At 41.6% G+C, this 232078-nt stretch overlaps 15 protein-coding genes across 27 annotated transcripts; 11 read left to right on the forward strand and 4 right to left on the reverse strand.

The window, feature by feature from the left end:
* Window positions 1-5687: 5687 nt before the first annotated feature.
* On the forward strand, window positions 5688-20226 carry abcc12 (ATP-binding cassette, sub-family C (CFTR/MRP), member 12; the record flags this gene model as incomplete). Its single annotated transcript, XM_084541889.1, has 30 exons — window positions 5688-5774; window positions 5987-6138; window positions 6298-6450; window positions 6656-6803; window positions 7507-7743; window positions 7968-8141; window positions 8929-9076; window positions 9269-9417; window positions 9569-9676; window positions 10167-10391; window positions 10478-10549; window positions 10707-10831; window positions 11432-11504; window positions 13539-13742; window positions 14719-14853; window positions 14992-15082; window positions 15589-15639; window positions 15769-15864; window positions 15968-16071; window positions 16189-16371; window positions 16475-16701; window positions 16848-16985; window positions 17168-17357; window positions 17443-17532; window positions 17676-17865; window positions 18129-18288; window positions 18383-18461; window positions 19281-19394; window positions 19654-19818; window positions 19894-20226. The coding sequence occupies 30 exons, from the start codon at window positions 5688-5690 to the stop codon at window positions 19984-19986; spliced, it is 4161 nt and encodes a 1386-aa protein (XP_084398015.1). The 3' UTR covers window positions 19987-20226.
* Window positions 20227-23522: 3296 nt separating this feature from the next.
* On the forward strand, window positions 23523-63626 carry LOC311485489 (myocyte-specific enhancer factor 2A-like). 3 transcript variants are annotated; one of them, XM_084540926.1, is made up of 11 exons: window positions 23523-23980; window positions 30916-31020; window positions 43125-43313; window positions 46695-46898; window positions 54936-55070; window positions 55452-55644; window positions 56170-56223; window positions 56906-57063; window positions 59742-59865; window positions 61321-61423; window positions 62602-63626. In XM_084540926.1, the coding sequence occupies exons 3-11, from the start codon at window positions 43260-43262 to the stop codon at window positions 62927-62929; spliced, it is 1353 nt and encodes a 450-aa protein (XP_084397052.1). In that variant the 5' UTR covers window positions 23523-23980; window positions 30916-31020; window positions 43125-43259; the 3' UTR covers window positions 62930-63626. The 3 variants fall into 3 exon arrangements, with proteins under 3 accessions (XP_084397052.1, XP_084397054.1, XP_084397053.1); XM_084540928.1 differs by lacking the exon at window positions 56170-56223; XM_084540927.1 differs by lacking the exons at window positions 23523-23980; window positions 30916-31020 and adding an exon at window positions 42147-42401.
* A 2067-nt stretch (window positions 63627-65693) lies between these two features.
* Window positions 65694-108549, forward strand: mctp2b (multiple C2 domains, transmembrane 2b). Of its 7 annotated transcripts, none has more exons than XM_084540919.1 (23): window positions 65694-66114; window positions 76142-76715; window positions 86805-86858; window positions 87698-87815; window positions 89774-89916; window positions 90332-90408; window positions 91509-91623; window positions 91756-91788; window positions 92955-93125; window positions 94013-94143; window positions 94644-94830; window positions 96517-96610; window positions 96702-96804; window positions 96914-97016; window positions 97206-97307; window positions 97396-97470; window positions 98514-98633; window positions 101915-102028; window positions 103708-103749; window positions 105503-105612; window positions 105886-105995; window positions 106515-106612; window positions 107553-108549. In XM_084540919.1, exons 2-23 carry the CDS (start codon window positions 76194-76196, stop codon window positions 107598-107600), a joined length of 2670 nt encoding a protein of 889 aa, XP_084397045.1. In that variant the 5' UTR covers window positions 65694-66114; window positions 76142-76193; the 3' UTR covers window positions 107601-108549. The 7 variants fall into 7 exon arrangements, with proteins under 7 accessions (XP_084397045.1, XP_084397050.1, XP_084397046.1 ...); XM_084540924.1 differs by having other exon boundaries at window positions 76142-76709; XM_084540920.1 differs by having other exon boundaries at window positions 76145-76715.
* A 4186-nt stretch (window positions 108550-112735) lies between these two features.
* Window positions 112736-113670, reverse strand: LOC311509349 (high choriolytic enzyme 1-like). Its single transcript, XM_084574504.1, has one exon. It carries the CDS (start codon window positions 113555-113557, stop codon window positions 112763-112765), a length of 795 nt encoding a protein of 264 aa, XP_084430630.1. The 5' UTR covers window positions 113558-113670; the 3' UTR covers window positions 112736-112762.
* A 17579-nt stretch (window positions 113671-131249) lies between these two features.
* LOC311485731 (nuclear receptor subfamily 2 group F member 1-B-like) lies at window positions 131250-136217 on the reverse strand. 2 transcript variants are annotated; one of them, XM_084541325.1, is made up of 3 exons: window positions 135566-136217; window positions 133823-134347; window positions 131250-131948 (listed from the first exon to the last, which is right to left on the reverse strand). In XM_084541325.1, the coding sequence occupies exons 1-3, from the start codon at window positions 136062-136064 to the stop codon at window positions 131674-131676; spliced, it is 1299 nt and encodes a 432-aa protein (XP_084397451.1). In that variant the 5' UTR covers window positions 136065-136217; the 3' UTR covers window positions 131250-131673. The 2 variants fall into 2 exon arrangements, with proteins under 2 accessions (XP_084397451.1, XP_084397450.1); XM_084541324.1 differs by having other exon boundaries at window positions 135533-136217.
* Window positions 136218-146911: 10694 nt separating this feature from the next.
* On the reverse strand, window positions 146912-169459 carry LOC311486077 (solute carrier organic anion transporter family member 3A1-like). Of its 4 annotated transcripts, none has more exons than XM_084541837.1 (10): window positions 168160-169459; window positions 165021-165480; window positions 151907-152005; window positions 151540-151809; window positions 151228-151392; window positions 150607-150805; window positions 150320-150455; window positions 150007-150179; window positions 148598-148662; window positions 146912-148313 (listed from the first exon to the last, which is right to left on the reverse strand). In XM_084541837.1, the coding sequence occupies exons 1-10, from the start codon at window positions 168316-168318 to the stop codon at window positions 147937-147939; spliced, it is 2103 nt and encodes a 700-aa protein (XP_084397963.1). In that variant the 5' UTR covers window positions 168319-169459; the 3' UTR covers window positions 146912-147936. The 4 variants fall into 4 exon arrangements, with proteins under 4 accessions (XP_084397963.1, XP_084397960.1, XP_084397962.1 ...); XM_084541834.1 differs by having other exon boundaries at window positions 150007-150208; window positions 150316-150455; XM_084541836.1 differs by having other exon boundaries at window positions 150293-150455.
* A 2285-nt stretch (window positions 169460-171744) lies between these two features.
* On the forward strand, window positions 171745-172788 carry LOC311485550 (high choriolytic enzyme 1-like). The gene has a single exon (XM_084541039.1). It carries the CDS (start codon window positions 171992-171994, stop codon window positions 172784-172786), a length of 795 nt encoding a protein of 264 aa, XP_084397165.1. The 5' UTR covers window positions 171745-171991; the 3' UTR covers window positions 172787-172788.
* Window positions 172789-174929: 2141 nt separating this feature from the next.
* LOC311485549 (high choriolytic enzyme 1-like) lies at window positions 174930-175933 on the forward strand (the record flags this gene model as incomplete). Its single annotated transcript, XM_084541038.1, has 1 exon — window positions 174930-175933. The coding sequence occupies one exon, from the start codon at window positions 174930-174932 to the stop codon at window positions 175722-175724; it is 795 nt and encodes a 264-aa protein (XP_084397164.1). The 3' UTR covers window positions 175725-175933.
* Window positions 175934-175995: 62 nt separating this feature from the next.
* LOC311485472 (high choriolytic enzyme 1-like) lies at window positions 175996-178917 on the forward strand. Its single transcript, XM_084540894.1, has one exon. The coding sequence runs from the start codon at window positions 177874-177876 to the stop codon at window positions 178666-178668; it is 795 nt and encodes a 264-aa protein (XP_084397020.1). The 5' UTR covers window positions 175996-177873; the 3' UTR covers window positions 178669-178917.
* A 2593-nt stretch (window positions 178918-181510) lies between these two features.
* Window positions 181511-182539, forward strand: LOC311509957 (high choriolytic enzyme 1-like; the record flags this gene model as incomplete). The annotated part of the gene is made up of 1 exon (XM_084574931.1): window positions 181511-182539. The coding sequence occupies exon 1, from the start codon at window positions 181745-181747 to the stop codon at window positions 182537-182539; it is 795 nt and encodes a 264-aa protein (XP_084431057.1). The 5' UTR covers window positions 181511-181744.
* LOC311509948 (high choriolytic enzyme 1-like) lies at window positions 182539-186254 on the forward strand. Its single transcript, XM_084574930.1, has one exon. It carries the CDS (start codon window positions 185414-185416, stop codon window positions 186206-186208), a length of 795 nt encoding a protein of 264 aa, XP_084431056.1. The 5' UTR covers window positions 182539-185413; the 3' UTR covers window positions 186209-186254.
* Window positions 186255-189800: 3546 nt separating this feature from the next.
* Window positions 189801-192346, forward strand: LOC311486081 (high choriolytic enzyme 1-like). The gene has a single exon (XM_084541841.1). The coding sequence runs from the start codon at window positions 191006-191008 to the stop codon at window positions 191798-191800; it is 795 nt and encodes a 264-aa protein (XP_084397967.1). The 5' UTR covers window positions 189801-191005; the 3' UTR covers window positions 191801-192346.
* A 4293-nt stretch (window positions 192347-196639) lies between these two features.
* On the forward strand, window positions 196640-201840 carry LOC311485891 (high choriolytic enzyme 1-like; the record flags this gene model as incomplete). The annotated part of the gene is made up of 2 exons (XM_084541570.1): window positions 196640-196795; window positions 199661-201840. 2 exons carry the CDS (start codon window positions 196640-196642, stop codon window positions 200387-200389), a joined length of 885 nt encoding a protein of 294 aa, XP_084397696.1. The 3' UTR covers window positions 200390-201840.
* A 1139-nt stretch (window positions 201841-202979) lies between these two features.
* Window positions 202980-203841, forward strand: LOC311485890 (high choriolytic enzyme 1-like; the record flags this gene model as incomplete). Its single annotated transcript, XM_084541569.1, has 1 exon — window positions 202980-203841. One exon carries the CDS (start codon window positions 202980-202982, stop codon window positions 203763-203765), a length of 786 nt encoding a protein of 261 aa, XP_084397695.1. The 3' UTR covers window positions 203766-203841.
* Window positions 203842-217314: 13473 nt separating this feature from the next.
* Window positions 217315-221364, reverse strand: LOC311485359 (putative gonadotropin-releasing hormone II receptor; the record flags this gene model as incomplete). Its single annotated transcript, XM_084540719.1, has 3 exons — window positions 217315-217748; window positions 219263-219467; window positions 220816-221364. The coding sequence occupies 3 exons, from the start codon at window positions 221362-221364 to the stop codon at window positions 217315-217317; spliced, it is 1188 nt and encodes a 395-aa protein (XP_084396845.1).
* Window positions 221365-232078: the final 10714 nt, after the last annotated feature.

Below are 232078 nucleotides of genomic sequence, written 5' to 3' on the forward strand. Positions count from 1 at the left end.
CTATGGAGATCTGCCCACACTGTAAATTAAAACCGTAACAGCTGAGGATTGATTGTTTAGTTTCTTTTGTTATTTCCTGTTTTATTGTGGTTAATTACAAACCTTGTGTGTTTCTACTTTTTTTTTCAGTTCCTCTCTTTGTGTGTTTTCCTGACCTCTCTTGACTTTACTCTCTTGTTTCTTATTAACCGATGTGATGTGTGTATTTGTAGTCCAGTGCTGTTGTCAGTTAATGTGTCTGTCATGTAAGGCTTGGGCTTTAACGAAAGCTCGCTTTTCGTTAGTTTTGCATTCGGGTCCTCACCTTCCTTTGAACTGAAAATGATAATATAACATATGCAAATATGACAGGGTCAAACATGAACATCTTGTTATAATTACACAAAATCTGTGTGTTTCTGTACCTGGCTGTCAAAACCTTAGAAGCTGCTGTGTAAGTGCCACTCTAGGTTGGTTCAGAGCCCCCTTCCCAGTGATTTCTTCTTCTGTGGTACCCTGTATGTCTGTATGGATAGGTATGTCAAATAATTTTATCATTGCATTTGTATTTTTGATTTAATCATCATTATTACATCTGTTTCAGGGCGGCGAGGTGGTTAGCACTGATGCCTCACAGCGAGAAGGTCCCGGGTTCGAATCCATGGGCCGACTGGGCCTTTCTGTGTGGAGTTTGCATGTTCTCCCTGTGTCTGCGTGGGTTCTCTCCGGGTACTTGGTGATTCTAAATTGGCCGTAGGTGTGCGTGTGAGTGTGAATGGTTGTCTGTCTCTCTGTGTTGGCCCTGCGATGGACTGGCGACCTGTCCAGGGTGTACCCACACACCTCTTGCCCGATGACAGCTGGGATATGCTCCAGCAAACCCCCGCGACCCTTAACAGAAATAAGCGGGTACAGAAGATGAATGAATGAATTTGGAGGCCAGGTCAACACCTTGTGCTGTCTTTCATGTTTTTTTGAGTTGTTCCTAAACCATTTTTGTGTGTGTGCCTGTGTCAGGCTGCATCCTGCTGGTGTCATTGCTATGGGGTGGGGGTGCCTGGCCTGGTCTGGGTGGGTGGTACATGTCTCGAGTCCATGGAGCTGCAGCATTCCTGTGGCCCCCACTGTGTCATTGTCCAGGCTGATACGTTCAGGTCCTGCTCTGTGGCATCTGTCAGCTCGGCATTCAGCAAAAAGTGAAGATGAAGATTGGGAGTACAAATTTGGTGAGGCCCAGACAGGAACACTGCAGAATAAACACTGACACACTGTGTTTTTTATAGCAGTAGCGAACCCTTACCCTGTGGCAATGTTTCATTTGTTTTGGACACAGTTTCTGGGAACAGCTCAAAGGGCGTATCATATGGTAAATTTCATTAGGTTAATTTCTTGCCTAAGTAGGTGCTACTTTCATGTCAACTTCGAGACCATACGAGAATGCGAGCAAGGCTACCTCCTATTATGCTGACAAGGCCACCAGGACTTCTCCAGCTCTCCAGTTATTTAGAGATAGCCGAAAAGAAATTATGTTCTCACCCAGGTAAAGTAAATTTATTCAAGACTAAAACACTGCATGCTTTTCGTCGCTAGTTCTGTTTAACACTTGGTTACCCATTAGCATTGGCTTATGCTAACTTTAAGCATTAACTAACAGAAAGCTCAAGTAGTTTAAACGTTGTTTTTGTTTGAATTTACATGAATTGTACTCTGTGTTATCTTTTGTGTTTGTTGCAGAATACCACGCACAGTGCTAGCTCAGACAATATATCATGAACCGTCAGACAAAGAGAGCTACTCGAACACGTGTCACAAAACACGTGTCAGTTGCTAATTTGCACTTTTTTGTACAGTTTGACCCAATAGTGGTGCCCTGTCCTATATGGACTAAACCCCTTACCTAATTTTGGTATTTGTAAGCTTCTCCAGATCATGGTATATCCAACAAACAAACTAAAACAAGGGTAACTGGATTTGTAGGGTTTCTTAAAGAAGTTTCAACACTCATCCAACTCTCCACCCGTCCTTTAGAACTGAAGAGTTGAGGCTTAAATGTAAACTTACATTTACATCCCAAGACTGTGATGTAAAGTCTCTGAGAACTGAAGAAACAACTTTGACTACCATAACTTTCAAAGCACATCACACCAACCAGGAAAGGTAGTGTTCTGAGAAGCCACTAATTTGGCTTTGCATTACCCATGGACCTTGGTTGCAGGTAAAATACAGACTGACACAAGTCAATGTGGATGCAAGAGGGGTAGAAGTATCTCGGCTTTTAGATACTAATATGCACGGGGCTTCCTTAGGCTTTGGTTTTCTTCCTCGACTATTAAAAATGCAGATCTTTCATCTCCACGCATCTACATTATAATGATGGTCCTAGTCAAAGCAGGCTTTGTGTTAAATATCTCAGGTGATGCCATGTGAGGTACACACGTGACAGAGTTCTGTCTTCTGTCTTTGTAGCCGGCTACTGCCACATTCATTCATGCTGCACTGGTTTCGTTCAATTTTCCTGAGTCATGGCTGCAGTCCAAAGAAACACATGAAGGCAGAAGGGTTTAGTCATTACAGGACACTCTTGACAGGCAGGAGGTATCTGCAGGTCAGGAGGATTACTGCTGCAATAAAAAATGCAACCCTTTCTCCACATCCAGTCAAGCGTGTCTAACCTGGGTCATATTAGGTGCCGTTGTATTTCATTTTCCTTTCCGCTTATTAGCCATTGAGGGTTGGAGGCTTATCCACATTAACATCCAGAAACAATATGTTTGAATTTAGAGTGATAAGATATGCAGAAAAACTTCATTTCAAACTTAATTTCACTCCACGCCAGTGAAGCTGGAGCTTTAAACTTGTGACCATCTGCACCCTGTCCTCTCTGAGTTATTAAGCACCATATGTTAGAAGCTGCTCAGTTTCATTATTATAGTTGAACATACATTATCACACACTCCAGTCTTTATCCTGTAGTTTCATCTAACTGATCCTAATTGGTGTGATGCTTTAGCAACATTGTCTGTGAAGGTTCTCAGTCATCCAGGTCATGGTATATCCAAAAAAGCCTCCTTGGCTGATAGGACCACCCTCACCCCAGACCAACTATGTTTGCTACTCGATCTGTGCCTGACGACCACCTATTTCCAATTTAATGGAGGATTCTACAGGCAAAAACACGGCTGTGCAATGGGGTCACCGGTGTCACCTATTGTGGCCAATCTCTACATGGAGGAGGTCGAGACCAGAGCCCTGAACTCTTTCACAGGTAACACCCCCACACACTGGTTCAGGTACGTGGACGACACTTGGGTTAAAATCAAGACGCAGGAAGTGGAATCTTTCACACAGCACATCAATGCAGTGGACAGCAACATCAAGTTCACTCGGGAGGACATCAGCGGAGGTAGTCTGGCTTTCCTGGACTGTCTGGTGCATGTGGAAGAAGACCGAAGCCTCAACATTGAAGTGTATAGAAAACCCACCCACACTGACCAGCACTTATTATTTGATTCCCACCACCCTCTGGAGCACAAACTAGGGGTCATCAGAACGCTCCAGCACAGAGCACAGACTGTACCCACAAGACCGGATGGCAAGGAGAAGGAGCAAAAGCACATTAAACGGGCACTTAAGACATGTGGATATCCCAACTGGGCCTTTCTAAAAGGCTCAAAAAGATACCCCAAAAGGGACAGAGAGGAGGAGAACAACAAAAGAAAAAACATCGTCATCCCGTACGTGTCTGGAGTGTCCGAAAAACTCAGGAGAATTTTCAGAAGTCACCGTATTCCAGTTTATTTCAAACCAGGAAACACACTTAGGCAAAGACTGGTCCACCCAAAAGACAAAACACCCAGGCAAAAACAGAGTAATGTGGTGTACGCTGTTCAGTGCAGTGAGGAGTGTACAGATTTATACATTGGGGAAACCAAACAACCCATCCATAAACGCATGTACCAGCACAGGAGAGCCAGCTCATCAGGAAACGATTCAGCGGTCCACCTACACCTGAAGGACAAAGGACACTCCTTTGAAGATAACAACGTCCAAATCTTAGCCAGAGAAGACCGATGGTTTGAAAGAGGAGTAAAGGAAGCCATCTACGTCAGACTGGAAAAACCTTCACTAAACAGAGGAGGTGGACTGAGATTTAATTTGCCATCTATTTACAATACAGTTTTAACTTCTGTCCCCAAGAAGTTTCAGTCTCATTCACACCTTGACACTGGAGCCTCTGACGGACAAGAGTCGTTAGAGAACCATTCATAGGAAAGAGGACAGGGACAACACAGTCCCCCCCTCCACTACAGGTAAGTACCCAGTCGTTAAGGGAAATTAGCTGCACCAGTTTCTGGTTATTAGCATAACAAGCAAGTTTTTTCAGGAGGAGTTCCTATTTGAACCTCAGTTTTCCCACCAGTCCACCAGAACTGAAGAAGCTACTCGGATGAGTGGTGAAACGTCTTCTGAACAAACTCTACAAGTCCAGTTGCCTTTTTAAACCTTTTTTTTGGATTTAGCAACATTACCCTCTGGTGAAGGAGGGGGGAGACATTTACCTCTGAACAGGCCAACCTTTGATCGCTATAAAAGTCACTTGTGCAAGGCTCCACTGTTACCCTAGGTTCAGTGTTGACCAGCGGCTGTGCGACGTTCTTGTCTTCCAGGCAGAGGTATCGTTGTGTTTGGTTATTCTGCTAGACAGAAAATGTTTCTCTAAGTTTGATTTATGTTTATCACATTTCTTTGAGTTATATTCATTCCAGTTTTATTTGAACAATCATATATTTGTTTTTGTATGAATTATTAACTTAAATAGCAAGTTTCTGAGGTCTAGTTTAGCTTGATTGCATGTTGGAATAACAGCCTAACTCCATGCTTTTTATTAATTCATACGTTGGCGATTGCTTCAAGTTTTAGGTGGTAACTTTTAAAATAATCTGTTTCACTACCTGCTATAAATATGTGCTTAGTCCCCGTTGATTCTTACTGCTGTGGTGCATCTCACAAGTGCTGCAGACGGGAAGCTCTCAATACGGTTTACAGAACCCTTTGAGCATCAAGTGATCATTGTCACATTTTTAGGACTTGTGGGGAAAAATGTTATGTCATAGCCACCTTGCTGGATGTCCCCTTAATGGTCTGTGTTGTAGCTGAGATTGTATCAAGTCCGTCTATCACCGACATGCTCTCGTAATGCAACACAGGTATTTCAATCTGGACTACAATCGGAATAAGTACAGTATAGTGAGCTTTCTCAGCCGATTATGAATTTGCCAGGCTGTAGCAAAGGTCACACAGGCTCATCTTCATGAATGTGCATTATATTTGACTGCAGGAACTTTGACACAGAGTGGCAAAGGAAACGAGAGGCACATATGAGGAGGACCCCTGTCATTCATTGACTCATTGTATTCAAAGATGTTAGTTATGAAGCAAGAAAGAAATGCTGTACTCAGAGACCGTTTGGCCCCAGACGAGCTTTAAATGATTCCCGGGCTCCTCGCAGGTTTCTACTTCTGTCAGCATGTTAACACCATGTGTTAGTACCTTGTGACTATTGTAAAACCCGTGTGGTAGATTTATAACTCATGCAACATTTCATATTGCATTCCGACGCTTACAGCAAGCCGTAGGATGCGCAGTGCTTGAGTCAGACCGCTTCAGATTGTAGCACTGAATGAGATATGATTGTACAATCAGCAGTAATGGTGACTTTGCTTGTTTGTTGCTCAAAAGACAAAATGAACACAGAGAAGTCTTTGGAGGAGAACGGTACTCGAAGAGTCTCTTGTGTAAGTACAGAACAAACAGCAGCTTCCACCAGAAAAGCTTCATGTGTTTCTTTTGCTGCATGAGGTCTTTCCCTTTCCTATTGTTAAGCCCGCATCCTGTGTTTTAGTTATGGTGTTTGATCTACTTCATGAGAAGCAGCCGACAAGAAACTACACACACTCTGTCTTCTGTCCGAGTCTTTAATGCTGTCTCTGCGCCTCTGACACTTTAGGCAGAAGATGTCGACCGATGGAGGACTAGATCTGAGGTCCTCGGTCCAGAGCATATTGATGAGGACCACAGTAAAGTCAAATATCCTTCCTTATTTGGGAAATACCACCAGAGCCTACAGACCCTCAAGCCTTTCCGATGGTCCTCATCCGAGTCAGTTTCCTCAATTTCCAACACACTTGAATGATGAATGCACTCAAATATGCACACATGCACTTAAATCTATCTATCTATCTATCTATCTATCTATCTATCTATCTATCTATCTATCTATCTATCTATCTATCTATCTATCTATCTCTTCCTTCACAGAGCTTCTTCCCACCCTATGGACAATGCAGGCTTCCTGTCCTTCATAACCTTTGCCTGGATGACCCCTTTTATGTGGTCCATGTTCAGGAATAAGTTGGACATGTCCTCTCACACCCTGTCTCCTTTGGACGTGGCTGACACGAGTGGAGCAAGGTCTGAAAAACTCTTCTTCTCGCTGATCCACATTTCCCGACAGTATGTTGACACAGCTGCAGCCTGTCTCTGAGCCTCAATACACCTACTGTACATTTGAGACAAAAATTCCAAAATCAAACGCGTGGAAGGTGTTTGGAATCGCTGGAACAACAAGCTGCTCTCTGCAAGTGTCGCCCAATTTATTTGTTTTGTTTTTTTGCAGGCTTCAGAGATTCTGGAACGAGGAAGTGGAAAAGAAGGGCCTGGAGAAAGCCTCTTTGATTCGTGTGATTATTCGTTTTCAAAGAACCAGGCTCATTCTGTCTATCGTAGCCGGCGTCTTGGCCATGGTTGCAGTGTTTCTGGGCCCGGTGAGTACTGTCAAAAGCTACAGCGCTTCCTCTGTTAGTAAAAGCATTCATCTAGCAGAAAGTGGCAGAAAGTAAGGAGTTATTTTCTGGTAAATCTTCTGTTTACAGTTCAGGATATACATAGAAATTGAGAAAAAGCCTCAGTCAAGCTAGATTCATGCCTTCGTATCGGATGTGCACCGGGTACCTGCTCAGAAATATAACCACACATTGTGGAGGCCATGACAACTTCAGCGAAGGTGCCTCATCTAAACATCACGAGGTGCAGCCAAGTGATCAGTGATCAGTGGTCATATACAAAAAAATATTGGAAACTGTTGGTTTAATCTTACATTGCAAAGTTCCTCTTGTGGTAAAATCCGAACCAGAAATGTAAAGTTAACCTAGCTCTGAAATAACGGAGTACACGAAACATGACATAAAATGAAAATATGGCACCTCAATGCTGTAATTAAATACAAAATTTAAGTAAATACATTTAGCTACTTGAGTAAGCTTTACAAATGTATAGTTTTTGAGTTTGAGTCACCACATAGGTTTTGTGACTCTAAAACGTTAAGTAATGACGGAAAAAGCTGCAAAAATCATCCAGAAACACACTGTATGCATCTAAATCCTTCAAATCTGCTACGATTCTGCGATACCATGTGAAGCTGTTGTCCTAGAGCGGTCTAACTTGTTCTCTTTCTCTCTGTCTCATCAGTCTGTTGTGCTTCACGAGATCTTGAATTATATTGAAGTGTCCGAGACGTCAACGGTGTCCCATGGCGTCGGGATGGCCTTCGGTCTGTTCACCTCAGAGTGCTGCAAAGCTTTCCTAATATCCTTGATGTGGGCAATAAACCTGCGTACGGCAGTCAGACTGAAAGGTTCCTTCGCTGCGCTGGGCTTTGAGAAAGCCATCTCTCTGCGGACACATGGCGACATTTCAATGGGAGAGGTAAAGGTTGGGCTACACATATAAGGCTAGTTTTCAAGGGAGTTATCAAATTGTACAGAAGAATCCTTTCCCTCGTCATTTGTAATATGTGGTATATATGTTTTAGATTTCTTTTGGAATACAGTCTCTCTTGTATAAGCAGCTCACTGTTACAGTCCAGTCTCTCTCTGATTATTCCTCTCTTTCTGTCTCTCTCTCTCTCTGTCTGTCTTTCTCTCATGCAGATGATTAATGTTTTGACCAACGATGGCCACAAATTGTTTGAGGCAGTGCTGTTCGCAAGCTTCTTGTTTGCCTCCCCAGTGCTCTTAATTTTGTGTGTTTTCTACGCGTGCTACGTTTTGGGCTACACCGCACTGACCGGAGTCTTCATCTTCCTCATATTTATGCCCATACAGGTCTGTACACATTGTTCACAAAGAGACATAACTTTTTACAAGCAGTGTAAAATAAGCAGCTTCGTCCATATTCACATCACATTCGGAGCTAAAATGTTGCAGATACAAATATTGAAACTGTTGGATTGTTCATGGTGTAACTTAATATTTAGGTATGAAGAGAAAGTTTTGTACAAACACAGTGTTGGCCAATGTCTTACAAATGGGTGTGAACGCAGAACCTTCTTGCTTTGAGGCAACAGTGCTAACCACTGTACCACTGGGCCGTCCTTAAGCATGATCACAATACACATAAAATTGACTACATATACACCGATCAGCCACAACATTAAAACTACTGACAGGAGAAGTAGATAACACTGATCATCTTGTGACAATCCAATGTTCTGCTGGGAAACGTTTGGACCTGGCATTCGTGTGGATGTTACTTAGGCATGTACCACCCACCTAGACCAGACCAGGCACCCCCACCCCATAGCAATGACACAAAAACTGTCTAGGAACAACTCAGAAAAACATTAAAAACAGCACAAGGTGTTGACCTGGCCTCCAAATTCCCTAGATCCCAAAGCAACAAGCCTGATCCACAGAGGCCCCTCCCCTCAACCCATAGGACCCAAAGGCCTATATATAAATATTCTATAAAGCTTTATGAAGCTTCAGAAAGCTTTTACCTTAAGCAACAGAACAGCATTGGTAACCTTGATTTAAATACATTTGCTCCTTTTCTACTTATTTTCTATAGCCACCTTTTTCTTTTTTAAACTGGTTTTGTCTCTGTTTGCAGCTTTTCTTGGCCAGGCTCATTAACTTATTCAGATGGAAAGCCATAGTGATTACGGACAGCCGTGTCCGCACAATGCATGAGATTCTCAACAGCATTAAGCTCATCAAGATGTACGCCTGGGAAGATTCCTTTGAGAAGAAGATCGCAGGCAAGTCGGGCAGCTGCCTGTTAGATGTGTTTTCAATCTGTATATGTACTATAGCAGATATCAGAGGCTCCATTCGTGTAAACACGGGACCAACATTAGCGTAGTCAAGCTGCCAGAAGCACCAGAGGCTGCAGCTGCCACAGCAATGTGAGTGCACTTTGCAAAAGATAGAAACCTTTTCCTCTCTTGTAGGCTTAAGGAAAAATGAAAGGAAACAACTACAGCTGGTCAGCTACGTCCAGAGCTCTAACGTCAGCTCTAGCAGCATCCTCCCTACCATCGCCATTGTTTGCACCTTCCTGGTGCACACTTTGTTGGGCTTACCACTAAACTCGTCTGATGTGAGTACCATTGGCCTTGTGTCTGACACATAAAACACGATTAACTGATTATTTTAATGTTTTGTCCACTGTTTTATCCTGCAAGGGTTCACCTATGACTGTGTGGTTGTGGAGTTTTATATATGTATTTTTCATTCTCTGCCATTACCAGGCCTTCAGCACTATTGGCATCTTCAACTCCATGAGGTTCTGCCTTGCTATTCTGCCCCTGAGTGTGAAGGCTCTGGCTGATGCTTCTGTGTCCGTAAAGCGGTTAAGGGTAAACTCTTCATTTTGATTGATCAGCAGTTTTGTCAAGAACTAATTAGTAGTAAGACAGCTTTTAAGGGTTCTTTCCCACCTAGCTGGTTGCTCTGCTCATTGGTCGACCCTCATGGTCGGTTTATTTGCATCAATTTGGTTGCAGTGAGAATACAGTTATAAATACCAATGCCTGCAGTCACGGCTTATCCTCCACCGTCGTTTCAATTACTTCCTGAAATCCAAATTTCCCGCAAAATTATGATCATAATCACAGTTTACGAGCGCTAGGTGTTGAGGCCGTTACTCTGTGAGCTTGAACTGAATCAAAGTAGAATGCAAAATTGTAACATAATATAACAATATAATATACACTTCTGAATCAGATCAAATTCTATGTGTGAAAGAACCCTGACACGATTAATGATTTGTACATGTGAACCTGGTTCAATTGTAAAATCCCGGTACAAAACAGACAAGCTTATTAATACAGTATACTGCTGTTTCAGAATATATTGCTGATCCAGAATCCAGAGCCCTACCTGATCCAAACAAAAGACAGTGACTCAGCTATTGTGATGAAAAACGCTACGCTTTCCTGGACCAAACCAGGTAACAAGCCAGACCCCCCGCCCCCCAGCTCACCCACTAGGTTGGAGGAGCCCAAGACGTCGGAGAATGTAAAGACTGAAGGATTACCAGCCCTGAGAAACATCTCCTTCACACTGCCTAAGGTGTGCTTTACCTCTGATAAGGAGTGATTTAGTCGTATAGACTCTGCTTAAATGTCAACCATTAATCTCTCCGTTGTTTCCTGAAGGGCAACCTGCTCGGTGTCTGCGGGAACGTTGGAAGCGGAAAGACGTCACTGATTTCCAGCATTTTGGAACAGGTTGGTTCCTCCTTTGAGGTATCTGTCCTTATTTTCAGTAACCTGTGTCTGCTGGCCTTCAACAGGATATCCTTAATGTTTCATTGTCTGCCACTCGGTGATTCAAACATAACGTGTTCTTGTTCTCATTACCATCTGCTCGTTTCTTATTGTGTAGATGCACCTTCACGAGGGATCCATCACCGCGGATGGGACCTTTGCCTATGTTTCCCAGCAAGCCTGGATTTTCCATGGAACTGTTCAAGAAAACATCCTGCTGGGAGAACCTTTTGACCAGGCCAAGTAATTACTTATTTAACTCATGTAAACTGTGGTCCCACGTAACTAAGCTGCAAATAAACAAAGATACATTATTAACCAAGGCGACGCCATATATGATGTTAATAGGTTACCTCTGCTCCTCAATACTACCCTAACAAAGACTATGAAAGCAAGGCCAAGCCAACAGTTTTGAATACATTGTTCTTTTGAGGTTGTATCACAGAAAAATGTTTAACCCAGAGAAAGTTCTGTTTATCTCTGTGAACCTGCATCTGGCAAAGTAGTCAAACAAGGACAGAGGTCATCTCGGCTATCTGATAGGATGATCATTGGCTGCCAAGGATGGTGAGGAGTGACGCTCCTGACCTGTGTCCCAGTGTAGACTTTATAGAGTGAATTTGCTGTCTCATAACTTCTCGTAAAACCACCCTGGGGCTATAACGCGTGTCTGCAGAGCAAAACTATTTGGATGCGCTTTTACTGCTCAGGAGTTAAATGAAAAGACTGTTTATCTTTATACAGCACGGGTTAATGTTGGACTCATTAGACTGTTTCACTGTCTGTGATGCATTTATTTTAATTTTTTATTGCCAGCTGAATTAAATGATTCATGCTCCACAGATACGACAGAGTTTTGGACGTGTGTAGTCTCAGACCTGACCTGAATATCCTGCCATATGGTGATCAAACTGAGGTAGGCACTCTCTCTCACTCTCTCTCTCCCTAAATGGACAATGTTAAAGCCTCTTTGAGTGCAATTCATAAATGTCCTAATTACATCTAGTAGAAGAACCATAAAGAGTCAGATTAATGTGAGAACTAAACTGGGACTTGGCTTGTCTCTCCTTATATTGCTACACTGGTCATTAAATCACTTAATACTTTATGAGTATGTGCAGTATTAGTTTAAAAATTACGTCTATTTGGACAATTGAAACACTCGCTTTGGGGAAGTAGTCTTTTTGGGGAAAAATAAGGCTAATCAGATTTCTTATTATAATTGCACAAGGTCTTTAAGCTGGAGTCACAGGCGGAGTATTGTTTGTAATTTCAGATATATTCAAAAAGGTTTAAAAAAAGACAACTGGACTTGTAGAGTTTTTTGAGGAGATGTTTCACAACTCATCCGAATAGTTTCTTCAGTTCTAGTTGACTGCTGGGAAGTTTGAGGTTTAAATAGGAAGAAACCGATGCAGCTAATGATTAGGTACTTACTGTACCTGGCGTTGAGGGGACGGTTTTGTCCTTTTCCCTATGAATGGTGCTCTAACGGCCCTTGTCCGTCAGAGGCTCCAGTGTCAAGATGTGAATGGGGTTGAAACCTCTTGGAGACAGAAGTTAAAACTGTATTGTAAATAGATGGCAGATTAAATCTCAGTCCACCTCCTCTGTTCAGAGAAGGGTTTTCCAGTCTGACGTAGATGGCTTCCTTTACTCCTCTTTCAAACCATCGGTCTTCTCTGGCTAAGATTTGGACGTTGTTATCTTCAAAGGAGTGTCCTTTGTCCCTCAGGTGTAGGTGGACCGCTGAATTGTTTTCTGATGAGCTGGCTCTCCTGTGTTGGTACATGTGTTTGTGGATGGGTTGTTTGGTTTCCTCAATGTACTAGTCTGTACACTCCTCAATGCACTGAACAGCATACACCACATTACTCTGTTTCTGTCTGGGTGTTTTGACTTTAGGGTGGACCAGTTTTTGCCCAAGTGTATTCCCTGGTTTGAAATAAACTGGAATGCGATGTTTCCTGAAAATTCTCCTGAGCTTCTCCGACACCCCAGCCACGTAGGGGATGACGACGTTCCTCCTTTTGTTGTCCTCTTCCCCTCTGTCCTTTTTGGGATATCTTTTTGAGCCTTTGATAAAGGCCCAGTTGTCTTGAATTATGTGTTTCTGCACCTTGTCCTTCCCATCCAGTCTGGTGGGTACAGTCTGTGCTCTGTGCTGAAGAGTCCTGGTGACCACTAGTTTGTGTTCCAGGGGGCGGTGGGAGTCAAATAATAAATGCTGATCAGTGTGAGTGGGTTTCCTATATACTTCAATGCTGAGGCTTCGGTCTTCTTCCACGTGCACCAGACAATCCAGGAAGGCCAAACTATCTCCGCTGATGTCCTCACGAGTGAGCTTGATGTTGCTGTCCAATGAATTGATGTGCTGTGTGAAAGATTCCACCTCCTGTGTCTTGATTTTTACCCAAGTGTTGTCCACGTACCTGAACCAGTGGGTGGGGGTGACTTCAGACTTCACCTACTGCCCTGGTGTGTGGAGGAGGAAAAGACTCCAGCAACACTTAGTATATGAAATAAATTTATTAGACCGATGCGTTTCGGTTCATGGCATTCATCAGAGTCGACAAGAAACACTTCAAAAAACATTTTAAATAAAGTAAACAACCATGTACTTGCACATATGAGCCAGTAGGGTACTTGCAAACTGGGCTTGGTCATGTGGCATCAGGCCAACCAATCACATGCTGTACAAACACATATGGTATATACCAGCCAGGAAAATGTTCAGCAAAGGTCAATGGTAAAAGACACAAGGCCTATAAACACAATAAAAAACTGTAGAAACAGGACACAAAGTAAATAAAAACTATATAAAGTACATAAAGTTATACATTTAATAGATATTTAATATTTAGTCAACAGGGGGACAGTGGGTACTAGTACTGAGGTACTAGACCCTGTGCCTCATGGTCTCAGGAGCTTTCTGCTGTTTTGTTGACAGATCGGAGAGCGGGGCCTGAATCTGTCAGGGGGGCAGAAGCAGAGGATCAGCCTGGCCAGAGCTGTCTATTCCAACAAGGACATCTTCCTTCTTGATGATCCACTATCTGCTGTTGATGCCCATGTGGGGAAACACATTTTTGAAGAATGCTTAAAGAAGCAGCTCAAAGGAAAATCTGTCATTCTGGTGACACACCAGCTCCAGGTAGGAAACTAAAACCCTGCGTTTTTCTTCAGCAGAAACAATGTGGACTGAAATGTTGCAGAAAGAATACAGCTTGGGTTTACACTTGCTCATTCATCGATGCTCGCGTAAGGACGGGGGCAGGACTTTGTTTTGATGGGCACGCCATATGGCCAATTAGATGTGAGGACTTAGGATCATACCATTATGTGACAGCAGAGAGGTGGTCAGACACTGACACCTGTAAACTAAGCAGCATTTGGCTGAAATTTAAATACACAAACCTGCACAAGGACCGTTAGTTTACTGAGTTTAGTTCTGTCTTTGCTCGTGTGGATTTGATTGCAGTGTTTTGCTCATTTGTTTGCACCATTAAAGTTTTAAACAAAAGTAAGAATGATTTTGTAAGAGAATAGCTGCACAAAATGAGACAATTATTAAGCTTCTCGTAAAAACATTGAATCCAGAAGGGCTTATCAGCACACAAACCATATGTATTTGCTGTGTTGAGCTAAAATATTAGGCTATAAACGACACTAAATAAAGAGCCGTTTGGGAGTCAAAACAGCCGGCTCTTCTGTGGGAGCCGTGGCAAAAGAGTCGGCTCTCAGAAAAGAGGCGCACTGCTCATCACTAAAAGGTCATGTGTCATTTGTATGTCCAGAAGAAAAGTCAACTACTTGTTAGTATATGGGATGTTGCATGCCAGACTATATCTCGGCCAAGAGTCGTAACTTCTTGAAGGAGTATATGATTTATACCATCTTGCTGCGATTAAGTAAAAGTAAATCAGTCATTAGGAAGCTGTATCTGATTGCTGCCATTTCATATCATGGTGTTATCTTAATCATGATTTGAAAACGCTGTAAGCCGGCATTTTGCTGATAACAGCGTCTCTCAAATGCCATGAAATCCATGAATGGGCAAATGCACATGACTGCTCATAACGCTCCACTGTAGAGCTCTGGACATGGTTGTCCTTGCTTGTGTCTTCTAGTATCTGGAGTTCTGTGACGACATAATGGTTCTGGAGGACGGGGAGGCCCTGGAGGCTGGAAACCACCAGGACTTGATGAATGCTAACGGACGCTACGCTCAGCTCATCACCAACTACCAGATGGAGCAGTCTGAAGTAAGCTGTTAACCTTTCGCATCAATTCTTTATTGTTTTACTAGCTTTAAAACAAAAAGGGACAAAGTGCTCCACAAGCGTGCTTGTCTGAAGCTAACATCGACTGTAACACTTGATTGTCTTGACTGTCAGAGTCAGAAAGAAGAGGAGGAGGAGTCGACACAAGATGCTGCCCAGCTGAAAGAGGACGAACTCAGACATCGTGCAGACAGCGGGATAGTGAACCCTGGTATGGAAACCTGGACCTGGATTATCCCATAAAACCTATTGGTTTCATGGGATAATTTGTGGCTCAGTTCACAAAGTGAAATTGCAAAGTGTCACCAGAAAAGCTTATAAGCTTGTAAAAGAGCAATTGTATAACCAGGAGGTTGTAAGAGGTTGGAAAATCAATAAAAGACGAGGCAGCAAACAGGCAGCCAGGACTGGTAGTACATTATTTAGTCCTTCCAGTGCTTGAAATGTTGGGGAATGAGAGAGATATGGGGAGCGGCCTGCAACACAGGTATCCAGTTTGACTATGTTGAGAGGAACCAGGACCTCCTCCGCCAATCACCCTACTTGATATTCCTCATACTGTATCACTCTAATGCATCATCAGCTAAGTAATAACTTCTAGCTAGATTTCTACATGTTCATTGGAAGTGATCACACAGTGGGTGATATTGCAACAGTAAGGAAATGATAGTGTATGCCAACTGTGATCGGCAAAATAACATCTTTGCTTCCTTCCAGCGTTCGACATGTCAGATGAAGGTGACCAAGGAAACTCAGCCGACCCAAAGTGTAAGTCTAGAAAAATCTTTAAATTCTGATGTTGGTATCCATGCACAGAACCGGTCACAGGCCCTTCAGGTCTTAAGTAAGACCTTCCATTTGAGCGTAGTGTGATGTATATTTTTTCTTCCTCTTAAGCTCCTGTCCAGACTGGTGATCAGTTGGTTAGTCAAGAGTCCTCCACAGAAGGCGCCGTCTCCTGGCGAGTCTACCAGCAGTACTGCAAGGCTGGAGGTCTCATCCCACACACGTGCACAAGCATTTGTATAGTTTAAGACATGTACGTCCAGACATGTACCAAGCGGTTGGTTAAGTTTGGTTAAATGTGTTCCTGCAGGGTACTTCATGACTTTCCTCGCCATCCTGAATATTGTCCTGTTGATTGGATCCACAGCCTTCAGTAACTGGTGGCTCAGCTACTGGCTGGGACAGGGGGACGGGGTGAGAATCTCCCTCTCTCTCTCTGCGTCTTTAATCAGTTTCTTATTTTGACAGCATCAATCTTCTCTCCAACCCTGGCCTGCACCAACATCATACATTTTCTTATTTTTGTCCCAGTCATCAAATAGCACATCTTCAGACCAGGGTGACATCTCAAAAAACCCAGACCTGCATTTCTACCAGCTGGTTTATGGCATGATGGTGATTGTGATGGTGGCACTTGCCGTCACCAAATGCTTCGTCTACACTCATGTTACGCTGAAGGCCTCCTGCAAACTCCACGACAGCATGTTCAAGAAGGTACTGTGCAATGTCCTAACACCAGCAATCTACTGTATGCCCTGTCAACCATATCTGACATACGGCCTGATGGCATTTGTCTTTTTTTGCTTCTCTCTCACAGATTGTTTCCAGTCCCATGAGCTTCTTCGACACAACGCCGACAGGTCGCATTCTCAACCGCTTTTCTAAAGACCAAGACGAGGTGGACACTGTGCTCCCCCTGCACATGGACCCTTTCTTACAGTTTAGCCTGCTCATCACGGCCACCCTTATCATCATCTCAGCTGTCTTCCCCGCCATGCTGGTGGTGGTGGTCTTCATGGGAGCTTTGTTTACCCTCATTCTCTTGTGAGTTTACACCAGTTAAGACTAAACGGGATCAAATTTCGAGTTACTTTGGCGACTGTAGGAAAATTATGCCATTTAGGCATCTATGGAAATAACTTCAGGTTCATGACGTGCTGGATGCCTGTTGTGTTTTTTTTTTTCTGCAGTGTGTTCCAGAGGAGTATACGTCAGATGAAGAAGTTGGAGAACATCAGCCGCTCTCCCTGCATCTCTCTTACCACCTCTGCCCTGCAGGGCCTCAGCACCATCCATGCCTACGACATAAGAGACAGCCATATGAAACTGTAAGACACCTGTGTTCGTTAAGCAAAAAAAAGCGTCTGTACTTCTCTGCTTAATGTCTATCCAGGGCAGCAGCACCAGGTGTTGTCCTAGTAACAGTGTTTCTGATACTGCTCTGCACTGTAAGCAACGTTTTGTTGATCATTGTCCATACTACTGTGGCTTGTCTTTTTCCATACTATAGGTTCAAGTACCTGAATGATATAAACTCCAATCACTATTTACTGTTTCAATCTGGCACCCGTTGGCTTTCTTTCTGGCTGGACTTCATGGCTTGTCTCATGTCCTTGTCCGTGGCACTCTTTGTAGTGCTCATCAGTAATGATACCATCAGTCCAGCCATGAAAGGCCTGGCCTTGTCCTACACCACACAGGTAAATCTGGACAGTCTAATGTTTGGTTTGTTCTTTCAAAACCACTTGCAACCATGTGTTCACAGTATGTTTGTATGTCACCCAGTTGACAGGCCTGCTACAGTATGTTGTGAGACAGTCAACGGAAGTGGAGGCGAGGTTCAACTCGGTGGAGCGAGTGCAAGAATACACCACGGTTAGACTTCTCCCCTGTTATCAGTCCATCTGTCCTGGTCTTCTTGAGGCCAAGGCCAAAAAGTTTTATTATTCAGATATTTTGTGTCTGAGATCCTTCCTGATTCCCTTTTGCATCAAAGTTGCTACACGTTGTGTTTTCAGGTTTGCAAATCTGAGGCCCCAAGACACACAAAGGGGACTCAGATCCCAGAGGGCTGGCCAAAGGGCGGAGCCATCACCTTCAAGGACTTTAAGATGAGGTACAGGGAGAATACACCTATTGTCCTGAACGGGCTTGATTTCGCCATCCTTGCTGGAGAGAAGCTGGGGATTGTGGGAAGGACAGGCTCTGGTAAGTCCCTGAATCCAGTAGATATTAATTATAGCTTTGTTTTTCATTCAGATGGAGTACACTGTAAGTGACAGTTAATATAGATATATTAAAATAATTGAATGACTGAAACCATTTCTGATTATCATACAGCTGAAACTTGACTTCTCCTGATCTGGTCTTGTCTAGTCCTGATCAAATAACAACTTTTACGTAGCTCTGACAATGTCACAACAGTTATAGTGTAATATCCAGCTGCTCTACTCTGTGCTTTGTCTCTGTAGGGAAATCCTCTTTAGGAGTGGCTCTATTCAGACTAGTGGAACCAGCGTCGGGAACCATCCTGATCGACGGCGTGGACATTACAGCCATTGGTCTGCAGGATCTGCGCAGCAAGTTGTCCATCATCCCCCAGGACCCTGTGCTTTTCTCTGGTACAGTCAGGTAACTTAAGCTAACTCTACAAAGATTCATGTTCACACACATGCACACGCCGTTCTCAGTGCCGGGGCTTTGACAATGGGGTGTTTGCCTCCAGGTACAACCTAGACCCCTTCGATAACTACACTGATGAGGAGATCTGGACAGCGCTGGAGAAGACCTACATGAAGGACTCAGTATGTTATGAATCACCATACAGTAACACTGTGCTGATACGTTTTTCTCTTAGTTTGGATCTCCTTGAGTTTATAGACCATGCATACAACCACAAAGACAGTTAATAGCAATAAACACCGATCATGCATAACATTATGACCACCTTCCAAAAACTGTGTAGGTCTCCCTTGTGCCTCCAAAACAGTTGTGACTCATCAGAGAATGGACATGGGTCTTCTGAGGGTGTCCTGTGGTGTCTGGCAACACAGTGTTGTTAATGTGGGCCTTTGGGTCCTATGGGTGGAGAAGAAGGGCCTCTGTGGATCAGGCTTGTTCCAGTGCATCCCGCAGAGTTTGGGATCTAGTGAATTTGGAGACCTTGTGCTGTTCTTCATATTTTCTGAATTCTTCCTAAACTGTGGCTGCTGCCATCAAGGAGTGTCATTGCTATGGGGTGGGGGTGCCAGGTCTGGTTTAGGTGGGTGGTACATGTCTAAGTAACATCCACATGAATGCCAGGTCCAAACGTTTCCCAGCAGAACACTGAATTGTCACAAGATGGTCAATGTTATTCACTTCTCCTGTCAGTGGTTTTAATGTTATGACTGATCGGTGTAAATCTGAATAGACATCTTATTAACAGAAATTGTGCTAGTAGTAATAGTTTCTTCTTAGCTGAAAATAACTGAATAAAGCCAGGAGTTTTATCTTTCACCATACTGGGCCAAACTTACTAGATCTGTATTCTCTTCTTGTTTCCCCGTTTAAATAAACTGAGTTGGACTGGATTTCTGCATTTCTGTCTGCATTAGTGCTTTAATATGATTGTGTTTCCTCAGATCCTGAGGCTGGAGGGGAAGTTACAAGCACGCGTGATGCAGAATGGAGAGAACTTCTCCGTAGGCGAACGACAACTGATGTGTATGGCTAGAGCACTGCTGCGTAAATCCAAGGTCTGTGCACATGTACACATACAGTATGTTGCTATGTCTGCAATGATTCAGACTGATTTACACGTAGTTTTAATGCTACAACACAGTGAAATGGCTGCAACACTGATGCCACATACTGCATCAATGTAATCTGCTACCTTAATAGTAGCTGCATGCTTGGGCTGGGTGATTTTATAAATGTGTTTGCCATCTTACCTCTCCTCCTCCTCTCAAACCGGACACTTTGTCTGCAGTAACCATCTTTCCCGTTGACCCGCAGATCATTATTCTGGATGAGGCCACGGCCTCCATTGACTCAGAGACGGACGCTCTGATCCAAAACACCATCAAAAAGGCCTTCCACGACTGCACTATGCTCACCATCGCACATCGCATCAACACCGTGGTGAACGCAGATCGCATTCTGGTCATGGACAACGGAGAGGTAGCAAACGAACAGGAATTGTGCAAAGGTGACGTTTGTGCGACCCCAAATCCTAACGAGTATTCTGTCCAACAGGTGGCGGAGTTGGACCACCCAGATGTCCTGAAGCAGAGACCAGACTCTCTGTTCTCCTCACTCCTGACTGCTGCTAACACTGTGAACACGTGAACCACAAAAGATCTGAGATACCCGCGAGCCACTATGTTGTAATCACTGCCACGCAGTAATAACAGTTATCCATGTACTCCGCCATATTTTAATCAGTACCGGTGCATCGTAATCTGTTGCATGTATCAGGTGCAACTGAGCTGCAGAGATGGGACTTGTGTGTTAAATCTGCTGTCACAAATGCGTGTTCTTTCATATGTTTCATTTCATTGGAGTTAACATAATCTGTGATGTATATTTAAAATACAGTTATTTATTTTTTTATGTCTTTGTTTTCTGCCAAATCACACGTTGTACAGTAATCCATTTGCAAGAAAATACAACCTGTGACGCCTTAACTGACTGCTGACACAAAGAATAGTAATAAATAATGGAAATTTGTAAGATTTGGTCATAATGTGTTTAATTTGCATTTTAAAACTGTGTTAAATACAGTATTGGCTTTATTAGTTTTGTATATAATAATTAGATCTTAAAGTTGGACATAGTTTATTTTTTCAGTCTACAGGGCTTTATCTACCACTCTGTTACCACTTCTTCTGTAAAACCCTGAGGAAATTCTGAGAATTTCACACATATACTACGGGCAACTAATCCAGCCAGTGTCTTACGAGAAAGAAGGGTTTTCTGCTGTGAAATCATGTTAAGGCACGGTACTCCCTTCAGCTGTGGCTATTGTATTTTATTGGTGGGGGCTCATCCCCAGCCTCTCTCAATCCCTCCTCTATCGCTCCGCTCTCCATCCTCTCACATACTCCTCATACAAACCATGGGTGCTGTGCAATGTGCTGCATATGACAAGATATATAATCTCCACACATTAAGATGTATATAAAGGGAGGGCTCTCTTTTTTTTAAAAAAGCACGTTGGGCGCTGATCGAATGAGTCACGGGAAAAAAAAAAAGGTGCTTTATATTTCAGTTTGTTGCCGAGTTTAAGCCGTTCACACAGATTGTTACTGAAAAGGGGGAAAAAAGTAGAAGAAAAAGAAAAGAGGGTGGGTTTTAAACAAATGACAGCCATAAAAACAGGTGCAAAAACAAAGGAGTCACACAAAATGAAAACGGTTCCAAAAAAACAATATGTTAGTCATGTTATTTCTCGCCCCAAACGATTCCAACACCCTCTCTGTGAATATTACAGAAACTATTATCGAACGGTATTTGTTTTTAGATCTGATCTTAAAACATGCTCCGTCTGAGTCAGACTCCAAATTATACAGTTCCCCTTTTATCCAGAACCAACAAAACCCAGGACCAGGATCCAGCAGGTCCAGCTGTAGCGGGTCAGGATTCAGTCTGCCACCACATACACACACCAAATATTTATTTATTTTTTTTTTTCAATAAAACTCCCTTCTAGCAACATTAACAAGGTAACTTAAGCCTACGTTCATAGTAGTGTTTCAGTTGTCATGTGGCCCACGGACACATGATGGCACCACAGGCTACCAATCCAGCATACGGTTACTTTTCATGGTATCTGATGTATGCTCTCTAAGAAAACAAGGACATATTTTATTTTACCTGTTGTGTTTTAAAAGTAGCTTCAAATGTAAAATGAACCTTCTCCTTTGATTTGCTAATTATGCATAATATTAGAACTTATCTTTTAAATCAATGACGCACGATTAAAATACTAGAACTCCCTTTGTTGTTACTTGTTGTATTTAGGAGATACGCTACATTAAGGGTGTATTTACACCAACCGAACATAGTTGTAATAATCTGTTGCAAGGCAAGAGTTGTTAACTAGATGTTTATCTAATTTGAAAGCTGGGCTTCGAGGCACATTCATATGTTGTACCCTCACAAACTTCTCTTTTCTCATTCCACAACCATCAGTTCAGCTCTTACACAAACACGGTGGGAGGTGCGAAGAACCACTGTATCTCCTCGCCAGAAATTTGATCATTACATCTACGCAGATTGCAAATAACCAAGCTCAGCAAAAAGTCCTGTTCATTCATGTGTCTCTTAGGCAGACCTGCTTTATTGTCACTGGATTTGACCTCTGACCTTTGGAACAACAGCTAGGAGAAAGGAAGGCATTGTAATATGTGTACAACATTTTAAACACGCGCCTTTCGTTGTGTTTATCCTTTTGCGTAGATACGTGAGACGTGATTTGCCGTTTGAGTGTTTCTGTTTACATCTTTAACTAATAATTATGTTTTCTTGCGGTCTCCAGACAGAGCCGCTGGAACAGCCAGGCTTTCAATGACTGCTCACATTAGCAGCGCCGCAGAGGGAAGAATGTAACGGCAGCATGGTCCACTGCGGGCAGATCTCCTCAGCTGCTTCAGGAAGCTGAACCTGTGACCTCACAGTCACAAGCTTTCCTCTTCCTCCTTTAGGCGAAAGCTAAATAAAATATCAATGGATCAGTTATTGTGCTGGGCCTGTGTTTGGGAGGAAGGCAACTCACATGGTGTGCTTTATCCACCATCTAAAAGGTTTGCTATTGATGTTTCGGTAATGTGATGTTCCCTGCTTTTTATACGATCACATCCCAGGTGCTGTTGTCACCACACCCACTGATGAAATAATGGGTGCTGGGCACAGGACACCCCCGACCAAGGACGCCTAAACGGAAAAAGATGCAAAATGGTATCAACTTTATTGTCACTATATAAAAATGTTCTGTTGTCACTTTTTTTAATCTCTTGTTAGTCATTTTATTTCTCTTTTTAATGTCTTTGCTTAGGTTTCTATCTCTATGAGACACATTTTCTTTTTTCTTCTCTTTTTTTATTGTTTTATGTCTCTTTGTGTTCCCTTTGCCACTCTGCACCCTAAAAAAATGCAGGGTCAAAACAACCCAGTATGGGTAGTTTTTGACCCAGCTCCAGGGTAAATATTGGACCAACTATTTGCTGGGTTATTTTGACCGAGCAAAACTGGTTAAATATTTAGCCCAAATAGTACTGGGTCGCATTTAACTGCAATGCGGGGTCAGTTCTACCCAATTAATTGGCTGAATTATTATTTTTTTTCATCTTAGCTGAAACGTTGGCTTAAATCTACCTCATTATAATTATCATACGCTACAGTAAATGTGTAAAAACTACTAACCATGTCTGTTTAATATATACTGATATACTGGTCAATGACAAAAACACAAATGCAGGTGAGACTGGCTCTGAAGTTCATCAGCAGCCACATTACTATACGATTACTTTTGCAGGTGTGTGCGTATTGTTGAACTCTTTCCAGTTTTCCTGTTTTGTGACTTTGTGGTCGTGTTGTGTCATTTATCTATCTCTTGCTGCATATTTTATCCCTTATCACAGTTGCTTTGCATCTGTAGTTTTGCATCTCTTTGGAGATGTTTGTCTGTGTTTTGCTTGGCCCCTTTCAATGGTCGTCTTGTTGGTATCTGGCCGCGTGGTTGTCTTCCTCGCCATTTTTTGCGTCCCTTTGTGGTAGTTTTGCGCATCTTTATAGTCTATTTTGGTCTATGTCTCGTTTCTTTATGCATCCTTTTATGCTCTTCCAGTGAAATGCTGTGGCTTGAAGAAGTTGAAGAGGTTGAAGAGTGTGTGTGGGGGTGCCCTGATGCTTTTGTGCCCCTGAGCCTGACAGGTCTCTTCAGAAATCCAAGCATGAACACACCATGCAGCTGCAGCCTGTACTTTCACCTGAAACGTTGGACTTTAGTCTCTTATATGTTGCTCACACACACACACACACACACATGCAGAAACATGCGGGTAAAGTCATGCTTACAACCTGGAGGAAGGACCTGCACACAGTTACAGAAACATACACACACAGGACACACTGCCAGACCCATTACTGTGCGCATGATGATTCACACACTCACACACACACACACACACTCCAGTGGGAGGAGCTAAACCTCTCTCCGTCCGCTCTGAGTTTGTCAGTTTCCCAAATATAGCGGACGAGGATCTGTCTGCGTCTTTGTGCCGGAGACACTTTGATTAAAAAGCCCGAGTTTGCTGAAGCGCCGGCGGGGCTAGCGGCGGGGGTAAGTGGAGCAAACACGTCCTGTCTTTATTTATGTGTCGGGGTCTGTTTGCTGGCTGTCCTCGGGGAGGGAGGGCAGCCGCTACACTTCATCCAGTGTTGGTGATATTCTTGCTGTCTTTGAACGCGTCTCCTAAAGAGACACCCTAAACACTGACAGCGGCTGCTCTGTCCGGCTGACTTCAAGTGTATATTTACCCACCGCCTGGCGACGGTCATTAGGTTTTTTATTTTTTTATTTTTTTGTGTGTGTGTTTCGTGGCTTAGTGTGGTTGCATGTTAGTAGTACGTGTTGTGAGCACGCTGTGATAACCTGAAGTGTCTTTATAAAACTTCTTCAAAACATTAGCGTGTGTGTGTGTGTGTGTGTGTGTGGAGCTAGTTGGCTGTATAGTTTCACCTCGTCTTTTTGAGTCAACCTTACTTTTACTCCTGCCTTTCTGAATATATATTCAAAATTAAAGTGTGTTATTTCTACCTCTGTTTTAAAAGGGACACCAGCAGCAGCAGCCGTGGTTAAGCTGGAGCCATAAAGTATTATGGTTTTTTTCCTAGTAGGCTAGAGAAATGTTACAGCCCCTTAGCAGTGACCTCATAGCAATAAATACATGGAGATAACTGTAAGTCGTTTATTGGACCACCACAACTAGTTAATGAACACAGTCTGTTATGAGGTTTATGCCAACATGTTCACAGTCACTTCAAAAATGCCAGGCATGCTCAGTGTGTGTACTCTTGAGATGTTGGAGGAAATCCCTCATTGAGGCAGTAGTTAAGTGTTAAGTGACACCGCGAACACCATGCTCCATGCCCTGCAGTGGAGGAGATATAGTGGCTAGTTCATCAGGTACACAAATGCCTCTTAATACAACAACCCTGCAACACTAAATCTAGGCTTCACGGTTGTTGTTGATGTTCAGTTTATGTTGAGACAACATTAGAAACGTGGCGATTCAACTGTTTTACCTATTCAGTGACATTGGGTTAATTGAGCTGAAATGAAATCCAGAATAAAACACTTTAAAAAAAAAGAATAAATACACCCTTCTGGCATAACAATATAACCAATGACAGGGGAAGTAAATAACATCTTGTGACAATACAGTGTTCTGCTGGGAAACCTTTGGACCTGGTATTCGTGTGGATGTTACTTAGACATGTACAGCACCCACCTAGACCAGACCAGGCACCTCCACCCCATAGCAGTGCCACTCCTTGATTACAGCAGCCAGCCCCAGCTAACACACACATGCAAAATGGTTTAGGAACAACTAAAAAGAACAAAAAAACAAACAAAAAAAAACATGAAAAACAGCACAAGTTGTTGACCTGGCCTCCGAATTCACTAGATCCCAAACCGATCAAGTATCTGTGGGATGATCGACAGAGGCCCCTCCCTTCAACCCATTGGACCCAAAGGCCCCCACTAACAGCATTATGTTGCCAGACACCACAGGACACCCTCAGAAGACCCATGTCCATTCTCTGACGAGTCAGGACTATTTTGGAGGCACAAGGGAGACCTACACAGTATTAGGAAGGTGGTCATAATGTTGTGCATTTGGTGTATATTCTTAAAAGTGTTTCTGCTGTGCAGCTTAGCCCACTGGCTAACATGGGGTTGTCAAAATAATAAAAACACGTGTCTGCACAATACAGTTCAATAGTACCAAAAACCACATGGCTCCAAAATGATCTGAAACAAATGATGAACACTATAACCATAAGTGAGTGTAGGATCTGTCAGTGTCAGTTTGACAATCTGAAGTAATAGGACACTTCTCACTCTACCTGGGGTGTAATTTAAAGGGACACAATTTGCCTTGAAAATCCAAACAATTAACTTATATTATCAATCAATACTTGGAGTCTTTTCATCATTGATCATTTCATTGTGTAGTCAATACAAAAAAAAAAAAAAGTGATTACAAAGGCCATTTGCTACATGATGGAAATAGGTGGTGTCCTCAAATGACTCACTTTGTCCAACCAATGTAATGTAGGCAATGTGAAACCAACCACAGCGACAGTCCCTGTTAAGATCGTAGATTCAAAGATGACCCACAAGATTTGTGTAACTCACCGCTGCTGATGCCTCACTTCAACACCTGCTGACCTTTGTGATGCACTTTGAGGAGTGTGATGTGTTTGAGGAGCCACTGACCAATAATGCTTTCAAAATGCATAAGGTCATGCTTTGAAAAAAAATAGTGTGAACCCACAATGTGCCTTTATGCCTCATCAGACACTGGCACATGTTCAAGTTCACCTTCTTTTTTACATTTCATAGTTTTATAAATGATAATATTACTGTAATCGAACTCCAATTCAAATGGCTAGGTGCTTGTAATAAAATCAATGACACTTTAAAGCAGAGTAAACGTAGAGAAATCTCTTTAAGTCTTATAGGGCCTAGGTAATGTATGTTACACAAAAGTAACACTAGCTAATGTTTTAGAAAAAAGGATTTTTCCGACAGATTTTGCTGTCTGACATTCAAGATTCACGATTGGTTCCTTTCATTCACCAGCAAAAATAGTACAAATATTAAAAATTAAAATTAGAATATGATTATTTGGGTACTATATATATCTATATATAAGAACTGTACATGAAGTAGTATGACACAGCATATACACTATATATATTATCTCATCTGATATTATCTCACCTCATCTTATCTTACCTTATCTTATTTTGTGTATTGGGTTAGTACTAACATGAATAAAGAATAATTTCCCTGTTGGACAAATGAAGACCAGATTGTTTCATCCTCTAAGAGGTATTAATACTGCATGGCACCAACTTGCTTGCCTGGCGCGTGAGCCAAGAAAAGTTTTCTAGCTTCTGGGTTCGCCTCCAGCCCACAGCGCATACAGTATGCATTAGTGCTTCCCCTGCTGAGTCTGCCCACGTGTTCCCACATTGCCCACAGACAAGGTTTAAAAGTCCCTTCAGGACGTTGTGGGTGACATCACTGATTCTAGTTAAAAAAAAATTTTTTTAATAGTCTTCCCTGTAACTGTGGTGGCGCTGAGCAGTGCATTAGCATTTAATCACTAATCTAATATTACAACATTTTGTCTTTGATGAACGCGAGTAAGGGGAACACCTGATGTAAATGGTAAAAAAAAAATAAAAAGTTTTTTGTGTGGGCTTGCAAGAGTCTAAACCACAGAACATTGCTCCACTTTCACCAATATTATAAATGCACAATCGGTGGGTAAAATTATCAATAGGCTCAGTACATGGTCAATAGAGAGAAAATATTGCCTCTGTAATTCAGGCATTCGTCCTTATCCCTGCTGCCTCATCCTTGCTCTTTGTTTTCATATTTCATTAGAGGGGCATGCAGCATGTACCATCAGCTTCAATTATCCTCCCTGTCAGCAGACCGACAGTGCCTGTCTGCTGGCTTTAGTGATTACAGGCTTCAGGGAACAGGTAATCAGGTCATAGTTACATGTCACCCTGTCAGACTGCTGAGACCACAGGGAGCATATGGGATGAAAGAACTCCCCCATCTTCAGTCAGTTATCTCTTACCAAGATACCCTGGATACTTTTTTACTCTTTAGTAGATATACAGTATTTTAATTTTCATCGTGTGAGTAGCAATAAGACTCCTGGGTTTCTAAAGTGTTTGTAGACAGTCTCGCACAGCCGCTAGCGTGGCCGTAAACTCTTTGAAGTGTTTTATCATCTGGACCTTAACTGTTGTGGTTCAACAGTGTAGTCTGTAGAGGCAATTGTTTCTCACAAAGATTCTCCTAAAACTTAATGTAAACCACCTGCTAAGCAACTGGTGTCCATAGTAGAGTAATTAGCTGCTAAAGAGACAAACACTTATCTCAGGAGTTGGTGGAGACCAAAAACAGAGCCAAAAAACTTGCATTCCTTTAGGTATCCAGACACATGACTATGCCATGCTGTTTGCATCGTCTCAACTTAAATAATTCTGTCTGCGTCGTTCCTTCAGCTTGTTTGTTTCCTCCGTATAGGTTATCTGGATTACGGTGTAGTTGTAATTCTGGAGGTAACAAAGGAGGGCATTAAACTTATATACTTTATTAAATCACAACTTCAATTGGAGGTACAGTGTTATTAAAACTACGTCATATGTTATCCGTTTGAACATATAATGGATTTTATTTAGGTTTGTGTCTCATTGCACTAATGCGATGCATAGTGCACACGATGTTCTGATTACCGTAAATCTGATTAAGACATATGTTTGTACTGTTTGCATTTAAAGGAATATAATCGCCCTTACGTCGGCCCATTTAGAAAATGCTGTCACACAAAGGAACCCAGCCCTTGATCATAGTTTCTGTTAAAATGCACTGGCTTTGTAAAAGCTATGAGTAGAATTGTGAATATGTGGAGATAAAACATACAGATATGGATATTTTGACTGAAAAAAAATGAAACAGGGGAAGTTTGATGTTTCTTCAGGAGACTGACGACAGGGCTGCTGTTGGAAACTTTCCACACAGGCTCCTAAACCTCAAGTGCAAAACTTAAAAGGGGAACTACAGTTTTTTACAACCTGGACCTTATTTCTGCCATAAAATATGATCGTTTACTCACCCATGTAACTTTGGTGTTATTTGGAGTCATTCGGACGATATTTACATCCGCGTATATCCATATAGTGGGATTGACTGGGGCACCGAAATGCTCTAAGTAGTGTATTATCTGCCGCGAAACTCGTTCATTTCACCAATATTTTGTTATGATACACTAGTGCTATTCCCTGCTGAGTCCGGAGTTACCTGTTATCATCATCTGGGGTCTGTAGATTGACCTACTAACTTCTGACCTGGATGATGGCATCTCTGAGCACCGTGCGCACCCCGCGCGGCTTGTTTACCTGTACTTTGCTACTGCTAGTTTTTTGCAACATGGCTGAATATTTTCATGGCTGAATATTGAGGTTGTGGACAACGACTTTGTTTATGATGGACGTCTTTACCGTTTTGAGCCAGAGTGTACGGATGAGGAGCTCTTTGAAAGGAGGATGCAGAGGCAGAGAGAGGAGCAGCTGGCCAAGAACAACAAACTGCTGCATGTCCGCGAATAGATAACAGGTAACTCCGGACTCAACGGGGAGTAGCACTAGTGTATCATAACAAAATATTGGTGAAATGAACGAGTTTCATGGCAGATAATGCGTTATTTAGACGCTGCGTTTCGGTGCCCCAGTCACTCCCACTATATGGATATACGCCGATGTAAATACCATCCGAATGACTACAAATGACAACAAACGGTGGAGTTTATATGGGTGAGTAAACGATCGTATTTTATGCCAGAAATAAGGTCCAGGTTGTAAAAAACGGTAGTTCCCCTTTAAATGGTCAAGCAAGTTTAAGGGTAATTTATTTGAATCTAAAGCAGGTTTTAGTACCTGCCAAAAAAAAAAAGCTCTGAAAGCGCTGCTTCATGAAGGACTGATGCAAAATGATACGTATTTAAAATATATTAATATATTAAAATACCATTTACTTAGAAAACAGTCTCCATTATGTGTGTATTAAATGCGTGATACTGGTAGCTCATCGCTGTGGTTGTAACAGGACTTTATTTGCATTGCCACCCAGAAAGGCTTGAACCAGTTTCCAGCCAAGGTAAATGTGCCAACCTTGCTATAAACAGCCCAATATGTCAGATGACAGAAATGAAAGAGGCGAAATTAACTTTTCAGACCATAATTTATTTGGGGAGGGGAAAAAAGCACTTTTTGAGCATAACTACAGTTTATGCAAGCTGCAGTTTTTAAGCCAGCATCTGTCTGCCATCAGTTGCTCTGCATCTCCAAGCTTTTAATCTAGCAGTGTGCTGCTTGGTTATGCTCTCATTGTGGTGTTTGCTCCTCCAGCTCACTACACACAGGTTTCCATAGAAAACTAATATCTTTCTTTTCAAGCTAATATAATAAGCTCAAACGTTCTACGTTGCCTGATCATAACAGTACATGTAAAGGTCTTGTTGAATCATACATAGGTTAGATAAATACTGAGTCAGTCACTGATAAAGAGTGGAAAATGCAGAGGATATCTTACAAGAAGCATGAAATTATGCCACTTTTTTAATCTTCTAGTGGACACGTGTCCACCCTGTCAGTTAGGTTCCTTTGTGTTGTCTGTATGGAGTCCATGTGTTCACCAGTGGTATTTCCTTTCCATCCCAGTTTCTCTAATGATAGAATATTTGGAGCCTTGTGGTCAACAGAAATAGCAACACTTCTGAAGGACAGGCTTCTCTTTTTGCACCACACACTGAAGAAATAGAGGCTGCACTGTATATATATATGTGTGTGTGTGTGTGTGTGTGTGTGTGTGTTTTATTGAGAGGCTATTTTGAGTTCACTGTGACTGACTGACTGACTGACTTACGTTTTTTTCTGGTCAATTACACAACCTGCCGTAGCGGGCCCTAACTTATGCAGGCTCCTCCACTGTGGACTAATGCATTTCTTATTCGCTTTGAATAAGAAATGTGGTGATGACTGTGGCGATGACTGGCTAAACCTTAATCATGCTTCATCATAAACAGCGGAAAAGATCTAGGTTTTGCTGACGCTTTGTGCTGCAGACGCTTGTTGTGGGATTGTTTCCAGTCTGGCAACATTTGGACTGATGGGGCTGTGGAGCTGCATCGATTAATTTTAGTTCTGTCTACTACACCTAAATCTTGTTAAAAGTATTTACAAACTGTATAGAAAATGCCTCTTTCATCAGTGATTTGATTATACACAAATTATAGTTGCTTTCATGTGTCTGTGAGAGTTTTGTCCCGTATGAGGAGAAAAGCAGCATTGTTTTCAGTTAAAGCTAAATTCAATCAAACTCCAATCTCTCCAGCCGTTTTTACTATTTTCCTTGATAACCAGTAAGGCATGAAGATACTGACACTCCCATTTCTTGTCTTTCAGACTCTTATAGCTAAGAGAAAGAATCTGTATCATCTCTTCTGCATCTTCAATCCAAGTTAGAGGCTGAAGACCTTCTTCTACTTCCAGCGGTTCAAACACTTCCAGGTAATATTGGATACCTTCATCTTTTAGCAATGATCATGCTGTGAATCTAGGGATAGCAGTGTTGGTCTGTTAATCCCCCAGTTTTGATCTGGCTGAAATACTTAACAATCAGCTTGCTTGCATCGTTTGCTGCTCATGTTTGTGCACTCTCTGTTTTGTTTAGCTGTTTTGAAAATGCTTTTCCAAAATCCAAATGAATGAATCTGATATTCATCGATCACCAAAACTATTTGTATGTCGGGTTAAAAACAGTGTGCTTAGATTTAAAGGAGTGATTCGCTTTGTCGTACTTTCATGCGCATGGCGTCACAGTTAAATAGCCCTGAGAACTTTCTTCTTGACATCCTGTGCTATGATGGATTTATGTTTAAACACTGTTGTACTTACTCAATAAATACAAGAATATATAAAATCGGATGGCTTAGCAGTAACCTTGCTGATGTCTTAGCCTAACATGCTTTAATTTGTGGAGGTGCAGCAGAGAAGGAGGGCGTTTTGGTTCGCTGTAATGGGCTTGTGTAACATAATTGGGACTATATGAACGTATCTCTCTCATGGTTTTCTCAACTTTGTAACTGAAAATTTTCACTAAGGTCCGGGTTCATGGGTTGTGATGTTTTTGCTGATGTATTGATAAATGACGGACATGAATGGTTAGTTTATAACGTATAACCGCTTCATCTTTTTGTTATGCCTTTGCATTTCTTGCACCAACTCGTCCTCACTTGTTCAACAGTTGCCCATCTGCATATATAGTCAACGTTACCATTTGACTGCCAAGCATTTTGTGTAAATGACTTCCATGCCATACCATGTCGTAACCGCAAGTTCCATTTAAATGCAGCATTAAAAACCTGACTGACCGGCTCTCCTGTCTATCCCGTCTCTTTAGAGGTACACTGCTGAGAGCCTCAGACATCGTCACATTCACTGTTTCGTTCTTTGACTGCATCTACTTTGTCTTCCACTCATGGTGGACGTCACATTTAGTCTATCGGCCATCTCATGGTACAGTGTGGTATTACAAGACATGACGTGATAACGATAGGTGGTTGGCATGTTATCTGCGAAAGGCAGGAGTATGTCTGCCGGGTGTTGTACAGACTAGTCGACTAGTCGGTTTGTGGTCTTGACGCTAACAACCTAGACGCCTCTGAACAGACAGATGAAGAGCCGAGTGGGTCGTTGCAGGAAAGTAGCAGCAGTTCATCCAGTGTGTGGAAGTACTTCACTGACATGCAAAATAATGTAAGCCAGTCCTAAAATACAACAAATGTACTACTTCAGTGCACACTCATCTGAAAAAGCATCCACTAACGCTAGCAGAGGAATGGTCCATATCCTCTCGACTTGATTAAAAACTTCACCAAATGCCCTGCAGTAACAGACGGCTGCAAATCAACAATTTGTTTAGAGTTTTACTGCATTTTTCTTTAAACCCGGCCACACTATCCCATCTTACAAACGCTATCGATGGTGCTGAGTTGCAGCCTGTTTTTATACAGGCTATACATATCTGTAGGGCACAGTAAGTAGCGTAGGGGCTACTTACTGTGCCCTACGTCATCAGCGACTAGTCGGCGTCGACTAAACCTTAATCACATAAAAATCTGCACTTGTGCAACTCATAATGTCTGCAACGCAACATAGATGTGTGTTACATAACGTCACAGGTGTTATTTCCTCATGTTTTTTGGATCATTTTAGTCGTATGATGTTTTGAATTATACCTTCTACTCTACTCTCTACTCTCTACTCTCTACTCATCTTTCCTCTTGCTGTGGTTTCTGGAAGGGTGCTTAATCTTTTGGACTAGAGAACTCTTCCTGCGGGGTCACCCCAGTGATCAGGCCAGTCATTCAAAATCAGCCAAACCTCTAGCTGCCTGCCGTCTGACCACAGGGCCACACACCCGCACCTTTGATGCTAAATATGCCGCAGAGCTCAGGAATTACACTCAATAAATATCGAAATCAAATAAAACAATTTCCAAATATTGTCCCTGCAATCTACTTTCCTGCCATCTTTTAAATGTGCTTTTGTTGCGCACAGTAAATAGGTTTCCCTCGCCTCTGCCAATTCAAACTGTAACGTCGGGTCAATGGCAACACGGCTTGGCTTAATTAAACTCGGTGTTGATTTGCTGGGACTGGGTTCAGACCAGAAAGCGGTTGGGGTTGCTCAGAGACACTGTTCTTAATGGTGCCAGCACTTCATTAATGTTGGCAGCACATGGAGACACCCTCACTCCATGCTGATTTGAGGACAAGGAAATACCAGCAACTTCCACAAGCTGAATTTTAAAAAGTACAGTAGCTTCATAATGTCGGCAATTGGAAATCGCACATCACCTAAAACACTGGCATGATGAATGTAGTAGCAGCCTTTCTGCATAGTTGTCCTGTGTGAGGTGCCATTTGCAAGGTGCACCTGTATAGCATTGAGACGAGTTGAATATCTGTGGAAGGACTTGGAATCCAGTGGAAGGAATGAATCCAGCTAAACTCTACTTGTACTGTACATATACCAACTTAAAAATAGTCCACTATTTACCCACTAATCTCTAAAGGAGAGCGATGGCAATGTTGGAATATTCATGTGTGAGTAAGAGGTGTAGGGGGTGTAGGGGGTGTAGGGGGTGGGGGATGGGGTAGGAGACTGCCTTGAGGTCCTTCAGGATGGAGAACTCAGATCTACTTACCATCGCTTCACAACATTAAAAGGAAGTTATTACTTTGCTGAAAGCACAGAATTTCAATGAGAGCAGGCGCAAACAACAAAAATGTTAAAGAATTCATTATAATATAATTTAGCAGATCAAAAGATTGGGCTGAGGCTACAGATGCGTCTTAGCTGTGGAGTAATGTGGCTCCGAGAGTGCACGCAGTGTTGGTGTTTCTGCAGAGTGCTTTACATTCACATTGCTTTGATATTATACTGCACATCTGTCAGCTTCAGCACTGCTGTCAAGTCGTGGTGGTGGGTGGGCGTAGGAGACGATGCAGGGGGTGGAAAAATGTGGAGCACAACTAAAGCTCGATTAATCTGTTTCATGTTGAAGCGGTAAACAAACAAATAGGTATGCACGGATACCGCTTCTTGTTAGTCCTAGTGCAAGTACGTTTGGATGCTCTCTGATGTTGAAAACCAATACCAATCCAATACAGGTCACTGACTAAATGCTGTTTTATCGTCAGATCAGACATGGTACTGCCACCACACTTGACTTGAATGTTTGAGAAGACTAAACCTTTTCCCGAAAAGCGAGGGCCGGGTTCTTTTTGATGGAAGCTCCTCTACATTTTCAGTTGTGAGCCTGTGCCAGCTTTCATGTACAATATGTGACACTGAGCCAAACAGCTTTTCACTTTTAACACCACTGCGTGATGCCCTCAGTCCTATATTATCTCCAACTGACAGCGCCAACATTACGTTGCCATGGTTGTATCGGGTGTGGTAGCATTGGAGCTGCAAGTGCAAGCTTGATATTGGGTTGACACGGTATCCCTACAAACATGAGCAAACACAAGAAACGCACAACGTAAGGAATAGAATAGTAAAGTTGACGCTTGTCAGAAAGTGTTTTCCCTCTCTGTGTCTCCACAGTATTTCAGCGTTTTCTTTTACTGATGACGTAGATTAATCTAAATAATGTGACGTCCCCCGTAGATTCATTTACCGTTTGCCCACCAGTTTTGACTATTTCAGTGTAATTTCGTATACAGTTTGGCGTCCCAGTCGCAGGAACAAATCCAATCTGTTGTGAATTCAGATGAGAGGTGCAAATCACTTTGCCTATTCAAATCAATTTGTTTATTTCCGTTCAAAAACTCATAGTCGCTGATAATGTAGTTTGTCTCTTTGTTTTGCCTAAGCAAAGTGGTTGCAGCACCGTTCAAAGGCACTTCAGTGCGTGCGGCAATAAGTGACCGTTTCTTTTCGTTTGACCGTGCATCGCAACTTCTAGCACTGCAGCGTGTTAGCTGGTGCAAACAGTCCATAGGCCGTGCGATGCATTTCACTGTAAAGAAAACAACAATTGAGACGACACGCTGTTCATGCTGCAAGATTACATTTTAAAAACCAATACATTGTCACTCAAGTTCAATCTAGGATCACCAGCCGATAGCTTTGCCAGGAAACATGACAATGGCAGACACCAAAAAAAAAAAAACATATTGTGTCAGGATTGAACATTAAGTTTGAGAGCAATTAGTGTTTTATTTTTTTTTATAAAGGAACAGAGAGTATGGGAAACACAGCTATATTTTACGGGGCAGCTTGTGTTTCAATCTCTTGCAGGCATGACATCAGTGTCTCTGTGTTGAGACAGGAAAATCTTAGCCCACTGCCATAAAACCAACACAATAATGAAATGACATCACAGTGGGCCAGTAATTAAATGAGCAGACTGCTGTCTTGGAGTTTTTACTAGGCTGGGAGATTGTGAATAACCGCGTGGCCCGCAGGAGAATAGGGTGTAAGTAAACGCGGCCCCGAAGCAAACGGCCTTCTGAGTGCGAAATTCACAAATTTATTATCGTGTTTTTCCATTATCTTGTCATCATGGTTTGACAAACGTAACTCTTTTCTTAACTTTACGGCGAGTTATACTTAACGGAGCTTCGCAGCGTGTTATTTGCTAACCGACCGGGGGAGCGTGGTGGTATGGCAGATGACAGTTTAAGCCGTCTAATCTGCCCAGCCTTCAGCCTGGCATTAAGTGTCCGGGCTGCTGCTGCTGGTGGAAGGAGATGACTTTAATTATTACATTTCAGGCTAAAACTCATTAGCTTTGTGACCTGCAAAACAGCAGAGGCCAGCGTCGATAGTCAGGCCGCCTGATAGCAGGAGCTAGCTCGTCTGACTGTCGGTGATGAATTAATCACAGTGCGTGCTCCTGCCACGTCTGGCAGCAGACAACAGCATCACTTTAGTTCCCTTGCTCCTGACCTGACATGAAAGACATGCTCCTGTCTCAGTCAGCCACAGGAAGGGGTGAAGTGGAACATTTGAAGACAGACTTTACTGGGTGTCAGGTTTTGTCGTTGGATTTACAAGGAGGCTCGCTTGCAGCTGTTGCGGCTTGTTGTGACGTATTTGTGCGCTTGTTCAGAAATTAAGCATTGTGCCAGAGCATCATTAGCATAAGAAAATGCTAATGTCATTCCCGCTCCTTCTAAGTAGCTGCAGCTCCATTTATGCTTTAACATAAATTGTCACTGGCTTTACTCACATCAAAGAACACTCATTCACAACTGGGCATGTGAGGAGGGTCGTAATATAAACAGGGAAGTGTTAAACACTTCAGCCAGTAAACAAGCCTGATCTCACTCCTGGTCCCTCGGGGAGCAGGGTCGACCACAGAGCCTGGCTGTTTACCATGTTCAAGTTCCCCCAAGAACTTTTATAAAAACTCCATTTATCGGAACTTCAAAGAACGTCCAGGCCTGCCGAGGGAGGAGAGGCATCCTCTATCGGTCGGCCTCATTATGCCTTAAGCTAAAGAGCCTCTCTCTCCCTGCTGATGGATACCATGCAAATAAGGTGCCAGAAAGAAGAAGGACGACACTGAGCAAAACGGGAACTAGAGGAGAGCAAGGAGAAGGCTGCAGGGAAAGTAAAGATATGAATACTTCAAGGAATGTAATCTCTAGCATCATTTCCAAACGCTTCGGCGTACAGTAACGAAACAGAAACCCTTTCATGTTCCAGCAAACAGCCACAAATTTCACCATGGTTGTTTCTGCTCTGACAGCCAGAATCAGCTTCATAATGTGCTAGAACAAAATGACGTTCACTCTTGCACATATCGGATAACACTGGTTTCTTTATTCTGTTCGTAGCAGGAGATTGGGTGTGTGTGTTTGTGTGTGTGGAGAAGGGGGTTACCTAGCGGTGCATGCTGGGTAGCAACAGCTTGAAGCCTCATTGATTCACTGTTGGAGTGAATGGAGCAGAGGTCATGGTGGGGTCAACACAATTAGAGATGGGCCCATGGTCTTTAATGAGGACAAGGGATGAAAGGGTTGCCAATTACTCTGCGCTGCTTTGTACTGAAAACATCCCGGTGCTGCTAAGACCCGTCATGATTAACCTTCAACAGCTCTAACTTTGTTTATTCGAGGAAACGTTAAATGGGAGCTATTAATTAGTGCTCATGACGTTTGAATGGTTTTTCAGAATTTGTTGTTTTTACACGTTCAGTGTCGACCCCTTTTATTGGGGATTATTGGGGTTTATTGGGGTCAGCATATGTCAGTGTCAGAGGGGCCCTGTTATGTTCTGGTGCAGGCTGGATGGTGAAAGATAAAATGCACGCTACTGTGCTGTGCGCTCTGGTGCAGCTTTCATGTCTGAACACTAAGACGTGCAAACAGGAGGCTGCAGGCACGTTGACGTGTGTGTAGCATCAGCTGGGAAGATGCTCTGCAGACACGTTTGCTGCAGCATTAAGCGACGAGAGAAAAGCATTTTGTTTTTGTTCACTTCTGCTTAAAAGTCATAGCGATCAGTTCCACAAAACTCTAGCTGCACTTCGTCAACACTTCTCTCAGACAGGAAAGCACTGTCCCCGGTGGCACGACACATCTGCTTTAGTCTTCTTCTTTATTCAGCGCGGTGTGCAAAGTAGTGCACATTCCTCCAAGGATTAAATGTTTATTTACTACTTTGATCTTAGAAATCCTCACATCAGCTTTAACTAGTGCTCGTGGACTGACATTAGTTACCCCCACTGGTTCACTTAGTATGTTGGCCATTTGTTCTTCAGTCTTGAACAGATGGAAACAGGTGAGGGCAGCGTTCGTGGCTCTGGTGAAGGTAACAAACATCCCCAGCTCTAATGCTCACTATCTAACATGCTTCATCTTGTTGGTTGAATCAGAATAAAAAAAACCCATTGTAAAGAGCTGTGGTTTTACGGGGTTGTTCTGTAGGTGGGTTGGTTTGATACATGCTAAGGGTCTACATCCATATCGCTTAATCTTATCACTTCGCCTCTGCATTGTTCCATGTTGACTATTTTTAACAAACTAAACCAGCCTCTTGTATCTTTTGTATCTATCCATGACATCTGACCTTTTGGCCTGTCTGGTGGGAACCTATTCTGCTTTTGCACTCAGCGTAAGTTAGTTTAAATACAGTAAAACATTACTGCTCATCTGAATAATGTTAGTGGTGGTGTGTGTGGGTTGCAGTGGTTAGAAGGATGATTTCAACCAAACCTCCCTCTGCGCCAGACACAGAGATCACGAAACAGGAAGTACTTTAGTTGAGCTAACAGGAAATTGGCAACGTGGGGGCGTTTTACTCTGTATTTTCATTCTCTTACCTGATGATAGATGTGCAGTCAAAGATGTGAGAAACACGGTGGCTGATATCTACTGTATAGTGATAACCCCAAAAATGTATTGAGTGACTGGGATGTTGTTAGTTTATCAGTTTATTTTTGTGTTAGAGGAAGATAGAGGATGTAACCTTCATTTATTCCTAGAAAGCTTCAGTGAACTCTGACACTTCACTTTTCATGAGAAATTTCCATTACAGTCGTATGTCACAATCTTCCACTGTAAGCAGATGATCACATCAAGGAGGTTTTTAAGGAATCCTTTGGTTTAAAACAAATTTGTAAAGGAGCAATGTGACATTTTTTACTAAGATTAATGCCATTCTCATAATATGAGTCTAGAACCATTTACTGGTTATCTTTGATTAGCAGAAAGACTATGATATAAGAGGTGGGGTTTAGTGCCATCTGATAACTTGTATTTGTCGTTGCAATATGAACATGTGTAATAAACATGTTGCAGAAGACTTCCTAAAACCATTAATTTCACACTTAGCCTGCAGACATTTGGCCTGTTAAATTGAGCCCTGGATACATGTCCAAGGCATTTACAACATTTGGCGAATCATGTGAGTCCCCAGCTTGTTCTTAGATCAACTGAGTGTCAAATGTCTCTAAACTCTCAGTTGAGTGTTAAGGTTAGCCATCGTGATGGCTGAGGAAAGAGAGAAGAGTGGGGAAATGTGGGCACACTTTATAATATTGAACGATGTTATGCTGGATTTCCTGATATTGTGAAGGCTTAGTTGGGTGCAGTAGTGGGCTAACCTGGATCTGTTTGAAGGTAACAAAATTAACTTACAAACCTTAGAACTTGTTAGTTTGATATAAGCATAACTTCAACCAATTGTGGTTTTACAAGAATTTCCATGCTGGATTTTTTTCTTAGCTGGACACATTGACGTATTGGATTCTCTTTTTATCATCTCACTTTAACACAGTGATAACAAGATGGATTTTGTTACCTTTGGGAAGGGCCAATTAACCCTTTGTATTCCTGTTTTACTCTAAATTAACCTACGCCTCCAGCAGGATGCATGTATGTAATATTTACTTTTATTAAGTTCAAACTAGCGTAATGTAAAAAGACGAGTAAATGTTCCCAAGTCAACTTTGTGCTTTAGATTATTTCACAGACCCTGACTGCTTCGTGTTCATGTGACAAAACACTTTGTGTGCGATGTCCCTGTGTCCAATTGCGCTATTAGAAGTAGACCTTTGGTCATGTGGTCATGCGCTACACTCACTATAATGTGTGCATATAAAAATGTCAGATGGAAACCCTTAGGCTCCATTTACCAAAACGACAATAAAAGATTCTGCTATTGTTGCGGCACAACGGATACACAATCCTGCAACAGTCCAACCTTAGAAAAGTGTGTTTCACACCCTCACAAAGCGTGGTCACGCTTCCAAAGATCCACAGGAATTGGATTTCATGGGTGAGATAAAGAGGAGGGTCTTTGGCTGTGAGGTTCGCTCCGGGGCTTAGCACGTCTTGTTAAGGATACATCGGGAGGAGGGGCTGTGTTTTAAAGTTAAAGAGAGGTGTTGAAAAGGTCAGCGCAAGTATAAATTAGAAAATTAGGGTTCGTTCATTGATGTTTGATCCATACCAGCAGACTTCTTCATTGTTGAATCATTGTTCACCGTTAAAAAAATGGCCAGAATTTAAGTATTTAAAAATAAAAAGCACCCAAAGGAGATATATCTTCCACTGCCATGTAATTTAGTCAGGCACTAATGTATGAAGCACAGTGGTATTGGATTAGGCGTGACTTTTCTTTTGGCTATAATAATATTCCACCTCAGCCTTGTAGATGTTCATGCCACCGCCTGCAGGCTCATCACGGTATTGTATATATTTTGGAGGAATACAAATACACATTTTAGTAATAGATGTATTGCATTACTGTTCTCACTGACAGCGGACTTCTACTCCCCACATGTTGACAAGAAAACAGAAATTTACCAAATGTTTTGGGCCGTATTTCTCTCTCCGTGTGACAGCAAACCTATGCTTCAGGCTGCCGAGTCCGTGCAGCAACAGTGGAGACTGCTCGACATCTCTTGTGCATGTGCTTCCCAGACAAGTTGTCCTGATCAATGCAGATGTAATATGTTACTCTATCTGGCCGACATGAAAATCAATGCAGCCCACAGGGATGAGCCAACAGGCTGCAGCAACCAGCACTCACGCGCCCCAGTCTCTCTCTCCACAACTAGGGTGTAAAGTAAAATAAAATGAACGTTCACACACTCGAAAGGACGAAGGACGCAATTCGGTGTTAAAAATAACTTTTTGCATGAGTCATATTTTTGGAAAGGTTCCTTAGGAGCAACCACTTATTAATAATGTTTTGTAACGTAAGTATTTTTTGCCTGTGAGCATAAAAATCCAAGGCCTCCAGTATTTATCCTGATAAAAGACTCGACAAAGTGGAAACGTGAAAACTCATTTGTAGCAGATATTGACAGGGTTAATGTGACCAGCTTGCACAACTGCAGTTTTATTAGATTCAATTTGACAAATTGGCAGTCCGGTTCAGAAGTAATCATTGAATTGAATTTTAGAAACATTTCATTCCAGCGACGACAAGTCAAAGCAGTGCATTCGTGAAATAAGCTTTGGCAATAAGGTGAAGCTGCATAATCTCCTGCGAAATAAAACACGGAGATCAGTTATTTTTTTCTTACGTAAGCCACAATTATTGCGGCAATTCATTAAAATGACTTCACTTCAGATGTTAAAACATAATGCCGAACAAGACAAGACTTGTGGCTTGTTTCTAAGAAACGGTTTAGCTGGGAGATTAAAGATCTCCACATCTAAAGGTTTAATGCCTTTTGCTGAGCCAGAATACTTCACGGTGGTGTCGGCCCCATTTGTTACTTTCCGATCCTGGAAACCAAAACAACAAGTGTTCATCAATCAAATTAAATCTCTAAAGTCTTTTATCAGATCACTTGTTATCCAATAACTCAATTATTACAACCCTAGAAAGTGCCCTCTGTGTATCAAGGACTTTCCTGCGAGACCCACGCAGCGCTTGGAGTGACTTAACACTGTCACAATAATTTAGCTGATTCAAATTCAGAAATATAACATAGCAATAAAACTGAAGCATCCCTTCAAATGCACAGGTAGAAAAAAAGGTCCGCAGAAAATGTTTGTGTGGTGAAAAAGGATTTTTTTTTTTATCTTTCCTTTTAAAAAATTTGTGTCTTCCCATCAAATCATCCAGATTGTAAAACAGATAAATCCCAATGACCTTTAAATCCCAAATATGCAAGGAGTCTTTGTCTGTTCCAGTGTGTACTCAGAACTGATTTGACGGGGTCAGCTGCTGCGATCTGGGCTGGCGGTGAACTGGAAGGGCTAGAACAATAGCGTGCAGCCGCTTGTAAACCAATTGTGATTACATATAATTTAGCTTTAAATGTTCAAGAACAAATACAATGTAGGGTCTTAAATAATCACTTAAATGGAACAAAACCAGAACATCCTGAGAAAAGCATTGGGGATATAGCGACTACAGCAGATGCAATTGAAATTGACATTGGATTTAATTTGGTTTATGTTCAGTATCCTCTGTTGTTTCTGGCATTTAAGTCACTGCCACTCAATTGTATTATCTTTTATAAAATGCAGACTTTATTTAAATCAACAAATGGCTCCAATTAATTTCCTCTGGAGATGGACAAATGCATTTGTTCCATCTCACAACCTTGTGAACTGGGTCGGCAGTGGGGGTTTCGGTGGCCCGGCTCTGGGTTCCTCATGCTGCAATAATCCAGGGTGGGTTAGGATAAAGCCTGGCTTCGTCTCAGTCTCTGCCTCCTCCCAGATCAGATGAGATTAGGAAAGAGCTAAGGAGCTCTGTGGGAAGGCAGGGCTCAGAAACACTGAGGCTAAAGAGAGGAGGGACGCTGCAAGGCAGGTGGACACTCCTGCAAGAGGAGAGAAACCGGGAAGCAGAGGCTGAGTTGGCTGGTGCGGACGAAGGAGAGTTCATGGAGCCAGTAATACGAGGTTTGTGATGAAGTAGATGCACTGTTTTTATTCACTTTGCATGTGTCCATCTGGGCTCCTGTGTTTTTTTTAAAATCCAATGATCACAGCCTCAGTTAGAAAGAAGAAGCCAGAAAGACTTTGAAAGAGACTGTTGAGAACAAACGGTAATCTGAAGCGTAGTCCTTTGCTGAGTCGTTCCTTCCAACAAACAACATCTGGCAGTGAGTGGAAAGCTGGTGAAGGTTTGTGTCCTTGGTACTGGACTACGGAGTCCTGCTTCTTGGTTCGTGAACCTTTGTGGTCTTTGTGTCCATCATGTCCATCAAAAGCTTCTTGCTGTCGGGTTAGAAAGAAGCAGCGGGTTTCTTCACTTTTACTGTAACTAAATACTGAGGAGAAAAGACTCATTAACACCAAAGACGCTGACACATATAACCGTCTGCTATTGGAAATAGTTAGGAAAAGCAATGTTTGTGTCCCCGACAAGATGTTTTCATCGTAAGTCATTATGTTCAAGTGCTGAATTGAGTTTCTTGATATTAGCTTCTGTCTGTAAATGGCTCCTGCTTGTCATCCTCACCATAGAGGAATCCATGTCCCTCTATTTAGCGATGCTCGTTTTAACTTGCGCTACATAATTCATGCAAGTATTTGAATCTGTCAGCTGCATAAAACAGAGTATGTCACTGTTCATGCCGTGACGGCCGAATGACATTCAAGTTTCTTGTCTGTCTCTTTCAGCGAGCCATGCCAAGCTGATGCTGGAGTAACGGTCACTCACAGTGGGACTATGTGTTAAGGACTGTCCGTTGAACTCTTAACTACGTGGAGCCCAGTGATACTCTTCTTCAGCTGTTAGTGGAAGTCGTCTCGGCAATGGGGAGGAAGAAGATTCAGATCACCCGGATAGTGGACGAGAGGAACCGACAGGTCAGTGTCTTCTCCCTCTTCCTCTTCCTCTCCTTCTTCTTAAGTCCTCTTAAATTGCATCATATGATTATGTGTCATTTTGTGTTTTTCCTGCACAAAAAGGACTATATATATATGCATAAGGTGCTGCAAATTATTTATTAGTCCGTGCTTGAAAATACTGTGTATTTTTACTTTAAGAAAACATAGCTGCAGTTTTGGGATTGTTTGGTTTTTGTGTTTAGTTTTCCTGATGTGCACTGATGTGGTCCCTGGATCCTGCTAAATACACTCTTACATCATGTGTTTAATCTAGGTTCCCACCGACGTGTCTGGAGCCGATAGATACCTATAGAAAGATAAAATATTATTTGCATGTGTGAGTGTTGACAAGGTCATGAACACAGTTTACGCCCCAGGGAACCGTTGGCACAAAAAAAAAAAAAACTTCCAATCTAAAGAGCGCCTAAAGGTTTCTCTAAGTCTTTTGAGAGTGCAGCGGTCGCAGCCGGTGGCGAGGGCAGTAATTTGGGGTTAGCTGGGTTCGGACGGCACCCTATCATTAGCAGGGTGGGTCAGTGTAAGGGACACACAGTGGCCTTCTTTCCTCACGTCTCCTTACGCAGCCACACTGTTGCCCACTGGAATCCCTCTCTGTCTGTCTCCTCTATATATATCACCCCCAACAGCACAACAAATACCAGCCTGTCTGGAAAGAAGGCGCAGGCACTGGAAATAGGGATGTGGCTGGAAAATAAATATCTAGGATGATGTTTATATTTGATGTTTGGTTGTTCTTGGCCAAAGCTTTTTTTTTTTTTTTTTTTTTTTAAGATAGACACTGCTTTAGTTGTCTTGTGTGCACTATCACTGGAGCCTGCTGCTGTATATTTAGGTTCTCGTACTCTATTTTAGGAAGCTGGCTTGTCTTTTTATTTTATCTGTCAAGCACGTCAAGTGTTTTTAGCAGTTTTTAAGCACACATTATGAAGAATATGTAGCATTACCGTAGTGGAAAGATGCCCTAGTGATGCACGGGCTATGAGAAGCAGCACAATCTGAAAGAGGAACAACGCAGACGTTTGTCATTGCTTTTCACAGAAATGTATTTGCAAATCATGCTCAAAGAATAACGAGCATAGTTTCATACTTCACTTAAGAGGTAACGCTAAAAAACAAAAACAAACAAACAAGCATCCTGTGAATCACAGTGAGAATCGTGGCGTTCATTTAGCGATTATCCTTTAGTCTTGTTATTGTAATGAGTTTATAGCAATTGCTATTGTCATACATGTTTCTGGAATTTGTTAGCGCAAGTGTGTCAGCTTGATTGAACATGAATTTGGTCGGCCATCTGATTGCGTTTAACTGGAACTGTTATCAACTCGGCTCAGGCCACTTTGCCCCTCAGACGCTTAGAAAATAAATGAATGATGAACTTCCCGTCCGCTACGTACTCATAAAGAGCATGTAGGTGTCCGAAGGATCTGTCTCTATCTGGCTTTCTGTACTGTGAAACTGAAAAGTCCTCGATGCTATCAGTACACTGTATGGTGTTGCTGCCTACAGTTCTCTGAGTGAAAACGTTCAAGGAAGCTGAAAGTGGGAAGCAGCGACAAGTCATTACGTTACACACATTTAACTCAACAGCTGTCTGGTTTTGCCTTGTAGGCGGCGTTTTGGAACCACCTTAATATTGTCCAATAAAAAACTTTTAATGAAATGAGGAAATCAGCCTTGTTTTAAAGTTGTAATTCTTAAGATTTCCATGACACCTTCTTTAGCGCCTAGTGTATCTGTTTAGAGCGCAGTCAAACACACCTTACTAGACATGCTCTTACTTTCTTTTCCTTTCTGTAACTATAACATAGGTAATTTTCCCCTTTCTTACGAGCATTAGTGATGAACAGTTCCTGTAATCCCCACCGCTGCCCCGTAGTCTCCACAAAATCCTGTGGGTAACACTGTGTCTCCCATCATGACACTGGGACCTCCGGTCTATAATGCGGTTCCGACGTTCTGTCCACGTCCCGCCTGCTAGGATCTTACACCCCACTGGATTGTCTCGGGCACCTAGGATCATTCCTGGTGTGGCAGACCCCGGCCTCTATCGATCTTATACTTAGTGCCTGTATTGCGCACTACAACATAACAACAACACGTGTTCAGACTCTTCCCATTATCACTTATCACTGCTACTATGCTTGGAGCGAGTCCCCCCCCCCCCCCCCCATTAAAGCTTCTTGGCAGCCAATAGTAGAAGAACACACCTGATCGTCACCATTACTGGAAAATGTTTAGGTGTGAGATTCTAAGGAAGCTTCTAGATAACTCTCGATGACAGAAGGAAGATGTACTCAGATAAATACACATGACTCACGATAGGGAGTGAGCTACACACCAGGGAGGGAGCATGATCCATGTGTGACCTGTGAGTTGAGTGAACTGTAATCAGACCTCTCCAAACAACACATTTTAGCTCATTGTTTAGAAGAACACGGTGGTGTCAGGCATGAGTCTTACTATTTAACATGCCTCAGGGGCATATACTTCTGTAGAGCTGTGTTTCTTTGGGAAAGGTTTTCTCTCCCTTTACTGGTTTACACCTTGATCGTAATCACTGAGGGAGGGAAATATTACTCAGTGGCCTTCCCCACCCACATTTCCCATCCACTCGGTAATATTCCAGTAGAAGTAGATTTTCACCTCTTCTACTCTCACACCAAAGTGAGACCCCCCCCGCTGCCTCGCCCTCTCTCCTTCCTGTGTCACGTTTGTTGATTCTCCTCTCTCTCACAGCCACGAGGCTCTGACAGCAGCTGACTGTGTGTCAGAAGCCCATCGCGCCGCTCTGTTCATTAGTCCTTTATCAGTCGTTTTGATAAGAGCCGCTAAATGCCTGAAAGGAAATATTTATGATGCAAATGCGCGTCCTCATTGCTGTTATTGCATCACACTTGGACAATGCACGCCCAACAATGTTTTTATCTCCTAGAAATAAAGAAAGGCGTGGATGACAAATAAAAATTGGCATTGCGCATTTCCTTTTTGTGAAATATGTGTCCTGAAAATAGTAAGTTGTGGGATAATTTTGTATAAACACCTCTCATTACTACTTCCTCTTCACACACAGTATGTCAGCCTTATTATTGTACTGTACATCTTAATCATATAAATAATGTGTTCCTTTGTTTCAAAAATGTCTCAGCACATTTGTGTAATAGAATATAAATAGAAAATTATAAGAATATGCATCTTATGTCAAGAGTTTAGAAATATAATTACTCAAACTACTGTTTGTTGAATGGTCACACTTATCGTAGCCACGGTAACGGCTCTTGTGGAAAAAAAGAGCTGCTAAAAAAGCTGATCTAATTTTTTTTTTTTTTTCTGTTCCTCCAGGTGACTTTCATGAAGAGGAAGTTCGGCCTGATGAAGAAGGCCTATGAGCTGAGTGTTCTGTGTGACTGTGAAATCGCCCTCATCATCTTCAACGGCTCCAACAAGCTGTTTCAGTACGCCAGCACCGACATGGACAAGGTCCTGCTGAAGTACACCGAGTACAACGAACCCCACGAGAGCAGGACCAACTCTGACATTGTGGAGGTGAGTGCCAGAAAAATCTTGACCTGACCGGTACCTGTGTAGTGTCTCATTTGTTGACGGTCTGTTTGTAGGGAACGCTTTTTGTGGTTGATCTGTTGTGTTCAGTCGTCGTCATGAGTACAATATGCAAATATGCATTGCATGCAACAGCTTATTTTGCATTAACACTCATGAGATGGTAGAAAAGATAGAATATTTTATTGTTTTTGTCATTTGATGCCACAGAAGAGACCATTCATGCAAGAGGAAACTGTTATTTGATGGCCAGACACTTTAGCATCCATTTAGAGAATTAGTGAAGGCAATTACTGTAGTTATGTTTTCATTCATTCATCCATTTTCTGTAACCGCTTGTCCTCTGGAGGGTCGTGGGAGAGCTGGAGCCTATCCCAGCTGTTACTGGGCAAAAGCCAGAGTACAGTCTCCAGTCTATTGCAGGGCTAACACAGAGAGGCAGACAACCATTCACACTCACACCTACGGCCAATTTAGAATCACCAATTAACCTGACGAGCATGTCTTTGGACGGTGGGAGGAAGTAGGAGTACCCAAGAACATGCAAACTCCACACATAAAGGCCCCAGTCGGCCGATGGATTCAAACCCAGAAGTCACCACACCACTGTGCCGCCCACTAGTTCTGTTTTAAAAGGATGAATTCTCAGAAAGCGTAACACTTACTTGGGAAACCAGTCTGAATTTTTTTTTCGCCCACAGAATTTTAGGGGAATGTCAGTCCCACTGTTCGAAATTCATTATGCACGGCAAAGATCTGCGTGGCCAATCGATGCTTTATGTGGTGATGAACAGAAGAGTAGCAGCCCTATGGTCATACTCGTCATCTGAGCGCCGGCCGTTGAGTGGATTTTGCAAAAAAAGAAAATTTTGCCGTCTGAAAAGCAAGAAGTTTAGATTCCGCTGTTATGTCGGCTGTAAAAGATATTGACAGTTTAAAGGCAGCGAGGCATTTCCCAAGAAGCATATATTACATTATTTGTTGCCCTGTATTCGTTGAAACATGCCCCAGTTTGTTCATTTGGTGGGAGCGCCTAATAACAGTGAATTTCTTTGCACAGTTCGGCTGAAATATTGGTTCAAAGCTTTTTTTTTTTTGTTATCTCTGCCGTTAGTGGCTATTTTATAGCCTATATTTGATACTATAACTTAATCCAATATGCTGGACAGTCATTTACAAATATAATAATGTAGCAGATTTGTTGTTGTGTTGGTTTGCATTACATTTTACATATTTCACAAAAATACAGTATTTATAACAGCATTTATTTATTGCCCCTGAGTTCATCTAAAGGTAGCATGGTAGCATTAAAACTAAATAAATGGTTAATTTTATATGTGTAGATATTTTTTCGGTTTATTAATGTTTGGTAACATAAGAGTTTAGGTCTTATGAATTAGTTGGAAATACCTAAAACATTTTTTAGCATCTATAGTATGTCATAATCTGTGTGACTTTAACACACACCAGCCATAACTGGCCGTCTGGAGACATGGATGCTTTCAGTGGTAAGACCCAGTCGTCCACTCTCTCTATGGGCTGCGGCAGCGTCATCAGCGTGGCGATGGGGACATTGTTGTGTCATGGTCCCTGAGCAGCGCTGTCCTGTTTCTCACAGCACGTACTCATTTCCACTGCAATTAAAAATGAATGGTCATCGTGACTCACGTTCTGACTGTTTATGTAAGCTTCTAATGTGTGTTTGACTTCCTGAGAGACGGACTCTCTGCTTTCATTCACACACACACGCACGCACACACACACACACACACACCCACACCCACGCACACACACACACACACATGCAGCCGTGTTGTACCAAATGTCATTAGCAGTGAAGGAAGCTAAACTTCCCAAACTAACTGTGTTTGTTTTCAAAATGCCTCTTTTCCTTCCCTGAAAAAGAGAGGGGCTTCAGTGCTCTTGTTTATTCCAAGGGAGTCCAGCCATTTTTTCCGTCATCATCATTCCTTAATCTCAGTCCTCAGAAATGTTTAACCTTCCAAGTAAATCTCTCATTGTTTCTCGAGGGGAATTACAGTTACAGGACTGAAAAGAAAAATAAAGCCTGAAGCCAATACAGGGAAAGGCATGGACAGGAAAATAAATGTGAAACTGCAAATCCTCTCCCCAGCAGCTGCTGAATGCTGTGTAAATTCAGCATGTAGTCAGTATCCAGTTTTTCATTTACATTGCCCATAAGGTTTTTAACGAGTAAACTTGGTTGTAAACCACAGCAGACACCTGTGAAAGCTCTGTAAGCCATTGGCCAGAGTTAATTTGCCTGTTTCAGCGCGTTTGCGTGTTTATTTGTTTATTCCCACTAATGTCACGCAGACAGACAAGCTGGTTTATACCAAATCCTGAAAAGTGAGAGGTTGCTATTTTACTTATCGGTCAGTCCATTTGCAACATTTAAGCATGAATTTGATTATGTGTACAGTACAACCCTACAGGCAGCGACAGATATCTCCCATGTCAGGAAGGACGGGGTGGAAAGCTTCTTTGGATTCATTGTTGTTGTCCGATGGAACAGGATTTCGCTGAAAAGTATCTCTTGCTCATGCTAATAGCTCACTTATTTCTTTGTCGCACACAGAAAGTCTGCACATGAGCACTGCCTCTACACTGCCAGTATGCCCTGCCTCTTTACATTGTTTGGTTGTTTAAGTACCTTTAAAGTTTCATTAAAATATGAACTCCAGGCTTTTGCATTCTTGCTGGCTTGCTAGCTGTTTCCCATATTCTGTTTTTCCTGTATTCAATTTTAATTTGTACCAAAGCAATCTAAATGCTGTGGGCTACAGCTTCGTATTTACTGTACACATTACAATGGATCACTCAGAGATATGTTAAATGTCACTCTTCCTTTAGTAATAATCATTCACACTGTTTTGATCCCATATGGGGAAATTATGTTCCTGCTCTTTGAACCATCTGTTCGTTCGCACAGTAGTGTTTACAGTCGGAGCAGTGGGCTGCTTACTAGCACTGATGCCCTCTACACACCAATCAGGCATAACATTATGACCACTTTCCTAATATTGTGTAGGTCTCCCTTGTTCCTCCAAAACAGTCGTGACTCATCAGAGAATAGACATGGGCCTTCTGAGGGTGTCCTGTGGTGCCTGGCAACAGAACGTTGTTAGTGGGGGCTTTTGGTTCCTATGGGTTGAGGGGAGGGATCAAGTATGTGATCTAGTGAATTTGGAGGCCAGGCCAACACCTTGTGCTGTTCTGCATGTTTTTTTTGAGTTGTCCCTAAACCATTTTTGTATGTGTGCTTGTGTCAGGCTGCATCCTGCTGGGGATGGCTGCTGCCATCAAGGAGTGTCATTGCTATGGGGTGGGGGTGTCTGGTCTGGTCTAGGTGGGTGGTACATGTTTGAGTAACATCCACACAAATGCCAGATCCAAAAGTTTCCCAGCAGAACATTGAATTATCACAAGATGGTCGATGTTATTTACGTCTCCTGTCAGTGGTCATAATGTTGTGGCTGATTGGTGTATATTTCTCTTTACTTTCATGTTATTTTAGTTTGTTTGCTGTTGCTCCAGAGGTTGTTATGTAATAGTATCACTCCATATCCATTACAACATGATTTAACAACATGATTTTAATATGACACAGACCAGCTCTGCCTTCAAATGGAACTTGTGACCTCATTGTTACAACAAGGCAAATTGAGTCCACAACTTGTGAACTTGGCTCTGATAGAATATTTCCACTTCCACAAGGTCAAGGTACCACAAGAGGTTTTTTTTATTTTTTTTATGGACTTTTCCCGTGAACACTTTAACGTCTCGTTTGAAGGCAGTAAACTGAGTCACTAGGTAAAACGAAGATGGTGCTTACCTAACAGAGAGGTTTGCAACTTACCAGTACTGATGCTGCAAGTTGGAACCAAGACTATATGACCATGGATATATAGCCTATAGTGATTTGTTTAATATACAGTCTATAGTGATTGTCTTTAGAAGTATACCTGCCAGATCTTTCTCCATATTTCAACCTGTACTGGAGGTGGAAACCAGGAATGTTGATGATGGCCTGCCAGTTAAAACAGTCCTCACCGGTCTTCTAATCTCACTGACAGATTACCTTTGTCATAATAATTGAGACAGGTTAGTGTCCAGCAGAGTTGAGTTTCAACAACAACACGGCAGCTGTCCAAGTCATGCAGCGGAGCCTTGTCAGCCTGCAGAGCTCAGACATAAATGAAAGCCATGACAGAAAGAGAAAACTACACTACAATGAAACCTGACACTGTGGCAAACAGCACTGCAGAGTATTTGGTTTGGTTCGGTGCGATAAGAAGCTTCATTCAAATCAGTGTGTGTTCACAGGCCTTTGAAAGAGTGTGAGCTGAGCTTTTCTCTGCCAGAGATGTGTCGGCTCGCACCTCAAGCGTTGTGCCTTCTCTATTCTTAGTCAAAAGGGCAAACGCCCAACTAGAAAAGACTTACTTGCCTTACTTTATCTTTGATGCGGCCCCAACAGCAACAAGCCGTCGCCCTCACATGTTAATGTTCTTAGCAGTGCAGCTCGTGCCTCATGGTGGCAATGATCCAGATGCCTCAGGAGATCCACTAAAGCCCACTTTGACATTTGAGATGATAAGGAGACACACAGTCAATTCAGATCCTCTAAAAGACGCTTTAAGATAGTCCTCAGTGCCCAGACATGATGTAGTGGTTTAAACCAGAATCTGTGGAGACGTCTATATCCTGTGGGTCTCATACCAAATCCCTTGAGACCCTCCTCTTCTGGATCTACTCATAACGTCCACTGTTAGCTTACTAAAGAAAGCAGCCTGTTTCTTAGGAGCTTATATTTGAAGAAGAACTTTAAAGCTTCATTACCATGCCGTGGGACATTTAAAGACGAACGAGCAACCCCCTAATTTGTAATAGCTGTCTTCCTTCTCGTTTTGTTGTAAGGTCAAGCTGAGTGCACAACTGAATGATTGGAAACTAAAAAACTAAAACTCCTGATTCCTAAACTCCTAAAAACTTCTGCCATACTTTGGCTCATGTCTTCTCAGTTATTAATAATGACTGCTGACTCATTATAGGTTGAATTTCATTGCCAGAAAGGTGTTCTTAGATCTGGAGTTGTGTCAACATATGTATATTATATAAAGAAACTCTATGTATATACTGTGTAATTATGACATGCTTGGCTTACAGTGCATATATCTGCACATGACAGGTATTTTGAACGGTATAATTGCAATCAGACAGTTGTGGCTGACTGGCCGTTAGTGAGATCACCTGGTCTAAATTAGCAGCTAAATAGAGGCTCTGTGCCTGAGTTTATTTTTACATGATGGACGTGATATTTTAGCCCTTCAGCAGAGATGAATGTTTACACACACACATATTCTGCTGTCCTTTTATGTGATCCTGCAACAGAGGTTATCTGTCACAGTAATTCCCTGCAGTAAGCCTGTTGTCATAAAACAGATATGCGTCTTCAAGGGTGGGACTGTAGCTCTTGAGCAATGAATGTGACAGTCTAATTTGACAAGCTAATGTAGTTATTGCAGGTGTTCTGCACATTTAGGTGAGTTTTGCATTCTCTTTTGTGTTTTGATATGCATGTCAGACAAAATTAGACAAAATTTCAAACAAAGGGTCGAACAAAACAAAAAGACTAACTGCCAAGATTAGGTTCAGGCTGTCCTGAAGTCAACAGCAACAAAAGTCTTTGAACATCTTTCAGATTGTTTGAAGTTTATCGGCGTGTGGAAATAAGCAAACCTTCGATTGAACGGGAACCGAGCGTGTAAGTGGTCACCAGTTGTGAAAGTGGAGTTTCAGGCCCGTGGTGAAAATAGACGTGCGAGCGTGTGTTTAATGCCCAGAGTAACTACTTGTGTCTGGGAATGCAGAGGCCATGTGGTGGACAGACGGTCAGCTGGCTGGCGTGCCGGCCTGTCAGTCCGTCCTTTTCACGCTATGATGTGTAATGTAATGAGGAGCAGGAGAGATGAGATGATGGATACCAGAGGGGTGATGTCATCCTCAAGGCTTGCATGATGTTGGTATGATTTAATTTTTCTTTTTAAAAAAAAAGCAAGGACTGCTCTACCCAAGTCCAGGTGCTGTAAATGAACATCCATCAATCCATCCGTCCGTATTCTAAAACAATTATCTGAACCTGCTCTTTCTAAACCTGCTGACGGTGCCAATTCTGTGCTTGGCTTCACTTTATTTACAGTGGGAGTAAATGTTTTCAATGTAATGCATCACACATGTTGAAGTAAAATATTTCAAATGTACTTTTGTGTATTTTCACTCATTGCCATAAAGAGTTGTTGTGTCTTTTAGCTCATTGTTTTGGTGTTACCACCCAGAGCTAATCTTATCTACCTTATTGCACAGTACAATAATTACCAACAACAACAACAAGTCCCTGTTGTATTTTATATACCAAGACACCAAAGGCCAGTTAAACAGTGACTTGAGGATATGCGCATAAACTTCTGAAAATGTTACAGATCTGATTAAAGTCTGTTTCAACAGGAGTTTCGAAATTATGAAACCATAAGGACAATGGTGATACAGATGTAGAGGTGTTATAATGGGATGTGGCTTTTGATTTACATCTGATCCACTGTGGTTTGAGGTTCCCCTTAAATTATTAAAAACATTAAATATCCCAGAAATCTGTTAAATCTTTGGACTAAGCTTAACCTTCATGAGTTTTATTTTTTTATTCAAAGCAGAATTTGCCGTACCAGACCTGCCGTCCTGGAGCGCTGTAGACATTTCTCTAAGCTGTGCCGCCATCGGTAATACGATCCTCTACGGGCAGAGGAGTTTGTGCTAATGAATCTAATTTGACGGCTTATTCTCCGTGGCGCTCGGGGACACATTAACAGCCGACCCAAAGTCGTTCTGGCTCACTATAAAAATATTTGCTTGCTCCAGTTCGTTGTGTTTAAAAGGCTTTTGTGAGTGCGTGTGTATATGATTAAATCTGCAATGTGGAGATGCATCCCTCTAGAGGAAGGCTGCCCTTAACATCGGCACGACCAGCTCTTTGTCTGTCACACTGCCTCAGAGCTCATTCAGTCAAACAAACTGTACAGAGACTCAAGAGTCTGTGTAGGCAGATGATATTTGGCTTATATTCAGTATCAGATTAGTAACTTCTGGAGAATAATCAGGTATGTGTTTGACAGTTTACCTTATTCAGACTCATGCTAATTGTATTTCATATGTGCAGACAAAATCTCTGTACTCATGCACTGGTATAAAAAGTTTGACGTGCTGTGCCTGAGGTGTCAGCTGATGCCGTGCTGCAACTTTTTGTTTTATGAGTTCTGAGTGACACCCCGGTAATTAAATACATAAATTAATTAAACCAACATCTCAACAGTGAAAAAGAAGTCTCCTGTTAACAGTCAGCCGGTCAGGTAGAAACAGCTGGTGTATCATCTTTGCTTGAAAAGTCGATGATGGTAATATTCCTCCAAATGAACAAACATTGTAGTGGATAGGGAAGCTAACACCAGCAGCATTTTACTAGAGGCGACAAATGAGCTTATTTTAAGAAACAAAACTGAACCCAGCAGGATTTAAATGTAAATATGACCGTAATGGGAAGTAGCTGTATTCTCTGAGCCTGGTTTCTCGTGTTGTCAGTGGTTCGTCGTCCTTCCACCACACAGTAGATGCAGAGAAACCAGATCTGCACACATCCTGTTTTTGGCAATACGCCAGCATGAATTATTAATGTCACTTGCTCAGACTAATCACAAAATATGCTCGCTTATTTATTTATATATATATATATATATATTATTTTTTTTGGAGAGTTCATGTACATTTAAAAAGAAGTAAATGAGTTCCATCTAGGTTTCAGTACCAAAGTGCCAAAGTGTGGCTTTATGATGAAGGTCAGCTTAAAGGCTTCTGCCAAACGACTGGTGGAATTAGTTTTTAGTTATTTTGCCGATGCATCACCAGTTTTCCCCAACTTAATCTCTTTCCTTGTGATTGTTTTACCCACAGGCCCTGAACAAGAAGGAGCACAGAGGCTGCGACAGCCCCGATGGGGAGGCTTCCTACGCCCTCACCCCCAACACCGAGGAGAAATACAAGAAAATTAATGAGGAGTTTGACAACATGATGAAGACTCATAAAATTGTAAGTCCTGCTCTGATTTGGTTTTAGCTTTCATCAGCTCCTCACGTCGATAAGAGTTACAGTACACGCCATTAGGGGCCTAACAGGGGTCACAGCTTAATTTATTTAGACATTTGTTCAGGGACTGTGACTCACCAGCTTCTCTCCCCAACATTTTCTCTGTAGGGGCTTTATCCGAAACCTCTTTATTCATAAACAGCTTCCCCACTGGTCTTAAAACCCGTATGTTTTAATTAACTGATTCTTTATGTTCCCACTGCACAAAATAGGGGTTTACTGCCACGAAGGACAATGATTACATGTATGATTACAGTATGACATGTTATCTGGATATCGATCAAGCACATGTTGATTAATATTCTTCTATCAATTGCTCCCCAGTCCACAGGCCACCCACAGCAGCACTTCATGCATGTAGCACCAGGTAGCATGGCATACGGTCCCGCAGGAGGGGCAACCTCCCAGGCTCTGGCTGCAGCCACGGCAGCTCTGGCTGATAGCGGGATACTGTCCTCGACTCACGCGCACCTCCACAGAAACCCTCCGCAGAGACCTCCCAGCACTGGAAACACAGGTGCGTGTACTGGATGAGTACGGCCTTAATATTATAGGAAAAGGCGAGGGATTTTTGCATTTGTCTTTGGTAAGTAAAACTGCTCACTGAGCTGATGGCACGGAAAGGAAACACCAACAATAAGAACGTTGTGCATGGATTTTTGGATGGGTGGACCTGCTGTGCATTATTCAAATTAGACTGATGGAGCGGAATTCTGGAGAATCAGGAGAAAAAGCATGAATAATCACTGGCCAACACATGCTTTGTATATCTATAAGTAGTGTGTATTTTTGCTTTCTCTGTGACCGGTCTTTCATTTTAGAGACAATGCATTTTGCAAAATTGATATTAGTTCATGTTTAAAAGGATGTAAGAAAAAGAAAGAGCTGCTGGCGGTGGTGACATTTAAAATATTTCTAATAAAATAAAAATACAGAAAGGATAGACAAACTAGAGCTGAATATACAGATTGTGCCCAAATGATTAATGAACGTACACTAAAAACTCCTAACAAGCAGTGCATGTGTGTGTGTCTGTGCTCAGGTGGCCTGCAGGGAGGTTCTGATTTGACTCAGCAAAATGGATCTGGACCAGCTGGTATGTATCTTACAGCATACCGTATACAAAAACATCTCCCTATACCTTTTTTGTTTTTAGCACGTTTTTTCACATGCATCAGCCACAACATTAAAACCACTTACAGGAGAAGAAAATAGCATTGACCATCTCGTGACAATTCAACGTTCTGCTGGGAAACTTTTGGAGCTGGCATTCATGTGGATGTTTCTTAGACATGTACCACCCACCTAGACCAGACCAGGCACCCCCACCCCATAGCAATGACACTCCTTGATGGCAGCAGCCATCCCGTAGCAGGGTGCAGCCTGACACAGGCGCACACACAAAAACGGGTTAACTCAACTCCTCTCTTCTTCGTGCTTTCCCTCTCAGAAACACTGCCATTACATAATGTCAAGAGAGAGAAGGGATCAATTATTCATGTTTATCTCTTGTATAATATATAGCTGTACTTTCTCCATTCTGCATTCAGAGCTTAGTGGTGGGACAGGTTGATTTAAGGGATCTAATACATAGCACTACAATACACCACTCTGTTGTCAAGCACCAGATCTTTCATAAAAATAAAAATAAAAACTCCCCTGCAAAGTATTTACTTATTCATTTTACAGTGAGTCGATCGCACACACACAGCATTCAATCAGTCAGTTCTTACGTTGAAGTTCCCTTACCGTGGCATTTGCACATTCCTCTCTTTCAGTCAACGGGTTCGTGGGTTCACCTGGTGGAAGCAACATGGGGAAGATACCAGCAAAAACTCCTCCTCCTCTTCCACATCCTGGCAACAGCCTCCCCACCGGCCGCAAGACAGACCTACGAGTGGTCATCCCTCACTCCAAAGGGATGATGCAAACGCTGGTAAGAGTCTGCTTGGTTTGTGTATTTATGATTTCAACAAATTTGTTCGCAAAGATAAATAATGTTGATTTGTACTCGAAGCTGCAGACATTGATGTGGGACCTCATGGAGTGATGGTAAAGTACGTGAACAAGAGCGCTGGAGTTAGAGATTGTTCTCAAGGTCGCTCAAGGACATCTCTGTAAACACGTGCACTTTCAGGGCCTGCGTTCTATTAAGAACAACAACAGTACATGATGTTTTCCAAGCCTAAGGGATGCCAGGCTCAGACATGGACGGCGTAAATAAATAAAGCATCTTCTCAGAACAATTGTTTAGACCCCATCTGGATCAGATGCTTGGTGTTTCTGCAGATCATTGTTCATCGCCGTTCCTTTAAAGTTCAGAAGACTTTCAAATCAGTACTGGCAACAACAACAAATGGCTAGTTTAGAAAAGAATTTACTTCATTGAAAATGTTGACAGCGCTGCAACCATGAAACCCTTTTAGTGCGCTCTTCAGTTCCACTTTTTTTTCATTGTTATTTAAAGATCAGATGTATTTGTTCACACAGACAGACGCTTCTAATAATCGTCACACCAGCTTTAATGACGAGGCTTATGAAGAGAAATGATGTCTTAATGTTTTGGAACAGAACAGGCTTTTTATACAATAAGACTGATGATGTTTTGAGCGAGCTGCCAACTCGTACGCTTCGTTGGAAACGGGGAATCTCGAGTTAGATTTGGACTCTAGTAACACGAGCGTGCAAACGAGGTCTAAATAATATCCAGTTACCTTCTCGTCACGTCTCGGATGGTGCCACAAGTAAGTCTTAAAACTAAAAACCGCACAGCACAAGAAGTTCCAGGGATTAGCCGCGCGAAATCCAACTCATGGTTCACGCTCGAGGTCATGGTTCGGTAAAGTGACTCTGAGGACTGTCTCTCTTTCTTCAGATTCTCCGTTCAGCAGCTGGGCTCGGTCATTGAAGTTATTGATTTGGCCTCGGCTCTCCTACTGTTGCCCTTTCCCTCCCACGCGGGGCTCAAACATGATGTAACGGTTGGCGAAACAATGGAAACCGAGACTTTATGCTTCATTCTATTTCATGGTGACCAGGCGGATGCATTACTCTGCTGGCTGTGTCATACGGGGGATTTTAACATGTTTTGTGTTGTTATGAACATCTGTGTCAGAGTGTTTCAGAAGAGAGTAGTAGAGGTTGTGACATTTTTCAAAACGGATTATAAAGTACATTGTGGTAAAATGGATTGCATCAAGACCTATTGACATCAGTCATTAATATCAGTGAAATACAATGTGACTAAATATCCGGAGATAAATCAACACCCACGTGAGGCATCCAGTAGCACCTCTGTTAATCATGATCATTTCATTATTGGTGATACATGAATGACAAACTATTTTTAGTTAGCGTGGTCCTTGAAGCTGTAACGTTGAACACTTCGGAGCCATTACCTCGCTAATGTCTCCAGCTCGTTCAAACCGGCAGAAGAAGGCCAGCGCCGCTCAGATGCTGTGCATGCCTTTGTCGTCTCTGCTTTTTCATTCACTGCAGTAAAAGATGCTGCGGTCAGGACAGAAACGTCTCGGTTGGATCATTTTGAAACTGCTTTTTCACTTCCTCGTCTAAGCGCGTGCATGTACATGTACGTGTATGCACAGTAGGCTCTGGCGCGTGTGTTCGTACAAGCACGAACTTATGATTCAGCAAAGCAGTTTGCATCGAGTACTGAGCAGGTGTGAATTTCTTCTCGGGCTGTCTGCGCCGGCGTTAAACCTCTTTACAATGCTAGCTTTATTTAACCTGGAGTCAGTGGTGCTTTATTAAACCACAGACAGCGCATGGAAACGGGAAGGAAGTGGTGCACTGTTCCAGGGAATGACGCTGTGGTAGTTTCAGACATGTATTGATTGATCAACCCACTGTTTGAATGTGTGTGTGTTGAGCAGTGAATGACCTCGGCCTGTGCCATGCCACTGCTGATTTTGTCAAGCTAGTCTGAGAGGAGTAACTCAATCCTTTTACGTTGATCTTTATTAGGCAGAAAATAAATTAACTTAAGACATTTACTCATTAAAAATTAACTGACTAACCACTGGGGATGTTGCAGTGGGTTGGATTATTAAATCTCTTATGATATCACTACCAGTTAAAATGCATCTAATCTCAGCCCAACTGAAGCTGTTAATTTAGAGCAAAGGTTTATACTAGACCTGATCTGTTTTTTGTTTTTTTTAATTTTTTCTTAAACTGTGTGGTGACTCTGCTATAAAATGGAATTACAGGGGATTTTGAAACTAACCACAGTCATTGTGGGTGGACTGATTTCTGGTAGAGTTGTCATACAAGACGCTGAGTTTTCCTGACAGGGAGCGTCAACCCCGGCAAGTTCAGGTGCACTCTTTGGGAGCTGGATGCATTGTGGGAAATGAAGAAAACAAAAATGTAAATGATGAGAGTGTGAATATTTATAATACGTTTGACTTTTTGTCAAAAGTCAAACAGCATGGCCTCGCTGTTGAAAGAGTCCGTGGAAAAAAAATGTGATTATACTGACATCGTGTGGTTAAAATAGAGCATTGTGAGTCCAGCTATAATCATCAGTAGAACTGCAGTCTACACACACAACTTTCTGAATAAACTGTACATTTATTTGTTTATTTATTCCAGAGTAACCAGAGGCTGAGCAGCAGTCAGTCCAGTCAGCCTCTATCCACACCAGTGGTCTCCATCACGACACCCAGTCTGCCTCAGAGTGTGGTCTACTCCAGCATCGGCTCTGCGTACAACAATGGTACCTGAACAATCGCTAGTATTTGTGCTATGTTCTCTCATTTGAAGTTTTTCTTACTCTAATTTATGGTTGGCTGCTTAAAAAGCAAAAATATATCACACATGATGTTATTTCCTGTTGAGGATGACTCCATCACAAGGTTTGAAAATAGTGTGAATACCACAGTTTCTTAGCCTTGTCCTGGGTTGCGTGTAATGCAACGTGGCTATTTATGGTAAGAGCTGACTGGTTAGTGTGTGATGAGCCGTATTACAGTGCCAGTAACGAAAGGCATAGCGACTCCTTGAAAAATATCCAACTCCTAATTTGCTATTTACCAAACGGAGCGGTAGTTTCTTCTGACGTGGCGAATGGGCATTCAAGAAGGAAAGCATTCCTTTACAAAACAAAGACATTCTTCCACAGAAAATGAGGAGAAGCCAGATGAATGTTGGCAGCACATCCTTTAATCAGATGAAACCAAAATAAATTTGCTTGGGTCAGATGCAGACCAGCCTGTGTGGTGTGGACCTGGCTAGGAACGCCACAGTGACTGCACAGTGACGACTGTGAAACGTGGAGGAGGGAGTGCGTTGATGTGAATCAGCATGAGAACAAAATGAGTGGCGGAGATGACATTTACAGATGCACTCTGAATTCAAGTTCGTATCCCCCAAAACTGAATGAAAGGAGCACAAGAAGCTCTAAGGAGAGGTACATGATGTCAAAGACACTGCTACAATTACAGAAGGTTAATTTTTTTTAAAGTGGAAAGAAGAGCAACACAGCTCCCCCAACAAAAAGCCGCTTAAGAAAATGGCAGAACATCTCAACAATTTCATGACTTTCATCTTCTCGTTTATACTAAGGCATATCCAAATATATATATATATATATACTAAACAAACTCACTGTAATTGTGTTGTATATAAGAATCAAACCAGTGTTTGTATATTGCAGTATTGCACTATACTCGAATTTGGTATCTTAACCGTCCTGTTCCTGCCTCAGTTTCACCCGGGGCATATTTAATTATCTAAAAGTGTCAGAAATCAATGAATCCCAATAAACCTAGTTTATATCTCAGTATTTACTCCACTACTAACCATTTCAATCAATATTTAGTGCGTCAATAGTGTTCTTTACCTCTCACAGATCATGGCTCAATGAAGATAACTCACAATTTTTTCATAAAAATACACGTTAAAACTTTTTTTAATGTACTTTGGAAAGACCTACATATAAAATACAATAGTTTTAAATTCACCTGCTGACTCAAATACTCACCACAGGTCACCCACGCTCTCCAGAGAGTCAGAGATTGTTTCATTTTCACTAACCTTCAGAGAAAGACTGATTCGTTCTCAATGGGAGTGTGAGCAAAGTTTCGCAGTAGTTTTTTCAGAACTGAAACTGAATCTGTATCCAGAAAGGCTGATACTGACTGAGCGTACATGTCATCTCTCTCTTCATCAGATTACTCCCTGAGCAGTGCGGAGCTGTCAGGCTTCAACTCTGCTGCAGGCCCCTCTCTGAGTTCCATGTCAGCATGGGAGCAACACCAGCTGAGCTCCTTGGGGTAAGTGCCTCACACAGTTAACCTTTCTCTCCTTGTGACTCATGCTTCACTGTTTGTTTACAGAGTTTTGTTTGTGAACATAGTTAATTCGCGTTCGGGTTTAAATCATTTGATGCCTTAGCATAATGTGCGACTTCGTAATGAAGAGAGCAGCTAATTAACTAATTAATTATCCTGAGAGGGTCATGGAGGTCCTAACCTAGTTGTCAATGGGCGAGAGGCAGGATACCTGAAGAGGTCGCTGGTCTATCACACGGCTAACAGAAAGAGACAAACAACCATTCACATCCATAGAGCCAATTTAGAATCACCAAGAATATTGTGGGAGAAACCCCTCTCTGCAGAGAAATGTCCCAGACGACTGGCAGCTCCAAACCCAGAACCTTATTGCTGTCAGGCAACAGTGCTAACCACTGCATCATTCTGCTGCTTGCACGGTATTGCTTAATTTATTTGTACAGTACCTTTTGTCCAGTTTCGTCTGCGTGCATTACAGACGATGATAAAACGGTTGCAAAGCAAGAAATGGAAAACCACCTGAGAGGAAACTGTATCAGTAGAAGAAACAAAATAAATCAGCATCAACATTTTAAAATATGGATACAAAACAAATTAAATACTTATTTATAATTAAATAAAATAAATAATTGATTCTAATCAAGAGCCAAACAAACAAGATGGAATTAAAATTTTATGAATTTAACTTTCCCTTTTCATTTGCTTTCAGTGTACCCGGAAAAATGCAATTACATTCCATAGATAGATATCTAGATAGATATTCCAGAAATAATGTGTAAATAGCTTTTTATTACAGTTGCTTTTGCTTAGTTCATTACTGCACATTTGGGTGGTTAACTATATTTACATTAAGTCCATGTTTTTAAGCAGATTGAAATAAATAGAGTGTAAAGTACAATGTTTGTCTCTTAACTTTAGTAAAAGCTTAAAATGGAAATACTCGAGTAAAATACTAGCACATCAGGTTCATAGTTTACTAGAGTGGATGAGTAAATGTACTTATAGTCCACTCCTTATGAATGAGCTAACAAGGCAATAGTCATTTCTGTCTGGAAGCTTGTTAGTTTGACCACCAGGTGGCGCCATCACTCTACTGTCACAGCGTCCAACGAGCTCTCCCTCTCTCTCTCCCTCTCTCTCTCCCTCTGTACGTCAATAAGCTCCAATCTCTCCATCAGCACCAACCACAACATCAACATCAAAGCCGAGCCGATCTCCCCGCCCCGAGACCACCTCAACCAATCCGGGTACATGACCCATCCTCACGCCCCTCCCCATCCACACTCCTCCACCTCCTCATCCATACAAGCAGAGATGGGGAGGTCCCCTGCAGACAGCGTCAGCTCTTCCTGCAGCTCCCACGAGGCCGGGAGCGACCGGGAGGAGCATCAGAGGCGGCAGGACTTCCACTCGCTCCATGCGAGCCGGTCGGAGGGCAGGGAGAGTCCGACGATGAAGCGGATGAGAATGGACAGCTGGGTGACATAGATCCCGGCGTCACACGACGACATGGCAGCAGGGGAAACGCAGGAAGGACACTGTTATGCAAATTACATGTGGATTTTATTGATGTGTTCTGTTTAATTACCTTTGTTTTTGTTTGGTTTTTTTGGTCAGATTTTAAAGAGGAGTTGAGTTACATTAGTCTGAACACTTTGTATCTGAGAAACATGTCACACTGTCAGAAAATCTTGAGTTGTAGTTTATAAAAATCACACAAAAATCATCCCAGACTGATAATGTGGGTCCAACTTCAGTAACAGTCGGTTGTTTTCTCACCCAGCGGGGCGCAGCACTGAACACGCAAGAATGAAAAACCATGACGGCCAAGCCTTATGAGTTCATGATTAGGATAGTGAAGCACAGAAGTGCTGCTGCGCGCCTCCCGCTGGGTGCCAACCATTTCATTTCTGATCTTCTCAGGGTTTGAAACATTCATTGAGTCCAACATGAAAGCAATACCCCCTCCACACCATCATCATCATCATCTCTTCTAACACTTATTTATATCAGCCAAAGCAGTATACTGTTTTTATGTTGTTGGGTGTGTTTTTATATTGTGCACAGAATAATTCAGATTTAAAACTGAAAGCCATGGACACTTGTTCTGTATGTACTACCGAAATATGTTTTTCTTGTTTTGTATATAGTATCTTTAATATATATCACTTTTGGTGTAACTGTATAGGATTGTCAATGTGTTTTTTTTTCTGCCTGGGTGAATTATGATGCCTCCACCAGAGGATATATATTTGTGGATGATTGCCATACACGCCAGCCGCTGTCCTTTCTGTTCTCATCCAGAGACAGTCGGATGAATCTGTTTTGTGACCAAGCTGCACTCTTGAAAACTGCTCTCTGCTGTTAATGAACTAAACAAAGGCTAAATCTAGCTGAACTGATAAGGGGCGGGAGGTGAGAATGCGACGAGATTAAACGGGACGATGGCAGAAAAACACCAACCTAAAACACAGGCTTGAGAACATGTGCTCACGAGTGTGAAGCACATACTCACGTTATGTGTTAAAGATAGCAGCACTCAATGTCTCTATATTTCCAGGATGTCTAAACTAAACTTGCAAAGAGGATGGAGTCAGGGCAGTAATTCAGCTGAATTGTTACTCTCCGTTTTAATGTATTGTCTATAAAAGTTGTACATATGAAACCAATTCCAAAATCTCAACCCTCCATAGACGCACATGGTTGGATTAAATATTGATTTACTCACTGAATGAATCTGGGAGCTGGTGGATAAGCTGAAGTTGTATGCACTGTGTTGCTGAGACCCCCAGAGATTTGAATTTACCGAACAGCAAACGATTAAAGCTGAGAACATGTGGGTAAGTACAAAGTCGCACATGCGGTGAGGAGTGCAAAAGCTGCAAAAGAGTAACCACAGTCTTTCCACTGAATGATGGCGCATGGGAAACAAATCAGCCACGAGTGATCAAAGTGAAGGACTGAAACAAAAAGAGATCAGTGAAAGTTTCAAGACACATGCCTGGTGTAGCTTTTTATACGTGAATGAAAGTCATTTTGAGTTCATAAACTATGAAGTCTAACAGCAATGCTGAGATTCAGTGATACAAGTTATGAGAGAGGCAATCTGGTGCATCTGTTACCAGATCCAAAGGCATCAGGTATCGGATGTACCAGATTGATAAATGTAAAACCTGATTTTACGATGGTGAGAGAAGTTATAGTCGCAAGAAAAAAGTAGAGAATAAAAATCTGTTGAGAGGCTCGTCAAAGCCTGATGGCATCACTATGCTCTGTTTTCAGAGTTGTTCAGATCATTAGATTATAATACCCTGCTACAAAAAGACAGGGACTGTGTTCACTGAGGATGAATATTATCGGTATGCCTTGCCACCTTACACCCCGTGTGGAACAAGAATGATCCCACCAAGATATGTGAATGAAATGGAGGAAGTTGAAAATTCAGAACAGCAGCATGTGTGATGTGAGACCTGTGGTGTGGTATCACTGTATAAAATTACAACTGAAGCTAGAAGAAAAAAAAAGCACTGTTGGTAGAATAAATCAGATCACTGGTCACAATAATCATATCACAACTTTTAGAGAGCAGCAGGAGCAGCAGAATTAAGCTAGTTGAGATGCAGAGAAATCCAAACTGGCCGAGGCCTCGGTGAGTCAGGGTCGCTGTGGCTGGTGGTGGAGAAAGTGAGGGTCGCTGGATTGAACGTGCCAAGGTTAAATGGGAATGATAAAGAGGAAACAGCTGTTTGAAGAAAGGATTAGGTTTTTGTGTGTTACAATGAGTCATTTTTAGATGCATGGTGGGCAAGTCAGCAACAGTAATTGACTTGTGCATGTCTTTACACGAACACATCTAAATTAAAGTAAGATAAGTTTTCAGTGGCTTGATGTAGCTTCCTTTCAGGCGAATGCGCACCACAATGCTGCAGCTGTGGTCGAATGAAGTCAAATGACTCAGGGCACGATTTTAATGTGCTCTCAGACCTAGAAACCCTTTGTGACAAGCCAACAATAACATTGTCAGTGTGAAGTTAGCCGCATTAGACAGCCCACCGGAAAAACGCGGATTTTTGTTTAAAGAATAAAACATTTTAAATAATCGAACAGAGCAATTTGCAATTTTTAAACACTGTGTGTAACTAATATATTGTTACGGTTGTTTTATTCTTTTTAAAATATATACTTCTGAGAGATTTGGGGTGCTGGAAGCACCTGGAAAACACATAGCGTAGAAATGTAGCGCAACCTAAACATGTATGTAAAATGCAGTTAGTATGAATTTTTGACCGGCGCTAAAATGTTTTGAAATTATCTATTTGTTATCTTTTATCCATTTCAGTCTTTTCTCGTCTGGGTCTTCAGCGCGCGCGCCCTCACCGGAAAACCTTTTATTGTGAAAACCTCCCATTTGCGGCTTTGTTGCGTGTCATTGACACTTAGTTGGTGGTAGAAGTAGAGAGGAGGAAGTCTGACGGAGACACAGAGCACCATCGATGTTCGGACTTGTTGCTGTTCGTGTTTCTAACCACAATGTTTTGCAGCAATGAGGTGAATGAGAAACACGCGTCGAAAGGTCACAGCAGCGGAAAACGGTGAATGTTAGTTTGTTTCTGTCGTTTCTAGGCGAGAAGCGGAAAGTTACCTGTGAGGGTCGTCGAGGTGGGGCTGTCCAGGTGAGTCATATCGTCCTGCCCGGAAACGTTTCCCTAGGCACACAGGTGTGAAGCCCCGTGTGGACTCTCCTGGTTACACAAGTGGGAATAAAACATTTTCGCGGTGTTGAGGGAGGTTAAGGTAGGACACCGCTCAAACGTTTAATATTTTTGACATGTTTTCTCTTAATTACAACCTTAGTGTTACTCAATTTTAAAAAGTTTTCTTTCCTGCTAGCAACTCGTCAGTTAGGCTTTGATATCAAACACGTTTTTCAAATCACAATATAGTGTCCTCTAGGGAGAGCCTGCAGGACACAGTGAGGAGTAGCCTCTCGTGGATTTTACAGGATAGGTGTGTCTTCATTAGATGCTACATGGCAAAAAGTGCAACGTCCGTGAACACGGTTAATGTAGTGAGATGTAGTACGGTTTATTAGGAAGTGCTATTGATAAAATAAAACGTGATCCACTTAAGTGGAGTGTCTCTGCAAGGCAACCTACTGGGGCTGTAGGAAATCCAGCTTTGACGAGGCAGACACTCACTCATAGGGTCATGTTTATATTGACAGCCATCTAATCTTTTAACCATTATAATTTAAAAAGTCTGAAACCTACAAATTATACTTTGTTGAAACTATATTTCTTGAATGTTCGTTTTTCGGTGAGTCTTGCCACATGTCGGAGTGTGAGAACCACAAACTGTGAAATAGATTCAGGAAACCGTTTCTTGTTCTGACAAGACAGAGCTGTGATGCAGTTACTCAACACTACCCACCGGCTGAAGGGAAGAACAAGATAAAAGGCTGTAAAAGACTTCAGTCGCTGTGTTCAGTGTGAGAACAGTGTGCACAGGAGGTGGATTTTCATTCACAAGTGATATATGAGCCTGGACAAGTGTTTCATGGTCGTATCTGTTGTCAGATGAGGAAATCATTCTCCATCGTTTAGATCTACCTCTAAATTCAGAGCCCCCGGTCTGCAAAAGTGCTTTCGTGTTTAACAACGGATTAACCTAGTATCATTTTTAAAACGCCATCATCCGTTATCTGTGTTCTTTCGGGTTGTTTCAAACAGTGGTGACCTCATTTGGCGGTGAGAGTACTTGGGTTTTTTGTTCTTGCATGTGCCTGCCTGCTTAAAGGCATACAATAACACTGACTGGGGCTTACTTTATGTGGAATCTCCTCAATCAGATGAGCTCAGGCTGAAACATGTTGCATTTTGGACCTTGTTACTGAAGTTGGCACACTGGCATCAGTCACGCTGCAACGGCTCTCTGCACGCAGACTTACAGAAATCAAAAAAGGATTACATGGAAAGGAAACATCTTGGAACAGAGCAGTCATTCATCAGCCATAAGACAGCTGTATTTTTCCAATAAATGTATTTTGTCTCATACGACAGTATATCAGTTTATAGATTTCCTGTTGTGGCCAGGCTGTATTCCAGTGCTCAGCATTAGAAGACGTCTTTCCTTAACATTTTTTAATCCATGTTTACACTTATTAGTGCATGTGTTTTTTTTTATCTGTCTTCAAGTCGTTTAATGTGTTCTGATCAGATGCATGGCACGGTATTAGTCTTGACTTTCTGTGAAGATCCTCAGTCATCCAGGTCACTGTGTATCCAAAACTGAAGAAGCCACTTGGGGCGAGTGGTGAAACATCTGCAAGATGACTTAACAAGTTCAGTTGCTCTTGTTTCAGCTTTGTATTTTGGATAAAATGTTAGATTTTTTAAATTATGCTGTTTTGGTTCTCTTCTCTACTATATGCTTCCTAAGATACTTTTCCATTTTCTGCCAAACGTACTCTTCTCCATGCTGTGTTTCCCTCATTGTATTTTCCATCATCGTTGTGGGCTCACAGTCATGGTTGCTTGCCTGTTGTCTAAACCTGTTTCTCAAGCAATTTCACTTAATGTGTTGCGCAAAAGAGTCTGATAAGGGACCGACAGTGAGGTTAGTGACGTTCTCAGGACAAGGTTGTCTGCAGGGTTGATGGGCGGCCTCAGCATCTCCTTGAACTGCTTTGCGCTGCAGCCTTCATGTGTGCTGGCAGCTGGGACGTACAATAAAAAGGATGGTAAAACCAACGTGTATACAAAAAATTGACAATTTAAGCCTGAACTATTTCTAAACAGCCACTCTCCCAATTGAGACCATGTAACTGAGGCTGGTGGTGATCCTAGTCTGATCATTTTATATGTCCAGTTTAACTTGATTCACTGATAAATAGCCCATTCAAGTCCATGGCCCTCCTGGTTGTTTATGTTTGTGTTGTGTGCTCATGTGAAGGTCCTGCTTGCGAGCAGCAGGCCGTTAAATGTTTTTGCAACTTCATCTAATACAGTTATTTACTTGTTTCATAGTCAAATCTTGGGGACAGTATTCATTGCCACTTCAGGCGGACTATACCGTGGTTGTCTGTGAATGTTGTCAGTCATCTACGTCATGGTATGTTAGTAAAAAGCTGAAACAAGGGCAGCTGGACTTGTAAGGTTTTCTCCAAGACATTTCATCCAAGTAGCTTCTTCACATTTAACCCTTGTGCTACCTTTGGGGTCTCTGGGACCCAAAGTGAATGGACAGACAGAGAGAGATTATGCAAGAGGGTAGCATGAGGGCTAAAAGAGTGGCAGGGAGCTGCGGTTAAATAGCCTGAAACTTACATGACTAAGATCTGTTAAAAACCAGATACTCGCCTGTAATAGGAGGAAACTGATATGGTCCTGTTTGCTTTTCCCTAGTGAATGGTCCTCTAACAACTCATTATCGGCCAGAGGCTCCAGGCTTAAGGTGTGAAACTTCCTGGAAACCGATGTTAAAGCTGCGTTATAAATCAATGCCAGATTAGATCTCAGTCCACCTCACCTGTTTAAAAAAAAAGGGTTTTCCAATTTGACAAAGATGGCTTTCTTTTCCTGCTTTTACAAACAGTCTTGTCTTCTCTGGCTACGAATGTGGACGTTGTTGTCCTCATAGGAGTGTCCTTTGTCCTTCAGGTGTAGGTGGGCAGCTGAATCCAGGCCTAAAGAGCCGGCTCTCCTGCGTTGAGCCATGCATTTGTGAATGGGTTGTTTTGTTCTGTTACTGTGTTTTTTTTTGTTTGGTTTGAAAAACTTTCTGCAGGAAGTGAACAGGAAGGCGGTGTTTACTCAAAGTTTCTCTGTTACTCATATGGGGTGATGGTCTTTCTCCTTTGGACTCACGTGCACATGGTTATTTTGTTCTCCTACTGGCTCTTGAAATGGTTAAAAACTGCGTTGTTAATGTTATTAGGGCAGTTAAGGGTTAATTATTTATGTATATGGTCTTTGTTTAAAGACTACAGAGTAAAGGTCTACAGGTAATAACTTTATATTATGCCAGGATGTTGGGTAGATGTCAGGCGTATGTGAATATACACATAAATATCTTTTAATCAGTTCTTCTTTTTTTTTTATGGTCTTTGTGCGTGTACCACACACTTTGTATTTCCTTTGTCAGGATGTTGCGGTGGCTGACCCTAGACCCTGAGGCAGATTGGCACCCAGGTTTTTTCCTGGTCCCACACTGTACTCCCCCCAGAGGAGTGTAGTCTGGGAGCTGGTTTTTTCCCCTCTTCTCTCCTCTTGTTTTTTCTCCCGTTTCCTGCCCCCAATTTTCCAAGATGGCTCCGCGGAGGGTAGCCACGGTCTATTCTTTTGGACCAAAGCAAATTCCTTGTATGTGTAAACATGCTTGGCCGATAAAGTCTGATTCTGATTCTGATTCTGATTGGCTGCTGGCAGTTTCCTCCAGGGCAGTTTCTCTCTCTCTCTTCTGATAATAATCTCCAAATAATTAGTGAAACGGAATATATTCGACTCCTGTTTAATGTATAGCAAGCATAGAAAAATGTTGATAGTGGTTAGTAGGTAAGTAAAGTTAATGATCTATTTTAAGTTTATTTATCTATCTTATTGTCCACTGGGAGCTGCATAAATGGCATCTTTACGAATTCCACAGAAATGCAGCAACCTTACCTTCTGTTTAGTGTGTTTCTGCCAGTTTGATGAATGAATGCACAGCGTCCTCTCCAACCATTTTTGATCTCCACCACCTCCCGAGGGGATTATTCTCTTCATTATACTCTTCATTTCTTCTGCCACACACTCCACCGTACCAGCTAGTCTGTTTTCAGGTAGTTTACAGTGCGTTTGTGCAGCTTGTTTTTGCTGCTTCTTCAGAAAACGAGGAGGGCTGCTGTTCCTTCGCTTGGCATTTGACTAACTTAGCTGGTGTTTAGAACAGGTCCGGCTACACCATGAACTCCCAAGAGGTAAAAATGCCGCTGTTTGATAAACTAGAACTGACTGCTGTGTCTAAATGCGCACAGGTTCACCTAGGTTTGGTTCTGACAAAGCAATCAAGACAAAGTTCTGGCATGCCCTCACCACTACAGTTTTGTGAGAAAAAAATTTATTTTAGGAAATGATTGAATCAAAAATGGAGCATGAGCAGAGAATCTGATTACTGTTATTAATTGTTGTTCTGTCTGTCATGTACCAGTGTTCTGTGTATGAACCACATCCTCAGTTTGATCAAGCATCTGTGCTATGTGTTGAAAACATTCACGTATATTGGATAAAGAGGTGCTGCCAAATACCTCTGTTGGGTGTGCAGCAGTGAGCATATTGCACACTCTTTCCAAAGATGCATCAGGTTCACTCTCTTGTTGTACACTGCCTGGCCAAAAAAAAGTCTCCACCTGGATTTAACTAAGCAAATAGGTACAAGCCTCCTATTGGATAATTACTGCATGGGTGATTATCTTTCAGCTGCCAGCAAGTTATTTAACTCCAACTGATGCAATGAGTAGCTTCTCATTTCTTAAACAAGCATGTTGAAAGACACATCCTGTGGTCGTGGAAAAGATGTCGGTGTGTTTGAGAAGAGTCAAATCATTGGCATGCATCAAGCAGAGAAAACATCTAAGGAGATTGTAGAAACTACTAAAATTGGGTTAAAAACTGTCCAACACATTATTAAAAACTGGAAGGATAGTGGAGAACCAGCGCATCAGGGTAAGAAGAGAGGCAGATGAAGTGATGCACCCATCATGCCTAGTGCCTACTGTACAAGCCTGTGGAGGCAGTGTTATGTTCTGGGGTTGCTGCAGTTGCTCAGGTCTAGGTTCAGCAACATTATGTGCCCATAGAATCAGCTGACTACCTGAATATACTGAATGACCAAGTTATTCCATAAAAGGATTCTTTCTTCCCTGATGGCACGGGCATATTCCAAGATGACAATGCCAGGATTCATGGGGCTCAAATTATGAAAGAGTGGTTCAGGGAGCATGAGACCTCATTTTCACACATGGATTGGCCACCACAGAGTCCAGACCTTAACCCCATTGAGAATCTTTGGGATGTGCTGGAGAAGGCTTTGCGCAGTGGTCAGACTCTCCCATCATCAATACAAGATCTTGGTGAAAAATGAATGCAACACTGGATGGAAATAAATCTTGGTGCAACACAATATTAGAGTGTGTGACCTTCTTTGCTGGTGGTGGTGGACTTTTTTTTTTCCTTTTATGGCCAGGCATTGTATAATTATAAGGCAGTTGTTATTGGTCTGTGTGCAAATGAACCGCACAGGGGAGCAATTGCAACTGGGCTGAGACCCCCCCCCCACACACACACACACACACACACACACGCACACTATCCGCACTAAGCCTTTGGGTCAAACGCTCCAGGTTTTCTGAACAACGACCCAGATGTTCAATCATCATCATAGTACGCTGGGTGTAGGTATGTCTGATGGCATGTACTTGTTATTTTCCCACAACTGTAAACTGTAAATACAACTATAATTCAATTAGAATTTATACACACTAGATAATTGTGCCAATATCTAAATTTAAACAAAAATTAATTGGTCCTTTTAAAACATCATATTGTTGAGCCAGCATCTAGCAAGAGACTAGCAAAGCTTAAAACAAAAAGGGAAAGAAATAAGAGACTGTATATACTGTATGTACATAAACATATGGAAGAGACAAGTTAATGGTAGAGTACAAAATGTCTTGCACAATGAATTAGATGTTGTTGAAAGTAAACCATTTCCCTGCTCGGGCAGAAATAGATAAATTAAGTTGTAAATATTTTAAATTACATCATTTTGTACAGTAATACAAACTGGCCTCTTGTTTCCCATTCAGCGTACTGCAGTATTAATAATCAGTCAGTAATGTAGAATTACAGGCAAGGTTAAAAGAGTATCTGTATGGCAATACAAATACTCATTTAACCTTTAACACCATAACTTTCAGTGGACGGGACCTGCCTTTGTACTCAAAAACACTTCAGTTCTTTGTGTCATGGATTCTGCAAGGTGTTGGACGAGTTCCCAGTAGAGTCTTTTCATGTTGATGTCATTTCTGCAGTATTGTCAGATGCACATTCATGCGTTAATCATCCTTCTCTTGAAGTAACACACATGACAAAGCATTTGAAGTGATCTGTGCAGTATAAAATCCTCCGTTTTGTTGAACTTTGTGAACTTAAACCTCTTAAACCAGGTGTGAAGCAGGTTTAACTTCAAACTCAGAAAACCTTGAACTGTGCAAGAAAGAGGAGTTTTTCATGTTGGTATCCCTGCTATTAACATGTCTTGGGTGATCTGATCTCCAGTAACCAGCTTGAAGGACACGTGTGAACACACCCAAGACGCTTTGAAATGCGTTTGACATCCCATCACTCAGATCACATTTTAAGGAGGTCTGGGGCGCTTGGGATCTCATTCCTTTAGTTGTGTGAACACACAGTGTGTCCAGGCCACACTGACAGACTGCCCATGTAGCTGCTTTTATGAATGATCACCTGAAAACACTAAAGTACTGTAAAGGATGTCGTTCGTTAGAAGTGCCGTAGGGCCTGTAGTGGCCGTTCTCCGTTGTCCTCTACATGCTGTGTCTCCCACAGCTTCAGTGATCCATTGTCTAATCCTTATATTTGGGTCAGGGTTGAAAATGTTGAATCAAGGCTTCTGTTTTGGATCAGCAACACTGTTGTTATTTATGCTGTGCTCTGCTGCCAATGCCTGACACTGGGCATCACATTTTAAAACACTTGGACTGTCAACAGTAACCGATATCCGCCGTAATCTCTGTGGGTTTTGTCAGCAACAATGACTCTTGACATGTTCCTTGATCTCTCGCCTCCTCCTCTTTAACTACACTTCCCCCTACTAACTGACTGCATGCCAGGTCATTAACACAAAGAAATGGGTGAAGCAGGAGGATCATGGGGACAAGGTTCTTTACAAAATCAGGTTTGGTCAGAGGCACTGGCCAGGTGCCACAATCATTCAAAGAGACGACAGCTTAAAGCATTAATGACACATCACTATGCATTTTCTGCTTTGTGTTCCTTCTCTTTGTTCATTTTGTCATTGCAGTGTTTTACCTGGGAATGAATTACAGATGACTCAGCCAAATCCGTGCACTTGCACACACTGGGGCAAGCTTCAAATACAAGCTATTAAAATATTGTTGTGGCTGTAGTCCTAAAAGGAGATTAGACCCGTTTTTATTAATATGCTCCCCCACACAAACCTCCAAAATACAGTAAATGAGCAGAATAGCGGTAGTGCAGTTTGTTAAAGCCTTCCTCTCTGACCTTCAGTCAAACGTATGGATTGAAATTTATGGGCATCTTCTGGATCTGGATTGTGCCTGTTGTGCTTTATAGCAGAAATTATTGGTAATTTAACATATATATCTATCTCTAAACACGTTTTTCTCCATGTGAAACCTCTCGGAAGATCTAGTGGGACTTCTTCTCATGTGGCCAGATGAAGGAGCAATGAAGTTTTTGACTCTGAATTGCGCATGACGAGGAGTTTACATGCTCTGTACAGACGTGGTGATTTTGATCAGAATTGCACAATATTCATCGTCTGCATTTCTGCATTAACATAATAAAGAGGAACCGTAATTGTTTTTCTTCGGTAACTGTTTTCGAATGAGTTGGCTGTTTTGTACATGCTTTACTGCGAAGTACTACACTGATGTAAAAATATTTGGGCAGCATAATTAATCCACTTATCAGCATTAGCCTCTTATCACATGTCACCGCCTTGAACTGACAGTTAAAAGTTAAAGCATGGTTAACTTAATCAGTTTTAAATACCTGAAAGGGATATATTTTCTTATCATCATCTCAGCTTGTGAAATGTGTGTGTATGTTTGTGTGTGTGTGTGTGTGTGTCTCCGCGCTTGATCCGGTGGTACCTCCCTTCTGGTAGACCGTAAATGCAGATTACTTAGCAGAACTTTGAAGCTGACTTTGTTCTTCAGAAAACCTGTTTGTTTATTTCTGCTAATTTGTTTCTTCTTCTTTTTTCTTCTTCTCCTTTTATGTTTTTTTTTTTTGTTGGCAGTTTTGAAGCTGTAGGGCGTCTTACTGCCCTCTGTAGGGTAAAATAATTTAATTAAAACAAACTTTAAACTTTACACAGCGTCACCGCTGCACTCTCCCTGATTTCCAGAAGTACGCTTAAGGACGAGTTCATAAAAACATAATAGCATAATAACAATACATGCTATAAACTTCATTTTGAGAGCTGCTCACACTGCGTAACATTAAGGGAGTTAAGGGCTTTATGACTGTCTTGGCTCATGCGTCATTTTATTTTGATTGATTGTGGGTTGGGCTGTTTCTTGCGTCTGTGTGTTTGTGTGCGCCGACGATGCTGTGTGCTTATCATGGACCCATGATAAAACTGACTACCGTACGTCCCAAAGTGTCAACTGATATCGCGTTAGATCTGAAAAATAAATTGTAATACAGCCGAATTCAGAAACATGCTGCAAGTATAGAAAAGTTAAGTTAATCAAATCAAACTTGCGTCAGTGTTGGAAAGAGAGTTAACTTTATTATCTCCGCGTTTGTATAGTTGTTTTTACGGTCTATGGCGTGATTCGTGATTTTGAATTGATGAGCAAAACGTTAACGTCTGCAATAATGTTAACACTCACTTGCCAAAACATTAGGTACAGTATTTAAAAATAGCCATCCTCTAAATCCTTTTGAAGCAACAACAACAGAAAGGTGGTAATTCAACTGCATGATCATCCATTAGCCTACTAATTATTAAAACCAGTTGTTTAACTTCGGCTTTATCGAGCTATTGTGCAAATTTTGGACAGTGGCCAGACCCTAGGCTTTTTACAGTCAATGGGCCGGACTGAAAACAACCGCCATGTTGCTACTAGCAGCTTGGATCTAACCAACTTGTCTTTCTATTTCTTGTCTTTCTTCCACACAGCCATAGGACAATGTTCCTGCATTGCATCACTCTGTCTGTCAATATGAACTTGTAACAGTTTCACTTTTCAGTAGACTGGCTTCCTTGTTCTCTTAAAGAGGATTGTTTTGTGTCCTGTTTTGTTGGCTGTTAGCAGGGCTCTGGGAGCGGGAGCTGTGTGGAAGGTGTCTATAGCTGTTTTAATCTTTAATCTCACAGCTACAGGAGTTTTTTTTGTTTGTTTATTTTTTAACTTGAAGTTTGAAAAAATTCCAACTAGCATGCATTTTGGTAAAGCAGAAAAATTATATATTCATTTATTAGCTGCATCATTGCCCTCTAGACCGTTTTCATTGTGGTTCTTTGCAGCATTTCTTTCCTTCTTCCTTCTTTGCCATTTGTTCCTGTTCCAGAAACAATATGAGAACTACAGTTTTTCAGACTGACATTCTCTGTGAGAGCACAATGGAAGTTGCTATTACAGCTCAGAATATTTGTAAAGGTGCCTGGGGTTACACATTGAGCAAAGTCAACAATTGAAATCATCTTTTTAAAGGTTGTGAAAATCAGATACTGCATGTGGTAGGAATTCATGTTTTAAGTTGTTGTCAACAGTGCAGAACCGTAGTGGAAACATTACCTGGCTAGTTTTGAATGTTTGGAATTGTAAGAATGTGACGTGGAGCTCAGTGAAGCCGCTTGATCAGTCACTGCCGCCGCATCTGTGACAGTGATTGACTTCCCTCTCTCCCTCTCTATTTTTCACAGTAGCTGTCAGTGATGTCCAGATCTTAGAGACAGACTGAACCTCCATCCCATCATGGATTCCAAGAAACCGGGCATGCTGCGGAATCTCCGCCAGAAGATGCTACCACGTCTGCGACGACACAAGATGAGCCCGAGCAAACTCGATGCCCAGATGGATCACGGCATGGACCACCGGATTAGTTCCTCCGTTCCCGACGTAAGAGACATGAAGCAGGAGCATGCTCGCGGCTCCTCCATAACTCGGCTCCAGCAGAACACTTCTATACACAGCTACAGCAACCCCTCTACGCCGCTTGTTAGGCAAACCAGACGCCAGGGAGGAGCTGGGAGTGGCCTGAACACGGGAGTAGTTAGTAGTGAACACAGACTGAGTGTGCCTACAGACTGTATAGACTGGGCTTCCTCTCAGGAGTCAGTCAACAGTCTCTGTGGAGAGGAGAAGAGCTCTGCAGACACATACTACAGATCTGTTCACGGCATGGAGCCTGAGGAGCTGGCAATGCCGGAGATGATGAGCATCTACAGCTCAGATATACCGTCTGTGGACCCTTCCCAGGACAGCTCACAGGTACAGGTACAGCTTTTAAAAATTAAATAAAACAGATCGAACATCCTAACATGAGCAAGTGATATCACGTAACAAAGAGTCAAGCGTCTGGCATGGCAGCATTTAGAGAGAAGGGTTTTAGTCATTGGCTCTTAATTTGCCGTAAAGTTTCCTTGTTTTATTAACACATTTGTACAGCCATTAGCAGTGACAGTACAATAGGCCTGTAACACATGGGAAAAAAGATGCATGAATTCACCTGTTTGTTGAACATTGGTGGGGATGAGGTGTCGGTATATTTGCTCAGGATGTGCAAAGTTTGACTTGGAAGCGCTGGGTGCAATAGGAGGTCCATCTAAAATCAATAGTTCGCAGCAGCATTGTGTAAACTTTGCCTGCGTGTGTGTGTTTATACTGCGAAACTTTCAGATTGAAGACGAGTCCTTGCTGTCCCGGTACACTGTCAACAATAGGCAGGAAGTGGACTGGAGCGTGAGTGCCACGGTCATGATAGTCACATGGCACACCTCAGTCTTTGAGAGTTGCTATTATCATGTCTGAGCATCAGAAAAAAATGATTTTACTTTCTATAGGACAATCTTAAATATGCCATCCAACAACATTCGCAACCATGCTTTGTTCTCTTGACAATAACAAAGTAATGTAATTATCACGGGAGGCATGACACCAGGAAGAAGCAGGTTTTATAAGGTTCAGAAACCTTTAGCTTTGATTACAGCACGTATTCGCTGTGGCATTGCTTCAGTAAGCTTCTGCAATGTCACCAGATTTATTTCCATCCAGTGTTTCATTCATTTTTCACCAAGATCTTGTATTAATGATGGGAGAGTCTGACCTGAAGGTCTGGACTCTGTGGTGGCCAATTCATGTGTGAAGATGATGTCTCATGCTCCCTGAACCACTCTTTCACAATTTGAGCCCCATGAATCCTGGCATTGTCATCTTGGAATATGCCCGTGAACATCAGAGAAGAAAAAGTCCATTGATGGAATAACCTGGTCATTCAGTATATTCAGGTAGTCAGCTGACCTCATTCTTTGGGCACATAATGTTGCTGAACCAAGACCTGAGCAACTGCAGCAACCCCAGATCATAGCACTGCCCCCACAGGCTTGTACAGTAGACACTAGGCATGATGGGTGCATCACTTCATCTGCCTCTCTTCTTACCCTGATGCGCTGGTTCCCCACTGTCCTTCGGGTTTTTAATAATGCGTTGGACAGTTCTTAACCCAATTTTAGTAGTTTCTGCAGTCTCCTTAGATGTTTTCTCTGCTTGATGCATGCCATTGATTTGACTCTTCTCAAACAGACTGACTACTTTTTTGGCAGTATATATATATATTTTAGAACATTCAAATTAAATACAGTAAAGTTACTAGTGGTCTCCCTCCACTGTCTACATTTTTTTATTTATTTTTTTTGCAAATGGTGCCTGTTTTTGTCAACCTTATAGTCTTGATAGAATAATTTTTCAGTAAAATTGGACGTATACGCAGTTTTAAGTATTCATTTTGTAGCAGTGTTGATTTACAATGATCTTAAATTATGCCAAAGCAACACATCTGACGCCATTTTCACTAAATCAAAGGAAGTATCCTCAGACATATTCCCTTACCTGATGAAATATTTCAGTATCTGCTGAATTGTGTTTGAAAATTCTGTGAAATTTGGACAGACATCCACGATGCCAAGAGGATGAATCGCTTTGTTGTTGTTACTGAATACTAGTTTCCACTGGTCGTGCCACTGTGGTGTTTATGTTTAGCACTGGTTAATAGATGTTGGCATGAGAACCTATTAAGCATTCACATGTTAGCACGACTGACCTAATTACAGCCCACTGATGAACCCTCCATGACATCACCCATAGGATTTCTGAAGAACAGTTTTCGAGGCTCAGTGCAGTGTCTGTAGCCGTTTTGGCTTTGTGTAACTCCACATAACTCCTATCTAGTTCAAAAAATTGCAACGATTTGGACTGTGAGTGGAGATGAGGCAGGGGAGTGATGCCTAGGTAGACATTAAAAAGCGTTGATATAATTTAAATGAGTGAGATGTCCAAAAATATCTTCAAGTGGCTACTCTGGGAACTGCAGTTTTAGGCACTCTGTTGGCTGCACCTTTTAGCCCAGGAGGTTTCTGCTCAGTGTAGCCTCCTCACAAAGCTGCTAGCATGGCTGCAGTTTGTAAGTCTCTCAGTTATTTGAAACAAATGCTAAATATCATAACCTTCACAAAGCTAAGATTTCGTGCAGGACTGTTATATTGGAATGCTTTTTGTTTATACTGGTGCAACTAATGAACTGTCAACTGAGTGTATTTGCTCTGGGGCTCCAGGCAAAAACAACAATACATACATTTTTCTCTAGTGCTGTGTGTGAGAACTTTCTTCACCACTTCACTGATAAAATCACTTCTACCAGAGCACTTATTTCACTTCCTGCTTCTGATCCTTCAGTGTTTGTCCGCTGCTCTGGGCTGGATCCTACTGTTTTGGCAAATTGCAGGCCTATCTCTAAATTGCCTTTCTTCTCTAAAATCTTAGAGAAGATTGTTTATTCCCAGCTCATGGACTTTTTAAATGAACAAAAAATTCTTGAGATTTTCCAATCCGGTTTTAAAACTTTGCACAGCACAGAATCAGCGCTTTTTTTTTTTTTAATTTTTTATTTAGAAAGAGCATTTACAAATGACAATGCCACAGTCTATTACAAACAGCCTCAAGCACATGTATGTATACAATGACATTATCGTTTAAATAGTCACAAATTACCTGCGTATGCGTATTACTATGTAGCTCTTTCAGATGTTTTTAACATTTTATGTAACATTGTTAAAAACTATTAACAAGAAGGAACATGGGAGGCTTCCACATTGGAGAGGTATAGAAAACAAAATGCTAGTGTAGCTATATAGCAAAATAAATAGGTTCAGGTTAAAAAAATAAATAAAGAAAGGAAAAAGAAAAACCTAGGTCACTAGAACAGTTTTCCTGACCTTTCTTCAGTAATTTAGGAGAAGTCCATTCTTATAGGTTTGATATACTCAGTCCATTTACTCCAGATTATGTAAAATCTATCTTTCTGGACTTTAAGGGAATATGACAGCCGCTCCATTACATAAATTTCATAAATCATGTCTATCCATTCATCTATAGTGGGTTGATGGGGTTTCAGCCAGTTTCTTGTAATAAGTTTTTTGCTTCCAGCTAGGAGAATCTGAACCAACTTTTTATCGGTATTTCTCCATCCGTCAAATTGAATGTCTCCCATATAAATTGCATCAATTGTAAAAGGGATATTGACTCCAAATACATTGTTAATATGTTTATGGATTTCCTGCCAATAAGGAACAATGACTGGACAACTCCAGAAAACATGGAAATGATTGGCGTTGTCCATCCCACATTGTCTCCAGCAGCTGGAACCCCCTCCCCCGTATCTTTTTTGTAAAGGTGTAATAAAAAACCTAATTACACTCTTCCAACAGAATTCACGCCAAATAGTCGAGCAGGATGAAGTCCATTGTACGAGACACATTCTTTTCCAAGCATCCTCTGTTATAATCAAATTGCCTTCTCTTTCCCACTTTTCTTTTATATACCAGGTATTTCCTGATTTGTGATGGAGTATAGCTTTATATAGTCTAGAGATAATCTTAGTACAGGGAGACTCTGATACCAACAAGAGAATTTTCAGAATTCCTGTTTCTATTTTACCTAAGTTTGGTCTCAGATTCTGGTTAAAGTAATTTCTAACTTGAAGATATCTATAGAAATCCTTTTGCTCAAGATTGTATCTTTTCTTTAGGTACTCAAAACTATGGAATGTCCCCTCCTTCGTAAATGAGAAATAATTTGTTAGACCTCTGGCAGCCCATTTTTTAAATTTACCATCAGATCTGTTTGGAATGAATTCGGTGTCATAAGCACACCATCTCAGTAGTTTAATTGAATCATTTATATTACAAGTTTTCGCAGTTTCCTGCCAAGTTCTCAATAGTATGTTTAACCAAGGGTTGCCTATGTTCAGCTGTTTATTCAACAGTTCGTTATCTGCAATAGTAGCTTCAATAGGCATCCCTTCTAGTAGCTCAAGTTCAACTTCCTTCCAACGTGCAGAATAAGCTGGGGTACATAAGCAAACCAGAGGCCTCAACTGTGCTGCTAAGTAATACTCTCTTAAGGAGGGGAGACCCATACCCCCACTCTCTTTGCTTAGTTGTAAGGTCTTAAACTTAATCCTGGGTTTTTTCCCCTGCCATAAATACCTGGATATCATCACATCCCATTCTATGAATTGCTTGGTTGGTATTGATACTGGAAGATTCTGGAAAAGGTAAAGCAATCTCGGCAATACGTTCATTTTAATGGACTCCACCCTGGAGCTTAGACTCAAGAAAGGGATAATATTCCACCGCGAAATGTCAGATTTCAACTGGGAATTTAAGGGGTTATAATTCGAATCAAATAATTTTGTGATATCCTTTGTTAAGTTTACCCCTAAGTATCTAATTGATTCTGCATCCCATTTCATTTTGTATTTGCTTCTGATGTGGTTAGGTGGGTTATAGTTGAAGGTGATTACCTGTGTTTTTTGTATATTAAGTTTATATCCTGAATACACCCCATATTGTTCTAGCAGGTTCATAAGCTTTGGAAGTGACTGTGTGGGTTGTGATAAATATATCAATACATCGTCCGCAAATAAGGCCAATTTATTTTCTCCTGATGGCATATTTATTCCTTTGATGTCTGTACTTTGTCTGATCCATTGGGCCAAGGGCTCAATAAATAGAGAGAAGAGGAGAGGTGAGGCGCAACAGCCTTGTCTCGTTCCTCTTTCAAGGATGAATGGATTAGATAAGTGACCATTAATTTTTATTTTTGCAGAAGGTTTATCGTATAGGGCTTCAAATACTTCGATAATAGATTTATGAAAGCCAAATTTTTCTAATACTTTATACAAAAAAGACCACCTGACTGAATCAAAAGCCTTTTCGGCATCTAGACTAATAATGGCTGTTTCTATTCCTTGTTCGATAATCCAATCTATTATGTGCAAAGTTCTCCTAGTATTATCCTGTGTTTGTCTTTGTTTTACAAAGCCAGTTTGGTCCAAGTGGATCAGTTCTGGTAATATATTTTCAATTCTTTTGGACAGGACAGTTGTAAATAATTTATAATCTATATTCAGTACACTAATCGGTCGGTAATTGCTGCACTCCAATTTGTCTTTTCCATCCTTTGGTAACACAGAAATAATAGCATATCTCCATGAGGCCGGGGTCTCTTTCCTCTTCAACACCCAATTAAAAGTTCTCAATAGTACTGGAGCCAGTGCTTCTTTCATAGTCCTGTACCATTCAGAAGTGAAACCATCTGCACCCGGCGACTTTCCTGTTTTCAATTTACTTATTGCTGCATTTAATTCTTCTATTTTTATTTCAGACAATAGTTTATCATTTTGTTCATTTGTAATGGTAGGTAAATTAAGAGTGGCTAAAAATGATTCAATCTGAAAGTCATTATTCATTCTTGGTTGGGAGTACAGCGATTTATAATACATTTCAAAACTTTGCTGAATTCTCTCTGTTTTTGTTTCAATGTTCCCCGAATAAGGATTTCTTATTTTATATATTGAATTGTCTGCTTGTTGTTTGCGTAATCTGTAAGATAGGAGTTTAAGAGATTTTCCACCAGCTTCATAATAACGTTGTTTTGTAAATAACAGCATTTTCTGTATTTCTAAAGTAGTGATTTCATCTATTTCTTTTTTGATTTTATTCATTTTTAATCTAGTTTCCTTATTTAGAGTCTCTACATGGTCTCTTTGTAATTCCTTTAATTTCTCTTCCAAATTAATGAGCCTTTCTTTTCTGAGTTTCTTTTCGTACGACGAGATAGCTATTATTTTCCCTCTGAGGACTGCTTTGAGCGCATCCCAGAGCACAGATGGCGTCACCTCCCCATTGTCATTCAGCTCCAGATATATTTTAATTTCTTTCCTAATTTTTTCCTTAATTTGTGAGTTGTTTAGAAGATTCGAATTCAGGCGCCAAGGTAAAGATCTTGGTTCATTGTCTAAATGTATTGACATGTATATGGGGCTATGGTCAGATAAAGTAATCGGACCAATATTACATTGTCTTATTCTGTGAAAGTCTTTGCCAAAAGTGAAAAAATAATCTAATCTGGAATAAACTGCATGAGGTGAGGAGAAGTGGGTAAAATCTCGGCCAGACGGATACAACTCTCTCCAAACATCGATAATTCCCACTTCTTTCATCAAAGCATTCACTTTCTTACTGATAGCTTTTAAGTCTGACTTTTTATTGGAGGAGTCCAATCTAGGATTCAAACGAATATTAAAGTCTCCTCCACAGATTAAAGTGCCCTGGCTTTTTGTAGTCATTATTTCAAATATTTTCTTGTAAAATAGCCAGTCACTACCAGGGGGGATATAGACATTCAGGAGGGTTATTAAGGCTCCGTTAATTTTCCCAATAACCAGAACAAATCTTCCTTCCTTGTCCCTAATTTCTGACACGTGTTCATATTTAACTTGACCCGATATCAATACAGCGACTCCTCTGCGGCGTCCTGATTTGTGAGAAGATGAATATATGTATTTGAAGCCCATTTTGTTTAGCTTGTCATGTTCTATATCACTCAAATGCGTTTCCTGTAGAAAAGCGATTTGAATCTTTTCTTTTTTTAATTTGGACAAAATTTTTCCTCTTTTGATTGGACTATGTATACCATTTACATTATAAGAAGCTACTTTTAGAGTTTTACCCTGCATACATGTGAACAGAAATCAGTCTCCATATACTTCCTAGGGAAGCCTCCCCTCCCTGAAAGAACTGACAGGGAATGAACATAGAAAAAGAATGCAAAACCAAAAATACAAAACAAATGCACATGAAATATAACAAAGCTGTGTATGACTTCCACTCCAGAGGTCTTTGATGTGACCCTACTGTAGTCTCTAGGGAAAGTCCCTCCCTGAGTCCAGAAGAGGGGGCCCTACTGAAGATAGCTGCACCAACAAGACCCCCCCTGCACCCTGTAGTCTTGCATTTAGTAACTTAACATCATTGATCGGAGTGACCAGGCAATAGTGACAGTTCCCCCGTTTAGATTTAGGTTTTTATATCCCCGTCTACCTGACTTTGAAGGGGGGAAAAAAAAAAAAAAAAAAAAAAAAGGAAAATGAAGGGGGGCTCATTTACCAGACAAACATGACCAGTCTTAACTTGAAGTTGTTGGAGGTGAGGCCCGCCTGAAAGATTGTAGTCTCTCCTTGAAGTTGGACTCTCGTCTGGAGTGGGATGCGCGTCTCCCCCTCCGCTGGCTGTTCCTCTCCCACGTCAGCTGTCGCAGTTTGTCCATCAGCGTCTCTGGAGGTTTGACGATCTCTACCGGGTATCCTCTGTCTGACATGTCAGTTGCCGCTTCCTCGGCGCTCTCGTAGATCTGGGTTTCGTCGTTATATTTGACTTTGAGCCGCGCTGGATACAAAGTTTGGAACGGGATCTGGCGCTCCTTCAGGATCTTGCGTATTTCTGTATATGCCCTTCTTTTCTGAAGAGTACGCGGCGCATAATCGTTGTCCAGGTTTATTCGCCTCCCTTGCCAGGTAAAGCCCTTTTTCTGCCAAGCTAAGCGGAGAACATTTTCTTTTGTTTTGGAGCTGAGGAATCTCACCAGGATGGATCTCGGCGCTGCGTCCTCAGGTGGCTGTGGACCGAGCGCGCGGTGTGCTCTTTCCAGGTGCAAGGGCATGTCGTCGGGTATGTCGAGGTTTTCGCGGAGTAACTTTTCCACGAACGAAGTCATGGATTGGGACTGCTTTTCGGCTCCCTCGGTGACTCCATAGAGCCGTATGTTTTCACGTCTCGACCGGTTCTCCTGATCGGTTATCTTGGCATCCAGCGAGTTGTGTAGCTTAAGCATTTCTGCTAAGATATCCTCTGTGTTTTGGACTCGTTCCTCGACTTTCATTATTCGCTCTTCCGCCTCGTCTAGTCTTACGTTGGTCTTTGAAATTTCCCCCTTAATGTCCTCCAACTGTTGCTTGTTGTCCTGGCGAAAGCCCCTCAGCTCCCGAAGGATCAAGTCCAGATCAACTTTCTCTTCGCCTGGCATTGCGTTAGCCTGTTTGCTAGCAGTGGTCTGCGTGTCGCCAAATGGTCTTTCGCCGTCATTTATTTCTGGCTGCTGAGTCCCCCTCTTGCCTTTTAGCCTGGTATCCATCGTTGCCCCCGCTTAACAGAGTATATAAAAGTGATATTTCGCTTTTTGGGGGGCTAATTCAATGACTTTGTAGAGGGTGCAGGCGGGAGCTCCCTAACTAAGCTGCCATCTTGTCCGTGTCCCACCCGGAAGTCTCCAGAATCAGCGCTTTTAAGAGTTTTTAATGATATCTTTTTAGCTACTGACTCTGGTCACTGTGTTGTCCTGGTACTTTTAGATTTAACTGCAGCATTTGATACAGTCGACCATGACATCCTGATTGCTCGTTTGGAGCAGTGGGTGGGCATCAGTGGCACAGCACTGGAATGGTTCAGGTCCTACCTGTCACATCGGACTTTCTGTGTCAGCCTTGATGACTCTGTGTCCTCCACTGCTCCTCTCTCATGTGGGGTCCCACAGGGCTCTGTGCTTGGTCCTCTTTTATTTTGTCTTTATCTACTTCCACTTGGCTCCATCCTCAGGAAACATGGCATTTCTTTTCACCGCTATGCGGATGACAGCCAGATCTATGTCCCCCTCAAAAAGTCTGATTCATACTCTGTTAACCCGCTGCTAAAGTGCTTAGATGACCTTAAAACTTGGATGGCTTTAAATTTTCTGAATTTTAATGAAAAAAAGACAGAAGTCATGGTCTTTGGTGGCACCTCTGGGACCCCCCCTCAGTTGATCTGGGTTCTTTGGCACAGTATCGCGTCCCAGTTGTAAAAAATCTGGGGATCAAAGTGGACGCAGATCTTAAATTTGACAGCCAAATTAAAGCTGTGGTGAAGTCCAGCTTTTTTCAGTTAAGGCAGCTGGCAAAAATCAAACCAGTTCTTCAGAGACAACACTTCGAGACAGTAATTCACGCCTTTGTGACCACTCGGCTTAATTACTGTAATGCACTTTAGTACTGTGGGGGTTAGTGGGTCCTCTATTAGTCGTCTTCAACTGGTACAAAATGCTGCTGCACGTCTTTTAACTGGCACAAGCAAGTATGAGCACATTTCACCCATTTTAGCTTCACTCCACTGGCTGCCTGTACATTTTAGGATCCATTTTAAAATTATTTTATTTGCTTTTAAAGCCTTGAATGGCCTTGCCCCACCTTACCTCTCTGAGCTGCTGCATCCCTATACCCCTAGCCGATCTCTCAGGTCAGCTGACCAGCTGCTCCTGACGGTGCCTAAAGCTAGGCTTAAGCTTAGAGGGGATCGAACGTTTGCGGTTGCAGCGCCAAAACTTTGGAACAAATTGCCGATGCACATTATGCAGGCCTCCTCACTGTCTCATTTTAAAACCCTTCTTAAAACCCACCTCTTTTCTTTGGCTTTTAACACCATGTAGAGTGTTGATTTTATGTGATTTGGATTGGATTGGATAGTTTTGTGAATACTGCATGAATATTGTAAATCAGAGCTATGATGAAAAAGGAGTATTTTATTTTTTTCCAAACTCCTTTTTATAAAATAAAACCAGTGTGCTTGAAGGTAAAATGCACAGTCTGTTATGACCCTAAACTTGGATAATGTGCTGTTTAGTTAAGGCTTGGAGTTGGAATGACTGTACATGTCAAAGAAAGAGACCAGGAAAGCACAATCATTTTTTTTTCATTCTTAAGTTATTTGGGTTCACTCTGTTCAGTCCCCAGGACACAGGAATTTTTAATAAATGTTCAGAGGATTTGTGCTTGTGGTAGAAATACCAAAGAGCGATCAGCTCCTGACCCTTTAGCTGATCAGCAGACTGAAACTTTTCATCATCTGGGACTTTACTTGTTTTCAGAGCCGACTCCATATCGTATCATGTGATTAAAAAGTATTTTCTCTTTTCCTTTTTTTTTTTTTTCCTCCACAGCATGATAATTATGATCACAACGGTCACATGGTAAACAACGGGGACAATCAAAATGTAAGTTCTGCTTTCCAGTTTGTTCTTTTCTAAAGTGATACTCTGTTGTTAGCATGATGATGGGAAGGTGAAGGTAAGTGGTTTAATTCTAAACTGTATCTCTGCAGTAGACTATGGCTGTGATGGTGTTTAGAGACATGGTTTGTCATTTATTATTTATGTAGTGAGCAACATTGTGCTCTGGCTGACACACACTCATGTCAGAATTTAATTCCAGATTATTTTGCCCTGTTCAGGTCATGATGGAACAGTAGGCTGTGTGTGGTTCAGTTCAGTGGGTGTCGTTCTGGCTTTTGTGACCAGTGAGGGTTGGGACGCTGAGCCGGGGTTTACTGTCTAAAAGATGCCTGGTTTGGTTGAGAGGCTTAAATAGAGATTAAATAATCCATTGCACGGACATGAAGCATGGAACGACTCAGAACGCAACTACAAAGAGCCTCTAGTGGAGTGTGCTTTTAAGAGAAGAGGCAGTAGAAAATTAATACGTCTGTCTACGTCTGTAAGTCTGTAAATAACAAGTGACTACGGAATTAGTGAAAACTGAACTGAATGTGTAATGGCCTCTCCCAAACCATTACTGATGACAGCATTAGGACTTGACCGATTAATCACAGGAATAAGTGAGATAAGGGACAATATAGCAGAATGATTAACATTTTATTAATTTTGGTTCTTTTTGTAAAAATAAAAATGGGTTTTGTATAACATGTCAGAGTAACCATCCCCATTGTGGATGACGCTTGTTCATATTCCGATTTTCAGAAATTAGGTGTGGTGCAAGGTTGCTACCCTTACATGTAAATATAAAACTTGAGTAATGTATTGGTCTCTGTGTCCAGTGTGAAATGGGCAACAAGACCGTGAGCGTGTCGGAGAACATCAGAGATACTCCCAGGTCCTTCCTGCTCACCATCAACCTTAAGGAAGGACGCAACCTGGTCATCAGGGACCGCTGTGGTAAGGACCTCATTTTAGCACTGCTACTGCCAAAGCTCCGCTTAAAACAAGTTGCTGCTGCATGCACTTCATGAAGAGCAAGTGCATGCAGCGGCTTGCGGCAGCATCTGAGTGGAGACCAATCTCTCTGTAGACATTTGTTTTATATAGGTGTGGATACGGAGATATGAATAAAAACAGAACACATTGAGTGTCACTGTGCAAACAACATTAAATCAACAGGCGCAACAGTCAGGTAAAGTGATCGCTTCATTATCAGAATAAGGAAATTGGGCTAATGCAGAAGCAAATAGTATCTTAGCTGGGAAACGGCAGAATGTGGAAGTGTGGTAGTAAGGTTTATTCTGTGGCATAACCTACCCTACTGTATCATCCTCAAGCTTAAAAAGCTCATGATCTACAGAGAACTACATACCTATATGGTCACATCGCTTGTTTCATTGTGGTTTGTCGTTTGACACCTACGTCATCGTGTTCCACGTCCCATTGACTAAGCGCTACTAGTGCTGTTAATCAATTCTTATTCTCATGTTGCAGCATGAGGAGATTTCCATAAATCTACCAGCGAGTAGAGCTGCATGTGCCCTGAAGAGAGAACCGAACACAAAACATCAGTGTGTTATCATAGTTGGCGTGTGTTTACCGTGTGTTTCTTGCGTGCCCTGGTCTTGGGTTTGTGTGTTTAGCTTTGTCTCATTAAATACGGCCAAGAATGTCTGGTGTCTCTGGAGTCAACACAATAATGCATCATCAAACAGACCGCTGAGTGTCAGGTTAGCAGTGAAGCTCCTGTTACAGCATGGGCAGGATTCTTAACAGCATATTCAAACCTGTTAGAGCCACACCCAGCATTCAGTACAGCTAGACTTTCACACTTGGCATGATATTTGGATTCTATTTTTTCTGTCTGTGTGTTCATGTAGTCACACAACATGTCTCTGGGTGAAGATAATAGAGAAGATGAAGGATCTGGTTTCACCACATTATTGTTAAGATTGAATGGTCTTTTAAAAGCGGCACATATACAACCTTTTATTTCGTTCTGTTTGATCAGACTCTATACACAGCATTCATAGCATGTGTGGACATTTGTTTAATGATGATTTGCTGTGTGATGGACTCATGATGCAATGCTCCTTATAATTACAACTCCACACAGAACAAGGCACCATCATATAATATGTATGCAGAGGCCTATGAGCTGATCTGTGATCAGTCCACAAACTGCTTGGTAGAGTACTGCCCTCACATGGTTGAATAACAGAATAACTGAAAGTCACTTCCTTTACGGTGCAGTGAAAATAGTTTAACAGAACAACGACGACAAACTGTAACAGTATTAAATCACATAAATTACAGTTGACATCCTGTAATCCAAACCCTGGTCTTCTTCATATCAGTGACACAAAAAGAAAGCTGCTGTCAGGTTTCACAGTCGAAGCTGAAATTTCATTGGCAATAGATTCAGGAAGTTGTGGTTCCATCGGTTGATGAGAACAAACCCCCTCCTCCCCACATCCTTCATATATGTGTGATGAATCTATGAACAGCCCAGGCCTTCCTTTTACAGGAAACCTTTCCCTAATTCAGTGTAGATGACCGTTTAGAAATGTGCTTTGGAAATTAGACACAGGAGCATTTAGCAAGTCTTTGATACAGTCAGTCAGGTTGATGAGTCTTTTTAAAGATGTGAGGAAAGGGGTTGACAAAGAGTTGTGGTATTGCTTAAGTGAAACCAAATTTTACAACTCTGGAATTTTTTGTTTGTTATTACAAGCCTGCAATCTATGTAGATCTGCTTATTTAGTTAAGTTGGCTTATTTTCAGATAACAGCTAGTCTGTTATTGAAAGTTTTATCCTCTTATCTCCAACACATGACACCTGAACTACTGTACTTGCCAGTTTGATGAGTAAATAATGAAAATGACATATTTCTTTTTGTTGTGCTCATTTTCAGGTACCAGCGACCCTTATGTGAAATTCAAAATGGACGGAAAAACATTCTACAAAAGCAAAGTGATTTATAAAAACCTTAATCCGACATGGAACGAGACCTTTTCTTTACCAGTGAAGGATCTAAACCAGAAACTTTTCATAAAGGTAACGTCTCTGCTGTAGGTTTATCAGTTGGAGCTTCTTTATAAAACTTTGTTTTTCATTCGCTAGTAAAGTTTAGTATTTGCTTTTGGGGAATTACCAATGCTGTCCCTTAGCTATCAGTAAAGGAAGTATAATTTGCATGTGGACAACGAACAAAGTTGGCCAGTAAAAAAATTATGTGAGAGTTCTGCTGCTTCAACACCATCCGTCGAAGTTGGCGTATCAGTGCATGTCCTTTTTACGTTGTTATATGTCATCTGGGAATTAGAGTTTGTGACGTAGTCCAAATTAACGCATATTAAGTGTCACTACACAACAACAGTGATCACAGTGATGTCCCACAGAGACATTAGAACAACCAGCTAACATTACCTTAACTGTCTCTGTAATGCTCTTTCTGTTTGACGTGACACAGGTGTACGACCGCGACCTGACAACTGATGACTTCATGGGTTCTGCCTGCATCCTCCTGAGCGATCTGGAGATGGACAAGTGAGACAATGATAAACTGTGGATGTGTGTATAATATGTTGGAAGCAGCTGGGTTGAGCACCGTTGGTGTGTAGCGGGAAAACTGACTTCTTTTAGGGTTATGGTAGTCATGTTGATTTTAATATGAGGGTGTGAACATGCACACTTATACACAGATACATTAAATCAGTGTTTATGTCTTGCCTTTTTTGTCTAACTGGCTGTAGTTGAAGTACAGATGAAAAGGCGCTCTCTGATGGACATATAATGTTCATACAGTTTTTAAATTACTTTAAACACATTTGTGGCATTTCTTGCTACTTACATAGTTAGTTTATGTGTCAGACAGTAAGTGAACTAAGCCAGCACTTGGCAGCAGTTGCAATTAAACTATTTAGTGACATTTTCACAGGTTTAATTTGAAATCTGCCATTTTTCTAAACATATCATTTGCATTTCTGTAAATTTTGGATTGTAGTATGCATGGTTTTACTAATTTCTGCAGTCTTCCTTAAACCTGAGAATGTTAAATACAGTCATGTTGAATAAATAGACAAATAAATATCAAATAAATACCTTACTACAGTGCAGTGTGCAGACGCCTAGCTCAGTTCTTAGCCAGCCAATTCATATGCAGCCACATACAGTTACACTCAAGGCCACTGTATGAGTTAACATTACATTGTAGAAAGGGGAATGAAACATTTTGTGAAGCTTGCATTGTACATCCAACTATCAGTTTGATTATTTGGTAAATGTAGACCTTTCTTTTTTATAAGCTTATATAAACACAATTAACTAACTACAGTACATCCCCAAAAGAGGCTATATCTTACTAGTCTGCGTTAACAAACATGGTAAAAGTAAAAAAAAATTACAGGGCTGCTTTTTCACATTGCATTATGCTGCTTATTAATAATGATTCAACTAAGTGTATCTTTAACTATGATTGTACCTGCTTCCACAGTGTCTATATCTTCTATCTCTATCTCTAGTTGATGTTGTGTCACCAAATAACGTTGTGTTTGGTCTGAATGAACCTCTGTGTGAACTCCTCGATGGCCCATCTCTCGCCGACATCCGTTTAACTTAAATTGAAACTGGTGCTCTCTTTGTTTCAGGGTCAATGAGATGTCATTGTCCTTGAACGACCCAAACAGCCTGGGGGAGGACATGGGCAACGTGCTGTTGGATATGACCCTGTCACTCAGAAACAGAGACAGTAAAAGAGGAAACGTATGACAAGCCGCCATATGTAGTTACTGCATGTTTGCTCCGGATTTGTCGTACATTTGTGTCTTCTGTCGACCGCCTACTAACTACAGTGTCACTTTGTTTTGCACCTAACATGCATGCTACTGGCGGCAGAAGTGGCCCCATGTGCGAAAACGAAGTAGTAGGGTAAGGCATGATGGATAGACTTACTATAGACTTACTGGACAGACATAATTGAACATTTCCTAAGTTCATTCAATCATACAGGTATCTGCCAAATACAAAAGAGAGGTGTCAGTGCATCAAGCATAAAAACTGTGACAAAAGATGAGTTTTAATGTGGTCCCTTAAATAATAAATCACATTATTTCTCTTATTTTGGCAGTTATCTAAGATGAACTGAATCATTTGTTTCTCTTGCCACAAGAGGGCAGCAAAACGTCACATTTAAGAAAAAAGAAACCAAAGGGACACAAGCTTGTCTTTATGAAATCTGATAAATTTATGTCATTAATGTCATTAATTTAAGATATAACTAAAAAAGTTTTTTTAAAAAGTGGATATACAGCAGTCCTAAAGTCAGCTGACTTGATGTGTAATTCATTTATTTTCAGTAGGTAGTAACTCAGATCACACAGATCATCTGCTCTATGCATGTTTTTTACTTATCATCCCCTGTTCTATACTCACTATCCTGCATGAATTTGTCAATGTGAGTTGGGCTCAAGATGCTTGCTGATTTTGATTGCATGCATTAAGCTTAAGAATAATTGCATGTCATCCACATGACTCTGTGGCTGCAAGTTGTTTCCTTTCTTAAACAGGTGTGCCTAATAAAATGGCCTCTGAACACATGTTCCTCTACTGTGACATGTTAATAGAAACATTGTCAGACATTCCAGCGGTGTCATGTTAGTCCGTCTTAATTGAACTTGGGTTAAATTGATCTCTGTGCAGCTTTGCGCCTTCATGTAAGCTCTGCTCATCTTCTTAAAATATGGTATCCTCTTATATGCGCAAGAGAGATATGCTTCTCTCCTCTGTAGCTACTGCAAGCTTTACCAGGGGTTTCTCAGTGAAATCCTTTCATTTAAGAGCAGACATTATGCTCTTAAATCACTCGGCTTTCTTCCAAGGAAACACTCTTGGTTGTGATGTCCAAAGTATGTAGTTTTCTGATGTTAATTGTATATAATAATAATCATACTGTAAATGATTTTTCTGTTTACTCTACTGGTTTGTCTTTTGTTTCTGGGCTCTTTTGTCTCCACTTGATTCATGTGTGCTTTAGCAGAAAATTAATAATGTTGAGTTTGGTTGTATTCATTTTCCTGTTCGCGTGTCCCCTTCAGTCAGCAGGGAGTCCTCAGAGCTTTCGCTTGTCAGAAACGCTGAGAAAGAGTCAGCTGTGGACGTCTGTTGTGACAGTGACTCTGGTCGAGGGTCGAGATCTGCCCCTGGACTCTCAGGGAGGTCAGTTCTTCGTTCGCTTCAGGCTGGGAGAGCAGCGATACAAAAGCAAGGTACACAGTGGAGGACTTGTGCTTATCAACACTTCCAATCCCTCCATCCTCTTGATTTGTCATTATTCCTGAATAACTCTTTTCCTCTTTTCAGAGCTTCATTCCTGTGCTTTCATTTTTTTTTAATCTCTTCTAACTCTTACACTCCCCCTTCGCAAACACCCTTTATTAATTTTACCATCCTGCCCTTTTTTTTACATTTTAACTATGAAACTCAGACAGCCAATGCTTTTCTGTGAACTGCCCCTTGAATAAAGCCGATAAGTAAGACTGTACATGGCACTGTTGATGTTTTTACTTACAGTTAATACAACGTGATCTCCTCAGAAGTGCAAATGTCATTCTCTCTTAATCTCTGATGTGCTCACAGATCATGTAAAAAGCCAGTCCTAGAAAAGGAAATGGAATGAGCCAAGAAGGGAGATTTCTAGTGTGTAATGTAAAATGCTCAATCTGCGGCTCATGCTGGCAGCTGGATGATGTCTAGCGCTGATGCTCACTTTCATGCGCTGCTGGCTATGTCTCTACTGTCACTGAAGATTATTTTGCTATTGTGCAACACCATCCATTACACATCAAAGCAGCATCTTAATGAGCAGCGCAGCTCTTTTTCCTTTTCTTTTTCTTTTCTTATGTGCAAGTTCAAAGTGACAGTAATTACCGACTTTGCCTTTGTGTGTGATGGGAATTTCTGGATAAGTAGTTCTGGACAATACTGCGCGTGTTTAATTTTTTTTAAATAATAGCTGTGATGATTCACCTGCATAGCTGAGTTTTGCCACATTTTCTTTTTCTGACCGTGTAATCTAAGTTTGAACGGCCATTGCTTGGACATGTTTATGGATAGAAAATCTTTTCTTTGATGTTTCATGCGCTGTCTGTTTCAGAATCACTGCAAAGTGCCCAATCCTCAGTGGAGAGAGAGGTTCACCTTGAACCAGTTCTTGGACAGTCCAGGAATCCTGGAGGTGGAGCTCTGTTCAAAGGGAGGAAGGCGGACTGAGGAGTGCTTGGCGACGTGAGTCTCTGTTCAGCTCTTTGAATCCTTGCCCTATAAAGCCAGCTTACATGTCACCAGTCTAACACCTTGTCATTATCACTCATTAAACAGCATCTTGGGTGATCTGAGCACAAGGGGACAGCATTAGGTACAGATGTGTGCAAACCCTAGATGCACTGAGGATGCATTGATATCTGATCACTGACATTCATTCACCAGTGCATTCAGCAGTTTTGCCTGCTCAAAAAAAAAAAAAAAAAAAAGGTGACTTTTGTCTTTTGGAAAGTGCTTGAGCGCCTGAAGAGAAAACACAGAGGCATGTTTGCTGTCTTAGTGTCTAAATGAAGACTAGAGCTTTCAGTCATTTGTCATACAGAGTATCTAATGTACTGTATGTGTGCCCTGCAGTAATATGGTATTACTTGCACGTTTCCTCATGCTGGTGCTGCTTGTGATGAATGCTATGAATGTATGTGGGTGTGACTGAAACTTGGCTGCATTTGTGTGTGTATGTACAGGTGGGAAGTGGACTTTTCCAGGGTCCCTTTCAATCAGAGGCAGCTGTTCACACACGCAATGGGCCAGGGCAGAGGACGCTTGGTATTCCTGGTTACTCTGAACGCAAGCAGCGGCGTCTCTATCGCCGACCTTTGCGCCGCACCGCTTGATGAACCTCAAGAACGACAGAACCAAGTGGACAACTATGTCAGTATCTCTACTGTGAACTTTTAGCTATGTTTTTTGACAGTTGTGTACCTCTACGCACTCATACACACTTTATAGGGACATCATTATGGATCATGGATTCTACAAGTTGGCATAACTGAATCACATTTCTGAGCTTCACATTCTGGCATTCTACCTCACGAAATCCATTGTCATGCTTATGAAACCAGTTGAGATGACATTAACTTTTTTATTTTGATTTATTTTTATGCCTTTAATTTGCATGGCCTACCACAATACTCCCAACAGCTGCTCCATTCAGACCATGATGGATGGTATTATGAGTCCAAAGTGCAGCAAAACAAAAGTGTTGACACAAGGCAGGTCCTTGAATTCATGCCAGTGATGCAAAATTCAGCGCTATTTTCTGTAGACTTTCCCGCCTTTGACTGCCTAGTTTTCTTGAGCCTGTGTCCACTGCCGCCTCAGATTTTTACTCCGCCTATTCTGGCCTGTCTCCTCCAGGAAGTTTTCTTTTCAAGCAGAACTTCTATTAATCTTTGATTGGATAATTGCACAAATAAGTTGGTGCACATGTGTTCTCTCTTGACTGTGAATAAGACAATAAGATCTTGGTCCCAGCTTTAAAATGTAGTGCAGCATTATATATTGAATATAAAGTCTATATTGTTTATCAAGGAAAGGAGTATGATCCAGGATTGACAAGAAATGCATCAGTAGCTGTAGAGTGAACACATCTAACATTTATGATTTCCATAACTAATAAAACATGATCTAATGAAATGTTTTATTGGGGAGGGGAAAAAAATAACAGTTGCAAGTTATTCCAAAGGCTTTTACAGCACTTTCTGTTTTCTGTGTTGACGGGCCAAGAGATGGCAGTATCTGCTTGGTGATGCGCACAGAGCCCACAAAAAGGTTTTTTTGCGATGCAGTGTTTTTTTTTTTTAACACCGGCTAGGCAGTCCTGTAGAGAGTTCACTTTCAGAACATTGAGGTCGGGAAGTGTAACTTAAAGACACAGCAGAGTATGTAGCGGGGATTTAAGCATTGAAGAGAGATACTGTGATGCATAGGAACGAGGTTGCTATGAGAAAGTGTACAGCTTTAAAAGTAAAAAGGTCCAGCATGTAGATATCTGGTAAACTATACATGACTTACAGAGGAGGACGAAATAAATACTTGTAACTCCAGTCTGTTCCATTATTCCTTGAGCCTGTTATTCCTCCTTTCAGCTTGCATCCTGTTCTAGTTTCTGTTCTTCCCAGAAAAGTCCGAAAATACTGACAGTGGCTTGATTTTTGGTTCTATTTGAATTTACTGTCAGTTGTGTGGCGCTGCAGATACAAACAAAAACTGCTTTGAAAATGTGTCTTGGATGTTGTAAAATCAAAAAATACTGACATAAGAGAAGAAAAAATCCTTTAAATGCAAAATTAACAAATTCACCTCAAACCTTTCATTCCTTCATCACGTATAGCTTCTTTAAATCTGACACAAAAAAGAAGATAATGAAATGCGGAACAAACATCATGATACAGTGACTAGATCATTTTCCACAATTTATTACATTTGGAGATGTCAGAGATTTGAACAAGATTTAGTTGTTGTGTAGTTTCTTTTAAGTTGTTTGCAGTTATTTGTGTTTTCTAATTTCTCATCAATCCAAACCTAATTTGTCTTGTCTGCTTTCTGTGCCCTCAGCATTTGAAAAGGTCCCTAAAGAACCTCCGCGATGTGGGTTACCTTCAAGTAAAGGTCATCAAGGCTACAGATCTGATGGCTGCTGATTTGAATGGTACTTTTGCACTTTTGGATTATATGTACTGCTTAAATCTGAAATAATAACAAGAACCCTGCATTGAAGTGTCGTGTGTTGTGTTCTTCAGGCAAGAGTGACCCTTTCTGTGTGTTGGAACTGGGGAACGACAGACTGCAGACGCACACCATCTATAAGACCCTCAACCCAGAATGGAATAAAGTCTTCACGTTGTCAGTTTGAGAATTTTTCTTTCTTTTTAACAACAGCTTGAAAAGCAGGACATGATGTTACTGTATGCGCTGGTTTGTAAGCATCTGACCTCCTTGTTTGTTTCTGCAGCCCTGTCAAAGACATTCATGAGGTTCTGGTGGTGACTATCTTCGATGATGATGGAGACAAGGCGCCAGACTTCCTGGGAAAAGTTGCCATTCCCCTGCTCTCGGTACACACTACCTCACTAAGAGTCCGTCATGATCTCAATAGACTAAGCTATTTACACTCTGTGTCTAAATTAAAGTGAAGAGGGCAATAACACTCCAGCGGCTCGAAGGCTTGCTAAGATGTAATCCAGCGTGACTGATGGTCACGTTCATGGCTGAGTTCAGCACCTGATGCCCTTTCTGTCCTGCAGATCCGCAGGGGACAACAGATCACCTTCCCGCTGAAGAAAGAGGACTTAGGTGGGCTGTCGAAGGGAAGCATCACAATGGAGTTGGAGGTTATTTTTAACCCCGTAAGTAACGGGTTCACCCTGCAATGAGGGCACGGTGGCTGTAAACTGATTCTGTCTGCTTCTCAATGCTTTATTACTCTTTTATCAGATCAGAGCAAGTGTAAGAACCTTCCAGCCAAGAGAGAGACGGTACATGGAGGATAACCCCAAATTTTCCAAGAAGGTTAGACATAACTTTTATACATTTACTGTGCTGTATAATCCAGGGTTGGGAAATCATAATTATTCATGAAAATAAAAGAACACATGGACAAAGGATATTAATTGTACGTGCTTAGTTGATTTGCTGAAGCTGAAATGATTAGTCAATAAATTGTTTAGGTGATAGAAAGGAAATCGCAACTATTCAGATTTATTTTTCAAGCAAAAGTACCAAACATCCTGCAGTTCAAGCCCCTTTCAGTTGTAAATACTTGCTGTTTTATGCGATTGAGAGTTTTGTGGTTTAACAAATGTTAGGAAATTGAAGTTCAGATTTTCACCATGTATTGACATTTTATAGCTGAAACAATGAATCGTTGAATCAAGAAAATTATTGCCACGTTTATCAGTAAGAAAAATGCGAGGAGGCCGGGGGCCACTGCTCTCTGACCATATTTCTATGACTCTTGATTAATTGAATCTTCAGGGAATGAAAGACTGACAGCACAATCTGTTTAAATGAATGCACCATAAAAAAAAATAATTGTGCTTAAAAGGAACGTTTCTCTGGAAAGCAAAAAAACGACCTTCCTACGCCTGAATTAGTTGCACCGAGTTTTAATTAAGCCCAACTGTGGCTGAATTCTTGTTCACTGTTCTGCTACATTAGTTTGATATACAGTGTGCAAGACAGGGTGCGAGACAGGGTGCCTGACTGTCTGTACTTCCCACAAAGACTCATTGTTGTCAGACAATACATTGCTCACTAAAGCCAAAATTGGCTTACACAGGGAGGACTTGGGTTGTAACGTGCAGGTTTTCAGTCAGTTTAAATGTTGAAAGTCTTGTTTGACAAAATCAGGTCAGATTACTGACATTTTTTGCCCTCTGACCACATTGGCTCCTGCCAAAACACACCAGCCCCCTCTCGCTGTTATGCTAGCTAAGTGGATGTTTCGTGTTTGGTATGAGAGGAATGTCCATTTTATTAACCCATACACATTGAAAATATCATTAACTCAATATTTTATTATGTTTAATGTGCTTATAATCTGTGTGTTTCAGGCTCTGGCCAGGAACGTGATGCGTGTTCAGACACTGTACAGGGCTATCATGTCGACTCTGCAGTACATCAAAAGCTGCTTCCAGTGGGAGAGTGTTCAGAGGAGCCTGCTAGCCTTCCTGGTGAAGTGCTTTAACTGCTTATCAACACACTATCTGCATTTCCCTGTTTTCCCTCCAAGGCTGCGGAAGACAACCGCAGTCTGGCCAACCCCTACTTGAACTCTCCCAGAGAGAATCTTAATCAATGCAGCGTTGGGCTCAGCAGAAACACAGGCTTGGCTCTAGCTCTGTGTTGGAGTGGACGCTTTTAGTGTTCAGTGTCTCATGGATGCAGAGTTAAGCCTCAGCTGGAGAGAGTAGAATCCCAGTGGAGTTAAGATGGTCTATTTTTGTTCTACTTCTCTAACTGCTCATTAACCCTCTGTCCGGTCTGCGCTCGGTTTGATTTAGACCCCATTATGCAAACAGAAGTTCAATTAAAAGGCTCTTCAGAGATAAGGCTGATTCTCTGCCCTGTCATTGTTGAGCACGAGTGTAAAGCAAATGTGAAGACAGAAACACAGGGGTGGCCTTTCAGCCCTCGTCTTTAAACTGCAAAGCGACGTGTTTGCTGATCTTTTCGTCATTATTCTCTCACGGACCTGACTTGATAAAAATGGCATACAGCAACTTCTTCATTAACTATGCAGGAAATCAAGGTCATGGAAAGTTCCTTTTGTTTTTACAGCCCATGTCCTGTAGATGGCACTAAAGTCTTGCTCAGCATTTCAGGACTTTTCTTGCCAGACTGATGAAGAGATACTGTACGCTGGCCAGTAGTACAGCTTGCTCAGTTTCTTGTGAAAAAAACGGGAGCTGCAACATGGAGCTGTTATGTAAAAAAAAACAATATCCACTCTCTGTGTTCCTGCTTCTAGTCACACATTTAGTTCTGACCATGATATGGTCCTGGGTCAGTGAACCAGAATTGGAAGCTAGCAAGAATACAATTTAAGTATTTAATCCGCAATATAAAAAAGGCACTTAACAGTATTATGTTACCCCTCAGCCCCCCTCATATGTACTATATAGACTGTTAATTATTAGTGATAATATTGTGGTTTTACCTGTCAGCTCAGAGACACACACACACACACACACACACACACACACACACACACACCGAAGTAGAAATAACACAAGCAAGAACAAGCGCACAACGCACACATACACACACACACGTCCTCCCACCGCATCTCAGCCTTTGAAAGACAGTACCATCTGTACTCCTGTTTTCACACCAGTGCTCGCTGCCTTTTCAAGCCTCACTGAGAAGAAATAACTGCCTAATACCACCACATACGTAAGCATAATGAATCAAAGCTTCAGTCTCCGTGACAGGATACAGTGACGAGCTACCTGCACCATCTGCCGTTTGTCAGACAAAGAGCAATATAGCGTGCCTTAAATGTGTCTTCGCAGGCACCGGTTATCTCAGTGAGAAGCCTCGATACCGGCAGTATTTGTTTTGTGTAGTGAACTATAAAAGATCACCTACTGTTACACTTCTTTGCGTTATTTTTGAAAAAGCAGTATTTTCTAACATCAGTATTGTAAATCAGAAGAAAAAAAAAATGATTGTTTGCTTGTTTCCAAATAGAACTTCCCCAGTTTTCCCATCCTCATCCCTCGCCCGACACAAACGCGGCAACGAAAAGTGGTCACACTAAACAAAATAAAAATAAAAACCAATACAAATCTGAGCTGATTATTAACTACCTTCCTAAATATCGTCCTCTCGCTCACGTTCTGGATGTCATTCTTTCATTTCAAGCAGTCATTCTCAACTCCGACACCAGTGCCTTGAATGGTAGAGAATAATTTGCGGTGTAATACTAAGCCGTCTGGGTGTGGTCCTTGAATGACTGCTGAAGGAGATGACACCATATATAATGACCAGTTCTGGACGCGCTACAAACTACACACCTGTGAACTTAGCAACATGAACCGTGAATCTTCATCCGAAATTGAAGGATTTTGGAGCATGCCCACTGTCCAGTGTACCCTCTAATTTCATAAACAATAACTGATTAAATAGGGTTTCACTGCTGCAGTCTTGCTCGTTCTGGTATGACCGGCTAATGTTAATGTGAATTAGACGTTCACTTCAGTGACTTTATGAGTCTCCTTATAGTTTGGCAACATCTTCCTGTAATGGTTGTTTGTGGCTGCAGTGGGTGTGGTGTTTATTCACGTGTTCTCTCTTTAAAACAATAATAAATGATGTGAAGTGATTTCGGTGCCGCTCTCACCCCTTTCACATGAATATATGTGAGGAAATCCTGCTGCTTTCTGTCAATATTCTTTCCTTTTTATTTTTTTTTTTAATTTTCTGTAATGTGGACTGTATTCCCAGAGCCCCTTTTTGCCGCTGAAGACTGTGAAATGCCTCTCAAGCTGAAATGGGCTGCAATTATCACAGTCTTTATGGGCTGAGTATACATTTCCACCAAAGCGTGACTTGGCTTCCCCCCCGTCCCACCTCTCCTAGTCATTACAAAGTCCTCGCTAGTAAAACATAACCCTTCCAGTGAGGAATTGGTTTCGCCTCCTCTCCCATGACCTGTTTTGGCTTGTGATAACACAGACAAGAGCGTGCTTGGCTTTTTGCACATTAAAGCTGATGGTGGTGGTGGTAGTAGTGGTGGCGGAGGAGGAGGGGGGTCTGCTCTGCCATCTTTTATGTCAGTTGGTGCCTCAGAGGAGAGTGATGTCTTTACCAGATGTTCGCTTCTATTTTTATTAGCATATAAAAACCTGTAAACCCTTCCCATTGCCCTTTGGCTCGCTGCCGTTTTGGCTGGCGCTGCCGTTCTGACAGGATTATTTTATAGTTCTATTTAGCAAAGCATCTAGGACATCACAGCCCGTAATTCTTTACCCACGTATCCTTTTTTTTTTTTTTTTTTTTTTTTTTTTTATAAATACCTGGGCCCCCAAACAGGTGAAATGTGCATCATCGGTGCCATTATGGATGTTAATAACCTATTCGCACAGAGACTCCCTGTTGCTGTAGTGAATCGGTCAGCTTTAATGTACGCAAGATGACAGAGACGGAGCAATTAGACTTATGTGGGTAATGTCAATGCATATGCAGGGGGTGGAGGAAGAGTCAGTCCAGCTGAGCGGCGTGGTCACACCGCGCAGCGTATATACAATAACTCTACAGAAGAGAAAGGCTTTGATAGTGGCAGGGAGGCCTTCATCAGCTTGACCACTAGCAGATCTTGAAATAACAGGGATTCAGGAACGATTGAAAATGTCTTTAGATGTGACTTAATGAAGGGCAGTTTGTTTTATCCTGTCGCCCCCCTTTGTGTCGACCTTACACCGTATGTGACCTCTGGACACTCTCCCGGCAGGTATTTCTGATGACGGTGTGGTACTGGGAGTTTTACATGCTGCCGTTCTTCCTGGTTCTGCTCATCTTGCGGAACTACTTCCAGTTGCGCTCTGGACGCGTCAGCCAGGACGAGGTGAGTGAGGTGACTTCATCAGTCCCGTCCCATCTTCCCCCCGCCTCTGGATGACCTGTCGGCTCCTGTTCGCTCTCCTTAGGTCTTTATTTTTGTGTGAAAAACATCCACCTAAACCACATTTTGTTCTCATAATTAAAAGCTGGTATGTTTCCATAGAAACCCGCTGTACATGGCTGCATAATACATAATAAGAAAATAACAGATAATACATAAGCATAGAAAACTCACTGAATAGACTAATGTAACAGACTATTATATCCTAAGCTAATTTACAGTGCTTGTCCTTTACTAAAGCGGCTTTCTCTTTTTCCCAGTCCGCTTCTAGTTTTTGTCCTGAGTCCTGCCTCTGATTCACTGTAATTGGTCTGCAGCTCTGTTCTTGTTATGACTGGGCCAGATTAGAAAAAAAACTTTTTAGCTCACTACTCTAAAAAGGTCACAAAGCACTGTGCTCCCCCTCCAAATAGTGAATACAGTAATGGTAGTTAAACACGTAGACTATAGGTTGTGGCAAATTATATCTGCCAAGTTCTGCTCGTAATTACGTTGTGAAATCAGTCAAATAATATATGCGCCGAATTACAACCATGAACAGCTGCAACTATTATTTTGATTATCAATTACATATTTGCTTTTTTAGATAAAAAAAAAAATGTCTGGAAAAAAGTTAAATATTAATATTACATTTAAATAGCATTCAAGGGACTTTACTACTTCCATCCTGTCACAAATTATTTTATAGGCATGGCTGATAAAGGAAAAATAATAATGAATAAAAGGTCAGATTTAAATTATTAATTTTAGAGCTAGAATTAAATTTTTGAAGCCCCTTTAGACGCAGTTTCTAATCAATCATTGTAATAATAAAAACAACTCATTTACAAGCGTTGTACAGTAAGGAAAGTCTGTATCTTTGATTAAATTTTGATTTAAATGTTGCTTAACTCATACTACATCCACTTCAGCAAAACTGATGGAAAATGATTCTCACCAAAAAACAAAATTATTAAATTATTTTATTCTAAATTAAAATGATTTAAAACTGTGTTCCATGAATGACCTCATTTGTTAGTTGTGTATGTCGTGATGAAGCAGCAGAAGAGTGTTTTGAACACTACACTGACATTTTAACATAATCAGGCAACATGCTACCAAGAATAACAATCAACTTTTTTTTTTCAGTCACCTGGAAAACATTAATTTATTATCTACTATTCTTTTAGCTATCGCTATCGCGGTCATCTCTATCTCGTTAGCTGCTTAATGCTCAACTAGCTAGATGCTAACTTTAGCTGTCAGTTGTTTGGTGCAGCTGTGGCAGGTTAGTGTACAGAAGGCTTTAGAGTACTTTTTTATATATTTTTGTATATTTTTTGCATATTTTTATTTTTTTTGGTCGTAGCAGAGCGAAACATCTGTGATAAAAATCTAACGGTAATGTTGTGGGAAGGTAACCCAAAACAATGAGCTGAAAGACACTGAAATGCTCAGTATTTACATATGAGCTTGTGGGGAAAAAAAAGCCTCTGTTGCCGTCAGTCATCTGTCCCACAGTGTTGACTATTTCCGGAGGCTAATCTCAGGATCACTGCTGAGCCGCTGGAGTCGATACAAGGTCCGAGAGTCTTTAGAATCTCGCCTTTCAATTGCGTTTCCTTTTTTTTTTCTATTTTCAGGACAGCATGGATTTGGCAGATGAGGATGAAGATGATGAGAAGGTACGTACCTGTGCAGGTTGTTTATTTTTCTAGTCCACGGCTGACTTCTGTATGCTGATGAAAAGAAAAGAATTTAGCTTTATATTTGATGTTGACAGAGGTATCTCTCTGATCTATGGGGTCTGTGTTGCTAAGCTCTTTATTCAGTACTAAATCTTCTAATGCATTTTGATTCCTGCCAGCCACTAGTTGCATTTTTTTGTGTAAACCTGTGCTTACCAAAAAGACATTTGTGCCTAATGAAGACCTCACCAACCCGTTCCCACTTGTCACAACACATTCATATGTAAATAGAGGGGTGGGGAAAAAGGTTCTGCTACTTTTGGAAAGTCCCTGAGCTTAACACACCATATAATACCATCAATATGGAACTAATGGCAGCACTTAGACATGCACATTCAAAGCTCATTCAGAAAGTTTGCGTTGAAAATGTTAAAATGCTTTTAGTAGAAGAAATATTTCTTCAGGATGACAGCAGTTTATTGTAGACGGTTTGAACTGCCTGCGCCGGCCTGATGAAAAATGTCCTGATGCGGTTCCAGTGGGAACATGAGCCTGAAATGACTGAAGTGGTTTAGTCTAATGATGGATATTTGACTGAGGTGAACCCAGATTTGTCATGCATGTAGACAAAGTCCCTGTGTGTCTGGGATATCTTTAGTCCTCGTGAGCAGTCCTCCAATAACCACTGCTGCCCCCACACCACCATCCACACAGACCCCAGCTCCTCTTTTCAGGCCTATAACCCCTCTTTAGTCTCCATACACTTGATATAGACATGAGGCCATGTCTCTGTCTGAAGCCTGGCTCTTAAGAGTTCGGTCTCTTCTGTTTACTTTAAAACCATTCTTCACTCCGGCGATCTTGACCAGCCTGAGAACGGTGCTTCGTCTCTTTTCATAATGCACCGTCCAGTCCCGTTCTGAAGAGCTTTCACTTCTAAACTTGCTAATATTTTTTTGTTTTTCATATTTTTTGCATTTGCATTCACATTTTGCAGGAGTCCTTCATCAGAGTAGAGTGAGAATGAGAGAATGAGTCTGTTCAGTGTTTCAGGGTTTCCTGTAGTGATCAAAAACTTGTGGTGTTGGGAATGTTGCCGACATCTGTGTGACCAGACGAAGCTGAACGGCCTCAGTTAGTTTATATTAGGGCTGACGAATTACCCCTGAGCCTTTGTTCTTCATCTACTACTCTTTTTGACTAGTGTAATATATGATACCGAACACTATCTACCAGAGATTGCTCGATTATTTTTACTCAGCCTGTAAGTTAGTGCTATCATGATAACTTTTAGAATATAACTTTTACATATTGCAGTGTAAAAGCTGCGTGGGAACCTTCACTCTCTAATATTTGCATGATTCAATAAACTACGACCTGAACCGAAACGGTATCCTTGTCTGTTAAAAACAACTCTCAGCTGTTAGTAGCTTAATGAACTGCTGGTCTGTCGGTCTATTCTACAGGCTATTCTGGGAGAAATCTTTTAAAACCTGATCAAACTTTCATTCATACGATGAAGACAGTTCTTCCTCTTTATTAGTTTTACTTTTATTGAGCTAGTAATACAACACCTTTTTAATCACCAAGCACCTACAGTATGTTCTGCTTTACTGTCTGTGCGCCAATCTAATGCTAAAATATATATTTCCCCTGATTAATATTACCTACAGTGTGTACAAAAAAATATCAAATGGGAAAAGAAGAAAGATTTGTCATGGGCGTTTTATTTTATTGTTTGCTTCTACAGGAGTCTGAGAGGAAAGGGCTGATAGAGAAAATCCACATGGTCCAAGACACCATCATCACTCTTCAAAATCTGCTGGACGAGATCGCCTGTTTTGGGGAGAGGATTAAAAAGTAAGAAGTGAAGATCCATCATTATTTATATCTCCCTACGGTCGAGTATGGTGAAGGAATAGCACTTTGTATGTAAAGGATTGTAACTGTGTCATTTTATTGAATTTTACTATATCCCACGAACATTTATATTGTCCTGTCACCCTGCTATTATTAAAGAACAAGTCAGTTACATTTATCATTATTATTCCAGTAGTTTATATTATTAGCTATCAGTTAATTAGCTTTTAACAAATATTCCTGTCACTGATGTTTCTGATCTGAATTTATCAGCACGTTCAACTGGTCGGTGCCGTTCCTGTCGGGCCTGGCTCTGCTGATCTTTGTCACCGTTGCAGTCCTCACATACTACATCCCTGTACGCTACATAGTTTTAATATGGGGTGAGTTTCAGACGTGCTTATTATTATTTCTGTTCTGTCCCGGTTCGTGTGTCTGTTTTCCAGTGCATCCTTGTTTGTATAGACCCTCCTCTTAAACTATTATAACTGACTGTCTTGAAAAAAGAAAGTTTCTCTATATTTATTTAACTTCCTTTTATTATAATCTTTCTATTATGCTTGAGATTTACAAGGTCACTGAGTTATTTGCACGTGTGTTTTCTTTCTGTTCCGTCTAATTTGCCTCTTATAATGTTACTGTTGTTTGAAATGAGGCTTATCTTATTGTTAAAAGTCTTACGGGATAAAAAAAAAAAAAATATTGGCTGATTGACTAGAGACTAAAAGTGAAAGTAAAACAATGAAAGAAAAAAAAAATAATGGCACACATGTGGGACGCTCAAAGCAGTGTTTCTTGGACGGCGTGAGTCTCCCCTGCAAGTATTTGTTTGTGTGGAAACAAAAGAGCGCTGCCACAGGAGACTAGCGTTAATGATATGTTGGTGTGAATTTTTGTTTTAGGTATCAATAAATTCACCAAGAAATTACGGAACCCGTACAGCATTGACAACAATGAAGTGCTTGACTTCCTGTCGAGGGTGCCTTCAGATGTGCAGAAGGTAAGCTCTGCTGGATCAGCCGACCAGGAAGCCCAAAATCCCAGAGCCCGCTAGCTTTGCGTCCCACTACAACAACTCCCAGGCATTCTACACTCTTGTCTGTATAATTAGCTTCATCTGTATAATTATGTAGCCCTGTATAATTTTTGTTGTGTTTTGGTCACGATACATCCCTGGTGGAGGTCTGCCGCTTAGTAGCTTTGCAACACAGGCTGTTCCCAGGCTGCTCTACGAACTCACCAAGACTTTGCCTGCAAAGATACTCACAAGGGTTCACATTCAGCAAGATTCAGCAAGATTGGTGTTTTTTTTTAAGCATGTACTATTCACCAGAACTCAACGGGCTGCATTTCTCTTCCTCTTCCCTCATCTGGTCTTCACGCTGACCTCTCTTCTCCCCTTATTCCCACTCTCGTCTCTGTCTCCTCTCTTTTTCTTTCCCCCGCTGTCGTTTCTCCTCCTCACCCTCTCTGTCTCTCTAAGCTGTTTGACCCCATTTGTCTCCTCCTTCTCCTTGTTTGATGCCCTTGGGCCGCTGGGTTGAGTAACGGCTACTCTCTCTAGTCTCTCTCTGCTGCACTGTTATTGTTTGGGAGTGATTACTGTCGGCATCCCGCTCGCTAGTGGTAGTGATCATACTTCACTCTACTCCTCCTCAGTGAACATGCTATTTGTTTTGCAGTAACAAGCCTGAAAAGCACAATGGCCCTTATTCAGTTTCTCTTTGGTGTTATCCCTTTAAACTGTTTTTTATTGCTGGAAATAAATATCACTCTAGTAAATGAAATTGGTTGGTTCGTTCCCCGTTTCAGTGTAGCAAAGCATTTACTCTCAGGCAAATGTAATAACTTCATTTCATGGATTTTATTGCTGTTTTTTTGTCTGTCCACCTACTTTAAAATGAGCTGGATAACAGTTGTGTATGTTCTGATTCTTCCAGGTTCAGTACAGTGAGCTGAAAGGCAGCAAAAAGAAGAAAACCCTGTAGAATGCACTGAAGAACGAAGACGGTATGCATGCTGGACTCAGTGCTGCTGCTGCTTGTGGGCTTCTTACCTGAAAACACTTCCCTGTGGACGGGAGAACCGCTGGAGCTCTGCAAAGTTTCACTCTGTGTTGATTTCAGGGTGCTGAGGAGGTACGGATCTTAATTTTCTGCGTTGGTGCACAGCTCGGCCAAAGAAGTTCTCACGTTACCGCACTTTCTAATGTTTTCTATCAGTGCATTTCCGTGGCGGTTTGTACTGTTATTTCGGAAAGACTGGCGGTGAATTAGTCTGTGCACATTTTGCTTTTTAAGATTACCAATCAGAAGCTGCTTAATTTTATATTCTTGGCTCCAGGCTGTGTCATCCTGAAGTCAAATGAAATATCTGTTTGTATTATGCTGAATGTATATGTTGGATATGCAACACGCACGTGTATATTTTTGTATAATTAACATGACACTTATGAAGACATTTATTCAAAAAAAAAAACATTATTTTTACTGGGGTAAAAGTAAATTTCATTTTGTTTTACTAATGGTATAAATGTGTCACTGAGATATAATTGCAATAACAAGGTCTTTGTGGTTTTAAATATTAACGGTTTCAGGTATCAGTTTGCTGTACAGTACATTTTATGTCTCTGTTAAGGTTAGCAGTAAATATTGCCTTTAAAATGTATAAAGGACTATGAGCGTATAGTAATTTTAATACATCAACCTTTTATTTCAACATCCCAATACAGACTTGGTTTTAAACATGCAATATGAGTGCCTGTATTTAGTTTTTAGATAGTTTTCAGTCATCCTATACGGAGGATGCACCTACTCTGTTATACTTTACATTTCTGGTGTATATTGTACACGCCTCACTGTATTTATTATTAACAATCACTGATGAAGACAATGAGTCATTCATTTCTAATAGCAATAAATGCACACACCAACACTGTGAAGCTCCTTTTTTCTTTTTGATTGCCTCTCTGTCTCAGCCCCGTGCTGCACCTTTTTGAATCCTCCTGCGCGCAGTATTCATCTTCTCCCTGCTGCAGGATTGTGGGCGTCTTAACAGCACTGTTTCCGAGCCCCCTCTCTTCATTAGGCTTTCATGAAGCGAGGCGAGGCTGTGCGAGACCTCACCGGCACCCGGGCTCCCTGCTGTGTTGATGGCCCTTGGGCGTCGCCACGAGCGGGAGGACCTCGGCGACCTCCTCTCAGCTGCTGTGACGAGATGCCTGCAGCCAGCATCCTATCAAGCACAGCAGCCAGACAAACCTCCGGTACCGGGCTGCAACAGCGCTCAGGAGGAGGATTTGAAAACCAGCCACAAGCAACAACAGCCGCACTAATTTAGGGATTGGAGAATTGGAATAGTTAAGATGTTGCTGTTTAGAGTAATACCCTGGGATTTATGGCTTTTAAGTCGGAGCGCGTGGGCTCTCGGGCAGCAGCTTCTTAAATGAGAAATGAGTCAAATTAGAAAAAAAATCTGCAATACAATAAGAATCCTCTGTTTTTCTGTGTGTAATTATACAAATGTGTTTGATAAACTCGACTTGGACTTAGGATTTTGAGTATAATTGACGATTAACGCTTTGATATGTCTGTTACAACTAACTGCTCTATGCAATATACAAATAACATCCTACACAGCGCTGCACAATATATGCAATCATTTGAAGATTTGTCCAATTGTCTTGAGGACCGAGGGTGTGGAGAATGTGGCAGACGATGACCTGTATATCTCTTCATCTAGTTATAATGTTGACTTAGGTATTCAATATTAATAACCTGCTGTCAAGGACACTGGAAGGACATCTCAATTTGACACTTATAGGCTCAGCATGAATATGTATAGGCGGCGAGATGCTTCAAAATTACCAAGTAAAATCATGGTTCGCACGTGGGGACTAATGTGATGTGGCACGTGCATTATGATGAGCCACAAATACAGCGGCCGATCGGTCTCAAAAGACTTGTTATAACTCAGTATCAGACCAGAGAACACTGAGCCGTGAGTGTGTGCGCAGAGAGGGGCGCTGCACGTGAAGCTTTTGCAGAGGCTGTGCTTGTGCATTATTATCCATAAAGGCTTTATTAACTCATTAATAACTATATTCAGCATGGAGCTTATGTGTGTGTGCGTGTGTGGGGGGATCTGATGGGCAACACAGTGTTTAAATGCTTCACAACATTAAAACATTGCCAGCCAGCAGGGAGCCGTCTCCACACCGACGGTAAGCCCAGCTGGTTAGCTTGTGGCTCGCTTTGTCTCTCCTTCTACGACACTTCACCTTCAAACTCTGGCTGCATGTGGACACCGTTCGGGCTTCAATGTGATTAAATACTGTTTCTCACGGAAAAACCCATATAGAACACCTTCACACGGAAATTGTGTTGGCTCAAGTGAAAAACACTTTTCAGATTACGTGGAGGACCCTCACTGGCAGAATGGCTGGATCTGCTAACTCTTCAGTCAGGTCTTCCCGTTTCCAAATATCTCCACTCATCACAAGAGATGTATAATTATCACATAATTGTTGCGATAATGAGGATCATTCTCTTTACCGTCGCTGCTGTTAACCTCTCTCCAGGAATCGTTTGGCCGCTAATGTGTGTTGATAAAGTAGGACCATTCACACTAGGCCAGGTTAGAATGAACAGTCTGATGCAAACCTCGTCGAATGTTGAGGTTTTAATTAGACAGATGCTTTATTTTCTCTGAAATGAGAGATTATTTCAGAGAAATAATAGACAATTTGGGAAATCTGCTCATTTGTTTCAGACAAGAATCTCACTTTGATGCCAGTTAAAGGACAATTCCAGTTTATTAAAACCTTTTGTATCTCCCATTGATGTGGTTGTTGTAGCTCTATGCGTAGCCTACATGAATAATTAGTTTACTTTCTAGTCTAAAGCAGTAAACCCCACAACTGACCGTCCGCATAAGGTCCCCATCCGGGACGCCCTGCTAACTGACCTGGCCACCCTCCATATTCATCCATACATGCTGACTGTTAACACTTTAAAAAAGAAGCCACGTGATGCAGTGTAGTCTGCAATGAAGGGTGAAAATGCTAACAGTCAACAGTGAAGTTACCAGACAATGAATGCAGGCCTCAGTAAGATACAAGCTCAAACCAAGAAATAAACTGCATCATCATCATTTTTGCTACTGCATTTTTGAGTATTCATTATTAAAGAACAAGTAAGGTGTTAGTGGAATCTAGAGTAACTGCTAATAATATTAAACTAGTTCTCTTTAAACAGAGCCATGCTAGCTGTTTCCAGTTGTCTGCATCTTTCTGCTAAAGCAAGCTAACGTATTGTCATCGCTAGTGATCAGGCAGGAGGAGGGATCTAAACTTTTTTGTTTTTGCAAGAGAAATGTTTCACTAAATTGCTCGCTCTTCCTTTTTAAAGAGCAGTCTTTAGAGTTTTCACTTTCTAAACTAAAAACTTGTAATGGAGTCTTGCAGCATTAGGAATTGTTTCACTATTATTTTATCGTTATTTGTCATTTGAAAGCAGTATTTCTGCCTTTAGTCGTGACTTTTTATTTTATTTTTTTTAAAATCCTATCTCAATAGTCATTAGTTGTCTGTGATAATGAGCTTGATTTTGACCATGTGAACACCCCCCCCCCCCCCCCCCCCACACACACACACACACACACACATACACACCCACCTCCCTCCACAGTGTTAATCCCCGGGGAGTCTGGGTCCAGGTAAATCACAGGCACAGTGTGTACTAGCTGTGCTGCTGCCCAGAGGCTGTGGGCCGACCGAGCTGTCCCGGAGCAGGCCGACATCAAAGTCTCTTGATCCAGAAGAGCCCGGGGCTATGAACAGCCAACAGCTCTGATTGACAGAGGAGTTGCAGAATGATTTCCTGAGACCAACACGAGGACGTTAGGTCGGCCTTGTGTCTGCGTTTGCCATCTTCTTTTGCAGCCAGACACTACCAAAGTATTACAGATTTGCTTGCCCTTAAATTCAGTCAGAATCACAGAGTGTCAGGTATAAATGTGCAGTACATACTGACCTACATAGCGAAGGTATGGGAGTCAGCACACCTCATTTTGCTCTTCAAGAAAAAAAATAAATGGAACAATTACAGGCTTTTGTGTTTGTTGCCAACTTTAAATCTGATGTGTTTATTTTTGTCTATAGCTTTTAGCTCTAGGCAGCAGGAGAAACTCACTGATCTTCAGGATGCGTGTGATGCACCTATTTCTTTGTGTAAGTATTCACATGAAATCACTTCTCTATTAGAATATTACAGTAAAACTACCTGGAAAAAGTGTACACTCTTGGTGAAGGCACTGACATTTGTGTCCTGCAAAAACGGCCAACACGTCTCTCCCCTGACACTCAGGGTCTCAAATAGTTTTAGCTTTTAAAGGGGAAAAAAACTGAATGACAAAAACAGCTAAGTACACAAATTAAGGACATTTCTGCATTTAATAGAGACTATTTCCAGCTCTGGATTAATATACATCTGGTCCTCTTGTGTAGCTCTGATGTTGTGTGTTCCAAATGTTTTTATCACTTGAACACAGTACATGCAATTTATATAATAAATGAACAATGATCTAAAAGTATCTAAAAGTATTTTCATGCAGCTGAACAGACATTATTTAGATTGATCTGTTTGGTTGCAATAGAAATTCTTTTAGTCTTTTTGACCTATTTATTACTTTTAACTGCTTTAAACATAAATATCTATTACTTTTGACTTATTTTTAAGAATTTAGTCAGCTGGTTTAACTTGTATACCTCCTTGCTAGTAGATTTCACACACTCTTATCTGCAGCTTGTGATTTTCGTGTGTTATAGCTAATATTGGTATGCGTACATGTAGTTCATACATGCATTGTTGTTGTTTTTCGTGGATTTAGTTGGAAGTGAGAAAATAATGCATTATTATGAGACTTATACTTAAAATGAAAATCAGTGAGACTAGATTGGAGGTTTTATTTTCTTCCATTTCTGCTGTTGAGAGTGAGTTTGTCAATGTGCTGTACATGTGAGCTGATTTTTATTAACCTTTCACTGGATAAAAGACTAACGCAACCTTCAACTTGAAATTTTATTCATAACTGAAGTTTTCATATCATGTTTCAGAGATTCATTGACTTCATTTGTTATTCAGAAGTGTTCTTAGCATCTATAGAGCAGGTTGATCCTCTTGATGTCCCAGTAGGACATGCCCTGCCTCTGTCCAATCTGGACGTTGGCGTTGGGGATGGGGGTGATGGAGTCCCTTCCGTGCCCGATGGAGAAGGCTGTTCTTCCATAGTGCATGATGGAGGAGTAGTCGTAGGGAGTGTTGAGGTTGTTGGTGGCCTGTTTGTGGAAGTTGTAGGCCATCTGCGGGTTGATGTTCTGCCAGTTGATCCTGACGTAGTAGTCGCGGTCGCTCCTGGTCTGCTCGTGCTGGAAGCCAAGAGCGTGGTTGACCTCGTGCTGGATGATGCCGTGGAGGAGGCAGCCCTGCCTGTTTAGAGAGAGCACCTGTCTGCCTCCCTGTTTGCCCAGAGCTGAGAAACATCCCGCTTTGTTCTCGATGCTGATGTAGTCGTACTGGTTCTGATAGGGGACGAAGCGGATGCAGGTGCTGCTGTGGAAAGACTTCAAGGCGTAGTCGATCTGCTGCCTCTCATAGCCGGTGAACTCTCGGCTCATGGTGTAGGGGATCATCACAAAGCCGTTGGACGATTTCCTCCACAGGCAGCTCTGGGACCAGCACGTCATGGCGTTTCTGGTTTTGGGAACCAGCAGGTCTCCTTCCAGCAGGATCTCATCTGTGTTGTTGTTGGAAGTCAGAATCCTGGTGGTGATGTCCTCGGTGTCCGGTGTCACGGTGACTTCTTCTTGGTCTCCTTCCTCCTGGACAGGTTGTGCCTGAGAGAGGCCGAGCAGGAGCAGCAGCAGCAGGCTGGCAGAGAGAGTCATCTTGAGGGTCAGTGTGGAGGCTGTGGAGCTTCTGTGAACAGCTTTCTGTGGAGAGACTCCTTGAAGCTTGATGTCTGACTCAGTTCAGTCCAGAGTCTTTATACTCTCCTCTGCAGGTGTGTCTGCAGGAGGATTATGGGCTGGGGTCCGCACTGCTAGGCCTAAATACACCACTGAAGGGTGGACTCCACAGACAAACCTACTTTTTAAACACAGCATGTAATCCCCCAAAGATTTGCTTTGTCCATTTTGTCCTATTTGTATAACCCATTGCTCCTTCGCCACACTAACATCAGCTGGTTTCATTCCTCTTTGCTGTACACATGGCCCTTTTCACAACCTTTACCAAATTGTATATGTTCAAATGAAAACTGTGTGACCCAAATACTGTTTCTTCACTCTCCGATGACCTGCTTAATTGAAATCCCCTGTGCGCCTTTTATGACAAGCTGTTGAAGTTGTAGCAAAAGCTGCGTGTCCCTCTGTGAGGATGATAGACGGCCTATTGAAACTCTTGCATATGTAGAAGATGGTAATAGGCTCCTGTGGGACGTGTTGCCGTGGCCGTGCCCGAGACGGCTCTCTAGTCAAAAAATTAATACTAAATTGTGTGAAGCAGTCCAAGTCATTGCGCAAACACATCATGGCTGGCTCTCCGTCGGGGACAGTAACATTTGTTTACTGATGCATGCATGCAAATTTATTAGCCACTCTCATTGAATTAGTTTTCCACTAGTTTAATACTGTATCTCTGGGTTTTTAACTTTGGATTTTCTACTTGTCTTATATGTTTTCTTTATTTCAAAAGGAATGCCAAACAGATGGTTTTCATTTCAGTTCTGATATCGGCAGCCCTTGAAAAATGTTTAAAACATAATGGGGAATCGTAGTTTCTTGGTATCTAACATCGTACCCAGGATGCAGCGTGTCCCCGTGTGTCATGAAAATATGGATTCCAATTTGTTCCATTTAATTATCACATATAAACCTACTTTACCGCCCTTGAATCCTGGTCTCATATAAAGTGTAAAGATGAATTGTGAAAAGAATGTGTGTTTCCCCCCCGTTCCCTCTCAATCTCATCAGCCACCGTGATTAAGGTTTGGCATTGGGGATTGTGCTGTCTTTTTGGAGAGATATTTCAGCTGCATTTCTGACACTCTGAAAGGAGAGGGAGATAAAGGAGGCGTCGGGGAAAAAACTCCTTCCCGTTGTGTGAGTCCTAGAGAGGGCCTTGAACCCTGCCATTCACGCCTTTCTCTCCATCAGCTGAGTCTAATTGCCAGAGAGGACAGGAGACCCCAGCCCTGATCGTTCCTTATCCTCTTTAGCGCTTTCAGGCGAGTGAAAGGCGAGCTTCTGCTTTTGATCTTTTCTCTGATTCGCTTTTTCTTCTCTGTCATCCCTACCATCCTCTCCTCAGGAGTGACACCAAATCCTTTCAGTGCCTGCCCTCGTCTCCATCTGCCCAAAATAATGACCAAGGCCCAGGCATTATTAAACAGAGGTGGAGAAGGGAGGTCAGCACTGAGAGAGGGAGAGGGAGGTCTGGAAGGGGACTCCAAACTTGTCTAAGGAGGGGTGCCCCTATTCCAAATCTACTCCGTACCCTCTCTGTGTTCCCCTAGATTCATCCCTTACAGTTTCCGTGGCCTTAGCCTGGAGAAAGCCCATTCTTTAGCAGACCACGGACGTGAAGGCTCGTCCTTTCCCAGAGGCGCTGCTACAATAAGACCCCAGGCTGCTTGAGACAATGAAGCCTGTGTGATCTCTCAGCCAGACTCAGGATGAGACGATGCCTTGCTTGCCAGTCCCATGGGAGGGTAAGCCCAGTGGTCATTGTTGACAGCTAATAGACAGCATCTTTCCACTGGCAGGCCCCCCCGCAGACTGTGTCATTTTAAGTTGCTTAATAACAACACTCAGACTCCACCGACGGAGGAATTCTATCGAGAACAGCAGTTTGTTTGCAGATGAAAATCATTCCCCTCACAAATCTGAAAAGCTAACACTGGGGGGTGATTGGATGAATGCAGTCAGCAAGCACAGACGGCATTCAGCGGGGGGAAATTCAATATAACTTTTGAAAAGAGACCAGAATTAGAATCACTCCATTCAGCGGGAACAATGAAATTACAGCCATTTTTCTTTTTCCTCAAACCTGAGCAGAGAAATACTGACGGCTGATAATAGAGCTGGACACGCTGATGCACGAGGTGCGGGACAATGCAAGACATCAGGCAGATCAGGAGACTTACACACATCACTACGCAGTTACGAACATGAAGCTGCTGTAAATGCAGATCCTGAGTGATTCAGTTTCAGATATGCTGGAGCAGCCGCCATCTCTCTGTTTCCCCACATGTATATTAATACACTTGCTAAACGCAGTAACACGCAGTACGCAGAACATACACTTATGTATGTTTTATACACGTGTGCATACTTCATGTAGTTTTTAATTCACAAGCTGGAATGTTTTACTGAGGCTGCTGTGAGGGACACAAACAAACATGTGGACACAAACATGTGCTGTTGTCCTTGGTTCACTCTTCATTACTAACTCATAACTAATCAGAAGGACAAATACGAAAAGTGGCCAGGGGTAAATTGCTTTCCAATCACTTGGATTTGTTGAATCAACGTTGCTCAGCAGCGTCGAGGCCACATAGAGGTTTTCATCCGCATTAAATCACATTCCTCCATTTTTCCTCCAGTCTGCATGTAAACAGTTAATATATTCTACATCAATTTCCACTTCCTCTCTCCACTTTGCACGTCTCTGCAGTGGTGCACGAAGTGATTATACCTTTCACTTCCGCAAAATTAACAAGACAGCAAGAAAATGTTTTGGTGCAGGTAAAAGTCAAGGATTTAACATCTTGACTATAAATGACAAGATGTACTTGAAATGCCAAAATTAAAAGCGGTCGGTGCTGGGAAAGGATTTTTCTGATGCTTTCCTATTTTATAAGCGTCAAATCAGTTTGGTGGAATAAATAAAACATTTTCCTCTGAATTAAAATATTACTACCACTGGATTTACAGTCAGGAAAATGTTCCGCCACTACTTTTTGAACTACTTTGGCTGCATTTAAAGGTTGTTAAATCCACGTAGCACTACACTGCAGACTGTGCATGCTGAGATTTATTTCTCTTGAATAGTCCAGGACGTTTCTGTTTTGCCGCTATGCTCAGAGTAAAAATAATTGGATGGACAGCTGAGAATGAGCATGATATGATATGACCATTTAAACAAATTGCTGGCAAACTGAAGATAATACGTTAGCCCACCAGTCTACTGGCAAATACCTCCTGGAAATGTCTGCGATGGGAGATACTCGCGGTGGCCTTATCTAAATTACTTCTAAGAGCTAGAGGACGTGTTTGTTTCATGTCCGTGCAGCGTTTTTCTTTCTCAGTTTTCTGGCTTTTACTTTTTCTTTTTTTTTTTTTTTTTTTTTTATGCGTGGTGGTTAGCGGCTCGGGCCAGAGTGTGATGGATTCTGGAGTGAAGGAGGAGGAGGAGGAGGAGAGGAAAAGGGCAGGGTGTTAGGTCAGGCTGATAGAGATGTCAGCACTGCTTCAGTAATCTTGTGACGCCTAAGAGAGTGGCGAAAAAAAAAAAAAGTGTGGAGGCAAAGGAGCAGGACGGCTGAAAGACCAGCAGCTTGGTGACAGCAGAAGCAGAGACCACCCCAACAACAACAGCAGGGGATGCTGGGAGGGGAGGAGGGTGCAGTGGAGGTGGTGGGGAGAGAGGGAGGGAAAGAGGGGTGGTGGTGGTGGTGATGGTGGGGGGTGTTGTGAGGAGTAAAGCCTGGGGGTTGGATCTTCAGTTACACATTATAGCTGATAGTTAACCCTCCTCCTCGCAGCACTCTGTTAGAAAGAGAGAAAGTAGTAAGCCAGTTATCAGCACAGAGAAGAATTTAAGCCTTGTCCACCTCATTTAACATCTCCCACTGGCGGGACTTATTCGTTGTTGTGCCAAAAACAATGAAAAATCTATCACGCACACTTAGAGACTCCGCGGAGGAGAGATTCTTGGCCGTTCTGACTTCTAATTTGCTGACTATCCGCTTTATATCTTTTTTTTTTTTTCTCTCTCCCAACGCATCCACTGCACACTCGCTTACACTCTCTACCTTTCTTGCAGACGTCATGTGCACTCATAGCCGTTTAATCGACCTGCAGGAACCATAGCGTGCTGCGTATTAGGCTTTGAGCGCAGCGTCTGGAGTCCAGCGTTCTTCTCAATGGCTGGCCCAGTAATGAAATGTGATTCAGGTGGTAGATGGATATCTGTAGTGAAATATCTCTCCCATCTCTCTGGCTGCAGCCCAGACGTCGCCTTCTGCTCACTCCGGCTGTAAAGTGTGATTTGCCGCGTTTGGCCTTTTGTCTGGGACAATTATGTTCACCATTAACAAGCTTTCTTCTGTTATTGTTCATATCAATTAGAGGTGGACGGTAATTTGAGCTGATGGCGGAGACGGTGCTGGGGGATTTTAGTTCTGATGGCGAGGGTGTATGGAGGCAATTAATGCCACGGCGAAGTCCAGCTTTTGTTCAGCTATCTTGTGCGAGGAGTGTGGCGACATTCCTCCGTATCGTCTTCCTCCTTGGGCTGTGGTCAGCCGACGACACTGCGTCAGAAAACAGTGGCGCGTTTAATTCATCAATGTTGAATTACGCGCAGAAATATTGTATTTCAAATCTGAAATACAATATTATGTGCACCAACTGGGAGAGTTAATACAAACATAGCTTCCCATCTTTAGGCCAGAGATATAGTGGATTTTAAATATGTGCTCACACGTGCATGATGGCCTCCCCCAGTGTTGGTTGTTGGTTGGTTGTGCATATCCTCAAAGATAAAAGGTACGCGTCCTCAAGATGCAACATTAACAGCAGGGAGCAGTCTATAAAACAAAGTTCAGAGTTTCCCACATCTGCACAGTGACATGAAATCAGTAATATTTAGAAGCCAACACGGAAAAAGAATTGGAAATAAGTCTAAGATTGTTACCGCTGCTCATGCTCAGTGGAAAACGTTGGAAAACACTCATTTGGGGACGGAGCGGACGGCATGTTTTGTTCACCAGTCGTCACACACCTGGGCCGGCCGGGCAAATTTGGGAGTCACCAATCCACTGCGAGCAATTTTGCTCCTCCGTCCTCATTATTACACCTTATCATTTAGTCTGCCTGTATGTATATAGTGTATATTTGCTTCTATTTCTATTTCTTGTAGATTTATGCAAATGCATATGCAAATCTTATATATATATATATATATCTATATATATATATATATATATAGATATATATATATATTTTATGTGTAACTAAGCTACTGTTACCAAGCAATTTCTCTTGTGGATCAGTTTAGTCTTTATAGTCTTTAATATACAGGAGGTATCAGACTTCATCAAGAACATAGGGGTGTGTGGATGTTGCCTGAGAGCTCATGTTCAAGGTCCTAAAGCTTTATTGTCAGTAATGATTCAATCGCGGCACTGTTTAGAGAGATCATAACGATTAAAAACTACCGAAGCCTGAAGGAGATGTGGGACAAAAGTAGGGTTTTGAACATAAACGGCGCTTGTCCCGCATGTTCTAACCTTAGATCAGGGACCTACAAGAACTCACAGCACAGAGCATTTTTACATCAAGTGCTAATTTTAGTCTGAAAGCTTTTTCATGGCAGCAGTGGTGCTGCTTTCCTTTGGCATGAACAACACCTCATACATGGGCAACATTCCAGCGCTGGAACCTGCTTGTGCCCCCTCCACCCTCTTTGTCTGAGCCGCAGAGAGGACTGCTGGATGCCCATCAGTGGAATGGCTCGGATAATGACTTATTGATAGGAAGGGATGCTTGGTGCCCCGTGCATATTAGCATGACGCCAGCTGGTCTCTGTGCCGCTGCTTTCACCACCCACAGCATTGCTAATGCAATTACCTGTAGATGGCCTGTACGTGGAGGCAGCTCTGATTTGACTGTGTATCTCTCTTTTTTTTTTTCTACATGTTAACCGTGAAGCAGTGATTTTTAGGTATTTGTCACTGTTTTTCAAAATTGCCTTCAGGGATGCCAGTTACTCTAGTCAACAACAAAGAGAGAGAATGAAAATGTATTGACTTTGAGGGAACAGTGAATCTGCAATATTTATACTGACAGGAACACATCTAGATAGGGCTTGCAAACACTCTCCTTGATGCTTTATGATTTATAATGATAAAAAACAGCCGAAGCTTACAAGAGAGTTCCCACATGTTACCCAGCTGACATCACTGCACCCTACTCTGAGATGAAAACCTTTCTAACTGGGCCAAAGAAATAATTCTGGCATATCAAGGGAGCTCGGGAGAGGGGTAGGAGGGGAGGTTCCCAGCATGTCCGCATATGACAGTCCTTTGCCCAGGGCTGGCCGACGCAGCGACATTGTGCGCCTGTCATAGCTGCCCTTCAACGGCAGATGAAGCTGTCAGCAGGACGATGACTTTCTTCTGACAGCTGCTCCGCCCTCTCTCTTCAGAGCGTTACAAATAAATATGTTGGGTTTCAAAGCTGCCAAGGCAGACGTTGGACAGTGGGTCAGGGGGCCAAACGTAGAGCAAAAGCATTCCCTTCCCCTCGTAACCTGTTCTCAATGAGCCTGGTCACCTCTCCAGGGCACCCATTCAGCGTGAGCCATCCAAAGGGACCCAGGGCCCCAGATCTCACACCCTGCCTGCCGGGGGAGTTCTGTGTGACTCTCTCCAATCTCTCTTTCTCTCTCCCTCCCTCTTTTCTTTTCTGTGTGCATCTTTTTGCCACATTGGAGACCCAAAAATATCCTCCGCAGAGGGAAATCAAGAATATACCAAACCGTTCAAACCGTTTACGACAGAGCGTGATTCAGTCTGATGAAGATGAAACAACGTCTCCTCACTCAGTCAGTGTGAAAAGACATATTTATTCATAAAGTTTCTTGTGATGATCGTAATAAGGGCAGCATGCAGGTAACGGAGAAATGCTGGTCGGTGTTTTGCCGTTTGGACGGAGCTCACAGACCATCTGCAGTGTGAGATCGTCTTGACTCCATCTCCTCTCACCCCCAGTTTTTACAGAAATATCGCTTCACTACGCTGTGAGGGTCTATTTAATGATGGGGATTCTTATATGTTATTCACATGTTCCTCCATTTAGCGAAAATGTTAATTTGCTATATCAGAAACTGAACAAATTGACTCGCATTACAGTAATTTTTTTCAAGGAATCAAGGACAAAATTGGTCATTAGTTGCAGCCCTATGACAGACAAAAATGTATATTATAGTTTTAAAAAGACATTGCACAGACAGCTGCAGTGTTTAACTTCAGTCCACTGGCACACGGGACGTTCTTCATCTCCTTTTTTGTCTCGTAGTTTGTATGTGACTGCAGGAATTGAAACAACATCAAGATGGTGCCACCGCATTACTGAGGCCAAAAACACAGTCCAAGCACTAGCTATGTACATAATCTGCTGACAATAAATTGCATCACATTGTTTGCACATTGTCTTGCAGGAAATATTCATTTTTCTGGCAACACGTTCCAGTCCCTTTGTACTAATTCCCTGTCTGTACTGGACCAACCATGTTATATAAGGATTGTAAGTCTAGTCTTCCCACTGAAATATCTTTCTTCAAACATGGCAACCAGGAGGATCCTCGGGGATGCCAGAAAATGTCTGCAAACTCTCCCGAAAAATATTCTCTGGCTCATAGCAGGTTAAACCGTTTATTTGATAGCACCAACATTGTGAGCACTGAGCCAAAACGACGTACAAGCAGTGTGCAGCGTGGTCCATATCTGCCATCACATCCTCTAGCCTTTAGCCAAGTAGCGACTGTGTTTTTACTCTAATGTCTGATATGGGACAGATGTTAGAGGCAACAAACTATTCTCTCGGCGAGATAAAAACAAATCCTGGGACCAACCAATTTCAGTCCAGTGCATTTCACTTTCTCTGTTATTATATAACCGATTACAGCCTCATATTATGTAATGCCTCTAAATGGAGTAGCTCTTTGCATGAGAGCAAATGTCAATCTGATGCTAGTTTTGGGATTAAGATTCATTTCCTCCCTTTGTCGACCATCACGAAGTCAAACAGATGACTATTTGACAGTGATAGGATTTTCTTTATTAAACGGTAAGCACTCCACAGAAACGACCAAAAACTGTCTTTGTGTCTTTGCATTAAAACACACACCTTCAATAGCTTTTCCACTTTTTAAAACATACATATGTCATATATGTGCTTTATATGAAATGCAAGCTGTTACTCCAAATGCAGTCTAAATAAAGCTTAAGGCACCATGTGTAAACTGTGTAATGTAAATACGATTCAACTTAGAGGACTAATGCATGTAGTCAGAGTTTGAGTTTTGGGCTGATTTATCTCGCTCACTCAAGTAACCATTAGAGTTCCCCCTCTGGGCTGCTTTAAACAAGAAGTGTGCGTAACAATCCAAATGTCTCATCAGCTCAAATACACATACTGTAGTTGCAGTTTGGACAGAGTCCCATCGCCAATATAACACATTTGTTAATCCAAATAATACTCAGTTTATACATAAGAATTTAAAAATAACATGTCAGTGTGGTCACTGGTGCTGAAAATCCCTTTAAATTTCAAAAAGAAGCTTGCACCAGTTTTGTCCTACTTGTTTCAGAGTTGGCCATTACTGCCCACTTTCCATTGTATCTATTGTATCTATATAGCATAGCAGTATAAAAGTAGGTGTTAGTCTACTTCGGTTTTAGGACCAATTTTATTTTCTTTATGCATGCTTCCTTTGGGAGACATCATTCACAGTCATGGTGTCTCCTTCCACTTTTATGAGGACGATACCCAGATCTGCCTGCCTTTAACTCATCAGACATGGGACATGGGAACCCTGAGTTCATTACACAACTGCCTACACGACATCAAAGAATGGATGAACAACAGCTTCCTGCAGTTTAACTCAGACAAGATGTAAATTATTATTTTTTGACCCCAAGTTCTACCCTTGGCTGGTTCCTTCTGCAAGAACATCAGCACTGTTGTGAATAACCTCGGTGTCTGGATCGACTGTGACTGTGAAGTTTTGAGTCCCATGCTACCAAGACAGTTCAAACTTGTTTTTACCATCTGAGGAACATTTCTAAGATCTGGCCCATTTTATCTTTTAAAGATACAAAGACTATTTTACATGCTTTTATTTCATCATGTCTAGATTACTGCAACAGCCTTTTTACCTGTCTGAGCACTAGAGCAGTGGCCCAGCTGAAAACTAAAGGTGACAAGGTGATCACAGTCAGGGCTCCATGGCTGTAGAGGGATCTACCTGAGGCAATCAGGTCAGCTGACTCTGTGAACTCTTTTAAATCGCTACTTAAAACATACATTCATCAGAGAGCCTTTCTTGGTCTGACTTGAGTTTTAATTGAGTTTTAATTATGTTCTTAACTGTATGGTGTTGTGTTTTTCCTTTACCTGTTCTACCTTTGTTTCATGTACCTGTTTTCAAACCTGTTTGTGAAGCACTTTGTAATGCATGTAGTGCATGTGGATGCTCTTTATATTTCTGTTGGCAAACCAGACGAGTCTGAGATCTACTCAACAAGAGGTTTCCAAAAAAACAAAATGATAGAAATTGGGACTTTGATTGAACCTAATGAAGGCTGAATACTCACTATGATGGATTCAAATTTGTGAAAAATGAATGAATTTGTGACCATGCAGACTGATTGTAAGGAACATTTTGAAGATTGGAAGAGCAGACCTGTATTTATCTACAATTCACAGACAATTCAGAGCTACAGGTATTTAAACTGTAAATTCCTTTTTTTTTGTAGCATAAAAACAAAGTTTTTAATTAAAACAAGCAAGATTTGAGGAATCTGAGTGATTTACTTATCCCCTGTGATCCAATTTCCTACACCAGTGAGATTACAAACAACTCGCTCAGGAGATCAAGAGGCCGAAGGTCACAGCACACGGACAATATTCCTGTGACCCATAAATGATCACACATGATTAGGAAGTGCTGAGAGGGAAAGCAGAGTCTTTCTGTCTTTGTTAGAGACACTCTAGGCGGACTATAGGCAAAAGCAAACACTGGGGAACCATATGTGCGCTGATAATTGTCTTGAATCTTATTTTATATTAATGCTAAAAAAAAAAAGTCTGTCTGTTTGATATTTTAATGTCAAGAAAATCATTAATGTACTTCTGTTTTCAGTTTGTTCACTTTTCAAAATAGTATTAACATTAAAAATGATAAGACATAGTAATTAAAGCAATAAGAAACAGAAAGCTAAGATGGCTGTATATTTATATGTATGTGTATATATTTCAATGCATTATTGTAGATGTGTGAAACTACAGAACTAGAGGGTTGTAACACTTTTCGCTTTATCACCACAGGAAAGAGAGGAGCTTGTACGTCCAGCTGGGGCTGTCTAAATGTACACAATCCTTTGTGCTGTTTTAACATATACCACCACCCCTTTGGACAACGCGCCAGTTAGACACAATATATTGCTTTAGTTGTGTCTGAACTGTGTTTTAATTTCCAGAGAGGCAGGATAAATAGAGGGAATTTGGGTTTTAATCAGGTTGTCGCCATTTAAACACTGATGCTGATGGTGTTCAGTTCATTTTGAAGTGATTATCTCCCACCATGTAGACTGCCAACCAGAAACACCCTGCACCATACCAATGTTTTTAAATGGAAGTTATTCTTAACAGTCGCTGTGGCTGAATAACAAGATTATTGGTCCAAAGGTTTTGATTTGTCATTTTTCATAGTGTTACTTTAGAGTGGATACTCCTATGTTTATTATGAGCCACTTTTAGAAAGAGGATAACAGTGTTTCACTAAGCACTACACTTAAATGCTAACTATGTACCTCTCTTAATGTGTGCTTCTCGTTCTACTTTCTGAGGCCAAAGGGACACTTGAACTGTTAAGTTTCAGACCAGACAGTTAAAGCTCACTCTCTAAATGCATGGGGAGCGGCTTTCTGTGCTATATTGTCTCTACAGCTGTTTTAATCAAATAATACGAGCACTTCCTGCACCATTTATAAAGGAAAATGATTCGTTTTGAAAAGGGGATTTGCAAACTATCATGACCGAACAAACACTGGCTTTCTTATGTCTGATGTTACTGCGTCCTCTGTAAATGCACTGAGGCCTGCACTTGTTTCTGGTCCCATCTGATTTTGGCATAATGTCGTCTTTTTCCGTCCCAGTATGGGTTTTCCTTTTGCCCCTGTAGCCTTTCCAGTAAGAGAAAATCTTTTTAAAAGGAAAGATTTGCATGTTAATGCATCTTAGCAACAGCAGAGGCCCTCTCAGTACTGTGCTTTTCAGTTACGCTGCTGCAACAGTACATAATAAAAACAAACAAAAAAATAGCAGCTCACATGAGCCCAGAAATCGATTGTGCACTCAGTCAGATTAAAACCAGTTCCAGGAACCTTGTTTGGGTCTTGCTGTAAAAACAGATCGCTGATAGCAATGTATTAGTGGGAGATTAACATGACTTTCGCCCTGCTTTCTGTGCACAATAAAGCTTTAATCTAGGCTCTGACTGAGAGGCCGGGGTGCAGAGGCCGAGCCAATGAGGTGCCACGGTGTCTGCAGCATATCCCCGCCCATGGGTGTCTCCTGTGGTGGTGGTGGTGGAGGTGGTGGTGGTGGTGTGGCCAGGCCTGGCAGCAGACTGCAGTGACAGACGCGTCCCTGGGATTCCACCTGTCAGCCACAAACGCACTAATCGACAGGCCTCGTATAAACTGAACTCTCTGTCACCTCTCTGTCAAATCTTCATCTTCTCATTCGCCTGACAGATTCCCGCTGCCCACCCCCACCCTCTTCTTATCCGTCCCAAACTCCGCCCATCCTCCAGCCTGCATAAAACACACCCAACACCAACCCTCCGTGCTTGCTGCACCCAAACCACATTCATTCTCTCGTGTTAAAAAAAAAAAAAAAAAAAAGGGTTTGTCTTTGCTTTAAGAAATAATCCAAAATCTTCTCTGCAGCTTTTTCTTAAAAAACAAACCACGGCCCCCCTCCGCCTCACTGCCTTTCAGAGTTAATGTGACAGAGGTGGGCTTTAATGTTCACTAGTAATTGGATAGGAGAGGGAGAAACTGTTTGGGGGGAGGAGGAGGAGGAGGAGGCAGGGTCATGGTCAGGTTTCTCATGGAGGTTATTCTGCATCTGTCTCTTAGCAACGACAGACAGCTCTTTGTACAGTCCTTGAGTTGATTGGTGTGTGTTTTTTTTTTTTCCTCCTTAGCCACTGAAATGTTTTTGCGAGGGGGGCTCCTCAGCAGAAAGGCTTCCTCCAATATTCACTGCTTTTAAGATTTCCACGAGCGTCAGATGGGCTCGCTGAGGCGTGGCATTCTCTGTAGCTTTGCCTCCCTGGGTGTAAATTTGCATTTTTCAAGTGAGAACAAAATGACAGAAATTGCATCTTGTCCGTGAGCGTTTGAGGCGAGTGTTCCTTTAAAGATGATTGCCCCATGAGCGCTATCAACCCTTTCAGACACGAGGTTTCGCAAACGTCGTTAAACGGGCGCGACTGTAGTTTGAGTTTGGTGACTCGGTGCCGCGGCTCGTCGTCCCTGAACAACCCGCCACTATCACTGTCTCCTTTCTCTTTAGCCGGTGTCAGTGAAAGGGCGGGCCGGGGTCAGAGGTCACTGGAAGGAGCCAGGGGAACCTCTTGAATCACACCATCAGCTTGAAGGCATCAGAGCAGGGAGCCAAAGTGGCATGATGTCAGACTGACGCGTAGAACAGGATTAGAAGGGCAATTTGGGGACACGAAAGAGAAATAAAGGAGGAAAGACAGCCGAACAGGTTCTCTGTTCCCAGCTGCTTAGGCGTACCCACAGATTGCCCAGATATATAGCCTGTATCTATATTGAAGATTGAAGAGGAGTAGGAAGATGACAGGACTGTGGTTTGGTTTGACCTCACCTAATCCACTGACTGGAGGAAAAACAGTGATGGATGAAATCTGGAGAGACTGATTTCTAACATGTAATTAAATGGCAAAAAAAAGTATCTGGTAATTCTCGAGTGGAGCTATTCATCACCTACATAAGATTGAAACAGATTTTTTTACTTACTTATTGATATTGACTGACGAGGCGTTAAACGTGTCCCAGGCTTTCTGCTTTTGAACAGCTTTTACGCACCAGTGTGAACCTGGTCCTCAGACGTTTCAGTCAGCTTCCAGACAGACGCAGCCCCCCTCAGCAGTTAAAGTCATTTTATGACTAATATCGCTCTGTCTGCCACATTCCTCTGTCCAATCAGCGAACTTCTACACAACATTTAGCGTTGCTCTGGTCGGCACACACTTGCGTGTCTGCGTTTGGTACAAAGCTCTGGGTGGAATATAACTTCCTGAGTTTTGAAGAGAGGATGCGGTTGTTTTAGATTCACTGTAAGTTAAGTCTGATTAAAGGTATTACGTTAAGCCACTGTACAATATCCAACTATTTCCCCAGTGGCACATAATTCAGGCCACAGTGCTCATGAACGCTTCATAATAAAAGCGCGAAAAGGACAGACTGAATAAATAAGGAAAATAAGAGTTCTACACGATAGAAGTAAAATACTAAAACTTTTTTTTTTTGCTTGATGTTATATTCTAAAACGTGTTTTTTTTAATTAACCTCTCTTTCCCCAGTACCGCGTTTTGTTATAAACAGTAAAAGTGTTTTATTACAGAAACACTAGGCTGCTATTATATTTTTTCTTTCAGACTTGCTAACATTATTTCAACAAATTTGTTTTTAAAAGGTCACTAGCCGACGTTCAACCATTATTCGCCAAATAAAATGAAAATGAAAAGATATTTTTATTTATTTTTTAAGACAAGCGTTGTGAAAGTGAGTTATTTATCGGGACTGATGCTATATTATTATTATTATTATTTGGAAAAAAAAAAATCTATAAAAAAAAAAAACTCTGAATGCATCGTAACAATTAAGCGGGCTTTGTTTCAAGTTATATTCCAGTTTCAGATGTTCTCACCACCGTTCAACAGTTTATTTGCGGGAGTTTCTTTCGTCTCTAATAATGATCAGTTCCCCCCTTTTTTTCTTCTTCTTTTTAAAAATAAATAAACAAAACACTACGTTTGTCCTTCGACTCAATGAGCGAGACTAATCTCATAATTTAACTATACCTGTGGCATTTATTAATAATATTAGAAACAGCGACAGAAAGGCAAGTTTGATCATCTTTGGACAGCTTCCTGCTTTTCAAAATAAAACGATTTATGAAAATTTGCGCAGACATTTGTTAAAAAATCGTTTTAGTTTTATTTACTCCTTTTCTTTTTTTTTATTTATTATTTTTTTTTTGTATTTTCTTAAGACTGTTTGCAATTCATATTCAAGGGGGTAAAGAAAATCCTCATCCTCACCCTAAATTTCCACAAACCCCTTTTCTGGATTTCTACAGTAAATATTTCGCATAATTAAACAGTAGATATTTTAAAGCAGCATTACATCTTGGTCTCGGGAAGCAACGTTATAACTGTAGTGATAATTATGTGGTTTAAACGGCCTCCAGAGCTGCAATTATTTCCCATCACAAATAGAGAAAAGACGCCATATTACAGCAACTAACTCGATTTAATTTATCCACATTCATTAGTGTTCCCCATAAGGAGCCTATCCCCAAATTATTTCCCCCCCCCAATCTAAAAAGCTGTAAACGCCACCATTTAAGGTGTAGCGAAAATAAATCTCATTTGATCCACAGTTGATACACAACAGCTTGGAAACGGGCAAAAGGATGTGCCTGTGATACTGAAGATTATTATTATAACTAAGAAAAGGATATTTTACGCTGTACCATTTTTTTCTTCAATCACAAAACCTTTTTTTTGCTAAAAAATAAATAAATAAATACATAAACTAATGGGTTAAAAATATTTTAATAGTTTTAAACAGAGTTTGAGAATTTTTCCGGAAGCGTCCACCACGTAAAGGTTAGAAGAATTCAAAATAAAATACCGCGGACTGATTAATTACAGGAAATTGAATGAAAAGCGTCGCAAAGAACTTTTATTGTTGTTATTATTATTATTGCTTATGTGCGTGCAGTTGGTGGGAAAGCTTCAAACCTTCTGAGAGTCAGGCCTCTAGGTTCAATAGTCAGTCCTCACTTGACTTGCTTAATATTAATATAAAAAAATAAATAAATATAAAAGTCTTAAGTGATCTGACTGGCTGCACACTTTCACTCCTGAAAGCTGATTGGCTAATTCCAGGCCATGCTGTGTGATGACTGCTCCAGCTTCCCTGCCCCAGAAACAGCAGAGAGAGAGGCAGTGTTTTCTTATGTGCTACTGAGAGAAGAGACAGAAACGCGGCAGCAAATGAAAGCCCGTTTGAGCAGGAGTGCTTCCAGACGTCGGCCTGAACTCAAATGATTTTCTTCAGCCAGATCCGCCTATGCATGCTCTTTGTCATTTTCTCCCTTTCGGGGACCTGTACGTGTGTGGGAAAATGCTCCATTGTTTTATGTTGGCCCTTTGGCCCAGAACACCCAGGGGCCGTGGAGCACCCAGCGTCATCCTCCTCAGGGTAAACTGTAGTGACAGAGCACTCAGGGGCCCCTCATTAGCTCTCTGTCCACTAAGAAGCAAAGAAGCTGCTTTAATCCTCTCTGTCCTCCTCAATCTGGCACCACAGACACGATTATAACTCCATTTTCATTCAGCTCTCTTCTCTTATGCAGAGTTTAACCACCTTTCTGAATTGAAAGGACCCTTTGAGAGCGAAAAGACGTGTTAAGTATTGTGACAAGTTGTAAAAAACTGATTTCACTTATTGAAAAACAGGCTTTTAAATTCAAAGCTTTTATTTTGGTGGTCTAAAAATTGGGCGTTTTATTAAAGTTTTATTTTATATCTCATGCAGTGTTAACTCCGCACTTCCTGTGTAAATGTGCATCTGTGTTGACTGTGTGGATTCATTTAATTCACATTACAAACTATTTATTTGATCCTTTAACTGTTAAAATGCTAAGATTCAACACTCATTGGTGCTTTATTTAAATAACTTAAGGTCAAGAGGCTTTGTTCTGTTTTTGTGTGTTTTCCAAAGGATGAATATGTTAAAACTGCCTGATCCAGACTGATATAACATGATTTCAGGAGGGACGTTAAATGCTTTTCTGCAGGTCTTCAAATAACACAGATCCTGACATTCACATAAAGCTGTCACTGTCAGTGGGAGCAATTAGTTTGATTAAAATGTCCGATTAGCGACAATATTACAGATCACCAGACAGCTCTGGTTGGCTTTCATTTTCGTGCTCAGTGTCAATACCAAAAGAAGACACATGTGCCCTCTCACACACACGCACACACACACAGTGTTTTCTCTTGGAAAGGGTGGCCGACACGAACAGCATAGAAATGAAATGGATGAAATAAACCAAATACACTTTATTTATAAATCTTGAGTTATAATTTAATACGGTACCAATATGTTAACCAATATGCTTTCACAGTACATCAGAGTGGTTGTCAAAAAGAAGTAAACACAAATATACGCACGCACGCACACACACACTCACACACACAGTCACACACACACACACACACATACACTCTAAGTTCAGCAATACCCTGCAGTGGTCTGTTGTGCCATTAAGTGGCCTGGGCTCAAAAACGCACGAGTTATAATGAAATAAATTTTGTTTCTCGGCCTGGGACGTTGTGCCCACCTTTTTTTCCCCCCGTTAAGAAATAGCAGTAACACATCAGACCCAGTGCTCTTAAAAATCTCTCTGAGAAAGTCAGTGAAAAAGTCCCGGACATTTAAATTCACCACAAGTATCTGGTAATGCATTCATCATTAATCTCGTAATGTCATTACTTTTCCTGTTTCCCGTCATGGAGAATATTATTTGGACTTTATCCGCCTGGCTAAATATAAAAATATCAGATTAATGTGCAGCTATGGAACATTCGGCCTCGCCACCACCACCATTATTAGCCTTGCTGTAATCTCTCAGCTCAGATGAGAAATGACAGGAAAGTTGAGAAGTGGCGAAATTGACAAAAAAACACTTAAAAAATAAAAAAAAACTGCTTTTCAATATTGTTTCTGAAGGCAGAGAAAGCATAAATGGAACATTATGGCAATCAGGAATATATTTATATCTGCCAAGACTCGTTTGTACTGTAAAAAAAAAAAAGTAGTGATATTACAGAAGAAATGATGAACAAGTGATGCATTATGTGGCGCGACCTAACGCTGACCACGAGAAGTGCGGTTCCCAGATATTTTTTGCTGTTCTCATTCTTTGTATGTCAATAATAATAAAAAGAACCCAAAGTTGCTGGATTTAATCTCACCTTGCCGTCTGTACACAACTGAGCAAACAGGTTGAAGTCCGATAATGTTGGGTTTCAATGTTAAACCTTTCTGAAATGTTCCTTTAGTCCAAAGTGCTAAGTCTGGAAAGTATGAAAACAACAACAACAACGAAAAACAGATCAACACGAGACAATCCCTGCAGTTTTCTCGCTAACCAGGGGAAAAAATACGTAAAACATTAAAAAAAAAAAAAAAAATGGATCCAACATAATTTACAAGCACGATAAATATACACACAGGTCCAATAAATATTGTTTGTTATCCCAAAAAACAGACAGTGTGAGAGGTCACCACATAAACAAATGTCCACCGTAACCAGTCGTTTCATCCAAAGGAATACTGCGTCTCTTTGACCAAGAAAAGAATTTTGCCAGTGGGGTCAGATCGTTTTACATCATCAGAATAGTTTATTTATTTCAGGGAACTTTCTAGAAACACGGGAATGCAAAGCAGTATAAGGCAGATCACTCCTCTGGTATCAAGAAAACTGGAATATTAAATAATTATCATCCTGTAAATTCCTTTAACAATCTTACTCCACTGGCACTCCGCTTTCCCCATTGTTTGAATCAACAGAGATTTTACTCTGCGGTATCTGAAACGACTTGATTTGAGGTGTGGGACCTTTCCTGACCTTAGTAGCACTGCTGCAGCTTTTTTCCTCTATTGAATGGGCATGTAGGGCCAGTTGAAGCTGCTCCCGGACAGCAGCATGTCCCTTATCAGAGTTTCTATGGGGGTTTTCCCCACCAGACGGACGAAGAAAAGCTGCTCTATGACAGAGGAAGAGACGGTGCGGAGGGAAGGCAAGCGAAGCAGCAGCTTCCCAAACCTGTTCGGCTGGTTGGGGTACTGGCTCCTCACATACTCCTCTAAAGCGCACTGGGATTTCTCCTGCAGACCCTCCACGTGGGCCACATCCGACAGGCCACAAGCATCTACGGAAAGAGAGAACGACACAGAGGCAAAGAGGAAGGAGAAGGAGCGGTCAAGACCAGCAGAATGAGGAGTACCGAAAACAAAAAATATTAATTATATTTAAAGTCTCTGTTGAAGTCATTGAAGGGATGGGCATAACTGGTGAATATAGAGTAAATGTGGCTGTTCATTATCTTCTGATAAACAGATCTGAGTCTGGATGTGAACCGTTATCACCTCCGGCACACGACTAAATGGTCCAGTAAGAATGTAACTTTACACGTGCAGACATGTGTCAACACTTAAAAGGTGAATAATCGTCGCTCTGCATGATGAAAAAAAAATAAATAAATCTGCACGTAGTTGCTCTGTCATAGGCAACATTTCATATCTCATCAGTCTCTTGCCATCTGGGATCAAAGATGGCGCTGCTGCTCCCATGAAATCGCAAAAACATGAAACGATGTTCGGAATACATAGGAATAAAGAAACAGTATGGATGGGTATCACAGCACAGCCGGACCACTGACTGCTGTACTGTATCAGACCTTTGCATTTCCTCACACAGCAGAGCCCTCTGTTAGTACTGTAACGCTGCAGGCCGGCTGGCAGCAGGGGTTAAAGCGTGGTTACTGTGTCCCAGTTTGAAGACACGTGTTCATATGTGCTCATGGGGACTAAAATAGACCTGCACTGGAGACCTTTATGTTTTTACTCTGCAGCTACTTGTCCATTCAATCCAGGCATCATTCTGACTGATATTAAAAGGCTGTGAATTAACTAGTAAACATACTGCAGTGCAGTGCAATGGTTCCACCTGTTCCACATGATGTAGTGAAATTGGCCTTTCATGAAAGACATGTTTTTCAGCCAAATTTAAAGATGTAAGAAGAAAAATGACAAGAAATGAAAATTAAATTACAATCTTGCGTGCATTTATAATCAATAAAAGCAATAATTAAATAAATAAATAAATATTTCAATTTATTTAGGTTCATTTGTGAATATAAACAAATGTAAATACAATATTTAAAGACTAAGAAATCCGCTAAAAAATCTTTACTTCAAATAAAAAATAATAAGATAAAACTATAGTAGATAAAAAATACGAGCACCTTTTAGTGAATCGGCAATGGAATATGCTGTCAAATGTATTTATTTATTTATTTGCATAAGCTACTGTATCATTCATTATACAAGTATTTTATATTTTAGGGGACCTGATGCAGTTTGGAACCCCCCTCAAACCTTGTATTAATAATAATACCCTGAATAATGGTGACACACTGTCGCTTTAAGGGCTGACCAGCAAAGTCATTACATAAGTTATGAGAAGTGAATATCTTTAAAAAGAAAACACAGAATAAATTATAGATTTTTTTTCCCTTTTCTTCTATTTCTTTCATTTTGTTCTTGATAATGCTCTGAGAGGTCAGACCTCTGAGCACACTGATGCTAGTGGGAAAAAAAATACATATTTTAATGTTTTGCTTCAAAGGTTTTTAGATGACTTTGATCCCCATTTTCATTCTTATTTTACAATACAGGAAAATTCATACATATGTAAAAACAAAGGGAACAAAATGCCAACATTCCTGTAAAAAGCACATTTTAAATTTTAAGTAGTGTTTTATATTTATATAGGCCACCTCAGTATTTATAGTCTGTATAATTATAATATTACTTTATTAAAATAACTTATTTAATTTACTGATGAGGGTTTTAAAAAATAACGTTTTTCAGGTCATCTTTTTTCCGAGGCCACATGCAGAGTGGTGCGTTAGATTTTTATTTTGTTCCTAAAGATGGTTGTATGACTGGATATGACTTCATTTTGTTTATTTTATTTTATTTGTAATATATGTGTGTCTGGCTGTGCGGGGGGAGATCGTACCTGTGGTGAACAGCACGATGGCCTTGATGCAGCTGTACTCCGCCGAATCCACGTGCAGCACCTTCAGCTTCTCCACCTGCTCCTGGAAGACCCGGATGTGGTCCATGAAGGCCACCACACGGTCCGCGGACATCGGGGAGGCGTGGAGGCCCGCGGCGGCCAGCAGCGGGGCGACGTGGACGGGCATGGAGCACTGGGCGGCGTTGAGGACGAACAGTTCGCTCCAGGTGAGGCGGAGAAGCGCCACCTGGTCCGACACCTGCAGGTCCGGGAAGAAAGGGATGTTGCGGGCCCACTCCACGGCGCTGAAGAGCATCCGGGCCGCCAGCTCGCAGATGTTCTCTATGCCCATGATGTTGTTGCTCTGCAGACACTGAGAGCCGAACCTGGAGGTTGGGTACGGCTCGGCCCGCAGCAGGAGAGAGATGTAGCCCGATAGATAGGAGTGGCATTGCAGGGGGTCTCCGTTCGTCAGAGCGAACTGGCCGTGGTAGGACTGGGTGGGGATTCTGCCTCTTTGGACGGCTGCAACGATAAACAGCACAAATGCCACATCAAGCTAGAAGGAGACAACGCACGGCATTTAAAAAAAAAAGCAGAGATGACACATTCACGGGACATCTTTCAAAATAACACCTTATACACACTCACTCTCTCTCTCTCTTACTTTAGTTCGTTTCAGCGAGTAATAGTCGTCTGCCTCGGTCAAAATTAGACTTGAATAAGTGTTTAAGATCTGAAAGGAAAGGTCACTTTCGCTCCAGGAAGTCGACTTCTAGGCCATAATATAGGCTCCATCATGGCGTGAAGGATTTCTCTGTGTGTTTGTGGATTTTTTCGGGTGTTACTTTGAATTTGCTTCAGTTCAATAAGCAGACTGTCGTGTTTACCCATCGAGCTAATTCCCCCTACCAGTAGCTATTACGAATCTGCTAGTTTTGATAGTGTAGGCCAATTTCCTACCACGCTTTTTAAATTATTTTTTCGGTGACAAAATCTGTATTCATTATTCAAATTCACAACGGCACCGTTCTTTTGACTTTATAATGACACAGGTATTTGTGCAGCAATAACACACACACACATACAGTAGGAGACATTGGGCCTGTTCGACCAGTAGCTATGAATAATGAAACAAGTCGACACACACAAACACACACGCACTGTCCACACGCGCACACACAGTGTAGCAAAAACGCCATTTGAAGGGGACAGAATAAATAATAAATAAATAAATAATAAATACAGAAATTAACTAAAATGTTTCAGTAGTTTTGGGACATCCGGACATTTAAAATATGTCTGACCGCGTGTGACGCACAGCGGGAGAATAACAAGAATAAACATGCTACAAGATGCTAGCTATTATCTCTGCTCACAATGGACAGCAGGCTATTGCTGCGCAATATGAAGCCAATGTACGAGTGGGGGAAATACATAACGTGTGTTATATAAAAAATATTAATAATTATTATTAATAAAGTGCTAAAACCACGTCTAAGAGTGAACAGAGGCGAAGTGTAGCCTAAATTCTGCTACTGTGTCCTCAAATCAATGATGTAGACATAAGCTAGGCTACAGCTTATGTCCGTGCATGTAGCATGCACAAAACTGGAGTTTATGAGACAAAGAGTGTCCAAATGAACAAAGGTGGCTTTGTGTGAATTTTGTCTTGAAACATGTAGTGCTGGATAATGCAGGTGACAATACCGAATGGAACAAGAGGAGGTTGCCAGCGCGTACCTTCCCTCCTCATGCCGACTTTGAGGCATTTCTTGAGGCGGCAGTACTGGCACTGGTTGCGGTGGTGCTGGTCTACGGGACAGTTCCTGTTGGCCCTGCAGGTGTAGCTCAGGTTCCTCCTGACGCTGCGTTTAAAGAAGCTCTTACATCCCTCACAAGTGAACTGTCCGTAGTGCTTCCCGCTGGACTTGTCCCCGCACACGATGCACTCGATCTGCTGGCTCTGCTGTTTGTCCATGGAAGAGGAGGAGGAGGAGGAAGAGGAGGTGCCGTTGTTATTGTTGGTGGTGGTGGTCGCGGCGGTGGTGCCGGACGGGTTGGGTGGCGGCGCTCCCTGGGGTGCTCCCACCGCCTGGGTTATTTCCAGAGAGGGCGCCGGGTTCATGTGTCCAGTCAGCTCCCCGGGCAGAGACAGCGGTGCGACCTGGGACACCGGGGAGGAGAGGGGACCCTGAGTGTCCCCGACGCCCTCGGTGCTTCTCCACGCTACCATAGCCATATCGACCGCTTCCAAAACTTTGCGCGCCCAACTTTCCTCTTTTTACGCGGTAATTAACGCACACGATTTGTCGACACCAATCATTAATACACGTTCAAACACGGAGACTGCGGCATGTTTGACAAAATTAAATAGTGCTAAAAATGAAATAAATAGGCCTGGATAACTGTAATAAAATTATAACGCGCGACTTCACAAGTAAAGAATGAGCAGTCACCCAGAAACAGCTTCGGTGTGGTTGAAATCCAAAAAGACAGCTTCATTCAGACCGTTAATGCACTGTAACATCCACAGAGGGAAATGAATGCACAGACACAGCCAAAATCCACCAGAGGAAAGCAGCGTTATCCCAGACGTACACAAACTGATCTCTCTGTGGTGTGTGTCCAGCTTTAAAACAGAGAGAATGCCGAGCGAGCAGGTCCTTCATCAGAGATGGAGTCACCACAGAACCAGGCTTTCCAGAAGCTCCCTGCTCTCCCGATCAGTCAGAAGTTACATTAAAAGACAACGGAGGAGAGAGAGAGTGAGAGAGGGAGAGAGAGAGAGAGGGGGAGAGAGAGAAGGAGTGATGGCTGATGATTTTGATGATGCTTTGCTCCGGGACGGAGGAGGAGAGTGGTGCGTCCCCACGTCACCAGCTGAGACTGGGTGACGTCGGGGGGCGGAGTTAACGCGAGGAGACGCTGGTTTGGGGAGCAGCACGGTGGGGGTTCCGCTGGATTTTGAGGGACAGATCTTAGCCGTTAACTTCTCAGTTTTTCTGTCAGCCGTCACTCCCTCTCTTGCATGTGTCCTGCAGCGACTACCTGACTGAAACACCTGCTTGCCGCGAATCTGTCACGTCCCTCTCTCGGTCATACTACCCAGAAATGAGCACAGTTTATTTGCATTGTGTGAAAACTTCAGTCTGCACAGACGCTGAATTCATATCCTAACTGCAGTTATTTGATGCCACCTAGTGTCGTCAGTAAATTATAGAGTAAAATGCACTTAGGGACATAAATCTGATGCATTTCTAATGAAACCTCCTCGTATTATGGTTCATCACTTATATATAAACAATGGGTTTTAATGTCCTTCTGTCCTTCCCACTTTCTGTTGCAGTGATTTTATAAAGTTTCCATAATCATTTGATTAGAATCTTTAATTGATCTGATGTGAAGCCTGCCGCTCTAAAAATCAGATAAGACTTTGAATATTGTGCATAAATAACTTAAATTAACAGTTTTCCCCCACATTATACCAACTTGTCGATCAAAAATATAAATTCCCAGTTTGGTCATGTGTCATGAATACTGAAAATGATGTTCGGTGTTTAGCATATGTCACAAATGGCTTTAAAATTAGCATGACATTTAAACACTATCCAAAAATACATAGAAAATAAATAAAAGTGAATTAAAGTCAGTGGCTAAGACATGGAGATGTGTTTGAAAGAATACCACTTTACCTTCACCTTTTGGTTCCTGTTCATGGACTACAGAACCAACGGCTTTTCAGTATATAGCCAGTTTGCTGCTGCTGAACGCACAACACATTGAGCACCATTTTGCATACAAGATAACATATTTGATGTTATCCTTGTCCATTTGCATGTGACAGCATTTATTGTAGATTTTTTTGATGAAATGGGATCATTCTGAAAACCACGGAGGCCTTTGATAGCAAGTCACTGCCATGTGAAGTTGTGTGCATGGCCGTTTCACTACTGACTCATGCTCCATGAGTCCTGAGGCTGAGTGTGCTGTCACGTTCTTCCAGACTGCCAGTGTTGCAGTCACACACAAAACGAGCTTTGCGCTTGCCTGCTAACAAAACACATGGCTGACGTCCAGCACCAATCAACAGTGATGCATTCCTCCAGTGTTTATTTCACTGACCTCTCCCCTCACCTGCTCTATCTGCTGACAAGTCCGGTTAATATTAATCACAGACAGCAGAGAGTTTAAAGATGATAAGTCGCCTCCATTTTTTTGGCGATCTGGTGCCCTTTGCGATTTGCCACCACTGGGGAGCTGAAAGCGAGCTAATTGGAGACAAAGTGAGGGAGAGTTTGGCCAGGAGAGACCTGCTGTGTGTGCAGAATCATCAGTGACTGTTTACTGCACAGTGGGAGGCAGCTCCGGCTTGCTGCTCAATGAATCTGCAGCGATTTTTTTATGTTGGCATGATGTCACTTGACTAAAAAAAATCTTGAAAATGAAAAAAAATGTAGTTACAGGCAAGTGCAAATCAAACCAGGTAATGTAACGGTGGTTGTCAAGTTCATCTGATGCAATAAAAGCATCAGATAAAAGCATTTTGCAGAGAGTGTGACGAGAGTATTGCAATGCGACCGTGAAATCATTTGTGACTGAGGGCGCTTACAGAATTGCGTACGTTACAGCCTTCTAGGAATACACAGTGGTATTCTTGGCATTCAGAGTAAGTGGGTGTGGTGTAATCTAATTATGGTAATGAGATTAATGGTTGTGATCTAAAATACACTGCAGCCTGTCTGCCACTGAAGCAACAGGATGGGTGAGCGAGTGTGCACATGCAGGAATGTCACAACCCAGCTTGGAGATCATGATAAAGACGGGAAAGCATACAGTTGCAATTCAAATTGTCAAATTTGCTCGTGAAATAAGAAATGATGTATATGAGCTCCAGGGAAAGAAGAGCCCCAATAATGGTCATCCATTTTTGTCTTCAGTGTAGATCCTTTAGACTGTAAACCTTCCTCTGAACGCAGAGTTTTTTGCTGGCCCCAAAATTCAGAGGACCCAAGTTACAGTTAGTAACTCTTGATTCTCTGTCATACTCCTGGTTGATGTGCGCTACTCTGTTGTTGTAGCTACATTTGCTGCCCTCTTCAGCTCTGGTAAACTATCAGTGCTGGTTGACAACAAACACATTGCTGCTCCTGTACTGTTCAATACAGAAAGATTGACTTGGTGTCGATTTGCTTTAGTCAACTGAACTCGTGAGTTAATTATAATATAAAGTTTTTTTTTAATATACTAGCACAAGTTATAAATTACACAGAGGAAATGTTTTTTCTGTATTTCCTAACTAGGCGTTACAGGTTATGTGTAGTGACAGTTATGTTTGAAAGCATTTGAGTTACTTTAACTTATTAGAGTAACAACTAATTACTGACCGTCTTTTCAGGTTCAGTCCTCTGTCAATGGGATGCCGGACAGTAAAGACAACATGTAGATTGACTCCATGCTGTTAACCTTGGCAGCCACTGAATGTCTTAGGCCGCTAAGCTGGGTCAGATTCTGGTCATAGAGCAACAATAGTTTCTCAGATAGATTAACACACTCCGACCACTGCTTCACCTGTGACCCCAGACGGCTGACCTTTTGACTCATTCGGGGCGTCTGCGACATTCTTCATGCGGTGAATTTCATGCTTGAGAGACACATCACGGTACAGTCCAGTGTGCATTACACCACAATACCAACCATCCTCCCAGTTATGAACACAGCCATCCTGGCCAAATGCTGGGATCCTCATTAGGACTTGTACAAAGTCCTACTTAACCTTTGACCTCATTCAGCCTAGCGCTCATTATCGGCCACAAGATGAACCCTCATTGCTGAGTAAATGATAGAAATACTGCTTTGAATTGAGACACAGTCTTTCCAGTGAAATGTGCCAGAGATATAGTTCATTAATAGATGAGAGCTACACATACAGACACCAGAAAATTTGTTTGGCTGGTGTTTTATTGTGATAAGGACATTTCAGTACTTTGTTTTTCAAGTATTTGACTAAATTTTACTGCCACTTAATTACTGTATTTGCCTTTATGGTCATTTATTAAGCTGTGCAGCTAGCTAGCATTAGCTTGTCAGCTAATTAACGGTAACGGTAACGCTGTCTGTGGAGATTCTCAGTCATCCAGGTCATGGTATATCTAAAACAAAGATAAAACAAAAACAGTTGGACTTGAGGTTGAGTTTTCTTGATGACGTTTCATCACTCATCTAAGGAGCTTATTCAGTTCTAGTAATGTAACTTAGTAGCTTAGCTATCTTATTAGATAAGTATCACCGCTTAGAGACAGGCTGTGATTTGTTGAGTTTGACAACTTGATGATGAAAATGATAATCATTCAAGAGTTTAACTAATATTGATGAGGAATTCAAATATCTATGATTATTCCAAATTAGCAAAGGAATATTTTTTATCATTTGCCATCATCCCCATGCAGACCCTTGTTCAAACAACTGCCATGTGTCATTTATTGCCAATGGTTATTCTTGCACCAGTTGGCGAACAGCAGTGACACTCTCAGAGTATGACTCTGAGGCGAGCTTGAAGCATCTGATGTCTCTGGGAAGTTTCCCTGTGGTTGATCTGCTGATCTGTGGCCTCTGACATCTGCAGAGCGGTGATGCAGGGATGTTGTGATGTTACATTGGTACAGGCGGCTGTAGGAAGGCCAGGAGGGACATGAGCAGTTGAAGGATTGTGTGAAAGACACAGAAACTCAAAAAAAAAAAAGTGTCTCTTGTGCTTTTCAAGGTCAAGTCGCATACATGACTGTAATTCAGAGAGACTGCCCTTTTGCATCTGTCGAGAAGAGAGAAGTTATTGGAGCCAGGTTGTATGAGTGCTCCTTTAAAACAGGCATTGTGTGGGGAAAATTGGATGCAGTATAATGGTTTTAATTTGGCATTTAAATGATGAAATGGTGAGATTTTGCAACCACTTTTCTTTGCACCACCCACTTAGCACTGACTTGCTTTTGCATTTTCACAGCATAATCAAAACAAAAACACAAACCCTCCCTCTCACTTTTCTACCAGGAGACCAAATGCCATTCAAAGCAAGACACTTCTTTTGTCCTTCACAGCTGCACATTTCCTCAGACTGAGGACGCTGCCCGGTATTTTGATTGATCATGTATTTGTATCTATTCATAGAGGCCAGATTCATCATTCCAATTTGTCAAGTTGCTGGAGTGCTGAGTTAATTATGTGCAGGAGAGCCAGGAAAAGGGGACAGCCTCCTGTTTAGACTCATCTGAGGTTTCCCTACCTCACCTCGGCTCCAAACGAGCAGCCAAAGCTTCACTGGGCTACAGGAGGAGCTGCTTGGCACCATGGGTAATTAGTGTGATGAATGCTTTAGCGGAACAAATAGTGGCAGTCGGCTGTCTGGCTCATCGCGTGGCTGTGCTGTCATAGCTTCGGGGCTGTGGGCTCATCAGGGTAATGGATGACTCTGAAGCAGGACCATGCCTCAACCAACAGCGCCACCACTGAGCAGCAAACAGAGTTTTGCAGTTTGTTTATTTTTTCTGACTGAAACAGGCTGTCAAGATTTCATGAAGGCATCTCTGCTGGTTATGGATGTCCCACCAGACATCAGATGCATACTTGGAGGTCACCGACAATCAATCACAGGTAAACTGGGAAAATATCATTTGTAAAAAAAGGATTTTTAAATGCGTACTCACAGAAAGTACAAGGGGAAGACTGGAGAATTTATTCCAAAATAAGGTGTTTTTTCCCATCTACACACTCTCCTAGGATTGCATATGTATACAGATATGCAAACATCTAGATGCTAACCCTCTGAGGGATTCTTCTCCATGCCTGGGCTGTAGAGCCACGGCTGCTGAAATGATGGATCACATTATTAGATTAGGGGAGAGCAAGGACAGCCTACAACTGGATTTCCAATTCACAGTCTTTTGTATATGGACCTTTTCTGCATGAAAGGGATACACCTAATTGGGCCGTTGTCACTGAGTCAGAGATTGTTTTTCTAACAATGTGGGGAACCTTGTAATAAATCAGGTCAGCTGTCTGAGCCATGTCACAAGACTAGGCATTAGTCAGATATGCAGAATGATCCTTTTGCATACAATGTGAAGAAGAATACTTTATCATTCACCGGCAGCGTGTCCACATTTCCTAATTCTTCCAACAAATGAAGGCCATATGGTGATTTTGTTTTCTAGATGAACCCGAGGGCAGAGGCAGCCTTGAAGGTCTGGCTCTTTGTGCTGTCATTTGAGTACCAGCTAATGGCCTGAGCTTATTCTGTCAACCCACTACGACGGTGAATAATATGCTGACCATAAGGCTTAATTCTCAACCATGTCATCCATGAGGTGGAAGCTGAATAGGTTGACTGCCACGGACAGGTAATCTATAGCTAGATCAGAAAAAAACACACACAAGTTCAGTGAATCGTTGGCAGCCAGACCCAAAGCTAACAGAGCATGAAAGACAGGCAAGGTCGTGGAAAGGTTATTTCTGGGTTCAGGAGGTGAGACTTTGGGGATGTGGACACGTCAGTCCGGCAGAGTCCTTAGGTCAATGTGAAGACAAGTGGAAGACACATTTCTCTGTCAGCGTGCAGACAGCCTGCACGGGTTCAGGCTTTTGTCGTGAAGTCCCAAGTCATTGAGTCAATAGCCAAGGAACATGACACAACCTCTCACAGTCACTCGGCATCAAGCGGAACAGGGAATGGCATGCTTTCCATTTCACTGCACCATGGCCCCGGCAAGACCCCGTCTGCACTCGAGAAACAGGAGAGATCCAAGCCCGGGCTCTCGCATAAAGCATCGCTGCAACCTGGCCATGAACACATTCATCGCTCCCTCAAAGCAGCGGTACAAGATGATTCACCGGTCAATCCATAACCCCGGCTATTATATCCACTGGCCGTTGCAGCGTGGCGGGGAGGCCCGTGGATAACCAGAGGGCATGGATGACAGAAATTTAGATCATGGCAAAGCACAAGCATATTTCGATTAAACTGATGTCAGGATTTATCTTCTTCCTTCAGTGCGTTTAGCTGGGGTAAAAATGTAACCTTTCCCCCCATCTGACCAAGTGAATAGCCCTTTATCACAAGCGTAGCTTTACATGTCATGCGGAAAACTACATCATATTGTCTGGGCAAGAAAAATAGAAAAAGGGCATAAAAAAAAAGCGAATAAACAGAAATATCTAGTACTCGTTGTATTCGTCCTCTCGAGCAGCTTCTCCAACCCGTCGCCTGTGACTTACAGGCAACAAATTTCTACTCAGGAATCACAAGATATATATGTGAAGAATGGTTGCAGGGATCCAAGAAGATAAAAAGTCTAAGTAAACCTGACCTATTTTGTTAATCATCTAGTGATAGATTAGTCTTAACGTGACCCCTTTTGCGGGCCCACCAGAGTGGAAATCAGTAATCTTATAAAAGAAAGGTACACAGGGATCATTAGCTCACGTCTTATGGGTTAGCATCATGTCTCTAGGGAACACAAAGTCAGCCTGCAAGTTGATCCACCGTATTAGTCCAGAGGAATATCTAAACTTCTATGATATGGATCTCCATGATTTATTTATTTGTTTCATCTTAAATGGTTCTTCTGGTTAATGACTTGCAAAACTAGTGACCTGAATTGTACCTCCTTTGAGTCTAGTGCAAATGCTAGCATGCTAACACACTAAATTATAACACAGTGAACTGCATAAACCATATCTGTACATCAGCATGTTAGTGTTGTCAGCGTGAGCCTGTTGATGTTAGCTTGCTCCGCTAAATATATCATTTCAGGCTGGATTGACAGTGCAGGTGTCTGGATGAAGATCTGATGTGATTTATTGCATAATGAATGTGACAAGTGATGTTTCACTGGTGTGAAACACATCTCACTATGTAAATGAGATCTTAATAAGGTTAAAGAAATCATCATAGCCCAGTTGACAATCATCAGTCAGAAAGTGTCTTGTTAAAAACAAAAATAGTATATTTAATGTATTTACAATAAACATACAATCATGTAATCTTCTCCAAGAAATATACAGAACGTAAAGCTTTTAAATATAAATTCATGTCATTCAAAGGAAAAAGATGAAAACAGAGCCGAGGAAGCCACAGAGCGTATCTAGACATCTTTAGTGATGCTTCGAAAATATATAGGTGATATTTTCTTATTCCTTTTCAGAGGGAGAGCTTTGAAATCCTCACACTGAATACCGCCCACAACATAAGCAAACACACCACTCTAGAACCAACACTAACATTGTTAGTACAAGGTTTCACTCAAATCAAAGGCAACATGCTGCCTGAAGGCTCAGACCAGAAGGACCTATCAGCACATGAAGAGTTTCCTTCCAAAATAACGTCCGTCATTTACAAAACGTGACTGTAGGAACTGATTAACAGCAACAAAAAGTCAAATCGTGGTGTTATTTACAGGACATCTGTTTATTGTTGGCTAAATGTCTCTTGAAACGCCCTCCCAAAAGTCTCATATTTTGGCAGTAAACTCTTCACACGCCAATACTCCTGTCACTAAAGGTCCTCTCCACAAGTTCATCTGCTGTTTCCATGAAGCAAGGCCATCAACAGAATAATGAGGAAAAATAGGACGTTAAAAACTAACAAAACAAACATTTATGCTTTAAAGTTATTTTCTTATCACAAGGCAAAACATCTCAAGCACATTTAGGTGCCAAAAGAAACAGTCCTGTTGCCACAGGTGAATACAAGGTCAGGCGAGCGCTGTCACACTCGCCAGCACGCCGGACAGACCTAGAATATGTTGGCTTCTTCTTCGTGGGTGTTGAATATTACAGTGCACAGGTTGATATGACACAACACAGGCTCCCGTCAGAAAGTCTCAGAGTAGAGCGTAACATCCAGGCACAGTTGCGGGACTACTATCAGTGAAGTTCGGCTGATTACCTACAGTCAGCCTCCTACTTCTACTGTACAATGTCAGGCTACAGCTCAACATTGGTGCCACTTGTTTTTAAGCAAAGTATCGTTTTTTTATTTGGACCAAAGCAACAAACAGTTATCAGCTTTGCCACTGATGGAAAGAGAGATTAATCTAAATTAGACAATACCTTCACTAGTAGAAAAAGTCCTACATAATTACAATTATTATACCCTAAAGAATACGGTTTTCTAGATCCATATACAATATTTTATAGGCAATATGTTTTGGGACACTTTTGTATGATATGGTGAAAGTAAGTTGAGGGAAATCACAGAAAGGCTACATACAGCTGGAGGATCTGCTCTGAGCTCCAGCGTGTTGAGACGTTACAGAACACTTCTATGGTGTCATTTTGGCACTTGTATGGCACTATTATGTACAGAGGAGTCAGCACTATGACACGCTGAATGATATTAAAGACAGTGCAACCTGTTGGGGGTTGCTGAAGAGGAGATGGCGGCCAGCTGGTAATGGTAGTTAAACACTTTCTTCCCTGTTAGAAACCTGGAGGCTTACTTTTTCTTCTTTTTTTCTTTTTTTTTGTACAGCTCTGCATTAGGTCCAGATGTCCTGAATGTCCTGCTGGGAACCAATCTTCTCATCATGCATGTTCAAATTTTAACACATATTCAGGCGCTTGCCTCGTCAGTGCCCCCGAATTCTTTCACTTAAAGGATTTACTGTATATCTCTGCAGTATATTTATACTCTCTCAGTTCACAGCAACACCAAGCAGACATTTGCAGCCTGATGAGATTTGGCATGGCTCTGTGGAGAATGTAGGTCCGTGAAGGGTTGATATCCAATATAACTTCTTTTTGTTTTCCCCACTTGATATAATATACTCTGTATTATTTATGGTGACAAGGCAGCATCAATGTAAAGTTTAAATGTGCTAAACTCGAATAAATAGCAAGAGAAAAATAATAATTAAAAAAAAAAAAAAAAAGACTCCTGAAACACAAGCGGTGGCATAAACAAATACAAACTGGGGAACTTTGCAAAGGATTAGATTTAAGAAACAGTTTGATATTTTGGGAAATATCCTTACCTACTTACTATCAAGTTTCAGTTTTGGAATAATGATCATGACTTCCAGGAGTTGAAAGTAAACTTCCAAAGGAGATATATTAATATTTTTTGGATGGTGGATTGTTTTTAAGGTTTGGACAGAGCCTGACTAGCTGTCTTTATGCTAACCGTCTGTGCTCTAGGCTCTACAGTTGTGAGTGTGGCACCAGTCTGATCATCCAGCCAGGAAGCGAATAAGCATATTTCCCAAAATGTTGCACTTCTCTCTTTTGTAAATGAAATCGCTTGTGATGATGAGACAGGGTGGACAAAAAAAAAATCCACATTTTTGATGCAAAAAATATAAAATACTTACAGAGTAAGTCAGGAAAAAAATAAATAAACACTATATAAACTGCATATGCCAAAAACCAGAATCTCATAGAATTCTTTAACTTAAAAAAATAAATAAATAAAAATCGGATTTTAGACTATCACTTCAGTGTGAGTGACTATGAGTCAGCTGAGGTTTGATTAAAAAAATGTCAACATCACAATGCAGTATGCATTAAAAAGCTCTTCCATGGTCAAAGACAGAATGTGGAGGCCATTCGAGTTAAATGTCTATCTAACCTTCCCGATGGCCGACAGACCACAGAGTCTGTGCAACTTAGTGACATCATACTGAATATATCTTTTTATTTTTAAATACATGCATTACCAGCATGCTTTTTTTTTTATTTATTTATTTTTAAATGAACTAATTCTGGCTGGACACTGTGCGTCATGCTATGCTGTGTCTGCTGACAGCTAGCCCACCACAATCAATAGGTCTTATTGCGTTGAATCGGTGTTCTACTTAAATGCCTTCGCGCTCTCGGCCTGCATGCTCATAACGTGAGCTTTTCTGCTGATAGTGACGCCATCGGTGAAGGCCTCCACCCCCACAGCCTGGACGGGCGCTACGACACACATGTACTCTGGAGAGTCGTATTTGCGGCGTCTAACCCTCTTGTTATTTATCACGTTGCTTTGCTTTTCCATGCATCACTGCTGCAGGGGGCGTCCCCAAAGAGTAGAACTACACCATCAAGTCAGTTGTGTTTCTGTATCTATTACCCGCACCGACATGATAGAGGTGATACACTCAAATCAGTAGTTTAATAGATAGTCGTGGAACTAAAATGCTGCAGGTTCAGTTATTCAATCAGATCTTGTCCAATTATGAATGAATATCCTGTAATAATATATAAGGTTAAATTACCTCTTGTAGTTGCACCTAATTTCTTAGTTAAAAAAAAATGTTCTGTGGCTTTGAAATGAAAGATTGGTCTCAGAATTTTTGTCCAGCATTTATACCAAAACTCCATACCATCACACGGTAAAGGGATAATTATTACATATTGGCTCAACAGCACTCTATTTTTAATACTGTCTTAAAATGCCCTCTACAAGAAGATCGTCCATTTACACTGAAAGCTATAGTGAAAGAGCGCGTTCCCTATTTTTCACATCGGCTCAGACTGAAGACTTTGGTTCCTAAAGGAGATAATCCACTTCTCGGGGTTAAATCGACCACTGCTCTCGACACGTGACGCAAAATGAAAAGAAATTCAGTTCCTTTTAAAATATTGCTGTAAACTTCAAGATACCTAACGACAAACTTGCTCGTATAATTTCCTAAACCGCGTCCTGAGAAATACAAAAGGAACATAAACTGTCTGATGAAGCTTACAGTAAATTGAAAACCAATGGGACGATTTTAACACCCTTCTAATGGATTTGGGTTTTGTTGGTTTCTATTCTTTGGGTGGAGTAGGGTCTCTTGCATGTGATTTTTTTTTCCCTATCTTTTCTGCCGGAGGAAAACATGCCCAAAATAAATTTAAAATACTAATATGTCAGCTTAGGAGTTTAGCTGACAAATAAAAAAAAAATAAATGTGGATATAGAACATTTTGGGAATCGACTCTTCATTTCTTTCAGTGTGTGTGTTGTTTTGGATGACAAGAAGATAAGACCCTTACTGAGGACATTCCTCTAAAGGAACGTGACACCAAAGAAACATCGCACAGCAGGTCAGTTGCACATTGACAGCTCCAGTCTACAGTCCCAGTGCAGAATACCACTATAAAACGGACTCCATGTTGTCACACATCTCTTGGTCCTCCAGGTTGTATATGAACTTTGTCCTGTTGGCTGGGTTGTGGGTGATCTCCTTCCCCAGATTGTCCAGAGTCACATTGGAAGCGAAGATTTCGGTGGGTGTGAGGTAGCCCTCGCTGTTCTTGATGTACTTCCTGTAATTCTTTCTCAGACACTGCCACGTGGTGGCGTACAGGATGAAGGCTGACGACTTGAGAACGATGGCGATGCTGACGTACAGATGCCTGTAGGCCACGTTGTCGTACAGCAAGCAGGCACCCTTCTCGCCGCAGACAGAGCTCCAGAACAGACAGGTGGAGTCGATGCCCATCCCGAAGATCAGAGGGGGAGGGATGAAGCCTAGACCGGGAGGGGATTGTGGACAGACAGCAGGCCAAAAGGTCAAGAAGAGTACCCGTTTGACTTCAAGTTCCCATTGTATCCGGGCAGACAGACTGATGAAGTTTATTTCAAGCAAGGTGAATAATTGCTCTGACACGGACTCCATCAGAGAGTAAAACTACAGAGCAACACCCAACAACAACAACTCACAACAGAGACACTGCAGAATGTGTACCAATATAAATCTGTGTGTGTGTGGATACAAATGCAACACTAAAGCATGTGAAAGGTTCTTTTCTTACCTATCAGTCTTAGAAGCAGGAACAGAACTCCAAGAGCGTACGATTTAAGCTCCGGACTTACAGTTCTGGAAATAATAAAAAACAAAAAAACAATTGCCATGAACGATGTGTTTTAGTAAACTGAATACAGTGGCTGTTCAGGAAAACAAATTAGATTTTTTTTTCCACTTCAACCAAGATGAAAACCTCATAGTTTTGTTAAAGACAATCTAGGTCTTCTCTTTGTGTCCCCTTGGCTATCTTTTTTTGGATTATGATACAATTGTTGTCACCAAACTATTTGCTTAGATCTTAGCACATGGCAACACCGCTTCAGCAAAGTCTACAGTCATTCAGGTTGCAAACAAACCAAAATTCAAACCTAATTTTTCGTATCTCTCTTCTATTTAGATCCAAATATAAATGTGTGATTTCAATCAGGGAGTTGGTCTGTAAACTGTATGTGTGCCATGTTCACACTGGATAACTGACAAAGTTCAGGAGAGTTACTCGAAACTGTCACTATGCTTGTTAAAAATATTCTTGACTGTGCTGTGATGGGCACTGTTCTGACATACACATGGGGAACGGGAGGGAAAGCACATGGTTGAAAATATGCCAAATGCATGCCCCAGTTTTAAAATACATGCTATGTATTCATAGTACAGATTTTAGCAGTTAGACCAGAAAAAAAAACACACCGGTACTGTATATTTCACACATTAACAGGTACTGAAACAGCCTGGAGAATGTCAGACGTCACTTGTTCCAGCAGTGAGCGGCTCCTTGGCGCATTGCATTATTGGAGAATAGTGTCCATCAACAGCAAACTTCAAAATCACTGGATTTTGAATGTATTATATTAGCCAGGCTTCATTTTTGGCCACAACTATCTAAGTATGAACTAGCCTAGCGTAGCCAGACTTAATTCTTAACAGCATATAATTATTATAGGGAGAAAAATATACCTCTGCAAGGATTTAGATAGTCCTACAACCAATCAGAGCTAGTTGGTTTAAAAATATTCAAATCCATGGCGCTCAGATGACGTGTTCGACTATGTCGCTGCTACTTATAAGGCCCAACCAATCGATTTAATTGACTCCCCAGATCTTAGCTGGAGCAACGGAGCAGTTCCAGACCAAATTATTTTTTTTTCAGTGGGGACTGAAGTACAAGAAAAAGGGATAATACCCATGTACACATCTGCTCCATTGACTGTGCATTACCTACAATGTTCTTTGTCATTTAATATAAAATGATGTTCCCATGTATTTTCCCCTGTATATTTCTATGTCTCTGTCACTTTGATGAATCATTCTCCTGTGTTGCAGACCACTGAAGACAGACCATCATTATGCTTTTGGTCAGGTATACATGTCATCAGCTCCCTCTTGTGGACAGTGTAAGAATAGCAGCGGGTCTCCTACCTGATGAGGATGATGACAGAGGGCGTCTGGGCCATGGCTCCTATCATGCTGCACACACAGATAACACACAGGAAGGTGAGGAAGGCCTGCTGACAGCCTGGACTGGGACACTTTCCGGGCAAAGCCACCGCATCTTCGCTGGTGCTGGATATACACGTACAGCTGGTCAGGTTCTGACACGGAGACAAGAAACGAGAGCAAAGTGACCATTGTGAGCACGGTATGTTTCTTCTCAGTATTTACTGTGAGCTCCTTCTTCGGCGCTCATTGTAGACATGATCCATATTCTGTCAGTTGTAATGTCGCCACTCACAGGCTTGGTGCAGCCAGCGAAGCACGCTGAGAGGTAGGTCACTCCATTAGAACCACAGACAGGGCTCACAGACGCTGTGTAACAGTTACAGTTACTAATGCACGGTGACTCAGGCTGCTGCCAGGACTGCAGTGTCCTATGGGGGAGGTCAAAGTTCAAGTTAGGGATTGTACTGCCTGAATAGTATATGTGCAAAGTTCACATCAAGCGAGAATCACTACAAGGACAACTTTTGTTTTTGTATTATTTTGTGCCTCGGTGGATATACAGTAGGTTATCCCTCTTACTCGTTGCTGTAGGCAACCGTAACTCCGGCAACAGGTCCAGTGTCACAGCCCAAGAAGAGAAAACTGACGTAGCAGGCGGTGGACACCAGGTTGACCAGCATGGCCATGCGGACGGCGCCCAGAGCTGACAGGTTCAACTTCTTAACCAGGAGCCCCCCGAGGAAGATACCCAGGCAGGCACAGGGGATGGCGGTCATACCTGGAGAGGAAAAAAAAACAAGATGGATGCTGCCTAAATACTGTCAAATCATGTTTGTAGAATCAAATCATGTGGTTTGTTTAACAGTAAAAACCTAGTATGATACTAAAGCACTTATTCACCACAAGTGCAATAACCCTATGTGCAATTACCTTACTGTGTACTTTTATGGTTCTTTTCTTTTTTTATACTTTCACAAAGTGTTTATATTGTAGTAATAATAGTATTTAGTATTTATTTCTCCTTCGCGATATGATGCAAGTTTTTTTGGAGGGGTTTTTAATAAAAAGGCTGAGTCAGGGAACTCCGCACAAGCTTTCCAATGTACCTATGCTTTCTTGTACCTGTGCAAATGTCAATAAAGTCTATTCTATTCGATAAAAATTAAATCTTGCACTCAGACAAGGTGGCTACCCGCCTACCTAGCAGCTGATTGGCTGAAGATGTGGTAAGATTGAACTGCTGCTCCAGGTATTTGCCCAGGAAGGCAGCAAAGCCAGCAACCACAGCGATCTCCATGCAGGCTGCCAGCGTGATGCAGCTGAACACCGGATTGGAGAGAAGGTGCCTGGTTACTCTGGGAATCACTGGATCAACAAGGAAAGAATGAAGAAAAAAAAGAGGGAAAATGCTGAATGTTAGAACAGAGACTCGAAGACAGAACAACCATTAATATCTAAAATATTTCTAATGTTATTTATTTGTCACTCCTCTCTTCTCTGCGCCTCCCTCACCTCTCAGATGCTCACATACTGAGAGTCCACTGTTCATATCAAAGCCATGAATGGCTCCGTTGGGTTTTGAGCCCTGGTACTCCAGGGTCAGGGAAGAAGGCAGCATGGCCTGCTCACTCTCCCCTCCACCGTCTATGTCCTGCTCGTCCAGCGCCTGGGGGAAGCCGAACATGAAGAGGGCCGACAGGAAGAGTAAGGCACCGCAGAGGAGGAAGCCGCCCCACCACGCCCCGATCCAGCGAGGGTCATCTGGGGTGATGTCCAGCTTACCTGGACAGGTGGTGGGCAGATTCACCACAGTCAATAATGTTTTTATTGTGGAATGTCATTATAATGACACTTTTATTTACTTAATAATCCGACTTACTGGTGTCGATGAAGACAGCATCAACATAGACTTTGGTACACACAGAACCTAAGATGAAGCCACAGGCTGGCCCGAACACTAATGTTGAAAATAAGATACCTGTAAGACACAAAAACACCAAAAGGACACAAACTGTCAGTCAGGTAAAAACAGATGCAAGTAAAATACTTGAACGTTAACATCATGAAATTGGCCAAACCAAGAAATGAGCATTTAAATGTAATTAGTGCACTTCACCTCGTCTTCCAGCAGAGGGCAGCATTGCATCAAGACTACAAGGTGTTTATTTCTAGGTCCTTTTATTAAATATGAAAGTCTCTTCTCACTCTTCAACCCACTGCATGATAGGGAACCAAATGTATTCTACTCAAGGAAAGATTAAGTATTGAATCCATGCCAAGGGACTTTAAATTTCATCAGATGTCTCCCACGGACAGATTTATTCACTGTCACTGTAATATGCAGCCCGTAGGTTGCACAGTGTAATTGATCTAAGACTAGATTATCCAGCTGGATCATAAATTATCAAGCAGGAAATGGGTTCTTAGTAGAAGCGCAATGGGGAGTCACTGATACGGCAGCTCTTGTTGACTTTCTCTAGAATGCAAAAAGATGCCCGGCTTTGACCTAGAGGCTGAGAGACTTTCATAAAGCATGAGGTCTCTCTCTCTCTCTCTCTCTATCTCTCTCTATCTGTGTGTCAGTTAATCTGTTAACCGCGCAGGCACCAAGTGGAACAATATGAGTGAGCTCGAGTAGCTTTATTGCTAATAATGGATCCCAGGACTCATGAGCGGGCAAGTCAATTTTTTTCTGTGAGCGATCCAATGATTAGTGCTATGGTGATGCATGTGTGAAATGTGGTGCATGCACACTTCACCCAGACATACTGTATGTAGGAACTTATGTGCTTGACTCTGTTTCTCTATTCTCCTCTCCTCCCTTACCTTCAGTCCCACCTCCCTCATTTTTCTGTCTCTCTACCCGGCCGGCCTCAAGCAAATACAGCAGGTCTCCCCACATGAGCAGGGTTGTACTCAAGGTTTCTTCACCTTAGTGAAGCTCTAGCTTCGAGGAAAGACCATATATAAATGTAAATGTTACGATGCGATAAATGTGAGCATTAACAAGTGTTAACAAGCCTCAACCAGCCTGTATGATTTCTGTTCACAAGCAAAATATGCAGCAATTTATTCCCCGATACACAGCAGCAAGATGACGGAAAAAATTTCACACATCCCATGGAAACTGTTTACTTTTTCATCTTATTTAAACGAGATGGCGAATCAAAGTGACCTTTCTTAGTTATTTTCATCATTTAAATAAAAAGAGTACGGATCAGCCACATAGAAGTATTAAGTCCACCTCTACAGTTGATTTATCACACATTCAGTCCCGTAAAATGACAGATTAGGTGTTGACGAGTAGAATCTCGGTTGGTTGCAACCTGTCTTCAAACCTCTGGAAACCTGCCATTGATATGCCAATATATGAAAGAGTACCCGAAGACACTGTGAGGCCGCCTTCTATCTGAAAGTCAAAGCTGAACTGGTGCGGAGCCTTCAATAAGATAACGACCGTTAGCATACAAACAAACCAATGCTTAAAAAAAAGAAAGAAAAACAATGCAGTTTTATGGATCGGCCTAGTCAAAGCCCAGACTTGAAATGAATGTATGCAGAGTTGTTTTGATAGATTGTACATTTAACATATAACTCCCATTAAGACATAGATAAAGACAATAGTCAGCTCTTCCTGTTTGACTCTTCTTGTCAACCATGTTCATTTCAACGGAGTCACTCATGCTGACGGGCCTGAAGAGGAGGTCTGGGGTTACAGCAGTCAACAACCAACCAATGAAGAACCTCGTATATCTTTCTCTGCCTTCAGCTGGGGTCAAATCACAGATAACCACAGGACAACTAATCCATAATGTATGCAATGCAGGAAGGCTGGCAAACACACTTCACGAACATGGCAGTGAACCAGCAGAAAATCTTGGGCCTCAGCCAGTCTGGTCTACAGCACACCAACACAGACGTTAATGTGGGTCCAACAGGCTTTACTGTGTCCCGTTACATGAGACAAAGGTAAGAGCCTGGAGCAGTCTTCAAAGCAAAACAGCTGATCACAATAGCAGCAGTATGCATGAGATGTGCAGTTAGCTTTGTTACGCCGTGAGAAAGAAAGGAAAGCTGATAATCCCATAGCAACAGCTGCCAGACGCCCATCAAAGGAAACATTCAGGACTGATGCCAGTTTGCTGTGTGCGCTCAACAGGTGGTGCAACAGAGACCTTTTCCTTGGAGACAACATTGAAGGCCCCCGGCAGTAAAGAAACGTAGGTAGGGAGGCTTTGACCGCGCAGTAAAATGTTTACTGCTGTTTAGTAAAAGCTGCTGACATCTCCTCGACTCATAATCTGAATGCGTGTTCAGTGTGTTATTTTTTTGAAACAGAAAAACTGAACGGTGTTCATGCAAAATGCAGAAGATACCGTATGTTTTCATAAATACTAAATGGGACTAGAAATAAAATATTAAATTCGTAAAGGTGTGATGAAAAAAAAAAAGAAATATTTCAACAAATAAAACCTCACAGTATACATTAATTATTTCAGCAATTAGTGTTAATTCTTAATAAATTGGAGAAATTTAATAAAAAGGAAAATTATTTCAAAAAAGAGAATAAAACTTGCACTTTTTTTTTTTTTTTTGAAAAAAATAGTAGCTGAAAATTTGCATGAAATTTTTGTTGCTGCGTTGTAACGCATTTTGCAAACATCAGCAGCTTCCTGACCGAATCCACTGCGAGGAGTGTGTAATGATGTGATGTGAACACATTTTTAAATACGTTCTTCACCTCCGACACAGATGCACGTTCACAGGATGGGTTTAACTTTTGATTGCTCGTTAGAGGCAGAACGTAAATCTTTCAGGACTTATTGACTTTGCGGTGATTGCAGCTCTGCACGGGTGTGGCGCAGGATTGAAACCTCTCGAGTGTCTTCACATGAGCTACAGTGTGGCTGCACACATCAAAGGATTGATGGCTGTGGAACGCGCAATCGGAAGGGTGAGGTTCAGGCTGACCGTCAGCAGTACAAACACCTAACCCTAACCTCCAGCGAGCAATAAGTGCAATCTAAAGAATATTGTGGGGAAACAAACAGCACTGTAATTTAAAGTCCACAATTAGATGTCTCAGCTTGAACTAGGTACAGTTTTCAACAAAATAGTGAAACTGATTTGTTCCTTTAAGGATCTCAACTCAAGAACAAAACATTACAATGAGAAAATGGCAGAGACCGGATTTAGATTTGCATTTCACGGCACATTAACAGTGCTATGGATTTTCAACCTACTTTTAAAATAATTTTCCATATAAGTGGCGTGAAATGAAAACTCTCAATATAGCGCTCTCAGCCAGTAAAATCTTATTTTGAAATCAAACTGTTAATCTGAGATTACAGAGAGGTTGAGCTGAATTCCACGGATGTTTGCATTCCTGTAAGGGATTTAAGACACAAAGAAAAAAAAAAATGAAGTTTTTTAAAAGGCCAGAGAAAATTCTTGGTTGAAAGGTAAAGATCTCACAGACAAACGTCAGCGTCTTAAGCTGCTTTGCACTATAAAATATTTCCAGAGACAACCTTAATGGAATATCATTGTTTTTTAAAAAAAAAAATAAAATACCAGACTGCTGTTCCATCCTTCCTGACACTATTTTATACCTGCTGTGTTCCCCCCTAAGACGGGCTAGACGTAAGGCTCAAGATAATACAGCCCTGCTTGCTGACACACTAATGGAAAAAACGTATTTCCTTCAGTGCACTTATTTCTTTTTCCTTTCGCATGAGGACTTTCTGCAATGTAACACGGTGTTACATTAGCCCAGATGACCAAATCTAAATATGAGAGAAATGTATAATTCACGGCCGGTACAGTGGTGTGGTGGTTAGCGCTGATCTGGGTTCGATTCCATGTGGGACCTTTCTGTTCTGTGTGGAGTTTGCATGTTCTCCCTGCGCCTACGTGGGTTCTCTCCAGCTTCCTCGCACCGTTCAAAGTTAGGTTAATTGGTGATTCTAAATTGGTCGTAGGTGTGAGTATGAGTGTGAATGGTTGTCTGTCTCTCTGTGTTAGCCCTGTGATAGACTGGCGACCTGTCCAGGGTGTATCCCGCCTCTTGTCCAATGACAGCTGGGATAGACTCCATCACCCCCATGACCCTCCAGAGGACAAGTGGGTTACAGAAAATGAATGAATGAATGAATGTATACTTCACAGTATCAACACCTTAGAAATTCCTCAGATATTCACATAAAACTCTGGCAGCTTGGTCTTTGTCTTTGTAATTCTAACTTTTTGAAATGGCATGTGGAAATACTCGGCTTAAGCCACAGGCCTGCAGAGAATGTGACAGACAGCTCCTCCTTACCGTGACGCCGTGCACGACAGTATATACTGTAATATATTACAGGTCTGATACATTGCATGACTCAGCACAGGTTTGTGCTTAAAAGGTATTACTATTAAGTATAAAATATACTACAACGTATGCTTCCAGTATTCACATTATACTAACAATAAAAATATAATATACTGTATGTAATTCAAGTGCAAACATTTTCTTAAATATTCTTATGATATTCATCTTCTAATTATCATTATTAATCAACACTGCTTGAAAGCGGAGGCAAAAACAATGAAGAAGCTTCACATTTCACAAGACCTATTTCTGCCTAGTTTACTCAGTCTAAGTGTCCATATGTGTATAATTTTCTTTTTTATAATCTTTATTTTTCTTTTCTTTCATTATTTGTTTAATTTAGTTAAATTCTCTATTTTATTTTCAGATCGCCTTTCTGTTAAGAGATTAAGTTTTATTTTATTTTACCTGTACTGTATTTGCATGCTGATTCAAAAATACTGCAATCAGGTTATGAAATACCAATTAGGTGTATGTAATAAACACAGGCTTGATTATACTCATCCCACGCATGTAGTAAAGGGTCATCATAGTTTTCCAACGTGTAGCAAACTTATGTCTTTTTGGAATAATAGTACCCTGTAACTCAATCTAATACTGAAGTCAGTGTTTGTTGCAAACACTGCGACACAGAACTCCAACTTACTAAGGGCACACTCAGAAGCGACGAGAATTATGCTTTTCCTGCTGGTGAGTCCAGTCCCATAACATGTGTACCCAGCAGTGAGTGATGAATGCAGCAGAGGCAAGGTCATACTGTGGTGAAAGAAGCCTCCTCCACCTGGTCACACCGCCAGCACATGAATAATTTCACACTCAGGCTCACATTATGGCACAGTTCAATCACTGGCACTTTGTATCTTGGCAAAGGTGCTCCTAAAAGGTGCACATATAAAACAACCTGGGCTGGTCTGAGCGGACAGCGTGTGCTGAGTCAGCATCCATTCCTTCCTCTGCTGTCCTACGGCGAAAGAGTAATAACTCCAGTGGAGTAAAAACATTTTGCTGCAGTGGACTTTCGACTTGCAGCCTCACACGTCGCTTCATTACACACATTACAGCGATGAATAGAGGCCACGATGTGAAGCAAGAGGAGAGAAGCTGACCCAGTGGCCGCAGAGCTGGACCCCCATGCTCTTTACTGTACTTTAATGTACTGTACGCTACTGTACTTAACTGTTGTGCTGTTGTGACCACTTAGCATTCTGCTGCTGGTCTGAAACAGTCCTGTTGTGGTTCAGCTCACTCTGAGCTACTTTTGTATTCACTGGATAACGGTAAGGTCTAACAGAGGTAAAATTCTTACTTACTCAACAGAATTCTTTTAATCCTTTACTCCCTGGGGTATTTCTGCACTGGGACCAAGTTGTGTCCGTTATTAAAAACACAATCAACAGTTTCGGGGAGAAGCATTCATTAAAGATGCAGCCTGTTACAACTGTGACTAAGATGGACTTGTTGTGCTTCATTTCTGTTGCTTTTTTACTCAGTAATTGTTTCATAGTAAAGATGCTATTTAACTGCAGTTATTCTGGATTTGCACTTTTGGTTTTGCACTACTGAAGCTGACTAAATTTGAGGATGTTTTTTGCTATCATTTGTCATAAACCAAAGTATTGCACAAAATACTATTTGAACTGATTGCGGTGGTTTAACACAATTAAAACATCAAAGATATAGCAATTCATCCCGAGGGGAATATATAAACACGCTATGTCTGCCGAATTCAACCGACATCTGACTCAAATCCACAAACATGTGCGTCGCTGTTGTAGTAGTGAAAAAAGTCAGAGAGCAACAAAGTCAGTATGATTCATCTTCTGGGCACCATGAACGTCAGTCCACTGTAATCCATCAGAGGTATTTCAATCTTGACTCACCGAGACTGACTAACCAAGAGTGTGATCATCATCCCTGGAGCCGGGGTATAGTGGCGTGGCATAAAATTGATTTGTTTGTCAACTAAAGACAAGAACTTTATTAATCCTGAAGGAAAACTCATGTGCCGGAGAATGCGTGAGGAGCAAGATATTAGAACAGTAAACAGCAGAAATACAACACAAAAGTTTTAAATTATATACGCAGAATATACAGATCTGTGTTTACATGGTAAAGATGAAAGATTAAATGTTAATTAATGGAAACTGAGTATAGCTGGAGGCCTTTGAGTTGCCAACAGTAGCATAAGTGTGGAGCTCACAGAGGACCAGCGCGTGCTATGCAGCAAGACAAGATTTACATCTTCAATTACAAACATTTACTCAAAGCACCACATAGCAAATCCCATTAGGGTGTAAAGAAGAAACTACTTGGGGCTACAGTATTGTTGAAAAAAAAAAAAAAAAAAGAGCAAAAAAAAAGAGCATGATTACTCTAATTGAACAGCTGTTTTTTTGTTAGGCCCTCTGTGAGCGCCACAATAGATACCACGAAAGGGTTTGCTGCCTTCGCCCTGGGTATCAGTCAAGCAGCAGACAGCGATCAATAACCCAATTACAATCTGGCTCGGACATTACAGTCCTCAGAGCCGAGGAGAACGTCAGCCTTTCCATAGGAAGCCATTTTCTCCTCGCATCAGAAATGTATCGGCGGACCACATAAACCACAGTCCAGGACTTTAAATATCAAGTAGAGGCCGATGCCTTGTGTCGTATTATTTAGACACGGTTCGCAGAGGAAGAGTTTTAACTGGCTCCATACATGACGTTTAATGCAAATAAGCAACAAATACGTTTTATGCTAATGTCAGAATATTGGTTTTAGGCTCTTAGCTTAATGTGGAAGCAGAGCTTGACAAAACCATCAGAGTGGCTGTAGTCTCTTGACAGCTTTCATCACACGGATCAGACTCTTTATTCTTTATGCTGGAGTTTATCACTGCTTATTGAGCTTTATTGAGTTATTTTAAAAATCTATTTTGGTTTTCCTCCCAACATCCAGAAGCCGCAAAGATCTGACGGCGGGCTAACTGAAAAAAACAAACATCTGTTTCTTTTTACCAGCCCACTGCCTGATCTGTTGCTCCCAATGATTAGGTGAGACACACACAAGGAGGAAAAAAAAAAGACACACAAAGAGACGGACTGCACAGTAAGCCCACACAGCATTTGAGAAAGAGCAGGCTGTTGTATTGAGACAGAACAGGTGCACGCTGAGACTTGTGCCATTACAACTGTTTACTGTTTTCTGGATTGCTCTTGAGTATTCATTGCACCATTGATTCATTCAGGCAGTATTGATCCATGCGGGGTGAGCATGTGGCCACAAAAGAGCAGCCTCTCCTTCATTCATGTGGTTTGTTTGAAGGCCCGTGGAGAGCTGCTGCTTTAATATTTAATCATCTGCTTAGATGTTTGCTAAACTACTCTGAACTGCTTCTCTGTCACGTTGCATTATTCAGGGCGTTTCCTTACAATGCAAATGTGGTTTCACACGTAAAGCCTGTCATAGACCGCCACCGTCTTGAGACTAGAATAAGAAAGCAGCAGCGTAAGTACTAAGCAGCGCATAACACACACGTTCTGTATAAAGACTGGGCTCCATGCGCTGAGCCACCACAGCCGTCACACTGTAGGAGGTAACCATGGCAATCAACATGCCTTGATTGTCAAAAAAAAAAAAAAAGCAGAACAAAGCGGGAGGGGGTGGTGGAGAGAAAATAATAATAATGTAGTGTACTATCTGCAAGTGTCAAAGGAAGAAGCTTGGAGGACGTTATGAAAGAGAATGCGCAATGGTGCATTGAGCCAGGACATGAGCCAACCATGGTTGAATAAATCTCTCAGGCAGGCTGATCAATGGGTAAATTAACAACGGGCTCACTAGAGATTTTCACATTGCGTACGGCGATAGGTTTTTACTTTTCAACTCAAAACCCTTTCACACTTACTTCGACATTTCGCCCATCTCTCTTTCAAATGATCAGTTAGCAGGTATGACCCTGACTGTTCCCCTCTCCGTGGAATAAGCATGGCTACTGCAATCAGATGTTCCTGTGTCTCGATTGCCAACTAACAGACCGACCAGGAGGTACGAAAATAAGTAAACAAAACAAAACGAAAAATGGTTCTACAGCGCATCAGTGCAAGCCCTCCCAGAACACACTGAGATTGCAATGCAGCGTCTGCAGTTTGAAAAAGACTGACAACAATCTTAGCGACTTGCAGCCAGACTAAGATCACCCAAAGGAGCAGTTCAGCAGTACTCTGAAGAACATGGCCTGGCAGAGACTGGACTACATTCAGATACATCCAGAGGCACATGGACAGTCTACAAAAATGACAATGACTGCTGATAACTAGCCAACATGGTGGTTAAATAAAAAAAAATCCCTTTCTTTCTCCTTTAGCAGTGTGTAGTCCCCCCCCCAATATAGAAACTGCCCATGCATTAGACAGTGGATATGACACAAAATCGGAATCAAGATTTTAGCCCATAAAGAAATCTACGTAAGTTTTCAAAATAAGCATAGTCATTGTTCACCAATGACTATGACAGCATGAAGCACGGAGCACGGTGAAGCAACGCTGATAAAACAAGGCCCTTTAAGAGATGTTAGATGTGTGCTTGTGCAAACAGCATAGAAATATGAAGAGTAACATCTAACAGGCATCTGGTTGAGTTGGCCGCTAGCCAAGCAGGGGGTAGAGTGGACAGTTGGGCGATGTGCTAGCCTCGTTTGCCCTCCCCTCCATCCTCTGTCCATCCCTTCCTCCTCTCCACTCTGAGTGCTGCTGGCAGAGACTGTACAGATCAAAGCATGCACAGAATGAACTGCAGGCTTTCTCATCCTGCAAAGAGGTCTGCACTGAAATGCAAGCAGTAGCAGCAGCAGTAGACAACTAGCTAAGAAGCCCGTATAGAGGAGAAACTAGCCACAAAGGCAAAAGTAAGGAAAATGAAAATAAGGCTTCATGTTATTGCTGCCTCAACTAGCATGTGTCTGAAAATCATATCATATCCAGCAGGAAAACGTCATTGTGTTTCAGAATTCCTTTTAGACATGTGCTTGTGTGGAATTTCAAGGTCAAGAAGAATGAAATTAAATCAATAATTAACGACCAATAAATTGATGATAAAATATTGATAATGTGATAAAATGTGAAGAGGAGAACAATGTTATTACACTGACTGACATTTTCTACATAAGCAGTTGTTAACCGAGCACACGTCCCGGAGAACCTCATGAAAAATGTGTCTTTTTCTCTATTTATGTGTTGATTGGAAGTAGTACAATCAATGTTTCCATAGGTCAGAAAATGGATAGACATCATGAACTGTATGACCAACACGAGTAACCGTAATCCTAACCCTACCACAATTACAGCAGCTTTGTCCACCCACCCAGCAGGTTTAATGTTCCTGGAGGGCAATTTGGTTACATATGGCAGCGGTCACTTAATATTAAACATGCAATACATAAATAAACACAAATACACATGGTTAATTACACCACTTTTGTCACTTTCACATCTAAAGATCCTCTCGGTCTGACCTGCTGAACCCTCTATGACATGATACTGATTAGGTCCAGTCACTGAAGAGGAAACAGATTTCATAAGAAAATCACATTCGATTAATGGTTGGAAATTGTCTTAATGGAAAAAGAACAGCACATTTTTTTCAATTATATCCAGTACTTCAGTAATGATTGCTTCCTGTGTCTCATTTCTCCATCTGCCCAGATGGTGTTCTGCCATAGGCAGGTCGCTGAGAACAGCAATGGCACACACTGTAGCTTCAGTGGATGTCTCTGAACTGTTACCTTGGCAACTTTGGCAGACAGGCTGCAATGCATGTTATGTCGACCTCTGGTTGCTGCTGTAACTATAACCACAGACTTCTGCAGCAGGCCTGTGAATGTTTGCTGAAATTTTGAATAAAGTGCTTATCTCTGAGGCAAATTAACTGTAAGACAGAAAGCAGAATCAAACCCTAATTTTGGTTTTGCATCTATGGGTGTTCCAAAAATCCATACGCCTTCAGTTAATGTTCATCTCATACATCCGACATGGACCATGGATCTCTAGAGTTTACTCAAAATGGTGTGGGGAAACACAAAAACAGACATCCAGTGAGCAGCAGCTATGTTGATGGCTTGTTGTAGAAAGAGGTCAGAAGAGGATGGCCAGACTGTTAGGAGCCGACAGAAAGGCTACAGTAATTTAGGAAACCCTCTTTACAACTGCGCTGAGCAGAAAAGCAGCTCATTATGTACAACATATCAAATCTTGAGGCAGATGGGCTGCAACAGCAGAAGACTACGTCAAGCTTCACTCCTGTCAGCCAAGAACAAAAATCTGAGGCTGCAGTGAGTACAGGCTTACCGAAAGTAGACAGATGAATACTGGGGAAAAAATGTAGCTTAGTCTGATGAATCTTCATTTCTGCTGAGGCTGCAGATGGTAGCTCATCGGCAGCAGGAATCCATGGACCCAACCTACTTTGTGTCAACAGTCCAGGTTCATTGTGATACAGTCTTGAGTGGAATGTTTTCATGGCACATTTTGGACCCTTGAAATCAATCAGTCCCGGCTTGAGTACCACAGCCTATGGGAGTATTGTTGCTGACCATGTGCATCTCTTTATGGCTACAATATACCATCTTCTAATGGGCACTAAAAGAGACAATAATGCATCATGTCACAAGGCTAATGTGGTAAACTGTTTCATGAGCCTTCAGAGGCCTCGGCAGGCACCAGATCTGACTCCAGCAGCAATCCAGCTAATGGCAGATTTGCAGCATGGATGTGCAGCTGACAAATGTGCACAAATGATGTCATGCAAGCACATCAACAAGGAGCAGAGTCAGATATATCCAACATCATGTATACTTAATGCCACCAAAGACGAAACGAGAAGAAGAAGTTAAGTCCCGTATTAAGGCGTTCCTAATCAAGTGCTCCGTGTTGTATGTGCGCCATGAATACCCGACAAAGAAGGCTTCTGGACAGGTTTCGTCTCTAAGCAATATCGGAATGATGTTCCTAAGTGCTTGGAAACTGTGAAGCAACATAGCTATTTTTATTGCAATTATCTGTGTTAGTTTTCCTCGATTCAAAGTCATTGCTTGCTCGTTTACCTACAGTACTTTGCAGCATCTGCCATTTATCATTTGTCCAAGCAATCTTGACCAATTATGACTCAGTGGCGTTGATAGTTGTCAAGTGGTACGTTCCATGATACTAATGATGGAGGCCGATGAAGCACACGATGCACAGTGGACCCTTCTCTGTCTCTCTCACCACTCAACTGTGATCTCACATATCTTCATTTTCTGAGCGGCTTTTTGCAATAAAATCCCGGCTGTCACTTCCTGCTGCTGGTTGATTGGGACTTCTAGTTTCCAACAAACATCATACAAGTTAGATGTGCTTTGTGGTCTAAAGCCGAGGACACACTACAAGATATTTTGCCAGATTTTACACACAGTTTCCAGTTGGGCAAAGTCTGAACAAGGTGGGGACAGTCAGCATGGGTTAGTTAGTTAGTGTGCGAGGGGAACAGACTCAACCTGACATCAGTCGCAATCAATCGAGCATGTTTGCATTTTTTGAGCCGAATCTGGATGCAATCGGGTAGTGTGAACTGATTACTGACCCAATTGAAAACATGTGTCGCCAACAGCATCACATGTTTTCACGAAAAAGAGAGGCTAGGTCACGGAAAATAGTGTCAGAAGACGACGGGAAGTAGCGGGAATATCAAAACAACGATGGTGAACAGCAAGAGCAGGAGCGTGGCAACAAACGTACCTAGACCACAGAAATGGAGCAGAGATTAATCGAGTTGTAGCAGGAGCACGAGTGCCTTTATAACGTTGGTTGCAGTGCACACCATACTACTGTAGTCCTCGCGAGAGTTTGACGCCTTCAGTTGGCTTTAGTTGGTTTGACAAATCATGTTGTCTGTGATCCCTCATCAGGTGCAGTCGTTAAGTGTGTGATCCCCAGTCTTTCAGTTGTCATACAAAAATCTGCTGAAGCCAGTCTGTTAGTGTGCGATACTAGTCTTTTCAAAATCTGTAAAGACTGTGAAAGTTGTGTAGTGTGCCCCCAGCTTAAGAAGCTATTCAACCTTTTTTGTGCTGGAGATGGCGGCTACATAAATAACACTGTCCTTACACTGCACATCAGAACACAAAACAAACACTTATGACACATTTTTTGTCTTATAGCGTTATGTGAGATGATTGATGTCACTTGATTCAATGTGAAGCTACACCCAGCTCTCTACAAAGGAAAAAAGGCAGCCTACCAGCACCTCTAAATTTTAGCTGTAACTCTTTGGCTTAATCTGTACACTAACAGAAACATAAAAATGACAAGATGTGAAAAATGAAGCCAATGCAGAAGTGTAGAAGTTCCTCCTGGCCACTTGAGGCTGACTCTAAATGTCCCATAGACTCCCATGTTAAATTGCTCTACTTTACTGAAGAAATAAAAAATGTTTGCAAAAAAAAAAATCTCCTAAGGCAATTTGCAAATTCATGAAAGCTGTAACTCTTGCATATAGTTATGCATAATTTCCAATGATTGACAACTAATTCTGTCACATACTGGAAAGTCAAAATTCTATAAACAAATATGACAATCATCTTGTACAGTATCTTCAAATGACTCACCTATATACAATGAGGAGTCCTTCCTGTGGACATGGTCATCGATGTAGGACACACCCAGAGGCTGGACAGGTGTGGCCCCGATGCCCAGCAGAACCTGAGCCCCGATCAGCAGAAGGTACATCATGTTGGTGTTGGCTCGGTTGCCACATTTAAACCCAGAGTCTCTGTTTTCTGACCTGGAGGTGTTGGAGCAGACGTCCCTGCCGTCCTCAGCGTGCCACGAGTCCCCGGCCTCGTACTCGTACTGATGAGTCAGGAACTCTGGCAGGGCCGACAGCAGAGCCCCCAGCGCCATGACAATCCCGCCGCAGCCGATCAGGCGGGGCCGGTGAGCCTTGGCGCCAAAGTAGCTGACAAACAGGATGAGGGCCAAGTTGCCAATTTCAAAGCTGCTGGCAATGACGCCCACATCGGCACTCTGGAGGTTGAAGCGTCTCTCCAAAGTGGTCAGAACACTTACCTGGGAGAGAAAGTGGGAGAGAGTCAAAGAACAAGTTTTACAACTAGCAGCCAATAACATCCCAACACCCCACTAAGGTAGGTTTATACAATGGATTTGACAGTTTCTATGTTATTCATTGCTGCAATTATTCTCATGGTTATATACATTTTATATACTTTTCCTTACTTTTTAAATATAGTGTAAAATAATGCAATTCATAGCAGGATGTGAATCAGGCCACCGAAGCGCCAAACAACAACAGGAACCTTTTGATAAAACAAAGTAGCTACGACGCTCTGCAGATTGTGCCGCTTCCAATATCTTTATCCCCATACTCCCCCATTTGTCCCGAAACGTTCCCAAGAAAAGGGATATGCGCACGTGATGTCTTCAGGCAGGAAACCTCATGCAGCGGTTCTGATTACCCAACGGACACAAACACACAATACCAGCTTTGTTTTGTGTGTGTAGGAGGTGAACAGGCTCCCTGCATCAAACGTGTGTTGTGAAGAGAATTTAATCTAAACTACGTACACCACAGTGGTAAACTCTGATGACTGCCTTTCATTCTTTCACTGGTCTGTTTTACCTTTAACACCAAACCCCATTGAAAAATATAACTATTATATTACCAAGAGCTTAAACAGACAAGACTGGGGGAACATTTGTAACTCTTCTTGTTCAAAAACCAAGCTTCATCTTATGTAAACCTGCCTTCCCAAAAAGCATTCTAATGGAAGATGACTGCCGCTACAAAAAGTTATGAATTATATGTATGCTGAAGGGGAAATAACTCATGCCGCACTTGGTCTGTCTTTAGAGGTGCCTGTCCATAAAGATGGCAACCTAACCTGGCACCTTCCAAAAAAAAAAGGATGAACAGTGTGCAATTCACTTTTAAAATGCTAAGATGACAGTTGAGGCGGTATTATTTTATCTGTGGATGAACAAGATGTCACAGATGCACCACTGATGATTAGTTTGAATTATTTTACACTGGCACATTTCAGAGGTTATAGGATCTAGATGACAGGGGTCAAGATTTACTCTCATGGTCCTCAGAGAATTATGTATGGCCTCGTACTGGTGGCTTGAGGAGAACAGTGGCTTTGCAGTTTCTATATCCCATTTTAGTCTAATCAGCTCCAGCGTTTTTAGACAGTGGACAGACTAAAGTCAGTTGTCAGTAGAAGAAGGAGGAAACTGTGCACACTGTGAATCGGGAAATTGGTGGAGCACAAAAGAAACAGAATAAATGTGAGCGTAAACAATATTTTCTCCAAGACAGGACGGTCTGTTCTTCTGTGCTGCTTTTATCTGCAGATTTGCCAAAGGTGCATTTTTTAGTTTTGGATGCTCATTTAAAGGAAGGAAGTTCCACTGCAGTCTTTAAGAGGAAAAACAAAACAGACTTGAAATGTTCTTATCATTGAAAAGCACACTGAAACCAACTCAGTGGTTTGTCTTTTTGCCAAGCTGCAGAGTTAAACAAGGGCTGTGGTAAAACATTTTTTTTTAATGAAAGTTCTTGCAGATTTTTCTAAACAAGCCCTTCTTTCCAACACAGAAATGAAAACCTCACCCAATAAGCTATGAAAACACTGACCGTTGACCTTGTTGCTTTCAAAATTGCTTAAATGTGATAATTTGACAAAGTCTAGAGAAGAAGAGAAGCCTTTCTAATTGTCTTCAGGTTTTGGAGTATATTTAGAGGACAGGCATAAAGATGCTGTGTCCCTGAGCTCATTAAAAATAACTTCCAGCCCCATCCTCTTATGACCATATAGTTATTTATAGGCCTATTATTAAGACTGTGCTGACACCTATCAGGGAAATTGCCGTTGATCAGACAAATAAAGCAGACCACAATGGCATTTTGGTTTTTATACAGATTTACAGTAAGTGGTTGAGACAACTCAGACTAATGTGGGCAGATGTTCTGTTCTGTTCTGGTCAGACTAAAGCTTTGGACCAAAAAGAGCAAATGCATTCATTTTATCTCCTTTGTTTATTTATTCTGGGTTTATAAAGCCTCCATTCATTTTGTCAATAGATTGATCTCCTGGATATGGCCTGTCTCTCATACTGACATCAATCTAATGATATCAGAGCAGAAAAACAACAGAAACGAAAAAAAAAAAAAACCCTAGCACATTATTTAATCGAATCATCACAGGAAATGCAGTCTTGATGAGTTAAAAACAACCCTCTTCTGTTGTGGAGATCACGTCATCCCCGAGGCCTACTGAATACCCTCCAGTGTCAAAGCCTCTTGCATTATTGAGGCATATGGGCGCAGAGAGCAGAGCCGGCAGGTTGGATGCACCTCCTGACCAGTGTGTTTCATAACCTGCTCTCCAACAGACCATCAGTGCGCGCATAGAACATTTCCCAAACAACGTGGAGACTACGACTGCTGTGACGCGTTTTGTGTCATGCAGATGGCGCATAGGCCTGATGGATAATGCGCAGCAAGTCATCAATCAGTTAAGGCACCGCGACCCCTGCTTGCTAGAGTATGTGATTATACCAATGTGATCAGAATAATATGACTATTAACCGCATCAGCTGAAGCACCGCATCGTCACTCGCCGCCTGCCCGTGCCGGTCTGAAGGGCGCTGCGTTAACCCGATGTTACCCGAGGAACATTGAGATACGACGTTCCTTTAGAGAAACGCTGTCCCCGTGAAACTCACCAAATAGGCGCCCACGGTGCCCTGTGCCAACATGAGCGCACATTCCGACACCAGGAATATCTTGATGTTGGAAAAACACGAAGTCTTCTTCTGGCTGTCATCCTGCTCCGGGTCGTCGGTGCTGCTCTGCTCTGTGCAGATCTGGTTTTTAACCTGCATCCTTCGGGCTCAGGCTCCGGTCAGGTTGGACGGCATGAAACTGAACGGGTCCGGTCCGGCGGAGCGCATCTGGTTGTGATGATGACGAGCTGCAATGCAGAAGAGTTGCGATTCTCGTGTCAACAGGCCGCCTGGGTTGGAATACACAGCGAGAAACGCCGCTGTCCACTCAACATTACGCACAGTCCGTCAGCGAACTCTCTTCACCGCCTGTCCAGTCGGCGTGTACCAGCTACATCACATTTAAATAGCCGACGTGGGATGCGTATGAAGCTTTATGTATGACGGCTCCCAACACCCGACGTAGAACTACAGGATGCTGTTTCACCACATCCGGGAAGTCGCGTCTCCTCCTAGCGCCGGTGCCGACTGGTTTTGGTTTCTCAGCCCGGTTCGGAGCCGCAGCTCTGCGTCCTGTGCGCGGTGTTGTGAAGCTCCTCCCATCCATAGGGCGAATCACAGCGAGCCGTTACCTCACTGTCTCCCCCCTTCTATCTCCGAGTTCCTCCCCCTCTCTGTCAACGTCGTAGCCTAGATCATCCTCTACCTGTCTCAGACTCTTAGTTTGATCCTCACCACACACAAAAAAAGAAATAAAAAAATCTTCTCAACGCTTTCAATGAGCATCATAAACACAAATCCATGCCCGCATCATTCCCGGTCATTAATCAGTGTCAGCCTTCTGTTGCTCCCATGCAGCAGCATGACACTCAGCAGAGTCACTTGATCCAACAATGTTGACATCAGGACTCTAATATGACGCACAGAAGTGTATCACTGGGGTGCAAAACGTATCAGAACTCATATAAAACCACCTGAACCATAATTGTAAAAGCTGCTTTAGTTTAGGTGATCTAACGTCATGCTTGACTGAATTGCACTTTGCCGGCTCAGGGTGGTTAAAAATTTAAAACTTGCCACAAAAGAACTCTATTACACACTTCAGCAGCCCATTGTGTTCAGCAGCTGTAGATGTTCTACATAAAGATATTCCCCGTGAAGGACTATTGTACGAGTAGTGACAAATGCTTAGGGACCATTACATTCATGCCATATCTATTTTATGGTTTTAAATGTGCAATGAGCTTTGCGCTGTCATATTTTGACACTTCAAGTGGTCCGCTTCTTTTCTTCATTCTCTTAATGTTGAGACTGTCTCTCTGAATAGCTCGGCAGCTTTTATTGTGAATCTAGAACCTGATACTTTTGAATGTGGTGATTGTACTCGTGTGTGGTATGAGCTGTTCTACTACCAGGCAGGCAGATATCCATTGTATTGTTTAAAGTGAATGCCTCCTTGACGACTGAATTAGACCTGCAGCACCTCCAAAAGGGCTCCAGTGTGAAATGCCAGCCTCAGCTGTTCTATGACCTTTAGTTTTATGTTAGCAAATTTAATTCTAATGCTCGTCTTAATTATTTTTATTGTGTGTTTTATTGCATGTTTTATCTGGTGTAAAATGCTAACATTCGCTTTGAGGCCCTGCACCAATTTTCATTATTATAAAAATGAATTGCTCTTCTGGTTGCAAGAATCTGAATAATGACATTCACCTTCGCTGACATTTGTTTTGCAGTAGAAATAAAAATGACGGCAGACTGGTGGGACAGAGTGCCACAGAGACATGAGCAAAAAACAGCGTGAGGATACTCGTCTTACTGTGAAATAAGACAACACTGAGTGCCAAGGTCACTTACCACTCACCCTGCAGCTTTTGGCTCACAATATTCCTCAGACAATCAGATGCTCTATCAGGACCTGTTCAATAGCATCTGAAGCAGCACAATCTATCAGGCGAACTGTGGACTCAGCAGGGAGAGCATCCATTTCTCATGAAGTCACTCGGAGTACACAGGGTGATTTAAGATCAACCACAGTGCTTGCTGATGCAGTGCAAACCCACTGAAGACATTATTTTAGGATGCCTCTTAATCACAAGTTCCAATAAAAGAAGAATGCATTTATGTCTTGATCCTGTAACAAACCAACAAATCACACAAGCACTGATGTAAATGATGTCACACTTTATTCTCAATACCGAAAGTTTAGGCTTGCAGGTTTGAATTTATAGACTGGCTTTATACTCAAAGATGGGTTTATTTTTATTGTCTTCTTGCATGATGTAGTATATAATAGTGTGACTGTTAAATTTAGGTGGAAAACAGTGGCTTTGTAAGAACTATGATTTCGGGGGGCAGCACTGAAATCATCTGAACTTTTATCTTTTCATCAGCTTTTTCCTCAGAATATACCAACATATGCCCCTTGAGATAAAATACGATGCATAAAATAATGCATGTAAAAGTATATGTGATTATTGGGATGTAATGCACAAGATAAATTATTTGAAAAACATTCGTTTTGAGTGTGAAATGTTCACATTTGTAATAAATACTGGAATGTGTTGAAGAAATAGGAAAATAGTAACAGCGCTCAGTCCAAAAACACAGTAAGAGAAATGCACATAACCAGACATGGTACTATTATAGAAGACCTATATCAGCTGCAGAACATAGAAATCTGTTGGCAGATGTGTCTCTGACTGTGACCTTTTGACTGCTGCCTGCTTGTCATGTTGGTGATTTAGTGACCTGAGGACATTCTACCTCTTGACCTCACTTCAGATTTCCATAATGAACAGCGCCATGAAATGATTTGTGAGTAAATGTTCAATTAAAGGGGAACTACTGTTTTTTTTTTTTCAACCTGGACCTTATTTCTAGTATACAATACGATTGTTTAGTCACCCATATAACTTTTGTATCATTTGCACTCGTTCAGGAGATAATTTGATCAGCATATATCTAGTGGGAGTGACTGGGACACCGAGACGCAGCCTCTAAATAACACATCTGTCGCGAAACTCATTAATTTCGCCAATATTTTGGTATGATACACTAGTGCTATTCCCCGTTAAGTCCGGATTTACCTGTTATCATCATCCAGAGTCTGTAGATTGACCTACAGAACCCGGATGATGTCATATCTGAGCGCTGTTTACCTGTAATTTGCTACTGCTATGGTTCGTCCACAACCTCAGAACTGGAAAAATATTCAGCCATGTTGCAAAAAAAGTAGCAGTAGCAATACAAGTAAACAAGCCGACCGTTGCAGGTGCGCGTGGCGCTCAGAGATGTTAGTGTACAAATGTAGTGATGAATTAAGGTGGTGAATGTGGTATAACTATTTAATGGGGTCATCACATTATGCATTTCAGTATGTCATTGAGGTTGTCAGAATTATTATGCCCACTGCCTTGTTGGTGATCTCAGTCTTAAAGATGTACAATAATAATACCCACCAGCATGTATGCTGTTTGTTCATTTGTTTTCATAGTATAATAGAAGGAAACCTGATGGATTAAAAACCAACAGGGATGTAAAAAGAAGTAAAAAGACATTACCAAAAACAATCAGTGAAGCTGTGATCATCCATTTAAAGACCAGAGACAACACACCTTGTTGAAACAGTAGGTTTGTCTGTGGAGTCCACCCTTCAGTGGTGTATTTAGGCCTAGAAGTGCGGACCCCAGCCCATAATCCTCCTGCAGACACACCTGCAGAGGAGAGTATAAAAACTCTGGACTGAACTGAGTCAGACATCAAGCTTCAAGGAGTCTCTCCACAGAAAGCTGTTCACAGAAGCTCCACAGCCTCCACACTGACTCTGAAGATGACTCTCTCTGCCAGCCTGCTGCTGCTGCTCCTGCTCGGCCTCTCTCAGGCACAACCTGTCCAGGAGGAAGGAGACCAAGAAGAAGTCACCGTGACACCGGACACCGAGGACATCACCACCAGGATTCTGACTTCCAACAACAACACAGATGAGATCCTGCTGGAAGGAGACCTGCTGGTTCCCAAAACCAGAAACGCCATGACGTGCTGGTCCCAGAGCTGCCTGTGGAGGAAATCGTCCAACGGCTTTGTGATGATCCCCTACACCATGAGCCGTGAGTTCACCAGCTATGAGAGGCAGCAGATCGACTACGCCTTGAAGTCCTTCCACAGCAGCACCTGCATCCGCTTCGTCCCCTTTCAGAACCAGTACGACTACATCAGCATCGAGAACAAAGCAGGATGTTTCTCGGCTCTGGGCAAACAGGGAGGCAGACAGGTGCTCTCTCTCAACAGGCAGGGCTGCCTCCTCCACGGCATCATCCAGCACGAGGTCAACCACGCTCTGGGCTTCCAGCACGAGCAGACCAGGAGCGACCGCGACTACTACGTCAGGATCAACTGGCAGAACATCAACCCGCAGATGGCCTACAACTTCCACAAACAGGCCACCAACAACCTCAACACTCCCTACGACTACTCCTCCATCATGCACTATGGAAGAACAGCCTTCTCCATCGGGCACGGAAGGGACTCCATCACCCCCATCCCCAACGCCAACGTCCAGATTGGACAGAGGCAGGGCATGTCCTACTGGGACATCAAGAGGATCAACCTGCTCTATAGATGCTAAATACAACGTTGATAACAAATGCAAATAATTCACACTTTTTCTGCAATTAACCTGATCCTACAATAAACAGTGGATGTGATGTTGTAGATCATAGATCATTCTTCTTCTTCACTTGATTCAAATATTCAGATAACAGACGGAATAAAACCTCATGTCTAAAACATTTAATAAAAACAATGCAACAAATAATATCTGTGTAGTTATGTTTCTTTGACTGTGTACCTGCAAACATTTTACTTTTGCATGCGTTAAAACAAACTTGAAATCACTGTACAAGGTGACTCAAAACACACATAAGATGACACTACAACCATGATATTATATGACACATAACAATGTGCTCTAAGCTCATTGGAGATTGATAGTTTAAGGCTTTGAACAGGTAACTATAATATTTCTAATGAATAAGAACAAAACTCCAGCAGTTCTTTGTCCAAATGTAAGATGAATACAGGATTAGGAAGCTCTGATAATCTCATTTACCTACAGCAAAATAACTCAATAAACTCTACTATGTCCTTCAGTTGTACACTTTGGTCTCTTAATATCTAAACAATAAATGGACAGATTGTCAGGAAACTAAACAGAGATACATTCATGATCTTAGGAGATATTCCAAATGACTTTGGTGAGCATCTAACATTTCCTGTAGTGACAAGAGCAGGCGAAAGTTTTCCATCCATTTTTTTTCATGCTTTGATTGCTCTGTTTGTACAGCATTTTGGTCAGTATTTGTTGTTTTTTTAAATGTGCTTTATGAATAAATTAACATTGACGTTTGTCTGAGACACATCTCAACATTGAGAGCATCAATATTCTGGTCTAACATTCATGAACCTGAAGCTTGAATCATTAAAGACCTTTGTGATCCCTGACTTGTGTTCTAACTCCACCATCAAAACTTTTTTCATGCAGTGCTTTGGTTGATGACAAAAGTCGTGCAAAACAAATAACCATACTACTTTGGGTCTGCTGTTATGTAGAATATAGTTTCACAGTGAGATGCTAAACTATGATTGAAATATGACTGACTGGGTGAACACAGTAAACCTTATTTACATCTTAAAGATCAGTATGTTAGCACTGTTACTGTTAACATGATGGTATTAGAATGTAGCTCATACTACAATAACACGTTAATCACAACCTCACAGTGCTGCTAGCATGGCTGGAGACTCAGTCTGGTTCAAAGAGTGTTAGCATTCAATTTTTGGATAATTTACTACTTAACCCTGTGATTGAAGTATAACATTGGTACTGTATATAACAAGGCACAAACTGAAGCTTCCTTTATTGAAAACTTCCACTATTTTATCTTTAACATAAAAACTTGTATTGCTTTTTCAAATAGCAGGTTATTTACACACTTAATAGACAACAGTTGCCTGGACTGATTTTAATACTAAACAATTTTCATTAATACAAACTAAGATTTGACATCACAAGGGTGACATGTTTTCAGTTATTCTAAAGGGTTGTGTTAATGTTTTATGGCCAGTTAATATCAGAGACGCAGCCACCACTGTGATTAGTGGCTATCTTGGTTGTCACAGTGTGTGTATGATGTCTGAGTGTCTTTGACTTAAGTCTCTGAAGAAGTAGTGTTAAGATTGTGACAAATATTACCAATAAGGTGGCAAGTCAGCGGAAATAAGAACCTACAGCAAATATGGAGAGAGGAGTGGATGAGTTCATATTCAAATCAAGTGTTCATTAGCTACTGTATTTGGTAACATTCTTACGATGTACTTTACAAAGCTGGAAGTCTTAAAGAGACGATGATACACATTATTATGCTGCTTAAATGAAGGTAACTTTGAAAGATAACTTGAAGTCTAGTTGGGAGGATGGCCATATCATCTGTAAAGTTAAAAAAGTCTTGAACAGTGAAGCTGTGATCATCCATTTAAAGACCAGAGACAACACACCATGTTGAAACAGTAGGTTTGTCTGTGGAGTCCTCCCTTCAGTGGTGTATTTAGGCCTAGCAGTGTGGACCCCAGCCCATAATCCTCCTGCAGACACACCTGCAGAGGAGAGTATAAAGACTCTGGACTGAACTGAGTCAGACATCAAGCTTCAAGGAGTTTCTCCACAGAAAGCTGTTCACAGAAGCTCCACAGCCTCCACACTGACCCTGAAGATGACTCTCTCTGCCAGCCTGCTGCTGCTGCTCCTGCTCGGCCTCTCTCAGGCACAACCTGTCCAGGAGGAAGGAGACCAAGAAGAAGTCACCGTGACACCGGACACCGAGGACATCACCACCAGGATTCTGACTTCCAACAACAACACAGATGAGATCCTGCTGGAAGGAGACCTGCTGGTTCCCAAAACCAGAAACGCCATGACGTGCTGGTCCCAGAGCTGCCTGTGGAGGAAATCGTCCAACGGCTTTGTGATGATCCCCTACACCATGAGCCGTGAGTTCACCAGCTATGAGAGGCAGCAGATCGACTACGCCTTGAAGTCCTTCCACAGCAGCACCTGCATCCGCTTCGTCCCCTATCAGAACCAGTACGACTACATCAGCATCGAGAACAAAGCGGGATGTTTCTCGGCTCTGGGCAAACAGGGAGGCAGACAGGTGCTCTCTCTCAACAGGCAGGGCTGCCTCCTCCACGGCATCATCCAGCACGAGGTCAACCACGCTCTGGGCTTCCAGCACGAGCAGACCAGGAGCGACCGCGACTACTACGTCAGGATCAACTGGCAGAACATCAACCCGCAGATGGCCTACAACTTCCACAAACAGGCCACCAACAACCTCAACACTCCCTACGACTACTCCTCCATCATGCACTATGGAAGAACAGCCTTCTCCATCGGGCACGGAAGGGACTCCATCACCCCCATCCCCAACGCCAACGTCCAGATTGGACAGAGGCAGGGCATGTCCTACTGGGACATCAAGAGGATCAACCTGCTCTATAGATGCTAAATACAACGTTGATAACAAATGCAAATAATTCACACTTTTTCTGCAATTAACCTGATCCTACAATAAACAGTGGATGTGATGTTGTAGATCATAGATCATTCTTCTTCTTCACTTGATTCAAATATTCAGATAACAGACGGAATAAAACCTCATGTCTAAAACATTTAATAAAAACAATGCAACAAATAATATCTGTGTAGTTATGTTTCTTTGACTCTGTACCTGCAAACATTTTACTTTTGCATGCGTTAAAACAAACTTGAAATCACTGTACAAGGTGACTCAAAACACACATAAGATGACACTACAACCATGATATTATATGACACATAACAATGTGCTCTAAGCTCATTGGAGATTGATAGTTTAAGGCTTTGAACAGGTAACTATAATATTTCTAATGAATAAGAACAAAACTCCAGCAGTTCTTTGTCCAAATGTAAGATGAATACAGGATTAGGAAGCTCTGATAATCTCATTTACCTACAGCAAAATAACTCAATAAACTCTACTATGTCCTTCAGTTGTACACTTTGGTCTCTTAATATCTAAACAATAAATGGACAGATTGTCAGGAAACTAAACAGAGATACATTCATGATCTTAGGAGATATTCCAAATGACTTTGGTGAGCATCTAACATTTCCTGTAGTGACAAGAGCAGGCGAAAGTTTTCCATCCATTTTTTTTCATGCTTTGATTGCTCTGTTTGTACAGCATTTTGGTCAGTATTTGTTGTTTTTTTAAATGTGCTTTATGAATAAATTAACATTGACGTTTGTCTGAGACACATCTCAACATTGAGAGCATCAATATTCTGGTCTAACATTCATGAACCTGAAGCTTGAATCATTAAAGACCTTTGTGATCCCTGACTTGTGTTCTAACTCCACCATCAAAACTTTTTTCATGCAGTGCTTTGGTTGATGACAAAAGTCGTGCAAAACAAATAACCATACTACTTTGGGTCTGCTGTTATGTAGAATATAGTTTCACAGTGAGATGCTAAACTATGATTGAAATATGACTGACTGGGTGAACACAGTAAACCTTATTTACATCTTAAAGATCAGTATGTTAGCACTGTTACTGTTAACATGATGGTATTAGAATGTAGCTCATACTACAATAACACGTTAATCACAACCTCACAGTGCTGCTAGCATGGCTGGAGACTCAGTCTGGTTCAAAGAGTGTTAGCATTCAATTTTTGGATAATTTACTACTTAACCCTGTGATTGAAGTATAACATTGGTACTGTATATAACAAGGCACAAACTGAAGCTTCCTTTATTGAAAACTTCCACTATTTTATCTTTAACATAAAAACTTGTATTGCTTTTTCAAATAGCAGGTTATTTACACACTTAATAGACAACAGTTGCCTGGACTGATTTTAATACTAAACAATTTTCATTAATACAAACTAAGATTTGACATCACAAGGGTGACATGTTTTCAGTTATTCTAAAGGGTTGTGTTAATGTTTTATGGCCAGTTAATATCAGAGACGCAGCCACCACTGTGATTAGTGGCTATCTTGGTTGTCACAGTGTGTGTATGATGTCTGAGGGTCTTTGACTTAAGTCTCTGAAGAAGAAGATTGTGACAAATATTACCAATAAGGTGGCAAGTCAGCGAAAATAAGAACCTACAGCAAATATGGAGAGAGGAGTGGATGAGTTCATATTCAAATGAAGTGTTCATTAGCTACTGTATTTGGTAACATTCTTATGATGTACAGTAATGATGTACTTTACAAAGCTGGAAGTCTTAAAGAGACGATGATACACATTATTATGCTGCTTAAATGAAGGTAACTTTGAAAGATAACTTGAAGTCTAGTTGGGAGGATGGCCATATCATCTGTAAAGTTAAAAAAGTCTTGAACAGTGAAGCTGTGATCATCCATTTAAAGACCAGAGACAACACACCATGTTGAAACAGTAGGTTTGTCTGTGGAGTCCTCCCTTCAGTGGTGTATTTAGGCCTAGCAGTGCGGACCCCAGCCCATAATCCTCCTGCAGACACACCTGTAGAGGAGAGTATAAAGACTCTGGACTGAACTGAGTCAGACATCAAGCTTCAAGGAGTTTCTCCACAGAAAGCTGTTCACAGAAGCTCCACAGCCTCCACACTGACTCTGAAGATGACTCTCTCTGCCAGCCTGCTGCTGCTGCTCCTGCTCGGCCTCTCTCAGGCACAACCTGTCCAGGAGGAAGGAGACCAAGAAGAAGTCACCGTGACACCGGACACCGAGGACATCACCACCAGGATTCTGACTTCCAACAACAACACAGATGAGATCCTGCTGGAAGGAGACCTGCTGGTTCCCAAAACCAGAAACGCCATGACGTGCTGGTCCCAGAGCTGCCTGTGGAGGAAATCGTCCAACGGCTTTGTGATGATCCCCTACACCATGAGCCGTGAGTTCACCAGCTATGAGAGGCAGCAGATCGACTACGCCTTGAAGTCCTTCCACAGCAGCACCTGCATCCGCTTCGTCCCCTATCAGAACCAGTACGACTACATCAGCATCGAGAACAAAGCGGGATGTTTCTCGGCTCTGGGCAAACAGGGAGGCAGACAGGTGCTCTCTCTCAACAGGCAGGGCTGCCTCCTCCACGGCATCATCCAGCACGAGGTCAACCACGCTCTGGGCTTCCAGCACGAGCAGACCAGGAGCGACCGCGACTACTACGTCAGGATCAACTGGCAGAACATCAACCCGCAGATGGCCTACAACTTCCACAAACAGGCCACCAACAACCTCAACACTCCCTACGACTACTCCTCCATCATGCACTATGGAAGAACAGCCTTCTCCATCGGGCACGGAAGGGACTCCATCACCCCCATCCCCAACGCCAACGTCCAGATTGGACAGAGGCAGGGCATGTCCTACTGGGACATCAAGAGGATCAACCTGCTCTATAGATGCTAAATACAACGTTGATAACAAATGCAAATAATTCACACTTTTTCTGCAATTAACCTGATCCTACAATAAACAGTGGATGTGATGTTGTAGATCATAGATCATTCTTCTTCTTCACTTGATTCAAATATTCAGATAACAGACGGAATAAAACCTCATGTCTAAAACATTTAATAAAAACAATGCAACAAATAATATCTGTGTAGTTATGTTTCTTTGACTCTGTACCTGCAAACATTTTACTTTTGCATGCGTTAAAACAAACTTGAAATCACTGTACAAGGTGACTCAAAACACACATAAGATGACACTACAACCATGATATTATATGACACATAACAATGTGCTCTAAGCTCATTGGAGATTGATAGTTTAAGGCTTTGAACAAGTAACTATAATATTTCTAATGAATAAGAACAAAACTCCAGCAGTTCTTTGTCCAAATGTAAGATGAATACAGGATTAGGAAGCTCTGATAATCTCATTTACCTACAGCAAAATAACTCAATAAACTCTACTCTGTCCTTCAGTTGTACACTTTGGTCTCGACTTGATATCTAAACAATAAATGGACAGATTGTCAGGAAACTAAACAGAGATACATTCATGATCTTAGGAGATAATCCAAATGACTTTGGTGAGCATCTAACATTTCCTGTAGTGACAAGAGCAGGTGAAAGTTTTCCATCCATTTTTTTTTTCATGATTTGATTGCTCTGTTTGTACAGCATTTTGGTCAGTATTTGTTGTATTTGTTTTTTTAATGTGCTTTATGAATAAATTGACATTGACATTGATATTAGTCTGTGACACATCTCAGCATTGAGAGCATCAATATTCTGGTCTAACATTAATTAACCTGAAGCTTGAACCTTTAATGACTTTTGTGATCCCTGACTTGTGTTCTAACTCCACCATCAAAACTTTTTTCATGCAGTGCTTTGGTTGATGACAAAAGTCGTGCAAAACAAATAACCATCCTATTTTGGGTCTGCTGTTATGTAGAACATACTGTACTTGTACAGTGAGCTGCTAAACTGTGACTGAAATATGACTGACTGGGTGAGCACAGTAAAGATCATGTACATCTTAAAGATCTGCATGCTAGCATTGTCACTGTTAGCATGATGATGATAGAACTTAGCTCAAACTACATTAACATATTAATCAGAACCTCACAGTGCTGCTAGCAAGGCTAGAGCACTGACAACTTGAATTTTTTATTTTTTTATATTTTTGCAAACTTAGTAAAAATCTAACACTACGAAATCATATGTACATAAGAATTCACAGTCTTTGCCATGACGCTAAAAACTGACCTCAGGTGCAACCTGTTTCCACCGATCTTCCTTGAGATATTTCTACAGCTTAATTGGAGTCGGCCTGTGATAAATTCAGTTGATTGGACATGATTTGGAAAGGTACACACTTAACTATATGAGGTCCCACAGTTGACAGTGCATGTAAGAGCACAAGCCAAGCATGAAGTCAAAGGAATTGTCTGTAGACCTTCGAGACAGGATTGTCTTGAGGCACAAATCTGGGGAAGGGTACAGAAAGATTTCTGCTGCTTTAAAGGTTCCAATGAGCACAGTGGCCTCCATCATGCGTAAATGGAAGAAGTTCAGAACCACCAGGACTCTTCCTAGAGCTGGCAGGCCGTCTAAACTGAGCGATTGGAGGAGAAGGGCCATAGTCAGGGAGGTGACCAAGAACCCAATGGTCACTCTGTCAGAGCTCCGGCATTCCTGTGTGGAGAGAGGGCAACCTTCCAGTAGGACAACCATCACTGCAGCTATCCACCAATCAGGCCTGAATGGCAGAGTGGCCAGACGGAAGCCACTCCTCAGTAAAAGGCACACAACAGCCTGTGTGGAGTTTGCCAAAAGGCGCCTGAAGGACTCTCACACAGTGAGAAACAAAATTCTCTGATCTGATTGACCTCTTCGGCGTGAATACCAGGCCTCATGTTTAGAGAAAACCAGGCACCGCTCATCACCAGGCCAATACCATCCCTGCAGTGAAGCATGGCGGTGGCAGAATCTGTGGGGAATCTGTGCAGAAGTTGTAGGGATGTTTTTCAGTGGCAGGAACTAGGAGACTAGTCAGGATAGAGGGAAAGATGAATGCAGCAATATACAGAGACATCCTGGATGAAAACCTGTTCCAGAGACCTCTTGACCTTAGACGGTTCATCTTTCAGCAGGACAATGACCCTAAGCACAGAGCCAAGATATGAAAGGAGTGGCTTCAGGACAACTCTATGAATGTCCTTGAGTGGCCCAGCCAGAGCCCAGACTTGAATCCAATTGAACATCTCTGGAGAGATCTGAAAATGGCTGTGCACTGACGCTTCACATCCAACCTGAAGGAGCTTGAGGGCTGCTGCAAAGAGGACTGGGCAAAACTGCCCAAAGACAGGTGTGACATGCTTGTGGCGTCATATTCAAAAAGACTTGAGGCTGTAAATGCTGCCAAAGGTGCATCAACAAAGTATTGAGCAAAGGCTGTGAATACTTATGTACATGTGATTTCTTATTTTTTTATTTTTAATAAGTTTGCAAAGATCTCAAAAACATTTTTCACCTTGTCATTATGGGGTATTGTGTGTAGACTTTTGGGGAAAAAATGAATTGATCTATTTTGGATTAAGGCTGTAACATAACAAAATGTGGAAAAAGTGAAGCACTGTGAATACTTTCCAGATGCACTGTATAAAACTAGGCACCAACTGCAACTTCTTTTATTGGAAACTTCCACTCTTTCATCTTTAACATGAAAACTTATACTGCTTTTTCAAATGGTTTTCAAGCCAAAAACAATCAGTCAAGCTGTAATCATCCATTTAAAGACCAGAGACAACACACCATGTTGAAACAGTAGGTTTGTCTGTGGAGTCCTCCCTTCAGTGGTGTATTTAGGCCTAGCAGTGTGGACCCCAGCCCATAATCCTCCTGCAGACACACCTGCAGAGGAGAGTATAAAGACTCTGGACTGAACTGAGTCAGACATCAAGCTTCAAGGAGTTTCTCCACAGAAAGCTGTTCACAGAAGCTCCACAGCCTCCACACTGACCCTGAAGATGACTCTCTCTGCCAGCCTGCTGCTGTTGCTCCTGCTCGGCCTCTCTCAGGCACAACCTGTCCAGGAGGAAGGAGACCAAGAAGAAGTCACCGTGACACCGGACACCGAGGACATCACCACCAGGATTCTGACTTCCAACAACAACACAGATGAGATCCTGCTGGAAGGAGACCTGCTGGTTCCCAAAACCAGAAACGCCATGACGTGCTGGTCCCAGAGCTGCCTGTGGAGGAAATCGTCCAACGGCTTTGTGATGATCCCCTACACCATGAGCCGTGAGTTCACCAGCTATGAGAGGCAGCAGATCGACTACGCCTTGAAGTCCTTCCACAGCAGCACCTGCATCCGCTTCGTCCCCTATCAGAACCAGTACGACTACATCAGCATCGAGAACAAAGCGGGATGTTTCTCAGCTCTGGGCAAACAGGGAGGCAGACAGGTGCTCTCTCTAAACAGGCAGGGCTGCCTCCTCCACGGCATCATCCAGCACGAGGTCAACCACGCTCTGGGCTTCCAGCACGAGCAGACCAGGAGCGACCGCGACTACTACGTCAGGATCAACTGGCAGAACATCAACCCGCAGATGGCCTACAACTTCCACAAACAGGCCACCAACAACCTCAACACTCCCTATGACTACTCCTCCATCATGCACTATGGAAGAACAGCCTTCTCCATCGGGCACGGAAGGGACTCCATCACCCCCATCCCCAATGCCAACGTCCAAATTGGACAGAGGCAGGGCATGTCCTACTGGGACATCAGGAGGATCAACCTGCTCTATAGATGCTAAATACAATGTTGATAACAAATGCAAATAATTCACACTTTTTCTGCAATTAACCGGATCCTACAATAAACAGTGGAAGTGATGTTGTAGATCATAGATCATTCTTCTTCTTCACTTGATTCAAATATTCAGATAACAGACGGAATAAAACCTCATGTCTAAAGCATTTAATAAAAACAATGCAACAAATAATATCTGTGTAGTTATGTTTCTTTGACTGTGTACCTGCAAACATTTTACTTTTGCATGCTTTAGAACAAACTTGAAATCACTGTACAAGGTGACTCAAAACACACATAAGATGACACTACAACCATGATATTATATGACACATAACAGTGTGCTCTAAGCTCACTGGAGATCGATAGTCTAAGGCACATGTGTCAAACTGATCCGTGAAAGGGCCACTGTGGCTGCAGGTTTTCATTCTAACCATGCAGCAGCACACCTGACTTGGCTTAATCAATCAACTGAACTGCATTCACCATAGACATATATAGATAGACGCGACATTGACTGTGGAGGGACGTGCCTACAGCGCCGCCATCTTGGTACAGGGCTCGCAGAGGCAGCGATGCATGAACATACGAAGGAAAGAGGTACTCCTCAACCTCAAAGTAGAATTATTCGCTGAATTTTGGAGCGATTTCAAAACGTATTGAACTGTTAAAAACGTCACACATGTAGCTATGATAAAAATATGGTTTTACTACCCAAATACAATTTTTACTTAATGTTATCAGCAGACTAGCTTCTGACAGAGGATTGTAAAGAAAAGATGCCGGACTTCAACTGAGCGATTTATGATCACTTTTATTGTGTAGAAACCCCATTCCTCCATAGATGTAATGCACTGTAGGAGCGAGTGGCCCTGTTCCAAGATGGCCGCCCTGTAGGCACGCCGCTCTAGTAGACGGCAGCGCTCAATGTCGCGTCTATCTATATATGTCTATGGCATTCACACAGTCACTGCAGGTGTCCTCTTGCTTGATTGGAACAAAACCTTGCCAGCCACACCCACTGCATGGGTGCTGCATGGTTGGAATGAAAACCTGCAGCCACAGTGGCCCTTTCATGGATCAGTTTGACACCCCTGGTCTAAGGCTTTGAACAAGTAACTATAGTATTTCTAATGAATAAGAACAAAACTCCAGCAGTTCTTTGTCCAAATGAATACAGGATTAGGAAGCTCTGATAATCTCATTTACCTACAGTAAAATAACTCAATAAACTCTACTATGTCCTTCAGTTGTACACTTTGGTCTCGACTTAATATCTAAACAATAAATAGACAGATTGTCAAGAAAATAAACAGAGATACATTCATGATCTTAGGAGATATTCCAAATGACTTTGGTGAGCATCTAACATTTCCTGTAGTGACAAGAGCAGGCGAAAGTTTTCCATCCATTTTTTTTCATGCTTTGATTGCTCTGTTTGTACAGCATTTTGGTCAGTATTTGTTGTTTTTTTAAATGTGCTTTATGAATAAATTAACATTGACGTTTGTCTGAGACACATCTCAACATTGAGAGCATCAATATTCTGGTCTAACATTCATGAACCTGAAGCTTGAATCATTAAAGACCTTTGTGATCCCTGACTTGTGTTCTAACTCCACCATCAAAACTTTTTTCATGCAGTGCTTTGGTTGATGACAAAAGTCGTGCAAAACAAATAACCATACTACTTTGGGTCTGCTGTTATGTAGAATATAGTTTCACAGTGAGATGCTAAACTATGATTGAAATATGACTGACTGGGTGAACACAGTAAACCTTATTTACATCTTAAAGATCAGTATGTTAGCACTGTTACTGTTAACATGATGGTATTAGAATGTAGCTCATACTACAATAACACGTTAATCACAACCTCACAGTGCTGCTAGCATGGCTGGAGACTCAGTCTGGTTCAAAGAGTGTTAGCATTCAATTTTTGGATAATTTACTACTTAACCCTGTGATTGAAGTATAACATTGGTACTGTATATAACAAGGCACAAACTGAAGCTTCCTTTATTGAAAACTTCCACTATTTTATCTTTAACATAAAAACTTGTATTGCTTTTTCAAATAGCAGGTTATTTACACACTTAATAGACAACAGTTGCCTGGACTGATTTTAATACTAAACAATTTTCATTAATACAAACTAAGATTTGACATCACAAGGGTGACATGTTTTCAGTTATTCTAAAGGGTTGTGTTAATGTTTTATGGCCAGTTAATATCAGAGACGCAGCCACCACTGTGATTAGTGGCTATCTTGGTTGTCACAGTGTGTGTATGATGTCTGAGGGTCTTTGACTTAAGTCTCTGAAGAAGAAGATTGTGACAAATATTACCAATAAGGTGGCAAGTCAGCGAAAATAAGAACCTACAGCAAATATGGAGAGAGGAGTGGATGAGTTCATATTCAAATGAAGTGTTCATTAGCTACTGTATTTGGTAACATTCTTATGATGTACAGTAATGATGTACTTTACAAAGCTGGAAGTCTTAAAGAGACGATGATACACATTATTATGCTGCTTAAATGAAGGTAACTTTGAAAGATAACTTGAAGTCTAGTTGGGAGGATGGCCATATCATCTGTAAAGTTAAAAAAGTCTTGAACAGTGAAGCTGTGATCATCCATTTAAAGACCAGAGACAACACACCATGTTGAAACAGTAGGTTTGTCTGTGGAGTCCTCCCTTCAGTGGTGTATTTAGGCCTAGCAGTGCGGACCCCAGCCCATAATCCTCCTGCAGACACACCTGTAGAGGAGAGTATAAAGACTCTGGACTGAACTGAGTCAGACATCAAGCTTCAAGGAGTTTCTCCACAGAAAGCTGTTCACAGAAGCTCCACAGCCTCCACACTGACTCTGAAGATGACTCTCTCTGCCAGCCTGCTGCTGCTGCTCCTGCTCGGCCTCTCTCAGGCACAACCTGTCCAGGAGGAAGGAGACCAAGAAGAAGTCACCGTGACACCGGACACCGAGGACATCACCACCAGGATTCTGACTTCCAACAACAACACAGATGAGATCCTGCTGGAAGGAGACCTGCTGGTTCCCAAAACCAGAAACGCCATGACGTGCTGGTCCCAGAGCTGCCTGTGGAGGAAATCGTCCAACGGCTTTGTGATGATCCCCTACACCATGAGCCGTGAGTTCACCAGCTATGAGAGGCAGCAGATCGACTACGCCTTGAAGTCCTTCCACAGCAGCACCTGCATCCGCTTCGTCCCCTATCAGAACCAGTACGACTACATCAGCATCGAGAACAAAGCGGGATGTTTCTCGGCTCTGGGCAAACAGGGAGGCAGACAGGTGCTCTCTCTCAACAGGCAGGGCTGCCTCCTCCACGGCATCATCCAGCACGAGGTCAACCACGCTCTGGGCTTCCAGCACGAGCAGACCAGGAGCGACCGCGACTACTACGTCAGGATCAACTGGCAGAACATCAACCCGCAGATGGCCTACAACTTCCACAAACAGGCCACCAACAACCTCAACACTCCCTACGACTACTCCTCCATCATGCACTATGGAAAAACAGCCTTCTCCATCGGGCACGGAAGGGACTCCATCACCCCCATCCCCAACGCCAACGTCCAGATTGGACAGAGGCAGGGCATGTCCTACTGGGACATCAAGAGGATCAACCTGCTCTATAGATGCTAAATACAATGTTGATAACAAATGCAAATAATTCACACTTTTTCTGCAATTAACCTGATCCTAAAATAAACAGTGGATGTGATGTTGTAGATCATAGATCATTCTTCTTCTTCACTTGATTCAAATATTCAGATAACAGACGGAATAAAACCTCATGTCTAAAACATTTAATAAAGCCCCTCGCTCAAGCAATTAGAGAGGACTCCGGGATAAAGGGGACTATGATTAGAGGAGAAGAACATAAGATTTGTATGTTTGCGGATGATGTTCTGCTTTTTATTACAAGTCCAGACTCAAGCATCCCTAAATTGATGTCCCTGCTAAAAAAATATAATTTATACTCTGGGTATAAGCTTAATATCCAAAAAACCCAAACCCTTACATTTAACTATATTCCCCACCCAGATATTAAAGGGAAATACAATTTTAAATGGGACTCGTCCAAAATAAAATATTTAGGAATAAATCTTACTAAAGATATGTCAAAACTTTTTGAAAATAACTACGGCCCCACTAATAAAGAGATCAAATCTGATATTTCTAGATGGACCCTCCTCCCATTGGATATGAGTAATAGAATAGAAATTATTAAAATGAACGTGTTGCCACGGCTTCTTTATCTCTTCCAGTCTCTGCCTCTAGAGGTACCCCAAAAACAATTTGATGAGTGGAATGCCTGGATCTCAAGGTTCATTTGGAACAGTAGAAGACCTAGGGTTCAGTTCAAGACTCTGCAGCTAAAAAAAGAGAAGGGAGGGAGAGCTTTACCATGTTTACAGGATTATTATTATGCTGCACAGTTGAAACCCTTGGTATCCTGGTGCTCTCCAAATTATGAATCTAAATGGAAATGCTTGGAAACTACACAGTTAAAAATTCCAATACAGTCTATAATAGGAAACAAAAACCAAGCAGAAAAATATTATAACAATTTGAATCAATGGACTGTATTCACTCTGAAACTATGGTTTAAGGTCTTGAGGAAGTTACAAATAGAGAAACAGGTTAGAGTTTTGAATTGGATAGCATATGATCCAGAATTTGAACCTGCTAGATTGGACGGGGGCTTTAAACAGTGGGTTAGGAGAGGGATCACGTCCTTTTGTTCCCTCATCTCAAACAGTAAATTTCAGAGTTATGAGTCAATTTCAGCCACATTTGGACTGGAGAAGCAGGACTTTCATAGATACCTGCAAGTCAGAGACTACTACAATAAAAAATTACAAATCAAGGAGGAGAAGGAATACAATTTAATTTCTATATTTCATGAGGCATATAAAAAGAAAGATAATAAAAAGTTGGTCTCAAGAATATACGGAAGTATACAAGCTTCTAAGAATCACTCTACGTTATCCATTAAACAAAAATGGGAGAGGGAGTCAGAAACAAAAATATCAGAAGAGACCTGGATAGAAATATGTGAGACACAAGCGACCACTGCAAATTCGAGATCTCTAAGAGAGTTCGGCTGGAAGAATGTAGTGAGATTTTTCATAACTCCTAAATTAACAGCACTACGAACAGGCACACAGAGTCGAGGCTTTTGTTGGAGACAATGTGGAACCCCTATGGCTAACCATGTTCATGTTTTTTGGGCCTGTCCGAAAATCCAGTTATTTTGGAAGGAGGTGTCAACCAAGATAAATAAAATAATAGGGGTGGATTTAGATTTTTCTTTTGTTATTTTATATCTCGGTAAAATTCCAAAAACAGTCTTGCATAAGGACAGGTACTTGTTGAAGATTCTTCTGGCCAGTTGTAGGAAAGCCATAACCAGAAAGTGGTTGCAACTAGATCCTCCAACATTGATCCAGTGGCACGGGATTATTCACGAAATTTACTGTATGGAGAGACTTACTTTTGTTTTAAGGCTTCAGTTGGAGAAGTGTATGGAACGCTGGGAAAAATGGATTGAATATGCACCTTGAATAGTGTGACATTTGACTATGATGTATGCGTATGTATGTATATATGTATGTGTAATTGAATATTTTGATTTTAACTGTACCATCCATGATGATCTCATGTTCTATGTTCATGAAGATAAATAAAAAGTTAAAAAAAAAAAAAAACATTTAATAAAAACAATGCAACAAATAATATCTGTGTAGTTATGTTTCTTTGACTGTGTACCTGCAAACATTTTACTTTTGCATGCTTTAGAACAAACTTGAAATCACTGTACAAGGTGACTCAAAACACACATAAGATGACACTACAACCATGATATTATATGACACATAACAGTGTGCTCTAAGCTCACTGGAGATCGATAGTCTAAGGCACATGTGTCAAACTGATCCGTGAAAGGGCCACTGTGGCTGCAGGTTTTCATTCTAACCATGCAGCAGCACACCTGACTTGGCTTAATCAATCAATTGAACTGCATTCACCATAGACATATATAGATAGACGCGACATTGACTGTGGAGGGACGTGCCTACAGCGCCACCATCTTGGTACAGGGCTCGCAGAGGCAGCGGTGCATGAACATACGAAGGAAAGAGGTACTCCTCAACCTCAAAGTAGAATTATTCGCTGAATTTTGGAACGATTTCAAAACGTATTGAACTGTTAAAAACGTCACACATGTAGCTATGATAAAAATATGGTTTTACTACCCAAATACAATTTTTACTTAATGTTATCAGCAGACTAGCTTCTGACAGAGGATTGTAAAGAAAAGATGCCGGACTTCAACTGAGCGATTTATGATCACTTTTATTGTGTAGAAACCCCATTCCTCCATAGATGTAATGCACTGTAGGAGCGACTGGCCCTGTTCCAAGATGGCCGCCCTGTAGGCACGCCGCTCTAGTAGACGGCAGCGCTCAATGTCGCGTCTATCTATATATGTCTATGGCATTCACACAGTCACTTCAGGTGTCCTCTTGCTTGATTGGAACAAAAACTTGCCAGCCACACCCACTGCATGGGTGCTGCATGGTTGGAATGAAAACCTGCAGCCACAGTGGCCCTTTCACGGATCAGTTTGACACCCCTGGTCTAAGGCTTTGAACAAGTAACTATAGTATTTCTAATGAATAAGAACAAAACTCCAGCAGTTCTTTGTCCAAATGTAAGATGAATACAGGATTAGGAAGCTCTGATAATCTCATTTACCTACAGTAAAATAACTCAATAAACTCTACTCTGTCCTTCAGTTGTACACTTTGGTCTCGACTTAATATCTAAACAATAAATGGACAGATTGTCAGGAAACTAAACAGAGATACATTCATGATCTTAGGAGATATTCCAAATGACTTTGGTGAGCATCTAACATTTCCTGTAGTGACAAGAGCAGGCGAAAGTTTTCCATCCATTTTTTTTTCATGCTTTGATTGCTCTGTTTGTACAGCATTTTGGTCAGTATTTGTTTTCTTTTTAAATGTGCTTTATGAATAAATTAACATTGACGTTTGTCTGAGACACATCTCAACATTGAGAGCATCAATATTCTGGTCTAACATTCATGAACCTGAAGCTTGAATCATTAAAGACCTTTGTGATCCCTTACTTGTGTTCTAACTCCACCATCAAAACTTTTTTCATGCAGTGCTTTGGTTGATGACAAAAGTCGTGCAAAACAAATAACCATACTACTTTGGGTCTGCTGTTATGTAGAATATAGTTTCACAGTGAGATGCTAAACTATGATTGAAATATGACTGACTGGGTGAACACAGTAAACCTAATTTACATCTTAAAGATCAGTATGTTAGCACTGTTACTGTTAACATGACGGTATTAGAATGTAGCTCATACTACAATAACACGTTAATCACAACCTCACAGTGCTGCTAGCATGGCTGGAGACTCAGTCTGGTTCAAAGAGTGTTAGCATTCAATTTTTGGATAATTTACTACTTAACCCTGTGATTGAAGTATAACATTGGTACTGTATATAACAAGGCACAAACTGAAGCTTCCTTTATTGAAAACTTCCACTATTTTATCTTTAACATAAAAACTTGTATTGCTTTTTCAAAAAGCAGGTTATTTACACACTTAATAGACAACAGTTGCCTGGACTGATTTTAATACTAAACAATTTTCATTAATACAAACTAAGATTTGACATCACAAGGGTGACATGTTTTCAGTTATTCTAAAGGGTTGTGTTAATGTTTTATGGCCAGTTAATATCAGAGACGCAGCCACCACTGTGATTAGTGGCTATCTTGGTTGTCACAGTGTGTGTATGATGTCTGAGTGTCTTTGACTTAAGTCTCTGAAGAAGTAGTGTTAAGATTGTGACAAATATTACCAATAAGGTGGCAAGTCAGCGGAAATAAGAACCTACAGCAAATATGGAGAGAGGAGTGGATGAGTTCATATTCAAATCAAGTGTTCATTAGCTACTGTATTTGGTAACATTCTTACGATGTACAGTAATGATGTACTTTACAAAGCTGGAAGTCTTAAAGAGACGATGATACACATTATTATGCTGCTTAAATGAAGGTAACTTTGAAAGATAACTTGAAGTCTAGTTGGGAGGATGGCCATATCATCTGTAAAGTTAAAAAAGTCTTGAACAGTGAAGCTGTGATCATCCATTTAAAGACCAGAGACAACACACCATGTTGAAACAGTAGGTTTGTCTGTGGAGTCCTCCCTTCAGTGGTGTATTTAGGCCTAGCAGTGTGGACCCCAGCCCATAATCCTCCTGCAGACACACCTGCAGAGGAGAGTATAAAGACTCTGGACTGAACTGAGTCAGACATCAAGCTTCAAGGAGTTTCTCCACAGAAAGCTGTTCACAGAAGCTCCACAGCCTCCACACTGACCCTGAAGATGACTCTCTCTGCCAGCCTGCTGCTGCTGCTCCTGCTCGGCCTCTCTCAGGCACAACCTGTCCAGGAGGAAGGAGACCAAGAAGAAGTCACCGTGACACCGGACACCGAGGACATCACCACCAGGATTCTGACTTCCAACAACAACACAGATGAGATCCTGCTGGAAGGAGACCTGCTGGTTCCCAAAACCAGAAACGCCATGACGTGCTGGTCCCAGAGCTGCCTGTGGAGGAAATCGTCCAACGGCTTTGTGATGATCCCCTACACCATGAGCCGTGAGTTCACCAGCTATGAGAGGCAGCAGATCGACTACGCCTTGAAGTCCTTCCACAGCAGCACCTGCATCCGCTTCGTCCCCTATCAGAACCAGTACGACTACATCAGCATCGAGAACAAAGCGGGATGTTTCTCGGCTCTGGGCAAACAGGGAGGCAGACAGGTGCTCTCTCTCAACAGGCAGGGCTGCCTCCTCCATGGCATCATCCAGCACGAGGTCAACCACGCTCTGGGCTTCCAGCACGAGCAGACCAGGAGCGACCGCGACTACTACGTCAGGATCAACTGGCAGAACATCAACCCGCAGATGGCCTACAACTTCCACAAACAGGCCACCAACAACCTCAACACTCCCTATGACTACTCCTCCATCATGCACTATGGAAGAACAGCCTTCTCCATCGGGCACGGAAGGGACTCCATCACCCCCATCCCCAATGCCAACGTCCAGATTGGACAGAGGCAGGGCATGTCCTACTGGGACATCAGGAGGATCAACCTGCTCTATAGATGCTAAATACAATGTTGATAACAAATGCAAATAATTCACACTTTTTCTGCAATTAACCGGATCCTACAATAAACAGTGGAAGTGATGTTGTAGATCATAGATCATTCTTCTTCTTCACTTGATTCAAATATTCAGATAACAGACGGAATAAAACCTCATGTCTAAAGCATTTAATAAAAACAATGCAACAAATAATATCTGTGTAGTTATGTTTCTTTGACTGTGTACCTGCAAACATTTTACTTTTGCATGCTTTAGAACAAACTTGAAATCACTGTACAAGGTGACTCAAAACACACATAAGATGACACTACAACCATGATATTATATGACACATAACAGTGTGCTCTAAGCTCACTGGAGATCGATAGTCTAAGGCACATGTGTCAAACTGATCCGTGAAAGGGCCACTGTGGCTGCAGGTTTTCATTCTAACCATGCAGCAGCACACCTGACTTGGCTTAATCAATCAACTGAACTGCATTCACCATAGACATATATAGATAGACGCGACATTGACTGTGGAGGGACGTGCCTACAGCGCCGCCATCTTGGTACAGGGCTCGCAGAGGCAGCGATGCATGCACATACGAAGGAAAGAGGTACTCCTCAACCTCAAAGTAGAATTATTCGCTGAATTTTGGAGCGATTTCAAAACGTATTGAACTGTTAAAAACGTCACACATGTAGCTATGATAAAAATATGGTTTTACTACCCAAATACAATTTTTACTTAATGTTATCAGCAGACTAGCTTCTGACAGAGGATTGTAAAGAAAAGATGCCGGACTTCAACTGAGCGATTTATGATCACTTTTATTGTGTAGAAACCCCATTCCTCCATAGATGTAATGCACTGTAGGAGCGAGTGGCCCTGTTCCAAGATGGCCGCCCTGTCAGTCAGTCAGTCAGTCGTTTTTTATTCAGACATTTAAACATTTAACAGATAAAGACATAAATAAACATCAAGTCTGAAATGGAATAGGCAGAAGCTAAAGCTTATTGCGCCTATCCCAGTGTATTTACAGACATAAACGGTAAAAGCTGCCCATGTCTTATGCATGCACTCATACATTTTTTATTTTCAAATCATCCCAAAGAAGAAAAGAAAAAATCTATCATCTTAATTTTGCGTCCTTAGCATCCATTCTCAACATATTTTTTTATAACTGATTTCTTCAAAAGAGTTTTAAATTGAATTAAAGTTTTACAGTCTTTTAGCTCTTGGTCCAATTTACTCCATACATTAATCCCAACAAAAGAAACACAATGCTGCTTTGCACTTGTTCTCACATATGTTTTTTTAAACATTTCTTCCTTTCGGAAATTATAACCACAGTCTCGTTTTTGGAATAATCCCTGAATATGCACAGGTAACTTGTTATGGCTTATGTTATACATGAATTGTGCTGTTTTAAAGTCAACCAAATCCTTTAGTTTTAGTGCTTTTAGCTTAATGAAAAGCTCATTTGTATGTTCCCTGTAAGCCACTTTATTCACAATGCGGATCGCTCTTTTTTGAATTATAGTAATTGGATTAAGATTGGTTTTATAAGTGTTTCCCCAAACTTCTAAGCCATAGGTCATGTAAGGAAGAACCAGGGAACAGTATAAAATATATAAGTTTTTTTCATTTAAAAGTTCTTTGACTTTAGATATTATTGCAAGAGATTTACATAGTTTTGCCTTGATGTAGTTTATATGGGGCTTCCAGCTGAGCTTATTTTGTAAAAGTACTCCAAGAAATTTTATTTCATTCACTCGTTCTATCTCAGTATCATTAATTATTAACTTTCTATGAACATTAATGGCACGATTTCCAAAAACTATAAATTTGGTTTTGTTTAAATTGAGGGTTAACTTATTTGAATCAAACCACTTCTTTAACAAAAATAATTGTTTTTCTACTATATCAATTAATGTTTCTAGATTTTTACCACAACTAAGCATGTTGGTGTCATCAGCGAATAAAATAAGGTTTAATGTTTTTGAAACTAAGCAAAGGTCATTAATATACATAAGGAACAAAAAAGGACCCAACACTGACCCCTGTGGAAGGCCGCAGGTCACTGTCAGCAACTGGGAATCAGTGCCATTGATGTGGACATACTGGGATCTGTTCTTCAGATAAGTCTGGAGCCAAGAAAAGGCCACTCCTCTAATCCCATATCTGTAAAGTTTTTGGAGTAGCAATTCATGATTCACTGTATCAAAAGCTTTGGTGAGGTCTAGGAACACACCAACAGCATATTGTTTATTGTCTATGGCATTTGATATTTTTTCTACAAGGTCCACTAATGCTAAGGTAGTGGTCCTATCGGGTCTAAAACCATACTGCTGTTCACAAAGAATATTTTGCTTATCTACATAACTGAATAATCTTTTATGGAATATCTTCTCCAGTATCTTGGAAAACTGTGACAGAATGGAAATGGGTCTATAATGAGTGAATTCATGTTTATCACCAGCCTTGTGAATAGGTATCACTTTAGCAATCTTCATTCTTTCTGGGAAAACCCCCGATTGTAAAGAAAGATTAAAAATGTACGAAATTGGTTTGACAACACATTCAATAATGTCTTTTAATACTGACATGTCCAGTCCATTCCAGTCAGCTGACATCTTAGTCTTGCAGTTTTTGACCACTGAAATTATTTCATTTTCATCAGTAGCTTGAATAAATATAGTTTTATCAGTGGTTGGTATTTTGCTTAAAACATCAACTTGATTAGTGTTGACTATTTCTTTAGCCAGTTTAGGGCCAATATTCGTGAAATATTGGTTAAACTGATTTACAATTTCATTGGGTTGATTGATCAAAGTTCTATCGTTTGTTAGGAATTCAGTTGGAATGTCAGCACGCCGCTCTAGTAGACGGCAGCGCTCAATGTCGCGTCTATCTATATATGTCTATGGCATTCACACAGTCACTTCAGGTGTCCTCTTGCTTGATTGGAACAAAACCTTGCCAGCCACACCCACTGCATGGGTGCTGCATGGTTGGAATGAAAACCTGCAGCCACAGTGGCCCTTTCATGGATCAGTTTGACACCCCTGGTCTAAGGCTTTGAACAAGTAACTATAGTATTTCTAATGAATAAGAACAAAACTCCAGCAGTTCTTTGTCCAAATGAATACAGGATTAGGAAGCTCTGATAATCTCATTTACCTACAGTAAAATAACTCAATAAACTCTACTATGTCCTTCAGTTGTACACTTTGGTCTCGACTTAATATCTAAACAATAAATAGACAGATTGTCAAGAAAATAAACAGAGATACATTCATGATCTTAGGAGATATTCCAAATGACTTTGGTGAGCATCTAACATTTCCTGTAGTGACAAGAGCAGGCGAAAGTTTTCCATCCATTTTTTTTCATGCTTTGATTGCTCTGTTTGTACAGGATTTTGGTCAGTATTTGTTGTTTTTTTAAATGTGCTTTATGAATAAATTAACATTGACGTTTGTCTGAGACACATCTCAACATTGAGAGCATCAATATTCTGGTCTAACATTCATGAACCTGAAGCTTGAATCATTAAAGACCTTTGTGATCCCTGACTTGTGTTCTAACTCCACCATCAAAACTTTTTTCATGCAGTGCTTTGGTTGATGACAAAAGTCGTGCAAAACAAATAACCATACTACTTTGGGTCTGCTGTTATGTAGAATATAGTTTCACAGTGAGATGCTAAACTATGATTGAAATATGACTGACTGGGTGAACACAGTAAACCTAATTTACATCTTAAAGATCAGTATGTTAGCACTGTTACTGTTAACATGATGGTATTAGAATGTAGCTCATACTACAATAACACGTTAATCACAACCTCACAGTGCTGCTAGCATGGCTGGAGACTCAGTCTGGTTCAAAGAGTGTTAGCATTCAATTTTTGGATAATTTACTACTTAACCCTGTGATTGAAGTATAACATTGGTACTGTATATAACAAGGCACAAACTGAAGCTTCCTTTATTGAAAACTTCCACTATTTTATCTTTAACATAAAAACTTGTATTGCTTTTTCAAATAGCAGGTTATTTACACACTTAATAGACAACAGTTGCCTGGACTGATTTTAATACTAAACAATTTTCATTAATACAAACTAAGATTTGACATCACAAGGGTGACATGTTTTCAGTTATTCTAAAGGGTTGTGTTAATGTTTTATGGCCAGTTAATATCAGAGACGCAGCCACCACTGTGATTAGTGGCTATCTTGGTTGTCACAGTGTGTGTATGATGTCTGAGTGTCTTTGACTTAAGTCTCTGAAGAAGTAGTGTTAAGATTGTGACAAATATTACCAATAAGGTGGCAAGTCAGCGGAAATAAGAACCTACAGCAAATATGGAGAGAGGAGTGGATGAGTTCATATTCAAATCAAGTGTTCATTAGCTACTGTATTTGGTAACATTCTTACGATGTACAGTAATGATGTACTTTACAAAGCTGGAAGTCTTAAAGAGACGATGATACACATTATTATGCTGCTTAAATGAAGGTAACTTTGAAAGATAACTTGAAGTCTAGTTGGGAGGATGGCCATATCATCTGTAAAGTTAAAAAAGTCTTGAACAGTGAAGCTGTGATCATCCATTTAAAGACCAGAGACAACACACCATGTTGAAACAGTAGGTTTGTCTGTGGAGTCCTCCCTTCAGTGGTGTATTTAGGCCTAGCAGTGCGGACCCCAGCCCATAATCCTCCTGCAGACACACCTGTAGAGGAGAGTATAAAGACTCTGGACTGAACTGAGTCAGACATCAAGCTTCAAGGAGTTTCTCCACAGAAAGCTGTTCACAGAAGCTCCGCAGCCTCCACACTGACTCTGAAGATGACTCTCTCTGCCAGCCTGCTGCTGCTGCTCCTGCTCGGCCTCTCTCAGGCACAACCTGTCCAGGAGGAAGGAGACCAAGAAGAAGTCACCGTGACACCGGACACCGAGGACATCACCACCAGGATTCTGACTTCCAACAACAACACAGATGAGATCCTGCTGGAAGGAGACCTGCTGGTTCCCAAAACCAGAAACGCCATGACGTGCTGGTCCCAGAGCTGCCTGTGGAGGAAATCGTCCAACGGCTTTGTGATGATCCCCTACACCATGAGCCGTGAGTTCACCAGCTATGAGAGGCAGCAGATCGACTACGCCTTGAAGTCCTTCCACAGCAGCACCTGCATCCGCTTCGTCCCCTATCAGAACCAGTACGACTACATCAGCATCGAGAACAAAGCGGGATGTTTCTCGGCTCTGGGCAAACAGGGAGGCAGACAGGTGCTCTCTCTCAACAGGCAGGGCTGCCTCCTCCACGGCATCATCCAGCACGAGGTCAACCACGCTCTGGGCTTCCAGCACGAGCAGACCAGGAGCGACCGCGACTACTACGTCAGGATCAACTGGCAGAACATCAACCCGCAGATGGCCTACAACTTCCACAAACAGGCCACCAACAACCTCAACACTCCCTACGACTACTCCTCCATCATGCACTATGGAAGAACAGCCTTCTCCATCGGGCACGGAAGGGACTCCATCACCCCCATCCCCAACGCCAACGTCCAGATTGGACAGAGGCAGGGCATGTCCTACTGGGACATCAGGAGGATCAACCTGCTCTATAGATGCTAAATACAATGTTGATAACAAATGCAAATAATTCACACTTTTTCTGCAATTAACCTGATCCTACAATAAACAGTGGATGTGATGTTGTAGATCATAGATCATTCTTCTTCTTCACTTGATTCAAATATTCAGATAACAGACGGAATAAAACCTCATGTCTAAAACATTTAATAAAAACAATGCAACAAATAATATCTGTGTAGTTATGTTTCTTTGACTCTGTACCTGCAAACATTTTACTTTTGCATGCGTTAAAACAAACTTGAAATCACTGTACAAGGCGACTCAAAACACACATAAGATGACACTACAACCATGATATTATATGACACATAACAATGTGCTCTAAGCTCATTGGAGATTGATAGTTTAAGGCTTTGAACAAGTAACTATAATATTTCTAATGAATAAGAACAAAACTCCAGCAGTTCTTTGTCCAAATGTAAGATGAATACAGGATTAGGAAGCTCTGATAATCTCATTTACCTACAGCAAAATAACTCAATAAACTCTACTCTGTCCTTCAGTTGTACACTTTGGTCTCGACTTAATATCTAAACAATAAATGGACAGATTGTCAGGAAAATAAACAGAGATACATTCATGATCTTAGGAGATATTCCAAATGACTTTGGTGAGCATCTAACATTTCCTGTAGTGACAAGAGCAGGCGAAAGTTTTCCATCTATTTTTTTTTCATGCTTTGATTGCTCTGTTTGTACAGCATTTTGGTCAGTATTTGTTGTTTTTTTAAATGTGCTTTATGAATAAATTAACATTGACGTTTGTCTGAGACACATCTCAACATTGAGAGCATCAATATTCTGGTCTAACATTCATGAACCTGAAGCTTGAATCATTAATGACCTTTGTGATCCCTGACTTGTGTTCTAACTCCACCATCAAAACTTTTTTCATGCAGTGCTTTGGTTGATGACAAAAGTCGTGCAAAACAAATAACCATCCTACTTTGGGTCTGCTGTTATGTAGAATATAGTTTCACAGTGAGATGCTAAACTATGATTGAAATATGACTGACTGGGTGAACACAGTAAACCTTATTTACATCTTAAAGATCAGTATGTTAGCACTGTTACTGTTAACATGATGGTATTAGAATGTAGCTCATACTACAATAACACGTTAATCACAACCTCACAGTGCTGCTAGCATGGCTGGAGACTCAGTCTGGTTCAAAGAGTGTTAGCATTCAATTTTTGAATAATTTACTACTTAACCCTGTGATTGAAGTATAACATTGGTACTGTATATAACAAGGCACAAACTGAAGCTTCCTTTATTGAAAACTTCCACTATTTTATCTTTAACATAAAAACTTGTATTGCTTTTTCAAATAGCAGGTTATTTACACACTTAATAGACAACAGTTGCCTGGACTGATTTTAATACTAAACAATTTTCATTAATACAAACTAAGATTTGACATCACAAGGGTGACATGTTTTCAGTTATTCTAAAGGGTTGTGTTAATGTTTTATGGCCAGTTAATATCAGAGACGCAGCCCCCACTGTGATTAGTGGCTATCTTGGTTGTCACAGTGTGTGTATGATGTCTGAGTGTCTTTGACTTAAGTCTCTGAAGAAGTAGTGTTAAGATTGTGACAAATATTACCAATAAGGTGGCAAGTCAGCGGAAATAAGAACCTACAGCAAATATGGAGAGAGGAGTGGATGAGTTCATATTCAAATCAAGTGTTCATTAGCTACTGTATTTGGTAACATTCTTACGATGTACAGTAATGATGTACTTTACAAAGCTGGAAGTCTTAAAGAGACGATGATACACATTATTATGCTGCTTAAATGAAGGTAACTTTGAAAGATAACTTGAAGTCTAGTTGGGAGGATGGCCATATCATCTGTAAAGTTAAAAAAGTCTTGAACAGTGAAGCTGTGATCATCCATTTAAAGACCAGAGACAACACACCATGTTGAAACAGTAGGTTTGTCTGTGGAGTCCTCCCTTCAGTGGTGTATTTAGGCCTAGCAGTGCGGACCCCAGCCCATAATCCTCCTGCAGACACACCTGTAGAGGAGAGTATAAAGACTCTGGACTGAACTGAGTCAGACATCAAGCTTCAAGGAGTTTCTCCACAGAAAGCTGTTCACAGAAGCTCCACAGCCTCCACACTGACCCTGAAGATGACTCTCTCTGCCAGCCTGCTGCTGCTGCTCCTGCTCGGCCTCTCTCAGGCACAACCTGTCCAGGAGGAAGGAGACCAAGAAGAAGTCACCGTGACACCGGACACCGAGGACATCACCACCAGGATTCTGACTTCCAACAACAACACAGATGAGATCCTGCTGGAAGGAGACCTGCTGGTTCCCAAAACCAGAAACGCCATGACGTGCTGGTCCCAGAGCTGCCTGTGGAGGAAATCGTCCAACGGCTTTGTGATGATCCCCTACACCATGAGCCGAGAGTTCACCAGCTATGAGAGGCAGCAGATCGACTACGCCTTGAAGTCCTTCCACAGCAGCACCTGCATCCGCTTCGTCCCCTATCAGAACCAGTACGACTACATCAGCATCGAGAACAAAGCGGGATGTTTCTCGGCTCTGGGCAAACAGGGAGGCAGACAGGTGCTCTCTCTAAACAGGCAGGGCTGCCTCCTCCACGGCATCATCCAGCACGAGGTCAACCACGCTCTGGGCTTCCAGCACGAGCAGACCAGGAGCGACCGCGACTACTACGTCAGGATCAACTGGCAGAACATCAACCCGCAGATGGCCTACAACTTCCACAAACAGGCCACCAACAACCTCAACACTCCCTACGACTACTCCTCCATCATGCACTATGGAAGAACAGCCTTCTCCATCGGGCACGGAAGGGACTCCATCACCCCCATCCCCAACGCCAACGTCCAGATTGGACAGAGGCAGGGCATGTCCTACTGGGACATCAGGAGGATCAACCTGCTCTATAGATGCTAAATACAATGTTGATAACAAATGCAAATAATTCACACTTTTTCTGCAATTAACCTGATCCTACAATAAACAGTGAAAGTGATGTTGTAGATCATAGATCATTCTTCTTCTTCACTTGATTCAAATGTTCAGATAACAGAAGGTATAAAACATGTCTAAAACATATTTAATAAAAAAAAATGGAAAGCGGATCATATCTGTCTAGTTATGTTTCTTTGAGCCTTTTAGCCATGGGTTGAGCGACTTCCGAATAAAGTCGGACTAAAATGTGGTGAAAGTCGAGTTAAAATCGACTAGTCGCAGATGACTTCAAACATTAAAACACAGTAGAAAGTAATGCTTTGCAACAATGCAATCTATATTCTTGAACTGAATGTTGTGGCATCTAACACAAAGGAAGCTACGGAGGCTTTTCTGGAAGTTTATTGAAGCTTGAACATGGGCTTCTGTCAGCCGTAGACCATGCCAACACCATAAACACCGTCAGTCTGACACTGCTAAATATGCGGCTCTCGCTCGGCAAATCCTCAGCTCAGCCATAACTTCCGTCTCTCGCATCGTGCATTCACTGACACCACACCAAGTACAAAAAACGCGCAACAATGTCAACTAATAGTACACAACATAATTGAACATGAACACATGAGCTTATCAATACTGTGCGCTGCAAAGTTTAGCCTACATAAATCGGCGCCGTCAATAGCATTTAACTCCACAGCCTATAAAATCGGATAGTGTAGCCGGGTTAAAAAAAAAAAAAAAGCCTTTTCGGTGTAAAGCAACGAAAGGTCCAAAAACTTTCACAATGAAATTCATCAGCAAATTGTTGATGTGCAGACTCCTCCCTACTACTGCAGGGTGTTTGATGAAGTTGTTGACTACTTTGGACCGTTCCTCTGCTAGTGTTAGCGGATGCTTTTACAGATGAGTGTGCATTGCAGAAGTAGCCTACATTTGTTGTATTTCAGGACTGACTTACACATTTTGCACGTCACTGTAGTATGGGCTTCATCTTTAGTGAAGTATTTCCACACACTTGATGAACCGCTGATACTTTACTGCAACGACGCATAGGGTTTTCGCCATTGGTTTTTTCACCTGCCTTCTCGGAGGGAGCCATGTTGTTATTGTCACGTGACCAGTGGCTAGTCGATATGACGCTTAAGCGTGGCACGGCAGTGAAGTCGACTAATCGACTTGTCCGTACAACCCCTAGTACCTACCCGCAAATATTTTACTTTTGCACAGTTAGTACAAACATTAAATCATTGTGCAAGGTGATTCAAAACACACATAAGATGACACTACCACGATGTTATATGACACATATCAAAAACAAAGCATTGAGAGTAAAGAATTGAAACACATTCCTGTGAGAGTCAGTACAAAGACAAATGTTCATTTAAGATACATTCACTTTTTTTAACCTGTTAATTCTTGCATTTAATACTACACTACATTTTCTTTACACGGTCTACACCAGAGATGCCCAATACCTTGCGATCGACCAGTAGATCGCGAATGTAGTGCGGTTAGACCACGTGCCATTGAAAAAATGTTTTAGATGTTAGTCTGTCATTTATCTGTTCCACCTCCAGAACAAACAGCAAGACAAACGTTGATCTTCTTTCTTTCTTTCTTTTTTTTTTACTTTATTTTGCAACAAGCCCTCCAGTTCAGCAGCACACATCCACAGCCATCAACAGCATTAACAACAGCAACTCAAGACCTCTATGCTCAAGTCTGCTGTTTTTCTTAAAGGGATAGGGCAATGTTCCCTAAAGGTGCCGTGGAACAGTTTTCTCAGAATAACAGAAACAAAGATGGATAGAGCTTTTAACACTGAAACAACATTTACTATGACTTAGGCTAGGGTATGTAGGGTAGGGTATGACAAAGTCAAAGTGATCTACCTACATATATTTATATATACAGTATTATATGTAGGTAGATCATTTTCACTTCATTTAGACTATTCTGAATGGACTTTTGAGACAATTCCTAACTTCATATCATATCATCCCTTGTGTATCATCACGCTGTTCAGGCTTCAGTATCCGTTCATGACGTAAAAGTAACACCTGTTAAAACATCAGTCTGGCTTCATCCTCCACACAGCCTCACTGAATGTTAGTCCAAGTTTGTGTATTAGAGTCAGAGTCAAACTTTTGATTGAGGTTGATGGACCCCGTGAGGTTGTTAGAAATTCATTCAGAACATCAGTTAGGGAAGTTTTAAACAACTTCTGTTTTTTTCAGTCCTACTAGTATTGTTCTACAGCTAGCACTTTATGACAGTCATTCAGTCGTACACAAAGTTTAAAAAAGTCTTGATCAGTGAAGCTGTGATCATCCATTTAAAGACCAGAGACAACACACCATATTGAAACAGTAGGTTTGTCTGTGGAGTCCTCCCTTCAGTGGTGTATTTAGGCCTAGCAGTGCGGACCCCAGCCCATAATCCTCCTGCAGACACACCTGCAGAGGAGAGTATAAAGACTCTGGACTGAACTGAGTCAGACATCAAGCTTCAAGGAGTCTCTCCACAGAAAGCTGTTCACAGAAGCTCCACAGCCTCCACACTGGCCCTGATGATGACTCCCTCTGCCAGCCTGCTGCTGCTGCTCCTGCTCGGCCTCTCTCAGGCACAACCTGTCCAGGAGGAAGGAGACCAAGAAGAAATCCCGGACACCGAGGACATCACCACCAGGATTCTGACTTCCAACAACAACACAGATGAGATCCTGCTGGAAGGAGACCTACTGGTTCCCAAAACCAGAAACGCCATGACGTGCTGGTCCCAGAGCTGCCTGTGGAGGAAATCCTCCAACGGCTTTGTGATGATCCCCTACACCATGAGCCGAGAGTTCACCAACGAAGAGAGGCAGCAGATCGACTACGCCTTGAAGTCCTTCCACAGCAGCACCTGCATCCGCTTCGTCCCCTATCGGAACCAGTACGACTACATCACCATCGAGAGCAAATCCGGATGTTACTCGGCTCTGGGCAAACAGGGAGGCAAACAGATGCTCTCTCTCAACAGGCGGGGCTGCCTCCACCACGGCACCATTCAACATGAGATTAACCACGCTCTTGGCTTCCAGCACGAGCAGACCAGGAGCGACCGTGACAACTACGTCAGGATCAACTGGCAGAACATCAACCCGCAGATGGCCTACAACTTCGAAAAAAAGGACACCAACAACCTCAACACTCCCTACGACTACTCCTCCATCATGCACTATGGAAGAACAGCCTTCTCTTTTCGGAAGGGAAAGGACTCCATCACCCCCATCCCCAATGCCAACGTCCAGATTGGACAGAGGGAGGGCATGTCCTACTGGGACATCAGGAGGATCAACCTGCTCTATAGATGCTAAATACAATGTTGATAACAAATGCAAATAATTCACACTTTTTCTGGTTCATTTTTTCTGTAATTGACCTGATGTCACTTTCAGCTGTGGATATGATGTTGAAGATCTTCTTCGCTAATGTTCAGATAACAGAACGTTTAAAACCTCATGCCTAAAACATATTTAATAAAAATAATCCAACCGATCAGATCTGTCTGTTTCTTTGAATGTATGAACTTTACTTTTACACACGTTCAGACATCCAATCACTGTACAAAATGACTCCAAACACACATAAGGTGACACTACAATAAAAAAACACCAACTCCATAATCATTTTTATTCATTTGTGTCTGTACGCCTGTAGGAAACCATGCATATGCACTTTACAAAATCCAAGCAGGGACTAACAATACGACAAAACTGGCACCTGTCTTCACATCTAATGGTGGAAACTGCTGTGAAGCAGCAGACACACTGCTCCCTCAGTCCTTTTTTAGCTCCACATTGAAACAGGTGTTCAGATCCTATAGCCCAGTGGGGGTGTGATATGAGTGGGTGGGTGAAGGTGGGGAGCTTCATCTGCTGTTTCGAAGCGAGTGACAAAAAATATCAGATAATGGAGCAACTGTCTCATAATGGCAGGAGTATTGTCGCCGACTTTCAGTCTTATTTGGTTGAAGAACCCTGAACACACCAGGACGTCATGACAGATTTGTTTATTTTTGCCCTTTAGCTCAGTGACAGGGAGGCCTTTGCATTCTCATCCCATCTGTTTTCATCATCCTGTGGTATCTCTCACCTCGGCCTGGCTGCCAACTATTTGTGCCACGAATTGGGGACATTTCCTACAGGCTCTGCAATCCATGTGGAGGACCCTCCTCCGACACACAACACAGTATGCTCAGACAACAGATGATAGGTAAATGAAGAATCGTATTTGCGCGTATTTCATTGTTACTTTATCATTTCTTCATCTATTCAGCTTTTAATGTTAATATCACTGTCCGTATGGAAACGTGACGGTTGTTCCACCTGGAGGTCAGTGCAATTAATATCATTAAGAAATAAAACCAGTTCGGTTCAGCTGGTGGAAGATGTATTCACACTTTGCACTTGATATAATAGCTGAATATGGTGTATTTTACATTGTTTGCATTGGATTAAAGGTGAAGAAGAAAAGCAATTAAAAACAATCCGGTTATATTATTTCTTTTACTGTTTTATCAGTTATTGAGCAAAGACATTTAAACCATGAAATAACACATACAGAAATATTCTGTACATTGTAAATGGTCTTGTATTTATAAAGTACTTTTCTACCTATTGCTATTCAAAGCACTTTACTGTCAGAATGACACTTCTACTATCCATTCATTCACGCTTGTTAAAAAGGCCAAATCAGTCTCTTTCTTAATGCTCAACTGTTATGTCATACTTCAGTCCACTAGATGGCAGCAAAGTATCTCCTGATGAGATGGTCGCTTTAAGGAACCTGCCTTCAACTCCTCTTTGTTTGTATTGTGTTATTTTTTCATTTTAACTCTTGAGTCGGCTACTATATGTTTCTGTTTTGGAACAATTTGCCCACTATGGTTATTAAAGCTTTTATTTAGTTTTCCTAGTACTGTGATGACAGGAGGTCACAGGCAAAGAGAAGGAAATGAAAAACACATCCCTCTCATCCCTCATAATGTACTGTGCTATACCATATTGCAATATTACATAATGCACTGAATACGGTGGCTTTGTGGTTACCTCAGATTTTACTGAGGAGCTGCGAATGTCCCTAGAGACATGTATGTTTTACACCCAAAGCTAAGTGTCTATATCTAACCGTGAGATGCCTTGCTCAAGGAGAGCTGAACAAGTGTTGCAGGTTGGAAAGCGTTATCTTCCACTGGAGTTTTGACCTTCAGAGCATCAACGTCACTCTGAATGTCCACATCTCCACATCTGACAGGGACAAAATCCAATTTTCCTCAGGTGACACATTTCTTTGTGTTTTTAGGGTTTACAGTTTGTGTTAGCACGCTGTACCCTCTCCTTACAGCCATTTTCAAAGCTTCCTTTGATCCCACACAGCCCTTTCATCTACAGGCAGAAAACTGATAAGGAAAAAGCAAGGTGCAGCAGCAGAGACTGTCTGTAGCAACCTTGTGTACTTACACATCGGGGTACTTAAAAAGCCGGCACATATGGTTTCAGCTTGTCTCTTAATATACTTTAAAATCCCAAACAAAGCATCCACTTTGATTATACTCTATTGTTAACGGACAATATGGACTTAACAGCTTAAAGATCGTCCAAATCTCCAGTGCTGAGACAAGACACCGCACGTATTGGTGTGAGTGCCTTCAAGGTGTGTGTGTGTGTATATATATATATATATATATATATATACACAATATCTGTCTCTCTCTCATATTGCATATATTGTATATTGTCTGGGCTGTATATTGTCTGGGCTAGAATGCATATGTGCAAGAATCGTCAAACATTTAGTGTGTGTGATTTAAAAGTCACTGCTCTTGTTTTAATGCTTTAAATCACATTTAGCGGATAGCTGGGATCCTCACAGAGAGAACATGACTAATTTAAATGCTGTATGAACAGTACAAATAGGTGCCGTAGCTTCACACGCAAGATCAAGGTGAGAAGATCAAATGACATGACCATTATTCATGTGTTCTTACTAAAATGTTAACCCTTCATAGGGCGAGGAGCCATATCTGGTAACGTCAGCACACATTTTTAAATCGCGTCCCCCATGCCTCTTAGTGAGGTCGAGAAGCATGTGTGTGTTGTCACCCAGCCAGTCAGTGAAGATCACGAAACTAAAAAAGTCTTCTTTTGCCCTACAATAATACTTCAATACTGTTTCAGTGAATACCTGATAAACAGTTAACTGGACTCATCCTTGCGAACCAAATGGATTCTTCCAGTTGAATGTGACATATATCGTTAGTGCTGCTATTGTGTACATACCATTCAGATAAAATGATTCTACAAGACAATGTAGTAGATCTTTATGACGGCATGCAGAATAGACAAAGAGGTTCATATGTTATTATTACATGTGAACTGTTGCATCTCGGCACCACCCTGCCTGTTCTACAATGTGCCAGCTTCAAGTTAGCCTACTGTTTGATGTTGATGACATTTGTGGGTGAAAAATGAGTGACTGCAATCATATAAAGTATCTGGGTTGTATTTGGCCATACTGCAAATTCTCTATTGTGTCCACTACAACCCCAGTATTGCAAGCATCCAGGACAAGTCCAATGTTTGACTTGCAGTTGTAAAGGAAACCCTTGGAGAGGCTTTTGTTGGGAAGCTTGGCTTAGTTTGGGTGAGGCCCACTGCAGTAGCTACCACAGCATAAAAAAATAAATAAACTGACACTCTAATTATATGCATATGTGCAGTGTGTATGTGCATGGATGTATCTCGTAGCCTTTAACATTATTATTAGCCATGTTATTTACTATTGTTCCCCTCAGCTCTGTTTCAATTGTAACGTGTCTAATTAAATAAGTAATTTTTGTAGGTGTATGTGTCTGCTGATAAAATCATCCTCATAAACAACTGGAAAACATTCATCAGCCTGTGTATCAAAACTCACAGTTACACTCAGCAGTTGGTTGGTGACATAGAGACATATAGACATATACAGAGACATGTAAGGAGATATTGTTATTGAATTCAACAATAACAAACCCAAAATAAAATTGGACTGCATGCAATAGGCCCTAATCAAGTGTTCCAGGTACGCAGGGCTAAACAATACTAGATGTATACCTCTTCCCTCATCTCCGTGGTGCCTCTCCATCCCATGCCAACCTTTGAATTTCTTCTTATTATTTTTGGTGAGTGAGTGAGTGTACTTTAAAGATGGTGGAAAAACTTGTCAAATGTCAGCTACTTGCTTTGACTTAAAGCATTCAGTGATTTCAAGAGCCACATCTTCAGGAACTCTGTTCTCACAGTAATAGTCGTTAGTTGTCTGCGCATCAGCTGCTATTCCTTATCTCATTATACTCTAATTGTTCCTCATTTGACTTTGTAGTTTTATTTACAGCAAACAGTTAAACATGCTAACAGGGCTAATCCCTTATACCAGGAGGTGCTAAGCCCCTTTAATCCCTCGGTAACAGCAAGGTTTTGGTTTTTTTAACCAAAGTTCATTTCCCACTTACCACGTGTCTGCCCAAATAGCCGTTTGTCAAGTTTATGCACTTCTTTAATGCACTGAGATGGCTTTAGAAATAACAAAAAGGAAGCACTTACTCTGCTGACATGTGCACTGAAGTTGTATTTTAACTACATGGGTCATTAAACTTGTGTTGGTAAAGTGAGTTTAAAGCGAGGTCGAAAACATGAACAGATGCTAGGTTTCTTGGCCGGCCTGCCGAAAAAAAAAAAACTGCTTTCTCGATTAACCATGAAATGAATAATCCACAGACAATTAGATGAGGGTGTTCTGAAAGTTCATCCTAATCTCATGCTTCCACACAAAAGTCCCTGTGACATTTCCACATCCTGTCCTTCAGGTTTATATTCCACAAACAAACCAACTTGTTTTTTTTGTTTGTTTTTTTTTGTTTTTTTTATGCACTTGTATAATTTTGTGTCATTTTGAGTCTCAAACTCTAGTTAAGATGGATATTGTTGGGATTTATGCAACACCCTCTTTAATTCTATACTAGTATTTGAGACTGTGCACACAAGCGCTTGCCCTAAAAGAGCATCCCAAACCCTTACTGTACTTATTCTTGCATTAATAGAATCAAACAAATATTATTTCGTACCGCCTCTATACAGTATGCAGCTCCTATTTACTATGAGCTTTAGAGGATGAGCCAGTACTTTTTATCCTTTTATCACCAAACTATCAAAGGCACTCAGTAACTTGTCAAATGTGCATCATTTTTGACTGTAGGATACTTCGGCTTTTGCTACACATACAATGCTTTGGATTTATTTTCAGTAAGCGAAATACACAAAATCACCACACAACAGCCTAATAAGTAATTATACATAAATAATCAATTGTTCAATTGCTTTATACTCTAAAATGTCCGTAACATTACCGTGTATTTTATTCATTATACGTAATAACTGTGACATCTCATTTATATGTCACATATACTGCAGTACAGTAAAAAAAAAAAAAAAAAAAAAAATTAAAATTGGGCCAGAGTACATCACCCCTGCAGCAGATAGGGCTGATGACCTTGCTCAAGGGGCCAAATGTGACAGGTTGAGGTTGGAACTTCCCATGCAGTAACCCAGAGCTTTAACACTGTTGTACTCCATAGGACTGAGGCTTACCTTTACACTACTGTTAAAGGACGACGAGGCACACTGAGACATATTGTGTTCACAGTGTTAACTATGTCTGTATGAATATGCACACTCTCTGACTTTAAATAGACCACCTGTGTGTGGAGAGTAACGTATGTGTTTTGCGAAGGGACACGATTTATGAACGTGTTTGTTTCTATGCAAATAAGAAGGAACAGCTGGAAGATAACCAGTCATTCTGTATGTGCAGCAAGGGTATCTAGAGAGACTGGACTTCAACACATTTGTGAGTAAGTGTGAGAAGACAGGACACCATAGAAGAAGTTATGAACATGGAGGTGCTTACCTGTGGCTGAGAGAGTGGAAAAAAAAACACATATAAACCAGAGTGTCAGGATGAGGTTATTACTGAGGGAGCTGCTGTCCCGGGTGTATTCGACTAAAGTAAATAGAGAAGAGGTGCAGAGATCAGGCGAAGCGCTTGATCTGCTGCTAAGATTTGTTTTTCTGTTGGTTTCTTTTTTAGTTTCAGCAGGTCTGGAAGTTGCTCCTCCTGTGAGAGGAGGCAGCGGAGGAAGTTCAAACACCTGGTAGAAAACAGCCCCCATCCTGAGGCATGGTGTGCAAGAACAACTAAAGATAGATGGAGCCTGAAAAACACTGAAGGAAATGGAAAGCTGGTCAGTAAAGGAGGAGCTGCACACAGAGAGGGCTGTTATTGTTCTTATTTCACTCGGGTGGAAGTTAAATTTGATATAAAATAAGATAATCCTTTATTTATCTTAAATATAATCCTAATTTAAGCCTTGCAGTAGACTGGCAACCTGTCCAGGGTGTACCCCATCTCTTACCCTATGATAGCTGGGATAGGCTCCAGCCCCCCCCCGCGACCCTTCACAGGACAAGCGGTTACAGAAGAATGAATGAATGAATGAATGAATGAATAATCCTAATTTATTTTAAATTATAATTTAGAAAATTAATATCACTGGAATCATAACAGTTATTTAAACTGTAATATGACTTAATCAGAATTCATTTCATAAAGGTATGGCACTATGAATGTTTTTTAGCTGAACTCAAAGTACAGTCAAGTTTCTGGGGGTGTTGACACATTTGCAAAGGTCACTGCGTGTTAAATGTCACTTGGAGATGACAAAACCAGTTACCAATGATTGCAGCTCCCTGCGTGCGGACATAGAAGGCTACAGTGAGGCCTTAATGACCCTTGACTATCTCGGCACTTTATCTGAACCGGTATTTGACAGAGAAAATTGCATTAGCCTGTATGACAAAGCAGTTGAACAGATAAAAGTCGTCACCCCCAACAAATCTGTCATTAACTTAAAGTGACGTCTTAAAAGCCGAAGATCTGAGCTTCAAAGTGGGGTTTTCTCTTTTCACATTATTGGATTCAGAGGAGGCACATTTGCTGACATATTTCAAACAAGATTTCTCAGGACTTCTGAATTGAAAGCTACAGAACGATAATTTAAACTTCCTCGCTCGAAATAGTGCACAGAAAATTACAGTGACGATGGCAAACAGCAGGGTGAGGTGTTCTCTCCCGCAGCTCTATGGCCAAATATGGGCTCGAATAGGAAACGTACACAGGGCACACGCGCAAATGTTGGTACACGAAAAAGAAACATCATGAAGACTGACAGTCAGTCAGTGTTAAATGCTTTCATGTGCACGTATTTTCATTGACAACTACAAAATAAATCTTCTTACAAACCTCACAATGTATAAATATCTCTATATACACTGCCTGGCCAAAAAAAAAAAGTCGCCACCTGGATTTAACGAAGCAAATATGTACGAGCCCCCTGTTGGATAATTACTGCAGGGGTGATTATCTTTCAGCTGGCAACAAGTTATTTAACCCCAACTGATGCAATGAGTAGCTTCTCATTTTTTAAACAACCATGTTGAAAGACACATCCTGTGGTTGTGGAGAAGATGTTAGTCTGTTTGAGAAGGGTCAAATCACTGGCATGCATCAAACAGAGGACACATCTAAGGAGATTGCAAAAACTACTAAAACTGGGTTAAGAACTGTCCAACACATTATTAAAAACTGGAAGGATAGTGGGGAACCATCGCATCAGGGTAAGAAGAGAGGCAGATGAAGTGATGCACCCATCATGCCTAGTGTCTACTGTACAAGCCTGTGGGGGCAGTGCTATGATCTGGGGTTGCTGCAGTTGCTCAGGTCTAGGTTCAGCAACATTATGTGCCCAAAGAATGAGGTCACCTGACTACCTGAATATACTGAATGACCAAGTTATTCCATCAATGGATTTTTTCTTCCCTGATGGCACGGGGATATTCCAAGATGACAATGCCAGGATTCATGGGGCTTAAATTGTGACAGAGTGGTTCAGGGAGCATGAGACATCATTTTCACACATGGATTGGCCACCACAGAGTCCAGACCTTAACCCCATTGAGAATCTTTGGGATGTGCTGGAGAAGGCTTTGTGCAGTGGTCAGACTCTCCCATCATCAATACAAGATCTTGGTGAAAAATTAATGCAACACTGGATGGAAATAAATCTGGTGACATTGCAGAAGTTTATCGAAACAGCAGTGGTGCCATCCTGTTAAATCGTCTGTTACTGCAAATTAATTATCATGTTCCTCTGCTGTGTCTGCAACTGTATGCGTGTTATTACGTTTTTCTGACAATGTTTCAGTCTGAAGGATCTTAGGTATTGTGTGTTTTTATATGGCATCCATAGGTTTTCCTACACAGCTGGAACGAGTGGTTGGGACAAAAGGCGCTCAATCGGTTGTAATTTACACAACAATGAGAAGCACTTACACGCTCAGCACTACAGTTTTGTATACACCCAGAATTGCTGATCCCTCGTTGATTTAGACCCATGATCTTATAGTGATGCAGACCAGCGAATTCAAAAGGTATTTACACAGGCAGCTTTTTGTTGCCATTATTCAGATGGCATAATGAAGTTAAACAGGTCACTTTTGGAGCGTCCTGGACCATATCCGTGTTATTATCATCCTAATAAATATTGCAAAAGCCTAAAGATGTTATTTTCCTAGATAACTCCACTCAGTTTCCTAGATTCTGTTGAGTTAAATGACACTAACTTAGTTTATTCGAGTTGCTTTTGAGACTTGGAAAGAACACGTGATCAGTGATCAATTAAATATAAACACAAAACTCAGCAAGGATCATAAAGGCTAAGATACTGTAAGCCAGAGGATGTATTGAGGCTAATGTCTCAGAGAGTCAGACATCACATGACCCGAATGTCATATCGTGCAAAAAGTGACTGAGCAGAGTGGATTTCGCCTTGGGCTAGACTTGACCACAGCAGCTGGCTGATGCAGCACTTTGAAACAACATACATTTAAATTAAATCTGCAATGGAGGGCACTACTTATACAGAGTCACGAGTCTGTAATACTGGCTCATACATGCGTACCAGTTTGATCACAGCATTGACGTGGTGGTTACACAGAGGAAAAACACACACAAACCTGACTGCAGCAGCTGTCCCATAGTGAGCTACAGGTACGTGCATCTGTTTTCTGAGCAGTAGAACAGGGGTAAATGTTAAAAGGAGGCCTGTGTGCTGACGTGTTCCCTAACGTTGCGCTCCCCCTCTCACTACAAGAGATGTGATAGGAGTGGACAGGCCTGGGAAGGATCAGTGAGCAGAGAATGAGCTGGCATTCTCCAGCTGGCAAGTGATGAGAAAATGATGTGGGCCAAGTCCAATACAATGTAATAACAGCAAGCACATGATATATTTTTTTTGATCTTGGCTGAAAAAAAACGACAGCTTCAGTAACACTCAGGTGATATGGATCCTGGCGGGTGACCAGCCAGATTAAAACAAGAGTACTGTCATGGGTCACTACGGCTAATGTTTAATGCTTTGCACTAAGCCAGTGGCTACTCTGCTATTTAGTTTGTCCTTGACCGCATGTGCTGGCTGCTGTGGTAACGGGGGCTTGAGCTTCAAAGGGCCCGGCTGTGAGTTCACAACATCACTCATAAAAAGTTCTGGGCTTCCAAGTAAGTCCTCGTAGAGACTCTGACGGGGACTTGGATAAACTACTTCATCCTGTCCAACACTACAGACCATTTATTCATCATTCTACAAAAAAGAAAGAGAAAAGCGATAGCACTTTGGTGTCTGTAGTCTCCATGGTGTAGGTACATGTTCATCAGGGCATGTTGTTTGCATGCTCTTTCATGCAACAAACAGTGTTACCCATAAAGCCACAATAGCCACCTCAAAGGGAGATAAGCCACGCTGAAATAAACTGGTATCCTAAAGTATTTATTTCTTCAACCAGCGATTAAGCATTTCCCCAAATATCAGACTATTTATGTTTCTTAGATTTAAATCCCACATAGTACAACATATACCGCAGGTACTGCTCCTACTTTCATTAAAAACTGTACATCCATGGCACACGCACAGCTGTGGAGATATAGTTTTTGGTTTCATTTTAATGGCAGTCATTGAGGGATGGTGATGGATGGTGGAAGGAGTTTTTATCTGAAAAAGAAATAGCTCGGAGCAGCTCATTTAAAAAAAAAAACGGAACAAACGAATATGACTGTGGTCAAGTTTGAGCTATGAAATGAGCTGGTTCATTTTAATCCGTGCGAGCTCAAGAGCTTGATCTTGTGAAGTGTGAACTAACACAGCACTGCAGGCATGTCAGCTCAGATCATCTACACACTTACTTGTGTCCTAATTATTACAGTATACCCATACAGTATCTGCATAGGTTATGCAGCATCTGTATGCAAGGGACAATATTTTGGTGCAGGAAGATTTCTAGTTACGGTTGCATTTGACGGTTTGTGGTGAGCAGAAGACTTCAGTATGTTGTGTTTGTGACGCAGTTGTTGGCTCTACTGTTCACTGAGCGTCCGGCTAAAGACGTCACCTTTCTACTTAAACTCCATTGTCGTGTTCCTGGCTACACGGGAGGCCCCCAAACACTGGCCACTGACCCCAAAGGCTAAAACATCAGACCGCAGGTTCCCAGATTGCATGTTTCCAGCTCACTTCACTGGGAGTCATCATTCATCTGCGTCAGCACCAACATGATACACATTTATTTACAGGTACCACCATTAATCTCCTTGACACATCATTTATACAGATTGGATCAACCGTCTCTTTTTTTCAGTCACTGTCCCTCACTTGTGACTACGGGCTACCAGAAAAGTGGGGGATGAAGTTAAGATTGTCCAGTTAAATGACAGATTTGCCTTGTGGCTGCGTTTTCTTTTTAGCTCTACAGTACATTATAATTGCAGCTCATGCACCATGCCACCAGAATGCTTTATATAGACCTGCAGTAGATGTAGCCTATGAAAACACAATATAATGTCTAATATGAGCCATTGTTACAGACTATGCTGTTACCTTTTGTTCCTCATTGTTCATTTCATGGACGTGTAATCCAAACCCGTACTCTCTGGCTGTATTAGATATATTTTTGGAGTTATGTAAGGCCTGAAATGTTTGAAATGATGTCTGTATAAAGATTTAATCAGCCTACGTCTTTTCTGCTGACATTCACTTCGGTCAGACACCAGCCAGTGATTCCCAGAAGGGAGACGCACCACCAGAGCATCCCTGGTCACTGCAGGCCAAAGTAAAATGACTGCCTTTTCTCAAGAACTATAGGAGATGGGAGAAAGAGATTTATGGTCAGTTCATACCCCAGGAAACTAGAGCTTTATTCCTAAAATGTAAAATGAGAATCTGTTAGCACAAATGGATATGCACCAAAGATGTTTTGCATTAATATTAAACCTATCTCCATTATTCTCTTGTCTAAATGTAACTGTTATCCAGACTTTCAGTGTCACCCTCGGGGTAAGCAACGTGCCATGTTCATATTTTTGGTACATTCGTTTTGTTGTGCATAAGGGAGCACAGCACAGTTTGATTTGTGGCCCTGTCTTCTGCAAAGCCACAGAACTTTATCTCTTGTGGGTTTGCTATTCTGGGCGCATTTAACTGAATTTTGTGAGAACTGTTGCATCAGAAATATAAAATGAAATGAAAAATAACTGTTGGGAATAATTAATGATGAATAATAGGCTGTGTGCGCTGTATCAGTAGCATAGGGAGAAATCACAGTGTGGGTGGGCACTGAGAAGACTAGATCCTAGCTTGTCCAAGACATAACCTCACTTAACATACAGTAGAAACTACCAAACTATGGTAACAGATAGTCTACCGATGAAAATATCAATTCACAGTTAGACATAAACACTGCTCACTGAGTGAAAAAACATAAGCTGATCGATCAATATAATGGTGAAATCAAGAAGCAAAAAACAAGAATTAAGTTATCTTTATTGTTCTCATAGTCAAGACAATTGAAACACAGTATTTACTGAATGCTGACCCACCCACAAATATGCACCAACTTTTTGCTATGCATGCAATATAATAGGAACCATTTGGTTTAATTCATTAGAATTTTTTCCCCAGTGATATTGTTTTCCTTTGATGAGCCTGTATTTTGGAAAACAAAATTCAAAGACACAAAAAAACTCTTTTGTTTGCCAGATACTGTAAATCCTACTTAGGAGAAAGAATTAGAAAGGAGATAATACAAGAACAGTAGACATTTGTTTGGGTTGATACCTGTGTCAATCAACCATATAAAAGACTGATCCAATTGTCTCTCTCCGGTTGGAATAAATACATTCTGTCAGTGCATGTTTGCCCCACACGGGGTTAACATCAGGTGACCTAATGAGTTTCCAGGAACAGTTTTAAAACAAGCATTTGAAAAGATGAACAAAGCCAGAATAAATGTGGCCAGCGCCGTTGGCCACAAATTACAAGTTGCCAATCATGATGGGAGAGAAAAAAAACAACTACTGTTATACGTCAATCAGGCACAACATTATGACCGCCTTCCTAATACTGTGTAAGCTTCCAAAACAGTTGTGACTCATCGGAGAATGGACATGGGCCTTCTGATGGTGTCCTGTGGGGTCTTTGGGTCCTTTGGGTTGAAGGGAGGGGCCTCTCTGGATCATCCCACAGATACTCGATCAGTTTGGGGTCTAGTGAATTTGGAGACCGGTTCAACACCTTTTGCTGTTTTTTATATTTTTTGGAATCATTCCTAAACTGTTTTTGTGTGTGTGTCAGCGTCAGGCTTCATCCTGCTGGGGATGGCTGCTGCCATCAAGGAGTGCCATCGCTATGGGGCGGGGGTGCCTGGTCTGGCGTAGGTGGGTGGTACATTTCACAAAATAACATCCACACGAATACCAGGTCCTAAAATTTCCCAGCAGAACATTGAATTATCACAAGATGGTCAATGTTATTTATTTCACCTGTCAGTGGTCATAAAGTTATGCCTGATTGGTGTATTTCGAATTTCTACAGCAGGCAGAATCGACCAGTACATGTAAAAAAAAAAGTTATATTCTGTTTGTCATTTAGGGCATGTAAACACATATTTCGTCCCAGATCATTTCATTTAGCGTTGATGTCGACAGTTAAGTTTGAATCTCTGATCAGAATTTTTTGAGTTGGGAGTTCTTCATTTTCTGAATTACATAAAGACTTCTATTGTTTATAGCTTAGCATTTTTCTACAGAAATAAGCTAGATAACATCACACTGCTTTCTGTTTTTGTTTAGTTATAGTTATCTGTAAGTAAATCCTTCGACTTCTGTCACCTAAACAGTGCATCCGACACTGTAGATCTGCTGGTACAGTCTGCATGTAACCACATACATCAGAACACAGGAAGCACTCTTCTGTCACCAGGCACTCACCATCTTCTGTCCTTCTCATTATGCTGAAGCCCCTTCCCCGACGCTGTTCATTGTACAGAATATTGTATATAGCCGACTACAAATGGGAGCCTGTTACACAACATCCAGAGCATCAAGCAATTTCAAGCATGTTCTACTGTGTTTATGAAGGGGTTATGCAACTTGAAGTACAGCCTCAAGCATCACAAACACAAAGACACAGATGTATATAAAACACACTTCTCTACAACGTAGTAGATAGATCATGTCTTGAGACTTCTTCTACACATGCATATTGGGTGTGATTGTGAATCAAATGAGTCCAGTAAACTAATAACTCCAAAGAAGGTGAAAATTAAATTAATTTATTAAGAGAGTTAAGTCTCTTGTCTCTACAGTAGTCTTTAGTATTCTACAGTATTTCACTCTGAGTGCTGATATGGCATAGGTGCCTTCCACCTCCATGACTGAACACGGTCAAACAAAGCTGTCAGTGGATTTGGGCTCAACCTGCTCACAGTTGCTGTCCATTTCTCCAGTGGTCGGTGCTCTAGCCGCAGTGCATTTCAAGGACTTTGCTTTCACTGCGTTAATTTCCAGGCCGGACATCACTGTGGCCTTGCGGTAGCAGTTCCTCAGCCCCCTGTTGAAGCGGATCGTGAACAGACCGTATATGATTGGGTCCAGGCAAGCGTTGAAAAGCCCGAAGATGAACAGGATGTGGGTGAGGGAGTGAGAGACTTTCCCCTCCAGGTCATCTGGGAAGAACCAGTACCACAAACCCAACAGGTAGTACGGTGTCCAGCACACTATGAAGCAGATCACTATGAAGATGCTCATTTTCAGAGTCTTCATTCGCGCTTTTGGGATATTGTTCTTTGAGCAACGGAGACGGGGCTCATCAGAGGACACTGGAGGAAAGAAAGAGAATTAGCTGCACGAGGGTATTCTTCCTTTGGAATAAATCCATCACATTGCTTTGACAAATGTTGATAAATTCAAAGAATAAGAGGTGCAAGTGAAAAGTAAAATGTTGCATTTAAACATTAATTTCATCCCCAGAAACATTTTATAATTAGAGGTGCTGTAAAAGGGCACTCCTGCAATTCTGTAAATACTTCCTGTTGGAGAGTGCTAGCATGCTAATATATGGTAATTATCAGTAAAGGCAGAGTAGCAGGTGTTTGATGATACTTAATCCCACTACTGAAATAGTCACGGGATCAACAGAGCTATTATGATCCATCTCAAAATGTGCCACGAAACTCTGCTACAGAGTTCTCTGTCATTGTTGGCACGTCAAAATCTAAAATGTTGACTTCGTTTTGGTGATAGACAGAAGGCGAGGATAGTTCCAAAGTCTGTAAGAGTCATCCTTTAGGTACTGTGAGACATTTCATAGCAATGCATCTGTCGGTGCTGAGATAATTTTGTCTGAACCAAAGTGTCAGACGGATCAAGAGACATTCTTTCAGCTGTGCTACCGTCACGTTTTTCACCTACGGGTTGTTTGTAGAGAACAGGCTGAATCATCTAACGGCTCTGACACAAGCAGTAAGATAGATTTTATGATAGGACAAAGGGCTCTCAGAGGTAGACAGGGAAGACAGGGATTGGGTAGGTAGAAGAAGAAGAAAAATAAAAAAAGACAGGAACATAGTCAATACTTTTACACGCACAAAATATTCAGTTTTTTTGCTCTGAGACATATTCCATACATATCTTGTGAATGTCAATACTCCACTAATGTTTACATTTGCATACTATTGCACATATAGGATTTTTCCATCTGTGGCTCCTGTGCAAACACAGCTTCCTTCTTTCATTACTTTAAAGCCCTTCATGGAAAAAGGCAGCTTTGTGATGTTTGAACATGTCCAATCTATACAGCCAATTGTTGACATCCAAGCCTTTCATAATGGTTATAAACTGACGTGCCTTGCAAACTGATGGTATGTTGTTTTGTGTGCAGTGCACAGATTTTATTGTAACCAGACGCAACCAAAGAATATCCTAAAATACGATTAAAAATTCTGAATAGGAGAAAAAGCCTAACGCAGAACATTCCTATTTTAATAAGATGTTTTATATCAAGTCCAAAATAATGTGATATTCAGAATAATAGTGTGCATGTAAATGAGTTGAGTAAGACAGTGACTACAGAAAGAGAGCTGGTATGCAGGTGGTATGCAGAGAGCTGCAGGTGTGCAGGTGGGCGGTGATGCAGGTAAATGCAAGTGGGATTAGTAGAGTCTGAAATCACAGGACAAGTGGCAGACAGGCAAGAGCAAAAGGAAGCAGAAGAATAGATGTTAACAGATCTTTTGCACGTAGATTATATAATAAGTAACCGAGCTCAAGTAAGATGCAACTTCCTGCAGGCACATTTCAGCCTGCAAGTGTTTCTAGTCTTTCTAGCACTTACAGTCCTTTTTTGTCATCCGTTTGGAGATCTGGATGAAGATCCTGGTGTAGCAGACAATCATGATGACTAGCGGCAACAGGAAGAGGCAGGAGAAGGTGAACATGTTGTATGCAGTTTCTTGCCAGTGAGTGACGAAGCTCCCTCTAGTGGTGCATTGAGTGAAGTTTGCTGGATAGGTAATGGTCACATTATGGAAAATGAACATCTGTGGGATTAAAAATAAAAAAGTAAAAATTAGGATTTTGCTGGCAGCAGGTGTCTCACAGCCTCTTCTTTGTTCTGGCTGTTGATTTTAAGAATCAACTATTATGCCTGATATCCCTGACCTGCCCAGTGTCTTGTCAGTCAGTTGTTAAACACATTTGACAGGTGGCTTAACCCCTTCCCCAAGCAGCAGTTCATTTTTTATTTTATTTTTTCATTACATGTTGTGTTAAAAATGTGAAAACTGAACGTAGATGATTTAAATCTCCTGTCCTCTATTAGATTCGGGAATGTTTATATTCTGGGCACCCCAGCCAGATGCATTAGTCCTCATATAGTTCTCATCCTAAAAGCATTTCCTAATTTATCTTTCTGTAAATGACAGTGCATAAATCGTTACACAAACAGTGCTGCTACTTTCTTCTCATGTCTCCATGGATCATCAGCTTGTGAGGATACTTTTTTTGGCTGGGAAAGTACAGATATACCCTATTTTTGTTAGCATTATTTTAGTCATTGGGTATATATTTCTTTTTAAACACATACATTCAGGACTCACTGAGAATTTAAAGTGGTAAATCAGCCCCTGTTCCCACGAGCAGTCAGTTCTTGCCTTAATCATGCCAGTCATAACTGCCAGCACTTATTTTTTGTAACGAATCAATAATAATTTTGGATATAAAATGTCAAAACACAGAGAAAAATATCTGTTACCTCAACCCAAACTGCCAGAGGCCAAATGAGATTCAGCTCATTGTCATTAATTACAAAAATAAATCACCATTTTAGAACCAGCTAGCAGGAAGCAAATGTTTTCCTTTTTCCTTGAATTTTCCTTGAAGGCGTAATCAAAAATGTCAGTGTTTACAAGGAAGCATCTATACTGCCAGGATTATGGATCCCCTGCCTTATGTAACTGTATGATAGAGCTGCTAATCCCTGACACTGAGATTTTGTGGGCCCCTCAAAGCATTCAGCAGGTTTTCTTAAATCGGAGCCTCCAGAGAATGCCACATTTTATGTAAATGCTCAGAGATATGTAAACAGAGAGAATGATGAAACACACATATAAGATTATATTTCATTTAGAAAGCTCGATTTTATTTTTCTCTGGAATGCGGTTGCCTGCAGTTTAATAGCTCTGTCGGACTGAGATAATGCATGCAAATGCTGCCAGCTGAAAATGAGTCTAGTCTGCTCGCTATAGGCTCTTATCAGTACTAGTAAAAGGAAAAGAATTACCATGAAGTCCTGTTCAGATACTGATACTGCTCTGTGAATCACTTTCTTTAATGGATAAGTCTAGCTGTGATCAGCTGTCATGTCAAATGGGTGCCACCTGACCTTACCTGAGGGACTGAGAACAAGGCGCTCATAGTCCATGCCACCATGAGCATGACCCTGTTTCTCTTCCGGGCCATGCTGATGGCTAGAGGGTTTAGGATAGCTGACTGTCTGTCCAGACTGATCACCACCGTGACAAAGGCACAGGAGTACATGGCCTGTAGCTTAAGGAACATGAGGAATCTGCAGGCCAGGTCGCCGGCCAGCCACTGGACTGTGATGTTCCACACGGCGTCCACAGGCATCACAATGAAGGTAACCAGGAGATCGGCTGCTGTCAAGTTGATGATCAGCACTCGGAGGTGCGATTTGCGCTTGTGCCCATTGGCTGCCCAAAGCACGGCCAAATTGCAAAATGTGGATATGCCGCACAGGATGAAGGTAATGATGACTCTGATTTTGGCTGCCGTGGAAAAAGTGGGCAGCTGCGGAGCTCTGTCCACTGACGTCCAGTTACAGTGAGTCGCCAACCAGTCACAGCTGGTATTGAGGTCGAATCCTGAGCTCTGCTGATACATGATGACTGGAGGATCACAGCAGGAGGAGGCGTTCATTTTCTGACCCTCACCACGGAGTCAGCATATTTTGTGCAGATACACAGAGGCTGGTGTTGGCAGATAAAGGGGAGATAAAGCAAAAACAATACGACACATGAGCCTTGCGCATGAAGTTGGTTCACAATATTTATCTGCATGGATTTGCATAAGAAGACTAAAAATATAGTTGTGTGAGTAATACAGACAGACAGAGAGGGAGCAGTCTGCTGTGCAGACACTTGTTTCTGATGCCCAGTGAGGTGATAAGAGCTATGACTGTCACTAAGAAACCTCTCCAGACTATTGACTTTACCACCTGAAAACCATCAAGGGATAGCATCCTGATGAAATTGCAGGTTAAGAAAGAAAGAAAAAAGAGAGAGAGTTTACGCAAAATATGGAAACATTCATTTCTGTGGGGAGTCTGAGCCTTAGACAACTATTTCAGTTTAACAAAAGATGATTTCCACAATGCAGGATACGTTTCTGTTAAAAATCAACACTCAAGACTTGCAGACAAATAAAACAATTACGCTATCATCTTGAGTTGTATTTGGTTTATGTGGTAAAATAACAAATATATCAAGATTTCTTTATAAAAGCAACAAGAATACTTAATTAAATACAATGTCCAAGACATTACAGCGTGCGTAATTGTATAGATAGATACTTTCTGTGCTAATAAATGATATGAATATATCAAATATACAATAAAAAGCTACAAATGACTCACAATTACTTCCGTGGTGTCATGGAAAAATATATTTCCCAGATCAGAGAGTGATGGAACAAAATCTTTTTTTTTTTTTTTTTCTATGCAAGTCCACGGCGCCTTCTCTAAACCCTGATTTTTGGATAGTCCGTTCGTCAGCCTCCAGACTCTCCACTGTCCCCTCTGAGTTTCATCTCTGTGTGCCTTTCGGGAGTTTTTCGGCTGCGTTTTCAAGGCTACTCCCTCCGCTGTGCGCTTCTGTGGGCGCGGCTACGAGCATCCTCTCGTCACCGGAGCGTCAGTTCAATGAACCCCCGGCTCGGGCAAGGTTTCTAAATTTAACCCTGCCAGAATAAATGTAACGAGACACTGCAGCCCCCTATTAGCATCGCTGTCATCAAACCAAACCTGCTCTTTCTTAACTGCCTTCATTTCGCCCTGCGAGGTTAATTTGAGACAAACGTTCAGTTTTCTCGTTGAGCTTTCTGAAGCTGAACTAACTCTTTCCAGATCATGCTGTGATGTTTGCGTGATAGCTGTTCACTGTATGTATGAATCCCATCAGCGCGGTTCTCTCCTGTGATGCGCGGATGTAAGTCTTCCAAGTCTTACATCAAGATTCCATTAGCTGACCTAAAACACTGAAAATAATGGAAAAGATCTTTAGGGAGTTTTTGCCATCCGCTGTGAGGCTGCGAGGTCTAAGATGCACCACCAGGTACACACACTGTCATCACTGACTGCTCAGGTGATTTAAATTCATTATCTGCTCCATAGTCTAGACTATTAAAGTCTGTTTTTTGTTTCTGTGTTTGCCTTAAAGTCACTTTTTCATATCAATTCAAGATGAGTGTATCTTTATGTCAGTGTTGTTTGCATCTACATTCAGCATTTAAGTAGTTTTTTCACCAAAATTACGCAACAGATAAATAAGTAATTTACAGGCTACCATAAATAATTCACAGGGCACTGTTTCTGTGTCCGTCCACATTTATTAAAGAGTCATGTAGATGCTTTAGATTCACTTGTTCAACTTATGTAATTTCAGAGAATGAGGGAGTGTGATGAGCTATAACCCCAAGATAGCAAAGTCATTCTGGTGACATACTGGTGGTTTCTTCTGCCTCAATAAATCTCTGGTTCAATTGCCCCAGTGTCAGGGATTCTGCTTGCTGTATAGATCCGAAATGCATTGATCGGGCATAACATTACGACAACTGACAGGTGAAGTAAATAACATGTATCATGTTGTGACAATGCAATGTTCTGCTGGGAAACTTTTGGACCTTAGACATGTACCACCCACCTAGACCAGACCAGGCACCCCCACCCCATAGCAATGACATTCCTTGATGGCAGCAGCCATCCCCAGCAGGATGCAGCCTGACACAAGCACACACACAAGAACGGATGAGGAACAATACAGAAAACATGAAGAACAGCACAAGGTGTTGACTTGGCCTCCTAATTCACTAGATCCCAAACTGATCCAGTATCTGTGGGATGTTCCACAGAGACCCCTCCCCTCAAACCAAAGGACCCCACTAACATCATTCTGTTGCCAGACACCACAGGACACCCTCACAAGGACCATGTCCATTCTCTGATGAGTCACAAGGAAGACCTACACAGTATTAGGAAGGTGGTCATAATGTTACGCCTGATCCGTGTATGTTTTCACCACTATTTCTCAAATCTGTGATTGAGAAAGGCATAAGGAAGGAACAAGAAAATAACTATTTTATGTTCCTTAATTATAGATATGATGTGCTATTTCAGATAATTTCACACTGCATCAACTGAGAGAGTTAAAGGCATGGTTAGAAAATATTTGACTCCATTGTGCTCATCAGTACAGAGCACAAAGAGAGAAAGTGATGGAAATGATGAGGAAACAGGTTGGGACCTTGTGGGAAAGGTTGTGACCTGGTTTCAAACCAAGTAAGCCATGACACAGACCACTAAGCTATCAGCTTGCATCGTTTCCACTGCATGGTGATTGTTTTAACAGCGTGATAAGGTATCAGGTTTTAACAGAGAAGAGAAAAGCATCTGTTCATCCCCCCTGTGGCCACCCAAGGAGCAAACTGTGAGATACAGTAGAGGTGAAGCACTTTGGTTCGGATCTACAAGGACCTTTCCCTGACTGTCATTCAACCTGCCCTGTTCCTTACAAGAGAAAAGAGTTTGTGGCATCTTTTCTATCCACTAGAGAGGAGAGCGCACGTAATTTCATACATAAAACCTTTATTAAAACGTTGAGTGCACTGTCTGGATAAAACCCTTCTTTGACAAATCTAATACATTATTTAATTAAAAGATTGTCTGTTCTTGTAGGTGGAGTCAATTATTTGATATAATTACCGCAATGCTGAGTGGAAAAGGTTCATAATAAATAAGACAAACCAAGGTACATTTTAATTAAGAGTGCTGTACTGACATTTGATTGAAGGAGAAAACAGGACACAGGTTATTTTAGGTAGGTCATTCCCATCTGTTTTGACTGAAGTGGTGGATTAACAGCAATTCACAATGATGGAGGAGCTGCTTAGTGCTGGCTGGCGCTCGGTGCAGATGGTGGACTCTGGGCTACTGTCCAAACAGGCCACGATCTTCCCAACTCCGCAGACACCAGACAACATTTCAGTTTAATCCACAGTAATTGTGCCACATGTGTTGAGGTCGAGTATTATTACCTTTTGTTGCTTCACTGTGGATCCCTCTGTTCCCACAATCACCAAATATCACTGCACATGCAGGTTTTATAACTCGCCTCCCTCTCGTCCTGCTGTTTATCCACTAAAAAGTGCAATACTCAGGACCATCAGGGAGGAAGAAGTCCTAAGTTTATTCTGCAGTACGACAGTGCATCCAAACGTACAACAAGAATGTTCAGCAACAAGAATAACATGATTTGATGACATTGATTTCGACATTGTGGAGGATTCCGATTCAATGAAGAGAAAGAAAACTAAATCCGCTGTGGCTTGTGACATACACTTGTGCTATCCTCAGTTACCTTAATATGTAACTGTAGCTGTTGGCCAGGAGCAGACATCATCAGGTGGTACAAAACCTTCTTAAAGCGTTTTGACTGGATACCTGGAACAGACGACCTGCAAAGTTCCTTGAAAAACCTAAATTTGAAAATCGCTGGAATTGTTCTTCAAAGTGTCCTCATTTTACACATGTATTCAGTATATGCATCTGTACACACACCATGCTTTAGTAATGAAGCATCTTTGTGCTTACCATACAGTCTCACATTGACAGGATTGCGTCAAATCACTTTTTTGCAGATTTGTCAGCTGCGGATCTCCCGTTGTATCACATGCCAAAAAAAAGGGAGGCCTTTTGAGTTTACTAAACCTAGTCTGCATGCTAGTGAAACCACTTTGAAAGAACTTTTGCATTGTAACATCCTGCTTGACCATGCAAGAAGAAGGCGCCCATTCCCCACACCACTGCACCAGCAGCAGCAGCAGCCTGGACTTTTGACAGAAGGAAGGTTGGACCAAGCGTTGTTGCTGTTAAGACCAAATACTAAGCCTACCAACTACAGCCTCAGAGCTCTGTTCTTGGCTGACAGAAGTGGTCCCTGACGTGATCCTCTTAAGAGCCACCTCAAGGTTTGGAGCGTTGTGCATTCTGAGATGCTCTGCTGTGGCCTTTCTGTCAGCCCCAAACTGGTCTGGCTATTCTCCTCTGAACCCTCTAATCAGCCAGGCAACTCCATCTGCAGACTCCTACTCACCATTTTTTTTTTTTTGTTGTTTTTCACACTATTTTGAGTAAACTCCAGCAACAACAGCTTGTCTGCCACCAACAATTATGCTGTGGGTCAGTTAGGTTTTCCTAATGAGCAGGAAAACATGTTTTCCTGGTAGTCTCCTCTGAGTGTCCTTAACAAAAGAGGGTAAATGTTGATTCTTTCTCATATATGCATGCCTAAACCATTCATAACGTCTTGCACATAATCTTCAATGTGTTATCCTATGCATCATTTGTCCTCAAGTTTCAAACCTACTTTGTTCAAACTAAAAATTTAGATTAAGGTCAAATCAATACTTGGTTGAGCAACAGGCCTTTGCAATAATGTGTGTCTCTGTGTCCACAGACTACGAGGCGCTAACTGGAAAGACAGCCGACTACCACACCAAAGGTACACAATGCAAAGTGTTCCAGGTTGAAAAAGGACACTCAAGTACATGCGCTATTAATTTCAGCAATGTGACTAACGTTGTTTACCATGCATTTCAATCTAATCATCATTATCTGATACTTTTCAACGGGTGTGTCAGATCTGTTAAATCTAATGTTGCCGAGCCATGACTGGTTTGCAGTTGCTGGATGACAGCTAAAAGTAAATGGCATGGGGAATAATGCGATTGTTTCAGCTGGTATTATCTGCAACCAGAGAAGAGGTTTCTGTGATGGATGTTAGCCGGAGGCTGTGCTAAGCTGTCGTATTTCCACACTTAGCCACACTCTTTTTTACCTGAGAGCAGTGACCATTCACTTTTATGAATGTTCAAACTGATCTAATAAATATACATGTCAGAGATAGAGCATTTTAATCATCTGTGGACAGGCAGTACTTCAGCTCCTCCTCTGAATCAAACAACATTTCTGGATAATGTCACAGACAAATGCTGAAGTGGAGTCAGCCTTGACTAAAAGTGGAGCTGACAGGTTTTGAGATACTAAGAGCATACTCAGCATAAACAGTTGTGATTTAAACCGCTGTATAATCACATTGAAGACATGGAGCCAGGAGAAGACATCCTACTCAGTCACCTATCAAATCCTCTTGTTGGTTTATTATTGTCAGCTGGGTGATTGTTTCCCCTGTCATAGTTCTTGGTGAATTGACCCTTAACCTTTGACGATGTCTTATAATTTTGATGACTCGGGTGGCACAGTGGTGTGGTGGTTAGCACTGATGCCTCACAGCAAAAAGGTTCTGGGTTTAAATATATCGGCCGACTAGGGCCTTTCTTTCTGTGTGGAGTTTGCATGTTCTCCCTGTAAATTGGCAGTAGGTGTGAGTGTGAATGGTTGTCTCTCTCTCTGTGTTAGCCCTGCGATAGACTGGTGACCTGTCCAGGGTGTACCCCGCCTCTCGCCCTATGACAGCTGGGATAAGCTCCAGCCCCCGTGACCCTCCAGAGGACAAGAAAATGAATGAATGATTTACTCTAACTGAAAATTATTCTAGCATTAGTAATGAAATGATGTAAAAATTATGTTACAGCTTTTACTTCTGTGACAACAAGACAGTTCACTGATAATCCAGACATTATGGATAATCAGATAATCAAACAAATGTCATGTAAGTATCCAGTGCTTCTACATTAAAAAATATAATATAAAATATTATAGGTATATGGAAACTGACTGGCAAATACTATAATCCAAATAAAAATAATTTAACTTTTCACCTAAATACATCTATCCAGTTTAATGTAGGATTTATAATTCCACAATAAATATTACCTTTCCTGAAGGAGGCTTATCATGTTCAGTTATTGTTGAGACTGTGGAGTTCACTGAACTGAAAAGCCATTTGGGAGCTATTTTTAACAAGAGAGTCCAGTTGCAAAACTTACGTCTGGGGACTCGAGGTTTGAGCCACTTGGAAGAAAGTCGGGATCCTCAGATGTGGCCCATTCTTTTCTTCAGGATCCCCAAGACAAAAAAACACAAACAGGTTAATTGTGTGTATTTTGATGTCTTCATATGTAAAAAAGATCTGAAGTAAAAATCCAAGACAGGTATTACCGTGCATTACCTGTGGTTTCACCCTCAGTCTTTCACGAACATCTCTGTAACTCTCTAACATTAGCACTTTAACATTATAGTGCTAGATGTGGGGAAAATGGAGCAGGATCCAAGTTAAAGCTGAAGCTTGCCAACAAAAGAACCGTTTTATATGAAACAGAAACATTTTCTTAGTTTCTCATGGTACAACGTCTAGAACAACATAAACCAGTTAACATGGCCACCTGATCATAATTACAGGTGAAGCTGATAACACTGATTATCTGGTTACCATGGCACCTGTCAGTGGGCGGGATATGTCAGGCAGCGAGTGAACATTTTGTGCTCGCAGATGATGTGTTAGAAGCTGGAAGGATTTTAGTGACTATGATAAGTAGCATGTTCTCCGTCTGCTGTGGTCAGTACCTACCTATCAAGAATGGGTCATGGATAGCTAGCGAAGGTTGCCTCATCCGACAGACAACCTACTGTAGATCAAATTACTTTCAATTAATAAGACTTCCGGTGTCTCTTCCCTTTGCCGTTGCCATGGGGTTGTGCTTGGTCCACATCAATGTTCAGGAGGTGGTACGTATCAAAGTAAAATCCACATAAATGCCAGGACCCAGGCTTCCCAAAGGAGCATTGGACTGTAATGAGACCATCAATGCTTTTCACTTCAGTGGTTGGTGGTTTTAATGTTGATCGATGCGTATAAATTAATTGGAGCTTCTTTAGCAGTCTCAAATCTCCTCCGCTTTATGTAACAATTCAATAGGCTGTATTTCATACACCAAACGCACTAGAAAGAAGATTTTGGTAGATTGTCCGTCTGAAAAAAAGAAAAATAATAAAATCCTAATTCCTAAAAGAGTGGAGATGCAAGAAAAAAAAAAAACAGAATATAACAACAATAGAAAAAAAGCAATGAAAATAGAATAAGAGTTATAAAGGTTTGATTAATGGTGTGACTGCACTGCTTGTTTCAGCATTTGACTGAGGTAGATGAGGCCTGGTGTGCCTAATGAACTGGAAACTCATTGGGAAAGAAATTAAGAACAAATCGATGTTTACTCAATTTAGCCTAATGTATATTTGCATACGCAGCAGTGTTGCACAGTATATAGTGCATTATTGCATGTTGTTTTCAGGGGCTAATATACTGGACAGGTAAGCTGTTTGTTGGTCTACCTGTCAGCTGTCTAAGCAGTGAGGAGTCTGATGGGAGCTGAAGGGCAAAGAGCAAAGTACAGCTTCTCCTTCCCAAAAGCCTGCCTGCTATAAATAACTACAGTGTCCCTACTGCAGCACCAGTGATGTTTCTTTTCCTAATGCATGGCAGTGGGTTGTACTTCAGGTTGAACTGTCTGACTGAAACCCTCCTGGCAGAGTCAGCACGTTCGGCATTCAGCACATATGGCATCGACAAGTTCACTAACAAGGGGTAGTGACTGATTGTTGTGTGTGGTATACCCACTACTGAAAACATCAATCTTGTTGTTGACATTGAAATGTTAATGCAATTTTGTTTTTTTACAGAGTGTTTTTGTCAGGGATTGATGTTTTTACCCCACAGAATGAGAGCAGTCTAAAGAAGAAGCATAAAGTTCCCTAAAATCATGACCATGAAACAGCAGAACTTGGAGTTCTGTTTTCAATTAACAAAAAAAAAAAAAAAAGGAAATTAGAAATTATAACCTGGCAGCAGTGATACTGGATGTTACAGATCTTATAGATACCCAAGGCCACAGTCAAAAAGGAAGTACCAGAATGCCTTAACACATGATTTTAAATACCTTTTGGGCTAAACCATCTTTAAGATGCAAAGGTTGAATATAAAAACAACCTAACCAAGAAACTATAAATGTAAACAAAGAGGTTTTTAAATTAAACCCTTTAAATACAAATATTTTAATCTTAGATTAATGTTACTAGGCTTAACATAAAAGAAAATACAAAAGAAAGCAATCCCCTCTCTCCCCCTCTAAATTCTTGATGGTGCAGTCTTGATTGGAACCACCTGGTGGATATGTGGCGTTCAAGTACCAGCTCCGAACAGGAAAACCTCCAAAAGAGAATGATTAGAAGTCAAACCAAACAAGGAGGAAAATATATTAACTTAAGTTAATGTATTAATCAACTAAACAGGATCCATATTTAATTAAGTAACGCAAAGAAATATTCTAACTAAAAGTAAATATTCAAACAAATAAACAGTGCTGACCTGACAGGTGACAGTTTTGTGTAAAAAAAAAATGGATGGAGTGTCATGAAATCTGGTGCTAGTTATTTTGCAGTGCATCTTTTCCACATATGTAGATCTGTGGGATCACTGAAGTGAATATAATTTCAGAATAAGCTGCAATAAATTTAGTTTGTCGAATAGTTTCAATTTCATTCACCCTCGTGCTTTGTGCCTTACTGACATAAAGGGTCAATGTGTCTCGATGTGTTCAGGTTTGGCAGTGTAACGGATGTGTTGCCTGAACTAACTCCAGTGATTTACCACTGAACGAGTCAGTAGCTTGTTGTGAACAATACAGAACATTGTCTCTTTATTAAAAGACTAGTGACAACGATTAACGATTAGCAGGCTCCTCAGCAACTGATCTGAACGTAGCAGCTTGGAGACTGACAGACGTGTCTCCAACCAGAATATATAGAGGACACATAAATAAAACCCTTCATCCTGAGGTCTGCTTTTGTCCTTTTAAATATGAGCAGGAAGGCATCACTGCAGGGCTGTTTTGTCAAACCACAGGAGAGCCACTGCAGGATGTTGTATGTATTATGTTTCAGTAAAGATTCTCATGATCTCCCCCTGAGCGGCATACAGTAATAATAAAATGACTTTCAGTGTCTCTCTCAGACATTTTGATGAAAAGCAGCGCAATTTTGCCTGTGTTTTGCATTCTCCCTGATGTGGGCCTTTTTCATGTTCTCCCTTGAGTCTGTTAATTTATTTCAGTGATGAAAGTCATTATATTTCTGCCATTTTGCAGGCTAAATTATAGATTCACTGTTAGGAGCTCCACAGATTCAACCTCTTAATGACAGAGGGTTGACTAACCGCTCGCTAGCTCGTAGAGCAGGCTGACCTGAATTAGTCTGCTCCCATGGTTCACATGCGCAGTTGTGTGCTTATTATCTCAAGCAAGAAAGCTTTTTGCCTTCCAATCCATTTACCATTTCGGACGTAGAATGGCAGAAAGATAATTAACGCACCCTTCTCAATACAACTCACACTCAAGCGGCTCTCTCGTCTGCACATGGAGATTAGAGAAAACCCTGCAGGTGTAGGAAATATTTTCTGTAGTGTGGCTTTTTGCTCCAGGAAACCGCGTGCACCGAGAGCGTAAGTGCTTGTGGGGACTATCAATTGAGCCATATTTTATTCACAATGTGGACACTTTAAAGCCAGCAGCCAAAAACGTGTGAGTATGCGGTACACTATAATGGAACATGCCACTATATAGATCATTGATGCGTTGTCTCTTTGAGTTTAAACAACAGTCTGTGGGTGTAACAGACACGGTGTACAAAGTCTTCACGGTATGACCTTTACTGTGACATTTTTGCATCTCTGTTATGACACTCTATCTAATTTGTAAAGACGCAAGGATGAGTGTAGCGAGACCTGGCTGAAAATATGACACCAAGGTAATCTTTCCATTAACTGCCGACTCCACTTGGTTTGCCTTCGTGCTTGATGGTCAGACGCGGATATAAAATTTGAAAAGGTTGTGGGACGTCTGTCAGTTCTGATTTATATAATACATCAACCTGAACAGCACACTTTTTTTTTTTTTTCCAAAGAAATTTTCAAAATCCCTAGAGTTAAATTACCCCACAGTCATCTGATTAGTCCAGACTTTGTGAAACGGGACCTCGAAAAATGCAGGATTCCTGTCACTTCATAGCGCATCACATGGACAAAAGAGTTTAAGCTTTTTTTGCATACCATCAGTGGTTCTTTGAGGTATTGTTGTCACATGTGTTAAGAGGCACCCATATTGGCATCGTCCTTGTGAAGCTATGTGGAATATAACACACACACACACACATATATATACTTCAACCAGCCTCTGTTTAGTTTTTGTTTGGATGTTTTTTAGTTGCAGTTGTATTTCCCCCAAAGGCCTCCTATCCACAGAGACAGTTGTAGGGTGTTATTTGCTGACTGTGTGGATGTGTCTTTTTTCCAGGTTGAATTAAAAATAATGGCCACTGACAAAGAGCTTAAGGGGTTCAACACGTTAG

Source organism: Chelon labrosus (genome assembly GCF_963514085.1).
Source record: "Chelon labrosus genome assembly, chromosome: 3".
In the NCBI taxonomy this organism is placed as follows: Eukaryota; Metazoa; Chordata; class Actinopteri; order Mugiliformes; family Mugilidae; genus Chelon; species Chelon labrosus.

Bases quoted from the DNA above. Each gene is read 5' to 3' on its own strand.
- LOC311485489 (XM_084540926.1), top strand. From the start codon at position 43,260: ATGGGGAGGAAGAAGATTCAGATCACCCGGATAGTGGACGAGAGGAAC. The intron at 46,899-54,935 runs GTGAGTGCCAGA...TTTTACCCACAG, and splicing joins CCAACTCTGACATTGTGGAG to GCCCTGAACAAGAAGGAGCA. The intron at 55,071-55,451 runs GTAAGTCCTGCT...ATTGCTCCCCAG, and splicing joins TGATGAAGACTCATAAAATT to TCCACAGGCCACCCACAGCA.
- mctp2b (XM_084540919.1), top strand. From the start codon at position 76,194: ATGGATTCCAAGAAACCGGGCATGCTGCGGAATCTCCGCCAGAAGATG. The intron at 98,634-101,914 runs GTGAAGTGCTTT...CTCTCCCGGCAG, and splicing joins GGAGCCTGCTAGCCTTCCTG to GTATTTCTGATGACGGTGTG. The intron at 106,613-107,552 runs GTAAGCTCTGCT...TGATTCTTCCAG, and splicing joins TGCCTTCAGATGTGCAGAAG to GTTCAGTACAGTGAGCTGAA.
- LOC311509349 (XM_084574504.1), bottom strand. From the start codon at position 113,557: ATGACTCTCTCTGCCAGCCTGCTGCTGCTGCTCCTGCTCGGCCTCTCT.
- LOC311485731 (XM_084541324.1), bottom strand. From the start codon at position 136,064: ATGGCTATGGTAGCGTGGAGAAGCACCGAGGGCGTCGGGGACACTCAG. The intron at 134,348-135,532 runs GTATTGTCACCT...TTATCGTTGCAG, and splicing joins ACCTCCTCTTGTTCCATTCG to CCGTCCAAAGAGGCAGAATC. The intron at 131,949-133,822 runs GTACGATCTCCC...CTCTTTCCGTAG, and splicing joins CATCGTGCTGTTCACCACAG to ATGCTTGTGGCCTGTCGGAT.
- LOC311486077 (XM_084541834.1), bottom strand. From the start codon at position 168,318: ATGCAGGTTAAAAACCAGATCTGCACAGAGCAGAGCAGCACCGACGAC. The intron at 151,810-151,906 runs GTAAGTCGGATT...CCACCTGTCCAG, and splicing joins TGCTGTCTTCATCGACACCA to GTAAGCTGGACATCACCCCA. The intron at 151,393-151,539 runs GTGAGGGAGGCG...TTGTTGATCCAG, and splicing joins AGTATGTGAGCATCTGAGAG to TGATTCCCAGAGTAACCAGG.
- LOC311485550 (XM_084541039.1), top strand. From the start codon at position 171,992: ATGACTCTCTCTGCCAGCCTGCTGCTGCTGCTCCTGCTCGGCCTCTCT.
- LOC311485472 (XM_084540894.1), top strand. From the start codon at position 177,874: ATGACTCTCTCTGCCAGCCTGCTGCTGCTGCTCCTGCTCGGCCTCTCT.
- LOC311509948 (XM_084574930.1), top strand. From the start codon at position 185,414: ATGACTCTCTCTGCCAGCCTGCTGCTGCTGCTCCTGCTCGGCCTCTCT.
- LOC311486081 (XM_084541841.1), top strand. From the start codon at position 191,006: ATGACTCTCTCTGCCAGCCTGCTGCTGCTGCTCCTGCTCGGCCTCTCT.